The 243,870-nt window shown below is 39.5% G+C and overlaps 2 protein-coding genes and 1 long non-coding RNA gene across 11 annotated transcripts; 1 reads left to right on the forward strand and 2 right to left on the reverse strand.

The window, feature by feature from the left end:
* The first annotated feature begins 41,261 nt into the window (after positions 1-41,261).
* Cep85l (centrosomal protein 85L) lies at positions 41,262-155,444 on the forward strand. Of its 9 annotated transcripts, XM_076916910.1 has the most exons (14): positions 48,352-48,567; positions 56,905-56,951; positions 66,069-66,227; positions 83,300-84,084; positions 117,624-117,745; positions 124,782-124,899; positions 135,865-136,044; positions 138,297-138,449; positions 140,358-140,512; positions 142,849-142,966; positions 143,402-143,452; positions 147,439-147,546; positions 149,701-149,932; positions 153,407-155,444. In XM_076916910.1, the coding sequence occupies exons 4-14, from the start codon at positions 83,374-83,376 to the stop codon at positions 153,568-153,570; spliced, it is 2,112 nt and encodes a 703-aa protein (XP_076773025.1). In that variant the 5' UTR covers positions 48,352-48,567; positions 56,905-56,951; positions 66,069-66,227; positions 83,300-83,373; the 3' UTR covers positions 153,571-155,444. The 9 variants fall into 9 exon arrangements, with proteins under 9 accessions (XP_076773024.1, XP_076773021.1, XP_076773020.1 ...); XM_076916909.1 differs by lacking the exons at positions 48,352-48,567; positions 56,905-56,951 and adding an exon at positions 41,262-41,338; XM_034524700.3 differs by lacking the exons at positions 48,352-48,567; positions 56,905-56,951 and adding an exon at positions 44,548-44,924.
* On the reverse strand, positions 58,799-83,979 carry LOC143435267 (uncharacterized). Its single transcript, XR_013105404.1, has 3 exons — positions 83,843-83,979; positions 64,415-64,546; positions 58,799-61,439 (listed from the first exon to the last, which is right to left on the reverse strand). It is a non-coding gene; the product is annotated as an uncharacterized LOC143435267 (long non-coding RNA).
* Pln (phospholamban) lies at positions 86,515-96,719 on the reverse strand. The gene is made up of 2 exons (XM_034524701.2): positions 96,559-96,719; positions 86,515-88,956 (listed from the first exon to the last, which is right to left on the reverse strand). The coding sequence occupies exon 2, from the start codon at positions 88,848-88,850 to the stop codon at positions 88,692-88,694; it is 159 nt and encodes a 52-aa protein (XP_034380592.1). The 5' UTR covers positions 88,851-88,956; positions 96,559-96,719; the 3' UTR covers positions 86,515-88,691.
* Positions 155,445-243,870: the final 88,426 nt, after the last annotated feature.

Below are 243,870 nucleotides of genomic sequence, written 5' to 3' on the forward strand. Positions count from 1 at the left end.
GGAGATGGGTCAGTCAAATGACTGCTTGACACATGAGCATAGAGTCCCAAGTGAGATGCCCAGAACCAGTGTAAAAAGCTGGGTGTCTTAATCCTAGCACTGGAGACGTAGAGATGGACGATACCTGGAGCTAGCTGCATGGCCAACCTAGCTTACTAGTTGAGTTACATACAGGGCAGAGATACTTTGTATGAGAAAAACAAAAACAAAAACCAACCCCCTCCCCCCAAAAAAACCAAACCAAACCAAAAAAAAAAACCAAAAAACAAAACAAACAAAAAACCCCAAAACAAACAAACAAACAAACAAACAAACAAAAACCAGGTGAGCATCTGAGCACCAGGGTTGTCCTCTGGCCTCTACATGTACTTAAACATGTGTGTATCAACAGTCACACAGAAATATGCAAACACACACCTCTGCATGCACACAAACACACACAAAACCACTGTTGCATTTTTCAGTACATCCCTGGGAAATCTTGGAGGAGAGTCATGGTATACTTCTGGTACTGTCCCCCATAATTGTCTGATGGGCAATGGTGAGCCTCAAAAAAAATTCCAGGGGATGACTGTGGTCCCAGCTGAGTAGAAGCTTGTTCTTCAAGTACATAGATCTTCAAATAAACTTCCCTTATCCAAAGTGGTTTGCACACACTAGAATACTGATCTCAGCTTTTAGAAGGGCAATCCTTTTTTTTTCCTTTTCTTTCACTCTGCTTCTGTAAACAGAGAAACAAACATCAGAAGCAGTTTTCTTTTGCTTTCAAGAATAGAAATGTGCTTTTCAACTGAAGCTTCTGTCAACTCTCTGTGCTCTGTGCTGCAAATTGGTCCACAGGAATTGGTTGTCCCTTCATTCTGGCTGCACTGAGAAGAATGTGCTGATGAGATCAGACAGCAGGAGGAGGCTGTTATTTTTAGATTAAGACCATGCGCGTCAGAAAGGGAAAATAAACCCATTGAAATACAATGAATTTTCTTGGGGTGTTGTATTGAATGACATGCATTGAACCTCTCCAATGTCAATGACAGTTTGTTTCTCAAAAGTACTGATTGATGTTCTTTTTGAATTTTGGAAACGACACATATAACTCTTCATGACCCCCAGCTATTCTCCCCAGTGACCTGACAGCTTTGGGACTCAGAGAAAGGCTATTTAGATTGTTCAAGCTATAACTCTCCCATATAGCTCTTAGGACTCAAAGGCTAAATAAGAAGGTAGAAAACTCAGCACCCAAAGTTCTGCATGGGAAACTATCAGTATGTGAGAGCACAACCTTTTTCACTCTTTGGAGTCACTCTGTGGAGGAATACCTCCCAACTATGGGACCTGATAGAAACCAGGCGACTGGGAAACATAATCTGCCTGGCATACGTGGAACGTTATCTAATCCACCTGGTTGCAAAGTCAGGCACATCTGAAATGGAAACAGTATATGAGTAAGTGCATCGGAGCTGCTCTGGCAAGCTCGAGTTTCACACTGACGGCTCATCTTGCTCAAGTGTCTAGGCATGCCACTCTTGTCCCTTATGCAACTACCAGGTCCTCACGAATGCTTCTTCATTGTCAGTTAACCGAAGGAAAAGAAGGACTTAGCATAGTTTATTTATAGCTTTGCGTAGTAGGCAGGAACCACAAAAAAAAAAAAAAAAAAAAAAAAAAAAAAAAGTGTGAATCTCATAGATTTCGGTGGCCTGTCTCAATTCTCTCCTGCTCCGTTGAGGACTGAAATTCCTCCAGCAGGTAGAACATGGAGTGACACCTTGTCTTTGCTTTTCCCTGAAAAGAGACACAGTATGACAGGTGTCACAAATGGTTTGGTTAACTTGTCATGAACATGAAGAGAATAGGGGGATTTGAGACAAGAGGTGGCAGAAACTGTAACTACATGGTCTCAAAAACTGGACCGTGCTGTGGTGACTTTCACTACAGACTCACCCTGTAGTCCAGGCTGCCCTTGTTCTGTGACTCTTTGACTTCAGTCCCCTAAATGCTGTGACTGGTAGCGCACCATCAAGCCTGGCCCCTGTGAATGTCTGGAGTTATTAAAATGAAAATAAGAGGAACGCTCCTCAGCCTTTAGGTGTTCCCGTGTGAAGATGAGCGGTCAGCGAGAGCTGCAGCTTCCTGAAACTACGAAATGAAATAAGATAAGGCACTCACTCAAAACAGCAAAGCAAAGGGATGGGAAGAACTTGAGTAATCTAACTGGCTACATCTTGAGACCCAACTGAGGACTCCTTGCTATGTAGCACAAACTATTGCTCAAATGAACTACTCAAGGTTTTCATTTTCTCCATGGAAAGAAGGAAAGAAGGAAGGAAGGAAGGAAGGAAGGAAGGAAGGAAGGAAGGAAGGCCATTAGTACTTGCTCAAAGCTCTACAAACTGGTAAGCGCAATGCACAGGCGTCTTTACTCCGCCAGGGCTCACTCACAAAGGTCCACAGCTACTTAGATGGATGATTCCCGGGCTCAGCAGCATGAACTCGCCATTCCTACTGTGCGTTATCATTGCTGAGTGACCAGTTGCTATGAAGAGTAGTAAACTGTGAACCTTTAATACAGCATTACACTCCCAGGGACCAGCCAGTCAGAGTAGTGGACTAATTTATTGGCTTCCTATAATTATGGGAAAGACAAAAACAAATCGCTACTGTATTAAAGGTTTTTTTTTTTTTCTGGATTTGGATTTTATTTTCCTCTATGATATTCATAACCATTCTAAACATACCAAACACTTCATACAAAAGCTGATTGTTCCAGTTGGTCCCGAAGAGTCTCTGTTTACCGCTGCCACCCTGGTGCAATTAGTAACTCCACCACTCTCAACAGTGTCTCAGTTTGGATGACAAGACCCTATCATGGTATCTTGTGTAGACTACTTCTGACCTAAAATTTATTCTGCAGTGAATAAGCAGTGAAGCTTTCGAGCCATTTCTCCTCAGAAGGAGGCAGTTGTAAGCCAAATTGCAAAATGGGAAATATATACTGTGAACCATGACACAGATGCTAAGCCAGTGGTTTTCAAAAGGTGATCCCAAGACCAACAATATCAACAGTTGCTAGATCCCACCCTGGGGAAGCTGACTTAGAAAGCCAACAAGCTGAGGTTTATATACAGAGACAGCAGTCTAAAAATTCCTGATGGTAATAAAACAGTTTCTTAAAATGAGTGTGGTTGGCTGAGCGTGGCAACCTGGACCAATCCCACTTTACCTTAATTGTACAGTTGGGAACAGAGATTTATCTCAGGATGTTTAAGACCAAATAGATTCAGTTTATTATGATATTCCCAGGGTTCCTTTGGCAGACAAGGGAATAAAAGCAGAGAATGAGGATGTAGATCAGATGAAGCCTGCATGAGACCTGAGAACAAAGACAAAACGAATATTAGAATATTGGAATTAATATCTCAGGGTTTTACTGCTGTGGAAACACACCAGGACCAAGGCAACTCTTATAAAGGACAACATTTAATTGGGTTTGGCTTATTGGTTCAGAGGTTCAGTCCATTATCATCATGGCAGGAAGCATGTCAGCATCCAGGCAGACATGGTGCTGGAGAAGGAATTGAGAGTTCTACATATTGATCTGATTGCAGCCAGGAGAGACTGGCTCCCAGGCAGCTAGGTGGAAGATCTCCCAAAGCCCACCCCCACAGTGACACACTTCCTCTAACAAGGCCACACCTACTCCAACAAGACCAAACCTCTAACTAGTGCCACTCCTTGGGCCAAGCAAACCACCACAATTAGTTAAACCTGATACATTTCACATTATTTACATGTTAGACACAGAAATTGATTCACCCAGAGCATGCTGAGACATTGTTTCACATTCCCAGATCACCGTAAAGATTGCCTTTAGCTACGTGTTGCAGCTCATGTCTATCTTCCCAGAAGTGTGGACACTGAACAGGAGGATCATGAATTCAAGTCTAGCCGGGTCTACACGGTGAATTCTAGGCCAGCTTTTACAGCCATGGTTCTCAACCTTTGTAATGCTGAGACATTTTAATACACTTCCTCATGTTGTGGTGACCCCCAACCATAAAGTTCATTTAATTGCTACTTCATAACTGTAATTTTGCTGTTATGAATCACAATGTAAGTATTTTTAGAGATAGAGGGTTGCCAAGGGTGTTGAGAACTGTTTGCTCTGGAGTCAGTGAGACAGTTTCAAAAACTCGAAGGGCAGGGAGGAAGAAGAAGGAGGAGGAGGAGAAGGAGGAAGAAGAGAAAGAGGAGGAGGAAGAGGAAGAGGAGGAGGAAGATGAAGAGGAAGAGGAGGAGGAGGAGGAGGAGGAGGAGGAGGAGGAGGAGGAGGAGGAGGAGGAGAAGGAGAAGGAGAAGGAGAAGGAGAAGGAGAAGGAGAAGGAGAAGGAGAAGGAGAAGGAGAAGGAGAAGGAGAAGGAGAAGGAGAAGGAGAAGGAGAAGAAGAAGAAACAAAGCAGTAGGAAAGGACTAGAAAGTAGATATACCTGGGACACGCAGGGCTATGAGACAGCTCAATAGGCAGAGGCTTTGCTGCCAAGCCTGACGACCTGAATTAAATTCCTAGAACCCATGTCCTAGAGAAAACGAACCACCTCCTGTGGGTTGTCCTCTGAACTCTATAGGCTTGCTGTGGAATACAAGTGCCTCCTATGAGTAAGTAAAGAGTAAATGTTGTATGTGTATGTGTGTGTGTACACATGTGTGTGCATATATATATCTGTGTGTATTTATATATGTGTGTTTATGTGTATATTTGTATATATGTGTGTATTTATATATGTGTGTGTTTATATATATGTGTGTTTGTGTGTGTATTTGTATATATGTGTGTGTGTCTGTGTGTGTGTCTGAGTGTGTATTTATATATGTGTGTGTATTTATATATTTGTGTGTCTGTGTATTTGTATATATGTGTGTGTGTATTTATATATATGTGTGTGTGAGAGCATGCACGTGTGTGTATACATGTGAATATATATATATATATATATATATATATATATATATATATGGTATGTGAAAGAATGTTCTCATAGTCTGCTCCTTTGGAAGTTGTTGCAGCAGCAATTAGACACAATTAAATTCATCCTTGTCGCAATGTCTTAGGATAAATTATAAAACAATCAGTCGTAGTCATAAGCACATCGGCACAAGCATGTAAGTTGCTGTCTTAGGTTTTCTTATTGCTGTGAAGAGACACCATGACAAGGACAACCTTTATAAAGACCAACATTTAACTGAGGCTGGCTGACAGTTTCAGAGGCTCAGTCTGTTTCTGTTATGGTAGGCAGTATGGCAGCAGGCAGGAATAGATGGGGTGCTGGAAAAGGAGCCGAGAGTTCTACACCCAGCTTGGCAGACAGCAGGAGATTGTGAACCACATTAGGCATAGTTTGATATAGGAGATCTCAAATCTCATGCCCACAGTGACAAAGCCACACCTACTCCAACAAGGCTACACCTCCTAATAATGACACTCCTTATGGACTTATGGGGCCATTTTCATTAAAAATATTACAGTTGCTCATTTTATCACTGTAGTTCTTAATTTCTGGATTTCTCTGCTCCACAAGAAATTACAGGACACCAAGAAGAACTACTTAAATTTGCTTCCTGTCCCATTGTATAAATAAAAGCTTCTGTATCCTCTCATTTCTAAGAGAATCAGAGTTTTCAGAACTGTTTCCTCCTCAAGCAACTTACATCAGCCAACAGTTGAGAGTTTAAGGTTTGAAAACAAGAGAATGCCCATATGAACTTCAGATTTCCTTACCAAACAAGAGCCACAAAAATACTGTTTGCAGTTCAACAAGATGTCTCGGTGTTTAAAGAGTGCCACCAAACCTCATGACCCTGAGTTTCATTTCCAGAACCAGAAGGCAAGACAGACTCCTGTAAATTATTGTTTGACCTCTACACACACACACACACACACACACACACACACACACACACTAAAAATTTACAGAGCAGTATGTGAAGTTACATGCATGCTCTTTTCTTTGGTGTAAAGCTGGAGATTCATTATTTTGCATGAGTTTTTTTCTTTTGATGTTTAAATTGGACAATAACTTGTAATAAAACTAAAACACATGCATCACAGATCTAATCTGGCTCTCCCAGAAAGCTGAGGCGGAGATGTAGCTGGAGGTTATGTTTAAAGAGGTGGTTCCTGAAAAGAGGAGGCAGGAAACTGGAAGATCGAATCAGGAGAAAAGATGCCAATCAAAAGTGAATGGCTGCTTGCTAAAAGGGGAACTGGGTTTAATTGCTGCTGAAACATCTAGGGCTTTCTATATAGAGATGAAGCAGGACTCCCATGTTCTTCCACAGCTGTTTGTCATGGGGAAGAGGAGCATGGCTCTGAAGGGACACACACACACACACACACAGACACACACACACACACACACACACACACACACACACACACACACACACACACACACAGGCACAGGACAGACCCAAGGCAGAGAACACAGCTAGCTTATAGTCATCTGTCAGTAAGTTGAAGTAAAGCTCCTGGCATCTAGAGACTGTAGCAGATAGCATGTGACCGCCGCCACCAAAAGAACCGTAGTGTAGCTTAGAGAACCCCACACGTCAATCACATGTGAGGACAATTCTGATATTGACTTATGTATCAGTTCAGCAGATTGAATGAACATTTGTCTACATGTGAAGTTCTGCAGAAAAAAAAGAAGAAAAAAAAAAGATAAAAGTGCCTACCTTTTTGATTTTGCATGCTGGTTAGAGATCGCCAAAGATAGATTCTTCTGTTACAAATGCAGAAAAACGTATATAGTGGGTAACGGCAAGAGAAACATGGCCACTCTTTCAGATCCATTAGCTTTTAAAGACTCACCCACATTATTAGCACTCCAGGAAAGACTTGAATGGAGAGCAGTGAGCTGAGCAAAGATGAGGAGAGGAAATTCTTGGCTGTGGGAATAGCTTATCTAAGATCCCGAGGTTAGGATAAACTTAGGACCAGCCACCTCAACTTGAGGAAAGGTGAGGAAGAGGAGTGGAAGGGACTGGAGGGAAGCATCTCTTAAGAGGCTGACAGGCCTGGCCTTATGGGCTGCAGTAGGGGGAATGGTGGGGGAGACACTGGGATGTGTGCAAAGAGAATACTATTCACAGAGTTCTCTTTTCATAAGCCTCCTTTGTAAACATGGTTTGTACAGTTACAGAACACAAGATACATTTTTTTTGCATTTTTATATAAATTAACACCCCTTCCAGCCCACATTTGGCTCTAAAATCCAGTATCTGTCACACAGAGACCCCACACAACTATTCTTGGCACCCTTATTCAAAATAGTCAAAAAACTCAGAGCCAACAAAAATACTCATCACCAATGAATGGTAATGCGAAATCCAGCCTTAAGCATACGTGTTCATATCATGAAAAACATACCTAGCAAGGAAAAAGAAATATAGAGGTATGTCACACACGGATGAACATAAGAACATGCTAAATGAGAGCCCAGCATGGTTGGCTCATGCCTGTAATCACAGCACTTTGGAGGCAGAGGTAGGAGATTCACAAGACTGAGGCCAACCTGTTCTCCATAGTGAATTCCATGTTTGCCAGGGCTTCATAGCAAGGCACTATCTAAAAAAAAAAAAAAAAAAAGCTGACTCAAGGATCCAAGCAGAGAAACAGATATTGCATGATTCTATTTATATGAAATGTCCAGAAAAAGAAATCTATATATGGAGAAAATGGAGTAGTGATTGCCTGGGGCTGGGAGTAGGAACAGAGATGAATTGTAAGGGGACAAGGGGATCTTTCAAGGGCCATGGAAGTGGTCCAGCATGAACTGTGGTGATGGTTACACAACACAGCAAAACTGCTGTAACTTCCTAAATTATGCACTTACAATGTTGGATCTTTTAAAGTATTTAAATAGGACAGGTTTAGAGATGAGTGAATGTGCTTGCTGCCAAGCCTGCCCACCAAGTTCAAGGCCTGGAACTCCCGTGGTTGAAGGAAGGAGGGAACTGATTTCAAAGTTGTCCTTGGACCTAAACACACATACACACACATGCAGGAACATGCACACACTTGCATACAAATAGAGCAAAGGAAAAAAGTATTTAAATTACTTAAAATATTTAAAACAGACTTCAGTGAAGTTGTTCCTAACGTACACATCTATTTTCTAAATTTAGAACATAAATCTCAGCATATGGACCCTGTTTGCCCACAAACCCTTGTGTGACCAGTGGTTATGTGTGCCCTCCCCCATGACCCCATCATTCCCCTTGCTCTAGCTAACAACAAGCTGCCCTGGCCTCCAGGGTCACCCAGTGGCCCACTTGGGGGGATGGGCTGACTTACTGTTTCTTCCTTTCCCTGTTTCTGTCTTTTCTGGTTCACACACTTTCCAAGCGTCCGCACGTGGTTTCTGGGCTCTATGGGTTGGTTAGATCTCTACCGCCTTTCACCGGCTTTCCCTCCACCGTTTCCATCCTTTGTCAACTGTTTTCAGAATGTCTCTCCACTATCTCTCGTTTTCCTGTTCTGATTCTCTCGTCTCCCCTTTTGTGACTATTTTCTCTACTATCATCCACCATTTTTTCTTCAAATTAGATTTATTTGTGACCTCTGAGAATAATTACAGTCCTGGAGAACAGGAAACAGAAAAGCCATATGTTAGAAAACCAGAAAACTTTTAGGTTTTGTCATGTCAACTTCTAAACTTCAAAGAGAAAAAAAAAAAAAAAAAACCAACCAACCAAACAAACAAACAAACAAAAACCCTCAAAATGTTTCTTCTAATGCACAGCTATCAACCAAACCAGCTCGCCAGTTATGTTCATAGGCAAGACAAGTATGATTTATACTTTGAACATAATTTAAAATTCTGTTTCATTGTGAACAAGAATATTTTAGCAAGGAAGCATTTCACTTGAAAAAAATGTAAATATTTTGTTAACCGATGAAATCAACATGACTTGTTGCATTACGTGCTCAGAGAAATGTGTTTGAGCCAGGTTTGATGGAAAACATTTGCAATCAGCTTTCAGGAGCTAGCATAGTAGGATGATGAGTTACAGGCCAGCCTGGGCTACACAGTGAGTTTAAAGCCATGCACCGTGAGACTTTCAGAAACCAAAGAAAAAGTCTGAAGTTCAAGAAATAGTTTACTTTGGTTTAATTGGGTACAGATTATTCGGTTTGGTTTCAGTACAGTTAATTGTTTTAAGAATCATATTATAACTGGTCAACCTACGTTGTTTAACTGCAATTTGTGTTATATTGTTTTTCCTGCTTGCTGACCCCTTTCCCCTCCTGTCCCCCTCCTTTCCTCTTCCTTCCCTTCCTTTCCTCTCCCCTCTCTCTCCTCCCACCTCTTTCCCCTTTTTATTTTTTTGCTTGTTTGCCTTCTGTTTTCTGCCTCTTAGACGCTTACTTACTGAGCATCTGCCTTGCCCCTGAGCCACACCTCTACCCCTTCTTTCTGGTATATTCCTAAAATCAAGAGTAAAATTATGATTATAAGTAGAAAGATGTAAATTTTCTCTTCAGTATAGAAAAATGACGTAAAAAGCATGCCTTCCCAGGAAATGTGTAATGCTGGAAGTAATTAGCATAGTGGTACCATTAAGGCCAGGGATTGTTTCTTATTTAACCAAGTAAAGAATTTTGAGTTCCTTTGAAACTCAAAGGAAACAAGGAGGCACACAGAGCATCTTGCTGTGTTCTGTGAGATCATGGGGTCATGGGTTACTGTCTTCAGGGAGAAGAGCTGCAGCACCAAGGCAGGAAGAGGCTGGGCAGCCCAATGGGGAGCCATGTAGGAAGAAACAAACCCGAGCTTTTCTTTCACGCAGCTTCAAAACATTGCTAAGTTTCATGCATACTTCTTTTTTTAATGCAAAAAGCGTTATTTAGATCTAAATGCATATATGCTTAAATTAATTGCATAATTTTGAAATGAGATCTCTCCAGATAGCCCAGGCATCTCAGAACTCACCACCCCCTGCCTCCACCTCTGAGTGCTAAGATGACGGACATGTACCGTTACACTTGACTATGGATTTTTTTTTTTTTTTTTTAATTTGAGACAGGGTTTCTCTGTATAGCTCTGGCTATCCTGGAACTCACTCTGTAGACTCATGCATACTTCTTAAGATAAAATAATGGAAACCAAGATATAAAAAACAAAAAAAAAAAACTGCATGTAAATATGTAACTAAAAGGTAATTTTCATAACGTAAGCTGGAGAACCTCTTCCCAGCAGAGAGGGGTTTTCTTTGCTTTCATGCTTTGATTTTTTTAAATAGCCTTTTTTTTTTTTAATTTAAAAAGGACTGGGTTGCCATAGAAAAGGGTGTGGAGTTTGTTTTAGCTCCAGTCTCCACTTCCTGTGTAAAACATTTGGAATAGATGTTTAGTATAGATATGAAGCCACTGGGGAAAACCAAAACAAAAGAAAATGTTATCATGAAAAATTAAACGTTACTTTTCCACACAGTGTTTTTAAAAGCATGGTCAATATGGCAAGGTACTTTGGCAACACAGGTAGCACTGGGTCCTGAATCAAGTCACCCTTAAAAAAGAACCTGTAAAAAGAGACCATGGGTGTAGACATACATGTTTAGTAAGCAGTTTGATGCTATGTCAACTTACTATTTAATGTCAATTTATATAGTAATTTTTAGTTGACTTATTAAACTTAATTAATTTGCTGTCAACTTTATATTTATATTAATATTTAAATGTCAGTTAAAAAAAGTAGTAAGTTCCTGCCTTGGACCTATGACCTGCCCAAGCATGAGTTGTCATCAGGGTTTAAAAGTCCCAGGCATGGATGTCCTCCTATGGAGCAGGCTTCAGAGCCAATCAGAATGTAGTTTGTTTACCTCCATAACAGCCATCCTATCATGCTCAGGTGGGTACTTCTTGACTGGCAGGTTAGTTTTGTGGTCATAGGGGTCATAGCTGGTAGCTTGAATCTTTGGCTGTTTAAAAACTAGGCTGTAGGAAGGAACTCTCCAGCTCAGCTCCAGCCTGGTTTCTCTCTACTACCATCGTGAGTCATGTCTTCTTCTAGTTCCAAAGCCAACCAAGAGACCTGGAAAAAGCCTGTATCATTTTAGGGTCCTGTGGGGACTTCCCTGACCACCTTCGATGGAGGCATCTCACAACTGGGCATGGGAAAAACTATTCTCAGCCCTAATTATAGGAGTCTCTCTTTGTAGTGAATAATGGCATTTACAGTGCCCTCTCTAAGCCTCAGGAAACACTGCAGAAGAGGGATAGGAAGTCTGTAAAAGAGTGAAGATTTTCTGCACACAAAGTTGTGTCTTAGTTAGGGATTTATTGCTGTGAAGAGACACCATGACCATGGCAACTCTTAAAAAGGAAAATATTTAATTGAGGCTGGCTTATACTTCAGAGGTTTAGTCCATTATCATCATAGTGGGAAGCATGGCATCATGCAGGCCGGCTTGGTGCTGGAGAATGAGCTGAGAGTTCTACACTTTGATCCTAAGGCAGCATAGGTTGAGTTACACTAGGCCTAGCTTGAGCCTATATGAGCCCTCAAAGCCTGCCTGCAATGACACACTTCCCCCATCAAGGCCATCCCGTTTAATAATGCCACTCCCTATTGGCTAAGCATTCAAGCACAGGAGTCCTTGGGGGTCATTCATATTCAAATCAACACCCAATTGCAATCATGAATTCACATCAGATGTGGTTACTCATCCTGGATCTTACCAAGACTGGTCCTGAGAACAGCCAATGATGATTGGGCAAAGGGGCCTTTCCCTTATTGCTGAACCAACAGTTGCTGACAGGTTTGAAGGGAGGGGATTATTACTTCATCTTTAGTTGGGTACCCAATGGTGAGCCTACTACACAGAGCCCTAAACTCACAGTCACACATACGGGGCCCTGGGTAAATTCTGTAGGTCACAGTACAAAAATGAATAGACAGGAATGTGAGATAGAAATTTGTAAGGAAGTGCAATGGTTAGACACGGGTGGTCCATGAGTGGAAGAGGGTGGGGGTGAGAGTTTTCTCTCTCTCTCTCTCTCTCTCTCTCTCTCTCTCTCTCTCTCTCTCTCTCTCTCTCCAATTGTCAAAGAACAAATCTAACCAATTATTAAATTTTGAAGAAAAAAGTCCCACAAAAATGTCTCATTCTCTAGAAAGATTTTCTCTAGAGGCAAGTAGGCCATGAAGCAACACCTGTCTCTGTACTCCATAGGCTCATATTTGCAAGGAACAGCCAATTAATCTCAGGATGTTTACAGAGTTGAATGTGTTTCTTGTTTCTGTTTTGAAACTAAAATATAATTAGATCATTTTCCTCACCCTGTTTCCTCTCCCAGCCCCTCCCATGCACACACACACACACACACACACACACACACACACCCCTCTCCCAGCCTTGCTGTCTTTCAGATTCATGGCCTCTTTTCTTTAATTGTTTTAGACACGCATTCCTAAATATGTAAATACGACCTTCTCAGTCCACATAATGTCGTTTGCGTGTATATAATTTCAGGGCTGACTTCTTGGTTAGTTGTTTATAGTTCTGTCTTGATTTGGGGACCTGTGAGATTTCCCCTTTCTGTGTTAGCATGTCTGTTGGTGTCATCTGTGCTCAGGTCTTGTTTAGGCAGCCATGTTGGTGAAACTTCCCTGGGAATGGCTTTCCTGACATTTATAGGAGATGCAGCTTCACGGTTGATGGAGATATTTATGTCCTGCCTTTTAATTAGCTACTATATGCTTTACAGAGGACACTTTGCAATGCAACCAATAAAAGTCGATATGATTTTCATGTGAATGTCCTTATGGCACAGGCTTTCGGTGTAGCTCAATAACGGAGTGCCTGGTTAGTACGCGTGAGGCTATAGGTTTGATTCCCCAGCAAACACATACACATACACATACATATACACAAAACACTCTCAAACAGCAAACAACAAACACTTAATAGCCAGATGTGATAAGCATGTAACTAAAATACAATCACTTTGGGGTATAAAGGTGGAGGCAGGAGGATCTATGCTCCAGGCTATCCTAGGCTGGACAGCAGGACACTATCTCAACAAACAAATGCTAGTATCTAGGCTAAACAAATGGATGTAGCTAAGTGGTGGGGTGCTTGTCTAGCATGCATGAAACTTAGGGTTTGGTCCTCAGTGCAACCACTAATAAAATAATAAAATCTGTGGTTCATACTCTTTGGCATTAGAACTCAAAAGATGTGAGGAGAAGGACCGTTATTAGCTTGTCTTGGCAAGGTTCGATTCTCCTAACCAGGCCTAGCGGCACACGCCTGCAATTACTCCTCACGGAGGCAGGCAGCCTTGGAAGGCAGGGGTGTATGGGAGGGTCGGAAGGGAGGAAAGGGAGAAATTTATCTAAATTATATTTTTTTTAAAAAAAGAAGAAAGTAAACTATTTACAAAATCAGATACATTCAATGAAAATGTAGTTCTCATATTTGTATAACTATAGGATAACATCCTTCAAAATCATCTTTTTGGGAATCTTCAAAAAATTCAGCTTGGAGTTTACAAGTAGTTGCTTCTGAGAAGCTTCCAGGACTTGTACTCTCTTGCTCCCTTTAGTAATAATTCCACAGTTCCTACTTGTTAACCTTTCTGCCTGATAAAACCTGGTGCTCTTTCAAGTTGAAGCCACAGCTCCCTGTTTGATTAATTCAGTGTCCTTATTCCAATGTGGTTATTATTATTATTATTACCACTACGGAATTTCACAAATGATGTAAACATCCACATGCAGACTCTGGACACATTTCTATATTGGAACTGTGAATGCCAAAAATAACATTTTCGTACAGAGTACTTGTTATATAAAATCAAAAATTTAGGGCAACATTAAAGTGTGTTTGTGTGTGTGTGTGTAGGATTCTTCTTTCCATATAAAGTTTTAATGTTTAGCCAGGTATAGTGGTTCTTGCTTATAATCCCAGCAATGGGGAGAAAGAGACAGGAGGATCAGGAAGATCAGGAACTCAAGGCCATCCTGGGCTAATGAATTTGAAGTATCCTAGACTACATGAGACTCACTTTAAATGTGTGTGTATGTGTGTGTGTGTGTGTGTGTGTGTGTAATAGCACTTTATGATATTGTATTAATTACTTATGTTATTGCTTTGATGAAAATACCTGACAAAAGGAATGAAAAGAAGGAGGAAAGAAGAAGGAAGGAAAGAGGGAGAGGGAAGGCAGGGAGGAATAGCTATTGAAGACCTTACCTGGTAACATCAGTCTATGATATTCAACATAGAAGAATTGACTTAGGTTTTGCATATATAAACCCAAGAACCAACTATTTCTTTAATAGTTGTATTAAAATTAATATACCTGAAATGAATAATAATATGGATAAAAACATGCCAAAGCAATATGCTGTTGTGTAAGTGTAATGTAGGTTGGGTTTTTTTGTTTTGTTTTGTTTTGGTTGTTTTCTTTTTGTATTTTGGGTTTTTTGACTACCTGTGGGAAAAAATGGTCTGATATGAAGTGACATTACGTTAATTACTTTTCTTGATACTGTGACAAAATATGACCAGAACAGTTTGATCAGGGGAACTTTATTTTGGTTCCTAATTCCCTGTGATACAGTCCGTCATGGCAGGGAAGGTTCAGGGCCAGAGGCAGATGGTGGCTGGCTGGTGACTGAATTTTCAGTCAGGAAACAGAACAATAGATACTGGTGTTCAGTTTGGGCTTTCCTTTTCACTCTGTCTGCAAGCCCATTGTATGAAGTCTTGCACTCATATTTAGAGTGAGTCTTCTTATATCAGCTAGCCCAATTTAGAAAATCCTCACAGATATACTTAGAGTCGTGTCTGTGTAATTCTAGATGCTGTCAATATTAAATATTATAAATATTAAATATTGCTGTAAATACTAAATATTGCAGGTAAGAAATACTGTAATTAGAAATGAGATTAAAATAATGATTAAGTAAAACAGTTCTGGATATCAAAACTATTTATAATAGATTAAAATTTTCTAATCCCTCATCTAAATTTTTCTCTCTTTTTTGTTACATATTTTTGAGAGAGCACTAACTCTGTAGTGATAACGTAGTCAAGGCTGATCTCAAGCGTTCAGTGATCCTCCTGCCTCAGTCTCCGAGCGCCAGAATTGCAGGTATAAGCTGCCACGCCAGGCTTTCCTATAACACATTCTTAATGAGACTTTCCTGGGAGTTTCAATGTCCTTTTGAAGTAAAACTTGGCTGCATGTGGCGATGCACACCTGTAACCCCGACATATGGGAAGGTAAAGCAAGAGAGCTAGGGGTTGAGGTCCGGCGAAGAAAAAATGGGAAACAAACAAACAAAAAACAGAGATAAAGGAGAAGATATAAAGATAAAACGAACAAAGAGTAACAGCCACTATTTTTAACTGCTGTTGGCCATTTTGAACTTGCTTGTCTTCTGAGCAACTCTGACTGCTGTTCACGTTGAGCAGCCGAAATTCCTTTTCATTCCGGATCCATAATCATTAGTATTCTAGCCGTTTTGAGTCCTTGTTTCTCAGCTCCTCATGATTCTACAGAAGAGCCCATGAACATCCTGGCAGAGTGTGCTCTACAGAAAACAAATGGCAGCCTCGGTTAAAAAGTAGGTCTCTTCCTTGTAATTGTCTTCTCCTTTGAAAATATCTAAACTCACATCTTTTAATGTTTTCATATTAAATGCATTCGATGTTTTAAGATAAAAGAAACTGTATTTTCTATGTCGGGTTAATTGTAAGAAGCTGGTGACCCAGAATAAGTTCTGTATAAGCCAGACTCAAAAGCTCTTCTGTGGAGCCAAGCAAGTATTTGTCTCTCAAAGCAAAAGTCATTTGCACAATGGTTCCGTTGTGGACTCTGATGCAAGGTCTGTTTCAACAAGGGCAACATAACAGTAAACTCCTCCTCAGCCCTGGGATGTGGACAGCTGACATTTGAGAGTCGCCTAAGGCGGTTGTTACTAGCTCTGTTGGATCTTAAGTTCTTGTGGGAACTCAATTGTTCAGAGTAAGTTACTTTGTCTCCTGCTTGCCACCTACCCCGTTGATGCCAGTTCTACAGTCCACCTCCCAGCTGATGCGCAAACTGTAATGCTAGTCAAGTTTGCTCACTCAAGTGGGATTTGGAGGAATTTTTCATAGCTTTTCATTTTTTTCCCTGAGTATTTTCTGCAGAGAGTATGTATCACTTTTAGAATATTTGTTTTTAATGTTCATTGTGTATTTTCACTAAATGTATTCTGTGTGTATGTGCAATTAGTGTGTGTGTGCGTGTGTATATACAGATGTGCATCCACATGTGGACACACGCATGTAGAAGGCTAGAGGTCAAGAAAAGGCATCTTCCTCCATTGTTTTCTTCCTCCTTATGTTTTGAGTCAGTCTTTCAGGAATCTGGAGCCCACTGATTGGCCAAGCTGTCTGGAGCTTTAGGGATTGGTTCATCTCTGCACTCCTGGAGGTTATAGCGCTTGCCCAAGGGCTTTGAACTTAGATCCTTGTGATTATTCAGTGGTATTTTACCAAGTGAGCCACTTCCTCCCCACGCATGCAATATTGTTAAAAAATAAAATAAGCGTTGTAAAGATTTTCAAAAATATGCCAAGGAAAAACTTTAAAAAAAAATACCAGTTAAATTTCTTATCCATACTCCTGTGAGACTATACAACTATCTCAGAAAAAAACTTTACTTATTAAAAATAGAGAAATTACCTCTTTTCCACCCAGATAAAAATGTCATGCACATTTGTCAACACTGAATTCTATTGTAATCCAGAAAATAGGGGTTCAAATTATTTGTAAGAGAAGGAAAATTGACAGCTTCTGTCCATCTCTTGAGGCCCACATATGTACTCAGCTTGGTGACCACATGACTGATATGAAAACAGACCATTTCTCTAGTGGACTCATAGTCCCCCGTGGGCCCATCACATTAGGTAATGACACCTAATGACACACTAGGTCACTGACACCCTCATGTATGCTCTGGGTAAGATGCTAAGTTGAGACACAATGTGGCAGACATGTTTGGCAGAGCAACAGCTATGTTGACACCATCCTTCTGCCCTGTAACTTGCATAAGTAGAAAACCAACTTCAGACTCGAGCGCCCTCGTCTCTTTTTGGCTTCCTGGCTTCCTGGCTAAGGCCAAATGTAGGGGTGAGGAATTCCGCTAATTCAGAGGCCAAGACACATACCTCATGGATAACCTAATAATTTCTTTCGCATGACTCCCTTCTCAGTCTATTCTACCAATGGTTGCTTCCTAGCTAGCTTTGTTAGAGCCCGACTGTTATCATATTTAATTTTTATCTTCTTCACATGTGTATGGTTACTCTGCTCAGAAAAAAATGTGTCCAGGCCCAGGGCTCATACTTACCCCCCTAAAAGAGATCATATGTGTGAATTAATAATGATAGGATTTGATAGTTGGTAAAGAATAAATTATGTGGAAACATAGAGAATGAAGATTGGGGCTGTACTTAGGGAATAGTTTTCCAAAGGTGACAAATGAGCTGACTCTTTCCCCCAAGATTCAACTTCATTTTAATTTATGTGTAAGTATGTGTGTCTGTCTGTGTGTACGTGCCTGTGAATGCACCTGTGGAGGTTTGAGGATCAGGTAGATCCCCTGCAGGTGGAGTCATGTGTAACTGTGAGCCACTCAACGTGAGTGTGGGAATTAAACTTGGGCCTCCTGCAAGAACAGCAAGCTCTCTTAATCACTGAGCAATGTCTCCCACCCTAAGCTGACCCAAGAATAGGCATAGAGTTGATTACCAGTCAGACAAAACATTTCCGTCAAAGAATGAGTGACATAACATGTGGCTTCAAAAGCATCTTGAGAAATTCAGGGACTGTAAGTAGTTTGGGTTAGACTGCACAGCAGAGACTAAGGAAGGGGGAAAAGAAAACTCCATTCATACACGTTCATTCCATGGCGACATTAAGTGCCAGGAGTAACTGTCCATCAATAGTGGATGAGTTGCAGTATTTACAGTCTAATGAGGATTACAGAGAAATAAGGAGCCAGGAAAATAAAGTGAAGTGGATGGTTGGAGGTACCTGTCAGTAATTTCAGTCCTTGGAAGGCTGAAGCAAGAGAATAGCCCCAAGTTCGAGGCCAGCCTGGGCTGCACAGTGAGTTCCAGTAACCTTGGATACTTAACAAGACATTGTTTCCAAAAAAGTGTTTTTAATTAAATAAACAAAGTAAAAACTAACCTCTGAGGAGGCCTGATATGAAATATATGCACAGGCTGCAGGAAGCAGGACGGACACCTGTCTGCTGGAGACAGGTACCTTGGGAACTTCCGGTGCGCTGCTTACTTCATCCCTTAGTCAGCTTCTGAGAGCGATCCGAAAGGAGACTTGCAGAGTGTAGCTTCACTGTGACCTTACTTCTTTCAGATGCATTCTCCTCCAGCCCACGATCTGTAACCTGGGCCATGCGGTGCAGCTTGCACAGTGTCCAGAGCTACCCGAGGTGGGCACAGAGGCCTCTGTCAGGGCCATGGTGTGTGTGTGTGTGTGTGTTCTCTCTGCTCACCAAAGCTTCATCCATTCCTAGGTGCTACTGACCATAGAGAACAATAACAAATGCTGCCGTTTACAGGGTTTTTGTTTTCTGTTTGTTTGCCTTTGTTTTTGTACAGACTGTGAAGTGTTCCTGAGTGAATGTTGATATGTAACTTAGATTTTGGTGCTCAAGAAAGGCATGTTTTTTTTGTTTTGTTTTGTTTTTTTGTTTTTTTGTTTTTTTTTTAGCAAGAAACTAATGTGATTATGAGAAGTGTAAAAGTAAGCATACGAAATGGAAGACAGGAAGATTAACTCAGAGGCTGTTATAATCGTGTAAGCAATAAAAGTTTGGGGCTGGCGAGATGGCTCAGTGGTTAAGGGTGCTTACTATCAAGTTTGACAGCTGAGTTCAATCTCCAGAATCCACATGGTAGAAGAAAAAAAAGAAAACCCATCTCCTTCAAATTGTCTGCCGACTTCCATATCCTTGCGATGGCATGCTGCCACAAAATTCAGTGCCCCAAAATAAATGTTAAAAAGGTTGTAATCTAGGGACCTAGGAAGATGGCTCTATCAGTAAAGTCCTTGTCTGGAAGCATGAGAATTGAGAATTGAGTCTGATCACATCAAAATACTGAAAACTACTTGAGTGTATTGACACATGTCTGTAATCTTAGTGTTGGAACAACCGAGACAAGGGGATCCCTAGGGCTTACTCCAGCAAGCAGAGCCAGCTCAGTGTGCCCTAGGTCAGTGACAGATCTTGACAAAAATAAAAAATAAAAAAGAGCATACAATTTCTGAAGAACAACACTGAGGCTGGCCTCTGGCTTTGACATGCCTGTGTATGCGTGTGTGTATCTACACACACACACATACACACACACACACACACTCACACACTCACATTCATGGAGGGATGTTGGAAATCTAAGTAAATATGGTGATAGGGTGACAGGAAGTGGAGAAAAAGAGATCAATAAGTGTTATTTATAGGCAGTTTGGTTATTTGCATAGTTGGTCTGCATGATACAACTTATCTATATCTCCCAAGTTCATGGCTTATCATAAAGAACAGATTTTGGTGTCACTAGTCAAGACAATGAAGAGGGGGAGAAGCAGGGTCATCAGACAATGATGATGCGTTTTCATCTGCAGTCAACTCAGTTTATGCAATGCCTGGCAGATGACGAAAACACATAACATGTCAGGAAGATGATCAGTGGAAGCATGTGCTCAGTCGTCACATGGGTGACAGTGAGATTAGACGCTTATTGCTTTGACTTACAAAGGTCAGATCTCCAAGCCACTTACCCTAAGTTTCCCAACTCCCCACTGGATTGAAACAAGCAAGACCTTCAGTACTGTAGACAGTTGGTTGTAGCTTTAGTCCTTAGTATCCAATGTTAGCTCTGTTAGAAAAGGAGGAGAAGGAAGAGGAGGATGAGGAAGAAGAAGGAGAAAGAGAAGGAGAAGGAGAAGGAGAAGGAGAAGGAGAAGGAGAAGGAGAAGGAGAAGGAGAAGGAGAAGGAGAAGGAGGAGAAGGAGAAAGAGAAGGAGAAAAACCACCACCACCACCACCATCACCACCTTATTATCTCTGATGGTTTGAAAATGCTTGGCACAGGAAGTGACACTATTAGTAGGTGTGGCCCTGATGGAGTCGGTGTGTCCTTGTGGGTGTGGGCTGTAAGACCCTCATCCTAGCTGCCTAGAAGTCAGTATTCTGCTAGCAGCCTTTAGATGAAGATGTAGGACTCTCAGCTCTGCCTGCACCATGCCTGCCTGGATGCTGCCATGCTCCTGCCTTGATGATGATGGACTGAACCTCTGAACCTGTAAGCTAGCCCCAATTAAATGGTGTCCTTATAAAACTTGCATTGGTCATGGTGTCTGTTCACAGCAGTAAACCCCCAACTAAGACACTATCTTTTCCCCAGCTACCTTTTTTTTTTCTCTCCATTCTGCCTCTTTATAGGCCAGTTTCTCACCATGCTTGTCTCATTCAAGATTTCCCAGTTTCTTTTTATTCAGTTGAGGTTTGGAGTTCAGAGAGGCTAATTTGTCCAAAAACCATGTTTCTGGCAAAAGAACTCACACTTCTTGGGTCATGGCTTAATGATCTCCTTCAATAAAATATGAAACAAAGAGACTCCACAATCTTCTTTCCTATACAACCCAACAGACACCGGCCCAGGAATAGCACCACACACAATGTACTGAGTCCTTCCCCATCCATCACTAAGAAAATGCCATAGAGACTTGCCTGTAGCTAGATCTTCTGGAGACATTTCTTTATTGAGGTTTGGGCCTCTCTGATGACTCTAGCTTGTGTCTAGCTGTCAAAAGACTTGCCAGTATAATAGCTTCTGAAAGAAGGAACTCCTACCATTAGATGTTATATTAGTTGCTTTTCTCATTTTCAAGACAAAATACAAGACACAGTTGGAAGGAAGGAAGGAAGGAAGGAAGGAAGGAAGGAAGGAAGGAAGGAAGGGAGGAAGGAAGGAAGGGAGGAAGAATGGATGGAAGGAAGAGTTCATTCTGGCTTATAGTTTGAAGGGATACAATCCATGAATAGGCAGGGAAGGTCTGGTGACAGTGGCATGACAACAAGTGGTCACAATCTGTTCCCCAGAGAGACAACAGGAAGTGTGGGCAGGCTACATTTCAAGACTCCTCTGCCCCCATGACACACTTCCTCTAACAAGGCACTATCTCTTAGAAGCTCCACAAGCTTCCAACACAATGCCATTATGTGGGGACCAAATTTTCAAGTATATGAGCCTCTGGGGGACATTTTCCAATCAAATCGCAACAGCAGTAATGCAGGTGGACAAGGAGGACACGGAGTCTTTCATAACTGAGATGCTCCTAGCACACAAACGAAGTCCTTGAGCGGATTAACACAGCTTACTCATTTATAGACGAGCATCTAGTGGGTGTTCACTAAATAGTAAAAACAAAAATGATGGCTCAGTGGTTAAGAGCACTGGCTGCTTTTCCAGAAGTCCTGAGTTCAATTCCCAGCAACCACATGTTGGCTCCCAACCACCTGTAACGAGATCTGATGTCTTCTTCTGGTGTGTCTGAAGACAGCTACAGTATACACATATTAAGTGAATAAATAAATAAATCTTTAAAGCAAAACCAACCCCTCTTATTGGAATAATAAAAGAAAAGGTATCTAATTTTGGTAAAAAAAAAAAAAAAAGCTTTAATTTTCTACTTCTATCTATCTATCTATCTATCTATCTATCTATCTATCTATCTACCTAGGCAAGCTCTTACTACAAGGCCTGGCTGTCCTGTACTTCCCAAATGCTGGGATTAAAGGTATACACCAGCATTTCCAGATATTTTTTTCCCAAGCAGTTTAAATACAGCTTTCATCTTTATTTTATTTTATATTTTTTGGTGTAGGTGTGGGCAAATGAGCTGTGAAATTGTACCTTTGGCTTCATCGTATTGATTAAAATTAGAATTTTTCATTTTACTGAACAGAATTTTATGTATTCTTAAGTCTGTTGTTGAAAAGATTGAAGGGGATAATTATATAATAATAATAATAATAATAATAATAATAATAATAATAATAATGTTATGAGCTAAGTGTGGCGGTTCACGCCTGAACCCACAGCACTTGGGGTGCTGAGGCAGCCGGATGAGGGTTGGCCTCAAGTTTGAGCTTAGTTTGGGCTCCACAGTGACTTCCAGCCTGGGCTGTAGAACGAGATCCTGCCTCAACTCTCCCTACCCTGTCCTCAAAGACAACCATAGGAACAGAACATGAGGAAAACAGGAAAAGACAAAGTGAATATAGGACAATGAACTAGGAGGGAGTTTTGTAAATAAAATGCTGCAAGGTAACCTGAGTATGTTTGCCTTTGGAATGCTGTGAATTTGACTGAGTTTTCAGGGCCATTTTTACAGGTTCGCTCCAGTTCTAGACAGTGTCCAGAGTCTGTGAACCACTCATTCGCCCTGGACAAGATACCCTGACCCCCGTTACTGAAAACAGTCAAAAATGTCCCTAATAGGCTGACACGGAGATCTCACTAGAAAATGTGAGAGCAATTATCTTATGGCCAGCACAGCGTAGATTCATGAGTCACCACGCAGACCGTGCTCCAGGCACACGGCTCTCTTCACAAGAAAGTCTACTAAACTGTTTTCTAATTTTGTAGCATTCTCGACATTAGCAACAGTCCCACTGAAGGCGTTAAATGAGAACACTCTCCCAACTGATTGGCTTCTTTCCATAGACAACCTAAAACATTTAGATGGTGCCTATACAGCTCAACCACCTTGAGAATGTTGAGATCAGCATATGTACCGCTGGATAAAATGCATGGAACAGGAGGAGGGGGAGCTCATTGTAGAGTCAGGTCTCTACAATGTACCAACATTGCAACAGTACCGAGTAACAACCACGCATCCATTTTGGAAGCTTAGCACAGCGAATATTTTTATCTCAAGGTTTTGGTCACTTTTCTATTTTTCTCTCCCCAGCCTTAAATCAGTGGCTAGTCAGTAGATTGCAAAAGCAAAAGCAGGGAAAATCCACTTTTTTTTAAAAAAAGGCTCTTCCTCAGGAAATGGTAGCACACAGTTGTAATTCCAGCACTTAGGAGCATAAAGATGGTTGTACTGTAAAGAGGCTAGCCTGGGCTACATACTAAGTTGCCTCAAGAAGTAAAACAACCAATTCTACTTGTGTCACATGTAGCTTCAATTTGCTAAAAGCAGAGCACTCGGTCAAGCCCTCCATGAAGTAAGTAGGTGGGGAGGTATTCTGTCTACACGGGTGGAAGGCACTGCCAAGTCTTTGACGAATTCCTGACTCTACAGCAGGGAAAGTGAGGAACAGGCAGTAACCAATGGTTGTATCCACAGCTGCTACTCTCTCTCCCTAGTCTTCTACTTTGTACAGCTACGTGTGGCTCAGTGAGGAAGAAGGCTGCACTCCATGTATTTATCATTAAAACCTTATACCCTCAGGTAAACACTGCAGAGCATACAAGCTTCTGCAAACCCAGAAGAGACAAGTATATTGCTCAAGGTGGCCTTGATGCCACCATGAAGGGACGTGGTAAACACAAGACACACGAGGCTGCTGCAGCAGCAATATGATTAAGTGAACTTTTAATTTTTTTTATATTTAGAAACTAAAATATAATTATGTCATTTCTTCCTTTCCTTTTTCTCCTCCAACCCCTCCAACATACCCACCCTTTTCCTGTCTCAATTACATGGCCTCTTTTTCATTAAATGCTCTTATACACACACAAATACACACACACACACACACACACAGACATATACAAGTACTATTCAGTAAACTTGAAAAATATCTTTAAAATATATAAAAATATATATTATGTTAATATATGTTACATATCATATATGTATTTTATAATCATATAGTATATATAATATGTAATATTTAACAGTATATTATATATAATATAAAGTATATATAACTACATAATGTATAATATGTATTATATAATATAGTTACATATATATATATATATATATATATATATATATGCTCATTGTAAGGTATTATGCACCATGAGTAACTGTTTAGGCAATACAACTATCAGAGTGTTGGTTTTGTTTACACCAGTAACACACAAACATGAATGATATCATGGCTACCATATTGTGACAAGCACAATGTCACTGGTCATAAGAACTATTCCATCCATCTTACAGGATCACTGTTACATGTTTCAGCTACTTCATCTGCTGGAATGCTGTTATAACACACATGACTGTATTTCATGTGCGTGAAGTTGGATGTGTCAGACGCTTAATGGTCCTCTGTGTAATCTTTTCATTTTTATGGATGAGAAAGTTGATGTGGCGCAGGGAGATGATGATTGGGCTGAGGTCACGTCTGTGTACAGGTCTATTACGCTGAACCAAATGTATCTATAACATTCTTCCCTATAGTCTGCCTTCAAACCTCTACATGGAATTGCGAGTTTGGTTTCTGTGAGTACAGTCTGCCTCCAGAAATCAATGCACGGGTCGGTTGTAGGTACAAAGCTTTTTGGCAATTCACCAACAGGACACTTGAAATTCTGATTTGGAAAAATATTTTTTCCATAGGGACTGCTGAGGTCGGGGGGTGGGGGCGGATTTCTAACAAAACTGTATACAGATTCTGGGTTATTATTTTAAAATAGGTAATATTTCCAGATGCAAACATTAGGTTTCCTTCCCGGTTGCTTTCCATTGTCCCCAGGTTTCATCTAACAAAGGATTTAATATGAGAAAAAGCCGGGGGGGGGGGGGGGAAGGTGGGGGATGGGGGGGTGGGGTAGGAGGACAGGGTGGGGGGAGGGGCTGGGTACATGCACCAGGAATGGAAGATTGCCAGAGATGGAAAACAGATCTCAAGCAGGGACTGTTGGAGTTGACTTGTGTTTTTGAAGTCCCTGTAATCACCAGCGGCTGTGTGTGTCTGGCTTACTTCTCAAAAGCAGATCTGAGTTGGTTAGAGAGCAGGAAGCAGAGACGTGCTGTGTGTGCGTGGTTTGCTTTGAGAGAAGGGAACAGCTGTTCCTTTGGGGCTGACAGGGAGAGTTTCCTTACCTCTGTTCCTAGATGGTGTTGCTGACAGCTTTTTCTCTTTGCTCTTTACTGTTTCAATTCCATAGGTCGGTTTGACCGGATATTATATTTTTAAGAGACACTTCACAGTGGAGATTATCCGTTAACTCATGTGCTGTGTAAATTTGAATGTCTCTTTAATGTTTCATGGCTTTATTTCCAGTTTATTTACTTCTGCAAATCTGCTCCCCTGGCCCGAAACTTGACTCCGGAGGATGACATCATCTAGGAGGGGTGTCAGGCTGTGCAACAGCAACGGGGCAGTTTTTCTTGGAATCGATGATCTGACCACACATAATAAGCCAGATAATTGGTGGCCATCCAAGACGCAAAACAAAAGGCATTGATTAGATATCCAACGTTAAAATAGAAAAACAGCAACTGATGCAAAATATGTGTTAAAATAACTATTTCCTACCCTCTACTCTGTTCTTTTTATTTTAGCCTTAAACAGATGGTCCCCCAGTTCCCAACTGTGATCTAGATTTTAACAACAAAAATTCACAGATCTCTACATAATAGTACTTGTGGTAGGAGTTTACTGAGGAAATACATATGTTAAAACACACACTCATGATTCAGCAACGCTTATAAAGCCAGACTGTACCAAACAACAACAACAAAATACACTCATCTTAAGACTGGGTATACATATGGGTGTAAGCCACCAGATTCAGGGTACAGACAAGTGGGCTTGAGGGGACCTCGGGTCCCCTTATAATAATGTTAAAGCTCCCTAGAAATCCCAGGCCTACAGGCTGGCATCTAAATTGTCTTTCATACCTATCAATTTGAGGAGCTGTTCTATTTAAGGGCACTGTTAGTCTCCTCTCCTGACAGGCATTATGTATTTCTTGCTAATTGGCTCATATAGGACATGAGATAACAGTGCCCAGCTTCTTAAAGGGGAGAAGATTAGAAGATTATTTACTTGTTTATTTCTTACCTACCAACTCAGTATTATTGGAAATGTTTTGCCTTCTGGAAAAATTACTTAAGCAGAGACTGGTAGAATACTTATCCAGACTTATTCAGCCGTTTATTTTGAGGGTCAAATTAGAAAAGACAGCATAATATATGGTATTAAATGATACTGGTCAGCTACTGGTTTCTCAGTTTCTTCATGTTTCCAGGTGACTATCACGTCTCCTCTGACTCACAGTGGGTCGTGGCAGAACTAGAGAGGTAAGACCTACCTGTGCCTGCCACTTGGGTGGATCAACAAAGCTCTCTGGACCTTAGCCTTTTGTCAACATAGAAACAAAGTTGCAGAGGGGTTTGTGGTTTTGTAGTCGGGCTCCTTTTCTTTTTCTTAAATGAAATTGAACCGCAGAAGTCCAATACATCATAAATGAGGTAATCCCAAAACATAGCTTTGATATGCAGCTAACAGTGTTCATCGCAAAAAATGAAGTAAATATAACTCAGCAACAACAAAAAATGTTGAGTGGGGGCGAAAAAAATGTCCTAGGATTGCTTTCAAGCCACAGATTCAGTTCATGATAAACACTCAGCTCTACACAAAGAAATGTCCAGGTAATCATTCTCAGTGAAGAATATTCTTGCCTAACTAAGTACCTTCCCCTGAAGGCAATGCTAACTTAGAAAGTCAAACTGGAGTCCGAATTATGAATGGAAGAGTCATAGCAAGCTTTATATTGTCAATGAATCATGCCATCAAACGATGGTAACTCAATTCAATACTCTTCTTCCTGCTCAGAATATTGTCTTCAAAGAAGGGGCCAGAGTTAGGCATGGAGGCAGGCACCAGTGGTACTGGGAACACTTAGCGTTCCCTTTTTGGGACTAATATTAATGTTGTTGTCAATAAAGTAATTAAAAAAATAGACACAGAAGAATGCCGAGAGACAATTTTACTAGTGTTTGAGAGACAAACAAGACAGGCAGGCTCTAAGTTTTTGGCATCTGCTGGGAGGAAGGGGATGGTCAAGAAAGAGGAACACAGAAAGTTGTGCTTTCAAGAGAGCAGGCAGGTTCAACAGTGGAGGTTAGCTGCGTGGCTGTGTGATCAAAGGAGACAAGTGGGCAGAACTTCAGAGACTACACGAGAGAGCCCAGAGTGCCCAGGAAACATGCTTAAGAGGTGGGGTATGGTTACATAGGAAAGATAAAAAAAATACTACTTTTTTTTTTTTTGAGTTAGAAAAGCAGACATCAGCTTAGACAAAGAAGATAAGGTTAAAAGGCTTCCGGGATAGAAGTTCTGTAGGCTACTGACCTGGTGAAGGGGCTTCTGGGAAAAGGCACATTATCTCATTGAGGGGATACTTAGTCCTCCCTTTGTACCTGTTTTCAGGTGCATCAGATTTTCTGAGGATGGAGTTCTGACTACTTGATTGACAGGATGGGTTAACTTTTAGCTGGAGGAGACAGTAAGAGGGCTTTGTATTTAGTATTCAGTGTCTTAGCTTAAAATATATCCAGGCCAGAGGCTGATTTTTTTTCCCTCTATTAAGAAGTAGCTTTCTCTTAATGACCTCAACAAAGTCAGATACCTCTTCCTTTCCATTTGGTATTTTAAATCTTAAAAGAGGGCCTTACTCTTTTAGTGTTACCAAGGGAACCAGGAGGTGTGGTCCAAAGTCAACCAGGATAGTATTATATCCTCAATGGTTTTGCCAGTACTTGGGAGGTACTACCACCTAGATTCAGAACAGCCCACTTTTCATAATAAGTTCCCCAACAGCTTCTGGTACAGTGTTAGACTAAGCCACAAATGCTTGGCTAGGTAATTTAGAATCTCAGTTCCAACTTCCCCAGACGAGAATTGAAAGAAGCAGCCCATGTAATCTTCACTTGATTTTTATTATGTCTCCATAAAGAGTGCCACACACCTCTCCTCAGTAAGAGAGGGGTCAGGTAGGACTGTTTCCAGTGAGCTGATGTTCAAGTGGTCTTTCAGAACCCAGCCAGGCAGCCATTCACCCAGGTTTAGCTTACCCACTCCTCATAGCAGAATTTTGCTAGCATTGGAGTTTCACAAATTCATTTTCACAAATGAGTAACTCTCATGCCTTCTCTCCGTGCAGTGATGTAAAACATGACTCCATTTTTTTTTCAAATATCATCCCATGAATAGCTATTTGCTGAGTCTGATAGCACATGCTCTAGACTTTGCAGTCTCCACAAGCTTAGAGCTGGGCACAGTCACCCTGATTTGTCTTTGCTCTGTGCCTAACAGTACCAGACATACAGAAGTGACACACAGAAGACATATAGACGAGTGACAGGACAGAATAAATGAACGGAGTGATTTTCTGCCAGCTCAGTAAACAAGGAAAGACTGAAAGTAGCCATTACGGTGTTTATAATTCAGTTTGTCAACAGACGGAAACCAGCTTTCTGAAGACAGGAGTTTCCCAAGCAGACTGGCGTTGTTTTTTCAGGCTGTGCTGTTGCCAATCAGCTGTCCTCACTTCTAGCCCAGAGGGGAGTGAGAGAGCTATAGCTGGAGGCTGGCAGAGGACCACTCCTGATGAGAACCAGGGAGACTGCCCACCTAGGCTCTCATCCTGACCTTCCCCTGTTAGCTATGTAGTTCTGAGCAAGTTGCTATACCAGTGTCTAGTAAATGGATACTCCCCAGTGTGAGGGTTTAATTAATTCATGCTAAAGCTCTCAGAGCCAAGCATGCTGCAAACAGTCAGTAACTACCGGCTCTCATCTGGGTGTAACAGAGGCAACCTAAGTTTTGAGCTAGGCAAAACAGGCATTTAATTCAAGCTCAGTCCTTCACCTCTAATTTCACTGAACTTGTCTGGTCGTGTGTAAAATGGGGATAATGACACAGCAGAGGAAGCAAATGGTGTTTAAGCTATTGCTAGTCTTCTGATCTCGCCTCATCTTAACTTGGGGGAAATGCCTCTGTATGAGCTCACTTTGACTATGTATGAAGGGGAAGCCCTAGGTACAGAATACAGTGTTTTGTATAATAAATAAGAATTCCCAAGGCAGTGCCCTGGAGTGAGCTAGTCTCTCTGCTGGTTAGGAGGTTAGAGGCAGGGGAGGAGCCCCGAGACCTGGAATTTCAGAACAGCCTGGATAAAGAAGGGAGACCTTCACTTCAGAAACTGATTATGGCCTGGGAGTGTGATGTGGTCGAGTGAGTGTAGGCTTAGCATTTGTGATAGCACCTGGGTTTGACTGTCTGTGTGCAGGGAAAGTGAAGGGAGCTGAAGGGAAGAAGGGAGGAAGGAAGAGACAGAGAGGGGGAGGGGAGGGGGAAAATTCTGAACCTTCTACAGCTGAAGATGTCCAATATTGCTTGCTACTTGGCACCTCAATGGGTCATCCTCACCTTTCTCCAAAAATCAAATCGGTGCCCTGTCTTGTCCCTCCCCTCCCTCCCCCCCACGCAATGTGGATGACATATTGGGAAGTGTATGAGCATTGGGTGATGCAATGCAGATATGGAGAGAGAAAACACGGGGTTAGGAAAAGGATCTCTGAGTCCTTGGCATAGGTTGGGACCCAGAACTCTGCCTAGGGGCCGCAGAGGAATCAAGAAATGACAGATACATGGACAGAAGTACAAAACAAGTGGAATCTGGTGAATCGTGTTCAGTCTGATGGAGAAGTCACAGCGCCCCAGAAGCTCAGCATGTTTATTACATAAAGCCGAACAAGGACATGAGCTGTTACTTTTGCCGCATACTAAATAAGGAGGCGTGGCTATTGTGTACAGATAAACCAAGGTGCAGTGTTCTTATACACAGCTGAACTAGGAGGCAGGATTAGCTAACGGCAGTAGGAACAGTCTCTATAGGGGAGCAGGCTTCAGGCACTAAACACTGAGAGGAAAAAGCTATAGTGGATCTTCTGCACACACCCTCAGACATTCATACTCAAGGACCCAAGGACAACTTTACCATCCCTCTGAGCCACTGAGAAGGCTTTGCCACTTTCACAGGGCCAAGGCCTTGGGATCTTTGACATAGCAACATCTTACATCCACTGAGGACTTTGCTTGCTTCCTTCAAAGGTCACATAGGGAATTTGGCTTGCACAGGAAAATGCGATGTAAAACACAAAAGAGAGCGGTGGTAATGTAGGTGAACCACAGATTTCTTGCCAGTGCTCAAGACGGCAATCAAGAAGTTCTATCTTACATGGATATCGAAGGATGAAAACGGAGAAACAGCTGAAGAACCTGATCACCTCTCCACTTGAGTTACAGCCTTGGCAGGATGCTCACAACGATTAAAGTTAATGGATGTAACCCCCCAACACAAAGCAATCATTTGATAAATGGCCGCTATCATCCTGTTGAGTCATGTATTATTTAAGAAATATTTATCTAACCCAAGGAAGCTGAGAAATGGCAGCTGGTCTACATCGGGACAGCAGAGCATCTCACGGCCCACTCTGTCTCCCCATTTCTCACCTGTCTGCCCTCTACATACACAAACATACAAAAACAGACTCCTTACAGAGACTGTTGGCTTCTTGGAGTACCCATCTGGATGTATAGCCAGGCTTGTGTGACAGTAAAATAGTTTTTAAGTCATGTGTATGCCCTTCAGACTTAAAATATTCTATTTATTTCATTCACCATTATGGTTGGAGTCACAAGCAGATATTCTGAAAACACAGTTACTTAGCTAGAGATCTGTTTTCCAGTAAGTGACTACCAATATAGCCTGGGCACCGAATAGGTAATGGCTTTGTTTACCCAAGATGTAGTCACTGCGATTATTTTTAGACGAAAGATCTGAAGCCTGTGAAACACAACTCATAATTATGTCGCTATGAATCTTCAAGCAGTTGTTTTGTGGAATCCACTAACTGTGAAACTCTTAAAGTTGCCACAATTTCTGAACAATTCAGAGATTGAAATATGGAAATAAGGTATTCCTTGACACAGAGTACCGTTTTCCTGAGCATGTTGGATAGCTTTCCACTTTGCAGTATGCTTGCCCACCTTCCCAGCCCCTCTTCTTGATCCAGGTCTTACTGTGCCCTCTCCTCTCTGGACTAAGCTCACTGATAGCTTCTGTGCAGGAAGGATTCCTCAAGACACCAGCCTGGTATAGCTCCTCTTTCACTGGCCTCTACACTCTTTCTTGGACCCCTCCCCCACCATATCCCTTACATTCCAGTCTATTTTGAGCAGTGTCTTGCTATTTCTAAAGCCTAGGAATGTGTGGCACAATACATTTATATCACAAAAATAATATACCCGGTCAATATGGCTAAAGATCTGCAAGAAAAAAGGAAAATATTGATCTTATCACCTTAACAGAAAGTGTTTACCCAGCATTCTGCAGTGTTTCTTCCTGAGCCTTTTTTTACCCATATTTTTTTCCCATTTAGTCAATCCCAGAAGTCATGTAATTTCATAACCTGATTTTTTGTCAACTGATGTTATATCATAATCTTTTTTCAAGTTGCTGTATAACCTAAAGGCTGAAAAACACTGACGATTCCTCTAGAGCTAAAATTTTAGGTGGTTATTACAGTTGACACCTTATATCTAAATGATGTGGCTTATGCATATTACAATGTGTTTATGTCTGTATGTGCAGGCCTAGTTTGGTCTTGTTTTCTTTGGAATAGTGTCTTCAAAGGAAATTTTTTTGAATGACAGCGTATAATTATTCCTATGGCCAGAAGTATCACATATTATCAAAATACTTTCCACAAGAGTTGGGCAGATTAATGTCACCTGAAGTATTGGGTATGTCTGTTCCTCCAGCCTTTAACTGTAATTATTCAATTTTGTTATACATGAAACAGGATGGCATTAGCTGGCTTCTTTAATGTTTGACTGAATTATTTCAATCATGCAGAAACGTATGGAGAAAAACAGATAACCCCAAACTCTACATTATAAAATCCTAACACATTTTCATATTTCATTGGCTTTTAAAAATATTACATATTTTTGAAAGTTTCTACATGTTCCTTTCTCAGGTCCACCTCCCCAGCCCACCCCCTTTTTACAAAGAGAACAGTCATTTAGTGGTTATCACTTCCTTGTGTTCCTCCTTCCATATATGTTGTCAAATCATTAATTGCTGGTAAAGTTTAGCAATCATTTCATAGCCGAACTAGCATTAAAGGGCTCAGTTTCTTGAGTCAGATATGCTTGCTGTTGAACTGCTAATCTGTTTAACTGCTAATCTGTTTAACTGCTAATCTGTCCTGAGCAACCCATGTTACTCCGAATTCCTCTGTGCCTTCAATTGTGAGAGAAGAATGGGTCCTAATATTCTTTATTGTAGTGGTGTCTTAGGGTTTCCATTGCAGTGAAGAGAAATCAGGGCCAAGGCAACTCTTACAAAGAACAGCATGTAATTTGGGCTGGATTACAGGTTCTAAGGTTCAGCCCAGTGTTATCATGGTGGGAAGCCTGGCAGCATCCAGGCAGGCATAGTGCAATAGGAACTGAGAGATCTATATCTTGTTCTGAAGGCAAACAGGAGAAGACTGACTCCTCAGGCAGCTAGGAGGAGGTTCTCAAAGCCCACCTTCATAGTAACACACTTTCTCCAACAAGGCCACACCCACTCCAACAAGGCCACACCTCCTAAGAGTGTCACTTCCCTGGGCCAAGCCTATGCAAACCTGCTTTGAATAGATTTGCCCCCATAGATTTATGTGTTTGAATGCTTGGCTGTAGGAAGCAGCACTCTTAGGAGTTGTGGCCTTGTTGGAGGAAGTGCATCAATGTGTAGGCGGGCTGTGAGGTCCCCTATGCTCAAGCTCTGCCCAGTGTAGAATCTCAGTCCCCTTCTGCTGCGTTGGATCAAGATGTAGAACTCTCTGCTCCTCCAGCACCTTGTCTGCCTGGACCTTGCCATGGTTCCCACCATGATTATTATAATGGACTGAACCTCTGAAATTGTAGACCAGCTCCAATTAAATGTTTTCCTTTATAAGAGTTGCCATGGTCATGGTGTCCCTTCAGAGCAACGAAACCCTAAGACATTATCGTGTTGCAATGAAAGTCAAATAGTGAATGATTGCAGAACATAACACATTCATTTATTGCTGCTTTAGCTTTTCTGGGTCAATTACAGCTTAGATCTGCCCATCTTAGAAGATAGAATTACTTAAACTTATGAAGGTTGTTTTAATTTTTTTCTCCTTGAACACGGTCATATTTAGTTTCTTGGTGGCTGGATGAGCAGATGTTACAGTGGACTCTGCTATTGTGGAGCAGAGCTACCTCCAGATCCTCAGACTTTGCTCTTATTTGCTGAAGGCCTAGCGACCAGGAGCTTAACATGTCCTGTCATGGACGATTACGCTTTATGTATGAGGTACTTTTGTAATTTTCTTTAAAAAAATTATTATAGATAGACCCTAGTATCTCTTTTTGTGTGATTAAAATTTTAAAAAATTATGTGTGTGCATGTGTGTGTCTTTGTGGGAGTGTGGCTGTGAATGCAGTTGTCCAAGGAAGTCAGTAGAGGGCGCTGGACACTCTGGAGCTGGAGTTAAGCGGTTGTGTGGGTGCTGGGAGCTGAACTCAGGTCCTCTGAAGAAACAGTAAATGCCCTTAAATTGCTGAGCCACCTCTCCATTCCCTTACTGTAATTCTTTTCTCTGTTAGGGTATAGATACTAGGGTCTATCTATAATAATTTTTTTTAAAGAAAATTACAAAAGTACCTCATACATGAGGTGTAATGGTCCACAGAAGGACGTGTTAAGCTTCTAGTGGATAGGCCTTCAGATAACAGTAAAGTCTGAGGGTCTGGAGGTAGCTCTGCTCCTGAAGTTTCTCTATCCAAAGATTTCCTTTCTTGTGTAACACAGTACCTTGCCACTAATAATATATTGTACTTACCAGATTTAGAGCCTTATAGCCCATATTACTCTTCTTTTTCTGATTTTTTTTAAATAAGAAAAATAAAAATCATAAGCGATTTCTGCATCCTAATATTAGATTGTTAATGTATTAGTCCTAACCATTTCAATTAAAACCACGTAATAATTCTTGACATTGATTAGTAGTTTATGTAGTAGGATTAACATTTTTATGATTCAAAAAAGTTTAATTTTTAAAGACTATTACAATAAGCCTTGTTAGAATGTATTTATAACACATAGTCTAAGATATCATTTTTAAAATTGTTTTTTCAATGCATGCAAAAAGCACTCTAGATATAAAATGAAGTCTTTCATCCACTAGAAGAACATATCAGTTTTGTTTATCAAGCTACAAGAAAAATTAAAGATGAAATTGTATGGTAATTTTATTTTTACTCAGTTTATCAATATTCATTTTTACTTGAATATTTTGTTATCAGTGACCTTTCCTTATTATATTTTAAAAATAGTAGATGTAAAAATATGAGGTAACTGACAATTACAACATGACCCAAGATAAAGGACAAAGTTACTGGGCAAGCCAAGGACATCCCCCGACTCAGGAAAAGCTGACTTGAAGATTATACAAAGGATATACTGATATAACTAGAGAAGTGTTTTAAGCATGCAGGCATGAATGTATGTGCTCACACACCCGCACACGCACACACACACACACACACACACACACACACACACGCACACACACACACACATACACGCACACACACACACACACACACACACACGCACACAGAGAGAGAGAGAGAGAGAGAGAGAGAGAGAGAGAGAGAGAGAGAGAGAGAGAGGGAGGGAGGGAGAGGGAGGGAGAGGGAGAGGGAGAGAGAATCATTAAATTGGGTGGATAGTCAGATGCGGGAATCTGAGAGAAATTGAGCGGACAGAAAACGTGATAATATATTATATAAAAATGATTAAATAAAAAAATTTAAAAGACATTAGTGTAAATCCCACAAACTCAAGTTTTCATTTTCTAACTTCCTCTTACTCCCCACTCTTCTGGGGTTCACCTAAATGTCCCTGTTGACTATGGGTGCTAATGGATGCTACACAATATGCTGAGGGCCCCTCCCTAGGCAATCTGCCAGGTCACTCAGTTACTGCCTGAGGCTGTCTTGCAGGCCTGGCCTTTTCCCAGTGTTGGATCCATCATCAAGGCATTGGAGTTCCACACAGTCTCCTTTAGCTTACACCTTTCTCGGGGAGGCTAGCAATGACCCCAGCAAAGCCACCTTATGGCTGATAAAAGTTTACCTCTTAACAATGAATATGCCCCTCCCCCCCCCATGCTGTAACCCTAGTAAGGAGGCCTCTAACCCCTGGATAAAAAGGCATCAGTAGGACCTAGTGCCTAGTGGCAGTGTCACATTACCAGGTAGGTACTTAGGGGGCGACCACCCTTGGCCTCTGCAGGGGAAACGTGGCTGTGTGTCGCTCATCTGCTGACCACAGCTCATTTCCTATGAGACATTTGAAGCCATCTGTTCTAAGAGTTGCTACGTGGGAAGATGAAAAGTCTTTTAAAAAATTAATGTGATAAAGCCCCAAATCAAAACCGAGGCAAGTGTAGCATTGCTCTTCTATGCTTTAATTTTCTGGAAAACAACCCCAGGGAGTAGGGATTGCAGCAGGTTTATGTGCTGAGCAAACTCAAGGTCTTTTTAGGGCAGGCCAGGGTGGGATTAGATGTTCCAGGCTACACTGTCCTCATAAAGCCTGCCATGATCTGAAACTTACATCTTGGTTCTGGGCCAGAATCCGAGTGACCTTCAAAGGACTGCAGAGAAGGCAGCAACATCTAGACAACTGCCAGGCAAATCCCCTCAGCCTGCATCGCCAATCCTTCCTCCTCTGTGCCCAACAAACACTCCAGGTTCCATGGCCTCCACAGCCCTCGGGGAGTCTATACCTCCTGTTTGCTGGTGGGATCTTACTAAATTGTACACCTTTGTAACATCAGGGACTTAAATACAAGTAATCACTGTGGCTTTTGATCTCAGTTGCAGACAATGTCTTCCAGGTATATTTACAACAAAATTACCTTGTTTAACTTTCTTTGGGCAGATGTGTGCTATAGAACATGTATTATTTGAAAGCCTTGCCTAATTATCCATATAGAAATGGATCAATGCTAAACATTTAAGAATTTCTGAACTAGGGAACTATTTGATCACTTAGTATTCATCTTATAGGAAGATTTGTGATTTTTGTCTTATCATCCACAGTGGTGTGAATTAGGTTTTGAGGCTTTGTTCTTTTTGAATTTATTTCTGTTGGTCTCTGCAAGCATTATGATAAGGACTATATTCAGGGGGCTATTGTCATTTCTATCATGCAGTTTTATAATTATGAATCAAGGTATATTAAAAGATTAAAAAAAAGCCGGCTCTCAATTTACAATAATTATTTTTAGATAAGTTTAAAAAAATGTGCTAAGCTAGTCGTCATGGCATTCTGGAGGGTGAGGTAAAAGGACATGGATTTGAGGTCAGCTTGTGCTATGTAGCAGAACCTTGTTTCAAAACCCTGAAAGCCCCAACCATAGACTTAGGATCATTATTATGTCGTAATTACGTTGCAGTTACAGGCATGTTCTACCATGCTTGTTTTTAAAATGATCTTTTAAAAGTTTGTTTATTTTTAAACATAGACATCAGACTTCACAGACTGAATTTTTGTCAGGTTAAATGACTCCCCCAATGAGTTGATCAAAAATAAGTAGTTAAGAGAGTTACCTGTCCTATAACAGACCATATGAACTACAACATGAAGTGAACTGTTTTCTAGAAAATGTCCTTTGTTAAACAAGTTACCTAACTAAAAACAGCGATGGTAAGTCATCTTTCATACTTGTCTCTAGTTTTAATTTTTTTTAACTCCACTTAGAGTCTCTACAATGAGATGAATAATTATGAGTATTTCCTACGTGACCATTCTATTTTTATGTGTTTTTAAATACATAATTAGGAAGATAAGAAATCAATTTCCTCATATACCTTTGTATACATATAATTATATCTAGACTTAGCTCTGCTTTTCTGAGTCTGTTATTATACCTGTTAAAATTCCAGGCCTCTTCTGATAACTCAGGAAAAGGATCTACCATTTGAATTAGTTCCAAGTCCCTCAAGGGCTTGTTCCAATGTTAGCTCTCTTTATAATTCCAGAGATCCCACCTACTCCTCCACGGTACAGAAAATGCCCTGCGAATTCCTTGAAAAGAAATCTTGCTGAAGTTAGTGTGTGTATGTATATAATGTTGTTGGTTTAAGAGAGGGTCTCATTTTGTAACCTAACCAAGGCTGGAACTCACTATGAAGCCCAGGCTTGTCTCAAACTCCTGGCAATCCTCCTGTCCCAGGAACCTGAGTATAGGGATTTCTGGGGCATGCTAGCATTGCCTGGCTTCCAAAGTTAATAAAATAAATTAAATCCTCTCTATCAGACATATTTCTATCATGAACACTATCCTACTGGTTTTGTTATTTGAGTAGTAAAGTCAGAACCAATTAACTACTCTGAATAACTAATTAAAATCCTGCCGGCATCAAAGAATTTGATACATTTACAAGTTATGACATGCTCCTGGAAGTACTTTAGATAGATAGTAACAACTTTAAAAATCAGGACAGCAGCTGCCAGGCCCTGCTCGGTCAGGAGTAGGCAGAACCTTCTTCCCAGGGGTTCATGGACACTGAAGTAGAGTTTGGAACCTTGTCAGTCTTCTCATCTCTCCTAAGCCTGCCTGCTTCTGTTGGAAATTTCAGGAACTCTTTTTTGCTCCCAGGGTCTCTGGCTATGCTTTAGTTGCTGTCCGCTGCATTTCTTGTACCTCTCCTAGGTGTACCAGACGCTGCTATTGTTGCTGTGACAAAGTACCCAGAAAGTAGCCACTAAGCTGTCATCTTAGTGTTTTTTTTTTTTTTTTTTTTTTTTCTGTTGCTGTGATAAGACACAAGAAATGAGAGTTACAAGAAATGCAGCAGACGGCAACTAAAGCATAGCCAGAGACCCTGGGAGCAAAAAAGAGTTCCTGAAATTTCCAACAGAAGCAGGCAGGCTTAGGAGAGATGAGAAGACTGACAAGGTTCCAAACTCCACTTCAAACACAATATAAGGGATAAAGGATGTCTTCTGGCTCAGGCTTCCGGGCCACAAGTCTTTCACAGTGGGGAAGTCAAGGCAGGTTTCACTATGTCTGCAGTCAGAAGAAGAGAGCCATGAGTGTATGCATGTTAGTGCTGGGTTTGCTTTTACTCCGTTCTTACAGTACATTCCAGGATTCCAAGCCTAGGGAATGTGTGTCATCCACACTGGGCAGAGTCTTTTTGCATTATTTAGTACAATGTAGTTAATCCCCGAGAGGTCTGCTCCGGGCCTATCTCTCATCTTTATAATTCCAGATTTTGTCAAGGTAACAAGACTAACAATCACAGGGAGGAAAGGTTTATCTGGTTTACAGCTCCTGGGGGATGTAATCTATGTAGGTGGGCGAAGACTGCAGGAAAAGCCAGTCAGATCCACCCACAGGAAGCAGAACTTGAACAGGAAGTGATGCAGTGCTATGAGCCATAAGGCCCACCCTCAGTGACCCATTTCCTCCATGAGGAAACCTAACTCATCAGTCACTTCCAAAACAGCGCCACCAGCCAGAGACCTTGTGTTAAAGTACATAAAGCTCACATTAAACCACAATCCGAGAAACACATTTTGTCACAGCCTCACATCCTTTAGAAACACTATTTACCTATTTCAAACAAATGAACCAAATCTCAATTCCTTTCTATCCTCATCTTCTTCCCGGACTGTATACATCCCTGGATACTCCAGGAAGCAGATGCTAAAGATGCTGAGAAGGATTGTAGATGATAACTTATGGAAGACGTCAGGGCCAGGAAGCAGGACGGAAAAACAAAGGCTCGCACTGCACATAAGGTTTGAAAATGGTTCTGTTTTCTAGGGGAGAGACGAAGACTGGTCAGCGGCTCTACGCATTGGAAAGAGTGGGGGCTTCACTATGTCCCTTGGTCAGTCACGCTGGAAATACCACAGAATTTCACAGCCTCCACTTAGAAGCTGAGGGCAAACCTTATGGGTGGCAGGAGCTACAGACTGTCAGCCAACTGCATTCCCTACACTGGGACATCAAGGTCTTTCTTTTAGGAAATCAGAGAGACCCAACTTCAATATTGTCTTTGGGATTAATTCTTCCACTGCCCCGCCTCTGAAATCTTGAAGCTGTTCTCCTTTGCCCTCGTTCGCGTCTCTGCAGTGCGTGCGTCTTTACTCTAGCTGTGTTTGCTCTTTGATTGTAAAATCCCCACTCTACCTCCCAAGCTTTTCCACCCGATCTTGAGTTCATCACGCTTTCCAGACAAGTGAGGCTCCGCAAACTCTGACTTCACTCTTGAGCCAATAGTCTTAAGAGGCCATACTGTAAAACCCAGCTTGCCTTTTTTTCCATCTCTCCACCTCCCTTCACCACCCTGCTATCCTCACGCAGTACCGCAGACTGTCACTACTGGGGATTTTAGCACAACCGTACACAACACTTAGGGATCCTATAATTAGGTTCCCCCCTTCTCACATGTCATCTGAAGAATAATCTCCTAATTTTTGTTTATATGTTAAGGAGCATGACCAGAAAAGATTGGCCTTTAGAGTCCTGTGGATCAGATTTGAAAGCTAGCATTTTAGTCTATTTGGTCATACCTAGCATCTCTGGGTCTCCCCCCACCCCCCAATCTGTAAAATGAAGTTTATACTAGCTCTTATTTTGAAGATCATATAAAGTCTGTAGCTGTGTGTACAATAACGTAGACATTATTGAGATGTCTCAAATCATTGAAGTTTATAATTAAATATTTTTTTTTCCTTCAGTAACTGCTACTCACTATACTCAGGAGATAACCTCATTTATCACTCAGAACATTTTGACCTAGTTCTATAAGCTTTTGGACATTTTGAATTGTTAAAACAACTCCCTGGTTTCCCTGGTGAGCTAGCGCAGGTCAGCTCAGATGGTGTGTATGTGTGTGTGTGTATGTGTGTATGTGTATAGAGTTTGTGTATATGTATAGTGTTGGGTAGTGTGTGGGTTTGTGTGTGTGTGGTGTGTGTAGTTTGTGTGCAATGTGTGTATGTGTATATCATGTGTGCATATATGTAGTGTGTTCAATGTGTACATATATGTCTGTGTATAGTGTGTGCAGTTTGTATGTAGTGTGTGCAATGTGTTTATATATGTGTATAGTCATGTGGTATGTATGTGTGGTGTGTGTAGTATGTGCATGTGCAATGTGGGAATAGCATGGATGCATGTAATATGTATGTACAGTGTGTTTGTGTATAGTATATGTATGGGTATGTATATTATGTATGTATTATGTGTGTATGTATGGTATGTGGTGTGTTTATAGTTTGTGCAGTGTGTGTGGTATGTGCATAGTGTAAAGTGTGTGGTGTGTGTAGTGTCTGTGTGGTATGTGCATAGTGTGTAGTGTGTGGTGTGTGTAGTGTCTGTGTAGTATGTGTGTAGTGTGTGTGGTATGTGTATGGTGTGTAGTGTGTGTGTGTGGTATGTGTGTAGTGTGTGTGGTATGTGTATGGTGTGGAGTGTGTATACTGTATGTGTGTGTATAGTGTGTGGGATATGTGTACATAATGGGTATATGTGTATGCATGGTGTGTGTATGTGTGTGTATGTGTATGTATGTAGTGTTTGTGTGTGGGTGTCTATAGTATGTGTACGTGTGTGTCTATGTGTATGCAGTGTGTGTATACTATGTGTACATGTGGTGTGTATATATTGTTATTGTGTGTGTATATAGTGTGTGTATGTGTAGTGTGTATATGTGTAGTTTGTGTGTGTGGTATGCATGTATTGTATGTATATGTGCATATGGTACATGAGTAGTGTGTGTAGTATGTATGTAGTGTGTAGTGAAGGCATGATTTATTTTCTTGAGCCCCACAGTTTTGTCCATTCTGTGTATCCTCCAGTATCTGAAAAAGGAGTCAGGAAGGGAGATGTTTGACTCCTTAAACACCATCAAAGCTGCTGTCCCCTTTTACCGTAAGTGATCTTTCTGCTTTTCATAAGCTCTGTAACATGAGTTGGTGACTACAAGTTCCTGGGACAAAGCTGTCAGGACAAACAGTCCCAGTAAACACTGCTGCTCCCTTTGAAGACTATCTGTTGACTGAATCCTGTCCTCTTATCCCCTTCAGGAGCCTGAGAACTGTGCCAGTGTTCTACAGCTTTCTCAGTGGACACCACAATCCAACTCGAGGCAAAACCTGATGAGGTAGAGTTCATTTTCTGCACTTTCTGGAACCAGAACTTGAACTGAGGCATTTTGGCTTTGTCTAATGCTTACTATCCAGTCATGTCTCCCAGTTTTCCTTTCTCTATTTTGGTAGTACAGGTAGGAATATCCATACCGGGAGCCCAGGGAATCACAGCCTAGGTGAATGCTACTATTAACCTGGCCCTGGAGAGTTGGGTAATTATTTCACAATATCATTTCACCATAATTCCTGAGCTAATTAGTAACCACAAACGGCCAGGAAAAGAATCCAAACACAGTACTTTACTCCGTTTGGGCACATGTGTACATAAAACATATCTACAACCTATGTGTCCTACAGCAACTGATTTTTTCCTAAGTGAGACGTAACAATTTTAAATGTATAGTGTATGTTTGTATTACAAACATTACAAAAAATAAGAAGCAATGAAATCCTTAAAACAAATCTTCAAGATAGTAGTCTCTGTTACAATCCCTGATTATAAGCGAGGGAATTAAGGCGCACACTAAAGGTAAGCAACCCACTTCTCTGTTTACTATTGGATCAATGGGTTCCATGTATTAGGAACCAAACGGGATTTTCAAATCCAGCTTGAAAAAATATTGTCAGCGTTAATAGTTGAATGATCATTTGAGTCATAACAACATACACAGAATTGGATAACTTGTAATTTCTCTTGTGGGTACGCTTACAAACTATAGTCATTGATATGACCTTGACACACCAGAAATTTCTAGTTATAAGGATTTTAGACTTCGACCACATATCTTTTTCGATATATTGGTAATTGTTTTTGAGGAATTATTGCAATTATTTTTTTGTTGGCATTTTCCCTATGCAGTATTCATCTTGTTTTCATAGATTTTAGTCTTATAAATTGAATAGTTCTTGACATTTACATTATGAGATTCTATTAGAATATTTAAAAATCACCTTTTAACATTGTTGTAGCCTTCTTCAGCTTTCTTGCTGCTTGTCCAAACTGATGTTTGAATAAAAAAAAAAAAAATGTAAGAAAATCCAATGTGCCCAAAGGGAAAAAAATGTAAAAATATTCAATGTGCTCAACCCAGAGATTCATATCAACTTTGTGAAGGCGCCATTTATCTTCATCTAAGAGATCTCCCATATCTTCCGTGCATGTGTATATTGTGTGTACATTATATATGTGTATATGTTGAGCTGTGTGTACACGTACCCCATGGCGCAGAGGCAAGAAGAAGGCAGCAGAGCTGGAGTCATCAGTGACTATCAGCTGCCCTGGGTGGGCGTTAGGAATTGAACCCGGGTTCTCTGGAAGAGCAACAAGAACTCTTAACCGCTGGGCCATCTGTCCAACACCAATAATGTCTTTATAAGATATTTTTTCTTTAAAAATTTCACACAATGTTTTTTGATTATATTCATTCCCAGTTTCCCCCCAACTCCTGACAGATATACTCAATAATGTCTTTAACATTTTTTTTAAAAACAAGAAATTTGTTGGGTATTAATTATATTTTTTAGTATCTACCTATGCTTTCTTTTCCTTCCTTCCTTCCTTCCTTCCTTCCTTCCTTCCTTCCTTCCTTCCTTCGTTTTTCCTTTTCTTTCCTAGATAAGGCTTCATTATGTATTTCAGGATAGCCTTAAACTCTTCATGTTGCAATCCAGGTTTCTGTTGAATTCCTGGTTTATTGGTTTCCATCGAGTTCTGGGATTACAGGTTATGCTGTGCCAACATTCAATCATTTATATAAAAGCAGAGGATTGCATCTATCTCATTGGCATTCTGATTGTTTTCATCTTTAATGAGTGGTAAATTGTGTATGTGCCAAATAATTTATTAAAATAAATTTATGATACAAGCAAACATTTGACTTGAATACTATTTTATTTATCTATATATCCAGCATTGTATAAAAGTTTCTTGGACAAAAGGGGATATGAGTTTTAAAAGTTTAAGAATCCCTAAGCTACTGGACGTTTCTCTCTCTCTCTCTCTCTCTCTCTCTCTCTCTCTCTCTCTCTCTCTCTCCTTTCTTTCTAGAAAGCACAGGAGAGGCTGAAGTAGGAGAACCAGGTGTTTGAGGGCAGCCTGGGCTACACATCGTTTCCAGCCGATTTGGGCTCTTTGTTAAGCTGCAAATCATGAAAAGATGTATGTGTAGATATAGTATTTTTACTTTCGATATTTTTCTTTGTGGGACTTTTAATAAGTTTTTTTTTTTTTACCCATCCCTTTCAAGTGTCACAATTAATGAGCTACATATTTAAATCAGAAAAAGAACCATCTCGTTATATTTTCATATTTCTGTCACTTTCTAGCAGCAGAATCATTTGACACTTGACCAACATCTCAGGATTTGTAGAAATAACTGTAAGTCTACAGGAAGACTAAATGTACAACCACGGTTTGGTACATTTCAGAAAATGTGGTGAGTTATAGAACGCATTTCTAAATGTAAGCCTCACAGGTTTTTAGTATTTTTCTTGGGGGATACATAAATATTAAGCTTTTGTTAGCAATTTCCACAACAGGAAAAACATCACTGGACTCAAAGCCTAAGGGGACTTGCCCTCTGGGTTACTTCTGACTGACATGTTGAGCACAGAGCCTACCTCCTGCTACTGTGGTTGACAGTGTTTAGTTTGCATCTAAATATTCGAATGATTATATTGTCAACAAGAGTAATTTCAAGGGGATGCTGTATCCCTTTGTCTTTTCTCAGGATGTCTGCTCCTGGGAAGGGTGAGAACTAAAGTGGAGCAGGGCTCCAAGATGTGGGAGGCAGGGACGACCTCTTTTCTATTCCCACCGTGATCCATAAACGGTGCTTGTGGTATGCATGAAGACAATTTTAATTCTGATCTCCATTCTGAGTCAGATGGCTAGCCCCACAGCCCCTATTAGATTTGGCCTCTTAGTATTGACTAGTGGTGATGTGGTTGCAGGGACTACTCGCACCTTTTATAACCGTGCCCCCAGAAGGCACGTATAGGAAGACAGGGTTTGGGGTTAAATTGTCGTCCCTCTCTCAGCTTGAAGGTAACAGGATGGAGAAGTAGGGAGGCACCAGAGAGGCCTCAGGATGATCACCCGCAAGCTGTGGGCAATAGGTCTTTGGCTCTCCGAAAGCGACCCAGGCTCCGCCTTGAGACTCCGCCCCCAACCCCTCCAGGCCCCGCCCCATCCCCTCCAGACTCCACCTCTCCCGGCCAGGCCCGCTTGCCTAGGGTTCTGCGGGGCGGAGGGGACTGAGGGAAGCCGCAGCTGCAGATTCGCTCAGAGCCAGGGAGCCTGGGATCGCGACGCCGTCACCGGGGAGCTGCTCGCTTCCTCGGCCCGGGCCTCAGCGCAGCCGGCTGGGCCATGGCAGCCGCCGCGCTCCGGGGCCGTCGCTGAACAGCCGTTAAGCCCCCCGCCCGGGTCCGGTCCACGCCGCCGCGGCCCAGGCTCCGCTCAAGTTTCCGCCCAGAAGGCGAGGCGACCGCGGGCCCCGAGCTCCAGACTCGCCCGCTCGCCCGCTATGTGGGGCCGTTTCCTGGCCCCGGAGGCTAGCGGCCGGGACAGCCCCGGCGGGGCCCGCGGCTTCCCTGCGGGTAAGAAGGACGGCGGGCGGGTGGGGTGGCGGCTTCCTGGGCTTCTCGGGAGTCCGCGCCCTCAGGCCTGCGACCCCCGCGGGATGACAACTCGGCCCTTCTGGGCCGCTCGGCTGGGCTTTGTTGTCCCTCGTGTGCTGTGCGTGGCTGCCCCACGCGGGATGCGGCGAAAAGGTCGCTGCGGTGTCGCCCGCAGCCGCTGCTCCAGAGACGCTGCTGAGGACTCAGTCGCCGTCTGAGACCCTCGAGGGGGCGGCAGCTTAGAAAGCAGGTCGCATGGCTGCCAGGGGCCTCCTGGGTCCCATCAGAACCCAGCCACCTTCGAGATGCGGGGCTCAGGGAAACCAGGGGGTTGCAGCTTTGCGGTGGTGGTGGTAAGGGCTGTTAGAATTAGACAACCATTTCATGCCTGCATCACCCAGAAGTTGTGTAGGAGCCACTAAATTAGAATAAATCTCCCCCTAACGTGGAATAGCAAAAGAAGGAGTTGACTTGACCGTGACAAGTTATCTAATGACAGTTCTAGGGGCACTTTAGTTTTAACTGAATCATGAACCCCTTTGAAAAGCTGAAAGATAGATTTTTTTTTTTATTTTTCCCCAAGAGAAAAAGGCTACTTATCAATATGCAAAATTTCTCCTCAAAATTTAGGTATTTTGGGGACCCCTGGGTGGTAACCCTGTTCTGTAAAGTGTTTGAACTTGACTTGTGTAACTTAGAGGCAGTTGTGTACATTTTGCAAAACTGTTCGAAAAGAAGCATCTTGTAGGAGTCTTTTGTGATATTCTCTGGCTTTCCGAAGATACCAGGCAGGCACATTGCTACTGAAATTGTAAACAGTGCAATTCTGTGATAGTTTAAATTCTAAACTACCCGTGGTTCTCTACCTTCCGAATGCTGCGATCTTTAATACAGTTCCTCATGCTGTGATGGCCCCAAACCATAAAGTTATTTTCATTGCCACTTCATAACTGTAATGTTTGCCACTGTTATGAATTGTAATGGGTATAGCTGATGTGTGACTCTCGTGAGAGCATCATTTGACCTTAAGGGGTCGAGACCCAGAGGTTGAGAACCATTGGTTTAGCACTGTGTGATGTCTTTATGTCTGTCTGTCTCTATATGTGTACATATATGTATGTATACATACATATTTGGTTTGAAATTATTCTCTTATACTTTATTCTCTTATACCCTCCCATAATAGTTTTAGAAGCAATAGAGATTAGAATAGCTGTGAATTTAGTAAAAATATATGCAGGGAGATACTTTCTAAAATATTTACTGGTTGCCTTCAAGAGTAGACAGACATTTAGAGGTTTCCGATGCTTACCCAGTTGTTGCGGGTCCTGGCATGGAAGTGGCTATGTCGATGGAGAAGGTACTCATTATCCCTGGGGGCCAGAAAGAGTGGTTTCCATCTATCCATAAGTGTCAAAACCCATCTGTGATGTCTTTGTAACCTAACCTCTAAAATCTTACTCATGGTAATGGCCTGTGTTGGAAGTACATCACAGCAGCCTTGTATCCATTTTCTATTGTTTTCTAAGAGAGCATTTTAGAGTTAGAAGTTAAATAATTGAAAGGCTTCAATGTTACACTGCAGTTTGTAGACATTTATTATTCCTAGAATACAGAGGGAGAAAATACTTTAAAATAATATTCAGATTTCAGGGATTCGGACAAGATAAATCTTTATAAAACTATGTGTTCTAAGAGTTGACAGCAGCAAGTCATAAATCACAATACTTCTTTGCAATGAAATAGTGAAAATTTTCATCTATATACTGAGTATGGATTATATTTATAGTAATCCTGATGTAATTATTTTCTCCTTGAGCCAATATAAATACTGAAATTATTTAAAGTTAATTTTTGTAAGTTATTTAGATAAACAAGTGTGGTATATCTAAATGATATGAGTGAAAGTCAAGATAACTTATGGGCTGGTTCATATGGAAAGCTTCTTTTTCTTAAAAATATGAAGAAAATGTGTGTCTTGAAAATACTGTATAACAAATTACCCTTTGGATAATTCAAGCAATTTTAGGGTCTATATGAAAATAACAAAGAAAAACCAGTCTTCCCACTCCCTCTTCTGAGTACCTTAGCCTAGGCTGGCCTTTAAGGCAAAATTGCAGTATAGCCAAGACTGGCCTTGAGCTATTGATCCTGCCAAAAATTCTTTAAAGTGTTGAGGGAATCACAGACTTGTGACATCTGCCAACCCAGCCTCCTGATGGAGTTTATTAGCAATCTGTTTGGTTCTGAGATGGTAAATACTTTTCTGATATTAAAAAGAGTCTGTCTTTGTATGCACAAAGTGAATTGTGGGTGTTCTGAAACCTGTTTATGCAAATAGGTAATTGACTAAAGAGAACAGGAAAGGTAATAGAGTGTCAATTTTCTGCAGTGAAAAGGAAGTTGCTGCTGCAGCTACATTTAAGGATGTAACAAATGGGAACAGTATGTATACTTTAGAAACTACTAAAGTATACATACTATTCTCCTTCCTTCCTTCCTTCCTTCCTTCCTTCCTTCCTTCCTTCCTTCCTCCCTCCCTCCCTCCCTCCCTCCCTCCCTCCCTCTCTTTATCTCTCTCTCTCTTTCTCTCTCTTTCTTTCTTTCTTTCTTTCTTTCTTTCTTTCTTTCTTTTTCTTTATTTCTTTTAGCATTTAGTTGTGTTTTGTCTTTATCCAGTTTTTCAGGTTTATGGCTAATCTTGTTCTGAATAAAAGAAAAACTAAAATGAATATTTTCTTACATTTCCATGCAAGATCACACGAAGTCCTCCCGTTACACTTAAAATATAGCTAGATGGCTACTTTAAAAGTGGATAAGTGATGTGTGTTTTGACTTTACAAGAATAACTTGTAAATATTAATTTTAAATAATTTTGACTTGAATGATTTTGAATGTATTTTACACTTTTTCAGAGTGTAAACTAGTATCAAAGTTGAAAGATGGATATATTTTCCTTAGGCTTTTGAAATCTTAGAGTTAGTCAGTGATATTTTGAGTACTTCTACTTACAATAAATATGTTCCTTAAAATAGAACACACACATGCACACACACAGTTTTATTTTGTTTGAGACAGGGTCTAACTAAATATGTAGCCCCGGTTGGTCTCAGACTTACAGTAATCCTCCTGTTTCAGGCTTCTGAGTGCTGAGATTACAGGTATGAGTCACCATTCCTAGTTTTGCAAGACATATTTAAAAACTTAATATATCCAACCCTTAAAATATTTTGGGGTAGAATATTATACTTTTAAAACATGCTAAAAATGTTTCAGTTAACACTTGCACAGTGTTGCTTGTTCATTGCTTTGAGCTTTGGATTTACATGATAAACTGCTTAGTGATGTCATAATGGTAGTGGTCATAGATTACAACAAATGATGTTTTCTGCTATGGTTTGGCGTTAGATGCATTTCAGAGCACTCTGGTAACAATGAGCAGTAACAACCCTGCCAACTAAACTCAAGTGGACATGTTCTTTCATAGCAGTCGCCGGGCATGAGGGGTGAATCACAACTTGAGTGATGACTTTTGTGAAATGAACTTGATTAGTAATTGGAATTTAATCACTGCTTGGATTGAATGAAGCTGGTTTATTACTCTGAGGTCAGGAAATAAATGGTGAGTTGAGCTGATGACACCTATTGTAAATTTTCATGGATGTTGTGAACAGAAAGATTTTAGTTACAGTTTTTCTGTCTGTAAGAAAGAAATATGTACCCTGAGAAGATAATTAAGATATTAGTCTCTTTAGATACTGTTTTTACTGAATTATAGCTTAATTAGTTCCTAAAAATTATGCATTAAATAAGAATATAATCACCCACGTAACCTCTAAACTCCAACATATTAACTATTATTACTGATTTAAGGATTTTTATATTTTCTACTTTAATCTTTAAAAATATTCAGAGGAGAGCAGTTTATTGTGGAAGGTCACTAATTAAGAATGGAAGTACTAGCCATAATGCCACCTGCCTTTAATCTCAACAGAGTGGTAGGGGCAGTGGTAGGATTGGAGCCAGTTGAAGGCAGGCTAGGTTTATATAGTGAGTTCCAGCTCAGTATGGACTACATCTTGAGATGCTGTCTCAAGAAACCTAAAAACAGACCAAAGCAAAAATCCACACTCAATCATCTCCTACAAACAAAACACAGAATAGGAAGGACCACCATAATAACACCATCAAATTGTTTTTTATACTTATATTCTATTTTGCCTATTTATATTTGAAGTGGAATGTCATTGCTGTCTAGTATGGTGCTTTCCACCTAGATATGTGTTTTTGTTATTAAATATTAACCATATGCCAGGTTTTGTACTACACCATGATGGCATACCATTGATCAGAAAGTGAGGGTCCTTGCTGTAGTAGAATTTACATTCTTCAGGGTTGGAGATGGGCTGTAAGGAATACATAAGAAGCTAGTTCAGTTGGTGTTGCTTACTGGGAAGAAAAGGAAGCCAAGAGTATGTTGAGCAGCTTGGTCAGAGACGGTGCTGACCTACTTCACATGAAGAGAGAGGTGTATGGGTTCCAGGGTGGGGCTCAGAGAATTTCAGGAATATTAGAACCCAAGCAGTCCTGAGCCCTGTGAGCAGGGACGTGAGGTGAGGAGGGCCTGAGGGTAATGCAAGGCTTTTTAAGGAGTGGGATTAATTTTGGTTTGATTTTCTATGGTTTGAGACAAAGTCTCACTTATGTATCCCTGGCTGGCCTACTTGCCCTGTAGACCAGGCTGGCCTCAAAATGGAGATCCACTTGGCCTCTGTTCCCCTAGGCATCAAAGGCATGCACCACCATTCTGGGCTGGATTTTTTTCTGTGAAAGGAAGTTACCTGAGTGAGGTCAAAGGAGATGTTGCTATTCACCCTTTCACTCAGTGCTTGAAGCTGGCATTGCTTTGTGTACTAGGGACAGGTAATGGACATTCTTTGTTACGATTATCAATCACATGTTGATTGTGTAGGGGAAGAAATTGTGAAAAGGTAGAAGCAAGAATAGCAACGAGAAAGCTGGTTTTGATACCATTGTTGTTATTAGGTAAGAGATTTATATTAGAGCAGTTAGATGAGGTTTTGAGGGAAGAGAATAGGTTCAAAATATTTGTGAGAAATAAAGCTAATAAAATTTGCTGATGGTTTGGAGGTAGCAGACAAGGGAAATGAATCTAAGTGAGTCCCGAGTTCAGCTTCTGTAAGTACAGTGGCTTGTGGTTGCATTTCTCTGCAGTGTGAACTGTTGGAGGCGGTGAGGAGTTCTGGGGGAAGTTTAAGTGTGAAGTCTGATGTCCGTTTTAGAGGTCAGGCGGGATATTGAGCGGGGAGTTGGTATATAAGTGTAGGTCAATGTGGAGGTCACTGGATCTGGAGAGAGAGGAGTTGAGACCTGTGTATAAATGGTATCAGTTATGGGAGCTGGGTGAGTCACATGGAAGGATTATAGAAAAGACAGTGGGGAATATGGAGCAGAGACCAGAGGACTGAGCCATGAGACTCCAATGTTTCTGATCAGGTAGAGGAAGATGAATGCTCAAAAGAGATTAAGCGAGAGAAGCCAGGAGAATGTAGTATTTGGTCATCAAAGTCTCATATGTCTAAGGTAATTTCAGATAGGTCAGAAGAATATGGTTGAATGCTACTGACCACTGTCAGTGGGGGTTTAAAAATACTAAACTGGCAGAAATGAGCTCATTCGTTGCATAGAGATTGAGTGTTCAAAAAATATTGGAGTCCTTAAGCTAAAGGACACCACTTCCCTGGGCTTGCTGACAACCTCCAGTTTCAAAGTAGAGAAGTGTCCAGGGTTTGCCTAGGACTGAAGAGTTTCTTGGGATGGATGCCTTGACTGACTGCTATTTCTCAGAGTATCTGCCTGCTGTTAATAGTGTTCCCTCCCATTGGAATAGGAGATTCCCTCCTTTCCTCCTCCTTTCCCTCTCTCCCTCCCTCTTTTCCTTCCTCCTTCCCTCCTTTATTAGAACAAGGGTTTGCTATGTAGCCTTTGCTGTCATGGAAATTACTATGTAAACCATGCTGGCCTGGAATCATAGAGATCTGCCTGCCTCTGCCAAGTGCTGGGTTTAAAAGTTGATTGGTACTTTTATTTCACGCTTTTATTAACTGTTTTCTGAACTGATATTTGTAGCCTTTTACTACTCTGTGGCTTCTTTTTCCCACCTGTTATCCCCCCCACTTCCCCCTCTATCATAGATAGGAGAGAAGGGATAGATGGGAGAGAGAGATAGAGATCTCTTAATCTAAATTCTTTCTTCTTGTTTCTTCTTTGAGCACAACTAATAACAAATAGCTGCCAAACCCCTTGAACCAATCCTGTCTCTCAGGGTATTTACATACCCTCTGAAAAGTTTCCAGAATTCCAGATTATCACACAAGTGTAGAAACTATCTGCAGCTGGCAAAACCATGCCTCTGCTAAAGCGCTAGGCAAATCATAGCAGCTTTGGACAGTCCAAAGCAGCCCCATATCTTCACACCTGGGATTAAACCAAAAATATTTTCTTATATTATTTCTGTGTTTTTAAAGAAACCAAAATTCCAGAATTCTCACTACATGTTCCTCCTCCTGTTTTAGCCATTACTTGTTCTGAGTCTAGAAGGAAATTATAAACAGACATTTTCAATAAAGTAAGTGCTTTTTGGGTCAGTGGCCAAGGTTTTCAAGAACCCTCTCCTGCTCAATTCAAATCTTTATCAGTTTTGATGGTTTCCACAGCTTTTCATTTCCTGTGGGACTATAAGCAAATTCATTTCCCCAATGCAAAACTTTCACTGGCTTCCATTCTGATGTTAATACATTCTTGCAGTATATAGAGTGATTTTATTCTACTATTTTTTTCTATAACATTGGTGACTCTCTTGCTGAGTGTTGAGGTTTTCAGTTCTTCAAGTTGCTCCTTGACTAAAATGGCTTGTACATTTTGCTGAGGAGCCTTGAGCTAGGCCCCTGTTTTGTTTCCCAACGGCAAGAAATTGCCTTGTATATCTTTTGGATCTGCATGCTTGAACCCAGTGATGGCCTTTGCGTACATACCCTAGGAAGACTAGGCATTCTTTCTAGTTTACATTTAGAAAAAATCATTGCCCTTATAGATGTCTTGTTTACAATATTTTTGCAAGTGACCATGTTTCCTACAGTTAAAGCACTGGGCATTTCACGACCTGACACTTTTAGTGGCTTGGTCACCATGTCTCCTACAGTTAAAGCACTGGGCATTTCACGATCTGACACTTTTAGTGGCTTGGTCACCATGTTTCCTACAGTTAAAGCACTGGGCATTTCACGACCTGACACTTTTAGTGGCTTGGTCACCATGTCTCCTACAGTTAAAGCACTGGGCATTTCACGACCTGACACTTTTAGTGGCTTGGTCACAGTCTCTTTGCAAATGACCATCTTTTCCACAATTGAAGTACCAGGCATTTTGACGATATTGTGTGTATTTCTTATCCACTTGTCCATAAGTGCTGCTTTTGTTCACATTTTCAAATTCCAAGGTTTCTGTCAACACCTACCTTGATCCGGGTCTGGAAAGGGCTTTGTTCACAGCTGAGACTCATCTTTGTGAAAAAGCAGTGAAGGCTTCTCCAGAGCTTGTATACTCTTTATAAAAAAAGGTGGACTTTCAGCTTTTCTCTGACCTGACCACCTTCTAGTACAGATTCTGTCCCTCTTTCCGCCTGTGGGAAACTCTTGGGTTCCTCAACTTTGTGCCAGGCTCTTAAAGCTGCTAAATGACATTATTCTATAATGACATCATCAAACAGAATCAGTTCTTGTATACCTGAGTACTGCCCTTCACCCAGCAACTGATCTTACTATATTTGTTCCCCTTGCTCTATTTTACTGTTCAATATTCATGGCTTTTTTTCTCCATCATGTTAACCGTTGCAATTTTAGCTGGCCTATAAATTAGCTGTTAGCCAATCCCTTGTAGTCTTTGGGTTTAATTCTATTTTGGGTAGCCCAGTTACTTAGAATTTGTTTCACATAAGGTGAGTGCATTTCATATGAAATCATAGCCTCTTTAAAATGCCTTCGATCTATCATTTCTTCAGGATGCCATTCTATATCATCATAACCTTCTTCCATACTATTAACGTATGTTGTATGACTACTGAGAAAGCTGGTGGTGATCTCATAACCAGGGCTGCCCCTCCTTCAACTCTGGCAGTGAGGTTGGTTCAAAATTAATTCTCTTTTGAAACAGACTGGGACTGTTTCATCAGATGGCCTTTCTGCTTTTTCAGCCTTTCTCTGACCCAGATGCCTTATAGCACAGTTTCTTGACCCTTTTCCTCCTGAGGGAAACTCCCGGATCTCTTGCTCAGTCACTGAGCCTTTTTGTTCTCTTCCTTTCTCCCAAGAGCTTCCATCTCTACCCTAAATCTCTCCAGTTGCACCACCAACTCTGCAACCCTTTCAGAAAAGAGCGTAAAGTGGCCCCTTTTGTTTTTGCATCTCAGCCATTTTGTTTTTCAATGCCCCCCACCATTTCTACCTGCAGTTTCCCAACTGCTCAGTCATTCTTCCAACATTTTTTTGAAACAGAATATATGAAGAAGAAAAAGAAAGAAGGAAAGAAAAAAAAAAAAAACAGAAAAATCTCCTCTGGGAGCAAAGCTGGGGATATCGCAGTGGTAACAGCCACATAAATGTTGGCATCTTGAAAAAAAAAATCCATTTCTTTGTGTCATGCCATTTTATCTATGGCATTTGAAATAAATGTCTCATTTTTATCCTTAAATTTCAAGTCCCATATTTAGGTGTCACTTGTAACTAACCTTTTAGTATTTTGTGAGTTTTTCTTTTTCCTACCCTTTATCTCCCTCTTAGATAGGAGGGAAAGGTAGTGGGGGGGGAGGGAGGGAGAGAGGGGGCCACTCACTTCTTTCTTGTTGTTTCTTCTTTGAACACAACTACTTACAAACTGCAACCCAACCCCCTTGAATGACCAATAACCACTAAGTGTGCCTGTTGAGGCATGTACATACATACCCTCTGAAAAGTTTCCAGAATTCCAAATGTCACACAATTGCAGAAACTACCTGCAGGTGGCAAAACCATGCCTCTGCTAAAACAGGAGGCAAATTATAGTTGGCTGCTATGGACAGTCAAAAGCAGCCCCATATCTGCACACCTGGGATTAAAATGAAAATACTTCTTTAAATAATATTTTTGTGTTTTAAAAGAAACCAAATTCCAGAATTCTCATTACAGATACCTTCTTTTGCTTTTTCCCAGTGTCTTAATTAGGGTTTTATTGCTGTGTACAGATACTGTGACCACGGCAACTCTTATAAGGACAACAATTGGGGCTAGCTTACAGTTTCAGAGGTTCAGTCTATTATCACCAAGGGGAGAACATGGCAGGATCCAGGCAGGCATGGTGCAGGCAGAGTTGAGCCTTCATCTGAAGTCTGCTAGCAGAATACTGGCTTCCAGGTAGGTAGGATGAGGGTCTTAAAGCTCACACCCACAGTGACACACCTACTCCAACAAGGCCACACCTATTCCTACAGGGCCACATCTTCTAATAGTGCCACTCCCTGGGCCAAGCATATAGCAACTATAACACCCAGTGATTAATTATAAATTTACTAGGTAGTTCTAACTTATAATTGAGATAGTTGATAGGATTTTAAGATACTTTAAAGAGAATGAACTCAGAAACTTTGTCCTATGCCTTTATTTACATCATGGGTATCAAGTGAAAAAAAATTGCTGATAATAATACTTAGCTTTTTTTAATATTAAAAGTTGAGGGTTCACAAGTGAACTGCAGCTTGTAGTTATGCTTAGAAGTGGACTATGTGTCCTGTTTAAAGTTTCCACCAGGTGGATGCATTGTTTTGTGGAGGAAAATACTGTGCTGTCTGCCACAAGAATCCCACGTGTGGCAGGGGCTCACTGAGTCTGATGCTTTTCTGAAGTTTTCTCATCACTACGTAGCCTCTCTTCCTAGTTGAAGAGTAAAGAAACCTTCACTAGAAAGTAAATGCGTAAATTTAGGGAACTGAAAAATTATAGATATTCATGTGTTCTCAGAATTTCTTTTTGAAATATTTTAAGTTTTTATTTTTTATTTGGATTTATTATTCATGGCACTTATGTTCCTAAGTATTAGAAAACTAAGCGTTATTGAGGAGAAACTGGCTTATGTTGTCAGTGTAGGCTAAACCTAATAAAGGTAGCCTTCATAGTACTTTTGTTTGAGCAGTTTTGTTGTTTAGGAAAATTGATTTTAATTTTGGTGTTTGTCTTCTGTGGACAGACCTAATTTGCTGTCATAAAGGATGCTTTCCTCACGAGATGATACTGTGAAATAGTTATGCTCCAAGGCAAGGGCAAACCCCTGAAGCACCATTGCTGTGTGCATGTGCACATGGGGTGCTTTCATTAACAGCATCTTGGGGATTTCCAGTTACCTTAGCTCTCTAGTTCCTGATAGAAATGGAGGCTAATAAGAGAAGTACATGCTTCTGACTCTGTGTAGCTGCCAAAATACTTGTTGGAACATGTGCTTTCACATAACCAGAGGGTAGGAGTTTTCCCATCCATAACCTGATATAGCTACAGTAACCTTTTGATTGCTTCCATTAAGAAAATTTGATAAAGACACTTATTTGAATTAATAATTTCTTTATGAAAGGTGAAATACTTATTTGATTATTTTTAAATAGAGCTGTTTTAAAAACAGACTAGATCAACACTGCAGCTCTAATAGTAGAATTGAAAATAAAATTCACAGTCATATTCAAAGAATCTATTTACAGAACTGGTTTTGGTAATGTTTTAAAAATTATTTGCAGTATTTAATGAAAAGAACCTTGAGCTTTTTCATATTTACATTTCATTAATTTTGGTTGTTTGAATGAAAATTGCTCTAATAGGCTCTAGGAAGTGGCTCTATTAGGAGGTGTGGCTTTGATGGATGAAATGTGTCACTGAGTTTCAAATACTTTGATGTTTCAAATGCTCAACCAAGGGCCGCTTTGCCTCTTCCTGCTGCCTGCCAATCCAGATGTAGACCTCTGCTGCTGCTTTCTCAGCAGCATACGTTCCTCTATGACAATAATGGAGTAAACTTCTGAACCTGTGAGCTGGCCCCAATTAAATGTCTTTCTTTATGAGAGTTGCCACGGTTATGGCACCTGCTTGTAGCAATAAAAACTCTAGCTAAGATATTAATGTAATCTTTATTTTAATCAATTAAGCAATTAGTTACTCATTTTTGTTTTTATGAGACAGGATTTTTATGGAGCTCACTCTTTCTCCATTTGCTAAGTTTTATTTTTAATTGGGAATAATGTATAAATTTATCAGCACATTGTGACATTTTGACTTAGTAGATACCATAGAAATATTTAATCAGAGTGATTAATATTCTTCACTTTTTTTGGGGGGATGCTGCTGTCAAAACTCCATCCTTTAGCATATTTTGAGGTATCTAATAATAATATTAGTTTTTCATCATGAAGAACAAAATTCCACTAAGGCTACTTGTCAAAGACTAGCTTCAAAACCACAGGTAATCTGAGGAAGGCAGTGAGGTGTGGAGTTGGCAGTTGGAGTTAGTGCTGATAGCAGCAACAAACAATTTACAGGGTCAGCAATAGTAGTGCTGGTGTGAGCAGAACTTAATTAGCTGGGGCTAGTGCTCTTTGTGATTGGTGAGAAACTCTCAACTCTTTAATTCTTATGGGGCTGACAAGAAAAAGAGAAAAAAATCATGTGCGCGCACACACACACACACACACACACACACACACACACGATGAAGCAAAGGGGGTTCCAACAAATGTTCCAACAAGCAAGCTCCAACAATTTCACATGTACATACATATATACATATATACACACAGTTGATGGGTGGAGAGAAACTCCAACAACCCACATGTTTATTTTTTCTCTTTTTGCCTTTTTATATCTTCTAGGACAAAGCTCTCTATGTAAGAAGAAAGATTACCTCATTCAAAAGCAAGTAAGATGTTGCAGAAGAGGGAGTTACAGCAGGATTGTTAATTATAAGTTCATAGCAGTTGTTTTATCTATTTTGTAAGCTCTTTATAAGTTCAAAGCAGTAGGTTTTCTTTTTAAATAGAATTACATATTGGATATTTCTAGTGCGTGGCCTTACTTTATCACAGTGTACACCTGTGGCATAATCCTTGGACCTGACATGAAATGAATGTTTTCTTTGATCATTAATTTGTTCCAAGCCTATTTTTCTTCCTAGTGCAGTTTACATTCTTGTAGTGCATGAAAACTCACTGTACTCTCTTTAATGCAGCCTTTACTTACTATTCTATGAGCAGGGGCACATTCTATTCTTGAAAGTAACTTTATTATATCTTTCTGGTAGTTATTTCAAGTTCCTAAAATAATTTGAATTAAATCAGGAATTCTATAAAATCATTAATTCATCTAAATATGATTATTTTATGAAAGTTAATCCTCATGTTGATCCACAGGAAATTTGCCCAATAGGTGACCCAGGAGTCAGACCCCATTTCGGATGGTTGTGAGCCACCATGTGGTTGCTGGAAATTGAACTCAAGACCTTGGGAAGAGCAGTCAGTGCTCTTAACCACTGAGCCATCTCTCCAGCTCCAGGAGTCAGCCCTAATGGCCTGTAGGCAGAAAGGATCTTTGCCCAGTCATACCGTGTCAGAGAAATGAGGAATACATGAGGAGGCATAACAGCAGCAAGCAGCAGCCCTGGGATGAAGCTCCTGGGGCTGTGCCTCTCCAGGGTTCACTCATCACAACCATGAAGAATTGTGTGCCATCTTCAGGAAGCTCATTTGCCCGCCGCAGCTCCTCCTGCATACTGTCTTCCAGCTACTGTTCCCGTGTATCTGAAACTTGGTACCTTTGGCCGGCATGTCATCTTTCTCTGCCCTCTTCCCCTTTCATATTTACAATGCCACATCTACTAGTTACTCATTACTTTAAAAATTGACCTAAATCTTTACCTGTAAGAAGGCCAATTAGCTTGCAGATAACTAGATTTTGATGTAATCATTTTCTGACTAGCTAATGTGTTTATGTGAACAGACCACTTACTGGTTGGATGTTCCATGATTTATCTTAACTGAGTGAAGAGCCATCTCCAAAGACTACTTAATTCCCATTCTGGAACTGATCTTGTTTTATTCTTAGTTCTATTTTTCTCTGACCTAGAATTTGACCTTCAGTCACAGTTCATGTCTAAATTGAACTTTTGATCTCTTTGTGATTGGAGGAACAGACAGCCTATTAAAGACCCTTCCCTCTTTGCCTGGTTTTTTTTTTTTTTTTTGACAGTTTTAAAGGGGTGTGTGTGTGTGTGTGTGTGTGTGTGTGTGTGTGTGTGTGTAGGTACGTGCATGTGAGTGCAGGTATCTGAGGATGGCAGAGGCATAGGAATCTTTGAAACTGGAGTTAGAGGAAACTATGAGCCACCTGACATTGGTGCTGGGAAGTAAACTTGGGTCTTCTGCAGGAATAGCGAGTGCTTTTAACTCCTAAGCCCTGGTGAATATTTAAAAAATATGCTTTAATTCTTTGAGAATTTCACATATAGTTTGATCATATTCATACCTTATTTCCTTAATTCCTCCAATATCCAGCCTCTAAGTCTTCTACCTGCAGACAGATTCATTCATTCTCTCTCTCTCTCCCTCTCTCCCTCCCTCCCTCCCTCCCTCTCCCTCTCTCTCTCTCTCTCTCTCTCTCTCTCTCTCTCTCTCTCCCTCCCTCCCTCCCTCCCTCCCTCCCTCCCTCCCTCCCCTCCTAACTGGCCTTGGTACTCTTTTTTTTTTCCTTTATAAAAGTAGTCCACTGAATCCTGTTTGTGCTGCCTGTATAGGTGTGGGGCTCTCCACTGCCACAGGGTTGACCTGCCAGTGTCCACACCCGTAAGGAAAATTTACTTTCCCTCCTCTGTATTAAGAATGTTTTTCTATATGGTTTAATGCTCTGTTGTGTGTGAGAGACTTTTTATGTCTTTTGACCTATTTGAGACTACTTTCCATAGTTCTTAGGAATTTTCATCATCAGCTCTTTAACTGTTTTAAATTATGTTTTAAAAGCTATTTTGGTAAATATTTACTGGTTTTAAAAATAGATATGTAAATGCATTCTGGATTAAGGGGTAGTTGAAAATATCTTGGATTTTAAAATAAACAGAACTTCCTAACAAAGTTCTTGTTTTAGTCCTTCTTCTAAAGGGAAGGATATTTTTGTAGGTGTAATTGTGAGTCTTCCAAACTTCTAATTTTATTTAGTGAACATTTATTGGATATCCAGTGCTTACAATGACTTCATTTGTTGACACTTTGCCTGAGTGCACAGGTCTCAGGCTAGTTGGGGACACTTAGATAAAAAGGTTGTCATTCACTTTTCAGTTTGGTGAAGCAGAAGAAAGTCATATGTGTGAATTAATATACTTTAGAAAATGGTGTGCTGGAATTTAAACCTCATTTTGGGAATGAGGAAAGTCATTTAATCTAATGGAAGAACGAGGAAGAAAGAGCAATTAAGTCTTTTAAAGAACTCAGGGAAGAAGTTGGAGTTACAGAGTAGATTCATCTTTGTGCAGGGAAGAGGTAAGTAAGTGAGCCGCGCTGTTCTGGTTTGCGAGGGAGCTAGATGGTCAGGGAGGCTGGCGCTGCAAAGACTTAGAGAATGAGGCTTCCAGTTGGTGAAGAATTCCTGAACAGGAGTTTACTTGCCGTGCTCTCGGGAACCCATAGGCTGTGTCAGCTGGAGACTGACACAAGCACACTTGATTCCAACTTTTGATAGAAGAGTAGCAGCTAGTTTGGCAGAGTTACTCTATTAGAAGCGGAGATGCCTGGGACTGATTATAGGTATCCAGTGGGAAAGTATGATTTGTGACGTGGTGGGAGTGGATATGGTATGTTATAGTTTCTATTCAGAGATGCCCTGAGGAGTTCCAGATTGCTTGGCTGTATAGGTTATTCCAGAGGCTGATTCTTGGGACTGTGCCGTAGATTGATTTCTGTGGATGAGAAGGGTTAAGAGAGTTGAAGGCCACTGCCTGAACCTCATGACAGTGTACTTTGTTTAGCAATTCAGAGTTGTTCAAAAATGTACGGTATTTTTACTTATGTGGAATAGCTCCAGTACACTTTGATATTTTCCCCCATTTTGTTTAAAAATATTGGTGTCTGAGTTGATATTAAGACCCATCAATGGCAAGCAGCTTGTATTTTGAAAAATACTGTGGTGGAGGTGGAGACAGGATGATTAAGAATTCAAAGAGTTCAAGACCATTCTCAGCTGCATAGTGAGTTCCAGGCCAGCCTGGGCTAATAAGGCACTGCCCCCTCCTCCAGTCTGTAATTTATTTTTATGATTTATACTGCACATCCAGCTTTCAATGGTAACTTGTATATTTCCTTTATCATGTGCTATGCTTGTTTTCTGGGGTTTAGTGTTAACAGTTGAGGAGAAAATTCATTGTATCCTAAGTGTAGTTACAAGTACATACATTATGAAAGATTTGGTACTGATGCATTTATTTGATTTATTTGTGCTCAAACTTCAGGAAAAAATACAGTAGGTGACTTTTCTGTATTACAGTGAGAGAAATACAGTTTTTTTTTTTTTTTGTTATCCTCAGGTATTTCCAGAAGTTGAAATCAGTATTGAAAAAAAAATGAGACATAAGCTCTTCTTTTCCAGTGCATAGAGTCACTTAGAGCAGAGTGTCTGTCTTGTGATGGAGGAGTCAGAGCCCCGCTGATACTCTTGTCTCTGTCTCCCCAGTACTGGGCAGTATGTGGGTTGTGACTGGCTTTTGTGTAGGAGCTCGGGCCTGAGTTCAGGTCTTCATGCTGTGCAGCAAGGACTTTACTGATTGTATTAGTCAAGGTTCTCTAGAGTCACAGAACTTAATGAATGTCTCTCTATACTAAGGGAATTTGCTGGAATGACTTACAATCTGCAGTCCAACTAACCCAACCATGGGCAGCTGTGAATGGGAAGTCCAAGAATCTAGTAGTTTCTCAGTCCCACAAGGCTGGGTGTTTCAGCTGGTCTTGTGTATAAGCCAGATTCCAAAGAAGTAGGTTTCAACAGATGTGCTGTTGTGCACACAAGTGAAGAAGAGAGGGCCTTCTTTCTTCCATTGTCCTTATGTAGGCCTCCAATAGAAGGTGTGGCTCAGGTTAAAGGTGTGTACCACCACTCCTAGATTTGGAATTTACTCTGCCCCAGGCTGGCCTTGAACTCAGATATGGTTGCTACTGTTTTTTCTTTAAGTTTGAAATATAGTTCCCACCATTGGCCTTCAATATTCTCTGATCTCCCAGGAAGGAGAGTATCTGGAGAGGTTTCAGTGGTTGAAGGTACTGGTGAATTACTAAGCCAATTGCTGATATTTAAAAGATTCATCCTTATGCTTCTGCTCCTCTAGAACCACTCCTGGTGTCAACTTCTGTCTTAGTTGGGGTTTCCATTGCTGTGAAAAGACATCAGAACCAAGGCAACTCTTATAAAGGGCAACATTTAATTGGGGGCTGGCTTACAGGTTCAGAGGTTCAGTCCATTATTATGATGGGAAGTAAGACAGCTTCCAGGCAGGCATGGCACTGGAGGAACTGAGAGTTCTATATCTTGTTCCAAAGGCAAACACAAGACTGGCTTCCAGTCTTAAAGCCCACTCCCACAGTGGCATACTTCCTTCAACAAGGACCTCCCAATCGTGCCACTCTATGGGCCAAGCATATTCAAACCACCATACTGACTGAGCCATCTCTGTAGATATTAACTTTATCCATTTTTGTTTTCAGGTTATTTTGTGTGTATTCATGTACAATTTTGTATTTTTGACAGTCTCATAGATATCTAAAATGTATCTGACCATTTTCACCTCCAGTTCCTCCCTCCCACTAGTATCCAATAGACCTCTAACATGTGCCTTTCCCACCTTCATGTCATCTTTTTCTATTTTATAACCCACTGGGTCCACACATGGGCAACCCACCAGTTGCCACTTCCCAAAGAAATACGTCTTCTCATTCTTTAGCAGCCATCAACTGCCAATAACCCCTCAGCTCTTAGCTTAGGAGTAAAGCCTCAGGAACCCTTCCCCCATTTATGCTAGGGTTGGTGATTGACTTAGTTTTCTGCAGCTAACTATAGCTGCTGTGATTCATGAATGCAGTGATGGTGCCATGCCTGGAAACCAGTGTTTCACCAGTTTTGTATTTCTAAACACTTGAATTTCAGTAGTTTGATTAACTTTTGAATATATCCATTTATATATTCATAAGAGCAATAACTTCATCACTTAAGTGCTAAAGTCTTAGGATATTCTTTATGGAAACCTTACTTACTGGCCTCTTCTGAAATGGCTTCTTATGGTAAGCATTTTTTTCAAAGGAAATAAGGCATTTTTCAAATTAACTAAATTTAATCGTAGTAATTTAAAATAAAATAAGAGCACGACAGTCAGACCTGTCACCAGCCATCTTGACAGCTAGAAAAAGTTCTCAGCAGCGTTTGGGTAGGATTTGTTCTGGTCCCTTTGTATTTTCTTCATTCTATTCTAAAACCAGACTAAAGTAAGTGGGCTTTGCCCAGCCAGTCTTACTGCCCAGAGGGATACAGGGACTGGTGACTGGTGTGATGTGAGTTCTAGACAACTTAAAATCTGAGGTTGCAAATTTCCTCTGAGTCAAATTTATCCTACTTAAACTGACAATGTAAGCATTTTAGATCCTTATTAGTATAATACTACTGGCTTTTGCATTTATTTCCCTATTTATGTGTGTACATTTGTATATGTGTGAGCACACCCAACCCATCTCAGATGCAGAAGTCAAATGATGGCTTATGAGAATTGGTTCTCTCCTTCTACCTTGTGGGTTCTGGGGATCAAACTCAGGAGGTCAGGTGTGCTGGCAAGCGTCTTTCCTTGCGAAGCTATCTGGTCAATAGGCAAAGTTCTGTTTCATTCACCCCTTATATCACTGAAAATATTGGTTAAAGAACTGTCTTTTGTCTAGAGATCCACTCTTTTGGGAGTAGGGAGTTAGGAGTTGGGGCCAGGTATGGTTTCTCTGTATAGCCCAGGCTGGACTGGAACTTGCAAACTTTTCTTCTGATACTCCTGCCTCAGACTGGCAAGCTACTAGGATTATATCATGCCCAATTTTGAGTTCCTTTTTCTTCTTCTTTTTTTTTTTTTTTGTAATGCAATTAACACTATCTTTAGGAGTATATGGTGGGTATTTTGTTCTTTGTTCCAGTGTCTTGGCTAGGCTGTCTTGAATTTCACATTAATTATATCAGTGAGCTTGGATTTTTTTTTAATCTTTTTAAAATCCATCTGTGTATTTCTTGGGTTGTATTTCTCTTCATCTAATTTTTACTTTTTGAAGTGGCATCGAAATATATTTACAATCTTTTTAATGCTTTTAGGTGACAGTTGACAACTTCACTTATTTCATAGTGGCCTGTTTTTGTGTTCTCGAATACAAATTCGAAGTGTAGCCTGTAAGGTTGCAGGCTACTGAAGGAAATGATGAGGTTATGTATCTAAGCAACTGATTAAGTAGAGGCCTTAATCTACACAGAAAGTCGCTAATGTGGTAGCTGGATCTGACGTAATAATGCTGAATACATAATAGGGACTGCCTTCAAAGTTCATCTTTCCCTGTACTAGTGACATGCTACGTGTAGTTGAAGCTCAGTCAGCTGACAAAACAGAAGGATAATGATTCTCTACAGTATATGATGCTAATGAGCATGGATATTTGGCAGGAGTACTTGTGATATTTTAAATTTATGACAAGCTAATCAGAATATAACACATTTTAAGTCAAGGAACACTCGTATTCTTTTGTTATTCCAAGATACCAGTCAGAGTTTCTAGAAGTGAAGGTACAATGTTTTAGACTTCTTCTTCTTCTTATCTTTTATTGTAGATTTTAAATATTTTAGTATATGCTAGACTACAGGTATTGAGGTTGCAGTCATTTGCTCTGGGAGTCTGTTGAACAGGTAATATTGAAGTACAGTGAAGGAAAGTGTAGATTCTGCTCATTGTTCTCTTAGAGTGTCCCTAGTGTTTTCCAAGGAAACAGACCCAGTAGGAGATGATGACTCTGGAGCTGGCTTAGATGCACACTGACAAAGACCCCAGATCTGGTGAGCTGGCAAGCAGGAGACTAAACTTGCTGAGGATATTGTTCTGGTCTTAGCTACAACGCTCAACACCCAGGAAGGACCTAAGCTCCAATTCAAGTCCAAACAGGAAAAGCCAGTGTTTTAGTTCAGGGGTCAACAGGCATGAAAAAAAGTTCCCCAATTAAGTTTTTTGTCTGTTCAAGCATTTAGCTGATTGGATAAAGTCTGCCCACATTGAGGACAACAGAGTCATTCACCATGTCTACCAATGTAAATGTTACCCCAAACCAAGAATATCCTTACAGAAATGTTTGTCCAGGGCCAGTAGATGGCTCAGCAGGTAAAGGCATCTGCACCGAAGCCTGATGACTTGTGTGTGTTCCCCAGGACCCACATGGTGTAAGAGGAAGCAATCCCAGCTAGTAGTCCTCTGACCTGCACGTAAACACAGTGGTTTGTGGTTCATGCACTTGCACACTTGTACTCATAATCTTTTTCTCTTTCTATAACTAAGTGTAATAAAGTTTGTTTTAGGAAATGTTTGTCCAAATGTATAAGTACCCTAATGGCCCAGTGACACAGTCAAGTTTACATACAAAATTAGCCATGACTCACATTTGACCTTGTCCAAGATTGCTCTACCATACAGTTAAACTGAGACTGTTTTACTATGGAAGAAGAGAAGAAGACATTTAAATGACTTGTCTTTCTAATCCTCAAAAAAAAAAAAAAAAAAAAAAATCCCCTTAGTAAGATGTTTAGGAAGTATCATAATCATAATCACCTTGACTTGTTGTTACATACTTTAGGATGACAATCCTTTCTTCCAAACAGAGGAATGAATGAACAGGCTAAGTCATTTATTATGAATCAGTTGAACTTTGAGACTGTTTTACTATAATAGCTAGAATTTTAGCAAAAGCTAATTGTTTTCTGTTCTGACTCTGTCATGAGTTTTTTGTTTGTTTGTTTGTTTGTGTTTGGTTGGTTTTGATAGTGGATAAGTACATAGAAACATATCTAATTTTGAAAGTGTAAAATCCAGTGTCAAGCTTTGCAGCTTTGGAATGGCTGTTCTAACTGTATAAATGTTCACTGAGATCTATAGAGTTTGGGTTGGGTTAACGTACATTTTAAATTTGTTTTTTACTTGAAACATTTAAATGAGGTTTTAGGAAATGATTTAGCAAAAGATAATTAAAGAAACAAAAAAATTCTTTTAAAAATAAAATTGTATTTAAAGTGGCTAGGTTATAGTAGAAGCTTTCTTTTTGAGTCTTTTGTGATGAGCTCATTCAGTTTCTTTTGGTCATGTAATAGGACTCAGCTAGACCTTCCCTAAAGTCCAGCTACAGCTAAGGCCTGTATGTGGAATCAGAGGTGTTTGCCTGAAATATTCTAGGACAGATTGTTGACATTTGAAGATGTGATTTAGCATTTCTGCTTTCTTTTTTTGTCTACTTTTGAGAACCTTTCTTTAGTAGTCCAGGTGGGGCTCTCCCTCCTTGTGTGGTTGAAACTGTCCCTGAGTGCTTTGTCTCCTGCCTGCATTTCCCGAGTGCTGGGATTATGGTTGTGCACCAGCACATAAGGCCAAATTGGATTTTAGTTTTTTATTTTTTTGAGACAGGGTCTCACTAGATATTCCTGGTTGTCCTGGAACCTGCTATGTAGACTAAGCTGTCTTCAAACTCAGAGATCCGTTAGATCTGTGTGTCTCTGCCTCTGAATCCTGCAATTCCAGACACACTATCATTCTCAGCCTCAGATTATGATTTTAAGTCAGACAGCAGTCCATCTTTAGCAATTCAGGAACTTGAAACAGAGAACAGCTCTGCAGTCAGAATAACAGAGTCTGCATTCCCTTGTCAGCACTGGGATAGGTAGTTTAGTTATTGAAATTTTTTTTCAGACAGATGTTGCACATGTCTTAATTGTGTATTTTTTCCCCTTACAGGCTCGGATTATTCATCAGCATGGTTACCTGGTAATGAATCATTATGGCAGGCCACAGCTGTTCCATCTAACCATCGAAATAACCATATCAGAAGACACAGTATAACGTCTGATAGTGGAGATACTGGCATTGGCACTTCCTGTTCTGACAGCGTGGAAGGTAGGCTAATGGAGAATGGTGTGAATGAGGTTCTTCAGGAGACAGTTCTGAAGATAAGAAGTTAGTGTTTATGTTGCTGGTAATATTCAGTATTGCTATATATTAAATATCAAATTCTCTGATTATATTCTGTTTCCCCCTGCATTCAAAAAAGATTTTTTTTTCATTTATGTGTATTTTCAGAGCACCGGTAAAGTTGATTAAAGATGAAAGTGATTTTCTATATACTCCTTACCCCACACATATACATCCTTTCTTATTATCACTGTTCAACCAGAGTAGTACCTTCATCATAACAGATCGACTTTTACTGCCACTTATTGATATATTACTTACTTTCTGTTTCTTTGAAAAGGCCTCATGACTAAGGCAATTTCTGAGAGAAAGAGTTTACTTAGGGCTTACAGTTTTGGAGGGTAGCGTGTATTACGGGGGAGCAGAAAGAGTTTACTTAGGGCTTACAGTTTTGGAGGGTAGCGTGTATTACGGGGGAGCAGAGTTATGGGCAGTGAGCTGCTGGAACACTGGCTGAGACCTCACATCTTGAGCCTTAAATAGGCAGCAAGTGCACTGAGAAGGGCTGGAGTCTTTTGATACCCTCAGGCCTGTTCCAGTGACTGACTCACCCTCCTGTAACAAGACCATCCCTTCCCAAACAGTTCTACCAAGTATTCAAACGTTTGAGCCATTGTCATTTGAATGTAGCACAATTACACTTGGATGGTTAATTTTCATTGTACTTTCAGAGGATTTTTAATTATCTATGAGATACACATCTAAGGGGGGGGGGCAGATCTTGGAAGGTGTTTTCAGTATAGTTTAACTGAGGTAGGATGACCTGGGTACTAGAATCAGTTTTTTTTTTTTTTTTTTTTTTAAAGGAAAGAAAAACAGTCATATGAGGATAAGAACATGAAAGACAATTCTGGGAATTATCAGATTAATCACTTAAACAGTTGTTAGCATCTGGGCATGATGGCCTATCTTTAATCCCAGGATTTGAGAGACACAAGCAGGCAGATATCTGTGAGTTCCAGGTAGTCATGGGCTGCATAGTAAGATCTTGCCCCATTACCCTGAATTGTTAAATTTGTTAGAAGGCCCTAAGTAGCTATAGTCTAAATCACCATATCAGAACAATCTAGGAGACCCCAAGAGTCCTCAGAATGGCTTGGGTGCTGCAGTTCCAGCTGTGCAAGGCTGCTGTTGTGAAGTTCCCATTTATATAGTCAATGTCTATGCAAATCAGCGGGGAAGAGTCACCTTTATTTCCTTGAAGGTTTTAGAGACTGTCTAAATCCAGGATGTTGGGAAGCCCATTCCTCCGAAGGCCTTAGGGAAAAGACATTGAGTTTCCTGGCAACCTATGGTGTCCTTTCTGATATTTGTCTCCATTTCATGTCCCCTTTGTCTTTAGATCTTGCTCTTTCTTTTCCTTATAAGGTAAATGGCATTTGAAAATACCAGTCAGTAGCATTTGTTTCTGCCTAATTCTATCTGATATATTAATTTTGATTTCATCTGCAAAAAACCTGACTTTCAAATGAATTTATATTTACAGGTGTGGGGGTGGGGAGGAGAACAGACACATAAGTGAGTGAGAGAACAATTTTAGTGTATCTTAAGTATGATATGACATATTAACAGACACTGTTCAATCCATGACATTTTATACAGCTTATGAGGTTAAACAGAGAAGCATAAAAAGTACGAGAGAGTAGTTTGAATTCAATTGAATTTAAAAATAAAGCAGGGGCACTGGGCTTGTAACTTTTAACAGTGTTTTTGGTTATCCTCATTAATAAACTTCACAAGTTATTAATAAATATACTGTGTGGCAAAGGTAACAGATCAGGGATTTAGAAGATGCAGAGTAAATGCTGTTTTCTTTTATTTAATATTTTATTTACATTTAAGATGCCATCCCCTTTCCCCATTTCCACTCCCTAGAAAACCCCTGTCCCATGCCCTCCCTTTCCTTTTTGCTTTTATACATTTTTTAAAATGTTAATCAAGGATTTATAAGTTTGGTAATGCTCAATCAGAACCGTAACCCAATACCCAACCTACATATAAAAACCATCTTTGACTGGTGAACATCTGACCTGTGAACATCTGCCTCCATGCCCCCTCTCTCTTTCTCTCTCTCATCACCTAGCTTCTCCTCTCCTTCATCTTCTCTCCTTACTCCATCTCTTCCTCTCAATACTCCTTCCCACTTAGCTCCTCCTAAATATCACTCTCCCTGTTAAAGTAAAACTTTTATCTCAAAACACAATTAGAGCATACTTATTCCTAATTGTACCAGTGAGGTACAAGATAGTCCTAATACCCAGTCCATCCTTTTGTTGACTAACCAGAACCTCTGTCATCTCTTCTAACTAAAACATTTAGTTCTGAACCTGGCTTTTTTTCTTGGCTTTAGAATGAATGTTAGCTGAAGACCATCCACTCAGATCTTTTCTCTCAAAGTAAATAGCCAAGATTGACTATGAGACTATAGGTCTTCAACCCCGTCAGAAATCCAGAATGACTGAGTTAACTGAAATTTTGGGAAGCACTAAACATAGCTTCTAAAACTTAGCCAATTAATAGAGACCGCTGAACACCTGAAAAGCCCCTATACTACCGAACGTTGGAGCATCAAATCTTCAGCCTTCTGGCCCAGAGTCATCTGACAGACCTTAGTGATGCAGGATTATTAAGGGCTGATTACTCTGTCTAGGCAGATATAATCAGTTGACTATTCTGCATGTGTGTCCTTTTCTGGACAGTAATTTGTCTGTAGATGGAAAGAGGCAGTTCTTGCCTAGTGGCTGTCACCACACAACTGGTGTAACTCCAAGGATGCTCAATTTCTTCTTAGAATCCACGACAGGAAGCTGTCAGGAGCAGACAGGTCTCTAATCAGAATGGACATTAATATATAAATATTTGTAGCATCAATTCTATGGACTTCTGACGTTTTGAAAACCAACTATCCATGTAAGGTAACCTGGACTGTTGTCTGTTCACTCCTCTCAGCTATTTCTAAATAAAATATGGGAAACCTCCTAACAATAAACTCAAAGCCATGAATTTGTTATAGTCTCTTAACTCATAGGTTAACCATCCCAAATCAGTTAAAAAAGTTAAAGAAGGACTGGGTCTAGGCCTTGTATTCCTAAATGTGTTATACAGGCACAATGCCCATGAGAGTATCAATATTCATCTCACTTTTATATTAATAAGAAGCTCGTACCAATGAAAACCTTAAATTTGAAATCAAAGTAAATTTTGTACCATTTAAGAAATTATAACTTCATCTTAATAATTATACAGATTTCTACCAATAGGTTATGGCTATGCAATAAGTCCTAGCTAATCCTCCCTGTTCCAACAAAACCACTACTTTTCCCTAGAAAGACAGACCATTATTAACCATATTAGTCGCGGTGACTCTTCTTTAACTTCTTCAAGCTGATTAAGGGCGTTGAGATATTAGAAGAGGGGTTGGGGGAAGAGTAAGTTGATAAGACTCTGATGCTGTGTCTTCACTGAATCCAGATGGAATTCCAGGACATCAGAGGTTTGGGCAGGTCTGCTCAGTATGCTTGATGAGTAGATAACACCAAGGCTGTGTATTCTGCAATATACAATTCTCAGAACAAGTTTTAGTATCAAGAAAAAAAAAATTTTTCCCCCTAGGGGGCTGACATTTTTTTAAAGATGTTGGTTCTAACAACTTTTCTTTGTTTTTTTTTTTTTTAAATTGGTTGTAATATTTACATTTCAGATTTTATCCCCTTACCCCACTTCCTCCCACCACCCAGAAACCTCTTATCCCATCCCCCTCCTCATGCTTCTATGAGGCAGTGACGGCACCTACCCCCCCACTATCCCCTCCCCGCCCTCACATTCCCCCCCCCACTCTGTGTTTATTTTTTTATGTGACCAAGAAATTCCTCTCCCGCCTATGTCCAACAAGGCCATCCTCCCCTACATATACTGCTGGAGTCTTGGGTCCCTCCCTATGTGTTCCCAGGCTGGTGGTTTAGACCCTGGGGGGCTCTGGTTGTTTGGTATTGTTGCTTTCCTCCTGGGGTCACAAACTCTTTCTGCTCCTTCAGTCCTCTCTCTAAGTTCTCTATTGGGAAACCCCTGATCATATCAGTGGTTAACTATGACCATCGTCCTCTGAGTGTGTTAGTCTTTGGCAGACCTCTAAAAAGACAGCTATATCATGTTCCTCACATTATGCACTTCCAACCATCCTCAACAGTGGATGTACAGCTTAGGTGGCTGTACATGGGATGAATACCCAGGTGGAATGGTCTCCTGATGGCCCCTCCTTCAGTTTCTGTCCCATGTTTTGTTTCTGTATTTGCTCCCTTGAGCATTTTTGTTACTAGTTCTAAGTAGAACTGAGGCATCCCCTCTTGGTCTTCCTTCTTCATGAGCTTCATGTGGTCTGTGGGTTGAGTCTTCGCTAATCCTAGCTTTTGGGCTAACATCCGCTTAACAGTGAGTAAATACCCTGTGTGTTCTTTTGGGATTGGGTTAACTCACTCAAGATGATAATTTCTAGATCCATCCATTTACCTAAAAATTTCTCGAATTCATTATTTTTAATAGCTGAGTAATACTCCATTGTCTAGATGTACCACATTTTTTGTATCCTTTCCTCTGTTGAGGGACATCTTGGTTCTTTCCAGCTTCTGGCTATTATAAATAAGGCTGCTATGAACGTAGTGGAGCATATGTCTTTATTATATGTTGTAGCATCTTCTGGGTATATGCTCAGGAGTGCTATAGCTGGATCCTCAGGTAATGCTATGTCCAGTTTTCTGAGGAACCGCCAGACTGATTTCCAGAGTGGTTGTACCAGCTTGCAATCCCACCAGCAATGGAGGAGTGTTCCTCTTTCTCTGCATCCTTGCCAGCATCTACTATCACCTGAGTTTTTGATCTTAGCCATTCTGATTGGTGTGAGGTGGTATCTCAGTGTTGTTTTGATTTGCATTTCCCTGATGACCAAGGATGTGGAACATTTCTTAAGGTGCTTCTCAGCCATTCGAGTTTCCTCAGTTGAGAATTATTTATTTATCTCTGTACCCCATTTTTAATAGGGTTATATGGTTGTCTGGAGTATAATTTCTTGAGTTCTTTGTATATCTTGGATATTAGCCCTCTATCGGATATAGGATTGGTTAGGATCTTTTCCCAATCTGTTGGTTGCCGATTTGTCTTATTGACAATGTCCTTTGCCTTACAGAAGCTTTGCAATTTGATGAGGTCCCATTTGTCAATTCTTGATCTTAGAGCATAAGCCATTGGTGTTCTGTTCAGGAACTTTTCCCCTGTGCCTAGGTATTCAAGGGTCTTTCCCACCTTCTCTTCTATTAGTTTCAGTGTATCTGGTTTTAAGTGAAGGTCTTTTATCCACTTGGATTTGAGCTTTGTACAAGGAGATATGAATGGATTGATTTGCATCCTTCTACATGTTGACCTCCAGTTGAACCAGCACCATTTGCTGAAAATGCTGTCCTTTTTCCACTGGATGGTTTTAGCTCCTTTGTCAAAGATCAAGTGACCATAGGTATGTGGGCTCATTTCTGGATCCTCAGTTCTATTCCATTGATCTTCCTGTCTGTCTCTGTACCAATACCATGCAGTTTTTATTACTATTGCCCTGTAGTATAGGTTGAGGTCAGGGATGGTGATTCCCCCAGAAGTTCTTTTGTTGTTGAGAATAGTTCTCGCTATCCTGGGTTTTTTGTTGTTCCAAATAAATTTGTAAATTGCTCTTTCTATCTCTATGAAGAATTGATTTGGAATTTTGATGGGGATTGCATTGAATCTATAGATTGCTTTTGGCAAGATGGCCATTTTTACTATATTAATCCTGCCAATCCAGGAGCATGGGAGATTTTTCCATCTTCTGAGATCTTCTTCAGTTTCTTTCTTCAGACACTTGAAGTTCTTGTCATCCAGATCTTTCACTTGCTTGGTTAGATTCACTCCAAGATATTTTATATTATTTGTAACTATTGTGAAGGGTGTCATTTCCATAATTTCTTTCTCAGCCTGTTTATCTTTTGAGTATAGGAAGGCTACTGATTTGTTTGAGTTGATTTTATATCCAGCCACTTTACTGAAGTTGTTTATCAGGTTTAGGAGTTCTCTGGTGGAAGTTTTAGGGTCACTTAAGTATACTATCATATCATCTGCAAATAGTGACATTTTGACTTCTTCCTTTCCTATTTGTATCCCTTTGACTTCCTGTTGTTGTCTAATTGCTCTAGCTAGGACTTCCAGTACTATATTGAATAGGTAGGGTGAGAGTGGGCAGCCTTGTCTAGTCCCTGATCTTAGTGGGATTGCTTCAAGTTTCTCTCCATTTAGTTTGATATTGGCCACTGGCTTGCTGTATATTGCTTTTACTATGTTTAGGTATGGACCTTGAATTCCTAATCTTTCCAAGACTTTTAACATGAAGGGATGTTGTATTTTGTCAAATGCTTTCTCAGCATCTAGTGAGATGATCATGTGTTTTTTTCTTTGAGTTTATTTATGTAGTGGATTACATTGATGGATTTCCAAATATTGAACCATCCCTGCATTCCTGGGATAAAGCCTACTTGATCATGATGGATGATTGCTTTGATGTGTTGTTGGATTCGGTTTGCGAGAATTTTATTGAGTATTTTTGCATCGATATTCATAAGAGAGATTGGTCTGTAGTTCTCCTTCTTTGTTGGGCCTTTGTGAGGCTTAGGTATGAGCATAATAGTAGCTTCATAGAACGAATTGGGTAGTGTTCCTTCTGTTTCTATTCTGTGGAATAGTTTGAAGAGAATTGGTATTAGGTCTTCCTGGAAGATCTGATAGAATTCTGCACTAAAACCATCTGGTCCCGGGCTTTTTTTGGTGGGGAGGTTTTTAATGACTGCTTCTATTTTTTAGGGGTTATGCGACTGTTTAGATGATTTATCTGCTCCTCGTTTAATTTTGGTACCTGGTATCTATCTAGAAAAATGTCCATTTCATCAAGATTTTCCAATTTTGTTGAGTATAGGCCTTTGTAGTAGGATCTGAAGATTTTTAAAATTTCCTCTGTTTCTGTTGTTATGTCTCCCTTTTCAGTTCTGATTTTATTAATTTGAGTACTGTCTCTGCACCCTTTGGTTAGTCTGGCTAAGGGTTTGTCTATCTTGTTGATTTTCTCAAAGAACCAGCTCCTGGTTTTGTTGATATTTTGTATAGTTCTTTTTGTTTCAGCTTGGTTGATTTCAGCCCTGAGTTTGACTATTTCCTGCCGTCTACTCCTCTTGGCTATATTAGCTTCTTTTTGTTCTAACGCTTTCAGGTGTGCTGTCAATTTATTAATGTACGTTCTTTCCATTTTCTTTTTGTGGGCACTTAGAGCTATGATTTTTCCTCTTAGTACTGCTTTCATGGAGTTCCACAAATTTTGATATGATGTGTCCTCATTTTCATTTAAATCTAAAAAGTCTTTAATTTCTTTCTTTATTTCTTCATTGACCAAGTTATCATTGAGTAGAGCATTGTTCAGTTTCCACGTGTATGTGGGCTTTCCGTTGTTTTTGTCCAAGTCAAAGACAAGTCTTATTCCATGGTGGTCTGATAGGGTACAAGGGATTATTTCAATCTTTTTGTATCTGTTGAGGCCTGTTTTGTGACCAATTATATGGTCTATTTTGGAGAAGGTGCCATGAGGTGCTGAGAAAAAGGTATATTCTTTTGTTTTAGGATGAAATGTTCTATAGATGTCAGTTAAGTCCAATTGGTTCATAACTTCTGTTAGTTTCGTTGTGTCTCGGTTTAGTTTCTGTTTCCATGATCTGTCCATAGCTGAGAGTGGGGTGTTGAAATCTCCCACTATTATTGTGTGAGGTGCAATGTATGCTTTAAGCTTTAGTAAAGTTTCTTTTATGTATGTGGGTGCCCTTGCATTTGGAGCATAGATGTTCAGAATTGAGAGTTCCTCTTGGTACATTTTTCCTTTGATGAATATGAAGTGTCATTCTTTATCTTTTTTTGATTACTTTTGGTTGAAAACGATTTTATTTGATGCTAGAATTGCTATTCCAGCTTGTTTCTTGGGGCCATTTGCTTGGAAGATTGTTTTCCAACCTTTTACTCTGAGGTAGTGTCTGTCTTTTTCACAAAGGTGTGTTTCCTGTATGCAGCAGAATGTTGGGTCATGTTTGTGTATCCAATCTGATAGTCTATGTCTTTTTATTGGAGAATTTAGTCCATTGATATTAAGAGATATTAAGGAAAAATGAATGTTGTTTCCTGTTATTTTTGTTATTGGCGGTCGTATTATGTTTGTATAGCTACCTTCTTTTAGGGTTGTTAGAAGATTACTTTCTTGCTTTTTCTAGTATGTAGTTTCCCTCCTTGTGTTGGAGTTTTCCACCAATTATCCTTTGAAGGCCTGGATTTGTGGTAAGATATTGTGTAAATTTGGATTTTTCATGGAATATTTTGGTTTCTCTATCAATATTGATTGAGAGTTTTGCTGGGTAAAGTAGTCTGGGCTGGCATTTGTGTTCTCTTAGGGTCTGGATGATATCAGTCCAGGATCTTCTGGCTTTTATAATCTCTGGTGAGAAGTTTGGTGTAATTCTTATAGGTCTGCCTGTATGTATTACTTTACCTTTTTCCCTTACTGCTTTTAGTATTTTTTCTTTGTTTTGTATATTTGATGTTTTGATTATTATGTGATGAGAGGTATTTCTTTTCTGGTCTAGTCTATTTGGGGTTCTGTAGGCTTCTTGTATATTTAAGGACATCTCTTTCTTTAGGTTAGGGAAGTTTTCCTCTATACTTTTGTTGAAGATATTTACTGGCCCTTTAAGTTGGGAGTCTTCACCCTCATCTATACCTATTATCCTTAGGTTTGGTTTTCTCATTGTGTCCTGGATTTTCTGGATGTTTTGGGTTAGGAGCTTTTTGCATTTTGCATTTTCTTTGACAGTTGTGTCAATGTTTTCCATGGTGTCTTCTGCACATGAGATTCTCTCTTCTATCTCTAGTATTCTGTTGGTAATGCTTGCATCTATGACCTCTGGTCTTTTTCTTAGGTTTTCTATCTCCAGAGTAGTCTCCTTTTGAGATTTCTTTATTGCTTCTACTTCCATTTTTAGATCCTGGACAGTTTTGTTTAATTCCTTCATCTGTTTGGTTGTGTTTTCTTGCATTTCTTTAAGGGCTTCTACCTGTTTACCTGTATTCTCCTCAAATTCTTTGAGAGTATTGTTTATGACCTTCTTAAAGTCCTCTAACATCATCATGAGAAGTGATTTTAATTCTGGGTTCTGCTTTTCTGATCTGATGTGGCGTTCAGGACTTGTTATGGTGGGGGAACTGGGTTCTGGTGATGCCAAGTAACTTTGGTTTCTGTTGTTTACATTCCTGTGCTTTCCTTTCGCTATTTGGTTAGCTGTAGTTCTACTGGCACTCACTGGTTCTGACTGGAGTCTGCCTTTCCAGTTATCTTGGTTGTATCAGAACTCCTCGGGGTATGGATGACTGTATGATCCTGAGCTCCAGGTGCTCTGGGTTCAGTGGCTCTTCTAGGATATTTCAGGATATGGAGTCTCCACAGTGGTAGACCAGCTAGGTGTTTGCTGTTCTGAATGTAGTTGCTCCTCTAGGATGCTTTGGGATATGGTGTCCCCTGCTCTACTGCTCTGTGGGCCGTGTCCTCTCTAGGATGCCTGCAGCTCTATGGTCTTTGACCTCTCTTGGGTGCCTCTGAAGCTCTGTGGTCTGTGATCTGTGAACTCCCTAGGGTGCCTCTGGACTCAGTTTCCAGAGGGGAGCAGATCAGCTGGGAGACTGCTTGAGCCACTGGTATCTGGGCCAGAGGCGGAAGGGGCGTGGTTCTCTGCAGGGGCAGGGTCTGGCTGCCAGGTGCCCTCTGGGGGGCCCCTCTACTGCCAGTTGTGCTTCTAAGGCCTAGGGCTGTGGGTGGGTTCTCCTACCTTCTGCTCTGAGATCCGTGCCCTCCCTAGGGTGCCTCCAAACTCAGTTTCCAGAGGGGAGCAGATCCGATGGGAAACTGCTCGAGCCACTGGTATCTGAATGTTGTTTTCTTAAGGTTGTTTTTAAGTTTGTTCTCTTCCTTAATTTTAAAAGTTCTAGTGTAATGCCTTCTCAGATAATGACTTGAAATCTAGAGAAAAATTATGTAGCTTTTGAAGGTTTGACTTAAAAGCTCAATAATTGTACAGTGAATTCCTTAAGCTCAAAAGAATATTATATTAATCAGAAAATTATAGAACTACCAGTTGGAAGCCTTCTTTCCTTAGTTTAGCTAAGAGAACTTTAAACATATCTTCTGTATACCTTAGGACTTGTGAAGACTGGGGTACCGTTGTCTTCACAAAAGTGACTAGCAGAACATCTGAACATTCTTCACTGAGAAGACTATAGTTTCCATAATTTCCCCAAACGCTTGGATTTTCCTGTATATTATTATTACTGTTATCATTGTTGCTGTTATTATTATCAAACTTTCATTGTTAGTTTGTGCTTTCACTTCTAACCTACTTCATAACTGTAGTTTTGCTACTTTAGTGAATCGTAATGTAAATATCTGATTTGCGGGATATTTGATACCCACCTAAAGGGGTCCTGACCTACAGGTTGAGAACCACTGTCCTAGAAGATAGTGTTATTTGTTTATTCTTTCTAAATGGGTAAAATTGTCACAATGTGAAGACAGGGAAAGTAGGGCAGAAATTTTAGGAAAGATAAGGAAATATGAAGAATTGTGACTAAGAACAAGATAGAACTAACTGATTGAAGACTGAATATGGATAAGAGAAGCTTGACATTTCTGTGGAAAATCAATCAGAATTGTGGCTTGAATGATGAATTTTCCTATCATGGTTTGGAAGAGAATGGCCTCATAGGCTCAGATGTTGGCACACTTGGTCTCTGGGGAGCTGCTTGGGTAGGGTTAGGCTTTGATGGTTCAAACCACGAGCCATGTCCAGTTCACGCTCTTGGCGTGGGCCTGTGGTCTAAGACGTGAGCTCTCCGCTTTCTGCTGCAGCCACCTTGCCTCTGCTCTGCCATCATGGACTCATCCCTCTGAAACAGTAAACCCAGAAAAACCTTCCTCTTAGGAGTTGCCTAAGAGTACTTATTTAGTAGAAAGGCTACTGTCTTTTCTGATGTGACACTTGATTCTTGGCATGGATTCCCTTGTCTGAGTTGTTACTGTGCCTTTCATGATTCTGTTGCATGAGAGCTATTGCTGTGGTGTGACTTTCCGTGTTCTTTGGCAGATGTCTCCAAGTCCAAAGGTTGATTTATAAATGTCCTTTATCATTATTAAATTTGCTTCATGGGATATCTTCTTAGGAAGGCCTAAAAATAACTACTATGGAGAATTGCTGTATGCTGTGAGTAACCTTGTATCAGAACACAGTCTATGGATTGATGTTTATAGTATAATGTGAGCTTTAAAGCACACTGTTTGCTGGACTGCTGTATAACAGTGTCATATGAAAGCTATGTATGTACTCTACATACTCACTCCTTGGTTCTGTAAATTGTCATCTATTAATCAGAAGCCTGTATTTTTATTATTTATAAAATTAATCTAAGCTTGCTTACCTTGTTTTTTTTTCTTCTTTTGGTATTGGGGATTGACGTAGGGCCTTGCACACATTAGGCAGTGTCTGACTGTTAGCTGTTAAAGCTAGTTTACCTGTGTTCAATATGTACTACTGAACATGTATAGAACAACCTCTAGAGTAGTAAGTTCCTTTTTCTACTCTGCGCTTTTTACTGTAGCCCCTACTTGAGAAGTCCCTCTCATGACATATTGCCATATTATTTTTTTAACTATAAATTTTGTTGAAATGTTAGAAAATGTAATCTTAACTTTTTTGAAAATTTCAAGTAAAATATTCTACAAAGTATTTTAATAAGCTTTCTTCAAGCCTTTTGTTGGTGGTATGTCTAAATAATACTATACCATGTTTTATAATTCAGAGATTTAACCTATTATAATTTACTTAGGGTCTAATTTATTCCAGTCATTATTTCTCTTCATAAGACAGTTATAGTTGAAGATTATCTACATACTAAATGCCAGTTTAATTTTTGAGTATAGATAAAACCACATGTATTAGTTTTTATTTTAATTCAGTGGTATGTTGCTTTAAATACTACATGTGTAAAGCCAGTCAACTAACATTGAACTGTCCCAAACAAATGGCGAGACTCTTGCTAGGTGGGTTTTTAGGCTGTTTATTCATCTGTAAAACAAAACAATACAGTATAACCTCACTTTGACCTTACTTTTAGTAGTCAGTTTTGGGTTATTGTTTAATAATACTTATAGTAAAGAAAGGTACAGATAGAGTCAGATTTTTGCTTTTGCCAATTGCCTGTGCTATTTTTTGGGGGGTGGGGATGATAGGCTTCTCCAGTTAATTTCATTTATTTTAAATAAACAGATCCAAAATAATTCATATCTTTATACGTTGTTTTTACTGACAATAGGCCAGTTAATACTTTGTGTTCCCAGATCATTCTGTATATTCCTATGATAAGATCACTTGATACATTGTTTTAATCTTACAGCAAAATCTTGTGCTCTCTCTGAGGTAAGAGTTTGCTTAGTCACTTATTTGCTTAGCTGTTACTTAGTGTCTCCTGTGTGTTAGATCCAGTGCTATCTAATTGTTAGAAATGAAGCAGCTATTTCTCAGGTTGTATATATATGGTTCACTGGAGAAGGTAGCAAGTATTGTAATATAGATAAGCAGTTTGGTAAATGAAGCAATGCTAGGAGGTAAGGACAGATGTTGTGCAGCAGGTGGCTGATGAAATATATAAACATCTGTCTTGTGTGTCACAGGAGAAACTCACAGAATGATGTTTATGCAGTCAGAAGATGGTAGGTGCTATCTGGGCAGGCTTAATAAAATGCAATATTGGTGGAGAGATCAGCTTGATCACAGTCTGGGAGTAAGAAGAGTACTGGGGTTTATGTGCTAATGTGAATGGTAGATCATAGAAAAGCTAAATTGGATGTCAAGAGAGTGTTGATGTGTTTGAATAGCAGTTGATGGTAACTTAATCATAAGAAGAGACAGAAGCAGCAGCAAATGAAATCACTCAGGCGATTAAAAAAAGACACACACACACACACACACACACACACACACACACCCCAAAACCTGAAAACCTCCAGCCTCCTGTTTTTGGGCAAGGTCTTATGTATCCCAGGCTTGGCTCAAACACAGTATGTAGCAAAGGGATTACAGGCATGGCTCATCAGTACTAATGGCTGTGAGATATCACAGTGCTTGTGGTCTTAATAGGAATGCAAACGCCTTCTACAAGCCAGGCATGGTAGCACACATCTGTGCAGACTTGCGAGCCTGAGGCAGGACGATTGTGAAATCTCACCAGAATGGGATACAAAGAAAGTTGAAAATAAGCTTCATCTATATAATAGCTAGACCTTATCTTAAAACCAACTGAACAGAAAAGCCATATATTTGCAATATAATATACTTAATACATGATTAAAATTTTAACTGTGAAATCCTGGTGTGAAATCTACCCATCTTAATTTGGAGCAGTTTAGTAATGTGTCCAGAGGTTGCAGTGTTCTAGTGGTGGACCTGACATTGCCCACATCTCACTCGACAGCCTTTCTTTTGAACCTCCACGTGCCTATATTTGCAAAGAACATGGAGTAAAGAAGGCTGGAGTATTGTCTAATGTTGTCTGGCAACACTGGATTGAGAAACAGCCCAGGATTCTCTTTTGAGTTCTATGCTTGGTTAGCTAAGATAATCTGTGGGTCTTAAGTTGGAAATGCCTATAGGTCAAAGCACACACAAAATATTTAAGAAAATTTACTTAAAAATGCAGCTTACTTTAAAATATTAATTTAAAAAAGGAGAGAATTACTTGTGGTGTAGAAATGTTTTCCCCATATGTTACAGTACCCTATGATTATGGCATTAGCAAAAATGTTAAAAATAAAGCTTGTTATCGTGTGTGAAAATGATTGCCCCATGATTAAAGTATTATTATAATTCATATTGGCTAATTATGCTACTACATTTTAAACTAGAATGTTTTGATTTGAGATTTTATTTTTAACTGAAAACTTATGGTTATTATCAGTTTGATCTAGGATAGAAATTTTCTTGCACTTAATTCCGTTTTGTTTTAGGAAGAATAGATCAGAAAAGATGCAGAGGAAGGGGAGGTTCTATATAGAAGACAGAATCAGCATGCTCACAGATAAAAATAACACAATTTTGAAACAAAGTTGAGATTTTGTTAAAACATCAGAAATGTTATCTGAAATTTAATTCACTTACATTGCTAGGTTATAGTGATGTCCTTAAATGGTCTTAGTGGCCATCACTGGCTCTTTTATGGTTTCCTGAGCATTTAAACCCTGTTCTCTGGTTTGTAAAAACACTGCTTCCCAGCTGGTTTCATATTTCACTGATGGAATTTAGATGTGAGCCAGGTTACATTGCAATAACTTCCATTTGAGATTTGTGACTACAATTCAGAGATTTAAAGCATACCAGGAACTGCCTTGTATTTATCTTTAATTAGATTTTTGGGGCAAATAATATTTTTAAAGGGTTAACATAGTTAACAGTTTATAGATGAATCTTTTGCCTCAGAAGTAATAGTCCGTCCCCTCAGATATTCATGCTATCAGATATTTGAGGCCTCATTTGCTTATTCATGTGTTGTATGTAGATGTTAAGGACATATGCATGTGTGTAAATAGACCAGCTTCTGATTTTTAGTTTTGAAGGTAATGAATTCCAAATGTTATAAGCTATAGTAAGCTTTAAGATAAAATACTTTCTTAAAACTGTGAATACTGGTTATGGTTATACTTGGAATATGTAAGCTTGAAGACTTTAGAACTGGAGTCATATCCAGGGGAATGGTATGATCAATAGAACGCTTAAGTGCTATTTCTGAGGTCTGTTTCACCAGGACCGATCACATTCTATTGGTGTAAGAGCCTCTGACTTTTTTGTGAGCTAAGGCTTGAGACTTCCTAGTAAGGAACTTCTAGGAGTACCTTCTGTCCTCAAGATCATATTCTACAGACACAATCTGTTTGTTGGTTGCATTCAGATTTATAGTGAATTCAAGGGTAGTGCTAAAAAAGTGGCCCCGTTGGTGAGATGAGCCCTGACTTCCCTGCAAGCATCTCACAAAACACACAAAGTGCTATACACCTGTCATTCTGAGAGGGGAAGGCAGAAGATCAGAGTTTGAGATCATTCTTGATGACAGGCTAGTTCCTGGGTTAAATGAGACCCTTTCTCAAATGGACAAAAGACATTAAAAAATTTAATCTGATACAGTGGCTTTTATCACCAATTGTTGATCTTTTATGCAATTGAGAAATACCAAGCTACTGAATGCTGATAAGAAAGTGGCACATTGCTAGTCCCCAAGAGGCAGCTAAGCCTAGTGATTAGGTTTCAGTGTCTTCAGTATCATAGAAAGTAGACCATCACCTGGTGTAGTATTCATACTTCTCTAACAATGTACTGAAGATATTTCAGTCTCTTGAGAATCATAAAAACACTTTGTAGAAATATGGCTCAGTAATAAAACTATGTTCCCTGAAGAGAAATTAAGACCTCATGGAAAGTAAAATGTAAAAACTGTGTTTTCCTTGGCCGGAGGGGATGGTGGGAGGGTCAGCCACTAGGCTTCAGACATGAAAAAGCATAAAGGATACTGAGAATATATAACATTGCCCCTGGAAACCATTGGATAGTCAACAAAAATCTCTGTACCAGAGTCGGGTTAAGTGGTCTAAGAAGTTACGTAGGTCCCTGGAAGGGTAGTCATTTTCTGTTGGGAACTGCTCAGCACTGTAATGGAACTGTGTTGCTAAAGAGACCTCACATGCGTTGGTCTCAGGATGCTGAGAAATCAAGCTGGAACTGGGACGGAAGCCTCCTTCGCACTTTTCAGCTCTCTAGTCTTAGACAGGCTGTAGACCCAAGTGCTACAGGACTGACAGGCCAGGAAAAATGTCCCTCCTGGTACAGTAGTGGCACTTCAGCAATAGGGGATCATGTGCTCTCTGATCAGTCTGTAGGCCTGCCTCACTGGAGGGAATCCATATCATCTTGGTCAAACACCTTTGGCTGGGGAGGGCAAGGGCCCTAGAAGGGAAGTTGCTGCTATTTTTCTGCTAAGTGGACGACATGTCAGCTTTGGTAAGAGAAGCCCCTGTTTTTGCAGTAAGAAGCAATCACTGCAGAGACCTAGAACTGGTCAGAGTGCTGAGAATAAGGGAGTGCTAACTACTCCACCATAACAGGAATTCTGTATTACCTACTTCAAGGCTCAGGGGATATTGCAGAATATGGGTGGAAAGGACATAAGAGCCAGAGAAGGAGTGGAGTGGATCGGAACACTCTTCAGAATCTGACATCACCATTGTACTCTTGATCTCACAGCAGTTGTTCCTAGCACAAGACCTGTACAAGATTGTGCCTGCAGCATTCTGTCATGGCTGGGGCTAGGAAGAGGAAGAAGGGCCAGTGAACATCCCTGCCCAGGACCTTTAGGCAGATAAAGGTAGCTAAGGGGACGACGGCTCATTAGACACCACTGCTCCCTGAGCTCAGCTTACTGTCCAGTTAGAAGAGGGAAAGGCATTTTCTTCAGTGGGTAACACAGATGAGGAGTGTGTGTGTGTGAATTATTCCTGTCCCAGAACCCTATAGCAGCAACCCTAAGGAAACTCACTTGCCCACCAAGAATAAATAGATATAGGCATGGAAGATGACTCTGTGGGAGCAGAGAGGGAACAGAAGAGAGAAATGGGGGTAGGGATCATGTTTGAAAGTATGTTGCCTTTGATAACCTTAAAGGCATAATGGTACTAGCAACCTCCTCATTTTGAGGAAGAACGTCAGAAATACACAGAGAAGCCATGCTCAGATGTTTACTTTGACATTTTGCATTTCATCTCATTTTTAACCTGTTGATTGAAACTGACTTGGCAATCTTTCTCATTTCAGATCATTCAACCTCAAGTGGCACGTTATCATTTAAGCCTAGTCGATCATTGGTCACTCTTCCCACTGCCCATGTGATGCCATCTAACTCCAGTGCGTCAGTTTTCAAACATAGGGAATCTCTAACATCAGATGGCTCTAAATGGAGTACTAGCCTCATGCAGTCACTGGGAGACCACAGCAAAGGGGAGCGGGACTCCTCCCTAGACATGAAGGACTTCAGGCCCCTGCGGAAATGGTCATCTTTGTCCAAACTTACTGCCCCGGATAACCGCACCCAGAGTGGCATTGCATTCATGCAAGAGTTGAGGAATGGCCTGGAGAAGACTGGGAAGGGCAAGGCTCTCACGTCGCACTTACGGACCTTTGGGCCTAGTTGCTTACATGACAGTATGGAGATGCTTAAGTTGGAAGACAAGGAAGTAAATAAAAAGCGGTCGTCAACGCTGGACTGCAAGTATAAATTTGAGAGCTGCAACAAAGATGTCAGAGTCTCTTCCTCTGCTCTCAGGAGACAGACTTTAGACATGACATACAGTGCCTTACCTGAGAGCAAGCCCATTGTGACAGGTTCAGAGGCTTTTGAGTCTCCAAAGTATTTAATGCTCGGCCAGCAGGCAGTAGGTGGAGTTCCCATTCAACCTTCTGTGAGGACTCAGATGTGGCTTACAGAGCAGTTACGGACAAACCCATTGGAAGGCAGAACCACAGAGGATTCTTACAGTTTAGCTCCTTGGCAACAGCCACAAACTGAAGAGTTTCAGCAAGGAAGTGAGACACCAATGCAGGTAAGGCTCACAGCCTAGTGTTTGCTTCCCCCCAGTGGATGGTTTTTTTATTGCAGTAAGTATATGACTAACATCACAGGTTAGAGGTCTCTCTCAAGATAATAAACGTAAGTGCTATAAAATCGACACATCGTGTTTAGAAAAACTTACAAATCCTTTGAGATAAGTTAACCTTAAACACTGTACTTAACTTGGCCTTTACTTTATCTCTTGTTAAGTAGGCATAAAAATTAAACACATTCAGTCTAATGAAATGTGAAACAAACAGAAGCTGACATGGTGTCATAGAAAGAAAATTGTGTCGGGCGGTGGTGGCGCACACCTTTAATCCCAGCACTTGGGAGGCAGAGGCAGGCGGATTTCTGAGTTCGAGGCCAGCCTGGTCTACAGAGTGAGTTCCAGGACAGCCAGGCTTACACAGAGAAACCCTGTCTCGAAAAACAAAAACAAAACAAACAACAACAACAACAACAACAACAAAACAAACAAAAAAAAGAAAGAAAATTGATTTGAACAAATAGGTTGCGGACTTTTTTCTGATCATGTCACATTTAGAACATAGATATTTTTTCCTTTTTTGTCATAAGTTAATGTTTTATTTCTTTGTAACCTGCATATGAAGTGTTTTTTATGTCATTATGGGATGTTGACACATTCTTTTTCTTGGTCCCCTGCTTCTCTCAGCCCAGTTCCGTCCTACTGTTCCTCCCTTTGCCACAGGAGCCCTTTGCTCTGTCCCCTTCTTTGTACACCGTCTGTGTATTCTGCTACTCTCTTTTTTTTTCTTCAGCTCAGCCCTTTCTAGTTCCATAACAACCCTCACATATACAAGATTAAAATCTAGATTACAAATACGAGAGAAAGCATGTAGTATTTGTCTTTCTGCGTCTGGGATGCTTTGATTAATGTAGTGATTTCAATCCCATTTGTTTTTCAGCAGATGTCATGATTTAATTTTTCTTTATGGTCAAATAAAGTTGCATTGTGTATATGTACCACATTTTCACATTTTCTTACATGCTCATAGGTTGATGGATTTCTAGGCTTGTTTTTATTTCTAGCTGTTAGTAATGTTAGTAATGTTAGCTGCTAAATGTTAGTAAACGTGGGTAGGTAGTCATTTCTGTGGTAGGACTTTTAGTAGACTTGTTGGAGACTCAGTCTGGTGTAGCTGAGAACTCAGGTGTCTTTTGACCCGGCACTTAATTTTTTTTGGGCCATCTATAAAATGAGAAGGTGGAACCTGGTTACTTGTACTGTTTTGATAATGCTTTCTTTGTATTTAAGTTTAAAAATCAGCTGCAATTTTCAAGAAATGAATGGAATATCAAGATTTATTGAATAAGTTTAAAGGAACTACTTTATGATAATAACCACATACAGAAAAAGAAACGTAGTATATTAATCCCTGTTAGGTCTGTGGAATAACTTGATAATAGGTAAATTTCTTTATAAGAAAAATTTGAAGCTTCATAGAACACAGCAGACAAAGAATACAACTAATGGGAAACTCCTATATGATTTAGAGCAGTGTTTCTCAGCCTGTGGGTCCCAACCACTTTGAGTGGTTAAATGACCCACAGGGGTCGCCTAAAGACTATCAGAGAACAGATATTTTCATTATGATTCATAACAGTAGCAAAATTCTATGGTTGGGGGACACCACAACATGAGAGAGTGTATCAAAGGGTCGCAGCATTAGGGGGTTGTGCTAACCATCCAGAGAGGGTAGGTCATATAATTCACTGACACACTTTCCTTTCTGGTTGAAGAAAAACCATCGGCCTCTATTTGGTTTAGGATGTAGTTCACCAGTCGTCTTGGCTCTTTTCTTTGCGTTTTGATACCTCACCCGTAATCTGCCAACTTGTCTCTGTAGATGTGATGGTCTTGCCTTTGTTCAGGAAAGAGTGTTTAATTTATACTTGCCCTTTACCTTCCTTGTTTTCAAGGAGGGGTGTGAGAATATAGGCCTCCGCGACACAGACAATAACCATTAGATTCCCCATGGATCTGCCCCATGGTGGTTAAGTAGTGAACTTTACTGCCAACTTTGTATTTTCTTGTATTTCCTGGGCTATAGCTATTAAAAAATGGAGGTGAAATTTTGTATGTATATAAATCATAAAGTGGTTTAATCAGTAAGTATTGTCAACTCATGTGAATGGAGACTTTTCTGTTATTTAAATTAAGATTTTAATTAAATAACATAAAAGATTTTTTTCTTCAAAATGAACTGTGAATGAAAAGTCTGAGTTGTAGCTCGGGTTTTATTATGTTCTTCGAGTTTCATTATTTTTGCATGCTCTTTTGTCTTTAACTCTTCAGCTGAGAAAATCTGCATACTGAGGAGGTGACTGTGACATGCAGTTGCAGTTGTGACACAGCGGGTAGCGTAAAGCATCTACTAGTGGACACACACTTCAAGAATTGATTTGTCTATATCTTTATTTCTATATCCATATAATTTATCATGTACTTTCAAGACATTAAAAACCTGGTTTTAGTGTAAAACCAGATCTTCTAATATGACTGATTACCAGAAGAATCAAAATAATCAGAGGCTAAATAATATTATTATATGTAGGCCCACTCTCTTGTGTTTGTCTTAGAAAATCTTGATTTTTACTTTATTTGGGAAAGTTACCCCAACTCTGTTCTTTACAATATAAAACTCTATAACAAGAACATTTTATAGGCAACAGCATATAATTGTATAGCAATTTCACCAAAAATCCATGTGAATATAGATCATTCTGATTGTATTTACAGATAAATGTTTAACTACTAAAACTGTGAAAGCAACATTAAATGTTTAATGAGAAGAACCTTATGAGTTGACAGTTAATACCTTGACGTTGCTGTGGTAGTGAACAATGGAAAGAATGTCCTGGCGCTTGCTTTTCTGCTTTGCTTTAGTTTTCCTCTCAGCCTGGCCAACCCCAGAACTTAGTACCTTTACATAGTTACTCAGACCATTTATTGGTGATGAACACATGTGGGTTGTGACCCCTCACACAAATCTCTGTCTCCAAAAATATTTACAATTCAGAGTGGAAGCAAAATTACAGTTATGAAATACCAACAAAAATAATTTTATTGTTGGGTGTCACCACAACATGAGGAACTGTATGCAAGGGTCACAGCATCAGAAGGGAACGTTGAAAACCACTGATTTTGAGATTATGTCATCCATGTTTTATAGTTTCTGTGATGGGTACTGCCAGCCCTTTCTGCAGAGACCCCCATTAACATTGGACTCTGTAGAAAATTCTGACCCAAGCATCTTCCTTTCTACCAGGGATGCAAACAGTGTGAATTGCATTCCTTCAGCTGCTCTGGTAGGGACCAGAGTAAATACTGATGCTTTATACCTTTGTAATCATCGATATGGAAAATATGTCTGATTACAATTCTCCTCTTTAATAATTGCTATGTTGCTAGAATATCTTGAACTGGGCTTAAAAATTGTGGGATTGCAAAGTAGAGTTATAAACTGTTTTGTACTTGATCCAAGTTAAGTTACTAAATGTTGACGAGCATAGTTTTCAATCCAGTTCTTTGCTCCTATTCTTTTAGTAGTTATTGAGAGATATTAGAAATTTAGAAAGGGAAATTGAAACCATGATCAGTAAGAATTATAAAATAGCATCTCTGTTACTTCTTAAGTTAGGAAAGCAACTATTTCTTCTCTGGGAGATGCAGGAAAAGAGCTGTATCTTATTACAGCGTGTTCATTATTGTCATTGTCTTAATTATTTGGAGAAAGCCTATTAAACCAAGGAGATACATGCCAATGTCAAACTTCAGGTGAGAGTCTGGTTTTTTAGTGATTATGTTCTTACTTGTTGATCAAATCCTAGAGAGAGCATATTTGTGGTTAATGTAAATGTACTTGAATTCCACAATCCTTGAGAAAAGTTAGTGGAGATTTTTATATAAGAATATGTTCTTACATTTCCCTATTTGACTCTCATAAGCTTTTAAAAATATTAGTATATGGAAAAAGGACACAACCTTTTTTCCAAGGTATTTGTTCTGACAGTAATGACCAAGATTTTGAATCACCATCATCACCATCCTCCTCTTCCTCCTCTTCCTCCTCTTCCTCTTCCTCCTCCTCATGTGAGGACCCAGTGAGCTATTTTGAATAAGAACCCTTCATTTAAATTATTGTTTTCTACTTTGTAGAGACTTCAAGAATACTTAGGTCCTAAAAAAAAAAGTGGTGGCAATGCAGTATAAATTTTATTTATTCCCCAAACTGAAGCTATAAAGTGACCTTTCTAGTGCTGGATATAGAAAGTGAACTTTTTTTGTAGTGCTGTTTCAAAATTAAAACTCATACTTCACTGTCAGAAATATTTAGGAAAGAAATTTATGAGCCGTGTTGAGGAAATTGGCAGCTACATTATGCACACTTAGTCACTGGAAAGTTTGTTTACACGATCCAGCAGATGAACACACTGGCTAACAATTAGTTTCACTCTTAATCGTGACCTTCACAAGGATGTTCTCAGCAAGAAGACGGCATTGCTTCCCCCCATGACGGAGTGATAGGTTAAGCTGAGTTGGCATGTTGCAGATCTGGAGGTGGCAGCAGCTCTTCAGAGAAGCATCACAATGATGCAGATCAGCAGTAGACATATCAAGATGAGACAGAAATTGATAAATAGGTTCTGGAGATTCTGACGTGCTTGCTGAGGCATTTCAATAGTCGAGGCTCTCCTGATAGCTGAGCGAGTGAGGTATTGGACTTTTTCCATGATGCCGGGAAGGCCAATGTAGGAAGACAAAATTTTTAAGTGGTCAAGAGAAAGATAAAACGTTGACAACAGGCAGCCAAATGTGAGCTGTCTTCTTTTAGGAGGCCTGGAATGTAAAAATAGTAAATGGATTAGGTTCATAGGTAAACCTGTTCTCTGGATAGATAAGCACAATTTTGCACCAGTTCATGTTCCTCAGTGCTGAATTTTATAGCATCCACTGTCTACAGTCCCCATGGCCTCTCTGCTTCTACCTCTCATAGCTAGTGTTTCATTGTCCTGGGTGAGCTGGAGGCACTATGGTTTTGGCAGCTATTACTTGATTTATGGAATGCTTGTTCAGTCTATTTCCTTGGTTACTTGTTTTGTTTTTATTTATTTTAAGCTGTTTCTCTGTAAACACAATTGATATGAACATTTATTATTATAAATGTTTCAGAACTAATCTCATAAAAAGAAATGCATATAGTAACATATCTTGGATTTTAATTTTAGTCCAAAATAAAAAATAAAGTGAAAAGTTAAATATGAAATAAAAATCAGATTCTAGCCACTTGCCATTCTCCTGTATGATTTATACTTTTGTATCATACAGTGTATTTAATCCTATATACATCTTCCCGATTCTTCCCAGATACAGCCTCTTGGTGAATGTCATTTTAAACAACACTTTAACCAGATGTTGTTGAGTACTAGAGACTGCCAAGCTGGGAGGGCATGGCAGGGACTATTGTTCTACACTGTCACAGATAGTTCCAGCTCTCAGCTCATCTTGCTTACAGGAGTGGGTTTGTGTCTGGCCTTTTCTTAAAAGCTCCTAAACTATTGCTGAATATGTAAGGTTCAAAGCTTTGATAATTAATAAATACAACAAAATAAAGCCTATTAACAGGAAATTAACTACAGGTTTAAGTGAATTGTCTAGAGGCAGTGGCTACTTTTACTTTGAGATTATTATTGTTCTATCACTAACATTTTATTTATTTATTGTTTGCAGACAGGGTATTGTTTGCAGACAGGGTAATCCCGACTAGCCCAAAACTGACTACCCAGAACAGACTGGCCTCAAACTAGAGGCCTCCTTTCTGCCTTTGCTGACTGAGTGAAGGGATTACTAGGGCTAATACTTTTTAAAATTTGTAATTAGAATACTCTTTACAATTAGTTTTAAACCAAGAAGAATAAAAAAAAAAATCTAGCGCTAACAGGATCTACTGTATTGGTAATCATTGTCAGCAGATGCCACTATGCACTCTAGCCGCCAGGTTTGATGTTCTCCATAGGCTCTCAGCTCGTCCTGCTGCCCCATACCTGAGACAAGTGCTGAAGAGAAGGGGTTGGGAAGGGGAAGATTTGTATCATGCAGAACCAGTTAGAACTTGGTCTTTTTTTTTTTTTTTTTTTTTTTTTTTTTTTTTAAAGAAAGAAACCTCGTTATATGACAGTCAGATGCTATAGTTCCCAGTTCTTCAACTTGGTTCTATTATATTTTGAATTATGTAATAGATTGGATGTTCATTTGGCATGTATCTCTGTCCTTCATGTATATATACTTTTGATCAGGAACCAAAAAGATTGAATTTATATCAAACTGTTTTCAGGAGTCAATAGTAGCACCTAATGTTTGTCTAGCATGTATTTATTGTTTAGGGTAGGTGGCTGAATTTATCCATAGAAATTTCAGTTTAAAAGATGGGAACTCAAACCTGGCATATTTAATTACTTTTATTTGAATTCTCCAGATAAAATGCTATAGAAATAAAGTAATTTTCTTAAAAAAATGCAACCATCAAGTAGTGTGTGCTTGTATTAGTTTATTATAAATCTATGTAATTTATAGTGTTAGAGAATTTATATATTTGACAAGTCTATAGGAAGTTATATAATGAAGTATAGGTATAAGAGAAATAAAAATGAGCATTGATAATTCCTGTTTGAGCCTACATATGTTTATAGTGTTTCAGTGGTTATTAAAAGGTGGTTCACATCTATAATTCCAGTATGTGTGAGGCCATGTTGGATTGTAAATTTGGGTGTGGCCTAGATACAAAATGAAACTGTTAGCACACGCACACGTGGAAAGGAGTGAGCTTTTGAGTCATTCATCATAAAGCACGCACAGCAACCATTCTCTATCCCCACATTTGTGATTCAGTCACAGACATGTCTCATTTCTGTAAACACTGGACTGCCTTTTGTGACTGTGTCTTTTGCACATGTTGTTCTGCCTCTGCCTGGAATGCCACACTTATCCCCTTATCTCTCGATTATCAGACAAAACTGAGTTGATCCTTAAAGCCCAGTTTAAATGCTACGTTCCGATAAGATCTTTTCAGTTCATAAAGTAGAATTGTTAACTTTACTGAGTTAGTATTAAGTGTTGCTAAGTCAGGATATCTGGCTAAGTATGTGTCTGTGTCCCCAACTTGGGCTTCTAGTTTGTGAGTGAAGGAAGCAATGTTTATTCTGTATCTCTGTGCATAAAATCAACATGATTTAATTAAGTCAAAAAGTTGAATAAGATTTTTATGACTACAAGTTTTAGAAAATGTTAAAAGGCTGTGGTGAAATCACCATATTAACCAATTTGATTCCTAGGATTTGATATTGGACATTGTGCATCAGCACAAATGTAGTTCCTAAGTCTTTTCTATCATGATGAAGAGAACATGAGAATATGGCTTAGAAGGACTTTCCTAAATCAATGGTTTCTTGTTTAGCCTAAGATTAAACTGAATTAGGCTTCGCACAAATGAGCTACAAAGAGATGTGCTGACAACTCTTGAAAATATACTTTCAGGGGCTGGTGAGATATGCCTCAGTGGATAAGAGCACTTACTGCCTACCCACAGAACGTGAGACTGGTCTCCAGCCCTCATGTGAAGCTGCTCACAGCCATCTATAACTACCTCAGAGAACAAAATACCCTCTTCTGGCTTTTTTGGGTACCTTCACACAGTGACAGACTTTCATACACACACACACACACACACACACACACACACACACACACACACACACACACACACACACACTTAATAAAACACACAAATAAAAAAAAATCTAGAATAAAATAAAATTGATACACTTAGAACATCATGTAGTAGCACTTTTTATTGAAGATCTGTTCCTATAGAGAAATTGGATATACAGGACACAGTGACCAGGCCAAAAACTAATGTGTACTTGTCATAATTATTAAGTGATTTGTAGCAAGTTTAAAGTAATGGCTAAAACTGAGTGTATATCCGCTTTACATAATGAAATGTCCATGTACCCATGTAAGGTTTCGGCTCAGTTTATTCAGTGGTGCTATAACTGGGATTCTTTTCTGGGTTTCTAAAGGCTGTAGGGGAATAAGCTCCGTTCCTCCATGGTGGGGCTTCCTTTCACATGCTGAGAATTGGAATACCAAGAGTTAATTAAGAACAGTGTGGACCTAGTTTGGAGCTGTGTTGTACCCTCATATAGATGTCACAGTTTGTAACCTGGGGTCAGGTGGTCACCCTCTGTTCTATACTGACCACTACTCTGTGAGTTTGGAAATTCTGTAGTCTATTCTATTCTTATAGCAACACTAAGATTGGATAGACAGTGCAGAAAAATAGCATCTTTAGTGTGCTCAGAGATAGTGTAACTTTAGCCTCCTGTGCCTGTCTTAAAAAGGTGACTGTGTACGTTTATTGAGTATTTACTAGAGACAGAGCCTGTTTACTTATAGACTAATTTAAAGTTTAGTCTTTCTGACTTTTGTACCAGAGTGCTGAAAATACAATGTGTGTTTGGTTGTGGGAAATACAAGATCCTGTCTTTTAGTTATGGAAGAAGCAGAAGAGTACCCAGTGTGTTCTATGTGTGTGGGATCTGGTCTCATTTTTGGAAGAATTGAACGCTATCACCAGTTCTTTACTTTTTCTAGTGGAACCTTATATGGTCTATGGTCTCTCTCTCTCTCTCTCTCTCTCTCTCTCTCTCTCTCTCTCTCTCTGTCTTTCTCTCTCTCTCTCTCTGTCTTTCTCTCCTTTCTTTCTTCCCTCCTTCCCTCCCTCCCCCCACCTCCTCTCTCTGTTTAAAAAAGTTAAAATTAAAACTTAAGAGATTAAGTTCAAAAGTATTATTTTTTTTAATAGAAGGAGGAAAGAGGAAAACTACAGGCAACAGTAGTCCTGAAAGTGTCATACTGCCAGGTGTGGTGGCTCATGCCTTAGGTCTTATCACCCCAGAGGGAGAGACAGAGGGGCAGAGGCAGAGGCAGGCCCAGCTCTGTGAGTTTAAGCCAGTCTGGTCTACATAGCAAGTTCCAGGGCAACCAGGGCTATACAGTGAGACCCTCAAAAAACAAGCAAACAAAAACCAATCATATCCTTTGTTAGGAACCTGTTGGGTAGAAGTCATCTGTATCAAACCATGCAGGAGTCCTGAACTTTGTCTACAGTGAACCTACTTCAAAAATATGTTATATCAACCAGCTAGCTTAAGAAAGTTCACTGTGATAAAGTTCATTTAAGACTGCTGAATTGTAAACTGGGAAGTTCCTTTGTTCCAGGCTTTGTTGTGCAGACTGAAGCTTCAGAGCATTTGAACCTCCTTTACCTGGTTGTGATAAAAATTGTGTAACAGAATGAAATTGGACCAATTAACATTCTGTTTAAAAATTTCCCTCTGAAATTAGCTCAGTGTGATTGATGTTTTGTCTGTAGGTTTATTTTTATTGATGTATATTTATTTTACATGTGAAATTAAACATATATTTGTTTGAATTAACACAGCCCTGTTTTTGGACTATGTAGGCTAGGCTGAACTTAAACTTACTGTGTGTCACACTGTTAGTCTTGAACTCTGCAGTCCTGCTTTAGCCTGGGATTACAAGTGTGTGCCACCACTAAAGTTTTTTTTTTAACCTCATACTGAAGCTTCAGAGTCTGTAGTGTTTAAAAAAATAGGGCGTAGGGAGAGAGTACTGGGGAAGTTCTAAGGAAAATTGAGTGGTACTTAGCAAATACACTCCTGCTAACATATTGGAGTGATGCACTCAACTCATTGAAAGCCCTGAAGATGAAGTATATGCTCCAAAGCACTAGAGGTCCTCAGTTGACCATGAACTCTACTGAGGGGGCAGAGCACATGCACGGGTGCGCGCGCACGCACACACACACACACACACACACACACACACACACACACACAGAGGCTTTATTTTTATGTGTTTATTTAGTAATGCATGCTTCAGAATTGTGTTGGGTAAGGAAACTGAAGTACTACACACTCTTGAACTGTCCAAAGACACTGCTGGTTATCTGCCATGCTGCTGTAATTTAGAGAGATTATGTTTTTCATTCCTAACTTTAAATTTTTGCTTTTGTTGTTCTGATCAATGTGTGAGTTCCTATATTAGATAAAAATTATTTTCATAGTATAAATAACAGCGTAAGATTCTTTCGTTCAGGGACCCTGGAAACAGTGACCCTGGGTAGTTTGTAGATGGTAGAATGAGTTGGTAAGACATTAAATGGATGGAATGGAGGGATGGAACAACGTATTAAATTCTCTTTATTAAGAGCCTTTGTGCAAAGTTATGGGCAGATTAGTCTGGTTCTTAGATAACAAGCTTAAATGGATCAGAGGTATATTGTTATTGATGAAGCAAGCTAAATAATTGGATATTTTAATTTGATTGATTGTGGTATATTAATGTCTGATTATTTTGAACTTTGCTGAGTGAACTTCTTGCTTGAAAGCTAAAGACTTCAATAACTTTTTATGCCTGACTTTGAAGATAATATTTAGAATATCATACAGAGTAGTAGATGCCACACTTAATGGATCTTAAATGAAACAGAGGAATGCTTTAAGTTAGCAGTAGTTTACATCCGCATTTTCCCGTAAGTGATCATTTCCAGGGTTTAGCACTCACTTTACTGCACCTTGTCAGGATGATGATGTGTCTTAACCATGCGAATCACTGAATGAAATCAGATGTACAAATGGCCTCTCCCACAAGAGAGAAAGTTATGTGTGTGCTTTGTTTTAAAGTATGTACCTTTATAAACAAAATACTTCAATGTCACCATTGAATTACATGGTTCAAACATTCTGGCACTGTGCTTTATATTGACAATCTTAACCCACTAAAGATGCAGAATTTATATTTTTTCTAGAACTTATTTACTTTTTTGTAACAAATTGTGATGTAAGGAAATTCTAGTGTAAAGAACCTCATTACCTACCCCTTACTCCACTGAAAAACCTTCGCACACACTATTGAAGTTTGAGAATGTTATTTGATAGACATTAAGGTAAAAATGCAGGGACCAAAGAGATGGCTCAGTGGGTAAGGCACTTGCTGCCAAGCCTGATGTCCGTCCCATGCTTGATTCCTGAAACCTACATGGTGGGAGGAAAGAACTGACTTGTACAAACTCCTCTGACCTTCACACACATGCAATGGCTCTCTTTCTCTTTCCCCCTCCCCCCAATAGATAGATAAATAAAAAGGTAAAAAAAAAATGCAGCAATATGCCAAATAAACTTGGCACCAAGTGTCATCTGTATAATATCAAAGGAAACATATTTTAGGGTTACAAAATTATTGAGAGTCTGGTTAGGGCTCCTTGGAGTTAAAGCACATACTAGAAATGTTTTTACATGACAAGAATCCTGTGTAGAAGACAGCTGTGTTTGTCATAAGCAGCAGAGTTAGAATTACAGGAATTGAGAATTACAGAGGTAAGTTTTATTTAGCATTTAAGTATGATAAGAATATAAATAGTAAAATAAAAATCTGTTCTTTTCTGTTATCTAATAGATTTAAGAGTGAGAAAACATTTAATAGATTGAGATTTGTAACAAATGGCAATAATAAAATTTTTGTTGCATATCCATTCCTAGATATTTTCTTTTACTTCTAAATTCATGGCAGGAAATTAGGAAGACTGGAAAGTAAAAACTTGACAGAGTATTCTGTTGTTAGATGAATATACACTCATCAAATTTCTTTAGAAATGTTTGTATGCTTAGATGCCCTTTTTATTTTTAAAAATGTTGAATTATTTTTCTGTCACTTAAAAAAGACTTCTGTTTGTTTTAAAAATATCTAACTTGTTCTTTGTAGCATTAAACTAGAACAAGCCATTCTCTTTATTAAAATAAAAGTTCTAGAAGCGTTTAAAAGTTGACAGGAATTTTAGAGAGTAACTGTCTTAAGAGCATTTGAAAAGTAGTTCCTATTATCTATTCTTAAAAGTCTCTTATTGTCTCACCTTTAGAACCACAATGATATCATCAAGTAAGTGTACTCCCAGTGTGCATGACCCCTGGTTATAAATAAGCTGAAAATCAGCTGTCCCCAGCTGTAAATAAGTGGCCTAGTCCTGTACTGTGCTTCAGCAGAGCAACACATAACAAATGAAACCATTGCTTTTGTTTGAAAATAATTTGCCTCTATCACCATTTATGCTAATATAATTAGAGAGGGTATGTGAACAACCAAACTAATTAGTAACCAAAATTTAAAGATTAATAGAATCTCTTTTAAAGTTGTCAAAATTTCAAATGTCAGTAAATGGATACAAATTTATTTAGAAATTAAGCAGGTTCTTTTATTATGGAGCTTTGAATTGGAATTTGGGAGTTAGAACTCTTTTAAAAGTTTAGTAAGATTGAGTTACAGAAAGTAAGAATGTCCAAAGTCAATGATATCATGTCTTACCTTGGCTTCTGTGATCGTCACAATGCAGAGTATTAAGTTGTATGAAGTCTTATGGGAGCATAGCTGGGCAGTTTTCTGTTCCCAGGTTTATGGGAACAGTTGTAGTAGGTGGAGGAGAAAAAGTATTCTAGGGAGGTCTTATGACATCACATAGGAATTCTAACATGTGATTGGCTAGCTGTGATCTTATCACAACCAGCCCTTAGAACTTATCTTACTTTATGTTTGGAAATGATGTTAACACTTTGTGCTTCACTTTTGGTTTTTAATTTAAAAATGTGTATCACAGATACCTGAGAATAAAGTAAGCTTGAAGATACAGCTTCATAGTAGGTAGCTCTTTTTAAAGAGTTACACATCTTCAGACACACTGCTGTTGGAGTGGAAGAGCTAGAATAGTTTTGAAGGAATGCAGGTAGCTTGGGAGGGATGATGTAGGCTCAACAAGGGCAGGGTCAATGGATCCATCCTTGGAGAGCCTTGCTTGCCAGAGCAGCAAACATTCTTAGGTGATATTTGATGCCTTTCCCTGTCTTATTTGTATTTGTGCTTCATATCTGTCTGGGTATTGCTGTCTAGGTATAGGTGTATATGACAAAACTAGGCTAATAATTACTTTGAGTTTTGAAAAAGAAAAAGAAATTTATAGTTAGATGAAGAGCAAATACATTTAACTTATATTTTCTTCAGTTCAGATTTTAACCAATGTTCTTATGAATGATTCCACATTTCAATAGGTATGTATTATCCCCAGAAAGATGCAATTTATAAATTTAAAAACTTAAGAGTTTTTTATAGCTACATTGTATCTTCACAAAAATGAATAGATTTTTAGTAAGCTGATAATGTTAAGAGTAGCTTTTCTAGAAAGAAAGAGCTGCAGGTTCCTGTTAGCCGTATAGCAGTGAGGTGGTGTTGACCAGATTTTCAAGTGATGAAATTTAAGTGTTGGGTATTTCTAAAAGTTTTTGACCTAATATAGCATTTCTTTTTTTTGTCTGAAATGTGAGAAAAAGTTTAGAAAGTTAAATGTCACTTGTAGGTGTACACTGGCTTTGAGTAGAGCGGAGTCATGCTACAGAGCTGGCTGGGCATGTCATGCTGTCTCCTACCGAGCGTCACTGTTTTTATGACACATGGATGTAAATCAGCACATGCGGGGATCCCGAGTTTTCAGTTTCACTGTTTAGTTTTAGAGAACCTATGTGTAACTCTTTAAGTGCACATAGCAGAGTAAACTCAGCCTCCCTCTCTCTGCTGTGGGTAAGAACAATGTACTGCAGCTGCTCATGTGCCCTTAAATGGATATGATCTTGCCTTCTTGCAATGCAAGACGAAACCTTTCTCTTCAGCAAATTTCTTGTTGCTTAATAGGTTAGAGAAAACGAACTGAAAAATATTTTCTCAAAGAAAGTCTATAAACATTATTTAGGGACATATTTACCACATAAAAGTAAAGTGCAGACTATGTTATTGCAAGAATTCCCTCTCACTGTGTGTAGAGCCAAGAGCATCAGTATTTGCTACTTTACTGTACGCCTTACAACAGTTTTCTTTCTGTCTTTACATCATAAAAAAATGCATTATCGGTTACAAATAACTGCTAGTAATGTGAAACCTTAGAAAGTGCAGTGGCTTACAGTAGCTTATCAAAGGTAACTCAGGTGGGAAAGAGCAGAGGAGGTTTGGGGTGGAACTGAGTTTAAGGTATAACTCCTGGGACAACTGGCATATTCGAGGGCAAAGCCATCATTTGGACTTTGCTCTCATACAACTGCATCTATCAACAAATGAGTTCTAAAGATAGTTATAAGTTAATTATTCAGGACTGCAACTACTTTTCCAAAGTCTGCTTTGTCTGGCAAATACATATATTTATTTGAGAATGAAGCTTAGGAAAAACAGAATTGATAATACTTGGTTGGAGAAGGTAAGGAATTGCTGCAAACTTAATAAATTTTACTTATTTTACATGTTTGCAAGTTGATTTAAAAATACATATGGCGAGTTAGCAGGAGAAGATGTCAGTCTTATTAAATCTAGGTTGTAGAAGTGGAAGAGGTTGAGTGGATATCGTGATTACTACATTTCAAGACAAACTATGAAAACAGAATATATAGCCTGAAAGTAGAATGTGGATCTAAATACCCAGAAGCTCCTCTATCAGTTAGATTTATAACAAAAATTAATATGAATGGAATCAATAATTTCAGTGGGATGGTGGACGCATGGAGCACACCAGTTACAGCAAAATGGCAAAATTCCTATAGCATTAAAGAGTTAAGATGTCTTATGATGCCCAAAGAAAATACAAAGCTTTCACAGCTACCAGAAGGACACATGTGCAACAGGTAATTTTAGTGGATCTCAAACTCATCTTAAATTAACCGCCTTCTACTTATGATTAAATAGCACCATGCACAATACCCACACATTAAGTAAAGAATTGCAGCTGGTAAACATGACCTGGGCAATTGTAAGAATATGTTTAATATATGTACACCTATTATGTTTTCAGGTAATGAGAAGTGCCGCTCACTTTTTCTTTCTCTTAAAGCACTGTCATTTTAAACATGAACCTGAAGTACTCAAAGTGGAATTCAGGTTTTCAAGACAGAAGCATGGCAAGAGTGTCAGATGACCGTGGAAACCTTTGTTTTTCTGAGAAGTCTCAAGAAGGAAGAACAGAAATGGCATGGTTTATCCATCATGTTTAGAGCTGCAGTTGGAGTTGCTTAAAGTAGCAGATGGAATGACTAGTCACCAACTGTGTTCATTCTTGAAGCGGTGTGGGTGCTAACTGCTATTATCAAACATAGTTCAGGATTGGTGTGATACCTGTATTTATAATAAAAAGATATTTGGGGTTTGAATTTCTGTTAAAAGCTGTTCCCATTTGTTACGTGTAACCGACATGATAATTTGTTTACAGTCTTTGTCTAATAAAACATGCTTAGAAGTTTTAAGTGAAGTCAACAAAAAGGTGTATAGATATGTGATTTTGAGATGAAAGTTAGTCTTAAAATGTAAATAAAATTTGGAATGTGTCTTCAGAATAAAATATGTATGACACAAACACACACCTGAGGAAGACACTATGGGGTTCTGACAGTTGAAAACTGGAATCTAAGTTACATTCTATAGATGTGTGTGAAGATCAGGGTCCTTTAGGTTTGCCCTTTTTGGGAGTTAGCTATGCTGCTCATAATGATTTCTATGGAGTTTTAGGAATTAGTTTTTGTTTCTGTAAACACAGATTGTTTAGTAGAAACATCGGTCAGTTATTGTGTGCTGTTGGAAAACTGCTCCACTTGAGTCTTGGAAAACTTGTACAACTATTTGTCAGTCTTCATTTGGAATCACTTATCACTGAAGTCCATTTTGGGCACATGACTCAAAGAAATGTGTGGAATGGTATTGCGGCTGAGGGTTAGCAACAAGAAGTGTACACAGTGATGGTCCCAGACTGCGACAAGTTATCCATTTCATGTTAGTGCTCAACGTCCTTTGCCTTCAGAACGTGAGCTGATGACATGGCCATAGATAGTCATGGCTCAGGCCCTTGGACATGCTGTGGAAGCAGTGACTTGTTTTCACTGACCTCTCAGTGAAATGTTTGTTTATTCAATCTTGTTTTCTGCAGAGCAGGTAGATTTATTAAGGGAAAGTAGGAAAACTCCCAACAGTGGGAGGAGCCAAAGTGAGGATAGCCCTGTTTATTCATTTTTGACTGTAGATATAAGCTAACAGTGGGAGGAGCCAAAGTGAGGACAGCCCTGTTTATTCATTTTTGACTGTAGGTATAAGCTACTACGATGCTGGCGGTACATTTGGCTCTTGCTGTAGAAACTGCAGGTAATTTTATAAGGTTTAGTGTCAGAATCTGTTGATTCTCCATCCATGGATCCAACCAACAACAAAGAGAAAGTAATTCAGACATGTATACAAACCCATTCTTTTATTATTACATAAATAATAATTTGATAGCTACTTATATACAATTATATAACAATATAAGTCATAGAAGTGATTTACAGTATATAGAAGGATGTGTATAGTTTTGTGCAAATAGTGTGCCTGCCATTTTTATAAGGGACTTGAGCATTTGCAGATTTAGATATTCAAATTAGGATCTGGAACTAACCCCCAAAGATACCAAAGGAAATCTATCATGCCAACTTGAGGTGTGTATACCTGTTTCCTATATCTTTGGAGGTAGCAGCAGGAAGGGAATGAGTTTCAAAGTCATTTGTAGCTAAACAGCAAGCCCAAGGCCAGCCCAGGCTACATAAAATCCTGTCACAAAAATCAAAAAACATAACTTAAAAAATGTAATGCACTGACAAAGCACATATATTACTGTGTTGCAACATTATTTTTAAAGAACATTAATTGAATTATAACTTCTTTTCCAATTTCACACATTTTGAATGAACACCTTTATAGAGTTACGGCAGAGTAATGCAGTGTTTCTATATGCTCTCCATCCAGTTTCTCATGTTAGCATTCTCCATTAGTATGGTGTGTCTATCTCAACAATTGTGCAGATGCTACCAGGTATTTTTAGTAATCTCATTGCTTAATTTGGATTTTACATTTTTTCCTTAATGTCTCTCTCTTTTTAAAAAGTTACATTTAGTAATCATGTCTCTTTTCTGCATACTTGGTTCTAACAACTTCTCCAACATAATGATCCTGATAGTTTTGTAGAGTAATAAGATATTCTGTATCATCTCCCCAAGTCCTGACTGCTTCCTCAATCATCCGTCTGGTTATTTTACATTTACCCTGTTGTCGTCTGTCTATTAGTTTATCTGCTAGATGAACTGCAAGCTTTTTGAGATCCAGTTCATGAGCTCCTTTTATTTGTCATTTATTCTTTTTTCTTTACCTGTTTTAGGGAATAAGGTCTCTTTATGTATCCCAGGGTAGCCTCAAACGGTTCTCTTCCCCAGCGTCCCTAGTTCTTGCAGTTCAGGAGTATGTAGCTGTTGTTTATTCTTTATATTACAGTCATCTGGTGCATAACTGGCCTGCAAGGATTTTTAAATTCTTATTGAATGAAGAATTAAACACATTGGGAAAGATTATCAAATGATTTTGAGTTACCTTGTAGAAATATTAGGGAAACTCTCTTTTAATGCTCATTTAGGGGAAAAGAATATAAATTATTAAGACACATAGAATAGTAGAATAATCAAAAACTAAATGTTGTTATTACAAAAGGCAAGAAAGACCATGTTGAAAATAAATCCTGACTTATATTTTATTTTTAAATTAAGATTTTTGTTTTCTTTCTTCAGTGGATTTGTACTATTTCTTGGTACATTACTTTTTAACATTGGCCCTCTCTCACACACATAGTTATAGTTACACAGTGTTTAAATTTAGCTTTTAGTTGAATATACATTTTACTTGAACAAAAGCATGATATCTCCCTGTCTGTAAGTCCAGCGCTTAGAAGGCTGATGGAAGAGGATGTTGAGTTGGAAGGCAGCCTGTCCTACTAAAGGAAACTGTTGCAAAAGGTTACAGATAAGCAGATAGGCCCTTTCCCACAAACCCCCAAAGCACTAATGTTAACAGTAACCTTTATGAAGCATTCCAATCTTGCTGTGTTTCCCTAACTCCTTACTCAGAGAAATGCTTGCTTTGGGTTTATTGCATTTATTTCTTTGCATTCATCCTTAGTTATACTTTACAAAAATTTATTTATTGTGTGTATTTAGACACACAAATAGCACACTCTTGAATGTGTGGAGATCATATGGCATATGGCTTCTCGGAATTAAACTCAGCTCATCAGGCCTGGTGGCAAGCATCTTTACTCTCTGAATTATATTGCTGGCCACTGTGCTTGATTTTGAGACATGTTTGTGTGCTTCCTAGAAGGATTTTAAAATTTATCTTCTTATCAAGTACACTATCATTTATATAGTTCTTAACATTGAGTATGGAGTGTGTGTGTGTGTGTGTGTGTGTGTGTGTGTGTGTGTAACACTGAGGGTTTAAAGTACAATAGTGGAGGAAAAGGAAAATCAGTTTTTCTGGAAACATTTTGACAAGAAATTAGGGTAACAAGTGGTGATTAAATGTAAACAATTTAAATATTTAACAACTATCTCAAAGTTGTGGTTTTTTTTTTTTTTTTTTTTTTTTTTTTTTTTTTTTAATAGGTTAGATACTTCCTGGGGGGTTATCAAACTCCTGAGGATTCTTTTTTTTTTTTTTTTAAAGTTTGAGAATTACTGCCTTAATATTGAAGATTGGAGAAGAAAAGACAGAAAACATTTAAGCAATATTTTAAGTATGATCTGAGCCTGGGAGGACAGGAAGTCTTTGTGATAATAGGGAAGACAGGATAGAGGTTGTTCAGTGCAGACAGACAGCCCATTAGAGTGTAGCCTTAACGTTGATGAGAGCTGCGTGTTCACCTTTACAGTCAATTTTCTAGGTACCTAAAGGCCCAGACTTTTCATTTTTCTCAACTATCCATCAATTCTAGGCAGATTATCTATTTTCTTATTAAATATTACATAAAGACTGTATTGACATTAAGACAGGATAGACAGTTTTTGAAGAGGGTTTGTGTAGTTGTGCACCAATTTGTAAATATATTTTGTTTATTTTGAGTCTGTATTTTACTTACAGTATTTCTCTCGTCACATCCTCCCATTACTGCTCTCCTTCAAATTACGGCCTCTTTTTTTTCAATTGTTTCTGCATGCACATGTATATGTGTATATGTATATTTATATATGTGTGTATGTGTCTATACACACACACACACACACACACATACACACACACACACACACACACACACACACACACACACGTCTTCCTAACTAAAACCTACTGGGTTCATGTAATGTTCCTTGTATCTATGTTTCAGGCCTGGCAGTTTGGCACTGCACAGCGTTTGTGTGCCCTTCCCTGGGTAGGGCCACCTCTCCTACTGCCAGCTTCCCTCAGCTGTCTGTAGTGCTTTATGCAGGGTTGAGGCCTCATGGGCTGTCCAGTTTGTATGTTTGTTGTTGTTTTCTTGACAAGGTTTCTTTGTGTAGCCCTGGCTGTTCTGGAACTTGCTCTGTAGATCAGGCTGTCCTTGAACTCACAGAGATCTGCCAGCCTCTGCATCCCTAATGCTGTGATTAAAGGTGTATGCCACCGCTGCCTGGATAAAGACACAATCTCTTAGGAAACTCTGTGATCTTCTCTGGCTTTATTGTCTTTCTGTCCTTTCTTCTGCAATATTCATTGACCCTTAGACATGGTAATGTTTTGTAGATAAATCTACGGGGACTAGGCGTCATGACTCTATTTTGATTGGCTGTGACGTTCTGTAGTGGTCTCCATCTGTTGCAGTGATATTCACTACTGAGAGGTGGAGGGTATACTTATCTTTGGGTATAAGGACAGATATTTATAGATTGTTGTTTGGGATAATACTGGTTTAGTAAGTTGGTGGTTGTAGATTTTCTTTCAGTAATCATGCTTTTTACTAGTACTCTAGATATAGCTAGGTTTCCAGTACCCAATTTGTAAAATTTATGAAATGAATGCTAAGTGGTAGAAACACTGTAGTCCACTATGTGTTTTCAAGGAACATGTCTGTTAGTATACAACTAATATATCAGTGAAATATTTAATATGTGGAAGTTAACTGCACCAGAGTAAATTAACACTTCAGAGAATAAGAAAGGTCAGATTTAGGCATCATATGAGCAAAGAAATAGTGTCACTCATGATTCATAGAACTGCAGGAGAGGACAGTGCCAGTGCTAACAGAATTACTCCACTAGAAACCTCATGGTCAACTGAAAAATTACAAACTGGGATAAATTAAAGGTAAGGAAGCCTTTTTAAAATTTTAATTCTGTAGATTAGCTAAAAGGATCAATTTGCTTTTCTGAACCTTTGCCGTTTCCTTTAGCCCCTGTGTGACCATAAAGCCCACCTGTACTCAGCACAGGGACAGTTCTATTTTTGCAGAGGGATTGCTGCCTGATGCATGAGTCACCCACAGTGTTCAAGCCAATTAAGATAACTGAACTCAGTGTATTGACAGCTTTATTTTGACATTGTACATATGTCAAAATGAGAACAGATTAGAGATGGAATACATTTAAAATCTCAGATTCTCGGGACCACTAAGGAGAAAGGAAACATAATTTAAAGTTTCTGGACCTTCATGCTTACTCTTTTCCTACAGTTTATCTTTTAAAAGCTCACTTGTTGATGGCAAATAGTATAGCAGATATCCAATAGTTCTAGACAAAGAAGAGTCAAAACAAAAGACAATCTAGTAATTTATATGCTTCTATTAAAAAAATAGTTCATAACCCTGCTAAGGTTATGTGGACTCAGATTTGTACACAATGATCTAAGGTTTCTAGTGAATGGTGACTAAAAGAATCAGCAGCGGGTGAGCCTGAACTTTCCTTTTCTTTAACAAAATCAGTGAGAATGTCATATACATGGAGTGAGTACAAGGGTTAGCACAGTGAACTCGACATTTGTAAGGATATGCTAAAAGTCACTCAACTGTGACTTCAGTGTACAAGAGCAGCATCCTGGTCTGCAGCATTTTGAAGCAATTTGAATGCCTGAAGACTTTGCTTTTCTTTATTTTGTTCTATCTGTTTCATGTGATATGCTTCCTCTTATCCCTGTTGGTCTCTCCAATGGGGTCTGGTGTAGGAGTGCAGTCTGATCAGTTGTCTCGCAAGTGTCACGCTAACATGCTGCTTTGTGCTGTGGTTGTGTGTCACTCAGCGCCTCTTGATATTACTGTCAGTTGTCATTCCTGTCTCTCTTCTTTCTCAGCTCCTTTCCTTTATGGGGTTTGGAGAGTAAACTTTCCTGTACTGTAGCATTTTTTATAAGTAATTAAAGATCAGATGTTCTGATTACAGTAGACATCCTGAAAGTATTATTATATTTAAAAGTTAATTTTAAAATAAACATGCAAATTTTACAAAAATTGGTTTATAATTTATTTTTATGAACAACATCCTGGTTACTAGTCCAAGGAACTGTACTACATATAAAATAGAGTAAGAAATATCTCTGCCTTCATAATCCTTAAAAACAACAAAAACCTTCAAATTATTTGTTTATTGATTCTTCTTAGTATGAAGAGGTTTTTTTCTTGGTATGTTTGGATATTTTATGTGATTATATATTAAACACATATATTATAAATTTCAATGATTTTTTTTAGTATGGAAACATTTGTGAACATTAAATGTAATAGACTGAATTCACCAATCACTAAATATTAAGAACTCTGTTTTTTCCTCAGAAACCATAAACTGAATATAAATAAACAGATCAGTGTATCTCTTGGCTTTGTGAACTTTTTATAACTAAATGTTAGTTTATTTGTTGATAATCAGGCTTTAAATGAGTTTGACTTATATTTAAAATCTAGCTTAATATTCAAAAGTTAGTCTAGTAACTTTGGAGATATTTCTATATTTGAGAAAAAGGTAAATATTAGACTGCAATATGGTCTTAGTATATAATATATAGGCTAATTTCAGACTCCTCCTCCATCAGCCTCACTGTTGGTGGGATTCCAGTTATAGGCCACCAAGTCTGGCTTGCAATAATTTTTGAATGTCACTTTGAATATATAGAAGAAATATTAAACACCTCTAGCTGCAATAATAGAAAGCAACCAATATGTGGATAGTAACAAAAGCTAGATAACCATTTGACACAGCATAAAAGACCTTCCATTTTAATATAACCACCATTAATAGTTCTATTTAATATATTTTTGATATAGTTTAATGCAGGCATTATTTTTTGTTCTGGACACTGTTGTTATTTAAGTTTTTTCTTCTTTCTCTTAAATAGTAAAATATGGTGAAAACATGATGAAAAGATTTTGGTAATCTGAGTTTTAATAGAAAATATGTTGCTATTTCTGTTATAGCTCAGATTTAATAGAAGCTGTGTGTATTGTCTGGTATGTTGCTACTCATACTGTTCAACAGCCTATAAAATAGACCCATATTATATTAAAGACTTTATTTTGCTAATGTCTCTACTCCTGCCTTTTGAGTGATGGGGGTAGGGTGGGAAAATTCATGATTAACTTTATTTGAAGATGTAAATCTTTGTTTATTTAATCTTTTAAGGAAAGTGCTCTTTCATTTTGAGTATATGTGCATGCATATGTGTGTAGGTGCATGTGAGGCTGTACATGCAAAGGTCAGGGCTTGGCATGGTCCTTTCTCAGTCACTTTCTACCTTGCATTTTTAAATAGTGTCTTTCACTGAATCTGGAGCTCACAGATCCAGCCAAACTGGCTGCCCAGGAAACTCTCTAGAGAGCCTCTTGTCTCTATCTCCCTAGTCCTGAATTATAGGCATGTACAACCATGTCTGTCATTAAAAAAAAAAGATGTATTTTCTTTTCAGATTTGTGGATGTGTCTTTGTGTGGTTGTATATAGGCACCTGAGTATAGGAGCACAAGGCTTGAGGAGACAACAAGAAGGTGTTGGATCCACATGGAGTTGGAGTTACAGATGTCTGTGAGCCAGACATGAGTTGCAGTGATCTGAGCTTGGGGTCCCTGGATGAGCAACAAGCATGCCTAACCAATTAGTCTTTTCTCCAGCACTTGTGCCTGGCCTTTTTTGTGGATGCTAAAGGTCTGAATTCAGAACCTCATGATGCACGGCAGCTGCCTTACTTAGTAAGCCATCTCTTCAGCCCTTACTCCTCAAGGATATACCATACAACCTGTTTTAGGACTACAGTGGTGCCATGTTTCATATGTATCAACCTTTTCTTTGTTATCATTTAAATAAATACATGATAAATTAACACAGATGTAACCGAGATTGAGTTTTGACAGCAAACGATGTTTCTTCCTTTAAAAAATAGTTGAAGGTAATTTGTTTGTGTAGTGTTACTGTAGGGATAAAATCTTCTAAGGTTTTGTTTTCATGCACACATTTTAAAGTTAAGTGTGTATATGTTCATATTTTCCTTACTGTTTTCCCTACTCTTTGTGTATTTCAACACATTTGCATTTTTATTTCAGTAAAGTATATTAGGATGACAGGAGAGCATCAAAGAGTTAGGAGAAATAAATTGAAGAAATAAAAGCTTTTGAGCCAGCTGTGGTTGTGTACACCAGTATATCTGGCACTTGGGAGGCAAAAGTCAAGGTCATTCTTGGCTATATACAGTAACTTTCAGGCCACCCCAGACTACATGAGACCCCATTTCAGAAAATCAACCAGACAAATTAATTATCTTCTAACTTTTGAAAAAACAAAACAAAACAAAAAACAATCCTTAGAAGAATGGCATTTCCATTGGACAAACAGTTCCTTATGTAATGCAGAGATTTGAGGGGTTGGGGTCACTCTAATTGGAAGAGATGACTAATGACACTATCAAAAATGTGCTTTTACCTTTATTTTGTTAAAAGATGTAACATTACTGCACAGATAATATAGGCATAGTTGTTTCTACTACATTCACAGTTCTTTTTTTAATATCCTTTTCTTGAGTAAATAATATTGAATTGTGGTCTGTTTGTAATGTACTTTCATTTCATTTACTGAGCTTTGTGACTTTCTTTTGGCTGAGGTATCATTCTTTTACCAAACAGTTCTTATAAAGTGCTACTTTTGATAGACTATTTTAGGAAACAGAAGATTGTTTGCTGTGTTGTTTGACATGTTGTGAGTGATCCATGAGCCCAGGGACAAAGTCACATGAAGGAGAGAGATAAAGACCCTGAAGAACTGCAGAGGTGGTTTTCCAGCTAGTGCAGGAGCTCTGTGGTATCTAAGTTCAACACTGTTTGTCCAGCCAGAGAGTGCTGAGCTATTTTAAGATGCACTAGAGTAAACTTTTATTAGAATCATGTTTGGCAGCATTTCATAGCATCTGGCTTTCATCTCAGTAGCATGTTTATTATTGTTGTAGATATGAGGTGTAGTTGTTCAATTAAGAGAATGGAATTTGTCATTCACAATGACAAGGGAAAAGAGGAATGTGTGTGTGTGTGTGTGTGTGTGTGTGTGTGTGTGTGTCTGTCTGTCTGTCTGTCTGTCTGTCTGTCTGTGTCTCTCTCCTGAGTCTATAAATCTATTTGAATCTATTAGGGCCTATACACAGAAGAGTTATGATTTTTCTTTGGTTCTTGAGCTAGCATTTTTTCTCTAATTCACAAAGAATAATATATTTTATGTATTTTTAGGTAGAACATCTAAATGATGGATTCTTTTTTCCCCCCTAAATTTGTCGACTATAGAATATGTTTATAACAATGTTTGCTTGTAAACAACAACAGCAACAACAAAAAGGGAAAAAACCCTTTGCTTCCATTTTCAGAAGCATCACGTTGGTTATAGAAGTTCTGTTCTTTTCTTGGACTAGCTGCAACAGTTCTAAGGCCTTAGGATTGCCTTTATTTCTCACGTTCCTATTCAGTTAAGTTTTATTACTTTTGGAATACACAAATTACATATTCATAACTTTGTTAAACTCTATTTCTATTGTTTAGAGTCAATAGAAACAAGATACACCACTGAGAATCTCAGAGAAGCGCCATAGTAGTACATCCTTTTCTAGTTTATAAATATGTACATTTTGACAAATATTTTTTATCAAACAATATCTAGGTTTTCTACATTTAATAAAACTGTGTTTTGCTATCACTATAAATAACTACCACACAGCAGTATTATGGCTAGTTATGGTTTTATCTAACAAATTCTTACTGTTTGCAAGTTCTTGAGGAAAATATCTTATTGATAGGATAGAGGAGGGAATGCTGTCATAGAAAGTGACTTCTTTTCCATGTGAGAGTGGACTATCCTCTATTTTTTCATTTTTAAAATTTCTTCTTAATTAATTAATTAATTTAATTTATATCCAGATTGCAACTACCTCTCCTTCCTCTTTTCCCAGCCTTTCTCTCTTCCTTCCCTTCCTGCATCCTCTCATTCTGTCTCCTCAGAAAAGAGGAGGCCTCCCAGGGGTATCAACCCAGCTTGCATATCAAGTTGCATAGGACTAGGTACATCTTCTCCATTTGTGACTAGGCAGGGGCCCAGTTATGGGAAAGGGATCCAAAGACAGGTAACAAAGTCAGAGACAGACCCTGATTCTGCTGTTAGGAGTCTCACATGAAACACAAGCTGCTCAACTATTACATATGTGCAGAGGGCCTAGGCCATGCATGTTTTCTGGTTGGTGGTTTAGTTTCTGTTGGATCCTGTGGGCCCAGATTAGTTGATCCTGTAGAATTTTTTTTTGTGGTGTCAGGCTCCTTCAGTCCTTCATCCCCTCTTCTATAGGATTCCCTATCTCTGCCTGATATTTGACTGTGAGTCTCTGCACCTATTTCCATCAGTTGCTGGGTGAAGCCTCTCATATGACAGGTATGTTAGGTGCCTATCTGCAAGTATAGGAGAATATCATTAATAGTGTCAGGGGTAGGTTCCTTCTTATGGCCAGTCATTGGTTGGACATTCCCTCAATTTATGCTCCACTTTATCCTTGTAGGCAGGACAAATTATAGGTCGATAGCATTTCCTTTGAAAGAAAATGTATTTGTTTCCCTAGAATATTGGCAGTTCTGAGGACCAGTGTAACCTGTGGGCTGTTAATAAGTCTGTTCTTGTATTTTGTTGAGTAGAGGTTATTGACTTCATATTTGCAGGTGTAGAATAGCACCAGAACGGCAGTAAGAAAGGGCACTGTTGATAGGACCATCCACTCCAGCATCTGTAGTGCACACCCATGGTCCTAAGAGTTGCTCTAGCAGAGGGTCTTCTTTTCTTGGCATCATCCTAGTGTTTCACCCCATGAGAAGCTTTATATCATACTGATTTCTTATGTAATGTCTTTCTGGTTTAAACTTCATTGATTTCTGGGTTTGGACTTAATCTTCTTCCATGTGCTTGCTTCAGATGTTGTGAAAGTTAGTTTTTATTGGCACCTTGGTAAGATCTAGATTTACTTAGGAGAAAAGTCTATGGGCATACCTGTGAGGCATTATTTACATTAGGTTAATTTAGATAGAAAACCCACCGTAACTATGACTGGAACTGTTTGGTGGGATGGGGTTTTGGACTGAATAAAAAGGAGACAGTGAGCTGAGCACCAGCATTCCTCATTGCTCTGTAATTCTTGTCTTGAGTTTGGATGCAATTGCATCAGCTACTCCAAGCTCTTGCTGCCATGGCATTTCTGTCAGGATGGACTGTGCTGTTGTTCTGTGAGCCAAGACAAACCCTCCCTTTCTTAAATTGATTTTGCAGGTATATTTTCTTGTTTCTAATACTCACTTATTGCCATACAGTTCTGTCTGTCTGTCTGTCTGTCTGTCTGTCTGTCTGTCTCTCTCTTTCTCTTTAGCTGATTTTTAAACACCCTTTGGTTCAATTCACATTTTATTTGGAAGAAGTTTAATTGCAGTGATACCAAAAATGATGGTGTTTGAGTTTTCAAATCTGCTATAAAATGTCTTTTTATATATTATATATATAATATATTTTATATTAGCTCATCATGGCCATGGGCTAATCCTCTGAAAGTATCAACAAGCCTCCAATTGAATACTTTCTTTTATAAGGTGCTTTGGCCATGGTGTTTCATCATAGCAATAGGAAAGTAACTAAGACAAGTAATTAGGCAGAATTTGTACAGCAATGACAGTTACAAAATTGCAGTTTAAGACATTATATATGATATATATTATAATATAAATCATTATATATATAATAATATATATTATTATATATAAAGAATATATATACATATATAATCATATATAATTTATATATATGTATGTCTCTGTGTGTGTATATATATGAATGAGGCCTGTTGACACTTTCAGACGGTTAGCCCATGGTCATGATGGTAGGGAGCACAGCACCAGGCAAGGCTTGGTGCTGGAGCTAGCAGAGCGCTTACATCTCAATCTTCAAGTTAGAGGCAGAGAGGGAGAGAATGGGTCTGTTGTGGGCTTTTGAAACTTCACAGTTACGCACTACCTTCAATAAGGTACCACTTCCTCCAGCAAGACCATACCCCCTAAGCCTTACCAAACCATTCTACCAACTGGAGACCAAGGATTCAAGCATATGAGCAATTCTCATGCAAACCGCCACATTATCTTACTCAAAAGTTTTGACTTATTTCATTCAAATAGAAAGTACCTGTAAAGTTATGACTATTTGATCAAGTTTTGTTTTTTCTAATCCTCCCTATTTCTTTTCTTTCTTATTTTATTTTTTCCCAATCTGCTTTTATGCCATTTTAATTACATGCAAGTATTAAAGGTCAGTTCTAGGTTGAAGAACTAGCAATACAATAGATGCAAATAGTCAAGGAACAAGAAAGATAATAAACACAAATAGTCAAAGAAAAAGCAAGGCAATAAACAAAGTCCTGTGATCACTCTCATGATCATTATTTCTAAGGGCTTATCAGGATGACCAAATTATATGGGCCTACTTCCCTGTCCTAGCCCAAAGTCATTTTCATGCCTGAAGTCTACTTCTTTGTTCTAGTCTAAGATTTAGATTTCTGCCTGAAATTACTGCTTTGTTATAGGCTAAGATTTAGATTTCTGCCTGCAATTACTTTTTTGTTCTAGCTTGATGTCACATTCCTGCCAACCAGCCCATTTTCTTGTCCTTGGCCAATGTCAGATTCCTCCCAAGACTCCCCAAAAGCTCTTTACATCTTCACCTTTCTTATTTCATAAACAAGATTGAGCCTGTCTTAGGTCATTCTGACAAGAATGCCTTCCTTAACCATTGTGGAATACGCATTATCAAAAGCAATGCACTTCTGCCTTAGGTTAGTAAGGCTCTGTGCAGAATCTTAGCCTTCCCTGGCTTGTCAGCCTGTCAAATTAATAACTCTGTCTTGGGGGTTCATTTTTCAGGTTCAAGCTATTGTTTGTTCATGTTGTTTGGCTGCTAACATGTTGATGTTGTTAAAGACAAGCTTTAACATGATTTTCAGGACAAAAATGGCTAGCATGATCAAGCTATATATTCCATTCTTGAAGTTTGATCAAAATGGAAATAACTGACGTCAGGCCATGGATAATTTTATCAGCAGTATTTGTAGCATCAAAGCTCAGCAGAGGAGCATTCGTTAAATTCATTATCTCACTATGCAAAGTTAAAACATTCAGATAGGTGTTAGAATTATGCCAAATACCTTGCAAGTGTCTTTAAAGATTTTTCCAATTATAATGACTATCATTGTTAATTTTAGAAGTAACACAATTCCGTTGGTATTTGGCACGACACTGGAGATGGCTCCTTACTCTTAAACTCTGTAACTCCTTCCAATAATTTGAATAGCATCAATCCGTTGTTCTAAACACCTATCTGAATCTTCTTGAATACTCAATGTATTAGTAACATTTTTTTTGCTAAATGATTAACAGAAGTAGCTGTCTTAACTTTTTGTGTCAAAGCAATTGCAGAAGCAGTGGTGCTAGCAATTAATGTAATTAAAGCTGTTATACCAGCAATAATCAAGCCCACTACCCTCTTGCTTCTGCTTAAAGCCTGACTCACTTCTTCCAAAAAACTTGCGAACTTTTTTCTGAATACCAAGGTCTTGTAATACTCAGGGCAATAAAACAAAAGCTGGTTGATAGGCCCCTGTAACAGACATGCCATGTTTCAACACACTAACACAATTAGAAAGTGTACAATCAGTACAATTTACATTAAATACTGTAGAAGAAACAGAGTAATTTTAACATGACAATTTAATTGAGAGCCTTAACACATGCACTAACACTTGTTTGAAATCCAGGTCCTGTCCCAACTTTATCTCTTGCTAACGTAACATAATGTACAAATTACTCAAGAAATTATTCAAAAATTGACAGTTTCCTAGGAAATTTTTCTAGGAAATTTTAGAGTTGTTGATATATACTATGTCAGTAAATGCATCAGAGAAACTGAAGATGAGGACTAAAATGTGTCCATGTGTTGAGAACCGCACTAGCCCTACGTCGGGCTCCAAAATTGTTGAGGCCCGAGCTGCCCCACTTTGGGCGGCCAAAAATGTTGCGCCAAAAATGTTGTGGCCCTCTCCACTCCACGCTTGTCGGCCACTGTTTCTCGACCCAAGCTGCCGCTCCAGTCTGCGGGTCAGGGTTCAGCAAGAGAGTGAGGACGGACTCAAAGAATGGAGACCAGACAGAGTGTGTTTCAATTCCTTTTATTCTTCAGTCTGTCTTCCTAGTCCGAGTCCCAAGTCTTGAGTTCCTAGTTCCTAGTTGTACTCCCAGAAGTGTCTGATTCTTTCATGTCTCTTCTGTCTGCCTCTCGCCTTTATATATCTCACTTCTAAGCCATGCCTCTAAGTCACACCTTTAATCATGCCCTTAGGTCTTATCTCTAGATCTGATCTCTAAGTCACACTCTTAAGTTACGCACCTTTAATCTCACACACCTTTAATCTCACACACCCAAGGAAAGTCCTGGGTATCTAAAGCAAGATGTTATCAGAGTGTGCTCAGCTGTTGTAGGCTATTATAATCCAAGTCTCATGTCAGGGTATATGGCTCAAGATGGCTGCAAAGCTGATAGCCGCTTTCTGCTAAAAGTCAGCTCCTAACATCCATGGTGCATTAAGGATTGAAACCACAGGCCTCCTTTTGTATTAGTTTGATTAGTTTGATGAACTGAGCCTAAGTTTGAATTCTTTATTTCCCTCTGTGTCTCTTCTGTCAAAAGTCTGTGTTTCTTGATAGATACATGCATAGTCTGCTTTGTGCATCTGATCTGTCTGTCCATGTTGCCTGTGTTTGTTCTGTGTCTGTCACCTGTCTGGGTCTTTGTCTTGTACCTGTCGCCTAATAAAGGGCTTTTCATTGTGTTTGTTGAACAGTAAAGCAAACATGACATGGGAAAGAAATTAGGGATTCTTGATAGAAATCTTTAATAGAATATTGCAAGTAAAGAAATGAACTGACCCAGAATAGCACAACCCTCTGACAGATGTTACCAACCTATGTGTGCTTCCAGCATTTATGGTGGATATTTGTTTTGTTTACTTGTAACCTGCTGGCTGCGATTAGCAGACGATTACTATAGCATACTATACATGCATACGTAGATGTATTTTGAGTTAGAGCTGTGCCTGGATTTCAGTTGTAGTTCCATCTACTGAATGTAGTCTTTAGTAGTGTTTGGAGAGCTGATTTGCACAGGAAGTAGCTAGCCAAGAATGATACCATTCATAGGCAGAACAGAGTCCTAAAAACTTATTTGTATGCTGGAATAGAGCTCCTTATTTGTTGCATTGTGGGGGTGTTCTAAACAGTGGGGTTAGTGGAGAGGGGAAAAATTAAAAGGAAGTGGGTGGAGCTAAGTCATCAACCACAAGGAAAATATTGTTTCAATAAGAGGTGTATATAAGCTCCTCGATCGGGTGTATAGGACCAGATTTAACTTCCCTACTATGGATCAGACCTCAAATTCAGCAGAAAAGGTTGGATTCCCCCACAGCAGACTTGCCACTGTTGTACCAGTGGCTTTATCTTGCTTAGCTGGTGGTAGTGTAGCATACAGGGTCTTTAACTGAGTACTGTGCGTGGCAATTTGCCTTCAGCAACCAATTTAGCACCTAGTGGCACTGTGAAAGCTAGTCAGCAGGGAGGAAGGGTATCACTCAGTTCTTCTGTGTCTTGCAAACAGAGCTTGAGGTGTCTTCAACAATAAATAGGGTTTTACCATCTGGTGGCAAATCACAGTAGTGGTAATTGCCTGTGTTATTTCAAAGGACTTGAGTCTCCTGGACCAACAACTTATAGAGTGGAGCCCACCTGTGGCTCTGAGCTTTTATTCAATAACCTGTGGATTTGGGTAGCAGCTTTGTAACAGAATATCTCATTCAGAGTCTTACTTTTAAATTACTTTAGCAAGTATTAGCTTTCATTATGAATTCATGTAGTTTTGGTTAACTATCCCTCCACAGCCTCTTTTCTGTCTTCTTACCCATTCCTTCTCTCAAACCTTCCACTCCTCCTCCTGCTTTCATAGCACATGTACTCTGGTACCTGCCACCTTGTATTAATAAATAAGTAAGTAAGTAAGTAAGTCAGTAAATAAATCAATAAAAGGGGGGTCTTTTATTCACCTCTCAAGACCCCTTTATAGTTTTACCATATTTACACATTGGTTTTTATTGTTGTTGATATATGTTAAATATCTGAAATTTTCTTAAACCCTCAATACATTTTTGCTAGATTTTGCAATTATAGTGGAGACAAATAACCATCTAAATTATCCACATAATAGTTATTTGTGGGTAATGTTTTATGCCTTGGGAAAATATTTGTGAATTTGAAATGTTAATGAAGTTAAATGATGATATAATCATGACAGTTTACAGTCTGGGTGCTCAGGTGCTATGTTTATCTTTTCCCTGTGATAATCCTCCTGGTAATATTTATCTGATCCATAGAACATTTTCTTCATTTGTACTGCTTCCTGAGGTAATAACTGACTGGTTTTCAGAAAACTTCTACTTATACATGGTAATGAATGTAAGATCTTCTATGTAATGCTACAAATAGCTAGATCTTTTAAAATTCTTATTGTCAGTTATTCACTAGAATTACATATTACTTTGGAACATGTTTGAGATTCTTTAATATATAGCATTTGTAAATGTATTTTTAATGTAAAAGCCAATTTTATTGCATTTTACTATATAACAGAATATCTTTAAGGTCCAATGTCCATAATGATTCTTACAGCTCTCTATTAAAACACCCATAGGTGAGAAAGTTTGCATGGCACTACTGTATATCAGAGAAATACACAGCTGTGTCCAGGGCCTAGACATCAGTGTTGCAGTGAGGCAGGAGTCCCTGTTTGTGGAGTGAGTGAAGATGCCATTTGGGCCACAGTCATCTTGTTCTTCAGGTTCTACAGTTTATCCTTTGGTTCCACAAGAATATGGATTGAACTTGCACAGTGTGGCAATGACTGCAAAAGATCTGTCACAGGTGCTTTTGGCTTCCATTGGTAGTCCTGGCAGGGGATACCCTAAAAGAACAGACCTTGGAGTAGCCTATCTGAAGTAGGGAAAAGGGTTGGAAGCAGACTTGGGGTTGACCAGTCCTTGCCGTTACCCTTTCCTGATCATTAGGTAATCCTCGAGCAGGTCCGGGTCATCTGTGTAAAAATGATTCCCTGCATTCAACAGGAAAAGAAGATGCCAAATGCCTGAGAGTACAGAGTAACTTCCAGGTGCTCTAGGCCAGGAAGTTACCTCCAAGCTCAGCTTACCTCTTAAAATTCCAGTGCTTTGTTCAGTGAAAAACTCATCAGTTCTTAGCCATTAGCACCAGGGCATCCTCTAGAAATATTTGGCAATATATTTTAATGGATTTATGAAGCATGATTACAGTGCAAGAGGAATGATTACATTAGACTGATTCGTGGGATACACAATGGGTGACATCCTATGGTTTTTGTCCATAGATAATAATGCAGTCTGAAGAGTGTCTCCATCCTACTTTCTAAAGCACTCAATAAAAGTGCTACTAGCAAAGCTGCCCTCTGAGTATCTTGGACATTGACAAGGTTTAGCTGAAAGTCCTGGCATTGCTCATAGTTATCATCATTCCCTTTATGAATAATTACCTCATCCCCATAATTCATGAGTACTTCTTAGTCTGTCTTCACCCTCCTAGGGAGATTGAGAACTTGGCAGGACTTAGTTTACTGCTTCTAGCTACTAAAGATCTTTCATATTGTCCTAAATAAACAATAAGTGATCAATGAAGACATCTTAAGTCAGTCCATCATTGAGGTCAAGGATGGAGACTGGAGGCAGAACCGTGGCAGGACTGCTTACTAGCTTCTCTGGCATGCTTTGTGTGTCTTTTTTTTTTTTTTTTTTTTTTAATGTGAGGGTGGGGCAGAAAGGAGAGAGTTGTTTGTTTGTTTCTTAATGGAAACCATTGGGAAAATACTGGCTGATAGCAGATGTTTCCTTTAGATAGCATACTAAATGTGTAAACTTTTTGTGCAGGTTTTAACTGGATCGTCTGGTCAGAGTTATTCACCTCCTGGCTTCCAGGATTTCAGTAAATGGGAATCAGTGCTGAAAATAAAAGAAGGACTGCTGAGGCAGAAGGAAATTGTAATTGATAGGTGAGTCTGCTTTTTACTTACTCATGATTTCAGACGATAAAAGTTTAGATTAGTGAAACGATTACAGTTGCATCCATTACTTAAAATTTGAAATTATAAACAATGTCTCATGTCTGCCCTCTCCAGTCCCCTGGCATGCAAGAGCTATCAGAACTGAGGATAGGTTTGTCTGTTTGATTTCTGACATACTCTACATTTGCTTTAGCGAAATTCATGGTTTAGAAGATATTCTCTGTCCTTTCTTCATATGCTACATTGAACTCTCAGAGCTGCAAGGTGATGTCTTTATATTTGTTTTTAGAGACTGTTAAATTTGGAAAGCCACTCTAAAATGATGAGTTCTTTGAACTATTATATATTAGATTTGAGACCACCTAAATATGAAAAGGAAATATTTTAAAATTTATGTTGTCTAGAGTAAGAATTATGGAAGCATTTCTCTTATAACATTGTAAGAACTTTTAATATTTTAGTACCAGAGTTATCAAGAAGAATTCATTTAGTTTTAATAGAAAGTCTCTTGATTATTCTGAGTAAGAAATCATAAGGTTACTGTATTATGTTATCTTTAAAATATATGGGTGCATATCACTTATATCTACTTTTGGAATTATCAAGTGTGTTCTATTAAGATACTTTAGAAAGCATTTGAGGAGAATATTTTTTTCTGTAACCAGTGTTAGTTGTTGCTTATTTTTGTGTGGAGCAGTGGGATAAATGAAGGAAGGAAAAGATAGCTAAAAACAGCTGGAGAAGAATGGGTTGAAAGGGAGAAGAAAGTGTAACAAAGCATCAGCTGCCCAGATCCATAGCAAAGAGGGAGGAGAAGCAGCAGATTGTTTTCTCTCTAGTTGTACTTAGGATTGAGCCTTCAAGAGTGGGCTACTCAGGGATAGAGATACAGCTCAGCTTAGTACTAAAATGCTTGTCTCATAAGCACAGGACTTTGGGTTCACTACCCAATAACATAAAGGGAGATTAAACAATGCTAGTATTTGGTAAATGATCAGTCAAAAATTAAGGGGACCGGGAACATATCTCAGTTGGTAGAGTACTTGTCTAAAATACATAGTACCTTGGATCTGCTACCGAGAACCATCTAAAACTGGTTGTAGTCCGAATGCCTGTATTCCCCGGACTCAGAAGGCAGAGACAAGGGCAGGAGGAGCATGAGATCAAGGCTGTCAGTGGCTACATACCACATTGGAGGCCAGCTTGGGCTACATGGGCTAAGGGAGAGGGAGAAGAAAGAAGAGTAAGAGAGAAAAAGGAGTGGAAAGAGGAAGAGAGGAGGAGGAGGAAGAGGAAGAGGGGAGGGAGGGATAGAGGGAGGGATAGGGAGAGAAACTGAGAATAATAGACTGATCAGCAAGTACAAACAAGAAGAGATACCTAAACCAACAACAGAAATTAAAACACAGAATCTATCAGAAACATAGGCTGGGGTTGTTGTGGCAAAGAAATATGACCTTTTCAAAAGATGATACTTCTTTAACTATTGAACTCAAATATATTGAAATGAGTGAAATACCAGATGAACATTTCGAATGTTTTCTGGTGAGAATGATCAAAGATAAGAAAAAAGGATCTGGAATCCGAGGACAGTAATTTTAACAAAATGGTTGGAAAAAATCAATAGTATGGATGAAATTCAGCAGCATGAATAAAAATTTAACTAGGAATTTGAGGTTTTGAAAAAAAGAGTTGGAAATGAAAAAAATAAGTCAACCAGAAACCATGATTAGTGGGCTTGACCAAAAAGAAGAATGAGGAGGAGGAGGAAGAAAAGAGGAGGGAAGAGTCAGAATCGTCATCATTGTTGTCAAAATGGAAGATGGGGTTGATGAAGTACCACATGCAAACACCAGTAAAGAAAGAACAAATAACCATGAGCAAAATGTTTTAAGAACTCTGGGATATGATGAGGAGACCAAACCTAAGAACCCATGAGATAGAATAAGATGATGAGATAAACACTAAAGACATACTGGATCTAGTCAGTGAGCTTATCACAGAAAATTCCTAAGCCTTAAAAATGAAATAGATGTGCAAATATTAGGCATTTTTACAAGTTTAAATTAACCATCAGAGAGATCAAAGCAGTAATGTTTCACAACAAGGAACCATTGATGATATTAATATTACCTTAGCTAAGACATTGATGATGATGATGATATAGTAGTGGTAGTAGTATAATACAAATAGGAAGAGGTTATTTCTATTTGTAGATGATATGATTTCTTTCAGATTGGGTGGAATCCTATACGTAAAAGACCATAAAGAGTCCACTTAAAACTCTTAGCACCAACAAACACTTTCACCAAAGTAGCAGAATACAATATCAAAAAAGTAGCTTTTTTGTATACTAGTAAATAACCATAACAAGAAGTAATGGGAAAATCTCATTTAACTATAGCATCAATAAAAATAAAATTCCCAGGAATAAACCTAAATAAGTAAAAAAATTCTACAGTGAAAACACTAAGGCATTGAGGAAACTAAAAACAAACAAACAAAAAACAAAACAAACAAACAAACAAAACAAAAAAAACTACTTAGATGAAACTTCTCCTGTGTTCATGGATTAGCTGAATTAATTTTGTAGAATTGGCTAAATTACCCAAAGCAATCTACAACATCAAGGATTCCCATCAAAATTCCAAAGATACTCATAGAAAAATGTTAATTCTAAAATTTCTTTGGGGACTGGGGATATAATTAATTCACTTGGCAGAGTGCTTGCCTGGCACACACAAGGCACCAAGCTCAGTTCTCATCACCACATAAACCTGTAGTCCTAGCACTCTAGACATAGGGGCAAGAAGGGAAGAAGTTCAAGGTCTCATTAGTGTGAATCTTCTTTGATGAGGTTAGATAGCTGCAGTGGTATATTGATATATAGGTAACTATTAGGAAGACAGATTGATAGTATGTACATTTATCAAAATAATATAAGTAGATTCTCCCCTGGGGTCTGTGACCTATGCAGCCATGGGTCCTTCACCTAGTTTATAGTGCCAGGCATGAATACTGTCCTCCCCACTTCCCCTTGCAGCTCAGATTGTTATGGAAGGTGTGGTAGAAAGATCATATGATCCAGAAGTTTCTGTAAAACTGTTTTCTTAACATAATAAGATTGTTGCACACACGCGTTCATAGCGGTAGTGGTTGCCTAAATGACGTAAAGCTAGTCAAAATTCCAGCAAGGGGTGGGAAGAGATCCTAAAGCCCCACCCCTAGCAGAGAACTATTGGCGGTTGATGTTTGATGAAGGGAAAAGTCAGTTTTCTTCAGGGGTGTTGTTCCTGGCAGGTTGTTGTTCCTCTGTTAGATGGCCCTATACTCAGGCACATATGGGAGACACTTAATTGGACTCAGTAGAAGTAGAGATGGAGCTGTTGTGGTGGAGGTCTAGGAGGAATTAGAGGGAAGAGCATGCGTAGGGGGTGGATGTAGTCAAAATAGACATGTATGATAGTCTGAAAGAATAATGAACACACACACACAAAAGCAGTTCAAGGCCACCCGTGGACTACGTAGTGAGTTCAAAGCCAACCTGGGATACCTGTCTCTTATCAATAAGACAAAACAAAACCCTAACAAAATACATTTAAAAGAACAAAGTCCCTTGGTAGTCAAGAGTAATCATTAGAATAATACTGGAGGTATCAGGGGACCTGATTTTAAATTATTACAGAAACACAGTAATAAAGCAACATGGTATTGTCACAGAAACAGACATGAGGACCAGTAATGGTCCTAGACATACCGTATACAGCTGCAGCCAGACTGCTATCAAAACACATGTTGGAGAAAAGACAGTCATGTTAAGAAATGGTATTGGGAAAACTGGATTGTTACATGTAGAAAAATAAACGTAGTAGGTCTCTTTCTCTGTAAAACTAACCATTCAAAATAGATTCAGTGCCTTAGTGCAAACCTGAATGTTTGCAGCTGTTAGAGGAAGACGTAGGTTGTAAGCACGAGGAAGGATTTCCTCAGAAGAGCAGGGAATAATATGAGGAATTGACTGTGAGAGCTTGTGTAAGAAAACTGTGAACTTACTGTGAACTATGAATGGGGCAGAGTACAGATGTTCTTTGCACAAGATGTCCGAGGAAGAATTGCATGAACTGTGTGTCTTGTTTGGGTTTCTGTTGCTGTGACAAAGCACCATGATCACAGCAACTGGGGGAGGAAAGGATGTATTTGGCTAACACTTCCACAGCATGGTTTATCATTAAAAGAAGTCAGGACAGGAGCTCAAACAGGGCAGGCACCTGGTGGCAGGAGCTGATGAAGAGGCCTGTTTACTAGCTTGCTCATGGCTTGCTCAGCCTGCTTTCTTATAGAGAGCTCAGGACCACCAACCGAGGGATGGCACCACCCATAATAGGGCTGTATCCTCGCCTACCAATCACTATTAAGAAAATGGCTGACAAGCTTGCCTACAACCCAATCTTTCTTAGACATTTTTTTTCAGTCGAGGTTCCCTCCTCTCAAATGTTTTTAGCTTGTGTCAAGTTGATATAAGACTAGCTATGTCTAGCACATTGTGGGAAGTGGAAGGAAGCACTTGAAAGCAAGGACATGAAGGGAGACCTGGCATGTTCACATTAGCTTTGTGAGAAAGCCAAAGAAGGAGGATTCTTGGCTCTTTGACATGATCAAAGACAATTCTTGTAACATATAACACTAGGTATATTCCCATCTTAAGCTTGTCTGTGCTTTAGCTATAAATGGTACCTCAGGTATTACTTGCTTTAATAATAAAAATGTGAAGCGCTCTAGGCTGCATGGAGACAGGCTCACTGGCTGGGGTGGGTCAACAGTTGACAAGCACCTATAGAAATAATCAGCAGAGTGAATACACAACCCATAGAATGGAAAAAATCTTTGCTAACTTTATTATATTTTTGTTGTTTTTTTCTGTTTGTTTGTTTTTGTTTTTTGAGACAGGGTTTCTCTATATAGCCTTGGCTATCCTGGAACTCACTCTGTAGACCAGGCTGGCCTCGAACTCAGAAATCCATCTGCTCCTGCCTCCCAAGTGCTGGGATTAGAGGTATGTGCCACCACTGCCCAGCTGCTAACTTTTTTAAATAGAGGATTGAGATCTTGAACATACAGAGTATTATAAAAATTAACATCATAAAACTAATTCAATCAGTAAACAGCCTCGTTAATTGAATAGACCATTTTCTGATGGAGAAACACAAATAGCCATAAATACTTGAAAATTTTGGAAAATATAAATTTGAATTTCTTTTGTATTCCATCTCACTCCATGCAGAATGCCTGTTTTTAAAAAATCATATGGCAAGAAATACTGATGAGGATATGAGGAAGATAAGTTCCATTTCATAGAGGTACCTCAAAGAACTGAAAGTAGAAATATATATGATTCAGTCATAACCCAGTTTGGGCATATACTTGAAGAACTCCTAATTCAGCATACCACAAAGATACCTTTTACATTCATGTCTACTGTTAAACTATTTACAATAACACACACATGGAACCAGCCTCGATATCTATCAAAGATGGATAAAAAAGTATGTAAACCACATTACGTGGAATTGTATGCAGCCACAACGAACTGTGAATCCATAACATATTCAGAAAAATGGATGGACTCTTATATATGGAACCTAAATTTAAAATTATATATATATATTTGTGTGTGTCTGTGTATGTGAGTGTATGTGTGTGTAGGTCATGACACTGGGAATGGGATCATGGGATTTAAGGAAGAATCCTGGGGGAGGGATGCCAGGGAAGAGAATAACCATGAGCTAAGTGTGACAAATGTATGGTGATGTTGTAACGAAACTTACTACTTTTGTGCTATTTTTGTGTTAATCAGAGGAAAAAATTAGGAAAATTAATATTAATGGTTACTTATAAGTATTCTTTGCTTTGAGATGGTCGATGGACACTATAGTGAGGAAAGAATATTTATTTTGCATCATAGTTATCAGTTAAATTTGAGTATCTAAATACAGTTTTGATAGTTTACTTTTATAGTTGTTTATATTTATGTATATAGCATTACTGAATCAGTATATTTAAATATTTTATTTCAGTCTCAGGAGGTCAGTTCTACAGGTCAATACTAGCAGTGGTGAGCTAGAGTCAGATTCCACAGGGTCAGAGACATGGTCGCCAGCAGTCCTTCTTCACTCCAAGTGCCAGCCGTAAATGAGACCCCAGGTCACATCCATCAGGCAATTTTCACAACTGTGTTCATAGAAAAAATAATTTAACCTAGCTTGGAAGTCAGTACAGGAAAAGAAGTAGAGTATGTAAAAATTTAATTTCTGAGGAAAAAATTAAAAAAGCAAAAGTGGATATCTGCTATTTTTGTGGAAACGATATTTTTCCTATTAATTTTTCTCTAGAGAAAACTTTTTATTGAGGAGCTTTGAATATATAGTTCAGGAATTAATACATAGACTTCCATTTGTTTACACACATATATCATATATATTATTGTGTTGTAAATAGCTTCTTCCAGTCTTGATTTTGTGTGTGTGTGTGTATGCATGTGTGGTATATTCATATTTACTAACATGTACGTGTACATGTACATGTATGTGTGTGCAGTGTGCTTAGATGTATGTGTAGGCCTGAAGTTGATCTTAGTTTTCTTCCCAGATCCTTCTCCCCTTTATTTATTGGGTAAGATCTCTAACTGAGCCAGGGTTATCCAGTTCCAGCTGATCCAGCTAGCCAGCTTGCTCTGGGGTCCTCTGTCTTTTCATCTTGAATGCTACAGGAGCTACCATGCCTGCCTCACATGCATGGGTTCTGGGGATGGGAATCTGCTCGTTGGATGACAAGCACTTTATATTCTGAGACATCTCTCCAACCCCATGGCTCTCTTTCTTTTTCTTTCCTTTTCTTTTTTTTCTTTAATGGGTGAGATAAGACAAAACTTTTAGATGTGTAAAAGTATCTACATACTAAAAGTTTTCTTCACTGTTTTTTAGAAAAGTTGATTCTTCATAATATAATTTTACTTCATGTTTTGCAGGCAGAAGCAACAAATTAACCACCTACATGAAAGGATAAGGGATAATGAACTGCGGGCCCAGCATGCTATGCTAGGACATTATGTAAATTGTGAAGACTCCTACATGAGTAGTTTACAGGTAAGACTTAGAACACTTTATAGTGGATTAGTAAATCTGTACTTGTAGTATATTTTATTTATAACCTTAGAGCACCTTACATCAGTGCTCTAAAATAGCAGTGAGTCTGTAGAGGTCATTTTTGCGTAGTTCGTGCCCAGCTACTTTCCTCCTTCTGTTCTGTCTCAGCCTTCCCCCTCCCCCACACACAGAATGCACTCTTATCAGCATCTGGATGTCCTTCCAGTGATGCATATCACAAACATAAAAATGCATTGCAGCTCTGCACATTTACAAAAATCCTTAAGAATATGCACATTGCTTTGTTCTCTACATTTACATTTATTTTCTATTTTAGAGACATCATGATATATTCAACCATCTCTTACTCATGAAAATTAAGGTTGTTTGCTATTTGGGTATATTATAAATGACGCCACAATGAATAACCGTTTATAAACATTGTTTTGCTTCTCACATGCATTTATCTTTGCAAATTAAAGTTCTGAGAAATGAGATTTCGGTTGTAAGTATACATATTTGTATGTTTAAATATAGATTCTACATATGGCTTATTTTTCTTAACACAGTGATCTCCATTTTATCAATTTTCCTGCAAATAACAGTTTTATTTTTCCTTACAGAGGAACAAAAGCATCCTGTATGCATACATTTCCATTTTTATCTGTTATTGATTGGTATTTAGGTTTGTTCCATGTTTTGACTCTGGCACATAGTGCAGCCGTAAGCAGGGGTATGACATGTCTCTGGTGTGCTTGGCTTCCTCCTGCTCGGCGGTAGGGCTGGACCATCGGTCAGCTCTGCGGCTGCCTCTCTGAAGCACCTCCAGACTGCTCAGAGCAGCTGCACTTGTTCAGCTTCCCACCGCTGTGCTTAATGGCTCTTCCTTCCCAGCTTTGCTGGCTTTTAAAAAAATGATACTCCTTTTGACTGGAGTGAGAGAGAACTTCATTGTATGCATTTCCCTATTGCTAAGATGTTGATAGTGTCTTTAAATATTAGCCATTGTATTTTTTTCTTTTGAAAATTGTTCATTTGCTCATTTATTACTTGGATAATTTGGTGTGATTTTCTTGTTTGTTTTGACATTTTAAAAATTCCTTTTAGATTCTTTGTGTTATTCCACTGTAGTATATATAGTTGCCAAAGACTTTCTCCCGCTTTGTTGACTGTCTCTTTACTACTAAAAATTTAGCTTTATAAGTCCCATTTGTCCTGATTTATAGGAATCCTTTCCAGAAGCCTTTGCCTGTGCCTGTATCTTTGGGTATTTTTATTTTTTTAATATTTATTAATTACGTGTGCATATATGTGTGTGTTTTTGTGAGTATGTGCCATATGTGTGTGTGGTCAGAAGACAAATTGTAGGAACTGGTTTTCTCGTCCTCGTTGAGCGGTGCAGGGAATCAAACTCAGGCCTTCAGGTTTGACAACAAGCATTTTTTCCCGTTTGCCCTCGCACCAGCCCGTCTTTATGTGTTTGGAGTATTTTTCTTTAAGAATTTCAGAGTTTCAGGTCTGACATGAAGGTCTTGAATCTGTATTTTAATCCATTTGTGTTTAAAGTGAGAGGTGCGGACCTTGTGTCACTTTGCAGTGGTCAGCTTAGTCAGTACCATTTTGTTGGAGTCTTTTTTTTCTCCAAAATGTTTGTGGCATCCTTGTCAAAAATTGGGTGGCTGTAGTGTGTGACTTTATCTCTGGTTCTACCATTTTATCTTGTACATATGTCTCTGTGCCATTATCATGGTAATTTGGTTACTGTGGGTCTGTAGTATAATTTGAGGTTAGCGGTTATGGGTCCTTCAGTGTTGTTCTTTCTTCTTAGAATTGCTTTTGCTATTTGGGAGTTTTGGTGCTTTCATATTTCATTTTTTCTAGTTCTGTGAAGAATTACAGGATTCTTTTATAGAAAGGGATTGCACTGTTAGTAATTTAACCATCTTTATAGTTTTAATTCTGCCAGTCTGTTACTATGGTGTTGGGGGTGGGACTGGGGGGTGTCTATCAGTGTGCTAGTTTCTTTTGAAAAAAATTTTTTTAATTTCTTTTCCTCCATGTTTGAAATTTTTAATCATAAATGTCTTTGATCTCCCTGGTCAAGTTTATTACTGGAGATTTTTGTTTGTTTTGGGTTTTTGGAGTTATACATGGAGCTATTATAAATATTGTAAGTGGGATTTTACTATTCTGATTTCTTTTGTGGCATGTTCATTATTTGGGATATAGGAAAGCTACTTAAGATTTACTTTGTTGATAATGTTTTTATCAGCTTTATGATTTTTCTTGTAGAGTTATTGAGGTTTCATAAGTATGGAATCATGCCATGTGTAAACAGGGATAGTTTGACTTCTTCCATACTATTTGTATGTATTTATTTTCTTCTCTTGTTTTATTGCTAAGACCTCAAGACTTTTGTTGCTTAAGAGTGGAGGGTGGATATTACTCTCATTCTTGATTTTAATGGAGATGATTTTCCAGTTAGTATTGGCTCTAGGTTTGTTGTATGTAGCCTTTATTATGTTGAGATGAGTTCTTCTGTCTGGTTTCTTTGGGGATTTTATCATGAAAGGGATAAAGGCTTTTCTGCCCTTCAGTCTACTAATGTGTTATTTTATATCTATTGTTTTATATATGTTCATTCATCCTTGTAGTCTCAGGAAGGAAACAACTTGGTGAGGGTGCATTTCCTTTTTCCTATATCCTTGAGCTATTTTCCAAGTATTTGTTTTCTTTGATAACTTTCAGATATAGGTTCATCAGGGTTACTGGCCCATGGGTTAATGTTTTGTTTTTGTGTGATTTTGTGTCTGGTATGCTGGCTTTGTAGAAGTGGCTTGGTGGTGTTCTTTGCAGAGTAGTAACGTTAGCTTTTCTCTAAAGGTTTGGTAGACTTCAGGGAGGGTGTTGTCTGGTTCTGGGTTTCTTTCTTTCTTTCTTTCTTTCTTTCTTTCTTTCTTTCTTTCTTTCTTTCTTTTTTTTTTTTTTTTGAAGAACTGTTAATACTGCAGGCTAGTTTTTTCTCATGGATATGTTTATATCTTTTAGCTTTAATTTTGAGTTATGTGTTTGGGAGTTTATTTCTGGTAGATTTTCTTCTATAAATTATCAGTTTCAGAGTATTTCCCAATGATCATCTAGATCTCAGTGGGTCTGGTATCAGCTCCCTTTAATCTTCAGGTTTATTCATTTAGGTCTTTTGGTTATGATGAGTAGGGCCATCTCACCTTAAGATGAGGTTTTAATTGCTGTCATTTTGTCGGCTCTTTTTCTGGGTAATTAGGTATGCTTTGTTCTTTTTATAATTAGTTTCTCTCTGCTATTGGCATTAGAGGTTTACTGTGTTGGAAATAATGGATTTGTTCCTACTTCTCCTTTATTCATGTCTTCTTCTAGTGACATTTAACCTTTTCCATGTTCCTGTGGTTGAGACAGTTTGGTCTTCCAGGCATGCACATCATGCCCAGTAGGTTGAGCTTGTGCATGCTCCTCTTTACTCTGATTTATGCTACTGCTGGGTGTTACTGGGCTGGCAGTGCCATCGTCAGTTGTTTTTCTTCTTTTCATACTAGCAGCCTTTGCTCACCAGTTTTAGCTTTGTAGTATCTGAGGTAGACAAGTTCTCCCACACTCTAAAACCCTATTTATAAACTCTGGGGTAGCTAATGCCACACGTGGGAAGGTGTCTTCCAAATGCATTGGAAGTCAGGAAGCAAACACAGCACTGTGATGTATTATAGGCAGCCCTGACTGTGTACTTTCAGAACCCACTCAGCATTAATTATTGCTTGCCACAAGGATGTGGCTGTGGATGCCATTATAATCTTTTGTACTTCAGCCTCTTGCTCTGTGCTGCTGAACTTTATGATTATGGGTAGCTCTAGAGGTTGATGCACCTACTGACCTCAGAGTCAGCACTTGTCAGACCACAAGCTTCCAAGGTGCTGACGTCACTGACTTGATATTCAGAAAAGGGCTACACTGCTCTGTACCTGACTCCACTGCCACTGGCACTTTCATACTTGTCCCTGTCGGGTCCTTTCTTCTCCATTGTTAACATAGCTGCCTCTCAACTGTAAGTTCTTAGTTCACAGATCTCCAGAGCAGCTCAGTTGGATATCCCCTCCCCCCACCAAGCTGCATGGAATGACAAAATGGAACTTCTCCCCACTGCTGACCCATCCTGCCAAAAAAAAAAAAAACAAAAGTCATTCTCACCAAAACCCACAAGTGGATTTGCAGTTTACAGGAGATGTGCCCTGTCTTGTGATTGGGACTCCATGTCTTTTTTCAGCATGGCTGCCTGACTTACACTCTGGATGAAGCTTCTCACTCATATTGCCCTTCTCTTTCTCCCAAGTTTTACCTGTCCTATTATTCAATTTGTTTCTTTGCAGCTATACTCTCTTTGGTTTGGAATTATCTAACCCTGACTCTTCTGAACTATGTCACATGGAACCAAGTTGTAATCTGCCATCATTGGATGCTGCATAAATCTCACTCCAAAGACTGTCCAGTTGACAAAATAATGGACTCCAAAAACCTTAATTAAAAATACTGTGATGCAGAGATGGAGAGGTAGCCCCAAGATTAAGAACACTGGGTGCTCTTGCAGAAGACCCAGGTTGAGTTCCAAGCACCCACTTGGTATTTAACAAGTGTCTGAGATACCAGTTCTGGCAGATCTGATCCTCACTGCTGTCTTCTGTGGTCACTGTGTGCTTGTGGTGCCCTTACATACATGCAGACAAAACACTCATGTACAAAACAAATACACTGTGTATGTGTGGCGCCCTTACATACATGCAGACAAAACACTCATGTACAAAACAAATATACTGATGATCACTCTAATAGAAAGGTGTTGTTTGTAAATTCCATTCCTTTCATTTCTTTATTTTTTTACTATGAAGTTTTCTTAATTCTTCTGATTATTTTATAAATGAGTTTCACATTTATAGGTGATCCTATTTAACATTCAACATCTAAAGCACAATGCTGAACTCTTGACATCCAAAACTGAAAGTTTCTGAATTTATGGTTCTTAAAATAGAGCATGTTTATCTCTTCCTTCCTCATATATTTTTTGTTTTCAATTGAAATTAGTTACACTACTCTCCCCTCTCCCTTTCCCCTCCAGTCCTTCTCAGCAGCCTCCTACAAAACCTTTCCCTAGCTTCCACTTTAAAATTGATAATGTTTATTGCTTTGATAGTATTTGTTTAATGAATATATATTTGTATGCACAAATATATATATATATATAAAACCTGCTTTTTGAGATATATATATATATATATATATATATATATATGGTTTCAAGGCTTACCACTCTTCATTAAACAACCAATAGGGTGCTCATCTCTATGAGAGGCTAATTTTTCTTCTCCCAGTAGGCAGTAGTTTAGCCCGTAGTTCTTTATCTAGGGATAGAAGCCCATGAACATTTTCTCTTCTATATTAACAGGCCCATTGATGTTGCTGTTTGGCTGTTGTTTATATAGCCATTTCTAGGAGACAATGTTTCACTGCAGATTTCTTGGTATTCTGGCTATTAAATTTTCTCTGGTTCCTTTTTCTGGAATGTTCTCTGAGGCACACATGTGGGAGCTGTAATGCAGATGTATCCACCAGGGCTAGGCTTCACATGATCTGTAAAGGACTATGACCAGGGAATGGAACTATGAATAAGCCTAGCTTGCTTCTATAATTCATGGGAAGACAGACATAGGGTCTGTGATGTCTTAAACTTAGACTGTCACTTTTTGAAATTATATCTCTCACTTTAAGAGTTTTTTTTCCTCCATTAAAACTCACTTGCATAATTTTCTATAGGGATTGCTTATTTTCTTCCCAAAAGAAATATACTGTTGGTCATTTTATTGGGATTAAGAAGTGACAAATGAACATTGTTGGAAGATAACATGCTTTTATTTATGGAATAATTTTTTGTTATTTTTTTGTTAAGGTCTTTATCCTAGATGTCAAAACTCATTTGAAGTGGATATTTTCTTCATGTATTATTGTAAAAAATTAAGCTAATTAGACATTGAAATCAGAAAATACTAAAAAATCAAGTAGCTATAGGCTTATGCAAGTTACAGACATTAACATAGTGATCCAGCTTTCTTTTTTAAACTTTGATTCCATATAGATTATAATATTTTATTACTATGTAATCTACTTTGGTTTCAATTACAAAACAGCAGGTCCCTGTAGGATAATCCTGAGATTGATACTATAGCTATGTGAAAGTATTGTGCTAAATAACTAGTGTAATTTGCATTGAAAACAGTATTTTTAGTAGAACCATTCAACATTTCGTTATAACTTCATCCTGAATAAATGTTCTTCTGGTATTATACAATTATTGCACTAATTGTATTAACAAAAGCGTGGGTTTGTTTTGTTTTATTTTGTTTCATTTTAAGGTATCTATCTGAACAGTGTTTGAGGCCAGTAGATGGCTCTCTAATTCAGCTTATCAATGATTTGTTTTGTGGTTACAAAACAAATCCTGTCCTGTAGGATCTAGACTCATGCCCCCAGCTCAGCTGATCCAGATTCTCTCTCACTTTCCTTTCCTATGTGCTTGGTTTGTTTTTTTTTTTTTTTTATTAAAGATTTTATAGTAATTTCTTGTGGTCCATTTATGGGTTTAGGGCCAGATGGTTTCTGTTTTAGAGTGTTAATAATGACTTATTTAATGAACTTCTTTACTAATATATTTGTATGTGAGTTCTGATAGTGTTCCATTATACTGAGTTTATGACGGTATCTGCGAGGGGAGGAGCTCTACGGGACCTGGAGTTATGTTCCTTCTTTTATATCTGTCATTAGTCATTTCTGCTGCCTTTCATTGTCTTCTCCTGGCCTACCTCAAGAATTACTGGTTTGAATTTTCTGTATCTCCTATTTTTAATTTCATTGATTTTTTTTTTTTTTGCTTTACTTTTCCGTTTTCACTTTGGATTTAACTTTCTTTACTTTTTCTAGTTTACTATAATTGGAGACTTAGTTGATTAATTCTGCATCTTCTTATTTATATTCAGTGGTATAAATTTCCTCTGAGCATCACTTTATCACATAACCTATTTCACAAATGTTCTTCAGTTATACTGTAGCTGAGACTTTGTATGTTTCCCTTGAGAGCTCCTCTTTAAGTCATATATTATTGATCACTGCTTTATTTTGGAATGTCTCAATTGTGTGTGTGTGTGTGTGTGAGAGAGAGAGAGAGAGAGAGAGAGAGAGAGAGAGAGAGAGAGAGAGAGAGAGACACAGAGAGAGAGAGAGAGAGAGAGAGAGAGAGAGACACAGAGGGAGAGAGAGAGAGAGGGAGAGAGAGAGAGTTCTAGTGTAACTTACCTGTGTTCAGATGGCAGGTATTTTGATGCGTTTTCTGCTTTTGGGCTGTGATTTATGAACTAAATGTTGATTTCCTGGTGACTTTTTCAAAGAACTTGAGAAGTGTGTGGTGCAGGAATGAGTAATTTATGGATGTCAGTCATCTGGCTGTTTGATGGGCTGCGAGCAAGGATGTCTTCATTGACATTTGCCTTCTGTGGCTGGCCATCCCTGATGAGCCTGAGAGCCACTATAGTGGATTTATGTATCTCCTCACTCCACCCCAAGCATTTTGGTACACTTTTATGCTGTTAGCACTGTTTTGTATTATTTGATTAGTGTTTCCCATATAAGGCACACTGATAACATTCTGACAATTTTTGTCTTTAAGTTGGTGCATTTGAACCAGGGATATTTATAGTGATCACAGTATGATTTATTTAATAAGTTACCATGGGTGTAAATATTTTCTATTGTTCTGTGTTACTCAGTTTTGGTGTAACACAATTTTTCTCTCCTGTCATTTTATTTAAACATTGTATGTGAATATTTTCATTTTATTTCAATAGTGCTTCTTTAATGTTTACCCTAGACCTTGTGTACACATTTGTAACTGCTCTTAAGTCCAGTGTCAATAGCCCTGTTAATAAGAATTAATAAGAGTGTTATATACATAAATAATGACACCTACATTCCCAGGCCTTGTTTCAGCACCCTCTTGTTCTTTTGCCTCTGTCTGGTTAGCCTTAATTACACACTCGATGAAGCCTAGAGTCATCTGAGAGGAAAGTCTTGATGGAGCAGTTACCTAGCTCAGATTGCTTTGTGGCCATGCCTGTACAGTGTTGTCTTGCTTATTAAAGTAGAATATTGTGAACTGCACTATCCCTAGGCAGATGGTTCTGAATTATGTATGAAATCTAGTTAAGCATGACCCTTATACTGAGCGAGATTGACTGCCAGCAAGCAGTTTCCTGCCTCAGTTTCCTGTCTTGGATTCCAACCTTGATTTCCTTTAATGATAGATTCTGACCTGGAAGCATTAGACAAATAAATTTTTTCCTTCCCAATTTGCTTTTGGTCAGAGTGGCTTATCTAGTAACAGAGTGAAACTAGGACTCTTCTTTGTTTTCCTGTCACCAAAACTAGGCACCAGCCTAATGTAGAGAATACAGAGATTTATAAAACCTGAAAAAAAACCCGATTTATTTATCTAAAACTATTTCTGTGTTATTATTTCTTAGAAATTGAGATTCAACTCAGTATTGGGGGTTCTTTTATAATGTCCCCAAATAGGTTTTGAGTTTTCCTTTTTATTTATCTCTTGTAACCTATCACACTCTGAGTGTATGCTCTGCCTTTGCTTTAATATTTCTTCCAGGATATCTTTCTTTGTTCTTGGCAGATGTCTTAGGGATTTTACTGCTGTGTTAAAAGACCATAGCCTAAAGCACTTCAAGAGGAAAGAGTCAGGTCAGGAACTCAAAGCAGGAGCCTTGAAACAGGAGCTGAAGCAGAAGCCTTAGAGCAAGGCTGCTTACTTACTTATACCTCTGGGGTTGCTCAGTTTGCTTTCTTTTTAATTTATTTATTTATTTACTTACATTCCAGTCATTGCCTCCCCTCTGCCCACTGGGACCCATCTCCTACTGATTAGTGGACATTAGCCAAATAGTACAGAATACCTAGGATACAACCCACATACTGTAAGAAGTGTAACAAATAGAAAGGCCCAAGTGAGGATGCTTCAATTCCACTTAGAAATGGGAAGGAGGCAGAGGGAAGGAAGGACCTGGGTGGGGGAGTGGAGGAGGAGGGGAAAAGGGGACCAGGATCAGATATGGGGGAGGGCAGGAGAGAAGTCCAGAGGGCCAAGAGAATGAATGGAGATAAGCAGCCTTGGGGTGGGGGGTGGCAGGTAGGGGACCCTCTAGAGAGAATCAAACACCCCACAGGTATGACACTCTCAGGACTCACTGGAGGTGACCTTAGCCAAAATGCCCAAAATTGGGTAGAGGAAACTCAGTCAGTTTGCTTTCTTACTTACCCCAGGACCACCTCCATATGAATGTCAATGCCCACAGTAAGCTGGGCCCCTTCAATCAATCATTAATCAAGACAATCCCTGCAGACTTGTCTATGGGCTAATTTTATGGAGTCATTTTCTCAATTACGATGCCCTATTCCTAAATATATGTAGGTCTGTGTCAAGTTCACAAAAAAAACCAAACCAAACCAAAAAAACCCAAAAAAACCAAAAAAAAAAAAAAAAAAACCAAAAAAAAAAACCAACCAAAAACCCACCCCCAAACCAAACAAAAATAATCAGCACAGCAGAATTCACCTATTTTTAAAGAAATGTCTCAAAAGCCACTACCCTACTGAAGCACAGTTATTATTCATTTTCCAAGTGTTAGTTTTATTTCCCTCTTCCTGAGCACTTTGTACTTGATGTGACCTTTATTTGGCCACCTCATTATATTGTTTCCTGTGCTATAGTTGTCTAAGGGCTTTTCTGTTAAAATTTGAATTCATAAAGGCTAGTGCCAGAGTATGCAACATGAAATATTCCTCCTCACAACAAATTGAATGAATGCCTACCTTTTAGCAAAACTGTAGTGCTTGAAGACCTTGTTCAAAGTCACTTCTCTATACTCCCTTTCCCTAGCTGCTGTATCTGCCACCACCTTAGTACTTTAGTCTTAAGTGTGTTTTTTTTTAATCGTTTTCTGTAACCTTTAAAATCTTGACCTACAAGGGGTATACTTTGTAAATATATATTAAATTAATAGCAGATTCTTTGTTAATTTAATGCTTTCAGTTTGATTTATCTAAAGGAATATATGTATTTTCCTGTCCATCCCTTCCAGATTTTAACTCAAGGGAGAATCACCTTTTGCTATAGAAGAGTTTGCATCAAACCTTTCTAAATGGAAGAAACGATATTTTTTTATTCTATTATTGTTTTGAGCACTTGTATGGTGCCAGACATGATTTTAGACAAGTATATGATCACCACTCTGCCATGGACAAAAACCCTGACTTTATGAATCTTAATTATTGAGCCAGTATATTAATGCTTATTGAGTTTAAGTAGTTGAATGATTATTTATGAAGAAGATATTCGTGCATGTTCTTGAGACAGGGTCTTAACTATGTAACTTGTTCTGGATTAGATCTTCTAGCCCTCTTTCCTTCATTTTCAATGTTTGAATTATGAGAATTTACCACTGCACCCCACTTTTTTGTGTTTAATTACTTCCCTATAAGTTTTACTTGTATAGGATGGAGGTGTGTAATACATTATGTCCTTTTTTAAGTATGCTTTTAAGCCAAATAGTAGCTGCCTTTTATTGAATTTTTGCTGTGTGCTAGAAGCTTGCATACTTTCTGTTCAGTAAACATTGCAAACTGCCTTTATTATTTGTATTTCATAGATGAATAAACCAAGACTTAGAGATCCTTATGTCCTTTAACCCTGGTCTGTGTCTAGGAAGCAGAAGGGCAAGAGTCTAGGATGAGGCCGCCTGCTTTAAAGCTCCACAGTGGTGATTGTACTGTAACCCTTTTCTGCTTTGTAAACTGAAGACTTATCTACTGTTTTTTCCCCCTCAATAGCCTCAATATGAGAGCAATTCAGGCCAGTCTCCATTTACAGAGCAACCGTTGTCCCATCCCCACCAGGAAGAACTTGAGCGAAAGCTAGCATCTACTGAGAGAGAAGTTTTGCAGCTCAATGAGTTTCTCAAACAAAGAATAAGCCAATTTAGTGAAGAAAAGAAGAAACTAGAAGAAAAGGTGAGGATTTTGTAAATGCTTGTGGTTTTACAAACCAGTTGCTTTCTTCAAAAAGGATGTTTATCATTTGCTGTTTCAGGGTTTCTATCAGGTTATGTACATTTACATTATAGTAAAATGCTATATGCATCAGCTTTCAAGAAATCTGTGCTGGCGGCACAGATTTAAACATCTAATTGAGGAATAAAGTCTCTACTGTGCCTTTCTAACTAGTACTGAAACTTTCTAAAACCAGTTGCCCACTCCAGTGACTCTTCCTTTTTCTTATTGTATTTCCTTGTTTCTTGGTCTTAATGACAATAAAGTAGAGGGAAGTGAAGTGACGGTTATTTTTTCAGAAGGCCATTGCCTTAAGTTATTAAGTTGAAGCCTCTTATTATGACTAAGTAGATTTTATGTCATTTATATGTGGTTTTGTGTATCTATAAAAGATCTGTGATTCACAAATGAGAGAAAATACTCAGTATTTATCTTTATGCATCTGGTTTATTTTACTTAACAGAATATCTCCATTTGTATTTATGTTTCTTCAAGTGATATAACCTCATTCCTTATGGCTGAATTAAACTTCATTACACACACACACACACACACACACAGACCAGCAAGAGAGACAGAGAGACAAAGACGTCTGCGATATATATGTATGTATTAAAACATCATATTACCTTCATCTATTCATCTGCTAATAGACACTTATGATGATTCTATAGGTTGTCTATTATGAATAATGCTGTAATAAACACAGCCTTGGAGGTATTGCGGTGTGTTGACTTAAGAGTCCTTCAAGTATATGCTCAGGAGCAGTATAGGCTTGGTCGTATTATAATTTCATTTTTGGTTTTACGAGTAACTGCCATACTGATTTTTCATAATGTCTGGACTAATTTACGTTTCCTCCCCTTCTCCCTCATCCGCATGAGGATGTTTCTCATGTTTTCTTTATGAGAGCTGTTCTGAGCAGTGAAGTCTAATCTCAGTTTTCATTTGCATATCCCTTATATGTTAAGGGTGGTGAACGTGTTGTTTTCATATATTTATTATCCCTTTATACTTCATCTTTTGAAAATAGCCCACTCGTTTCATTAGCCTGTTTATTGATTGATTGGTTGTTTTTAACTGGTCTTACTTATGAAAGTATTTTGTGAATGTAAGGTGTATAATTTAAAGTCAGTAGAGTCAAAGGAGAACATAAAATCTGAAGTTAAATCTGAACAGACTGGGTTTACTGGGAATGCCAACTCTTGTGGTATAGTAGGTGTTAACTTTACACACTGTGCAACGCTAGAGTGACTGCTGTGAAGACACACTTCTATTAGAGTTTTAAAAAAAGGAAATGTGAGCCAGGCAGTGGTGGCGCACGCCTTTAATCCCAGCACTTGGGAGGCAGAGGCAGGTGGATTTCTGAGTTCAAGGCCAGCCTGGTCTACAGAGTGAGTTCCAGGACAGCCAGGGCTACACATAGAAACCCTGTCTCAAAAAACCAAAAATAAACAAACAAACAAACAAACAAACAAATAAATAAATAAATAAAGGAAATGTGGTGCAAACTCACTTATGATACAATATAAAAAGTGTATATATACAATGTACGATATAAAAGTGCTTTAAGCACGTGAGTTGGCTCCTTAGCCCCTTATTGGTTCTTAAATATTTGGTAAGTTCTCCTTTGCTTTTTGCTAGATTTTAGTAACAAAATAACTGATGCATTTTGTTTTCTTATTTCACAAACAATATTTTAATAGTGTTTTGAAAAATTACAAATTAGAATTTTTCCTCTCGAGATGAATATTTGCATTGGTGATTTAAAAAATATTTGTAGCTTTCTATGCTGTTTTGGGTACCTAATAACCTTTTAAGATATAGACTTATTAAATATTTTAATATAACTTAAACTCAGTGTAGTTTAAAATGAGCATAATATTAAGTCATAAAGAGATGAATAGCCTCACCCATATTTGTATATTTATAAACAAAAATTATATCATTACTGCCTCCTGTCTTTGTAGAACTTTTAAAATTCCATCATTTATAAAAGCAAACAAATATCCTTCAAATTCTTAATAAAGATATACAAAAGTTTTGAGGTGAAGAAGCAGAATCTTGAATGGATCAAAGCAGATCTCAATGCAGTTGACGATCTTTACTGTAACCTGAGACACATTGATCATTTCACTGATACCCAAGACGGAAATATTGATTTTGTCATTTTTAGTAACTCAAAACAACTGAGGTTTCATGTTTTTCTTTAGCTGAAAACCAGAGATAGATACATCAGCAGCCTCAAAAAGAAATGCCAGAAAGAATCTGAGCAAAACAAAGAGAAGCAGAGACGAATTGAGACCTTGGAAAAGTACCTGGCAGATCTTCCAACTCTAGATGATGTACAGAGTCAGAGTCTACAGGTAGTATGGTCAAACACGTCCCTTTGAAATGCTTGAAAGATGTTTTAGAAATGTAACTACTTAGAAATTGCATACTGCTCTTAAGATATAAATTGATTCTAAAACTGTTTATAGAAAAATAAATAGATCTCTCTTTTGTTGTTAGTATAACTTTGTAATAATCCTATGTGGTAACTCTTTTAGGGTTCCATTTTTAAACTTTATTGTTTATTTATTGTATGTATCTATGATGTGCATGGAGGTCAGATGACAGCTTTGTGGAGTTGTTTCTGTTCTATTTTTTCTGGTTCCAGGCATCAGATTCACTCTAGTTTTGTTTTTCTCCAGTGTACTCTGGGATTGAATGTTCTTCCAGACTTTTGAGTATCTTTATAGATGTTTTATTTTCTTCATTGTTCTTAATCTTACTTAATTTTAATATATCCTGATATATAGTTTATGTTCTGTCCTCTGGCTTCTATTTTCCTTTTAAAGATATATATCTATATCTATATCTATATATCTCATATATATATATATATATATATATATATATATATATATATATATATATATATGAGATGAGTACACTGTAGTTGTCTTCAGACATGCCAGAAGAGGGCATCAGATCCCATTACAAATGGTTATGAGCCACCATGTAGTTGCTGGGAATTGAACTCAGGACCTTTGGAAGAGCAGTTAGTGCTCTTAACCACTGAGCCATCTTTCCAGCCCCTATTTTCCTTTCTTAATAACTCATTAAAAATCTCTTCCCAGTTCTGGTGAAGACTTTTGAAACATAAATTCAGTTCAATTATTTCAGTTCATGGATTTCCAACCTTGGCACCAACATCTGGGGAGCAGAAGCTGTTCTGTACAGTGTGCCTTGTGCACTGCGGGATATATACACTGTGGAGTGTCTAGTCCTTGTAATCAGTCCCTATGGTCTCTGCCTCCCAGGTGATCACAGTGCTGCTTCTCTCTCCTAAAGCAAATGACAGTGGACATTTGGTCCATTCTTAATGGGGGTAAAAATTTTCTGCAGCTGAGAATTATTTATATAATTTTAGGATGTATATGTCAGAAATTCTTCATTTTATTTTGATTTTCTGAATTATAAAAGTAAGAGAGATTATATAAAAGGAGGTACTTAGGGGCCATAGGAGATTACATGAGCAGGAAGAGGCAGCAGTAAATAAACAAAGCATGTGAGATCATAACACCTAGCATCCATTAGGATACCCACTACAAAGAGTCATGCTCCTCCCGGAGCCAGCTTATAACAGTGTTATTCACAATAGTCAGAAAACAGAACCAATGAGGTGCCTACAAGGGGATAAATAGATATACAATAGATAGTGCATACATAGAATATTATTGGGTCTTAAAAAGGAAGGAAATTATGGTACATTCTTCAGGTTGAATAAACCTGGACAACATTTTATAATAAGTATAGTAAAATAAGCCAGCCATGAACAGGAAACATTGTATGATTATGTTACATGAGATGCAAAGGCAGTTAACCTTCTGAGACACAGAAAGTAGTGGAGTAGGATGCCATGGAATGAGGTGAACAGTGATTGAAAGGAAATGTAGTGGGAACAGGGATATTTGGTTAGTTCTAGAATTGTCAAATAACAGTCTGGATGGACTTAATACTAAAGAGCTATACATGCAGACATGGTGATGTTATGATGTTAAATTTTATATTTTTTACATTTGACCTCCCCTTATAAAAATAAAGTTTTAAAAATTTATGAACCTTTCTAGTGTTTCCAGTCTTCTTCCCCATAACCCCATTCTCCCAACATATTCACATAATAGATTACAAACAAAAAATGTGTTTAACCTAGAGAATAAAAATTATTTTAATGGCTGTATACTTAGTACTACACGCATCATACATAAACTGTAAACATGTTTCCTTAGCTTCAAGTTCTTGAAGAAAAAAACAAGAATTTGCAGGAGACTTTGATAGACACAGAGAAGAAGCTTGAGGAGATTAAGAAGCAATGTCAAGATAAAGAAGTACAGCTGCTGTGCCAGAAGAAGAAGGAAAAGGAGCTGGTAACTTCTGTTCAGAGGTAAGGAGGCCTCTGTCTTCAGGGTCTGTAAGGTGCCAGTGTTACCACACGTATGTTCTACTTAAATGGTGCTACTATTGTTAGTGTGCTTTTCTTGGAAGTGTGCTGCATGGCTTCACTGAAAGTGATTGGTTCAGTTTTAATTCTGTATTTTGAAGCACTGTGCCAGCATCTTGCCAAAAATTTTAGGTGAAAATAGCAAAAGAATGAACAAACAAGTCACTTCCACAAGTGTGGCCTGAAAATGCCAGTGCAAACCACTAAGTACCAGCGTTCCCTCAGAGAGTGCCAAAGGGGTTACACAGTGAGGAGCGTTGTAACTACTCACGTTGTGCTCAAACTTGGAGAGTTTTATTTTAAATCTAGAAAACTGTTACATGCATAAGTTTGTATTCTTTTTTATAACCTTTAAACCTTATTGTTATTAGCCATAATAGATCTTAACTGCCCTGAAGTCAAATAACAAAACAGCAAAAAGCTAAGTGCAAGAAATCTAGTCTTCATAAGTATATTATGAAGCTTACTATGTTCATAGGAATACTGTTTACTCTTATTTTTTAAATCTCAAATATGTTTGGTTTTACTATTTTCTCTTAGATTTCAGTACAGTAAACTCTGATTTCTGTTCCTGATGTCAGTTCCCAAAACTGTCACAGTTTTGAGTTTACATTTTCTCATATTTTTTTCTTGTACTTTAATTTTTTATAAATTTGTCTCATACCAACTTTAGTCTTTAGAAAACTTCCTGATTTTCACTAATTCACACATTTTATCTCTGTTGATAAAAATAAAAACAGTGCCTAGTTTTGTTTGTAGGCCACTGTGACCAAGGAAACTTAAAACTGTGGAGCTTGAAACCATCATAGCAACCCTGGAAGATAACTAAATGCCATTGTCCTACTGTTTGCTGTTTCAGATCTGTGTCATTTTCTATGTTCTCTTTTGTTAGAACACTGAGCCACATACACTTCATTTGTGAAGATTAGTATAATGTATTCCAAAAAACATTTTCCATTTTAAACTCTATCTTGAGGCTGACAGAGATAATATCTTACAAAATTCCTCTTGCTTTTAAAGGCTATTTTTAACTCTTCAGTATTTATATTGACAGTGGCATCACTTATTGTTGAAGGGAAGGAATGGTATTGAAGATTCCTTGGCTCTAAGATAGTTCCTGTATTTCAAAGGATATTTCAGATATCTATGTGACTATGAATCATATCAGTACATTTTATATAATGCTCCTAATCTTTTTACTTTTTAATTAAGAAATTGATAAATTAAAAAAAAAAGCTTTTCATTGGAAATGAAAGTTTAAGTAATTCTTCTGTTCAAGAGCTTTCCTACTTTTGGAAATGGTCTTGCTACATAATTCAAACATGTATGCATGAAAGAACACTTGGACAGCACATCCCTCCTTATTGCTGGCTGTTTTTTAAACTTTAAAGATTTTATATGTGCATGTGGACCCGACATGTGTATATGACAGCCGGGGTCTGGATCTATCCCTGTTGCTGTCTGAGTCAGGATCTCTCAGTGGTCAGAAAGTTACCAAGTGAGCCAGGCTAGCTGGCCCTGAGCTCTAGACCTGCCCGTCTCTATTGTTGTAAAAAATATTCTTTCTCTCTCTCTTTAAAACAAATAAGCTAAACAAAACCAACACACACAAGGGGGGGAGGGCAAGCAACAGACCAATGAGATTTAAAAAAAAAAAGCCCAAACAAAGCAGAATGAGACAGAAAGTTGAGATGAACACCATTGAGGTTGTTTTGTGTTAGCAGCTACTCCTGGGCATGGGGTCTGCTCTTAAGTGTGGCTGATATACTCAGCGGATCAGTGCTGGAGGAAACTGATTGCATTTTAGTATATCCGAGGAGCTTCCTTTTGGTGCATCCTTTTTCAGAACAGCATGGTAACCTAAGTAAGGTAAGTTGTTAGCATGGTAAAGCCACATTGTTATTGGTGAAGGGAAAATAATTCTGCTGGCTTAGCAACAACAGTCCCTACAGCCAGACTTTGGCCAGGCTCAGAGTAAAGGCAAGGATGGTATCTCCCTCCCTCAGCCATTTTGGTGAAGAGATACTCTGCTGGTCCAGTGTTTAAAGAAATGCTCATCTATGGAAGAAGGAAGGAACCAGGTTAGAGCACACAGTTGAGCTTTGTAAGATGCACTTTAGTGGGACTCTGACTTAGCTTCACCATCTCTAAAACAATGACCAGCCTCTGTCTAATTATGGGCTCATCTCACGTCTGTAAAATATATAGCTATTTCTCTCTTTTTAAAAATATAAATCTAATTAATTAAAAATATTCATGAAATTGATTTTTCTAAACAGCTTACAGCAAAAAGTAGAAAAATGCCTTGAAGATGGAATCCGCCTTCCCATGTTAGATGCCAAACAACTTCAGAGTGAAAATGATAATCTCAGAGAGCAGAATGCTGCAGCCAGTAAGGTCAGTAGACACTGACCAGCACGTCTGTCCTGTGGGCTGGGTGTGTGCATCTTAGGGTTTTCTGTGTGGTTTATAATTTTAGTGATATTGAATAACTTATAAAATATTTAGCTCGCTTAGCTTTGGAAAGGAGACAGCAACTTAATAAATTATAAATTATTTAAATGTAAAAGCCACAACAGAAAATATTTTTCTCTATGTTATTTAGAATCCGACTCAAAGGAAAGTGTCATTAAGAACTACAAAAAAAAATGTTTGCAGTTTACTTATCAGTGATGTAAGTTATTTTGCAATTTAAAGGATATTTAACTAAGAATGCTTCTGTAAAATAAAGACAATTACAAGTAAACTTTTAATTCTCTTTTGAATTTTCTTGAAGTATTGATGCTTTTTTAAAGTAATGGGAAAGATTGAGTAATATATTTGTTGTTTTAGATAATAGAGAGCCAGCAGGATGAAATTAACAGGATGATTTTAGAAATCCAGGTGAGAAACAGCGTTTATATACTTTACTGTATCTCCATGCTAATTTATTCTCACTGACTGCATCACCTAAAAGTATTAAAGTATGTATGTATCTATATAAAAATAGAATATTATTGGTATCTGAGATAGTTATAATTAATATTAATCTGAGCATAATTCACAGCACATGTATGAAATTATGAAAGAATAAAACTTACTAATAAGAGAAAGTTCTACTTGGTAAATCAGTTCTCCAAAGGGAGGTCAGATTGTTCTCTCTTCTTTGCTGCTCCCTATCTTTGACTGTAGTCTATCTCAGGTATGGAGAACACATTTGATTTGCCAGAGATCTAATCGTAAGAGAGAATGGAGTATTGTTAGTCTACTAGCCATTTAATTTTTCCATACTAGCTTCATCTGGAAACATTCACAACCCAACATGGCTCATTTTATGTTTGTTTATTACATCAACTTTTCTTCAGAATCCTGTAGTGTTCTTCCCAGTTTCATACTGATACTACCTAATATTATTGAGATCTCTAATATCACTCTGTCTCTGCTTCCCCTACTGCTGTTGTATTAGAGTACTTAGAATACTAGTTATGGCATGCTCAATTACAGAAATAATGAAGTGTTTACTACTTGTCAAATATATCTATTACGTATCAGTTAAACAATAAATTCTAAGTATGATATCCCACATTGTATTTTTATAGTTTGTTTCTCTACATATCCTGAGCATGCATACCATGCTTGTACATGTATATATGATGTCTTAGTAAATGTGAGAGCTTCCTAAAGTGCCTGTGGCCATCTATCAAATATGTCCTCAGCTGTGAAAATTCTACAGAACGTTGTTTAATACTGTGTGGAGCTATCCTCCCCAGCCTTTAAGTAGAATTGCCAGTGCCCCTTTTAGTTTCTCTCCTAATGACACTGTTACTCTTTCTGTATCACTAAATGGTAACATGTTATATGTTTATATCTTTACATTTTGCTGACTTTCTTGAGGATGGTCCCTCATCTAGTGTGTTAGAACTTTTCAAAACTCTGAACGCATAATGCACACTCTAAAAATTTAGGAGCTAATAGGTCTTTAATTTTTTTTACTCATTTGCCAAATACTTATTTTCATGCCAGCCTTTATCTACAGGATGGACACAATTCTTGAATTTTGTTCATAATCAAAACAAGTCTCAAGTCAGTCTAATGGGGTGGGTTAGAAAAATGGAAAGTAAACAAGTTGCATTATTTGTTCTATTAGAAAAGTACTAATTTAAAACATAGGTAGGATAGAGGGCAGTGACAAAGAGGGCTTCACGTCAAAGAGTGGTCTTGACATTGCTATAAAGGATGTAACATTTGAGCAGAGCTTTTAATGAAGATAGCCAGAGGGAAGCATGTGTGTGCACATGTGCTTGTGTGTGTTCATGAAATACTAGTATGTTTTTCCTTTCAAATGACTTCTTTTAATCTGAGTTTACAGATTAGAGCCTATTGACTAAAACACATATGGCTTTTCTTCATTTGAGTTATTTGTGAATTTTTAGACTTATTTATAAATAGTACATGCACTTAAAACCTCTCTTCATAAAAAATGTTCATAATAAATGCCAATGGGTTATGAACTTAGAAGACTCTTATTACTATTAAGTCTGGAATGTAAGAAAGATTTTGATATTTAAAACCCAGTTCAATGCTTTAATTTTATTAACCCTTAACATAGCTAATGAAGCACAAACATATTGGTATTCTATATTTCACAACAGCCAAATATTTATTTCAACTAGTTGGTCATTCATTTATACATAGTAGGGACCCACTATTTGAAGCAAATACATTTTTAAAATCACAAGATTTTAAAAATACTTCGAAAATTCTTTGTGAAATAACATTCATTCTTGATAAATAAATTAGCGAAATGTCTTATATTTTCTAGGTTGTGTACATAGAAAAATAACTAATACTTGGTATTATGAATTCATATATGCAAATAAACATACTGTGCATTTGCATTAATAAACACTGGTGAATATTATAAAAGCTCTTGTGAACAGTTAGTACAATGCCAGGACAACTCTTTTCAGTTGGGTGACTGAAAAGGAAGTAAACATGATGTTGGTACTACCTGAACTGTGCTTGACAATCAAATTTTATTCTTTAATCTGTTGACAGCACAACACAACTAACTCACCTTTAACTCTTACATGTAAGCGCTTTCATCTAGTGTAGATGAAAGTGATTGCAGTTTTAGGGGTGTGCTCCTGTCCAGCAGTATTAGCTAATATCCTGTAGGTAGAATATTACCAGGACGTAGCAGAAATATGTTTGTGAGCCCACTCTCCCAACGGACGTCCTGATACCCAGCCAGAATGACATGTGAGCATGATATTACTTCTCAAATTCAGTTTTCCTTCTTGTGACATGATTGCCACATACTTCCACGTTCTCCAGATAGAGAGGCAACCTGTTTTGCAAGTATCTTAATTTCAGTCTTACAGGGAAACACATTAGCCAGGATGTAGTTGTCATTCGTAGTCAACATGGCTCTGAGTTGATGAAAGTGCAAAACACTAAGCTTTTATGGGATTGCATTACAGAATTATGAAAATAATCCCATTGAACTCAATTTTTACTTTTAAAATGTGTGCTTTAAAGTGTGAGCTTTAAAGTATTTATCTGTTAATTTTCTCTATAACTCTAATAAAGCCACATATCAAGAAAATTTCATTGGAATTCTGGATTATAAATAAATAATCTTGTCAGGCTAGGAAGCCTAAATCTTCAAATAAGTAATAAATCTCCATATATCATTCAGTCAGATGAAGTTACAAAGCAATTGCAGTGTCAAAAATATATTCAGAGAGCTTTCCTTTGGTATTGTATTGCCAAATATAATACAATGCATTTGAGGGAATTTAAAATAAGTTTCCGTAAGAAAATATACTTGTTAAGTATATTTATATAAAAATATAAATATTTTTCTTAAATATATTTAAATATATTAAGTATATTTTCTTAAATATATTTTCTTAAAAAGGTTTGATTCATTTTACCTAACTTTTAAGTCATTAGCCTTTTAGCATTTAATCAAATGACATTTAAAACCAGTAAGTTAAATATCTGCCCTGTAGAAAACAGCTTCACACTCAGACTTATGTCAGCCTCCGTGACAGTCTCGTCACATGCAGAGACAATAGCAGTGGTCACATTCACAGTGGATGTGTGGTGTTTGGCTAGTCAGTGTGCTGAAGCATTTTTAGTCAAGACTAAATACTGACTTCTAGAAAAAAATGGTCTATCGCCCCTAGTCATAAGCTTATTGATTCTAACCACAATGGGACAGTTGCTAGAAACACCTAGGAACTCTAGTAAGTATAGAGTTTATGGAGCTTCTTCCTGGAGTGTAAGATGAAAACCAGGAGTGAGCTGGAATGACTTGGGAATTTCTAAGGCATCTCTGTGCTGCTTTGTCACATGCAGGACTTTTTCATGTTCTCTCTCTCTCTCTCTCTCTCTCTCTCTCTCTCTCTCTCTCTCTCTGTGTGTGTGTGTGTGTGTGTGTGTGTGTTACAGTTCTAGCTCATCTACATGATATGTAATTGTAAAACAGAGTGAAAAGATGAACTTTCAGAGTCTCCTCTGGCCTGAGTTTAGGTCACATTCACTGCTCAGGACAGTATACACAGAGAGCAGAGCTCAGCGATTAATGATGAAAAGCCATAAAGTGCAATAAAGGGCTGCTTTATTACCAACACACTCCTAATGTATAAAAGACCAATTAATAAAAATTCTTTATAGCATAGCACTAGATAGAAACCTCAATTTGGTATGTTTCACAAACAGTAAAATCTTTTTGCTGTTGCTTCCTATGCTTTGGATCTGATGTAGTGGCAGTTTCATCACAGAAGGGGACTGGGAGGTTGCAGAGATTTCAAGCACTAAGAATAAGCTAGACGAGTTGTGCTTTCATGTGTGAACGTACTTTGCCACTGTTGTTGTTTTAGTCTATGCAAGGGAAACTTTGTAAAGAGAAATTGACTGCACGGAGCACTGTGGAAGAGTTAGGAAGGAAAGAAGGAAGCCTCCAGAGGTTGACAGAAGCGCTGCTTGAAGTGAGTAGTAGCAACAACTGCCCATAGTTGTGACTCTCTGCCTCTTTAAATCAATACTTACTTTGTACATTAGGTAAAGAAAATGTTCAAATTGGAGGCTTGACTTTGATGTGCTGATTATTTATTAAGGTTCATTTATTGATTACTAAGATTCACAAGAAAAATAGAACAAAAAGACAAGCCTTTATTTTTCTTATGCTCCCTCCTCGTACATTAAAATTCGATTTTTATGACTTAACTAGGTAAAGTCAATTGTACACATTCACAGAGTCCCAAAGTGATCAAATAAAGCATAGATTGAATAGAATCAAAGTCCTCTGAAGGTCCTCAGGGGACTGTAGGGCTGCTGCAGGTCAGACCCTCTCTTGAGTATGAGCTGAAGTACTCGACCATATCTAGAACATGTTATAGATATGGTACCTGTGTTAGGCAAAGTACTCAAGTGAGTGTCCTAAGGGGAGGGAGGTGCTTTCTTACAATATGATTATCATGCCCAATAAAAATGATTCCTTGATGTTTGATAATCTGTATTCGTATTTCCCCACTTCAAGTACTTTTGCAGAGGCTATGGAAGACGTTATCCTAACTTTGAGGGCCACCCACTGCAGGTCATTATTCTGCTTTAAAAATTCAAGGTTGTGTTCTTCCCCTGTGTTACTGTGTTGAAGAGACTAGAAGTTCATTAGTCTTGCAGCTCCATAGATTGTTACACCTTTTAGATTTGTCCATTAATGATACATTTATGGTACCATTCAGTACTATTTGTCCTTTACCCTCTTGAGTTTCTAGTAAGCTAATTATTAGAGCTACAGGCTATTCATGTCAGCCATTTTTGCTATGAATACTTTGTATTGCTGACATACAATAGTTGAGTATCCTACTCTAAGTAGCATACCAATACCAAGCTCTCTAGGTTAAAGTGGAGACAGCCTTGCTTTTCTACTGTACAGGTATAGCCACTAGAAACAGCAGGTGATCTGCGGGGCCGGGTGCACATGCAGCTGCCAGGATCTGTTTCCTTGATGGATTTAGCTTCTACCAAAGTTCATTGACTAAGGAGATAATTTAAACATGTTAGTTTTGTTTTATATTTACTTCATTCTCTTTACCTTTATTATCTAGAATTCTTATATAAAAACATTCTTTTCTCTTTCCACTTCAGTGTACTTGGTTATTCTTAAATATAGCTCCAGTTGGAAACCCTGTTAAGCTCACTTCTCAGTAGCGTATTTCAGGATAAGGAGGGAAAAGGATCTTGGAGGTGAGGATAGCTTTTACTGAGTGTAGTAAGTCATGAGTCTATGCTGCTGTTTTCAGCTCTAGTCCATTCTGAGATGATGCTGTTTCTTTCCCCTTCGGGTCATAGTTATATTTCTTTGTGTATTAAATTGTAAAATCTAATTCCTGTAAATATCACAACATATATACTTTTAAAAATTAAAGAAATGGTTTCCAATTATACTAGTGTATTAACCACATTTCCGGTCATTAACCCAATGCCCAGAAATAAATAGTTGGCCAACATGAAACAAACTCAGTATTTTTTTTTTTTTTTTTTTGTAAACTTTCTGTCCCATTTTGGATTATTTTGTTTGTTTGAGTTTTGTTTTTTTTCCTGTGTTTTTTAAAGAGAGAGAAAGATAAAGGGGGTTATCAAGGTGGGTAGGTGGGGAGGGAAGGTGGAAAGGATCTAGGAGAAGTTCTAGAGGGGAAAACTGATTAGAATATACTGTATAAAAAGGGTGGTTTTTTTTTCATAAAAAAGAGAAAAATATAGTTCCAGTATAATTAAATAACTTCAGCTACTTAACATCACAGACTGAGGTCGAAAGTGTCCTTGTACTTTTCATTCCAAGCACGTGTTGTATTGTGGGGAATGCACACATAGGCCATTGCTTGTGAGTCTGCCTGCGTGTGATCACTCCCTGTTTACTGTGGGCATCTGATGGCACAGAGGAGTCAGCCTGTAAATACAGATCAATGTTTCTTTTTCCCTTACTGAATGTGTGCAGTTGAATTTGGTTAAAGTAAATATACTATGATGTTTGATAATAGATTTGTTTGTAGACTTCAGGAAAAATGTTAACCTGTATGACTTATTAATACCCTTTCTCTGTTCTAACAACTGGCTTTTGTTTTCTTTATCCACTGTAGAACCAAAGACAGATGGGAGAGAAATACTCTTTACTGGATCAGGGCCATGAAGCAGAGCAGTCCAGGCCACAGCCCATTCATTCTAAGTGGCCTCTCTTTGATTTGACTGTGATTGATCAGCTGTTCAAGGAAATGTCAAATTGTTTGTTTGACTTGAAAGCATTGTGTAGTATTCTTAATCAACGAGCTCAGGGCAAAGAGCCTAACCTCTCATTGTTACTGGGAATCCGATGTAAGTGGCTGATGACAACGTTGCCTTTTCCATGCTTATTATCACACCTTCCTGTCCTTTTTATAAGTCTCGGGCTCAGTTGGTTTTAAGTTTACCCCTTACTGTCTCATTATATAAAGTTATGGAAGCCAGTAGGAACATAGCTGCAGAATGCTTAGACATGTTTCCAAAATGGAGTCTGTGAAATCACTAATTAGCAGTGATTTTCCATTTACTCTTCTAAAAGGGACAATTCCTTCTGTTGCTTCTATATTACATTTGCACAGATGAGTGGCCAGCTGTGTATCAACTGCTAGAATATTTGTAAGATAATATTGACTGCTTTTGTAAGCATTGTGTGTCCTATGGCTGAATGTGGGTGCCAGTCATTTCATGTGAGCTAGATTCTCTCCTACAGATGTGCTGCCATTTCCCTATAAATTCTTTAATACCTTAAAGCTTGTCACTTGTTAAATGAAGCATAGGTTATTCACATGTTTTAAGTGTTCGCATGTAAAAACCTCTGGTCAATATTAATCAGTAAACACCAGACACCCTCGGTGGTGTGGGTACTAAGGTAAGTGCTATCAGTGCAGATAATTAAACATTGACTGAATTATGCAGTAAGCGCTGTAATTGAGTGTGATCAAAGAACAGTGGTAACATGTGGAATAAAAATGGCTTAGACTACATGGGAAGGGCTGCCAAGGCTTCATGGAGTAGCTGGTGTTTGACATGGATGTTAGAGGGTGAATACTGACACTTTGGTTAGAATGGATCTCTTGGAGTAAGAAGAAGTTCATATATAAGACTTGAGTTACTTTACAATCTACACTTCTGTACAGCATTTACCAACCTTTATATTAGTATAATAGAGCTATACAAATATGAATACAGTAGAGACTGAAGACTTTTACCGCTTTCCCCACCTCTCCTCCCCAGTATGTACTCTGCTCAGATTTTCGGGTTCAAACTCTGAATCCTTACGTTATATTTGCTTTCTGAAAGTTTGTCCAACCCTCTCCTTTGTCAAGAACCAATGAATTCTTTTGAATTGCTATCTCATGAGTCTTTCTGCTAACTATTGGCAGACTGCCCCACTTTTCTTAAAATTCCTTGCCTACTTGGTTTTTATGACAGCATTTTCCATGTTCTACGTTAACTTTTGTGTCTGCTCATCCACAATATTCTGGACTTTTCTGCTATGTTCTTATTATGTTTAAGCTGAGCATGGCAGCACAGGCCTTCAACCCTAGCACATGGGATGTAGAACAAGGATGATCTCTGTGAGTTCAAGGTCAGTCTGGTCTACATAGTGAGTTACAAGATAGCTAGAGCTACATGAGACCTCGTCTCAAAAAAATTGTTTTGGGGTATACAAGAGCTATTAGTCAGTGGATATTTTTTGTTTATATGTTTAGTCCCTATTCTCTCTGAATACTTAGTTTTTCATATCTTTCTATATTATTACCATACCTTTTCTCCATACAGATATTTATATCTCATTCCACCTAAGAGGCATCTTTTGTCTACTGATTAGTCCTCTCTCTCTCTCTCTCTCTCTCTCTCTCTCTCTCTCTCTCTCTTTCCCTCTCCCTCCCTCCCTCTCTCTCTCCCTCTCCCCCCCCCCCCCCGCTCTCTCTGTCTCTCTACACACACACACACACACACACACACACACACGGCATGACTGACTGAGGTAGACCACCACCTGCCTCGGTTGTCTCTGCTCCTCGCCATAAGTAGCACCACTGTACGCTCCTGGCCTTTTCCTCTGTGCCCTGTTCCCGGTTGCTGACCTCCACTAGTGCTGATGTTTATTCCCGCCATTACACCGGCCTTAACTCAGACCGCCATACCCTGAACTTGACTGACTTTCTCTTGCCCATCTTGGTCATCTTCTTTCTCCACACACCTTTTTTTTTTTTTTTTTTTTTTTTTTTGGTATAGAATAGAGTTTATTCAGGGCATGGGGAGGGGACTTGAAAGGGTAGTAGAGACAGAGAAAGAGGCAGAGAGGGGGGAAGGAGGGAAGGAGGCAGGAGGAGGAGGAGGAGGAGGAGGAGGAGGAGGAGGAGGAGGAGGAGGAGGAGGAGGAGGAGGAGGAGGAGGAGGAGGAGGAGGAGGAGGAGGAGGAAAGGCCGGCCATGAGCACATGGAGAGGGAGGAGGGGAATAGGGAGAGAGGGCAAAAGGGGCAAGAGGGCTAGCGCCCTCACCCACTTTCATGTTCTTGCCAGTTTCTTGTCTAAACCACAAGTTATTTTTCCTAATATAATCCCTGTTGTAGCTACAGAATGTTGTAGCATTATGTTGCTAGACACATAATGCTGTCTACCAATTCAAATTCTAGAAAAATTCTGTTGTTCTAGAATCCAGAATCCCTGGATTCTACCTCTCTCTGTCTTATGACCCTTGCATGTAATTCATGGTCTACTGTTTAACCACTGAATACTAGTCTTAAAGTATCTCAGACTACTTTCTTATTTCCGCTTTCATGGACCACCAATACATAGTCGTAATGATTTCTTCACTTAGGTCTGGAGATCGTTTTCTGTACCACTGGGTCTGTATGAGTCATCTGCAGACACACTGTGCTCAGCTCTTTATGAAACCGAAAGGCACTGAGCACAAGCCATGGACTCCCCGTCCAGCGGCACAGCTTGGTCATGGCAAATGTTCATTAGTGTTTAAAAAGAGCTATGGGTGGGTGGTTAAGAGATGGCTCAGCAGTTAAGAGCACTAGCTGCTCTTCCGGAGGTCCCAAGTTCAATTCCCAGCAACCACATGGTGGCTCACAATCATCTGTCATGGGATCTGAAACCCTCTTCTGCTGTGTCTAAAGACAGCGACAGTGTGCTCATATACATAAATGAGTTATTTGGCTCCTGTGCCAGACAAGTGAAGGTAGAAGTAGTTTATTTCAGTTTTCTTGCTTTCTTTTTGTTTGCTTGTTTTGTTAGGACATGCTTACAAGGAGAAGTAGTATAGTATATTAAAAGCCAGCTGACTAGAGCCTCACCCTTGTTGTCACTCTCAATAAACTTGGTTCAGTTGTCTGAGATTATAGGGTCCTAATACCTTGGCTATGTATTTTGAAACTAATATCTGCATGCCAGTAAAAACCCCTTTTGTAATGATAAAATTTAAGACATTTTCTCTATCTATGCAAATAATTTTCATTTTGTCAACTGAAATGAATTAAGTACTATGGTGGAGCTCAGAAAGAGCTCTGAAAGGACATTCTTTTACACTGTGGTAGCATTGCCACCCACCAAGCTTGCCAAGCTTGTGTATGCTATATAGATTTAATACATTTTAACTAATGGATTTGAAGACCAATAGATAGGATCCATTTAATATCAAATAATGTATTTGAATGAACCTAACCTTGCTGGTATTCACTGTACAATATAATGTTCCTATGATGAAGGTGAGAATCTCAAAATGTCTATTAAAAAATGTGAGACATCTTTTCCATGCTTTCTTTACACAGCAATGAACTGTTCAGCTGAAGAGACTGAAAATGACCACAGCCCAGAAACGCTCACTAAAAAGCTCTCGGATGTGTGCCAGTTACGGAGGGACATCGATGAATTGAGGACTACAATATCAGACCGCTATGCTCAGGACATGGGAGACAACTGTGTTACCCAGTGATCTAGTGTTGGTCCACAGCAACAATGATCCATTGTGAAATGCTGCTGTGTCGGACTCCTTTGTTTCTCTTTAGGATGCACAAGGGAAAGATGAAGCTCCTTGCTGTGCGTTTCAGCTTTGTCATTGTTACATATGCTTTCTGGAGGAAGTTTTAAAGGGACTGATCAAATCAGGCAAACAAATCACCTTACTAAAGTCTTCAAGAAAAAGCAAAATAACCTGTATTTCTAACTACTGATTGTAGGACCAAGCTGTGAACAGGACCCTTCAGATAAAGGTGTAGGACTTCTTTTATACTCCTATAATTTTGTGTATATACATGTGAGTACTCATTCATTCTCTCACTTGCTCACTCTGTCTGTCTGTCTATCTGTTTGTCTGTCTGTCTGTCTGTCTGTCTGTCTGTGTCTCTTTGTGTGTGCATGCCCATGCATGTGCATTTGCATATGCATAGACTTCATCCACAAAATAATAGGATTTCAAAGGTCAAAGCAAAGCTTCAAAAGGCACACACTATTAATTCTTCATTTTGTATAGAAGCATGTGTTACATTTTAGAACTTTTATTGGCAGGCCCACTAGATCCAGTACCAAGGGTATTATAATGTACAAGGGCAGCAAGCAAAATCATTTAGAAAGTGACTGTATTGAGATGTGTGATGGAGAAGTTGGCTTGATGTTTGCATTGAAGACAGACCAGCTGTTTTTCCAGAGTGGTTATAGATTGTCTTAGCAGTGTGAAACTTTAATGTAATGTTTTCATTGGCATTGAATTTATATATAAGAAAACCTAAGTAATTTCAATTAATTTCAGCCTTCCCCTTACTATTTGCAATTTTTATTTATGATATATGTGTAAGCAGAGCCATATATAATTAGTTGAAGCCCTCTGGGACTTCCAGTGAATATTATCTAAAGAAAGATGATGACGTAACTAACTCTGGCACAGTTGCTCTTTATCCACCTTTTAGCATTTACATTTGAACAGTGTTGTGCCTGAATTAGAGTTAAACTACTTTAAGAGAAAGCATATGAATTAATAGTAGCATAAAACAAAATGTCTCAGTGATATTTTGATTTCTTTTATTATATTTGTTACTCACAATCAGTTTGTCATGAAGTGTCAAGTTGCTTAGGTTGGTTCATCTGGAGCACAGGGTACTACTGTTAAGCTCAACTCTCTTGAGCAGGTACACAGTCACCTAAATGTCAAATAATTATTGTCTGTCTCCCTCCCTCCCTCCCTCCCTCCCTCCCTCCCTCCCTCCCTCCCTCCCTCCCTTCCTTCCTTCCTTCCTTCCAAGTTTTTTTTCTTTATAATGCAACCCAATTTTCTTAGGCAGGACTATAGAGATGAGAGAGTAGAGGCTGTGGAATCTGCAGGATAATTCTGCCTACTGAAAATGAACACATACCAGTTTTCTTGCTAAACGTATTCTGGTGTAAAGTTTGTACTTAGAAAAGATTTTCCTTAATTTCAATAGGAAAACTTAGTGGGACAGACCCTTGAGGAGGAAGACATTTAAGTTCAGAATGGGCCTGAATCCTGTCCATAGTCACTTGATAGGTAAATTTCAATAGATCCTTATGCTATATCGTAATGACAGATTTCCCTTTCATTTAGTGTTAAATCCACCCTCCTCCTCTTGGGATCTGGCTACTAATACATGAGTGTTTTGGGTGACAATGCATCTCAATTCCCTGACCCAGGTAAGAATTAGCCACTTGAGAATTTGGTTCTTTAATGATGTGTTCATTGGGTTTTAAGACTAGTACTTTGATGACAATCAAGAAATTGATTGTTGCAAAAATATATGCCTTGAGGAAAATAATGTCTACATAGATGGTCCCAAGCTATAAAGTCAGATATTGGCATCTACATGGCTCAACCGCAGTGCAGCAACTAACATATTTATTTACCTTGTCTTTGCATAAAGTCATCATCATCCTGAGGTGATTACAGACAAAAAGATGCTAAGACTAGAACACTAATGAGCAAACATTGCTGATTTGTGTTAGCAGCTTCTTCCAGCTCCAAAGTCCCAGCTTCTTAGCTTATTTTTTGAGGTTTTATAGTACTGTTTTTTAAAAACAAACTTATGGTCATATATTTTATTATGTATATATTATACATATATACATATACACACACACACACACACACACACACACACACACACACACACATATATATATATATATATATATATATATATATATATATATATAGACACACACCTTTTGTGCCCACTTGCAATAAATAAAACAATTTTAGTTTTGTCTAGTTTCTAAATCTGAAAGAATTTAATTCGCATATCTTAGAGTAAAATATTTAACCAAGAAATTAACAAAATATTACTGATACATGCCAATTTCTAAATTGTATACTACCATTTAAAAGGCTTTCAGATAGTCTTGATATAATGGATTACAAACACTAATCTCTTATTAGAGTCTAGAATTAATGAAGGGCTTTGATACATAGCTTTGGAGGGGATTTTGAGGAAATGAACTAGTTGTGTTTTAGTCAGTTTTATTTTTCAAAAATATCTTTGAGATACAAGTTGTTAGAATAGTAATAATATCATATTGAAAGCAAACATGTATCATTAGGTAAAGGAAGATGGTACAACAATTCTACAGTGTTTCATCCCCATTTTGAAGTAGGGTATATATTGAAGTTACAACAATGACATATGCCTAAAATAAAAAGGAACTTAAATTGTAAAGCAAATCTATCTGTAAATTTCCATACTAATGAACTTTTGTTTCAATTATGCTTTTTTAAAGGCTCAATCAAGCCTTTAACCTCCTAGGAAATGTTACACAGTATTTTATTTTTAGTCTGTTCAAGCTGAGCCATGCTAACACAGCCTCATAGAACAGAGGTAGATTAATAGGTGCCATGGGGAAGACATGGTTACCTGTGCAAGTAAAATGAGCTGAGTCAAGGGCACAATAAGGCCCTGTCTTTGTATTTGATGCCAGGTTTAAAATAGTAAGTCTTGACTAGGCAAAACATATAAGCTTATTTCTAAGAGCATGGTCCCTTTTAATATTTGGAATAAGATTCATTGTTTAATGTTAACATTATTATATCTTACTAATGATTGTGGAGTCATAATTTTGAGAAATTGAATTTAACTTTCAGTAGCTTGTTAGAAAAATCCAAGAGCTTGAACATATTGGTAAAATGAATATTGGACAGTTCTAACTTGGAAGCTTTTGTCCAGTACTGTTCTTGTTTCAGACTCGGTAGGAATCTCTGCAAGGATATTTGTAAAGGGACTGTTCCATTAAAAAATGTTCTTTGAACATCAGTAATATCATTGAGCAGCAGGAGCTAAGCCTGTGGGCTGCTTTGCACAGTGCCTCTGAGCTCCAGCCGGCCTGTGGCTCTGCTTGCTGACGTTCTCATCTGGAGTTCTGTCACTGCATAGGTAGTCACAGTGATGGGATGTCCTCTGAATGAACACATAAGCAGATGACATTCCAAACAACCTTGCGCCCCTCTTGTTTTCATTTCTGACAGTGGTCATAAACCAAGAGAAATTCTCTCCTATTTGGTATAAAGCATAAACCTTTCAACTTCACCCCAAAAAACATTGATGGTAATTGCTGTATGAATGTATCATACATTTAATCATGAAAGGGAAGGATTTGAGATTTCTTATTTAAAGGAAATATTGAATATAATAGAATGTACTTTGAAATCAATAAGTCATTGGCAACACTGTTGCAGCTGCATACAGAGAGAACCTTTTGTGCCTTTTTGCCTGCAGTGTTTATTTCTCTTATATGAACTATAAGAATGTTGATTATTGCACCTTGTTCTTTGGTAAATAGACTTAAGAATTTTTCTAAAAAGAGCCATTTCTTGTTAGATGATAGCTACCTTAGTAAACATGAGGGGATGTATCATATTTGTATGTGTTTGAAGCCCAGCCTTTTCTATATAGAGAGCAGGAAATTTCTTTTAAATGTATTCATTTGTGTGTATGTGTGTGTTATTTATATATATTATATATGTAGTTATTTAAGTACTTACGCGTGAAATTGAGCATCATGTTGGCGTGGTGACCAGAGTAGTAAGGTGCTAGATGGTCATATTAAAAGCACAGCAGAGTGTGCAATCAGTCACTGACTGGTGGGTTTGTAAACTAGGTTCAGTTTTTGAACCACAGAATACCTCATGTGTAAATACAGTGTTCATGACTTAACTGAAATGCAGTTATTGTAAAAAAAAAAACAAAACAAAAAACAAACAAACAAAAAAAACAATGTGAAGCCACTGGCTGGCTTATGCCTTCTGAGTTTCTGTTTTTATCTCCTTTTTGGAAAGGAGTTGTTTTATTATTTTTTAAATAGGGTTTACAGCTAGAAATTTGAATGCCAAAGTTCTATTTATTAAACTAAGAAAAATGTTTTCAATGTTAATGGCTAGTATTTTTCCACTGGAATATTGTTTGTTGATGTTGGAATTTGTATTTACAGAGAAATAAATTTTTTTAGAAAAAATTATTGTCTTCGTGGTGCCTAATGTTGGTGTAAGGATGTATTTGAAATTCCAGGCTTTCTGTCCCAAGTTCTCAATGACAAGAGTATGTTGAGTCAACTTTAAAGTAAAAGCTTTCTATAAATACATAAATGAATCTGTGGCTAGAACACAAGACTTCTTCTTTCTATCTTACTTCATTGACTAGCCTTCCCTTAATGTCTTTATGGAAAGGTGGAGGAATTTTCCACGGACAGGTGTCGTAAATGCAAAGTCAAGTCTGTGTACACCTCAGCTGATGGTGCTGTGTTCCCTCTGGGACTCTACACTCAGCCGCTAGTGCTCTGCTCCCTTAGGGAATGTGCTCACCTCAGCTGTGCTGCCTTAGGGACTATACATATGTGCCGCTCTTGCTGTGCTCCCTTGGAGTCTTTTATAATCTCTATTGACATCAGAAATTGTCCTAGTTTTCCAACAGATATGTCTTCAGTTTTTCATGTTGGACAATTGAGTCAAATCTTTTAATCAAAGAGAGACTTTGCTGAAATGGGTACAAATGAAGCCCAGTATGGGGCCTTCTATTTCATTTTGACTTGCCAGTATAGACAAGTATAGATCAGTCCTAAGAATGGTAGCCTTATTCTGAATCACTCTGTAGGCCCAGTCTCCAGGAAGCCGCCTGATCTTTGGGTCTGGTATCTTTCTCATCACAGCTTACTTGGCATTGTCCTGTCAGTCTTTAGTGACACACATAGTTCAGTTAATAGAAGGATCCTTCTAGAACTCCTAATATTGGTGTCACACACTACCTAGGTTTCAATCAAGTATCACAGAAATAAGACCTGGGAGCTAGGCATGATTATGCACGTCTAGAATCCCAGAAGAATTGAGAGTTCAAGGATTTCTTTGGCTACATAGTAAGATTGAAGCATGTCTGGATTGCTAGGTGAGATGTTTTTTCTTGAAACCAAATTTTAAAAATCCTAGAATTAAAATTTCTTCTGCAGAATGATAGGATCACTTTTGATCTGTTAATTTTAATATATTTTAGTAACTTATCACAAAACATATCCAGTGATGTTGATGAAACTGATTCAAAGACTGTGTCAGCTTCCTCCATTCAGATCCTGTGTCAAAACCAGAATATCCAATCACCTTCAATTGTTTGAGTACACAGTTTGGCAAGTGTAGAAGAGGAGCTGGGTATGAGAACATGTCTGTACAGAAGAGCTCTGCAGAAAAGAGAAGTAAAACTATTATGTATTTGAAAAAAGTACATCAGGGGTTTGATTGACAGCAGTTAGATTTTTGTTAGCAGTCACACTGAGTACCAGGTAGAACAGTTCCAAATGTAGAGGCCCCAGCATAACAGCCCACATCATCCTTGGCTTAGGGAAACTCCAGAATAAGCAACGAAGGAAATTGTGATCAAAGTTTGCTAATGTGGCTGTAGGATACTGTCTTAGCTTGGGTTTCATTGCTATGAAGGGACACCATGACCAAGGCAACTCTTAAAAGGGCAGCATTTAATTGGGGCTAGATTACAGCTTCAGAGGATTAGTCCATTATGGCAGGAAGCATGGCAGCAGCCAGGCAGACATGGTGCTGGAGAAGCTGAGAGTTCTGCATCTTGATCCAAAGGCAGAAGAAGGAGACTGATTTTAGCAGGCAGCCAGGAGAAGGCTCTCGTCTATACTGGGTGGAGCCTGAGCATAGGAACACAGTGACACTCTTCTTGAAACAAAGCCACACCTCTTAATTTTGCCACTTCTCATAGCAAAGCATATACAAACTACCACAACCCTAACTGGTATATCTGCAACAGAATACCCCTTCACCTATCCTACAGAGAGAGTCATGGAAGAGGGAGCAGAAAGATTCTACAAACCCAGAAACCTAGGCCATCTGCTGAGAGATGGTATCTGATACATGTGAGAAGGGAGCTATACCCATGAACAATATGGTTGACTGAACAAGACCATCATGACAACACCAGTTGGTATGCCAACAATGTGGACACAGCAATTCTGCATGGTCCCACCCCTACATGAAGAGTTACAGGTAGTAACTGCCTACTGAGAGAGGGAAAAATAAGTCTCTTTCTGGGACAAATGCCCACATTGGTTGTCAAATCATAAGTGGTCAGCCTTGGATACATGTACATATAAGCAAAACTAAATAGAGCTAGTAAATTATATACATATATATGCAGTATATGTATAGTGTATATGTATGCATACATATACATTTATGTATAATAATAGATGGGTTTTGGAGGGGAGGACAGAGGAATTAGAGTCATGAGAGGGAGTGGTAGGAGTGGCATGGATATAGTTCTAATGTATGAAGTTCTCAAAAGCATTGTTTTTTGTGTGCATGTGTATTTTTTTTAAGATTGCTAAAGTGTTGTTGCTGCTGCTGCTGCTGGGCTGATCTCAACCTTGGACAGGGAATCTTCTTATTGCAGTGGGGAACAGTCAGTGGGATGAATGCTGAAAACAAGAGACTCAATTCTTCACCCTAAAGAAGGTGTCTGTATAAACATCATCATGACCAAGGCTCAGGGCTACTTTGCAAATGAGACAGAATGTAAGATCCAAAGAATAGGGAGGATTGTATGAAACACTCTTCTAGACATGACAGTCATTCATGAACACAACAGCCGTGTTTACCTACAAGGGAATTGCATATGATCAGGCCAGCCAAAATCCCAGCAGAGATGGAACAGATGACCTCCAGGCCCCACCTCTTATTGAAGAGCTGTTGGTAGTGGAGAGCTGGGGAGAGAGATTCATCCTCTTTTGAGGATGTCACTGGTGGGTTTCCTATGCTGTAGTGCATGGCTTCACTACGTATATGGGCAGAATTAACTGGATTTGAGTGGGCTGTGGAATGAGAGGGAGGACGTGGGTGAGGAGAGGAGAGAGAGGGAAGAAGGACATGGGGCTAGGAAGGAACCTGCTGGGGAGCATGGAGGACTTAAAGTAGTGAAATGGATGCTAGTGCAAAATTTTCAAAAATTAAAAACCTATATGAAAAAATAGAAATTAGCCTAGGTGGTATTTTCTCAAAAAAAAAAGGGGGGGGGAGGAAGGGAGAAGAGAGAGAGAAAGAGAAAGAGAGGGTAGTAAGAAAGGACAGTTGCTGAAAAAAGCTCCCTTTCCTCAATAAAACATTGGTGTCAAAACAAAAAGGAAATGTTCCCATTTTATCCACTGTGCTTTCATGTGTCAGTCTCTGTCTGTCTCTAGACTTCCTCAGAACAGAAATTCAGAGCTTAAACATCCACCATTCTGAGATCAGGAAATGAAGCATTTAGATACTTGAGCTATCGAAACAAAGCAAATGCCCACGAGGTGACTTGTAAATGCATGTTTACAGCTACATTATTATTTACTATTTATCTATTTATTCTTATCTAGTACATCCTGACCACAGTTCCCCTCCCCCCTCTATTTCCATGCTACACCATTCCCACATTCCTGCTGCCTCTCCTCTCCCCTAGATCCACTCCTCCTCTTTTTCCCTTCAGAAAAGAGCAGGAGGCCTCCCAGGCATTATCAACCAAATGGTATAACAATTTACAGTAAATCTAGGTACAAACCCTCATAGCTAAGTTGGATGGGACAACCCAGCAGGAGAAAAAAGGTCCCAAAAGCTGGTAAAAGAATCAAAGGCATCCCCACTTCCACCGTTTGGAGTCCCCCAAGAACACCAAACTACACAACCACAACATAAATGCAGAGGTCCTAGTTCAGATCCACAAAGATTGTTGTTTCAATCTCTGTGACTCTTCTGAGCCTTGTTAGTTGATTCTGTGGTGTCTTTAACTTCTGTGGCTCTTATCATCCTTCTGCCTGTTTGGTGGGATTCTCCAAGATCCACAGAATATGTGGCTGTGGGTTTCTGCATATGCTCCTATCAGTTCCTGGATGATGGCTCTCTGAGGGTTATGTTTGGTTCTATCCTATGTCTCTGGAGTATCCAGTTTCTGGTTCCTGGCCCTCTAGGCAATGTCAGGGGAGGACTCCCTCTCCTGGGTTTGGTCTCAAGTTGGACCAGCCAATGGTTGGCCACTCCTACAAGTTCTCAACCTTAAACCCTGGGTCATCTTGCAGGCAGGACAAACTGTAAGTTAAAGGTTTTATAGCTGGGTTGGTGTCATAATCCTTCACTGGAATTCTTGCCTGGTTACAGGAGATGACCAGTTCAGGTTCTATATTCTGTAACTAGTAGTCTTCCCTGTGGTCACCCCTATAGATTCCAAGGCGTTTTCATTGCATTAGGTTTCTCCCTCACCCCTGAACTTTCCCACACCCACCAATCCCAGTTGTCTCTTTCAGTACTCACTCCCTCCACCCCACTACCTGGTCCCTCCTATTTCCAGTCCACCCTCAAAATCTACTCTATTTTCCCTTCCCAGGTAGATTCATGCATCCCTCCCACTGAGCCCTGCTTGCTACTCAGCCTCTCTGGGTCTTTGAATTGTCCTTTATAGCTAATATCCGCTTATAAGTGAGTACATCCTATGTTTATTTTTCTGAGTCTTTGGTACTTCACTCAGGATGAGTTTTTTCTAGTTCTATCCACGTACTTGCAAATTTCATGATGTTATTTTTTTTTTAAAGCAAAGTAATACTCTGTAGTGTAAATGTACCACATTTTCTTTATCCATTTTTCAGTTGAGGGAAATCTAGGTTGTTTCCAATCTAGATATTATGAACAAAGCTGCAATGAACATAGTTGAGTAAGTATCCTTGTGGTAGGATGGAGCATACTTTGGGTATAAGCCCAGGAGTAGTATAGCTGGGTCCTGAGGTAGATGGATTGCCAATTTTCTGAGAAATCACCGCATTGATTTTTGAAGTGGTTATTCAAGTTTGCTCTCCCACCAACAATGGAGGCGTGTTCTCTTTGCTCCACATTCCCTCCAGTGTTGGGGGCCAACTTTTAGCAGAAAGCGGCTATCAGCTTTGCAGCCATCTTGAGCCATATACCCTGACATGAGACTTGGATTACAATAGCCTACAACAGCTGAGCACACTCCGATAATCTTGGTTTAGATACCTTGGGTGTGTGAGATTAAAGCTGTGTAACTTAAGAGTGTGACTTAGAAGTGTAGAGATCAGACTTAGAGATAAGACCTAAGGGCATGATTAAAGGTGTGACCAAAAGGCATGGCTTAGAAGTGAGACGTATAAAAGGCAGAGGCAAATGGGAGAGAATCAGACATTAGGGAGACGCAGAAGAGAGAAAGAGACACTTTAGAGAGAACAACTTGGAGTTAGTTATTAGGCATTAGGCACTTGGCACTTGGAAGAAGAAACTAGGAACTTGGAGGCACTAGGGACTAGGAACTAGGGACTAGGAACTCAAGACTTGGGACTTGGACTAAGAAGAGGGACTGAAGAATAAACAGGATTGAAATACACTCTGTCTGGTCTCCATTCTTCAAGTCCATCCTCACTCTCTCTCTTGCTGAACCCTGACCCGAGGACTGGAGCAGCTTGGGCCAGGATACAGTGGCCGCCAAACGCGGGGCAGCCCGGGCCTCAACATTTTGCTCGGGCCTCGACATTTTTTGGCTCCGGAACGTGGGGCTAGTGCGGACTCAACACTCCAGCATGAGCTGTCACTTGTGGTTTTGACCTTAGCCATTCTGACAGGTGTAAGATAGAATAAGATCAAAGCCTTTTGGTCTGCACTTCTCTGATGGCTAAGGATGTCGAGCATTTCTTTTAAGTGTTTTTCAGCCATTTGAAATTTCTCTGCTGAGAATTTTCTCTTGGATCTTGTCTTAGGGTTTTTATTGCTTCGAAGAGACACCATGACCACAGTAACTCTTATAAAGGAAGACACTTAATTCCGGCTGGCTTAGAGTTTCAGAGGTTTAGCTTATCATGGCAGGAGTGTAGAAGTATGAAGGCAGACATGATGCTTAAGAAACAGATGAGAGTTCTATATCTCGATCCACAGACAGCAGAAGAAGATTGTGTGCCACACTGGCCAGACTTGAGCTTATAAGACCTCCCTGCCTCCACAGGGATGCACTTCTAACAAAGCCACGCTTCTTTATGTACTTTGTATTAGCCATTCCCATTAGCTGTTTGTCCTATTGATGGTATCCTTTGACTTACAGAAGTTTTTCAGTTTCAGGGGGTCCCATTTATTCTTGATGTTAGTGCCTGCACTATCAGTGGTCTGTACAGGAAGTTGTCTCCTATGCCAATGTATTGCAAGGCTTTTTCTTTTTTGTCAGTTTCAGTGTATCCGGTGAGGTCTTTGATCCACTTGGACTTGAGTTTTGTGCCAGGTGATAAATATGGATCAATTTGCATTCTACTACATACTGACATCTAGTTAGACCAGCACCATTTGTTGACGATATTTTCTTTTGTCCATAGCATATTTCTGGCTTCTTTTTCAAAATCCAGGTGTCCATAAGTACATGAATTTATGTCTGGGTCTTTGATTTAATTCCACTGATCAACCTATCTGTTTATTCCAATACCATGTGGCTTTTATTATCTGTAATAGAGCTTGAAATCAGGGATGGTGCTGCCTTTGGAAGTTTTTTTTTTCTCTTTTCTTTCTTTCTTTCTTTCTTTCTTTCTTTCTTTCTTTCTTTCTTTTGTTCTTTCTTTCTATTTTATTTACATTTCAGATGCCATCCCCTTTCCCCATTTCCCCTCCCTAGAAAACCCCTATCCCATGCCCCCTTTTCCTTTTTGCTTTTATACATTTTTTAAAAATGTTAATCAAAGGCTTTATAAGTTTGGTAATGCTCAATCAGAAGTGTAACCCAATACCCAACCTAGATATGTAAACTATCTTTGACTGGTGGAGACACATGAACATCTGCCTCCATGCCCCCTTTCTCTTTCTCTCTCTTTCTCTCTCTTTCTCTCTCTGATCACCTAACTTCACCCTTCCTGTTAAAATAAAACTTTTCTCTCAAAATGCAATTAGAGCATACTTATTCCTAATTGTACCAGTGAGGTACAAGATAGTCCTAATACCCAGTCCATCATTTTGTTGACTAACCAGAACCTCTGTCATCTCTCCTAACTAAAGCACTTAGTTTTGAGGCTGGCTTTTTTTTCTTGGCTTTAGAATGAATGTTAGCTGAAAACCATCCACTCAAATCTTTTCTCTCAAAGTAAATAGCCAGGATTGGCTATGAGACTATAGGTCTTCAACCCCGTCAGAAATCCAGAATGACTAAGTTAACTGAAATTATGGGAAGCACTAAGCATAGCTTCTAAAACTTAGCCAATTTATAGAGACCGCTGAACACCTGGAAAGCCCCTATACTACTGAACGCTGGAGCATCAAATCTTCAGCCTTCTGGCCCAGAATCATCTGACAGACCTTAGTGATGCAGAATTATTAAGGGCTGATTACTCTGTCTAGGCAGATATAATCAGTCGACTATTCTGCAAGTGTGTCCTTTTCTGGACAGTAATTTGTCTGTAGATGGAGAGAGGCAATTCTTGCCTAGTGGCTGTCACCGCACAACTGGTGTAACTCCAAGGATGTTCAATTTCTTCTTAGAATCCACGACAGGAGGCTGTCAGGAGAAGACAGGTCTCTAAATAAAAATGAACATTAATATAGAAATATTTGTAACGCCAATTCTCTGCAGTCCGTGACCTGTGACCTCCCTAGGGTGCCTCCAGACTCAGTTTCCAGAGGGGAGCAGATCAGCTGGGAGACTGCTCCAGCCACCGGTATCTGGGCAGGGGCAGAAGGGGCGGAAGTTTTTATTGTATAGGATTCTTTTAGCTATCCTGAATTTTTTGTTTTTCTATATAAAATTGAGTATTGTGCTTTCAAGGTCTCTAAAGAATTCTGTTGAAATTTTGATGGGAATTGTGTTGAATCTGTAGATTGCTTATGGCAAGATAGGCCACTTTTACTATGTTAATTTTACTGATCCAGGAGCATGAGACATCTTTCCATCTTCTGGAGTCCTCATGTTTTGTTTTTTTTTTTTTTAAAGACTTGAAGTTATTATCATACTAGAATTTCATTTGCTTTGTTAGACTTACCCCAAGATATTTTATATTATTTATGGCTATTATAAAGGGTATTTCCCTGATTAATATTTTAGCCTATTGTTTGTATATAGGGAGGCCACTGTTAGAAGCTGCGTGAGCGTGATAGTATTCGCCATTACAAGATGGCGCGGGCATCCTGTCCTCCCACTAGTAAACAACTATGCAGGTGCAAAAGGCAAAAAGCGCGCCAAAGTCACTGCCCATCCTGGGGCGTATTATGGGTAATGAGGGAACAACCAATCAGAAGTGAACACACCATTCTAGGGTACATATAGCAGTGCCTTTTCCTGGCTTGGGGTCTTTCTGCTTCTGCTGATACAAGAATAAAGCCTCGTTGTGGTAACCACCCGAACACCACCTCACGTGTCTCTTTTGCGGGCGAAGGGGACACGGAGGGGCTCGGAACATCTGCCGCCGAAACCCGGGATCTTCAAGGCACTGCGGAAGACCCCCCAAGACTCGGGGTGGGTTAAAAGACCACAGGATCAAGGTACGTCTCTGAGAGATATGTTTGGGGTGGAAGCTTTCGTTGCGGGTGGATATTCACCCATTGCCGCTGCAGCAATAGTTGGCCTCTTGCTTGCGTTGCTTTCACTTTTAGCTTATTTGTGTTGTAAAGATCCAGCTCGCAACACAGCTATTAGTGCAAGTCAAGAGGTTTCAGGAGAGGTCCACTCCAGAGTATTAGAAACAGGCCAAAGAGCCTGGAAAGGAGAAGCAGGCAAAAAAGCCTGGGCAACAGAAGCAGGCCAAGGAGCCTAGTCATAGGAAAGAGTACTCAAAAGGAACGGGGGCCACTGCAGGGCCTATTAAGGTTAAGGACCCTTCACCAGCTGGTGAAGAGAGAGTGGAGTTTGGGGGGACCCCCCTGTACCCCATTAAGGAGCCTGCTTCTATAGACCTTAGCGGCTCTGAGGAAGACCTAATGCAAGGAGAGGAAGAAAGCCTGGGGCAGGAAGCAGCGGCCTATGCAAAAAATAGCCCTTCTGGGATAAGACTAAGAAAGACCTTGAATTCCTCGGCCCCGCCCTTGCCTCCGACCTATGCCTCGGGCAGCGCCTCTGGTTCATTTCTCGGCCCAGGAGATCTGAGACGACTGCAGCTTGCATTTCCGGTCTTTGAAGTGGCAGAAGGCTCTCATGTCCATGCCCCAGTAGAGTATAGACAGGTCAAAGAATTAGCTGAGGCAGTACGTGCATATGGAATTGGGGCTAATTTTACTGTATCCCAAGTGGAGAGGTTAAGTACAGCTGCTGTGATGCCAGGAGACTGGCAGGACACAGACTTAACAATATGGGTCAATACCTAGAGTGGAAGGCCTTGTGGCACGAAGCACTACAAGCACAAGCCAGGATTAATGCAAAAACTGAGGGACAGCAATTATGGACTTTTGACATGCTGGCTGGAGTTGGCGTACATGTGAACGACCAGACCGTTCATCCCTGCCAGGTCTACATACAGATAGCATCAGCTGCAATAAAGGCATGGAAGTCCCTCCCTAGGAAGGAAGGCAGTAACCTTTATTTGTCCAAGATAATTCAGACATCTAATGAGTCTTTCTCTGACTTTGTGGCCCGCATGACTGAGGCAGCTGGCAGAATCTTTGGGGAACCAGAGCAAGTGATGCCATTGATTGAACGGATGGTCTTCGAGGATGCCACGGCTGAATGCCATGCAGCCATTGCTCCTCGGAGAGCCGGGGGGGGGGGGGGGCGACAGGACTGGTTGGGAGTCTGTCGTGGCTTGGGAGGTCCCCTTACTAATGCCGGACTTGCAGCAGCAAACTTAGAAATGGCTGCAGTCCTCCTTAAAGGTCAGAATCGTGGAATGCTTTGCCTGTGGGAAGGCGGGACATATGCTGCATGTTGCTACTGAGAAAGTTCAATTTTCAGAAATTGGCTCCTTTTTAGGGACGGTTATCTACCCAGAAAAGATAATTCCTCAGAAATTGGAGATTCGTAGAGACCATTTACATACTTTGAATGATTTTCAGAAATTATTAGGTGATACAAATTGGTTAAGACCATTTTTAAAAATTCCCTCGGCCGAGCTGAAACCTTTATTTGATATTTTGGAAGGGGATGCTCATATTTCCTCACCGAGGGCCTTAACACCGGCTGTAAGCTGTGCTCTGCAAGTAGTAGAAAATGCTTTACAAGATGCCCAGTTGAAACGCATAGATGAAACCAAAACCTTTGACTTATGTGTTTTTAAAACTAGACACTTACCAACTGCTATATTATGGCAGGAGGGGCCCTTGTTATGGATTCATCCCAATGCTTCTCCCGCAAAGATTATTGAAAGGTATCCAGATTCAGTCGCTCAGCTTGCCCTTCATGGACTAAAAGCAGCCATTACTCATTTTGGAAGGGAGCCTAAGGTTTTGATAGTGCCTTATACTGCCCATCAAGTCCAAATATTAACGGTGACCTCTGATGTGTGGGCAGTGCTGGTTACTTCCTTCAATGGTCAAATATATAATCATTATCCTAAGCATCCCATCTTACAATTTGCCTTAACTCAAGCTATCATATTTCCACATATTGTGTCTCAGGAGCCACTCCCAGATGGAATGGTAGTTTATACGGACGGGTCAAAAACAGGAGTGGGTGCCTATGTGGTTAATGATAAGGTTACATCCAAACAATACCATGAAACCTCACCTCAAATTGTGGAATGCTTAGTAGTGTCAGAGGTTCTGGAAATCTTTCCAGGTCCTTTAAATATTGTTTCAGATTCCTTCTATGTGGTTAATGCAGTGAAAGCATTAGAAGTTGCTGGGTTAATTAAGACATCTAGCAGACTTGTAGAAGTTTTTCAAAAGATTCAGCTTACCCTGGCTAAGCGAAGATTCCCTATCTTTATAACTCATATTAGGGCTCACTCAGGCTTACCGGGACCTATGTCCCGTGGAAATGACCTGGCAGATCGAGCCACAAAGTTGATTGCAATTGCCCTTTCGCCAAAATTAGATTTGGCCAAAGCCTTTCATAAAAAGTTTCATGTGACAGCTGAGACACTACAATGTCGATTTAACATCTCTAGAAAGGAGGCCAGAGATATTGTGACTCAATGCCAAAACTGCTGTCAATTCCTACCTGTTCCCCATACAGGAATTAACCCTCGGGGAATCAGGCCATTACAGATCTGGCAAATGGATGTTACTCACATCCCATCCTTTGGCAAATTACAATATTTGCATGTCTTCATTGATACCTGTTCTGGAGTCATGTTCGCCTCTCCATTGAGAAAAGGCGGCCCATGTTATTCAACATTGTCTCGAGGCTTGGAGTGCCTGAGGAAAGCCTAAAATCCTTAAAACTGACAATGGACCAGCCTACACTTCTCAAAAATTTCAACAATTTTGTCACCATATGGAGGTGACACACCTGACGGGTCTTCCTTACAACCCTCAGGGACAGGGCATCATTGAGCGTGCTCATCGTACCCTTAAAACTTATTTGATAAAACAAAAAGAAGTTGAGGAAGCTCTGTCCACGGTGCCACGAGCTACTGTTTCTCCGGCACTTTTTTACCCTCAACTTTTTGAATTTGGACAGTCAGGGCAACACTGCGGCTGATCGCTATTGCCTAGAACCAACTAGGCCAAAAGAAATGATAAAATGGAAAGATGATTTGACTGGTCAATGGAAAGGCCCGGATCCTATTTTAATAAGATCCTGGGGAGCGGTTTGTGTTTTTCCACAGGAAGAAGACAACCCATTTTGGTTGCCAGAGCAACTGACGCGGTGACTTGCGGTTCCTGAAAATGACCCCCCGAAGGATTCATCTGCAGACGCTCTCAGTTCTCATTTGGACTCTCCTAATTCCGGTTCCTAGTATATATAGTGAATTTAGATGGCTATCCTATCTGCTTTTCCAAAACCTATGCCCTTGCCTTCTTAAAAGACGCCCCTTCTGCTAACTTGTACCAATGTAACTTGCTTTATGTCCCAGTGCTGGTCTGCTCTTGTCTATAAGCAGGCCCTAATAGCCAGTATACCACTATGGATCCCTATCCCCATTCAGATGTCTGGAACCTTGACTTTATTTCGACAGAAGAGAGAGTTTGATATAACTGCACCATTATCACTGCTATTACCATCTCTGCAGCTGCAGCTGTGACAGCCGGCACAGCCTTGGCTGATCAGGTTACAGCAGCTACTGTTGTTAATCAAATTTCAGAAAAGACCTCTGAGGCTTTGACCATTCTACAAAAAGTGGATGCATACCTGGCATCAGGCATTCTGTTGGTCAATCAGAGAGTTGATTTGCTCCAAGCCCGTGTGGAACAGCTCACGGATGTGGTTCAAATGAGCTGCATGTCAGCAACCCCACATCTAGGTATTACACCTCTGAGATTTATGAATGATACATTTATTCAAAGCCATAATCTTTCTGCTTATTTACAAGGGAAGTGGACTAGGGAGCTGGACCAGATGCAACAGCAATTGCAGATCCGGATTTCAAGCCTTAATGGAACACGAGTGGACCCCATTACCCCTGGCGATTTTACTTCTTGGCCTACCTGTGCCTTTTCCTTCTTTCTTAAAGGGTGGGGATAGGTCTGTTTGGTGCAGCCCTATGTTGTGGATTAGTGTTCATGTTATGATTGGTCGGCAAGCTCAGAGCCCAACAAAAATGTGACTAGGTCGCCATCGCCCAAGCACTCGTAGCCTTGAGCAAGGATCTCCCCCTGAAATTTGGCTATCTAGGCTAAGAAAGTAGCTGATGACTGAGACCCTCAGTTGATGCACCCCAAGGGTTCAGCCCATTGTACTGGGTCGATGAGAGGTCTAAGTCTAGCCAGCCCTTGCCTGAATAACCGTAGTACCTGAATATTTAGAGGTGTTTGCGAGTGGGTACTCGACAGGGAATGTTCCACAAGTGTGGATAGATTTCCTGAAAGTATGCCTGATTGCACAAAGGTTTGATGCCAAGAAACCTCCTCCCCTGGTGGTGCCCCAGGGCGGAGGCTCCTTTTCCCCGTCAAAAGGCATCGAGATGGGTATGGGAAGTATTCCTCATTGCATGACAACGAGAGAAGAAACCCATTACAATATCTCATTTTGCACAGGGGATCAGGCCTCTGCTTTCCCTCACTGAGTTCGTGCTGCGCTTGATAGGCAAAAGGCTGTTCCATCTTAATAAAATTGATAGGGGGAGATGTTAGGAGCCATGTGAGCGTGATAACATTCGCTTACAAGATGGCGCGGGCATCCTGTCCTCCCACTAGTAAACAACTAACTATGAAGGTGCAAAAGGCAAAAAGTGCGCCAAAGTCACTGCCCATCCTGGGGCGTATTATGGGTAATGAGTGAACAGCCAATCAGAAGTGAACACGTCACTCTAGGGTACATATAGTAGTGCCTTTTCCGGGTTTGGGGTCTTTCCGCTTCTGCTGATACAAGAATAAAGCCTCGCTGTGGTAACCACCCGAACACCACACGGCCTCATGTGTCTCTTTTGCGGGCGAAGGGGACACGGAGGGGCTCGGAACAGGCCACTGAATTTTTTCCAGTTAATCTTGTATCCAACCACTTTGCTGAATGTATCTATCAACTGTAAGTGTTCCCTGGTGGCATCACTTATGTATACCACTATATCATTTACAAATAAGCATTTTTTTTTAGCTTCTTCATTTTCAATTTGTACTCCTTGATCTCCTTTAGTTGTCTAATTGCTTTAGCTAAAATTTCAAGTACTATATTGAATAGATATGGAGAAAGTGTAAAGCCTTGTCGCTGATTTAGTGAAATTGCTTTAAGTTTTCCTCCATTTAATTTGATGTTGGCTATCAGTTTGCTGTATATTGCTTTTATTATGTTAAGGTATGTATTTTGTATCCTTGATCTTTTCAAGGCTTTTATCATGAAGGGGTGTTGGATTTTGTCAAAGATATTTTCAGTATCCAATGAGATGATCATATGATTTTTTTTCTTCCAGTTTTTTAAGATGGTGGATTACATTGGCAGATTTTCATGTGTTGGACCATTTCTGGGATGAAGTGGTGGATGAAGTACTTGATAGTGGTGGATGATGTTTTTGGTGTGTTCTTGGATTTGGTTTGAGTATTTTATTGAGTATTTTTGCATGAATATCCATGAGGGAAATTTATCTGTAATATTCTCTCTGTTGGACATTTGTGTATTTTCAATATCAGGGTGGCTGTGGCCTCCTAAAATGAATTTAGCAATGTTTCTTTGGTTTCTACTTGTGGAATAATTTGGGGAGTATTAGTATTAGCTCTTCTTTAAAGGCTGGTAGATTTCTCCACTAAAACCTTCTAGCCCTGGGCCTTTTTTGTTGGAAGACTTGATGACTACTTCTATGTCCTTAGGGGTTATAGGTCTATTTAAATTGTTTATCTGATCTTAATTTAACTTTAGTAAGTGAGAAAGAAAATTACCTCTTTTTGAATTTTTCCAATTTGGTGGAGGTTTTAAAAGTATGACCCAATGATTTTTTTTTGGATTTCTTCAGTGTCTGTTGTTTTATTTCCCCCTTTATTTCTGATTTTGTTGATTTGGATATTCTTTCTATGTCTATTAGTTAGTGGATAGGGGTTTGTCTAACATGTTGCTTTTCTCAAAGAGCCAACTCCTCATTTTATTGATTCTTTATATTATTCTCTTAGTTTCTATTTTACTGATTTCAGCCCTCACTTTGATTATTCCTGCTGTCTATTCCTCTTGGCTATGTTTGCTTTTTTTTTCAATCTAGCACTTTCAGATGTGCTGTTAAGTTGCTAGTATGAGATCTCTCTAATTTCTTTATGTAAGCACTTAGTGCTATGAACTTTTCTCTTAGCACAGCTTTCATGGTGTCCCATAGGTTTCATTTTCTTGTATCTGTTGATACTTGCTTTGTGACCAAGTATATGGCAGATTTTGGAGAGCGCTCCATAGGGTCAAAGAAGAAGGTATATTCTTTTGTATTTAGGTAAAATGTTCTGTAGATATCTGTTAAATCCATTTGGTTCATAATGTCTGTTAGCTCCAGTATTTCTCTGTTTAGTTTTTTTCTGGATGACCTGTCTACTGGTGAGAGTAGGGTATTGAAGTCTTCCACTACTAATGTGTTAGATTCTATATGTGATTTGAGATTTAGTAATGTTTTTGTTTTGTTTTGTTTTAACAAATGTGGAGCCCCTGCATTTGGGGCATAGATATTAAGAATTTAACTGTCATTTTGATGGATGTTTCATTTTATTGAAACAAATTGTTCCCATCTCTTTTGATTAATTTTGTTTGGAAGTCTATTTTTATCCATATTAGAATACTTATACCAGGTTAGGTGCATTTGCTTGGAAAATATTTTTCCAACTACTTACTCTAAGATAATGTCTAGCTTTGACATTGAGAATGCAGGTGCAATGCTAAGGTCTGCCTTTATAGGTAACTTGGCCTTTCCCCCTTGCAGCTTTTAATAGTTTTTCTTTGTTTTGTATGTTTAATGTTTTGAATATTTTGTTGTGAGGGAAATTCCTTTTCTTGTATAATCTATTTGGTGTTTTGTAAGCTTCTTGTACCTTTATAGACATGTTCTTTTTTAGGTTAGGAACATTTTCTTCTATAATTTTGTTAAAAATATTTCTGGCCTCAGAGCTGGGATTCTTCTCCTTTTTGAATTCCTATTATCCTTAGGTTTTATCTTTTTGTAGTGTCCCATATTTCCTGCATGTTTTGTGTCAGGAATGTTTTATACTTAACATTTTCTTTGACTGGTGTATTTATTTCTTCTATCATATCTTCTATACCTGAGAGTCTCTCTTCCATCTCTTGCAATCTGTTGGCGATGCTTATGTTTGTAGTATCTGTTCACCTAGCTAGATTTCCTATCTCCAGGATTCCCTCAGTTTGTGTTTTCTTTATTACTTCTATTTTCATTTTCTGATCTTGAACAGTTTTATTTATTTCCTTCAACTGTTTGTTGGTTTCTTGATATTCTTGAAGGGATTTATTAATTTTATCTGATTGGATTGTTTGTGTTTTCCTGGCTTTCTTTAGGAATTTATTCATTTCCTTTTTATCTATTATCTTCATGAGGTTGTTTTTAAGTTTGTTTCCTTGTGTTTCAACTGTGTGGCAAAAACCCTTGGAGTAAACCTAACCAATAAAAGTTTTAAATCACTGATGAACTAAATGGATGACTCAGAAAGATCTAGACACACTTCCCACTCTCATGAATTAAAAAATTAATATTGTGAAAATGACTAATTACCAAAAGCAATCTACAGATTCAATGCAATTCTCTTTCCAACTCTCAAAGATGTTCTTCACAGAAATAGAAAAACTCATAAAATTCACATGAAAACTCAGAACTCCCCCAAGTTGACAATACAATGCTTAGCAAAATGAGCTATGATGGTGGAATAGAGTGAATGACATTAATAAAAACAGTATGATACCAATGAAAGTGGACATGCATGTAGTGGTTTGAATAGGTGTAATCCCTATAGATTCATGTGTTTGAATGCTTGGCCACAAGGAGTTGCACTATTAGGAGGTGTGGACTTATTAAAGTAGGTGTGGCCTTGTTGGAGGAAGTGTGTCACTGTGGAGGCAGGCTTTCAGTTATATATGGTCAAGCCACACCCAGTCATATAGTCTCTCTGTAAGACAGCCCTATTAAATGTTTGCCTTTATAAGAGTTACCTTGGTCATGGTGTCTCTTGATGGTAATGAAACCCTAAGACAATGTAGATCAATGGAATAACACTGAATACCTAGATACAAAACTATAGTCATGAACACATATTTGTGAATTCAGGAAACAAATTTAAAATTTCCTAAAAGCAAAAGGGAAGTATAAAAACCTACTACAAAAAGTACCAGTTCCTCTGAGACACAGCTAAGGAAGTCCTAAGGGGAAATTTTATGCCTGTTAAGTGCTTGTGTTGAATATCAGACTTCAGGGATAGACAGATGGATTAGTGAGTAAGAGTACTTGCAGCTCCTCCAGAATCCCCAATTTGGTTCCTAACACCCACACTATGGCCTTGCAAATGCCCATAAATTCAGGGTAGCTGACAGACTTTTATAACCCTCTACAACTACTTACACACATGTGCACACACAAAAATGCATGAGTTAAAAACTCAAATAACATAATGTTGTATATTTCTTTAAGGTTCTAGAAGAACAAAAAGCCAATACCACCCCAATAGGCAATACTAAATAATTAAGATTATGGCAGAAAGTAATAGAATGAAGACCAAAGAATAACACATAGAATCAATAAAGACCTGGCTATTTGTAAAGGTGAACAAGATTGACAACCCTCCAGTTTAACAAAAAGGAGGATAAAGAAGATCAAAATTACTAAAATCAGAGATGAAGCTGTTTTAGACTCCAGTGAAATCCAGAAGAACATTGGAGAATACTTTGGAAACTTAAATTGCAAAGCCAGAAAACCTTGAAGAAATGGATACATTACTAAATATATTTGACCTACCAAAATTAGACCCAGAAGATATAATTAAACAGACCCATTGTAGGCAAGGAGATTCAAGCTAAGTAAATTTCCATACAAGAAAAGCCTGGGGATGGATTCACTGTCGAATCCTTGCAAACTTTTAAGGAAGAGCCAAGACCAGTATATCTCAAATTGTTCCAAAAAACACAAAGCGAAGGAACACCACCAAATTCATTCTCTGAAGCCATTATTATCCTGACACAAAATCCAGATAATGATACAGCAACAACAGCAACAGTAAAAACAAAACAAAAACAAAACAAAAAAACAAAACAAAAAAACCTTCAAGCCAATTTCGGTGATGAAGAATTCTGAAGTGAATACAAGCAAACCTAATACAAAAAACACTTTAGGAAGATCGTATATTATGATACGAATTTGGAAAAAAATTAAAATTATCCCTGTTGGCGATGAAATGGTTCTATAATTAAAGGGCCCTACAGATTCTTTCAGAAACTCTTGTTTATTAAACACTTTTAGTAATGTTGCAAGATACAAACCAACATAAAGCTCAGTGGTTTTTATTTACTAGTAACAGATGTGATGAGAAAGAAATTTGGGGAATCATCCCATTCACCATAGCTCACAGTGTAGAGAGAATATACCAATCAAGCTAGGGAGTGAAATACTTTTATAGTGAACAGGTTAAGACTGCTAGAAAAGAGACAGTCGATGTTAGGAAAGTGTGATGCTCCTGGTCTGGCAGAATTACTATCATAAAAATGGATATAGTACCCAAAATAACCTACAGACTCAATGAAATCCATCTAAATTCTGATATCATATTTCAACAATCATAATCTAAAAGTTCATATGAAAGCCCAAAAGATCACGAATGGACATAAAGAAAATCTTTAGAAGAAAGAACACTGTTGGATGTATCAACATACTTGATCTAAAATTATACCACAGTGTTATAGAAACAGAGCACACTAATGGTGGGCCCCCAAACAGACATGTACATCGTGGGAAGAAATATTGCACTCATATGAAAACCTACACACAAGTCTGTGGGTGCATTTTCTTGATTGATGTTTGATGTATGTGCACCCATCAACTTTGGGATGTGCCTTCCTGGCCAGATAGCCCTGGGTTATAGAAAAAGAATCTAATCAAGCTATAGAAAGCAGTAGTCCTCCATGGCCTCTGCTTACAGTCATGCCTCCAGGTTCCTGCCTTCAGATTATGCCTTGGCTTTCCTCTGCGATGGACTGTGGTCAAGGTATGTAAGCTAAGTCAATCCTTTTATCCCCTCGCCCACAAAAGAAGTGAGTCTGCACAGCAATTACCATGTAATTTCTGACAAAGTTGTCAAAAACATACTCTGGGGACAAAAAAGGAGCCTATCCAACAAATAATGCCAGCAAAATTGGGTAGCCATCTATAGAAGTGTCAAATTAAACCCACATCCCTCAACCCACACAAAAATCAATTCAAAGTGTATCAAAGACTTTAATTTAAAACCTAAAATGATGAAATTGCTAGAGGAAAACAAAACACTTCAGAATATAGGAGTAGACAACATTTTCTGAACAGGACTTCTCCACCACAGAAAATAGTCCTTAAATAGACAGATGTTACTACATGCAATTTAAAAGTTTCTGCATACCAAGGGAAACTACCAGCAGACCAAACAGAAAGCTTAAAAAGGGGGGGAGGGGGGGGAGAAAGGCTTTTCCAGTTAAACTTCAGACAGGGGATTAATATCCAGAATGTATAAAAATTGAAAAAATTCAGCATCAACACCAAAACTGCCAAAAATTGGGGTGGATAATGAGCTAATGAACAGATAGTTGTCAAAAAAAAAAAAAAAAAAAAAAAAAAAAAAGAGGGGAAAATGGACAATAAGAATTTTTTAAAACTGTTTCACATTCTTAGCCACCAGGGAGATGCAAACTAAAAAAAAAAAAAAAAAAAAAACTTTGAAATCTTATCTTCCAGTTATGATTAAGAAAGGGGCAACAGGCTCCAGAGTATCTGATGCCTTCTTCTGGCCACTGTGGGTACCTGTACCTACTGTGTGTGTAGTAAGTACACACACACACACACACACACACACACACACACACACACACACACAAATTAATCTTTAAAAATTAAAAATAAATTTTAATTTGATATAACTATACTATTCTCAGACATATACTCAAAGAACTCAAATAGGTAGGCTGTTGCAAGTAGTCAGTGGAATAAGTTCAATATTACAAGATCGCAAAGGGAAAGTCACTGCCTATGGTAGAATAGCATGTGTCAGCATCTGGTTTTGAGTCTGTCATAAGTGTCAGTACATTCTACTTGCAAGAATGCAAGGGGATGGTTAAGGCATTAGTACTGTTATTTGCCCATCAGAGAATCTGGGACAGGCACAATTAAAAGTACAGGACGTGAGAAGACTGAAGCCATGAGAGTCAGGAGTGCTGGAATATTTAGTGCTATAAGATATGAAAGAGAGATGTTTGGGGAGGGATTCTGAGCTTCAAACTGTCTGTCGGTACTCTCTCTACCAATAGTGATTTGTTTGAGTATTAAACATCTTTCTTGGTGTGGTGGTTTGAATGTGCTTGGCCCATAGGGATGATACTGTTAGAGGTGTGGCTTTGTTGGAGGAAGTGTGTCACCATGGGAGTGGGCTTTGCAGGTCTCCTTCTTCCCTCAGGCTCTCTCTACCCGTTGTGAAAGAGAGCTTCCTCCTAGCTGCCTGAGGTGCCATTCTCTCCTGGTTGCCTTCAGATCAAGATGCAGAACTCCCAGCTCCTTCTCCAACACCATGTCTACCTTCATGCTTACTGCTAGGAAAATAATGTACTAAACCTCTGAAACTGTCAGTTAACCCGAATTAAATGTTTGCCTTTGTAAGGGTTGCCTTGGTCATGGTGTCTCTTCATAACAATAGAAACCCCTAACTAAGACACTTAGCCTGTAATTCTGTTTATATGCCTGGCTTGTGAAACACTTTAAGTTATACAAACATTGCATAGAAGATATACTCTCTCCTTTTACCACTGCATACAGTTTTTCTTATTATTAACAGCTTGAGTTGTTAAGATACATTTTATATAACTGATGAATTAATATTTGTTATTTTTGACTGAAATTCCCAGTTATTTCCTGTATGATTCTGTTAATTGTGGAAAAATACATATTATTATATATTTTGAACAATTCTATGAGTTTTGAAAATGCATTTTATGCATACTTTATATTCATATGAGTCAAAAAGTTACTTTTCTGAAAACTACTTCCACAGATTTATGATGTTTGATGAAATATTTTGTCACTTTCAAGTGGTAAAGATGCCTTCAGTGTTCACTTAAAATTGAATGCATTAGATGAAACGTAACTACATTTACATATTTCTGCTATCTATTCCTTGGATAGCATTCATTTTTCAAAGAATGCTCTACCTCTACATTGGGCCTTGCTGCTAAAAGTCAGTCTTCCATGTCAGGAGCTCTCTTGAGCTCAGTGCAGGAAGGAAGACTCCCTTTTCTTGTTGCAGCCTGCTCCACTCTGCCTGGCTTGGCCTCCCAAGTGCTGGGATTAAAGGCGTGCGCCACCACTGCTCGGCACAAACTGCCGATCCGGTCCGGTCAGGGTCTAGAGAGAGAGAGTGGAGATAAGGGGAAGAGACGCATAGAATGGAGACAAGACAGAGGTTCTGATCAAGTCTCATTTATTGAAGGGAAATCTGGGGTATTTATACGCTTTTGCCACGTGCCTTGTAGGCGTGTGGATATGACATAAGTCTTACAGGCATGGATAGCACATGCACCATGCGCCCTGCAAGCGTAGATACCACTCACGCCTTGCAGGCATGTATGGCGTGGCTAGCATGTGGATAGCTGCTTTCTAGCCGCTTTCTGCTAAAAGTCGGCTCCCAACATTTTCTTAGAGGGGCTTCCTCTTCTCAGCCTGATTTAGAGAGCCACGCATCCTCTGCCTGAGGAATGTCACACAATCCTTGTCTAGATTACAGGTTCAGCTTTCTTTCTTAAGATAAGAACATGTCCAGCAAGCACCTAGAATTTCTAGAATTGCTCCATGTGAATGAGGCACCCCTCATACCCTAAACTCCAGCCAATGGTACACACCTACCCTGGAAACGCCTTCCCTCTTTTCCAGACTATATAGCCCTTGATTCACCCCTAATATAGTTGCGTTGTCTCTTTGAAGCACATCGCAGAAGTCTGTCATTTTCTACGTATGTGGCCAACAGCTCTGCTACATGTAGCACACATAGTCTCTCTCTCATGACTTCATTCATCACGGCCCACCCTCAGTGGCCCATTTCATCACCTGAAGTTTCCACAACCTTTCTGAACAGTATGACCATCTGGAGATCAAGTGCTCAAAACCATGAGCCTACGGGGACACATTTCACATAAACCACAATAACTGAATGTTGAGGAAGCAGTAATGGTTTCGCAGGGCAGAAACTGATCACTAAAATGTACCAAATATATTCTCTCTGAATTTGTCTCAGGTTTATCTGAGGTCTGCATATGAAGGTCAATGCCACTGAGACTGGTCTGAATGGATTCTCTATCCCTATGATGAAGAACTGGGCTGAAGGGTATATTCCCCTTCTCTAGTTCTTCTCTTAGTCTGTGATGTATAGATTGAGAAATTATTGCCATAACACAACTATTGCATTATCACCAAGCAATTACTTATTTTTAGAGCCATGCTTGTCTACCTTGACTTTGATGAGCTAATTTGCAGGGCAAGCCAAATTAATCTGCATTTTATGTGGCTTTATCCCATCTTTTCTTTTGAGTGAATAGGGCTGATATGAAAAACTTTCTAGCCAAAAGTCACCAAAATGGAGATGCTATAAAAACATGGTACATTTAATTGCTTGAGCTGTCAATCCATCTCTGTAGGAATCGATGCTTTTATACAAGAGTGCTATGTTAGGAATGTATAATAGAAATATGCAAATTCAGTTACATTTAATCAACTGCTTAGGTTCAGTTTTCAGTAAAAATTGAAGAGCTCTTTTCTAATTGAAAGTGATGAAATATTTTGTTTCATAAATCTGTGAAAGGATAATTTTACCCCCCCCAAAGTAACTTTCTGACTCATATGAATATAAAATGAACATATGTCAGATACTTTATTTAATTCATTAATTGAATGAGGGATTTGGGAGTGCTGTTGCAGCTGATGTAAAAAGAATAGAAAGGACACATTTATAACTCACAAGTGTTGGGATGAATATTCATGGAGTTGCAAAAGTGGCTTCCCATGTACAAGGGGCAGCAGTTGAATCTCCACTAGATGCAATTTACAGTGTATTGCTAGGCAAGAATTGCTCGTGCTTAGTATTCCTCTTTCCATTACTAGAATTGTAAAATAGCTGAAAGCCTATGGAAAGCTCAAACAATACACAATGTGTTCCAATAATGTGTTGTTTTCTGTTGCAAATATTCAGTGACTTGGTCCAAAAAGGACTCTACCATAGAAGAGTCTCAATGGAGGAACTGGGTCAAAGGAGACAGTTTGGAAGCTTTATAGCCTGTCCCTACTTTCCGCTCACTTTTTGCTTGAGCACAAACACCCTTCCAAACTTCTCTGCAGTTTGGTTTTTCTTTTGGTTTGAGGGCTTGTGACCACAGGACACTTTCTTATATTTTCCTAGAACCCAATCCAGATAACGTAATAACCTCCTCAGTAGACACCTAGAAATAAAAGAGAAAAAAAATACACACAGAGATTGGGATAAATGTGCAAAATCTTTTCAGTTATAAATATGTTGTGTAAAAGCAAATTTCTTTAGGAGATACAAATTTCTTTGCTTCACTTGGAAGATACTGTCTTCTGTATTTTGGAAATATGACTCCTTTATTTTCTCTCCTGCTTGTTGACTTTATATCCCTCCGAAAAGAGTCAAGAAAAATCTTGTTTCTCGTCTTTCAGGATTTTCATGCTGATTTGGTTATGTTAACAAAGTAGTGGACTACTTTATTGATTTAATATCCACCCATACTTCCTGCTTGTGTCTCTATTAGGTTTGCAGTATAGGGGTAAACACTTTCTATATATTAAGGAACTAAAAGTTTTATCATTAATATATTAACTAGTATTTGCTATTTTCATTGGAGTATGTCTTCACATAAATCTAGATGTTTAGAAATGACATCTTGAAGGGAACCTAGAGTCAATAACTGTTTTGAACGAAGGTGCTTATTTTCTTTTTCTTTCTCCATTCCCAGAGTCCAAGATACTATTGCCAACAAAAACATTTGTTAATTTTCTGGGTTTCTTTATCATCCCCATGCTGTCTGTGGATCTCTAGGTATTTTTCCCATGTAATAATAGACCTCTAGAATACACATCAAAGAAGTACAGGGGATATAAATCACGGACAAAACTTGCTGGGAAAGGTTTATTTAGAATACTATCAATAAACATCCAAGCTGCAAAATGTTATATGGAATATCATGGAGGGAGGATTATCTCCTTCCTGGTGTGCTGAAAACCAAGGGAGAGGACAGCTGTGCCACCATTGCCCTGCTTTCCAGCTTAGCACGCAGCTATATGTATGGAAGTGGTAGACTAAAGTACAAGAAGGTAGTTTCTGACTCTTTTCTTCCAGAATGCTCTCACCTGGAAGATGTCCTCTCTATACTAAATAGGAATGCAGTCTTCTCATCAAGGACAGGAAGTTGAAAACGAGAGACTTCTTACAGACGCACTTCTTTGAGATAAATGTCTTTGTTTAACCTAACCACAGAGTCTATTGTCCTGGTTGCCTCTTTGTCCCACCTAGTATAAAACCATTTGAGGTTCTGCAGTTTCTCCAAGTCTATGTATCTTCACAAGGGCTCCTGTGTTAAAAAGAACTTAATATAACATGCATTTGTATTCCTTTTCTCCTGTCAATCTGCCATATATTAGTTTAGGTCTCTGACCTGGCCAGAACGTGATAGGGGTAGAGGAAAAATCTTGTCTCCCATTTTTTTGGCCTTTCCGTGTTGATATTTTTATGTTAACAGAGTAGTGGACTGTTCCCATTTGATCCCTTTTCTCCCTTTGGTTAAGTCTGCAAACTAGGAATTGCTGGTGTACAGAGAGGGTGAACACTGCTTTGTAGTCACACAGCTAGCTTGGCCAGGTCTGCAGGTGTGAGCAGCTGTAGACACTTGGTCAGACCAGCCAGGTGGCCCCACCAACTGTTTGGAGACTGAGCCACAGGCTGCACTGAACTGCATGTGTTGTCTCTGTGGGATCTATGGGTTTTTTTCTGACTCAAGCCCCAATCTAAGAATAACTTAGTGATTTGGAAAATTGAATTGAATTTTTTTTTCTTCCAGATTTAAATGAGTTGCTAGGCAACTTCACAGAACTGCAGAGAAAGGGGACCCTTTCTAAGTCACCGAGAGTAATGGGTACAGTAATGCACTTTTCTCAAAGTAGTAGGGATTTACTCATGCTTTTTTAAAAAAATAAAAAAATATTTTTTTTTCTCTACTGGCCAGAAAAAAAAGCATACATTATTTTCTATTCCCATTGACAATTATTTTTGAAGGGTCTATGCTTATTTTCTTTATCAACAGTAATTTACTTCATTAAAATATCTTTTGGCTTATACAATAGAACATACTTTGAAAGGCTGTGCTTTTTCAAAGGGAAGGGAAAATATATTGAACATTTATCAATTGACTTCTAAATTACTTTCCAAATAGAAGCATAAAATAGTGGAAATGTAAAAATAAAAATATTCAAATTTGGAAAGAAACCTTGTCTTAGTCTTCAACACAAAAATTTTGTAAGCAAGAACAATCCTGGTAGGGAAAGTATGTGGGGAACAAAAAACTCAGGAGGGACCATTGAAGTCCTGGAGCCAGAGAAACACCAGGATGATTTCACATCATAGTGACTGTAAAACCCTGGTGGCAGAAACCTTTGATTGAAGCTGGCACCCTCATAAATTTAAAACTCTAAATGATCCTCCTTGACAAACATTATGGCAGACAGAAAACCTACGCCCACCCCTCACTTCCCATTTCTCCTTTTGGCAGAAGAAGGCACATCAGGTTAAGTGACATCTTTTTAAGCAGAATTTGGCAAGTCAACAACAACATCAAAATGCCTGTTTAGTCTTTGAAGTGTGGATGGCTCATTTGAACCTCAAATACAGGCACTTCCACTAGTTTGGCCAAAGAAAAGGTACAGCACACCTGTGCCAACACATGTAACCGTCTACAATTGGGTCCAACAGAAGGAGCCGGCACGGAGTTGATAATGTTTCTAAACCAGTATTAACTTGTAAGTAAAAGCATATGTGGATCACACGGGCCTCTCTGTACACCATTAACCCCTAGTTTCCAGACCCATGTAAAGGGAGAGAAGAGTTCAAATGGAAGTGTTCCAGGACCTTGTTAATATTTCATGACAAGCCCAGAAAACAACAGGATGGGAGACAGGATGGGAGTCTTCTTTACCTTATGTCCAGGTCTGAGAACTAAACTGATGCATGATGTACTGACAACAATCACCTTGAGACAGCATTGATGATGTCTAATTAGAAATAAATGTTTTTAAATGTACAGAATGTACATTTAAATGTGTGTGTGAGAAAGAGAGAGACAGAGACAGAGACAGAGAGACAAACAGACAGACAGACAGAGAGGGAGGGAGAGAGAGACAGAGAGGGAGAGAGACACTGACAGAGAGAGATATATTGTATTTCTCTCTGAGAAAATGTGAGATAGACTTCCAGTGCCTACATCTGTGCCTGATATACATGAAGTACTGGGAAATACTTGCTGAGTGACCAAATGTGCTTTCCATCATTGACAAAAACTATAAATAATCAGACCTTCCTGGGAGAAACTCCTACTATTGTGCAGTACTTTACTAATATTGTAGAATTAAAATGTATGGAATTACTTATGCACTGTGAAGTTAAACCTTAACCTATGGAAAGGCCCTCAGTTCTAATGCTGACAGTAAGCCTCGACTTAGAATTCACAGAATGGAATGATACAGCCAAACCCTATACACACATGCACTATCAGTTCAGTGTATATGTTGCTACTGAGAGTATGGGTCAGGAACTGTCCATCTGCACTGAGAACTTGTTAGAAATGTGGTACTCAGACCACCTACAGCAGAATCTGCCTGTGAACAAGATCTCTGGGTGATGCATGTGTGTTGTGGAGTTTAAAGTGCTACAGTCACTGCTATAGTCTAACATGGCTCCAGATCCTAGTAGGCCCCAAGATCTCACACAACTGACTCCATTATGAAAGATCAATTCAGGCTATAAAATTCAGCCTGGGTGGTAAGGTAGGAGTGGGTGGGTAGGAGGAGGAGCACCCTCATAGAAGCCATGGGATGTGGGGATGGGATAGAGGAATTCTGGAGGGGAAACTGGGAAAGGGGATAGTATTTGAAATGTAAATACATAAAATATCCAATAAAAATGTTCAGCATGTAGACAGTACCACCTGCCAACATGAAAACAAAGTCCTAATCCATCAAAGTCCATAGTTCTGGGAAAGTCTCTAAATGTGCTGACCTTGCTCTTTGGCTTCTGTAGTTCTGCTTCTGTCCTTGTTTACTGAATGATGCCAACCCAGAACATGGCTTTTATGCTTAAAAGCTTATCCTGAGAAAGGCTTGGTACTACACTGGGACCCCCAAAACCCAGCGTAGTAGCCAGAAGGCTAATTAAGATTTCCTATAAGCTTAAATTGGTGTCTGATCAGTCTTCTCTGGTGGATAACCCATATCAATAGCATCAGCCAGCTCCAAACAGGAGCAAATACATCCATCTATGTGACCAGAGCGGGTGAAACGATCAATTCATTTGTCAATGAAGAAAGATTTACTAGGCATCTCTTTGGTGCCAGTCACCAATGCCACAATACTACCAGCCTTCAGTATGCCCATCTATCTGCTATTCAGAGTTCTCACTATTTGTTACTGTTAGGGTTGGAAGGCACATTAAAAATGACAAGGTCCAGTTTTATTTTGCTCATGAGGAGCCCACAATCCTGTATATTGTGGGACTCACAGACCAGAAGAGAACTACAATCCAGATCTTCCCTTTACTTGATGTTTACATCATTGTGATGGCTGTCCTTGGTTGTCAACTGGATTACATTTAGAATTAACTAAAACCCAAGAGGCTGAGTGTACCTCTGAGGGATTTTTCTTGACTGTATCATTTAAAGTGATAAAACTCACCCTAAACTCACCCATCTTTTCAGATGGGAAGAGACAGCTCAAACCTGGGCCACACCATCTCGTGACAGCCTACAGAGAGGACATAGGAGCAGGATCCATGCTCTTTGCCTTCTGGCCTCACTCTTGATGGGAAGTTCACTCCTACATTGACATTTAAGCCCACGTCTTCAGAATCTGCTGTATTCAAAAAACCAGGCAGCTGTACTGGCTAGATTTATGTCCAGTTGACACAAGCTGGGGAGAAAGCATGGAACCTCAACTGAGAAAATTGCTTTCATAATATCTGGTTGTAGGGTGTTTCTTTAATTAGTGATTGAAGAAGGAAAGCCCTGCCCATTGTGGGTGGGGCCACCCCGGGCTGGCGATGCTAGGTTCTGTGAGAAAGCAGGCTGAGCGAGCCGTGAAGACAGAGGCAGCACCCCTTTATGGCCTTTGCATCAGCTCTGCCTCCAAGTTCATACCCTGGTTGAGCTTCCTTCAATGATGGACTAAGATATAGAAATAAAAGCTAAACAACAAAACAATAACAAAAACCAAACCAAACAAAAATCCCTTTCCTCCCTAACTTATTTTTGGTAATGGTGTTTCATCACAGCAGTCAAAAACCTAACTAAGACACCAACTAAGACATCCAGCCTTGTGGACTAAATCACTACCAGATTCTTGGAGACCATACCCTGCAAGCCACCCTAATAAAGCCCATTTTTAACATATAGCTTCATTCTATCAGTTCTGTTTTTCTGGAGGATCCTGATTATACAACCACCCTGTGTTACATCTCCAAATAAAAGAACTCAAGAAAGATGCCATTAGTTTAGTTCTGTGTGTGTGGAGCATATAAGTAAAGTGGAAAAGTTTGTCACCACCAGGCATAAATGCAAGGAACATGTGTCACTTGAGAATGACTTTTTTACATGTGCTTTCTACTATAAAGTATCATTGGAAGAGAGGGTTGAAATGCAGATCAAATTCTTTAAAATTTTTTTTTTTATTAATCATTCCATTTGTTTACATCTCAAATGATATTCCACTTCCCTGTTACACCCCTCTGCCCACCCCTATCCCATAATATCCCACTTCCTGGTTACCCCTCTGCCACCTCCCATCCCACATCTGCCCTCCCTCCCCACCCACACTCCCCTGCCCCACCATTTCAGCATCCCCCCCCACTCTGGGGCATCAAACCTCCCCGGGATCAAGGGCCTCCCTTCTCATTGCTGTGGGGCAAGGCCATCCTCTGCTACATATGTAGCAGATCAAATTCTAACAAGAAGAAATGGGGTGAAGGCTAAACATACCAGGTCCAAGGTTTCCTCAGACATGTAACAGAAATGGTGGTGTGTGAAGACACTTCTCTTTGGTAGGATATGACGTCAGACTTCATTGTGGAGCTTGAACTATGTCATGGGAAAACGTCTAACTCTAAGCAAAGGATAGGAAAATTGCTGAATTTGGAAGTAGTCAGCAAATGCTCCAGAATCATTTTGTTTTCAAAGCCAGACTTTGTCTTGCCTGTTTGGTTCAGAGGCTTACAAGGAGACTTACCTTTTCCTTCCATTTGAATTGCTTTACATCCCAGTTACTCCTCAACACATCTTCTTATGGTTTTCTTTCTCTGTTTAATTGCTGTTGAGCTGCGGCTCTCACTGGGTTGCTCAAGCTGGTCTTAAACCTGTGAGCTCATGTAGTCACCTTACCTTAGCCTCTTACTGATGCCTAGGATCCACACATCCATCATCCTAGGATGATGGGTGATGGGCGTGCATCATCAGGTCTCCCTCTTACCGTCTGTCTATCATTTCATTTGGTCAAAACTCTAAGATAGAGAAAACAGGCAAGGCTGCTGGGCTGAGATTTGTTCCCTCACATTCCTGGATAGACTGTAAGCCAGCAAACCCCAGAGTTTCCCCAAGCTCTGCCTCCTTGGAGGTAGAGTTGCAGGAATATATGGAATGCCTAGCTTCTTTCATGGTTGCTGAGATCTAAACTTGAGTAACCAACGATTCTAAACTACTAACTGTGACATTTCTCCATCCTGGAATATTTGATTTCAAAAAAGATATCTTTTTAATGGTTTCTAGAAAATAATGAATTAAAGCTAGGAAATATTAAGACAGATTAAATAGAGTAAATAAAAAATAAATGTTTAGGCAATTAGTAAATTATACATGACTTAATTAATTAAGGCATATGGGACTTTAGAATACATATTATAAAGATTATATATATATATATATACATATATATACATATATACATATATATATGGCATGGATATATATATATATATATATATATATATATATATATATATATATATGTATATATATCTCCATGCCAGTAGGCTTTATAGAATAATGCCAAACACTTGATGTGTCACCAGACTTTTTATCATGAAGTCAGATGCCAGAAGGAAGCAGTTTACAGAGGAAGCAGTTATTTGAGTGCACAGTTTCATTATCTATTATCAAATTATCTATTTGTTGAGTCTGTTACCAAATGGCTCTGTTGTGTCTGGACTGATAATGAAGCAAAACAATAAAGATTGTAGTGAAGGAGAGCTGCTCACCTCACAGCAGCTCAGAAGCAGAGGGAGGGGGAGAGAGAGAGAGAGAGAGAGAGAGAGAGAGAGAGAGAGAGAGAGAGAGAGAGAGAGAGAGAGGAGATGGGTTTGGGGGAAGGTAGGCTTTTAAAATGCATACCTTCAAAGAACTACTTGCTTCAACAAGATCCTATTGTCTAATTGTCTATTCGGTATAATGTCATCAGTGGTTAATCCATGGATAAGGATAATATCTTTACAATGCTGTCACCTCTAATGACTGGGCTCACCCACTGGGATCAAGCCCCAACATACAAACCTTTTGTAGCACACTTCCTTTGTGATCTTGTGGTCATTTCTCTAGAACACATTGTGTTTTCAGCTGTGTTACAGTAGATATTGCTTCCTGAATTATCATCCCAAACCATGAGTATTTTCCCCTTGATAATTAATCTGCTTTTCTTATGGTTAGGTTAAAAACTGATCTGTGTTTCTTTAAGCCTGTAACCTTCTCTACAGATATGTGATAAGCAAATCACTGTGTATAATCTTTAGAATATGTTTTAAGAGGATTGGGCATTCATTCAAGGTTAAATCTTAAAATCAAATATCATTTTAACCTTTTTATGAATACTTGATGGCTTAGGTTTTACTATTTCCGTGATAATGCCACTTTAAGCTTTTCTTTAAGCCCTGGAAATTGCCAAAAGAGTCACTGTTTTTATTACTGAAAGCTTTGAAAACGTGTCAAAGGGAAGAGAGTTTTCATTTTATTCTTCATTTTAAAGCATTTGATGATGAGAGAGAATTGGTACTGCTATTTTGGAGTGATCTTGAATGAGCCTGTATATCCACATATATCATTTTATTTGTAGAAGAACTTAACACACACACACACATCGCCCCATAACTTCTTTACCAGACTATTGGTAACTTTGTGTCCACAAGTAACAATCTTAGTCTCCCGAGAATACTCAATCATGGAGAGTTTCACATAAGAACACTCTCCCAAGGTTCATACTTACCTGGGGAAGATGGCCATGGGCTAAGTCATTATGAGAAAGCATGCTACAGAAGTTAGACTTCATTATTAGGCACTGCTATTAGACACTGCTGTTTGACTTTATGGAACTGCATTGACGGCTGCCAGCCCTTGATGACTGCTCCATTAATCATCAGTCCATCTAGTCAGAGGCAGATGAGGTCATAGATAGGTGTTCCTGGGTAACCTTACTTCCTAAATCTGTTCTCAGACAAAAATAGCATCATTATGCTGAAATAGTGAATAGATCATCTCTTGCTGTACCAGGTGATGCTGTGTTCTTCTTCCTGGCTTCAAGCTAGCTGGTTTTGATTCCAGTTTTAAATTCTGGCTCCTGTCCACCTGTCAAAAAAAAAAAAAAAAAAAAAGAAACCCAAAAAACAAAAAACAAACAGTTTGTGATCAACAATGCCTCGGTTGCTCAGAAAATAGCAGGAAGCTTTGTTTCTAAAGGGAGCGATGGAATTGTGATTGCCACCTCAGTATTACTAGTAGAATTATTTTAGGAATTCCCTGGCTGATTTCATTCCTGGCCACAAATTTCATTTTCCGTGCCTGCTTTATTCTTAGCTGATCCCCCACCGGTTTCTGCATCTGTAGAAAAGGAGGGTCTGTAAGTTTTTTAGTTTCTTGCCCTAAATTTGAATTTGTAGATTGATACCAGAAAACATATTTTGTGGGTTTTTTTCTTTTTTTTCCTGCAAATCATAAATCATGTTGTTGTTTTGTTTCTGTTTTCTTGAAATCATATAAAGGAAATGTAAAACAGTAAAATGTAAAGTAAAAAAGAAGAGAGGGGGGATTTCATTGAATTTTTCAATACTATTCAAATAGTTTCTACAGACACAGCTTTGGAAAGTAGCCGGCACTGTCTCTTTTAACTGTTTTCATAATGCCAGCTTCACAGCATACCTGTTTGAAAAGTCTCATTTTTAGGAGTCGGTACATTATGAGACAGAAAAGTTAACTGATTTGATTAGGTTAGATTTTTATAATTTTATCCCTCTAAAGTTTTAGCCTTAAAATTTTGGTTATCCTGATAAGCCCTTAGAAACAGTGATCATGGGAGTGATCACAGGACTCTGTTTACTGCCTTGCTTGTTCTCTGACTATTTGTGTTTATTGTCTTGCTTGGTCCTTGACTATTTGCATCTATTGTATTGCTAGTTCCTCAACCTAGAACTGACCTTAATACTTGCATGTAACTAAAATGGTATAAAAGCAAAATGGAGGAGGGGGATGGGATGGGGGGAAATGGGGAAAGGGGATAGCATCTGCAATGTAAATAAATAAAATACCCAATAAAAAACTTGGTTTTGAATTGAAGATCCTTTAGTATCAAAATGAATTTTAACCATAAATACAGTCCACAGAGAGGTCAGGAACCTCATTTTTCTGATCCTTTTATAGGGTAGTTTTACAAAATGTCACAACTTTCATATGACTTCAGTTTCTCCAAATAGCTAAAGCTTAAAAATTTAGCAAAGTCACAAGTGATTAAGCATACATCTTTAAGTCAGTTTCTGGTATGAATGGACCATTATAAATTTAAGAATTTTTAAACTTTAATTATCAAACATGTTTGTTATTCCTAAGTCCTATTTTCCACAAATTTCACTGATTAAATGTGGACTTTTACACTCGTTATCTCCTCAAAACATAACCTTACATTTTCCATCCATTTAAACATTTTTCTCCTTCCTAGGATGACACAGAAAGTCTGAGCATGATTATGTGTAACCTTGTTGGAATCCTGTTTTTTGTTAACATCACCTGTGTTCTACCCCTTTTTGAAATCCTCCCCCATCACCACTGTGCTTATCACCCTACAATAGCCCCTCTAGTTGGGAAACAAGTCTTGGTTACAAGTACTTCATACACAAAATACAGCAAAAGATAGAGAGATTGCTTAGCAGTTAAGAGCACTTAATGATCTTACAAAGAACACTGGTTTGGTTCCCAGGACCCACATAGTAGGGTTAACAGCCATCTATAACTCCAGTTTCAGGGGATTAGATGTCCTCTTCTGGCCTTTGCAGGCACTTCATGTACATGTTAAGATACATGCAGGCAAAACATATATATATATATATATATATATATATATATATATATATATATATATAAAACATAAAACTAAATAAAAGCTCTATAAAACTCCTCCCTCCAAAATTAGTTAAAGTAGCAGTAACCCTGTGGCCTCAGAAGGAGGGTGAGATCACCGTCACCATGCAGGCTTTAGAAAATTCACACGGTGGGTGATTCTACCAAGCAAGCTACTTCCTTTCTGGCTTTTGAATAAGACAGATGGATCTTGGCAAATGATGGCTGATTATTGTAAAGTTAATCAGATGTTGATGCAAATTATGGCTACTGTTCCAGATGTTGCTTCAATTCTGGAACAATTCAACACGTCCTAAATCTCTGGAAGGCAGACATTGATCTGGAGAATGCCTGTTAGTAAAACTGTCAAAGCTGGTTGCATTCAACTGCAAGGGCTATCAATGTACAGAAGCTTTTCTGAGATCCATCTTAATACAGCAAAACAATAGTAAATCCAAATACATTTAACCTACTGACCACCATAGCATAGCAACTCAAAACAATCTGTGTGTTGGTGATTTCCTCTCATGATGTGACAAATGGGGAATTATGGCAATTTGTGAATGCCTTAAGAGAATAACACACATTGTTAATTCAGAGAAAGAACTAAATTCAAGTTTGAATTAAGACTTTTATTGAGCACACAATACTTTTATACCATTGTAAAAGCCCAAGTATCACAGATCAAACCATCAGTCAGTTATCATTGTATTGCTGTTGGTCCAGACCCATGTCAAATCCTGTCTTACAGAGATCTCAATCATTACTCTCCTCCTGAGGATATTGGGATAATCCATTATATTGATGATATTTCTCAAAGAATTTAGTAAACAGGTTCTACCAACTGCTCTAAAAATCCTAGAAAGGCGTTCGTGTGACAGACGGTTAAGAATAAATACCACCAAAATGAAAGAGTATTGCATAATCCAGCAGATCTCATGGTTCTTAATGGACAGTTTTAAGTTATAGACTTGTAGGAAAGTGATCACACAGACCATCACAATCTGGAGCTGAGATCTGGCATCCTCTGAAGATGACTCTTTTCTCTTGAGAAGCAGTCATTGACTTATCTCTGAGCATTAGCAGATGCTGAACACCTGTGATTCAGGCTGAATGCAGACCACCAAATGGCTGTGAGACCTAGATTTCCACTCATGAATTAGATGCTTTCTGACCCAAGGAATCATAACGTTTACCACGAAGATCAGCAATCCATCATTGTTGCGCGCGCCTCCCGTGTCCCCTTTTCACCCGTGGAAGAGAAACACGAGAGGCAGAATTCGGGTAGTTACCACAGCGAGGCTTTAATCTGTATCAGCAGACTTGAAAACCGCGGAAGGGGCAAAGACAGGAAGAGGCACAGCTTAAATACACCCTAGAGTGATGTGTTCACTTCTGATTGGCTGTTCACTCATCACCCAATATTACGCCTCGGGATTGACCAGTGACTTTGGTGCGCTTTCTGCCTTTGCAGCTGCGCAGTTAATTGTTTACTAGTGGAGAGGACACGATGTCTGTGCCATCTTGGAATGGCGAATTATACCACCGCTAACAGTGGCTTCCTACACATCATCATATGAAAACCTTACACCTGACTCAAGCAAGTGCAAGTCAGTTATTTTTCATGGTGAATTTAAACTTCCATGGTATCTAGTCTTATTTTTCTCAAACTTCAGTCTTGACCAAAACGAATGAAAAGGTCTGTGCAGCACGATGATCAAATCAGTCATACATCAGGGGATGATCTAAAAGGGCAATGGTAGAAAGTCATCACAGAGAGTGGAGTTTTGAGCAGCACATGCCGTTATTCACTGTAGCTAGGAGGGAAGGCCAAAAGGTCAGCTTGGTGGTGGGCCTGGTAATGGTTTCTCTGGATTGTCAGGGGATTGGAAGCAGCAACATGGAAAGACTGGAGAAAGGAGGTCTCTGGCTCAGTCTCTATAAATGTGCAGACTAGGAATGTTCTTGTGATTTTAGTCTAGTAAGCAAAGTGTCTATGTTGCAAGCAAAGAGATAGGTATGCATGGTCGGTAGAAAAAATGTTTTAATATGTTGAAGGGCATCGCACAGAGTTCACGCTCTACGTTCCTAACTATGGTCCTAATCTTATTCGCCATGGCTGCTCACCTGTGTGATGTTTTAGCTAAAAGTCAGGTCCAGCTTCTCACAGTAGTTTCCAGGTTCAGGGCTCAGGGTTCCAGGAGAGATTCTCTAGCTGTGGGGCATCTGGAGATTAAGATGGCACCTATCCAGCGGACCTGAAGATGTACCGAGAAGAGCGTTGCTCTTGTTTCTGCTTATATGCTATCTAGTGGACTTCATGGAGTCCCAGTCATGTGTCTGATTATCTTTAGCAAGGGATGACATTGAACTCTGGTTATCAGGTGCAACCTTGGGCATAGTGGAGTTCCTGACTAAGCTATTTTTTTTATGTGTCTAAAGGGCATTTTTAACTATGCTCATCATAGCCTATATCTTTCCTGGTTTCATCTTTACAAGCACATGAAAAGGATTGTCAACTTTAGACAGGTATGCAAGGATTTTTTCTTTTCACTGCCCTGCCATTTTGTTAACCTTGCTTCTGCCAATGCAATTTTTTACTGGAAGAAATTGCCATTTTCTTCCCATTTTTTCACTCTGATGATGCAAAGATTCAAGCTCCTTTTTCTCAAACTTTTTGCACGATATTCTTTTTTTTTTTTTTTTTAAGTCTGGGAAAGAAACATAAAATGGTCCCACATAAGTTTTCAAAATGTCCTGTTCCTGATTTAATTGCCCCACTGAGGTTTCTGCTTTACTACAACTCAAGTAGTATAGACCCTGAACTGTGATGAAATTACTTTTTTGCCTTTTTTTTTTTTAAAAAAAAGATACATCTTTCTTGAGTACAGTGTTTTAAACAGGAAGTTAAAATCATACTCAGGACACAAACAATGAATTAGAACCAGCTAAAGTCACAAAGCAGATATAACCCTAGATGTCAAAGGCCAAGCCATTTTTGTCTGCTTCATCTTTACCCTTTGTCATGGAAATTCATCAATTTTATAGCTGTAGTCATCGCTGACAACTGACTTTTTTTTTTTTTGTCAAGAAGTTTAAAAAAATAATAATGTAACTAAGAATCATGAATTGTTCTTTTTATCTCCATCTGTCTGTCTTTAGAATACAGACCTTACCAGGATAATGTTGGAGTCTTGTCTTCCCAAGTCCCTCTCTAAAAAATAGAGTTACTATTCTTGTTTAAATTTCCAGAAAGACCCTTCATCATATCTAGAAGTGGGTCTTTTGACCTGTAAGAGTGTTTTTCTTCTAAATCCCATTTCAGGTTTTATCAACACCTATCTTGATTCCCAAATGAACCATTTTCATTCTGAGCAGAAATTGATCTGTATCTTAAATTATCAAACAAAACCATAACTAATCTTAACCCTAAGGTGTGTGGAGCCGTGCTAATTAAATTTCAACACCCCAGGGGCATAAAGCACATTGTGATATTGGAATCTCAGCTAGCTCTTCATCAACCAAATACTGCTTCCACTGACTGGGTATAGCTTCTCCAAACTCAAAAGTCTCAGAACCTAGGATGCTGGTCACCCTAAGTGACACCATGAGCTGAGAATATATTAAACTCAGCAAAAGGAAATGCAATTCCCCTCACTGCAGAGTCTTAGCTTTGTTGGCTTGGAAGTCTCTATTAAAGAGCATCAGATGGCTGAGTTCACACATATTTGGAGTGAGGTCTTCATTTCCTTCCTTCCTCCCAGTCTAGGTGCATCCCCCACCTCAAGAGAGTGATGTGTTTTGGAGAGCATACCAAAGAGTGACATGGTTGTTCTGTACCCCAGGCCAGCTACAAGAGTGAGTGGCATGCCACTGTCCTTTCAGTGTATTGCCATCCCCATTCCAGTCAATATGGTCAATCTGTATCAGATTATTGTCAGTTATCCCAACAGCATCATTTTTATTCCAACAAGGAAGAATGAGTAAAGAAATGGAAAGAAAGTCTGGAGACATTTATTCCAATATGTTTCTTCAGAACTGCATGACTTTGAAAAGGGGAGACAACTGTTTGCCCATTAGGGATCTTCCACTGAAGAAAGCATGCTCACTTAATGTTGTGTGGGTATGTGGAAAATATATTAGAAAACTATTTTTAAAACTCTCAAAGCATTGTTTCAGTGGTTGTATACCTTTGTAAATGGTTAGTGGATTAACCTTTTGTTTAGTTGATGATAAAGCAAGAAAGGGTATTTCTTTTGCTTGGTTCTCTTGGGCTCAGACTCTTAGAAATAGGTATCCATTCTAGCATAGGTCCTTCCAGTATACTTACACTTGAAATATTAAGATTCTTCTTCTGTGTTACCCAGATAAATGTCGGGAAAGAGAAGAAGTCTGGGGCACATGTCTTGATTTGTGTCATCTGCCAGATTGCATGCTGTGGATATTCTAAGCTCGCCACTCTAAATTCTGCTCACATCAGTGCACATGAAACGAAGAAGAGATCACTGTGTGGCAGTTCTGTCACACATATACAATGCATGGCATATCTTAAAAGCATAGAAAGCCAATGACAGTGAAATAGCCAGGAGGCTGATGAGGTTTGAGTGGATAGTACATTAGCTTCTGGGTGATGCATGTGAGAGTGGATTTCTATCATATGCTTCTAAGTAATAGTTCTGAAACAGGTTTGCACTGCCTAGCTTCTCTGAGTTCAAATCCATACCTCTTTAGTCACTTCCTCCTTTAAAAAGTGTCTACATTTACCTCTCTGGATTTGGGGAGTTTGGATTATTCAAGTTCAATTCTTTTATAGAACCAAATGTTTTCCCTCTTTTTTTAAATTTTTAAATATGAAGCCAAGAGTTGTTTTCTTAAGTCAGAACTCTTTGGGGTAGGCAGGGTACTAGTAGGGTTAACCTCACTGAAAGATGAGAGACATTTGTTTCTGACATTTTCTTTTAGATAAGCTTTTTTTTTAAAAAAAAAAATCAATAAAGCACAGTTTCAGAGAGCATAAACCAAACAAAAACTGTATTTCATTAAATGAATAAAAGATGGCTTTAGAAGAACAAAAATATAAAGGCATATTATCACTTTCTGGTTTTTTTATGTTTGTTTGTTTGTTTGTTTGTTTGTTTTAGAACAAGAATTCCACATGGATATCATGATAAAATAAGAATCAATGCATCATGTGATGGAACCACAATTGGAGGACAGATGAAGAAGTTAAAGAACTTGCTAGCCAACAGCTCCCATCCTTTTTTCAAGGAAGAGGTCCAAAAGAGGCCAGAAAGACCTCATTTTCTTTTGAACTACCAGCTGCAAATTCTTGCAGCCCACATGGATAGGTTGAAAGTGCTCAGATTAAAGTGAGAAAAGTTGTCAGAGAGAGAAGAACTTGTACTGCCAAGTAAGTTATTTTTAATTAATATGTGTTAGAACCAAGAGCACGTCAGGAAGCTAGAGTGAGGATGAGCTCTCACTGTCTGGCAGAAAATTTTTAGCTCTAACCTTCATTTCTACATCTATATGGTTTGTAACTTGTGCCAGTCATTTTCCTGGGTAAACTAGCAAGTGTAGAGTTGTTCTCTGGCCATAACTAAGAATGTCTGTAATGAGAAAAATGAAAAAAAACCCATCATGTCATTTTAGGAGTCAAGAGTTATCTGTAACACTTGTTATATGTGTAGCAGAATCAAGCCATAAACAACAAAAGATTTTCTTTTATTTTTCAGTGAGTAGTTATGTTATATAGTATTTGACCAGTATGCATCTACATTGAATGGGTTTGGTGCCCCCTAATGTGCAATTTATTGTTGTTCAGATATTGCTTGGAAAATGGTCATGATGTTGTACAGAGAGCCTAGTGACTTTATATGAGAAGAAAAAAACCAAGAGGTGGTTCACAGTCTTTCCTCCCTCTCTAACGTGGGGTTCTATGATTTCTAAGAGAATGGACCAGATAAAGAACTTCAATTTAGACTCTTTAGAGGTCAGATGTCCATCATTATACAACTCTTTGGATCCTCATTCAGAAGAGTTTCTGGCTGGAAGCTATTCTTGTCGAAGCAGAATCTCCTAGAGTCTATAGATTTCATTTCTGGAAACACAATAAGGCTGAAATGGTGCCATTGCCAACTGGAGGAGGGAGCTTTACACTCCAATCAGCTCAAGTTGGACTTAGTGGTCTCTGGGAATAAAAAGGGTGTTGGCAGGATGGAGCCAAAGAAGGGAGACCACATGGCAAAAGAGTGCTGGGCTGACACTTGATAAAGGAGTAGACTCTCTTTGAATTCAAGGCCTACAATGATGTCTGAGGAGAACTGAGGAATTTTATGGATGAGATATGAAGGAGAGTGTGGAGAGCTGTCTTGGTCAGGGTTGCTATTGCTGTGATAAAATACCACACCCCAAAGCAAGTTGAGGACAAAAGGATTTATTTCAGGTTACAATTCTCAGGTCATACTCTATCACTGACGAAAGCCAGGAAACACGCCCAAGGCAGGAACCTGAAGGCAGGAGCTGATGCAGAGGCCATGGAGGGATGCTGCTTACCGGCTTGCTCCTCATGCTTGCTCATTTTTTATAGTACTGAGGACAACCTTCCCAGTGGTGGCATTGCCCACCAAGACCCTCTCTCATCAATCAGTAATTTGTCAAAGGTACTACAGGCTTGCCCACAGGCCATTCTAGTGAGGACGTTTTTTTTCAATTGAGGTTCCCTCATTCAAAATGACTCTCATTGTGTCAAGTTGACATAAAATTAACCAGCATACAAAGTAACCCAAGATAGAGTTATGAATGCTGAATGTTGTTAAGCCTTCAAATATTCTACATTAATGGAAGAATATATAATTGGGGTATCTATAAAATTGAACATAGCTTAATCACAAATTGGAATTAATACTGAACATTTTATAACTCAGATGAACTTTGGAAAACATACTGAATGGAAAATCTAGACACAAAAGGCTGAAGACTGTATGATTTATAAATAAAAATCCAAACCAGATGGCACCCAGCAACTGTACAAAAATGTCTGGCTGTTGCAAAATGGTTATTCCATTTTCTTTTGGTTCTCTTTCCACATAGATACAAATATTTCTTTCCAGAAGGTGTGCGATTTGACAAAGATCTCACATCACATTCTCCTTGACAAGATCTCCAAAAGAGTTAAAGAATCATGATACCTACTTATGTAAATAATAGCAACCATTTATTGACCACCTGCTAGATACTACTGATGATGATTCAATGTCCCATGCAGACATTGTCTAACATTTTTGTTAGACCCGGAGAAATCTTATACATTGTCTCCAAATTACACGGGAGAAAATCGGTTTCTTTCTAATCTGCAAGATCAAAGAACCAGCTGATCTGAGAATGAAACAGAACTTTTATTAGACTCTAAATCAGTGGTTCTCAACCTATGGGTGGTGACTCCTTTGTAGGGATCAAACGACGCTTTCACAGGGGTTGCCTAAGATCACCAAAAAATACAGATATTTGCATTACAATTCATAATAGTTGCAATGTTACAGTTATGCAATAGCAATGAAAACCATGTTATGGATAGGGCGTACCACATTCTACTCTGCCATCCCACTTTATGCAAGCATTACTGAGAACTGCTGCCGAATGTCCGAGGATGCTGGTAGGAAAGTCAGTCATCCAGGATTACGTTCAGTCCACTTAAGTAGCAACAGGATTTTCTGACTTCACAGACAGCTGCTGCCTGTGAGTTCTTCAAACTGTCTTTCATAAACACCGCAGACGATGGATCAACTTAAAGTATGGAAGAGGAGCCAAATTAGCCATTTAAATGTCAGTTCTGTGAATGTCATCTTAATCAAAGCAGTTGCAATCCCCTTATCATGATTCGCCACAGCATCCCCTATAATTAGCAGGATCTGTGAGCCAGTACTGTGGTGTTAGAAACAAAAATGATAATTGACTACATGCAGCTGAAATGCCATGGATAGAAATATCAGACCATAAAATCATGGAGAAGTGTAGCCTCCTAACAGGTTGGCCTCTACAGGCAAACCTCCACAGAGATGTTATTTTTACCACAGGCTTTATTTATTTGATCTATTGGCAACCATAAGGCTTTGGGCTGGTGCTGAGGACATCATAGGAATAATTCTTTTCCTGAGATGTTTCTTCTCATCTTTCTGTACAATTCTCACAGACGGCTCCTCTTCAGCTCTTCAGGAGTATTTTACTCGGGGTCAACAAAGTATTAGATGTCCTCCAGAGGGAGCAAAACAATGGTGCCAAACATAAAATCTACCTCTGCCCCCCATGCTTTAATTTTGACAGACTAGAGAGATCTTTCCCAAGTCTTGGGAAGCCAGTATCACAGTACCGTGGATCGTCCTTTGTGGAGAAGCTGAGCTCTGTTAGCTCTGTGAGATGGTCCCTGTAATACTTACCTTCCCCCGTGCAAGTATCATCTAGTTCTATAGCTTCTCTCAAGGCAATCAAATCTTAAAGTTGTTTAGTGGCTTTTCCAAAGCCGTGAAGCTAGCAGTCAAAATGGTGGACATTAGGACTGATTTAAGTATGATCCCCAAGTCTAGACTGCTTTTCTTATATTGCTACCTCTGGGAGAAACTCATTGGCTCAAAGACCGACCTGTAAAAGTAGAATGGCCTAGTTTCTTGTGAGGCACTTTTTAAGTGGTATTTTAAAGACATCTGAAGACTTATTCTATTCTAAAATTTAAATATTTTTCTATTAGCATTGCTTAATAATTTACATTACTATGGTGACATTTTTATTTTATTTTTTTTCCTGTATGTTTCCAAGGAATATATCTAACTTCTTTCTATACCTTGTTCTTGTTCTTCAAAGGAAGAAAGTGGCCACTGCACAAGTGCCAAGAACACTCTGCCTGGCCGGTTATCGTTGGGAGGCAGGAGCATTAGAAGGTAAATGGGGTCTGCAGATGCAGTTTTAGTGGAAGAGCACTTGCCTAGCAATCTTTACTGTTGGTCCCTCGTTCTGGAGGGTGTGGGTGAGAGCAGGGAGGGTTCGCTACTGTCTCTGCACTGCCTCCAGCCTGTGTCTCCACTGTCTGTAGGTCTCCAGCCTGGCCTGATGTGGGGGTTCGGGAGGTCGGGGCCAAAGGACACAGAGTATGAGCAGGAGGGGGAGATTGCCTGCCCCCACTGCTGCCTCTGCTTGCTTGCTGCTGCTGTCTCTCCCAGGTGCTGCACCTATCTCTCCAGTCCAGGCCGGGGCTAGGCTGATAAGAAGCCGGCTAGCTGGCAAGGAGGTAGCTTGGTGTCCCAGGCAGGTTCAGGGAGAGCAGAGCTCTCCCCAAGTGTTACAGCTCTTGTGACAGAAGCTCTCAGACACCAGGATGATTCTTAAGCATTTTACTTCCCCTAAATAGAGCCTTTATATACTGTTTCAGGGTGGGTTAGGGTCTGGCAGCAGATAATGCCTATTGGCTTGGTCTGAGAGCTTGGAGATACCTCATCTGCATGTGGGAGAGCCTGAGGCACTGTTCCTCTTGACTGATGGTCATAAACCTCTCTGTGGGAGGGGTTGTTGGAGGGCTGAAGCTAAGTGAAAAGAACCAGGGCCTGGGAGCAGAGCTGAACTCCTGCTGTCCTGTAAGGCTCCGGGGTTCCAAGCTCATGCTCGACCAAGCACCCAGCTGCTTCTCACAGCCCACTGCCCCACACTTTACTACTGCAAAAACAAGTGTAAAAATATTTCCCCCCTCTATCTTCTGTTCTGTTGTCTCACTTGTTCTCAATACATTAGACTCTAGTGGCTCTCCCTATCTTTATATCAGTGAGAGATCCTTGTCACTGACGACTAAGAAAAGGAGATTAGAGAAGGTATCGAGGGAGAGAAAGCAAGCCCTAAATTGTCCAGCTTTTGGTGGTGTCTGAAGGTACTAGGGAACTCTATTTTGTCCCGCACCTAAGCTATGCTTCTGACGTGCTCCAAGCAAAGTCCTCTGTGGTGTGTGGTGGATCACATGACTATTTAGTTTCTACTTTGCTTTGCTCTTTCCTTTCTATCTTTATTTTTAACCTTATTCTTTGAATGATGTTGGAGTCACTTTTTTGTTGCTAAGATAAAATACCATGGCCACAGGCAATTTAAGAAAAAGAGACTTTATTTTCAATTACGGTTTCAGAAAAAGAGTCCAAAATGACAATAACATGGAGAGGGGAGGGGACATGGTAGCAGAAAGATCACTTCTGCAACTATAAACAAAACACAAGCAGAGAGAGAGAGAGAGAGAGAGAGAGAGAGAGAGAGAGAGAGAGAGAGAGAAAGAGAGAGAGAGGTTTCTCTCCAACCAGTGCTGTGAACTGGGGACTCCAAGTTCAAATGCAGAGCTGATACAGGGCATTTCTCATTCAAACCACCACAGCCATGAGTCTTTTACAAGCTACCTCTATTCTTTCTGTAAGGATGCCGCTTCCAAAAGAAGCCTGCCTGCTCCCCACCCCCAGCCTTCCTCTTCTCTGAGCCCTGGTGTTAACTATATCATTGTGAGCAGTTATCATTTCTGCATTTTCCCCTCAGAGGAAGCTTGAGCCCTTTCATCTGTCACTTCCTGGAAGAGCTTTGTCTTTTTCCCCAGGAGAATTAAAGACTGTCATGGAGTCTGTTCCCATCATGACTGATGCTTACTGATAATTCTCTTTGCTGGTTGGTTTTAGCTACATGAGCTTCTCTGATGCTCCTTTTTTGTTTGTTTGTTTGTTTGTTTGTTTTTGTTTTTTTCCAGACAGGGTTTCTCTGTGTAGCCCTGGCTGTCCTGGAACTCACTCTGTAGACCAGGCTGGCCTTGAACTCAGAAATCTGCCTGTCTCTGCCTCCCAAGTGCTGGAATTAAAGGCGTGCGCCACCACCACCCGGCTTCTCTTATGCTCCTTAAACTCGTTAGCTCAATCCCTATTGCAGGTCTTGCTCCTCTGATCCCTCTGCCTGTAACAGTTTTCATAGACATCTGTACATCTAACCCACACTGTGCAAACACCGGCTCTTGTCTTTTCAGTGAAAGTTATCCTTATGCAAAGTCATAAATGTTTTCTATTGTATTTTAATTTTTTTAAAACCCTGTTTCTCTCGCCTGAGGCAGCTCTTGGGCTGTAGGTGGATGCCGAATATTTTCCTATCCCCAAATCACTGTCATCTCCTAGATGAGCTTGCATCGGGTCAATGCTCACTCAATGTAGACCATATCCCACTTAAACACACTTCCTGTAAAGCATCAGTGCTGTTCGTTGTTCACCAGGTGCTCCGGATACTCTGCTTTTTTTTCCCATTTTCCGTGGAGCTCCACCAAGACAGTGTTCCACAGATTGTCTTCCATTCTCAGGCCCCACGTTGGGTGCCAATCTGTAGCTGCTAGCAGCTATGGGTAGCCGGGTTCACTTGAGAGGAAGGCTGAGAATGAAAGGGGAATGGAAGGTGAGAGAAGCATGGGGCCAAGACAACGTATTTTGATCAAGGTCCGAAGTTTAATATTTTGCTTTCACATATAAAGGGGAAGCCACACCCCCCAGAGTCTCTTCTCTAGTGGCTGGGTGAGGGGATAGCAGCCTGAAGGTGTCAAGGCAAGCTCAGCAGGCGGTCCATTCTTCTTAGCTCTGTAGCAGACTGCATGGTGCCAAGGCCGGCAATGCAATGCCTCCCAGGTCCTATTGGATTGGTTTATTGTGGTAAATGACTTGCAGGCCTACTCAAGGCTGTGAGGGAAGGGTACAGTACCCAATTAATCAAACTCAAATTGATCCCTGCGTCTGCAGAGTGCTTTCCTCACTACCTGTCCCAATGATCTGGGTTCCCAAATGAAACAAAGAAAGAGAGAGAGAGAGAGAGAGAGAGAGAGAGAGAGAGAGAGAGAGAGAGAGAAGAAAGAGAAGGAGAAGGAGGAGGAGGAGGAGGAAGAGGAGGAGGAGGAGGAGGAGGAGGAGAAGGAGAAGAAGAAGAAGAAGAAGAAGAAGAAGAAGAAGAAGAAGAAGAAGAAGAAGAAGAAGAAGAAGAAGAAGAAGAGAAGAGACAGAGACAGAGAGAGGGACAGAGAGGAGGGAGAGAGAGAGAGACAGAGAGAGGAGGGAGAGAATGCTTTTATACTTTTATATGCCTTAAATAGCTCAATGGTTAGGCCACTTCCTAACCTCCACATGGCTGACGTACCCTCTTCTGATATTCCCAAGTTATTACTTACTAAATATGTATTCCATCTTTGCTGCCCCAGACCCAGACCTGCATCCCCTCAGATGTGTTCCCAGGCACCTTCATGACAACTCTCTCTTTCTTCTACCCTTGTTAACCTGCTGTCTCTCTTACTTCCCCAGAAGTAGTTAATCCTCTTCCTGCTTCTTCTTTGTTCCCTTGCTGAGGAATCCAGTAAGTACTGCCTATGTCTCCCTGCCCAACCATTGGTAGCTGGCAACTTTATTTACTAATCAAAACCAACTGGGGACAGGATTCCTCAGTCTTACCTGCAGAACACTGCAAACAAGTTTCTGGGAAGCCTAGTTAGCATGAGAATACACGCAAGCTACAATTTTTCTCCTTTGTCCCTATCAGACTCTTGTGATTTCTTTTTGTTAGTACTGAAGATAGAACCTAGTCCTCATGCATGCTAGGCAAGTATTCTACCCCAGCCTGTGTTTCCTGTAACATTCTATTTGTTTGATTAAAAAAAAAAAAAAACCAGGGTTTTATGTAGCCTAGGTCTCAACTCACCATAGCAAAGCCTGACTTTGAACTCCAGACCTGTCTCATTCCACCTGCATCCCCCATGTTGGGATGGCAGAAGTTAGTCACCCAGTAGAATGTCCATAACCTATTTGTAACAAAGATCCTATGTTATGATGTGTAATATAAATTGTGTTTTTATTCATTGATGTATTGCAAGTGCCTGGGACATAATTTGTTGAATGGATGATCAAATACATAAATGTAAAACTATACTTTTCTGTGCTTTTTCTATTTTTTTTTCCATTTTTGGTTGAAAAACAAACAATTTCTTTCTGAGTTTTCATTTTTATAAAAGCATGTTAAAAATAGCAAGGAGTAGGCAGTACATAGAAATATTCAGTTTTATTTAAGCACTTCTTTCTCTAGGGCTGTTGACTCAGTAGGCAAGTTACTGCAGGCAAGATTTTTTTGGTTTTGTTTTTTGTTTTGGTGAGAATGGTGGTGGTAAACAAGTGTTCTAGCTTTTTTTTTATTTCTAATAACATCTTTCTTTCCACTCACTTTGGCCATGCCAAAGTCGCATATGTTAGCTCTTTGTCATACAGCACACCGCTCATTTACCTACCTCAGGGTCAGAGTGGCATCAGCTTCGGTAACAAAGAGACTCCAAAATACAATGGTGTGAGTATGTTTCTTTTGGGAGTTTAGAAATGTTTCAGAGCATCTGGCGTGTGGCCCCAAAATGTGGCTGGTACTCTTGGGATACCAGTGATTCTGTTTTTGGCATAATCTGTCTCCCAAGCTCCCAAGTTATTGATATTCCAGCATTTTTAAAGAGTGGGACTTTATTTTAGGACCATCTTATTAATGCAGCCATGTGTCAACTATAACCCCATTTCTACAGAGGTAATAACTTATAACCTTTGTGTTGTTAGGTATTACTTTGATGAAGGGATTCATTATTTAAATTAAAATTCAACCTAGTTTATGCTTTTAAATGATATAATTCTATGTTTTTAGTAGTCACAGTGTTATGCAACTGCCATTGATATTTGTAAAAACTTGTTACCATAAAAAACCCAGTATCTATCATCATATATATATATATATACATATATATATTTATCTACAAATCTGTTTATTATAAATATTTTATTCAAATAGAGTTATATAACATGCAGCCCTTTGTATCTAGTTTCTTTTACTTAGCCTCATGTCATATATATAGTGATATATATATATGTATATATACATACATGTTTGATGCATGTGTACATATATCACATATGATATATAATATATACATATATATTATTTACTAGTACATATATATAGCACACATACATATAAAATACATATATCAGTACTTTATTCCTTCTCATAGCAAGATTTAATTCTATTATATTTATATAAGTTATTTATTCATTTGTGAGTTGATGGTCATTTGGGTTTTTGTTTTCTCCACATTTTGAATGTTATGAATAATTCAGCTATGAATAATTTATGTACACGTATTTCGATGGACACATGCTTATATTCCTCTGGTTCTATACCTAAAAATTGATTTAGTAGACCATCTGGTATTTCTATGTTTAAGTTTCCGAGCACCTGCCAAAAGTATTTTCAAAGCAGTCAAAAATGTATGTGCTCACTAGTGATATACAAGGAGTGCGATTTCTTTACAGCCTTGTCAACACTTTCTAGTGTGTGTCTCTTTACTTCTTGCCATCCGGTTAGGGGCTGAATCAGGACTTCATTGTGGTTTTGTTTCACTTGTCCTCTGGGACTAATGCTGTTGTGCAGTTTCCTTGTGCCTACCTGTCACTTACATGCCTCTTAAGGAAAAAGATCTTTCAAATTGTTGACTTATAATCACCTGGTCAGGTGGTCCCGTTATAAGAAAGGAGGTGGTGGATATGAGGGGTTTTGCCTAGTCTTATTGCATCTTGCTATGACATTTTGGGTTGATACCTCTGGGAGGCCTGTTCTTTTCTGAAGGTCAATGGAAGTGAAGTTGATCTTCAGGAAAGGGGAGGTTCAGGGACTAGGAAGAGTGGAAGGAGGGGAAACTGCAGTTAGGATGTATTGTAGGAGATAATAATTATCATCATCATCATCGTCATCATCATCATCATCATCCTCCTCCTCCAATAAGCAACACTCCTTGATGGCCTCTGCTTGAGTCTTCAGTTTCCGTCTTCAGGTTCCTGCCTGAAATTCCTGTCCTGACTTCTCTTAGTAATGGAGTTTGTGATGACATCAGCTAGACACCAAGAGCTTGGTTAAAGCAGGTTTCCAGCTCTGCTACTGCAGTAAACACGCAGCCTTTCTTCTTGGGAAGCTCTACTCCATGCCCACAGCTCTTCTTAATAGACTCCTGTGGTTGTACCTTCTCCAAGACCCTGGGGTCTCTATCACACCTGGAGCCTTACCTTAATAATTTTATATAGTGATTTTACAAATCCTCCTTGCAGGGATTCCGATTCAGTCACACATTTCCTGGCTTTAGCTGTTCTTTGAAACCTTGGAAAATTACTTCATGAACCCCTCAGTCTGGCATCTTTTATGTTTCTAATGCCAGTACCATGTGGTTAACACTGCCAAGTTCTTCTCCAGCGTTGGGTGGAGACTGGCCACTTCAGAGCACAGCTGCATTAGCGTCTGAGTCTGAGTGCTGACCGAGAGGAAACACTCTCCTGCTTTTGGGGAACAGGGAACCCTCCTGGTTACATCCTCACTCCAGTCCTCCTCCTTTCATATAAATCTACATCTTTACAAGTAGGAGCCTTTGCAGGGTGGGGTCTTGCCCTCAAGGTACATTTCCTATCATCCCCGTACCACACAACGATGTTCCCTTTACTGGTTCTAATGTAACAGTCACAGCTGGTCTGCCTGTATCATCCTTGTCTTGAACTTTAAGCTTGCTCATACCCCTTTCCTGTACTAAACAATGGCCTCTAGATGGATTCCTGAGTCCTTGTTCTCTTCTGAGACACCAGTAGGCAAGCCTCCATTGTCTTGTATTTTTCTCAGTATTCTTGTCTTCCTCCTAAGTGTTCCATTAAGCTGCTTACAACAGTCAAGAACATTTTTTTTTTTTTACCCAGAGTTCCAAACTCTTTCACATTCCTTCAAACCAGTTCTAAAGGCCTGGGAACCACACAGGCTTATCACAGCTACAGCCTCACTTTTTGATACCAACTTCCCACCACTGTGATCTAATTCTCTGACAAACCCAACTTAAGGGCGAAAGAGTTTTTTCTTGCTAGGGACAGAATAATCTCAGTATCACAAAGAGGAATGCATGAGCAAAATTAAAGTTGCTTGACAAGGCAACTTCTTTTTACAAACATGGCAGAACCCAAGCTATGCTAGCAAAGACACTAGGGCAAGAAGTCTTTTATCCCTGGCATGGCTGGTGACTACATCTCATCCTATTGGAAGGAACTGAACTTCACAATCTGACATGGCTGGCTAATGGATGCATAGGGGAAGTAGAAAGTTCAAAAACAGGAATCCTTGTCAGGCTTTGGAAAAAAAAAAAAAAAAAAAAAAAAACGTTCCTCACACTCTGGCTTACAGTTAAGGGTATAGGACATATGGCAAGGAATTCAAGAAAGCAGGAGCTGGAAGCAGCTAATCCTGCTTCGTTCATAATCAGGAAGCAGAGAGTGATGATTTTGCTACCCAGTTTCTTACAGTTCAAGATTATCTAAAATGATTGGCCCCACCCATCCTGGGTGTGTGTTTCCATCATAACAGAATTAAGATAATTACCCACAGGCATACTCTCTATTGATTCGATAAAATACGATGACCAAAAGCAACTTGGGAAAGAAAGGGGTTATTTTATCTTAAAGCTTGTAGCCTGTCATCCAGAGAAGTCAGACTGGGAACCTAGAGGCAGAAACTTAGAAGCAGAAGCCGTGGGGGAATTCTGCTTACTAGTTTTCTCGATATGGCCCTTTCAACCTGCTTTCTTACACAACTCAGGATCACCTGACCAGGAGTGGCATCACTCACTAGCCTCCCCCCAAAATCAGTTATTATTCAAGACAATACTTCACAGATTTGCTTACTAGCCAATCTTAGGGAGGCATTTTCTCAATTAAGATTCCCTCTTTTGAGGATGCTTGAATGTCACTTAGAAGGGGAAATAAAATAGTCATTGGAGGGGGATGGAGGGAGAGAACTGGGTGGGGAGGAGAAGGAGATGGGGAAGGGATCAGGTGAAGGGAGAGCCAGGGAGAGAGGGCCTGGAGAATGGATGGAAATTGGAGGAGTAGGGCATCTCTAGGATATGCCAGAGACCTATGATGGAGGGGGCTCTTGGGAGTCTATAGGGGTAACTCTAGCTGAGACTCCTAGCAGTGGGGGATATGGAGCTTGAAGTGGCTACCTCCTGTAGCCAAGCAGGACTCCCACTGGAAGGCTAAGTATACCAACCCACCCATAAAATCTTCAACCCCAAAGTTGTCTTGCCTACACAAAGTACAGGGACAAAGATGGAACAGGGACTGAGGGAATGGCCAACCAATCACTGGCCCAACTTGAGATCCATCCCATGGGCAAGCATTAATCCCTGACACTATTAATGATACTTTGGTATGCTTGCAGACAGGAGTCTACCATGGTTGTTTTTTGAGAGAGTCCACCCAGCAGCTGACCAAAACAGATACAGAGAACTCTCTGGCAAACATCAGATGGAGCTCAGAGAGTCTTGTGGAAGAGATGGGAGGAAGGATTGAGGGACCTGGAGGGAGTAGCAACTCTACAGAAAACAATCAGAATCAACTAACCTGAACCCATGAGGGCTCCCAGAAACTGAACCACCAACCAAAGAACATACATGGGCAGGACCCATCCTCCCCTGCAACAGCCGTTGTACAGCTTGGTTTTCATGAAGGACTCCCAACAACTGGAGCAGGGGCTGTCATTGACTCTGTTGCCTGCCTACAGATCTTATTCTAACTGGACTGACTTGTCTTTCCTCAGTGGGAGAGGATGTGCTTAGTCCTACAGTGGCTTGATGTGCCAGGGTGGGTTGGTACTTGGGTGGGGGGGCTCCCTTCTCTTAGAGGAAAAGGGGATGGGGATGGAGGAGGAGCTATATGAGAGGGGGAAGGAGCACTGTGATCTGGATGTAAAGTGAACAAATAAAGAAATTAATGGAAAAAAATTCCATCTTTTCATACATGGCTAGGTTTGTGTCAAGTTGATAAAAACAAAATGGAGAAACAAACCAATCAATCAAACAACAAATCCCAGCCCACATGCCCAGAGGCCCCTCTTCCTGGGGATTCTAGATTCTGTCAAGTTTACAATTAACAGTAACTATAATAGCAATGAGGGTGGTCAAGAAAGGGCCAGGGCTGGATGTGTGGACCCCTCCACAGCAAGCCTCCCTGTGTGGATTTGTGTTCTTTCCTCATCCATGGCCCTGAGATGCTGATGCTCAGCTCAGTCGCAGTCATAATTCCTTGAAAAGGTCTGGGGAGGGCAGGGGACCACTGACTGAGACCTTGCCTTGGACAGAAGCGGAAACAGCTTAATGAACTTGTCCTTTTAGGCGGGTGCATACTTTTAGTGTGTACTCGTCACTTCATTCGAGCCTTCCTCGTTATTATAGCTCAGACCACCAACTGTTTAAACATTTTCAGTGCTGAGAGATTCACAAAGCAATAAGGTAGCTCCCTTTAAACAAATCTTGTGTGTTTGTGTGCATGTGTACTCATGTGTAGAGAACAGAGGACAACTCAAGTGTGCTCTTGGCCTTTTAACTAGTTTAAGAGAAGGTGGGACCCTTGTTGTCCACCTCTGTGTATACCAGGATGGCTGGCTTGCAAGATTCCAGATTTTCTCCTGTCTCTACCTCCCATCTTTCTGTAGGATCACTCAGATTACAGATTTACGCAAGCTACTGTCTCCGGCTTTATGTGGACTGTCTGGATCCAAACTCAGGTTTTCATGTCTGGATCTTTATATACTGAGTACCTCCCCAAACATCCCCCCTTTTCCTTTTTGATACATGTCTCAAGGAGACCTGTGCTTGCACTCGAATCCTCCTGCATCCATTTCCCAAGGGTTAGAATTGCCATTGTGCACCACCATGCTCAGTTGTCAAGCCAACTTCTTCCACAAATTCTAAATATATATTTCTATCTTCTATTTAGAGGAAGAAGGGTAAATTTCATGCTCCTTGGAATAATTCTTTGGGTGCTAGGGAGATTGGCTCTGACAAGGAGCACTGGTTGTTCTTAAAGAGGACCCAAGTTCAACTCCCTGTCCTCACATGGTGGTTGGTTCATAATCATCTGGAACTCCAGTTCCAGGGGAGCCAATACCTTCTTCTGACTTCCATGGACACACGGTATACATACATACATACATACATGCATACATGCATACATGCATACATGCAGGCAAACTATTTATATGAATAAAACAAAACAAATACATCTTTTGAAAAAGAGAATACTTTCTTAAAGATTTGATCACAGCTTAAGAGCACCTAAGTGTCTCCATCTCAGAGCCCTTGCCTAAATGGCTGGCTTTCTCGTCCTTATTTGTTTTGTTTTGGAGACAAGGTTACTCTGAGACTGGGCTCAAATTCTCAGCCTTCTGAGTGCTGTATGAATGGTGTCTCCTACAACCCCTAGGGTAGTTTATACTTCATAAACATACAATACATTTTTCCGAGCTAGACACTCTGAAATCTGTTACTTTCTTACTCAAATACGGCTTGTTTTGTGGTACGTGTGGTACATCTACGCTGTATGTATTTGTTAGGATAGGTATGCACATGTGTATACATGTGTGAAGAGGAGAGAGAGAGAGATGTGTCGGAGATCTTTTCTTAGTCTCCACCTTTCCTTTTTGAGACAGGGTCGGTCACTGAACCTGCAGCCCCTTGATTCACCTAGATTAGCTGACTATTGAGTTTCAGAGGCCTGCCTGCCTCTTCCCTCTCCCCGTGTATGTGTTACAGGCTTAAGCCACCCCTTTTCATGTGCATTCTGGGGATCCAAACACAGGTCCTCATGACCGAGAGACAGGCACATAACTGACTGAGCCATGATTCCAGCTCCGTTGTGGTTTAGAGGGCCAGGGAAAGTAGACGATGGAAGAACTTTTCCTCAGAGAAGTTTCATTCAGTCTTCTCTTGGATTTTCATTTTAGCCTTGCTATCTATCCAAAGTGACCCCCCCCAAAAATCTGATAAACGGAAGTATTTGGAAGGCACTCTTAAAGTGATAGGCAGAGAAAGAGGTCACAAAGTGTGGGTATCTGACCCTGGGTGGGGTGCTGAAGCAGAGTTTGGGAGGATCTGTTGGGAGGGAGCAGAGTGGGATTGTAAACACTGCAAATGCCTGGGGGAAACTCTAGCCCTTCCTTGAAAGCTTTAGAAGCTTGTTCTGCAGCCGTTTCCAGCAGCAGGGTGGGGAGCCCTGCTGAAGCCTCTTCACCTGGCTGACCCACTCCATTTGCCAAACACAGCTAAACAGGGCTTTTCAGTTCTGTGTAGTTGTTATACATCCATATAGTCATGGATCTTTAGTATGAAACCTGATTTTCAGTTTGCTTTTTTCAAACGTCTCCTGACACGTCTCGTCAACTTAGGAATGTTCTCATCTCGATTCTTCCCGTGAAATGATGTCACTAAAATGTATTGATGACTACAAGCTTATAAGCTATAAAAGTACATATTAGCTTTCTCTTTCAAAGCACGATCTTAACTCGAGAGGCAGGCAAGTGAGCTGAAATGTCTTAGTTCCTAAAAATAGATAAAATTGTTTTTTTGTTGACACTTAGGAGATTTCAGCCGTCCAAACAGATTGAACTGTCAGTGCACGTTACCTTGAGATTGCTCATGGAAATTGACGGGCATAGGGGAGTTGGGAGAGACATGACACACTACATTCATCTCTCGAATGAAGGCTAGAATATATTTCCCAGCAAGGTTCCAAGACTAATATTGAAAGCAAAAGCTTGTCACTGCTCATTGACATGTGTTACAGTTTGAATCTGAAGTGGCATCACAGACTCATGTGTTTAAACAGCTGGTTCATTTCTACACTGACCCCACCTGTTAAACTGTCCCAGAAACCATGAGCTGAGTGTATTATCTGAATGTGGATATTGATCAAGCTCTCTGACCTTATTGGCTGAGGATAATTGTCTATGCTTATTTCAGCCATCTTTCTTCCCAATAAACGTACTTCATTGACCTGTTCGACATGCTTTCCTTCTGACTATTTACATACTTGTTAGAATGCCCCAAAGGGCACGTCGGTGCTGATGGAAGTGTCTCTGTTCATCACAACTGCCTGACTCCAAATGGGAAGGCAGTCTTCTGAGGACATTGTCATTTATGTCCTATAATGAGTTCTCTATATGGGACTCCCATCAATTTCCATGAGCAATCTCAAGGTACCGTGCACTGACAGTTCAATCTGTTTGGGTGGCTGAAATCTCCTAAGTGTCAACAAAAACCAATTTTGTCTATTTTTCGGAACTAAGACATTTCAACTCACTTGAATTTGAGGGGTGGGTACTTCTGACTCAAGCTGTAGCACATGGCAATAATCAGTGACAAGCTTTGCTTTTGATAGTTGTACTTTTTTGGGTTGGAAAATAGACTCTTTTTGTTTACAGTTTGTGTGTGTGAGGAGTGTGTGTGTGTGTGTGTGTGTGAAAGTTGTATTTAACAGAAAGTTTCATGTAACTCTGCACAATCAAATAAAGAACTTTAAATTGTACTGTTCCTGGGAGTTTAAAGACGTTCAGCCATTAGACTTTGCAGGCAGTGACTCGCCTACCCAGACTGCTTCCTTCTGTCATTTGTATTTTTCTCCATTACAATTTCCTTTAACTTTTCAACTCCCTTTTAACCGATATAAAGTTTTGAGGGAGCAACATTTTTTCCCTAACATTTTCCCTAATTGAATGAAACAGTCAGTGTAGAAGAACGTGGAATGGCTATGGCTTAGTGTATTATCACTACTGTCTGCTTTAGTTCCCCAGGCTCCTGTCAGGCACATGCAGGACCAATTACCATGTGACACATTACTTACCTCAGGGGTGACATTGTTTTTTTTTTCTATCATGTTTATAAATGAGGTTTTATTAAAACACAGACTTAGTCATTGTTTGTATATTGCTTGTGGCTGCATTCTGACAGGGACTGGCTGAGTGACTGGGAGAGACACTGACTCACAAAGCCTGAAATACGTTCACTGGTTCTCAGTATCAACTTCATCTGTCTACACATGTTTCGTCCTAGGACCCTGGATTTTGTTTTAATTCAGAACATTTATATTTGTATATTATTAATAACACACAGATAGAATATGTTATGATGTGTGTGTGTGTGTGTGTGTGTGTGGGCATGCATGTGTGTAGGATAGAGAAACATCTTGTAGACTGGTCCTCTCCATTCACCTTTAAAAATATTTATTGTGTGGGGCTTAAGAAATGGCTCAGTAGTTAAGAGCACTGGACATAAATTTGGTTCTCATCACTCATTGGAGGTTCACAAATGACTGTAACTCAAGTTCTAGGGCAGCAGTTCTCAATCTGTGGATTGACAACCCTTTTGGGGTGGGGTGTCAAACAACACTCTCAGAGGGGTCACATATCAGATATCCTAAGTATCAGATATTTACAATATGATTCGTAACAGTACCAAAACAACAGTTATGAAGTAGCAATGAAGTAATTTTATGGAGGACCACCACAACCTGAGGAATTAAAGGGTCACAGCATTAGGAAGGTTGAGAACCATTGTTCTAGGGGAATCTAATGCCCTCTTTTTGCCTCTTCAGATACTAGGCACACACATGGTACATACACATACATACAGATGAAATATTCATACTCAAAAATGTTTTGAGAATGATTTTATTTTTAGTTAAAATATAATTATATCATTCACCCTCCTTCATCCATGCCCTCCCATATACCTTGTCTCTCCCCCAACCCTCTCAAATTCATGGTCTTTTCCCTTCAACTATTATCAGCTCACTCACATATCTATGAACAGATATAAAATACACACAATTTGTGTGCTTGTATAGCGTACCATCTGCTCTTGGATAACCAATCAAGGGAGCTCACTCCTTGGAGAGACTGATTCTCTCAGCAGTTGTTAATTCCCACAGCTCCTTATTTCAGGGTGAGACTTTCTTCACCCACACTGGCATGCCCATTGGTACTGTTATCATTCAGGTATTGAGGGTTTAATGGGTATATTCTCTCTGTCATATCTACAAGACCCGATCTCTTGCTAAACTCCCTGGTCCTCTGCCTTTCAAGCTCTGTCTGCTCCTTTGACCTTGCTGTCCCCTCAGACTTAGGAATATGGATTGTGTTTTGATGTGGGTTCTGGTATTAGAACTCATCCTAGGCAGCAGGTTGAACTATCATATCAGCCCCTTAAAATAAAAAAAAAAAAAAAAAAACATTTGAAAGGGATTTGGTATTTAATTTACATGCAAGGAACTGTGGCTGGCAATTTGCAGAGTTTGAAGAAGGACAGAGGGATATGAGAATAAGCCGTGGCATCACTCAGTGAAGGTCTCAGCTATTAGGGTCTTACTTGATTTTATTCTATGTTTTGGTCCCTTTGCTATGGACTCTGTCCTCCAGAGTTGGGGTCAGCTCATCCCTGAGCATCAGGACTTCCGGATCTCAGATAAGCGAGGACCTTGGCGGCTCAAAGTAAAGAACAGGGGTAGAGAGTAAGTGTGCTACAGGCTGCAATGAGGATTCAGGGTTGTTCTCCAGGATATAAGAAAAGTCTTCTCTGTGTTTAAAAGTATAAACACTGAGCTGCATCCCCAGCTAAAGGAGTAGCCCAGGCTGGACTAAAATTTGAGACCATTCTGGTAGGAGATAGTGTCTTTACTATCTCCTACCAACATGTGCCACCATAACTGCCGGAGCATCCTCTTTTACAACCCTTATTTTATAAGGGTGTATTTTATTTATTTTCCCCTTGAGATCCCGACCCCAGTACCAGTACCTACACACATGTACACACAGCACATAAAACATTTTATTTTTAGCTGTGAAAATCTGTGTATATCCATCACACATATGGTATTTTGATCCTTGCTAGAGGCTTTTTTACACTTTGCTCAGAGCTGAGACGCATCCATACTTCTGAAATATCTTAAGTAAAAATGTCATTTTTGACCCTTGAAGACTGAGGCTGCACAGACGTCACCATTCCAAGCAGGACCTGGTAGGACCTGTGTTGTATCTCCGTCAGCATTTTCTGCACGGGCTGCCAGGCTATTCTGCCTGTTTGCTGACTGAGATGGATGGCTTATACTTCATTCCCTGTCAAGTCTCCAGGGAAGACGAAACCTCCTGGGAACAACTCACCAGGGCTGGCTGAGTTAAAGCTTTCCTTTGTGGTCCATGACTCTCTCCTCTCAGATAGGAGCCATCTCCATACACAGTGTACAGCTGCCAGAGCTCAGGAGCTGCAGAAAGACAACTAAGGGCACACTTTCAAACCAAGGTCACCTCCGGGCACCTGTCATTCATCCCCGGACAGTAGGGTCACCTCCACTGCTGCCAGGAGGTAAGCATTTTAGCAAAGTAGAAAAGACCCACGCAGCACCTACCTGAGTATTCAAGGCATCAGTTCGAAGTGTGCTCCCTCTTCCTTTAGGCGGCCTCAGAGAAACCCAGTACACCCAGCCTTGGGGACGCCCCTCAGACCCTCCATTCTCTCTTCATCTCAGCTTTCTGTAGTGTTTTCTACATAATTCCTGAGCTACAGCTCCCAGGATTTCTCTTCTTTTTTTGCTTCATTTATGTCTGTTTACGCTGCCTGGGATGACTGCCCTGGAGGGAACTCTTTATCCTCAAGATGCTTCTCAATCACCCTCCCCGTCCTTCCTGTGTTTAGTTACTGCTATCTGCACCTGTGTGTTCATTAGCAGCTCTAGCAAGCTCTTGCAGCATTTTATTGCTCTAAAGACTCTTTGTCTTCTGTCTCTACCTCTGGATTTAGTCACAGAGCAAGGACCACGCCCATCTCTGTGTCCCCAGAACTTGGGAAAGTGGCTGGTGTCAAATAAATAAGAAGTCTTTCAAATCAAGACAGTGCAATAGTTACCGGAACTCTGAGAAATGCTTTCTTCCAGTCCGTGTGGGTGGCTATCTAAAAATAAGCCTCTCAAGTCCAACGTCCAAGTCCAGCTTAGAAAATCTGCAGCACTTCCGCTGAACTCCGAGTTCCTAGGCCCATCTGTGCATATTTATATCACTCCTGCACGTCTTACAGAGCCTGAGGGCACGGAGGCCCTAAGCAGAATTCTAGATTTTATTTTTCATCCCCTCATCCTCATCTTTGATTTTCTCCTTTTCAGTTAGTGACATCATTGTCCTTTTAGTGGCTGAAAGTAAATATTTTGCAAACAGCTCCGGTAAATTTCTCTTATAGTTGCAACTATTAATTAATTAACATTAATCCAACCTGCCACCCTGTGTCACACCACCATGCTTATATTTATAGCAAGAGCCTTAACTAGGTTTCCCACTTCCACCTTTGCCTGCCTCCTGCCTCCTCATGGTCTATTTTTAAAACAGCAACTAGAACGGCCATTTAGTGTAGTAAGTCAGCTTAGAGTTTTTCTTTTCTCAAAAGTCTCCACTGACATTTTGTTTCATGACCTTCCTCAGCTCCTGAACACTACCCAGAATATAATAAGAATAAATATTTGCCAAACGAGTAAATTGATATTTAAGTTTTAGTATGTGAAAAAGAAAAACCTAACCCAGATAAATAGCAAGAAGTTGCAATTTATAATAAAGTATGCTTACAGGAACATTCCCCGTTCTTGTATACAATTATGTTTTAAAGATTCATTTATTGATTTTTTTTAATATATGCATGTGAGCTATGTGCCTGGCACTCAGGAAAGTCAGAAGAGAGTGTCAGATCCCCGGAAACTGGACTCATAGACTGTGATGAGCCTCCAAGTAGGTGCTGGGAACTGAACCCAGGTTCTCTGCAAGACCAGCAAGTACTGTGAACTACCAAGTCATTGCTCCAGTCCATATAAGCGTGCCTTGAATATCACCAAGAAGAGTCCAGACATTTGTCTAGCATTAATTCAACCACGAAGCAACCTTTTGGACCTGGATGGTGACATGGCAGGTCACATCACATACTGGAAAATTGTGAATTTGATTTGATTTGAAAGTAGGGAGTTGAATTTAATTGTTTATCATATGCGTTTATAACGCAAAATGCCCATGGTGTGTGTGTGTGTGTGTATGTGTGTATGTGTGTGTTCACACTCATTCTCTCTCTCTCTCTCTCTCTCTCTCTCTCTCTCTCTGTCTCTTTCTCTCTCGTCCTCTCTCTCTCAAAATATAATCTAGATTTGCTTTTCTGGAATATCCTATCATTGGATCTGGTTTAAAAAAATATTCTAGCTAATTGTATAGAGAATTTGAGTAATGACCTTGACTGAAGAATGCAGTTCTGGTAGGCTGAGACAAAACAGGAGTCCCATGGAAAAGATGACCAGCCTTCTGGATTGAATGGTTCAGGGAGAAAACAGGCTAGGGACTGGTTTGGGGGATAAATCTCTTTTTTTGTCAACCACTAATGTTTTTCATTCCCCTTGAGTCTCCAGCCAGGGAGGCTGAGCACAGTGTCCCTGACTCAGGAAAGTCACTCCAGGGAATAAATTCCCAAGTGCATCTCATTCACACTATTTGAAAGGTTGTGTTTGTACTAGAGAGAAAAGGGCTTGCACACTGAACTTGTCTGTAGCACGTTGTTCTGAGATACATTTAGACAGGCAGCCGATAGGGACTGAAGTCATTGGCAGCAACCTGAGAAGTTTTGAGTGAGTAGGTGCGAATGTTGCACACCTGGCCTTTAAGCAGAAAATTATAAAAACAAAATATGAAAATTATAAATCTTCACCTTTTAGTATTTTAAACTAAAACTGAATTTGCTTTTCAAAAATCCTTATGGAGTAGGTTTCAGGCACAATACTTTATAATCAGCAGCTACTTGTATGTGACCTTTAAATTCTCCATGTAAGAGTGGGCAAACTGGCTGCTTCTGTACTTTAATGCTTTCCTCTCATTCGCAGTCAGAAGACTGCAAATGGAGGATCAAATGTCTCAGCTCCAGCCCAGTCACTAACCTTCATCACACATTGTTCAGAACAATTTTCCAACTCATTGACAACAGTCTCCAATTTCTGCTGAGTGATTTCGCAAATTGCTTCCATCCTCCTGGCCCCAAACAATGGGTCTTCAATGAGTAAACAAACATTTGCTGCCTGCTTCTATCAGGCCCAAATCCAAAGTTAATAAAACGCTAATGCTCACCAGAGCTCATTCAGCTCTGCATAGACTCACTTCTAGACCTGTTTGTATATCTTTGGTGACTAATGTAATGCACCAAAATGGTTGTACAACATTCAAGAATTCTAGAAATATTGCTGCAAAAAAATTCTCTTCCTACTTTAACTTATTGCATTCTCTTACGCACACACACACACATGCACACACACACACACATGCACACACACACACACATGCACACACACACACACGCACGCACACACACACACACGCGCACACACACACACACACGCACAGTATGAATTTTCTTACCTCTCTCCCTAATGCAGCTTTCTTCTGTTTCCTCCCTCTTTTACCCCTACTGAGATTGCCTCATAGCGCATATGTCAGCTCCCTGTAAAAATTTGCCTCTTGCTACTCCAAAGCAGGAATGTATAATCATTTACTTAGCTACTCTGCTGTTGTATGTTTAGCTTACTAGCAGTTGGTCGAGGTCATTAGTCAGGGATAAAAGTGGGAAGAAAACAGGGGTTAAGGGACAGGAGGAAGATGAAAGTCAATGTGTGCCATTATGCAGTTTAGGAACTCAAAGGAAACGTTTGGTCAGTCACTGATAACTGAGAGGGGGGCTCAGGCTATCACTGCAGATAGAATGCTGACAGGCCCACTTGTAGGCAGAAGGTCATAGGAACTGTCTCCTACTCAAGTGGGCAAAAAGGTCAGATACCTGCAAATACGGCCAAGGCATTCGTACATATATTTTGAATCTGAGCCTTATTGCTGGGAGCACGGGGCTGGGAGGAAGAAGCAGACCAGATTTCTACACATCTTTTTAAATTTTTACCAGTTCTGGCCTTAGGTCAGAGGGTGGGATGAGGGTAGGAACTAAGAAGTAACAGGACAGTCGATACTCCAGATACTATCCTTATTGTATTAGCTAGAGGTCCTTGTCATTCAGACTATATCAGTTCTGTCTCTTCCTAGTCAATTTCACCTCTAAACATTTGGTTGTTTTCTCCAAATTTATGGGAAAAAAGCCTTCCCCTGGTGAGGCTTGAGGGATGGCAAAGCCTTCTTGTAGTCCAAGTATGACTACTGACAAATGAGTGACCTTTAGCTAAAACCAGCCCATGCAGAAGCTACTGACCACAAATTCTTTCACTCAGATGATTGGAACCTGAGCCTGCTCCCTGATAAAGAATTCCTCCCGGGATTAGCTAGTTCATGTCCTTCCTGTTCAGCTGTGGACAATAAACTCACCTCTTATTCTCGAGTGTACAAAGTAAAAAATATTGAGTTTCCAGACTGCTACTAGTGTGTCTCCATTAGAATGGCTCCACCTAATCTTAGCTTCTTTGTATGTTTGTCTGTGTGTCTGTCCTTTCTTCATTCCCTCGATGGTCTCAGTCAGGTGTCTAGGACTTAGCTGCACATAGATTTCAGATCATCATGACCTTCTTCTCTTTCTGAGTCACCTTTATCTTAGGTGACCTCTCTCATAATGTGCACACACGGGGAAGACAATGGCTATGGCTCTCAGTCTCAAGTACAGCATTACTCCTTCCGTTATGTGAGCCACTAACCCACACTGCCTTCATTTTCTCTCTCATCTCATCTTTGTAATGTCATCATGATCCTCTTGTAGGTAACCAAGGGCCGGCACCTCTGCCTTGCCACAGAGATGCTCGTTTTAAGATTCTTCCAGTTGTCAGTGGCATCCTGTGGTCAGCTTCCTTCCCTCGCCCTCGGATTTTCAGGGGTCTGCCCTTTGGCTTTCTGTTACTCAGTTTTTGTGGGGTTCTAGAGATAACTCTCTTCTGACAAAATCTTTACTTCCTAGGTCCAGGGTCTTATGTGATTTTACACATCTCCAGTTCTCAAATCAAAATAGGAGAAATCGACTTTGGTAGTGGAAGGTTTCAAATAGAGCAATGTTGTGGAATAGAGCATTGGGGGTGGGAATAATAGTCATGACGGTACTTCCCAGTTACATAAATAGGTCTCTTACTCCCACAGGGTTCCTGTCCTGATGTTTTTGTTCTTTCTACTGGTTTCAGGAGTAACACTCTTTCCTGTTGCTAAAAGGAAAAGTGCAGTACTATGCTAACAAGGCAGCTGTTAGGCACCCGGTTCAGAGGCAGGATGCTATTGAAGCAGTGTTCTGATGGCCAAAGCTTATTCTGTATGTGATATTTTGTTGGCATTAAACACCCACATGCACTCCAAGGGAGGAAAATGACTCGCTAGTAAGGTTTGAGTGAGAACCTAAGGTTTCATGACCCAGAAAACTCTGTCCTTGGGGATAATGTTCAAGGAACATCATGATTTTCCATTGCCTGTGATCCAGCCTAAAAGTTTAAGCAAGGGCATGATTAGCAAAATACCAGCTCTAATTTTAGAAGGAATAAGATGGGGAACAGGCAGAGATGTGAAGTTTAATCAAGGTGCTATCATTTAGAGATGCTAATGAGTCGGTTATCAGGGCCCTGGCAGGTCTGGTACATTTGACCTTATTATCTGGGAAGGCACACGATGTTGGATCCAGGCTTCTGGTCACCAGACAGGTGATCCAGAGCCATAGCTGCTGAAAGCCTGTTGGAAACAGAATTCCAGGATTCAAGAGGAGCCAAGAAGCCCTTCTACACACTCCAAATAGTGTGTGATAATTATGTCTATCAAACCAGAACAACACCTGCTTTTTCTCTGACCATTATGTTCCAGTGCTTGGAGGCCAGAGGGAATGACTCATTATACAGCAAATATAACATTTATCCTGTTTTTAGATTTATAAATTTTTATTTCTTTTGAGAATTCCATACATGAGTTTTATATAATCTCTACCCCCTCTGTTGGCATATTTTTAAATGCTGCGTTACTGGGCTCTTATATCTCAGCCTCCCTTCCAAGCCTTATTCCACCATAATCCTTTCAAACTCCCCCCACCCCAACACTAGGTAGGAGAGAAAGAAGTTTAGAGGGGAAAGAGGTTTCTGCTGATTAGGGGCATTGAGTGCCTTGGGGCAAATCCAGTCTTTGTTGTCTGAATATCTGGCAGTCCAGCAAACAGGCAAACCAGCAATTCAGCAACATCAAAACCAGCAACAACATCATTGATAGTGTGAGGGATTGGTGCCTGCCCATGGGACAGGTCTCAATTGATGACTAGTTGGCCATTCCTTCAGTCTCTGCTCCATCAGTGTCCCTGCTCGTCTTTTGGACAGGACCAATTTTGGATCAAAAGTTTTACAAATGGATTGGTGTCCCTATTGCTCACTTCAGGTTCTGTCGGGCTACTGGAGGTAGTCTCTGCAGGTTCCATATCCCCACTGTTGGGCATTTCTGCTAAGGTCATCTGCATTAATTCCTGGGACCTGCCCTCATCCCAGGTCTCTGGAACTTCCTAGAGAAACTCCTAACCGCACCCCCAGTAACTGCATATTTCCATTCATTTTACTGACCCTCTGGGACCCTCTCCTGTCTCTCTGCATGCCTGATCCTGCCTTCCTATTTCCCTCGCCCTTCCCTCTCCTGCCCAGGTCCCTCCCTTCCTCTGCCTCCCATGACTATGTTGTGTTTGTAGACAGGAGCCTAGCATAGCAGCTCTCTGAGAGGCTCTACCCAGCAGCTGACTGAGACAAATGCAGATACCCACAGACAACATTCGGTGGAGGTCAGAGTCCCTTATGGAAGAGTTAGGCGATGGATTAAAAGTCCTCAAGGAGATGGCAACCTCATAGGAAGACCAACAGTGTCAACTAACCTGGAATCCTGGGAGCTCCCAGAGACTGTGCCACCAACCAAAGAGCATACACAGGCTGATCCGAGGCCCTGACATGTATGTAACAGAGAGCTGCTATTTTGCTCTCTCCTTAGTGAGAGAGGATGCACCTAATCCTGCAGAGACTTGATGTACCAGGGTGGAAGGGACACAGGGGCTGCCCTCGAAGAGGCTAAGGGGAGAAGGGTGGGGAGAACTCTTTGAGGGGGGACCATAAGGGGACAGCATTTGGGATGTAGATAGGTAGACAGACAGACAGACAGACAGACAGACAGACAATTTAATAACAGGTGGGAGCAGCAGGAACCAGCAACAGCAGTGAGGAGCTGCCGCCACCACAGACCCTCTCAGGGTTCTCACATTTATACCCTCTCCAGAGTCCTCCCAAATTAAACTATCTGCAACTGTCAAAACTTATGCACCACTAGAGCACAACACAATCATAGTTAACAGCTGTGGACAATCTGAAGCAGCCCCATATTCCACACCTGGGATTAAAACCAAAACATATTCACACACCATAAGTGGGTTTTTTAATTTGTAGCAGATGTGAAGCTTGGTCTTCATGTGGGTCCCCTAACAGTTGAAGTGGGAGTTGTCTCTGACTCTGGTCCCTGCCATTGGATCTCCTTCCCTTAGCTGGCTTGCCTGGTTGGGCTTCAGTGGAGGAAGAGGATCTTAGTTCTGCTGTGACTTGATATCCTAGAGTAGTAGGGTGGTACCCAAGGGTGGCCTCCCCTTCTGAGGAGAGGGGGAGAGCATAATAAGAGGAGAGATTTATAACAGGGGGAAAGGAGGGAGGTGGGGGCTGTGACTAGAATGGAAAATGAATAAATAAGATAAAATAGCAAAACTCACTGCTCCATTCCAGCTCCTCTCATGCTCTCACCTAACTGCAATTCCTTCTCAAATGGATGACCATGTATACGTCATCTATATCTGTATCCATAGCCATATCCACATCCACATCCACATCCATATCCATATCCATATCCATACCTATATCTATATTCTACTGAGTCTATTTAGTGTGCCCATATGTGCATGTGTTTCGGGTTGATCACTTGGGACTGGATAACCTCTCAGTGCTTGACTCTGAAGCAAACAGATTTTCCTTTTCAGCAGCCACTGATTCCCGGGTTGCCTGTAGCTTCTTCAGCTATGGGTGGGGTATCAAAAAAGTTGTAGGGTGTTTCTCCTCTGTCTGGTTTCTGAGGGTGTTCCTGGTGCTTGGGAAGGCCAGCCTTTTCTTCAGAATGGCTTCAGTGAGGGTGGGAGGTATTTTGGAGGTGCTGGGGTCAGTGGAGACGTGAGAGACCAGAACAGAAGTGCTGGTAGAGACACTCAGTGCTCCGTGCTGGGCTCCCTCTTGTAGCTATCTACTTGGCATTAATATTGATGGTCACTATTTTGGGAGTTGACCTGTGATTTAGAAGAGAGATGTATGTTTTGAAGAATTTCTAAGATACCCATAGATCTAAAACGATTTTGCAAAGATGCTACATTATTTTCTAACTAATCATTGGTAACTGGAGAGGCTTGTGGCATCAAAAGCATCTCCTTTGAAACTTTGACCAAATAAAGCAACTTCATCTTCAAAGAAAATAATTACCCAAAGGCCCCCAAATGCCATCACCCTCCCCTGCTCAAGAATGTCATTGTTAACAATGTGGAAAGCTTCCCCCAGGTTAGTCCTTTCTTATGCAGGCACAAGTGTATATAAGATACATATATGTCTGGTCTGCCTCCTCTTTGGACAGCCCCCCCCACCCTCTGCCTGTAACCCCTGTATCTCCCTGAGATTCTGAAATGGACCCAAGTCACTCTTTATCTGTTTAGGAGTCCACGCCATCTTAGCTGTATCACCTCTGTGTTAGCTTTATCATCCCTTTCTTGGTCATATGAACACACAGATTCTCTCTCCACATGCAGAGGCAAGGGAGCAAGGGCCTGCCATGGAGTGGGACAATGAGGCTTTCCTTTGAAGGCTCTGTTATATGTTTTACCCAGTACGTATTCAGCCAGCGCAGTGGCTGCTATGGCTGCAGAATCTGGCAGAACCCAGTAATAGACTGCAAACTGAATTAAAAGATCTCGCCCAGGAAGTCGAGAAAAGCTGCAGTAATAAGGATTCTGTAGGGAGGTTTCCAGTGAATGCTGCCAGGACCACCACTAGCACCTCATCTTGGAACACCAAACTTCTGAAGCTAAGCACTAGCTCCAAACAGTGTTTTAGGTACTGGACAGCCACCCCTGGTGCTGGCTCTGTGGGATCAAAGAAACTGCTATTAGCAAAATTTGACTCAGCTATCCCCTGATGACAGAACAGAGCCAAGTGGCTCCCCAAGAAAACTCCACACTGAAGTAGATCTGGGGGTCCATAAGAGCACAAGGTTGGTAAGAATCAACACGGGGAATAGTCTGGACCAGCAGGAGGAAGACTTAGTGGAGCATGACTCCACCAAGAGACCAAGCAACATCTGGGAAGTGACTTCGTTATCTTACCCAGGTCAGTGCAGCAGCCCAGTCCTGCCTCCTCTTGTCTGCCCTGTTACAGTTCTGTACATTCTCCTGTTCTTTTTCCTCTTTTTCTGTGCCATTTGCTTTTACATTACATCTCCCAAAGCCCGGAGGCTGACCTAGTTTATAGTATCTAGTACATAATGTTACCTCCCTCCTTTTAGACTACCGTTAACCACGACTTGGAAATCTCACCGTATCTGCCTTTGCCTCGCTTACTCCCACTCCTAACTATGCCCCTCTCCTCTGCTTCCCATCTCCCAACTGAATGCTTACCACGAGTCCCACCATGATTATTTACTTTCTTCTACTCTTTGCCCCTTTTCCTGGCACCCACAATATCTACCATATTAGTGTACACAATACTCTCAGGGTCCCTTTGCTCCCTAAGCAATTGGTACTTATTATGCATTTATTTTTGCAGTTACCTGCCACTCTCTTATGAATATGTTAACCCTTGGATAGTGACTGTAATGGCTATTCTTGGTTGTCACCTTGACTACATCAGAAATAAACTAAAACCCAAGTGGCTGGATATACCTGTGAGGGATTTTTTTTTTTTCATTAAATTATTTGAAATGGCTTTTCCCATTTTTAATCCAGATTTTTTTTCAAAACACTTTTTATTGATTCTTTGTGATTTCACATTATGTACCCAAATCTTACTCATCTCCTAGTCCTTCCATATCTTCCGTTTACCCTTTCAACCCTCCAACTCCCCCGCCATGAGAAATTAAACTTAAAAGAATAAAATAAAACATCTCCCCATAGAAGCTGCAGTGTGTCATGGTGTGCCACACAGTATACCCCTTTGCCCAAACAGCTTTACTTGAAAATTATTATTGCAATGAATCACAGGTTTGGTTCAAGGCCTGTGGCTTCTACTACACCATCAATACTGGTTCTTCACGGGGTCTCCGCTTGAGTATCCTGCTGTTGTCCTGGATCATGAAGATCCTGCAGCTCTGCTTTTGCAGGACAGGCCCAGTCATGTGATCCAGGAGTTTATAGATGGGGTAGATGTTGAGGTGGGCCAACTCAAAGCTCTGAATCTGGCCCTGGGTGGTGGCTAAGTTGGTCAACCTACCAGTTCTCCTGAGTCTAAGCCACTAGGGCCAGCTCTCCCATGCTGCTCAGGCATCTCTCCTGAGTACTGCACCTAGTGAGTGACAGGGCCAGCTCCCCTGCACTCACACAATCAGGTCAACTCTCCAGCACCCTGAGGTGAGGGGTGGGGTCAGCTCTTCCATGTCCACACCGATGCCAGCACCATAGTGCAGTGACCAGTGAGGGACCTGGCAAGCTCAACTTAGCCCTCAGACACCAACATGACCCCAGGAGGAAGTCCAGACCATAGAAATCTGCATGGCCTATGGTGTTAACATGGTCCAAAGACATCAACACAGACGCCCTGCTTCTGCATGGTCACAGACTCAGACATGATCCTCTGTGGCAGCAGGAGCCTGAATATCACCATGGCCTCAGGGGGAAGCATAGGTTATTCATATCAGGCTATTCCTCACTGCTATCTTGTTGCCAATTCCACCTCTCTTCATAGTATACAAACTGCTCTACTTCTCTCTCTCTTATTTCTTCACCACATACTTGCTCGTCATGGTGGCACCTGCATGCCCGACTCTGGCTGTCTTCTGCCTGCTGACATAATCTGGATCTTTTGAGGTGGGAAGACTCATCTTTAATCTGGGCCATAGCTGCTGGTAGGCTGTATGAAAGATATGGAAGAAAGAAACATTTGCTCTTCACTTGCTCTTACTCTGAATGGTAAATTCATTCTTTCATTGGCAGTAGAGCCTACTTCTTTGGCATTGCAGCATATAGTGATGAAGCCTTGTGGACTGAACAACTCCTGGATTCTTGGACTTTCTATTGGTAGGCACCCATTGTTGGACTAGCTGGGCCACAGACTGTAAAATTCCATATGTGTTTATCAGTTCTGTTTCTCCAGGAAACCCTGACTAATACAGTGACCGTTGCTACAGAGTTTGCTGAACCAACAGAAGTAAACTGGAGATAGAGTCTGGTGTCTGGAATACCAGTCTAACAAGAGAAAACATAGCCACAACTTCACCACAACCCACTCTTTCTAAGCACTGTGAACACTTCCACTGAAAGAAGACAGGCCACCCAAGTTAAAAAAAAAAAAAAAAAAGCAACATCAAAATCTTAGTCAACAATTTAACCCCAGATGGGCAGCTCTTAGTACAAAATCATAAGTAATAGGAAAAAACAAACAAACAAACAAACAAACAAACAAACCAAAGACATTTTGTTTCCTCCAAAAATTTCTAATCCCATAGTTATAACCACCATGAAAATGACTTAGGTAAAATTCAGGAAAGAGAGAGAGAGAAAGAGAGAGAGAGAAAGAGAGAGAGAGAGAGATATTAAAAATTTTAAAAAGAACATGAACATGAACATTTTGTAAGAGAACACAAGCAAACAGCTAAATGAAATAGTGCAGTCAATTCAGGATATGAAAATAGAATTCAACAAAGATATAGAAATACTGAGGACATCATAACTGAAATGGGACGAAAGTATAAAACACAATAGGAAAGAAATGACAAATTTTATAAATTGTGGGCACAGAAGAATGAGGAGAATTTCATGTGAAAGACACAGAAAATGTTTTTAATAAAATCATAGAAAAAAAAAATCTCTAAATCTAGAGAAGAGGGAGCCCGTCTAAATAGAAGAGGCTCAAAGAACACCAACAGATAGAAACAGACAATAAATTCCCCCATCTCACATTATAGTTAAAACACTGGATGTCTAGAACAAAGTGTATTGAACACTGTAAGAGAAGGCAGGCATTGCAAAATAACTGCTGACTTTTCAATTAAAACCTTAAAAGCAAGACAGGGCTTCAAATGGAGAACTTCACCTTCTTAAAGTCACAACTTCCTGCCTATGTGTCGTAATAGAAGGTGAAAGAGAAATATTTCATGATGAAAGCAGACTAGAGAAATTATGACACTATGCCAGCCCTGCAGAGAACACACGGGTAACACTTTAAATTGAAGAGAAACACACACACACACACACACACACACACACACACACACACACTCCAGAGGTTACAGAATGAAAAGAAAATGACACTAAGACAACAAGTGACAGAGGACTAAGTAATCACTAAACATAACAAAATCACAGAAACTATTACACAACTTTCAATAATAATTGTTATTATTGGTCGCAATTTGGCTATTAAAATACGGCCTGGCAGATCAGATTAAAAAACAGATTTCTTTTATCCTGCCTCCAAGAAACACATCTTGCTACCAGAGACAAACACTGTCTTTAGGTAAAAAGATGGAAAAAGTCATCATTCCAGGCTCCTGGAAGCAGGAAGCGAGAAGGCCTCATTATATCTGACAAATAGACTTAAAACGTAATGTAGTCATCAGTGGTAGAGCCACTCATTAGAATCAAGGGAATAATCCATAACAGGGAAATCACAATTCTAAATAGACACTCATCAGATGAAGGCTTATTGATACTTTTTGTTTGTGTGAACTATCACCTCCACCATGTGGAAATTCTATTCCCATAATTTTGAAGTGGGAACCTATTGTCTGTTCCTTCAGTTAGAAGCTCTGGGTGATTCTTGTTTTGGAGGAGACTCTGGCAAATATTGCGCTAGACCCTTGCCATCCCTCCTTGGTAGCTTGTTAGGAGCAGGATGTCTCAAATCAGCTCCCTTTCAAGTCAAACTGAAGCTGAGTTCACATTTAAATAAGAGTCCAGTGGATTCACAGGCATATAATTCTTGAAGCAGCTTTGTTTTGACCCCATTTTAAAGTTTTAAATGTGGAATGTTCACACAGATTTTTCTTCTTATTATATATTCATCTGTTAAATACTTTTGGTGATACAGAAACCCAACTTTTATGGTTAGCAGTCAATAATAAATGAAGAAACACGTAACTCTTATAGTCTGAAAAGTGTTACACAGCAAAGAAGGAAGGTGGTGAAATCTGGGACCGTGGTTCTAAAATCCAGGCAGTTTAGGATGATCTAGGAGAGAGATGTGAAAACTGTTAAGTGCCATGAGTACACGCCCAGGCAAACCAAATCAGAATTCTGAGAATGAGACCTAGTACCAGTACTTTTTTACCATCACCTCTCTCATCCCTGACACCCTACCTCCCAGCCAGTGTTACCAGATGTTGCCAATGGAACTTCACTGTACCAGTGGGCCGAAGATAAATGATGAAGAAGGTGGAACAGTAGCCAAGAAACTATACATGAGTGCACAGAAAAGATTCCTATGGGCCAGAGAAGTAGCCTCATAGGTAAAAGCACTTGCTGCCCTGACTTCCATTTACAGTACCCATGTAAGGAAACCCAGAAAGAAAGGACCAAGTCCTGGAAAATGTTCTACCGAGAAATGTGCCATTTCTCCCACACTAATAACAAATAGGAGCAACAAAACATTACCATGTCAGTAAGGTTTCCGTTACTGTAACAAAATGCCAGAGTCAATGAGCTTACAGAGAAAGGTTTATTGCACATCACAGTTTTGGAGATTCTGCTTCATGTTCGTTTGGTCCTGTGGTTTTTAGGCATGTGACAGACACACAACAGTACGAGTGTACAGCAGAGGGGACATCACTCACTTCTTGATTTGGAAACAGAAGAAGAGGAGACCATAAAGTCCCACAACCCTCTTTGAAGACAGCTCCCAATGACCTAAATTCCTCCTGAAGACTCACCACACAGTTAAACCACCTCCCAACACCATCCCGGGACCAGGGCTTTACCACATAGGCACTGGGGAAACATTCACAGTCTTAATTACAGCAATTATTTTAAAAGTCACATCGAACTCTATGCCAACAAGCCTTTTTACAGTTTAATACTGGCCTCCCCCTGGGATGTTGTTGCCCGTGTCCTATGCTTACTCAGCAATGAGCTTTTAACTTTCATTTTGCCATAGGTAAGATCAAGCCCAAGGACTTTACCTGCCAAGTACAAGTTCTACCACAGAGCTAAAGCCCTAGCCTGGGCTTCATTTCTTGTTGCTAGCAGTTTTTCTCGTTATGAGCAACAGTTCAAAGTTCAAAGATTTTGTTGTCTGTTGTTTAAGTCTATACAGGTAGATACCAAGCTGAACGTTTCGAGTACTTTCAGTATGTGAACTGTCTGCCTTCCATTAGTTGTTTTCCCACTGTGACAAGTTACTAGCCATCTTGTTCATCTGATGCTCATACTATCTCCATTCCAATACCTCCCAGACAGACAGGCCATAAATTCCACGGGGACCACTGTACCACACCAACTTGCTGTCATAGATCCTTCATATTCTCAGTCATCTGTTTTCTCTTTGCACAGACAGAACATGATTGTTGACTATATTCAAGAAGTATCTCCCCAGTAAGCACAATTAGTAGAAAATGACTCGGCATGTCTTCAGTTTCAAGACTCAAGTCAAGTTGCAAATTTCAGTAAAATTATTGTAAATTTTTGCTTTTGTTAGAGTCTCTATTTAATGTCAAATATTTTTCTTAAGCATATCATTTTATTATAGAAATTTAAGAATCTTTGTTTAAGTGTTGTAGGTCTTTTTCTTGCATGCTTTCCCCCCTTGTCCTAAGCCCATTTTCCTCTTAGGTTATTGTGGTTTATAAGGACCATTGTTGTGAAACTATCAATGAACTGTTACATGTTATAAGTATTTCTCTTCGTGCTGCTGTATTTCAATTTTGTTTAATGGCATTGTTGTTTGTTTTGAGACACGGCCTTACTGTGAGGTCCAGGCTGGCCTTGAACTTGCTTATACAGCCCAGACCACCCTTGAAGATATCCTAGTGCCTCAGCTTCCCGAGCTGGTATTATCGGAGTGATCATCACACCCGACTGCCTATGGCTTTTCTTGCATATTGAAGTATTAACATTTTCCCAAGAAACTGTCAAATTGCTGTCCAGAGTGGTTCTACCAGTTTGCAATCCCACCAGCAATGGAGGAGTGTTCCTCTTTTTCCACATCCTTACCAATATGTGCTGTCACCTGAGTTTTTGATCTTGGCCATTCTAATTGGTGTAAGGTGGAATTTCAGGGTTGTTTTGATTTACATTTCCCTGATGACTAAGGATGTTGAGCATTTCTTTAGGTGCTTCTCAGCCATTCGTGTTTCCTTTGTTGAGATTTCTCTGTGTAACTCTGTACCCCATTTTCAAATTGGGTTAGCGAACCGGTGGTGGCGCAGCCTGTAAGGCGTCCGCCTGCAGGGGGCGCGGGCCCCTCTGCGCTCTCTCTCCAGCCAGGCAGTGGTGGCGCACACCTTTAATCCCAGCACTTGGGAGGCAGAGGCAGGCAGATTTCTGAGTTCGAGGCCAGCCTGGTCTACAGAGTGATCTCCAGGACAGCCAGGGCTACACAGAGAAACCCCGTCTTGAAAAACCAAAACAAACAAACAAACAAACAAACAAATTGGGTTATTTGATTTTTTTTTTTTTTTGGAGCCTAACTTCTTGAGTTCTTTATATATTTTGGATATTAGTCCTCTATTTGAGGACTTTCCCTATCTGTAGGGTGCCGTTTTGCCCTATTGACAATGTCGTTTGCCTTACAGAAGCTTTTTATTTTCAAGAGGTCCCATTTAGCAATTGTTGAGCCTGAGCCAATGGTGTTCTGTTCAGGAAAGTTATAGGAACCCCTATGGAACACTTAGGGAAAGGATTGAAAGAACTAAAGGGGAAGACAATCCCATAGGAAAACCAACAGTGGCAACTAACTTGGACCCCTGGGAACTCCAGAGTCTAAGCTACTAACCAAAGAGCATGCAGGGGCTGATCTGAAGTCCCTGGCACATACGTAGCAGAGGACTGCCTTGTGTAGCCTCAGTGGGAGAGGATGTGCCTAATCCTGTAGAGAACTGATGCATCAGGGGTGGTGATACCTGGGGTGGTGAGAAGAGGGAAGCACCCTCTCAGAGGGGAACAGGGTGGGGAAAAACAATTCTGAGAGGGTGAACTGGGAGGAGGCACTATTTGAGATGTAAGTAGATAAAATAATTATTTAAAGAAAGAGAGACAAAAATAGAAAAAAAATGTTTTAATGGTTTTACATTTCAAAATCTTAGACAGTAAACCATGATGCTCCTTCCCCTTATTATTCAGTTTTGTTTATAAAGGTCTTCACTGAACCAAGAGAAGTGGAAATACTCGTCCTTCTTCCTGTTGCTTTGCTCTTAGTTTTCAAACTTAGAAAATCGTTCTTCCAATGAGCAGTTGTATAGTTCTCTTCACATAGGTCTTGGGTGTATATAGTTAAGGCATTGCTCCTGTGCCCACTACATTAGCAGCTGTTGTGCATGGAGGCAGTCTATATATACATGATATTTCATCATCACTGTTACAAAGAAAAGCTGGTTTTGCCCTTAACCTGCTGAATATTTAATTCAATTGATCTTATTGATTTCTTTGAAACCTAATAATTAGCTACTCACATAATTTAAAAGCAACTGTGATGTTGTATTCTTACTTTAAATCATTGTACCACTTCTGTTACTCTTTTCTTTTGGGGGACCAAGGTCTATAGAACATGTTAGGATAGCTATCTAGGCAAGGATTTTCACCTCTGCCTTTTCATTCTATACTTCTAATGGTTTACACATGTATACAATGTTGCTTATTTATTTATTTATTTATTTATTCTGTGATCTTAAGGTAGTAGTTTGATTTCTAGTTACCTATGTTCAGTTTAGAATGCCTAAGTGAAATTAAAGCTACATCATCTCACATTTCACTTGCTTACACAATGTACTACTAGATTTCTTAAGCATTTATATTTTAATATAGAAACAATTATATGTTAAGGACATCTCAAGTTTTTCCTCTGTGATTTCTCTTTACTATACTTGAAACAAATTGTGTTATAGTATATTATTTTTCATATTCAGATTTTAGATCAATCTTAGGATTTGGTTCAGGGTGTTGTAGTTTTGTGATACAGCCGATAACCATCGTTTGATCTGCAGCAGATGCGGTGTATGAATTCATGATGCTCACTATCACATGATCTGAAAGAAGTTTATTGGAAATTAGTCATAGCATGGAGACTTAGGAGAGGTAATTGTTGGGAGCCATTTATCTTGTTTTTTGCCATTGTTAAGTTCAGCTTTTCTATTTTTAGATACAACATTAGTGATTTTCACTTCCCAAGAATTATTTTACTTCATCAAGATCGTGAAATGGTTAACATGAGACTCTGCCTCATGCGTATGTAGAACATTAAAATACTGCACGGGCTCGAAGCCAACCATTGGACTGAGCATGGGTCCCAGATGGAGGAGTTGGAGAAGGGACTGAAGGAGCTGAGGAGTTTTGCAGCTCTATGGGGGAAGCAACAGCGTCAACTGGCCAGACCCCCCATAGCTCCCAGGGACTGGACCACCAACCAAAATGTACACATGGAGGGACCCATGGCTCCAGCTACATATGTGGCAGAGAATGGCCTTGTTGGACAGCAGTGGGAGGAGCAGCCCTTGGGACTGAGGGTGTTCAATGCCCCAGTGTAGGGGAATGCCAGGGAGGGAAGACTGGAGTGGGTGGGTGGGGGAGAGCACCCACATGGAGGCAGGGGAAGGGAGGATGGAGTAAAAGGTTTTTGAAGGGGAGACCTGGAAAGGGGAAAACAATTGAAATGTAAATAAAGAAAATATCCAATAAAAAATAGCACATGGGTATAGGCTGCACTCTCCTTATTTTAATTTTGATTCTTCCTCCTATAAGAAAAAGGGAAGCATTTATTTGTATTTCTATATTTTGTTTCTAAAAATAAATTCACATTTATTTATTAACTATTTTATAATGTTTATGATTCCACTGGTTTGAATCATCTCTTTTAATTTTTTTTCTCTTTTTATTCAAGCAGAAATACACCCTACCATTTTTCATAACTATAGAAATTTCTCAGGATATTTTGGCATGTGAATATCTTAGAATACATATATAGATAAAAAATATCCTGGTAAATCTTCCCTTGGGATCATTCTAAGTGTGAGTTGATTCAAGGAAATTTGACATCTATATTACTAAGGCTATGGAATAATTTTTTGCTTGTTCATGAATAATTTTCACAAAGAGAAATATCTATTTTTAGTCATCTTTTCTATACCCCAGGGGCCTTTACATTTTCTTTATTATAACTTTTATGTATTTACTATTAATTTATTTAATTTGTGTTTGTTGTTCTCATTATTTTTGTTTCTATATGAATAACTCTCCCCATCCCCATGGCATCTCTCAGTTCTTTTGTCAAACCATTGATTTATTACTTTTGTATGTGGTCATGTTCCTCAATTCTCTTATTTGCAAAAGTATTCTTTTCTTGGGTTTGTGGATAGAATATAATTATCCCATCAGGAAATGATGGTTTTCTTTCTTTTTGTAATTTTCTTGACACACAATTTCAGTATATGGCTGCAGTGGGCCTAGAACTCAGTTAGTAGACCAGGCTGGCCTGGAACACTCAGAGATCTACCTGCCTCCACCTTCTAAGCACTGGGATTAAAGGTGTGCAGTGTCACACCTGGCTCTTTCATATTTCTTCTCTACAATCATCTGTGTTTTGCCTAGTTTCCCAAGAGCTCAACCCCCCAGAACAACATTGAGTAGTGGTAGAGAGTTGATGTACCTTTCTTATTCCTGACACTAATGGGAATTCGTCTAGTGTTGTCCTAATTCACCTACAGATGGCTAAGTCTATAGATAGCTTAGCCTGTAGATGGCTCATGGGTTAATGCAGCTGTGTTTTTAATTCTTGAAGATTTTCATGGGGGCAGTCAGAGGAGACTCAGTTGAAGTTAATTCACCGCAGTTTGATCTACAAATCTCATGGACATAAATACATAGAGAGTTTTCCTCTTGGTATAGGCTGGTTTGATTTTGTAGTATAGTTTTAAGAAACTTTTGAGATAGCATAAAGATAAGAGGTCATATAAGTAGAGGCATATTTCATGAAATATGATTTATTTCACTGAGGAAGGTTTCTGCTATATCTAGTATAAAGTCCCATGTGATGTCACCAAGATGAAATGTTATACTAGCTGTGTAAGGCCTTTTCCATTTTTAAAGCTGCCTATTTAACAGTGCTGTAAAACTACATGCATGCTGGCTTTCATATCTGCCTTGAACAGATGATTATTACTGACAGATGCATTTATTTGAATGTAGAGTTCCTGCCCTAGTCATTAGTCAGTCCTCACTAGTGGATCCCTATTGTATTCATCCTATAAACAGGAAAAACAGAAGAAAGTCTTCCTGGTGCTGTGGCAATGCCTGCCTGTATTTTAGTTGGCCATGGTGTTTTGAATAGTTGCTTTATATATAGGTATCCTATATAGCTCCCACTACCCTAATATAGGCGTTAGAAGATAGATTCCAGCCTTTCTTGAGTTAGGACTGTGCAATGAACCTACCCACCCAAGCCTTCTTTTTGTACTAGCTGAGAGTGGAATCGCTTTCCAGGGGGAGTGCACATAGTCGCACAGTGAGCAGATTGTAGGGGCATCGCTGCAATGTTCCTCATGCTGAGGACTCTGCCTTCGCCAGATTGCTGCTCAGGACTGCACCTCCATCCGTCCATGCTGCCTGACTGCTGCTCAGGATTGTGTCTCCATCAGTCCATGGTTCCTCACTGCTGTTCAGGACTGTGCCCCCTTCAGCCCATGGGTCCTGGCTGCTGTTCAGGGATTGTACCTCCATTAGTACAACTGGTTTTGGCTGCTGAGGAACACATTCCAATCCCTTGTGTTTAAACAGACTCTGTAAAAGAAGATACCCAGTACCCTTGAAGATATTTCTTGTGTGCTCAGATGGCTGCAGCCAGTTCTGCTTTGCAACCAAGAATTGAATGTACAGCAATACAAAGAGGAAAAGACCTCAATGTCCAGCAGAAGGGCAACTAGAGCTACTCCTGCTACTACCCACTGCCCCCTGTAGTAAACAAGAGAAACTGCTTTCTGTTGAAAACACACACACACACACACACACACACACACACACGATTGAAATTTTAAATTTTAGACCCTGAATATTATTTTTACAGTACCTGAATGTTTTTAAAAAGGAAAGAAGAGGGGGAAAAGAAAGAAACAAAGAAAGAGGAAAGAAGTAAGGAAGAAAGAGAAAGAAAGAAAGAAAGAAAGAAAGAAAGAAAGAAAGAAAAAAAAGAAAGAAGGAAAGAAAGAAGGTTTGGCAACTTCTGCCTTTGTTGGAACACAGGCTACTGTATAGTTTTATGTTATGTCAAACATTAGATTTAGTTGACTGTTTACAGTCACCAAACCTGCCTTTTGTTTTGGTACCCAGGCAACACAGCTCACAACTTAGGGAGCTCTGCAGATTCCTAATGTGCTTTTGTATCTCGGCCAGGATGAGTTTTACAAATGAGGATAAACAAACTCATCTTCTTAGAGTTTCCTAATGTAAACATGCCTGCCCTGTGGGTTCCCGAAGCCTCCTCTCTGGGATATTCCCTCTCTGGTCTTTGTCCAGGGCAGTGGTTAGGGCTAAATATGTGGGCTGTGTTTATGATGTAGCACATAGCATCCAAAATGCAATCCTCACCGTGTCTCCCTGTGGCCAGGAGCCTTCCTTTTTCCTCTTAAAGAAACAACTCAGAGGATTTTTTTTCCAACTCATTTAATGACATTTGACATGATAGCAAAGAATAGATGAAGTAGGATTAGAGTTCCAAAGGGCCTCCCAACTGTTGCAAGATAAACATCCTCTGTTGGTAGAATTTGTTACATAAAATGTTGACTTTAAATAGCAATTATAACTCAGCCAAATAGTTTCTAGCCCAAGAAAGAAGAGCATGTGTACCCCTCAGATGATAGGCCAGTAAGAGAAAAGGTATGTGGTTAGACTTCTCTCTAATATGGAAGTAACTGTGCCACTTTGGTGAGGAAGAGTGGTTCATAAGTCAAATGAGGCTGGTAATATGGCCAAACTGATGGATGGGTCAGTTAGGGGCAGGAGTCACTTACATGAAAACAGAGCCTGCATCCTTTTCCCTCTTCCCAACTGCCCACCTCCAGTCTCTGCACCACAGTGGTGGTATCAGAGGCCTGTTCTGTCTGTGGCATAGCCCTGGCATGAAGGTAAGAGTGACTTTAGCTCTCTGTTCTAGTAAGAATTTGAGTGTTATTTAACCTTAACTGACAAGTTAAATTCTCTAATTCATGTTCTCAAATTTCTGTTGCACAAAATTCACTGTGTTCCCATAATTTTCTAAACTTGAGAAAAAGGGAAGAATGCCCATTTACTACCAGGGATGGTGACTACTTCAAACATGGCTGACTTTTTAAATCTCGCTCGGTTAAAAAATAACTGGGCCTTTTATTTTGGCCCTCAATTATAAATGATCGGAGAACGACTCTGTGAACTTTTGACAAGAAACAGAACAGTTTAAGTGCATCTGACTCTGAAGTCTAAAGGGCTCCAATTCATATAAACTAGCTTTTACACTACTTAATCAAATCATAACCTTACCAGATGGGGCTGTCAGCTAGAATAGGGCCTGGACATCTGCCCTATCAAGACCAGTTTATACTGTGTAAATTATGTAAAGGCAAACATTTTTGTTAAGCATTTGAGAGCTAGTGGTTGAGTTATGCAGTCCTCCCTTCCAGGGCTGAGTCTCACCTCCCCCCTCTCCCATCCCAAAGCCCCAGCCCACACTCTCTGAGGTCACCAGGGGCTCCTTGCCTCTCTGACTGAGTCAGCTTTTAGTCTTCACAGCCTTAGACAGAATTTCTGCTCAATTTTCCATTTTACTCTGCCCTTTGATGTCTGAAGCTTGATATTTACCTTCTGAGTCCCTGGATAAGCCGCACCTCTTGCCTCTGTGGTTTTTTTTCCCACACATGTCCCAAGATGCAAACAATCCCCAGCCCCTGTAAATTCTGCCTAGCAGAGGTGTCTTCACATCTGTAATTTCATCTTGTTTGTCATTTCGGTGGCTCAGACAGATGTCATTTCTCACCCGGATGGATGATCACAGAGCTTGTAATATGGTCTCCTGCCCAAAGAAAACCTACTTAGCTCTTCCAGGGCATTCCTTCATTTCAGACATTTGCTCAAACACTTCAAGTGGCTCCTTTTTGTGACTATAGGGATAAAATATAATCTCTATATGGAGAAAAGAGTGGGGATGCAGACTGATGGGGATGGGGTGGGGGTGAAGTGGGGGTGGGACTGTGGCTATTGCATTTACATACAGGACATTCTTTCTACTTTGTGTTCTACTCTACCTCCTTAGCCATGTGGCCATGTCTCCTTATTTCCACATCCTCTTTCTGTCTATGCTTTGGCTATCATGTTTAGGCTTTACGGCTTGCTTAGAACCATCCAAGCCCCATGATTCTGTAGAAGGAACATCTTCAGAGAGCTTCTCTGTCAGAATACTCATGCCTTGGTTTTGTAGAATGTATCTCACGTTCTGTATGAGCTACTAGGAGACATAGCTTACTTAGCCTTGAATCTATATGGCAGGTATTATATAAATGTTTGAATGGCTATTGGAGAAGGGAATGTGACTTCTCAGTGTCCCTAACATGTAGCATGTTGGCCTAATTCTCCAGCACTCTACTGATGCAGACCTGATAAAAGCCACTTATTTCCTGATAAAAATCATTCACCTGTGAGCACAGAGGGCATAGTAACAGTTTTTTTTTTTCACCATTTCCCTTGCTTTGGCCTCATGTGATAATCCACATGTAAGACATTCCAGCTTCTCCTACTGTGTTGATTAGTCCTGGCACGTGGCTGTACCATGTTCAAGCACAGCTGAGAACCTTGCCATCAGTGACATGTGTATCTAAGGAGGTGGAAGGAAGGAAAAAGAAATTAAAACAAAAAGCAAAACATTCCCACAACTTGTAGATCGTTCGAGGGGTGTGAATGGTTATGGCAGGAAGCAGAGTGAATAGTTGACCTAATTTTCCTTAAAAGTATACTAGAATTAGTATAGAGGAACTTCATACCTGAGGAAAGCCCAAGCCTTGGACAAACTAGGGCAGCAGGTCATGTCCATACAGGTAGCATATCTCACATCTACTGGTGTTCCATGGATAGTTATCACATAGTCACTTGAAACTACAAGAGATGCTGGGAAATATGGTCCACAAGTTGTCACACAAATTGCTATGTGCTGTTTGCATCTGTTGAGAGCTGACTTGGCACAAGACAGGCCCCCTCATCTCAGCCTCAAGCATGCTTATCTCAAATGTCCTCTGAGACCCTTCACTCTCCCATCTTGCCTATCTTACGGAGTATTATTATACTGTGCATGTAAATGCAGAGATGCAACCAGAATCAGGATCAGAAGAGACACACAAATGCATAGTAGCAAGGGGAATGGATGTACTTCAGCACAGACAACACCCTGAAGATTTTCTTTTCTTAATGTTGCATGACTTTACCAGACTTTCCCACACCCACTTCGATTCTCTTACCCAATTGAACTCCCTGCCTTACCTAGGCTACACTAATCAATTCATGGCTTATGTTCTATCTCTCGTCTTATTGTCTCTAGTCAGGTCTGATATTTTAGCCAGTGATATAAATTTGGCTCGTTACCGTAGCTATTCAAATCTGAGCATATTCCTGCAGCACATTCGGAAAGCCATCCTCCAAGGTGTGTGCTCTTCCTCTTTTGCACCTTTAGGAGGCAGCAACGACATTTTGACAAATGCCTCCAGTTAGGCATGGTACTCTATAGCAAAGAGCCAATCCTGTGCAATCATGTGCATGTGTGTATCTGTGTGTGTGTGTGTGTGTGTGTGTGTAATGAAAGGGGGATTTTTTTGCCCCACTCATCCTTGGCTGAGATCCTGCATTGCACCCACCTCCCTGCAGCTCATCTTGGTGTGCAACAGCAATGTCCCTCTTGTTTCTGGACATGAGAATTTGAGAGGCATTGCCAATGGAGTAACAGCCAAAGCAGTGTAGAGCACCCCCAGGGCATGGCTTCTAAGAAACAAGTATGGTTTTCATCCTAACATTTCATGTTTTCTTTTTGAGAACAAATGGGCTCTTGGGGTTGATGTAGGTGCAAGGAGGAGGAAGGGCAAGTTCTCCTTGTGGAAGAGAGCTGCCAAAGGAACTGGATAGTCTGCTTCATGCTGTTGTGTTGTCAGAAATTGAGTTTCTCTTGTCTTTGGGTCAATCACTACTGACCTGGTGGCCTAAATGTTCGATCAGTTAGCTCATAGAAAGCAACTTTATTATCTTTAGCACAGAGCTTAAATTCTGTACTATAGCTGATGAGGTCCTGAAAGATTTGCTATATTCAAGACAGAATTTAAACCCTCTCTTGTATCCAACAAAGAATTTAAATTTAAATAGAGTTTATGGGTTCCAGGGGGCGGGGGTGGAGTGGTGGTCCTCAGCCTCATTCCTGTGGTTATGGCCATAGGCTCCAGGGCAGTTCTACAATGGCTTCAGATTCTGCTCCCTTACTAGAGAGCCTAGTGCATAACCTCTTTTGTCTCCATCTACCTTTAGTAAAAAGAGAAATTTTATTTTTTGGTTGGGCTATGGAAGTCTGATGTTTTAGTAAGAAAGCTTACCACTTTCACAGGTGCAAGCAGAAGCCAGGAGGCTCCTAGTTCAGACAGAACAGCAATCAGTATCAGCGTCATGTGACATCAGCTTTTCTAGTCCTCCGACATCTCCAGGGCAATGCTAGTCCAGGGATGTCCTACAGACAGCAAGTTTGCATCACAACTGTTAAACCCTCAGTTCAGGCTTCCTAACACCTTTCACTGGCCTACGAGCAAAGAAGCATGGACTTTGTTCCAGCAGGAAACATTATTTTTATACTAGATGGCAAACAAGTCTGCCCTATGCTCGGGAGAAGACATGATCTTTGTGAAGGTTGTTTGTAGTTCCAGCGTCCTTGAGAAAATACCCTGGAGTCAAAACTGCCAGTGCGTTTGCTCATGAAATGTGCAGAGATCTAAGACAACTATCGAGAGATGTCTTCCAACAATATTGCCTATGCCACTGGATTGCTGTGAGGATGGATCACTCCCTCACTCCCTGAAATTATTTAGAGTGGTGCATGGCACATAAACCCTCAAGAAATGAACCATTATCTCTATGTATTGTCTTAGTTAGGATTTCTGTGATAAAATACCATGACTAAAGGCAAGTGGAGGAGGAAAGAGTTTATTTGGCGTACATTTCCATATTGTTGTTCATCATCAAAGGAAGTCAACTCAAACAGGACAGGTACCTGGAGGCAGGACCTGATGCAGAGGCTGTGGAGTTGCTGCTTACTGGCTTGCTCTCTATGGCTTGCTCAGCCTGTTTTCTTATAGAATCCAAGACCACCAGCCCAGAGATGATACCACCCACAATGGGCTAGGCACTCCCCTATCAATCACTAAGAAAATTCTCTACAGATTGGCATGTAACCTGATTTTATGGAAGCATTTTGTAATAGAGTGTTTCTTCTCTTAGATGCCTATTGTTTGTGTCAAGCTGACACACATTTAGCCAACACAGCCAAACCTCTGTCAACCTGACACATAAACATATTACTGTTAAACCATAATCTTTCCTTTTTTATTCATCCCTACGACCTCACATTAAAAACACAAATAACTTTAAAAGTCCCACAATCTTTGCAAATTCACAAACATTGAAATTTCAGTTTCTTTAAAATATCCAACTCCTCTCTAAAGTTCCAAAATGTCTTTTGAAAGTTCAAAGTCTTTTCAGCTGTGGGCTCCTGTAAAAATTAAATCAAATATCTTCCCACTTCAAGAGGGAAGACTCAGGGCATAGACATACTCTTAACAAAGCAAAGCCAGGCTCCCAACAGTGTATATAAAGGAACATCCAATCCCGAACCCACTCATGATCTTCTAGGATTCTCCAAAGAGCTTGGGTCACCTTTCTAGCTCTATGCTCTGCAGCACACACACCTTATCTTCTAGGCACTTACTCCACTGCTGTTGCTATTCTTGGTGGCTATCCTTTTGTACAGGCATCTGAAAAACTCCTGGGGTCTTCTGTTGCCACTAGGCTGCACTTTCACAAATAGCCTATCATAAGCTCTCTCTATAGTTCCAAGTCTCAACTTCTCTGCATGACCCCTTCAATTCTGGCCTTCAACTGCTGATGAGGCTGCACCAATGTCTTTTGATCTCTCACATCACCAAGTCTCAGTGCTCTCCATTGCCCCTTCAAAACAAGTACTACCTGGGTGACTCTGACACTACAAAATTTGGCTGTGTACCTCTGGGACATAGTTTCTGTGTGCTGACTCTGAGGAAACATTTCCAGGATTTTTACATCAACTATGCTGTCTCTTCTTATTCATGGCTAATTTTTTAGCTCCAGCTAACCAGCATCAATTGACCTTGTAATGCAAAAGTGTTACCTCAATGGTGCTGGTCTCTTATTAATCAGAGCTGACTTTTCAGCCCCAGTTGACCTAAAAGACAGAATTTTAATTCAAAAAATAGCAAACAGTCCTGATTAATAAACTTCCTTGTGAAACAAGCCAGGGCCTCCCTCTTCTACATTGTTCTCAATGTCCTTATTATCCAAGCTCCTATAAAACACCCCACTGAACTCTTAACACTCAATGGCTTTTCTAGCCTAAGGTTTCAAAGTCCTTCCACAATCCTTTCCAAAACATGGTCATGTTTGTCACAGCAATACCCCACTACACTGGCACCAACATGTCTCAATTTGCTTTTTTTTTTTTTTTACTGTGATAAAACACCATGACCAAAAAAATCAAGTTATGGAGGAAAGGGTTTATTTAGCTTACACTTCCACAGCACTGTTCATCATTGAAGAAAGTCAGAACAGAAACTCAAACATGGCAGGAACCTGGAGACAGGAGCCAATGTAGAGTCCATGGAGGGGCTGCTTAATGGCTTGCTTCCCTTGATTTGATCAGTCTGATTTCTTATAGAATCCAGGACCACTAGCCCAGGGGTCCCCATCCATGATAGGATATGCCCACTGCCATCAATCACTAATATAGAAAATGCAGTACAGGCTGGCCCATAGCCTGATCTTATGGAAGCAGTTTTCAGTTGAGGTTCCTTCCTCTCAAAGGACTACAATTTATATCAAGTTGACATAAATATAATCAGGTCATAGGCTGATTGCCATTTCCTTTATGCTAGATTGCTTTCATTTCCTCACGCTTTACATTTTTTGTCCAAACTGATTGGTGGTAGAATGCTTCACTCTCACACCTACCCTACTTCCGCTTCTCCACTTTTGGTCCTACACCATGGCCCTGAGTGCCCCCACTGTGTGGTCCTTACAGCAAAACCACCTTACTTCCTTCTTTGATAACATTTGGCAGTCCTGAGTGGTGACATTTGCTAAAGTTCCTTCAATATCCCCAAATTGTAAGCTCTAGAAGGATTGATAATACATGAATTAATGAATAGTCATTCTGCTTAGCTTAAGAAACAGTCTCCTATGCAACAGGTGTCTACAGATCTATTTACTTGACCCCAACTCTAAGACCCTCCACAATTTACACACGGCTTTTTAACATTTTCAAAGTACAGAAAGACAATCTGAATGTTGCTTGAATCAGGTGAGCCCGGTGGGTTGATCATCTATGGAAGTGGATAGTGATACAAAGGATAGGGAGAGCTAATGACAATCCCAATATAGGGACATCAAAATGACAGTCACAACCATGGATTGCCTCTTGAGAACAAGCCCGACTTGTACTTTATTCATTTTCCAGACCCATCTCCTATTTTTCCCCCACACCTCTCTAGAACTATTCTAGTATTAAGTTATAGCCCATCTTTGTACCCATTTTTCTTTATTTGTAACTCTGCAGCCCGCTTCTGCTCCAGCAGTGAGAAGCATTGGAGGAAGCCCATAGGAGAGGGGTCAAGGAAGGAATTTGCTCTGTCTTGCAGCTGTCTATCTTTGTCTGTGTTACTTCTGTTTCTCCTTTGCTCACTTCTTCATTCCAGTATTTGAATCAATTTCTAGTCTTTTTAATGCTTACAGAAATAGATTTGTTACATGT

This window comes from Arvicanthis niloticus, chromosome 20 (assembly GCF_011762505.2).
Source record: "Arvicanthis niloticus isolate mArvNil1 chromosome 20, mArvNil1.pat.X, whole genome shotgun sequence".
NCBI lineage: Eukaryota > Metazoa > Chordata > Mammalia > Rodentia > Muridae > Arvicanthis > Arvicanthis niloticus.

Excerpts from the sequence above, each read along its gene's own strand:
- Cep85l (XM_034524700.3), top strand. The coding sequence starts at position 44,852 with ATGTGGGGCCGTTTCCTGGCCCCGGAGGCTAGCGGCCGGGACAGCCCC. Across the intron at positions 117,746-124,781 it reads AAGGAAATTGTAATTGATAG|GCAGAAGCAACAAATTAACC; the intron begins GTGAGTCTGCTT and ends CATGTTTTGCAG. Across the intron at positions 147,547-149,700 it reads TGACAGAAGCGCTGCTTGAA|AACCAAAGACAGATGGGAGA; the intron begins GTGAGTAGTAGC and ends TATCCACTGTAG.
- Pln (XM_034524701.2), bottom strand. The coding sequence starts at position 88,850 with ATGGAAAAAGTCCAATACCTCACTCGCTCAGCTATCAGGAGAGCCTCG.